At 43.7% G+C, this 288358-nt stretch overlaps 2 protein-coding genes and 1 long non-coding RNA gene across 4 annotated transcripts; 2 read left to right on the top strand and 1 right to left on the bottom strand.

The window, feature by feature from the left end:
- Nucleotides 1–17053: 17053 nt before the first annotated feature.
- Nucleotides 17054–101326, top strand: THUMPD2 (THUMP domain containing 2). Its single transcript, XM_030195908.1, has 11 exons — nucleotides 17054–17117; nucleotides 18201–18344; nucleotides 22526–22658; nucleotides 25946–26346; nucleotides 31105–31182; nucleotides 58742–58794; nucleotides 62177–62264; nucleotides 76827–76898; nucleotides 80418–80532; nucleotides 84295–84415; nucleotides 100831–101326. Exons 2-11 carry the CDS (start codon nucleotides 18246–18248, stop codon nucleotides 101162–101164), a joined length of 1494 nt encoding a protein of 497 aa, XP_030051768.1. The 5' UTR covers nucleotides 17054–17117; nucleotides 18201–18245; the 3' UTR covers nucleotides 101165–101326.
- LOC115465446 lies at nucleotides 38701–52987 on the top strand. The gene is made up of 3 exons (XR_003941412.1): nucleotides 38701–38810; nucleotides 45674–45743; nucleotides 52970–52987. It is a non-coding gene; the product is annotated as an uncharacterized LOC115465446 (long non-coding RNA).
- Nucleotides 101327–135508: 34182 nt separating the features above from the next.
- On the bottom strand, nucleotides 135509–285851 carry TMEM178A (transmembrane protein 178A). Of its 2 annotated transcripts, none has more exons than XM_030195909.1 (4): nucleotides 285066–285851; nucleotides 154499–154612; nucleotides 147395–147532; nucleotides 135509–136596 (listed from the first exon to the last, which is right to left on the bottom strand). In XM_030195909.1, exons 1-4 carry the CDS (start codon nucleotides 285487–285489, stop codon nucleotides 136355–136357), a joined length of 918 nt encoding a protein of 305 aa, XP_030051769.1. In that variant the 5' UTR covers nucleotides 285490–285851; the 3' UTR covers nucleotides 135509–136354. The 2 variants fall into 2 exon arrangements, with proteins under 2 accessions (XP_030051769.1, XP_030051770.1); XM_030195910.1 differs by lacking the exon at nucleotides 285066–285851 and adding an exon at nucleotides 197486–197568.
- Nucleotides 285852–288358: the final 2507 nt, after the last annotated feature.

Genomic DNA, 288358 nt, shown 5'->3' with positions numbered 1-288358 from the left:
TTCCTCATATGAGAGAAGCTTCCTCCCCTTAATCATTTTGGTTGCCCTTCTTTCAACCTTTTCTAATTCCACTATATCTTTTTTGAGATATGGCGACCAGAACTGCACGCAATACTCAAGGTGAGGTTGTACCATGAATCAATACAGAGGCATTATAATATTTTTAGTTTTATTTTCTGTCCCTTTCCTAATAATTCCTAGTGTTCTGTTTGCATTTTTGGCTGCCACCACACACTGAGCAGAAGTATATTGTCCACAATGATACCAAGATCTTTTTTTTTTTGGGTGGTGACTCATAAAGTAAAACCTAGCATCAGGTAACTATGATTTGGATTATTCTTCCTAATATTTATCATTTTGAATTTGTCCACATTAAATTTCATCTGCCATTTGGATGCTGTCTTTCAATTTTCTAAGATACTCCTCGTAATGTTCTGGATGTGAAATATGCTTTCATCTGATCCAAAAAGTCAGGAACTTGCCTGGCCTGATCTAAGCAATAACTGAGAACTGGCTCCAGTGCTCCCAAATCTAGAAAATAACTTGCACTACCTTTCTCTTAATAGGTGATGCCATATGGTGATACTATAAAAGTGTCTTCAATGGGTTTGCTGAAATTCAAGTCATAACCCACTGTCCAATGTGATTAAAGCCCACTCATAGTGGAAAAGGATGTGCATTCCACTCACCTTGACCTCTGAGAGGCCCCACTGAACATCACTGTCAGCCTTTAGGGGCTGAGATCCCAGAAGAAGCCCCATAAGTCCTGAGACTTTCATGTCCCTCAAAAGAACAGCTAAAGTTTGAGCTGTGCCCTCCTGCTTAAAGACTGCAGACACAGTACACAATAGCACTCACCCATGTGGGCCCTAAGGTCAACAAGGGCTCACTCTCAAGCTCTTTTGACTAGTCCGGCATATGGACACAATGAGAGGCCTCCTATAACCCCCCCCCCCCCCCCCCCAATGCAGGAGCACCCTATTTGCTGAGCCTCTAGCACTATGGCGTGTTGCCAATGAAATTGCCACATTTCCCACCAAAGATGGGAGAACTGCAGCAAATATCTGGAGCCTTTGAGGAGCTGCCTCCCCCAACTGCGATCATAACAGGGAGCCAGCAGGACTACACTGTTGGGTGCCCCAGCCCATGCTGGGCAAAAGGAGCCAGTAGCTAAGGTCCACCTCGAGGGTCAGCACCCAAGAAAACGATCTAGGTGTTTTTGTAGACAATACGCTGAAATCTTCTGCTGAAATCTTCTGTGTGCAGCAGCGGCCAAAAAAGCAAACAAGATGCTAGAAATTATTAGGAAAGACATAAGACCAAGAATACTACAATGTCTCTATATCGCTCCATGGTGCAATCTCACCTTGAGTATTGCATTCAGTTCTGGTCACCATATCTCAAAAAAGATATAGTAGAATTAGAAAAGGTTCAAAGAAGAGCGACCAAAATGATAAAGGAGATGGAACTCCTCTCATATAAGGAAAGGCTAAAGAGTTTAGGGCTCCTCAGCTTGGAAAAGAGACAACTGAGGGGAGATGATTGAAGTCTACAAAATCCTGAGTGGTGCTGTAGAACGAGTAGAAGTGAATCGATTTTTTACTCTTTCAAAAAATACAAAGACTAGGGGACACTCAATGAAGCTACATGGAAACACTTTTAAAACAAATAAGGAGAAAATATTTTTTCACTCAACAAATAGTTAAGCTCTGGAACTCACTTCAGGAGGATGTAGTAACAGCAGCTAGCATATCTGGGTTTAAAAAAGGTTTGAACAAGTTCCTGGAGGAAAAGTCATAGTCTGCTATTGAGACAGATATGAGGCAGCCACTGCTTGCCCTGGGATTGGTAGCATGAATGTTGCTACTATTTGGGTTTCTGCCAGGTACTTGTGATCTGGATTGGCCACTGTTGGAAACAGGATACTGGGCTAAATGGACCATTGGTCTGAACTGGTATGGCTATTCTTATGTTCTTGTGCTCTTCTGCAGGCCTGCACTTGCATACCTGAAGCTTACTGTTGACTGCGGACTTTGACTCTGAATCTATCCATTAGTTATGTTGCAGTTACTATTATTTTACCTTGTTAAAAAGATGTTTATTCCCAAATGCTTTTACTTTTGTATGTGAAAGCCTCATCCACTACACCAGTGCTTCTCAACCCGGTCCTTGGAGCACACCCAGCCAGTGAGTTTTTCAGGATATCCACAATGAATATGCATGAGATAAATTTGCATGCACTGAATCCTTGGTGTGCAAATCTCTCTCATGCATATTCATTGTGAATATCCTGAAAACCTGACTGGTTGGGTGCACCCCTCGAGGACTGGGTTGAGAAGCATTGCACTACCCAATAATTTGAAGTGGTTCTTAAATATATGATAACTAGTAAAAAAGGCCCGTTTCTGGAACGAATGAAACGGCGCTAGCAAGGTTTTCCTGGGAGTGTGTATGTTTGAGAGAGAGAGCCAGAGTGAATGTGCGGGTGTGTGACAGAGTGAGACTGTCTGTGTGACAGTGTGTGTGTGAGAATGAGAGTGTGTGACAGGGCCCCCTCCCCTGTTCCTAATGCCCCTCACCCAGTTCCCTCCCCTCTTTTTCCTCCACCTTCCCACACTTTGGGTTCCTTAAGGCTTTCAAAAGTCTATGTACCCCCGTGGCCCTAACGCCCAGTATCCGGTTACCCCACCGCTTTCCTCCTCACCCCTCCCCCAAGATGTAATACTTTCACGTCCTTCATTTTTTAAAAAAAGTGTCCTATCTACCCTGTGTACAAATGCCCAGCATTCAGATTGTGTTCCTCTCGTAAATTTTCATCTCTTTCATTCATTCAGAACTTCCCCCCCCCCCCCCCCCCCCCCCCCACCGAACACTTTTGGTTCCTTCAGTCTTTTAAAACTGTCCTATGTACCCTGTGTGCTAATGGGCAGCATTGAGATTGTTTTCCTGTCCCAAATTTGCATATGTTTCAGTCATTCACAACTCCCCCCCCCCTCCTTCTCCAGTTTAACACTTTCGTTTCCTTCAGTCTTTTAAAACTCTCCTATCTACCCTGTGTCTTTCAGTCATTCACAACTCCCCCCCTTCTCCAGTTTAACACTTTCGTTTCCTTCAGTCTTTTAAAACTCTCCTATCTACCCTGTGTCCTAATGGCCAGCATTCAGATTGTTTTCCTTTCCCAAATGTTCATGTCTTTCAGTGGTTCAGAACCCCCCCCCCCCCCCCATTTAACACTTTCGGTTCCTTCAGTCTTTTAAAACTCTCCTATCAACCCTGTGTCCTAATGGCCAGCACTCAGATTGTTTTGCTTTGCCAAATTGTCTGTCACTGAGGTCACTGAGGTCAGTGCATTGCCTGCCTAGCAGACCACTTCCGGCAGGCACGGTCCCAAGCACATCCTGTTGGAGGTGAGAATTATTATATTATATATATAGGATATAAGATGTGAGAGCAGTGGATATGTAAGTAAAGATGACTGCCAGGGTTCTTCTTTTATGGTTTTGTAGCTGAAATTACAACATAATTTAAACCCCTCCCTGTTTTCTTCTAAGGCTATGTGACTTATTTGCTCATAGAAAGTGCATCTTCAATCTTAGTGCAGCAGAAGACCAAAACACTTAAGCGTGAATTCTTTAACAAAAGGATGCAATAACTGACAAAATGTGCAAAACACCCAAAAATGTGCAAAAACGCTCACATTTTTTTCATTTTCCATTTTTTTTAGGCATTGTATGTACCCTTTAATTAAAATCACAAAGTTCAGCTAGTCTTTGTAATAAACTTTCATGCATAGTCTGTTCTGGGTGAAAGATTATCCAAATTCATAAATAATAAGCTGTTGTGTTGCTGGTAAAACTGAGCTCCTGTAGATCCCTAACACATATGCATTTCCTTACAAGCTGGTCTTGTAACTATGCATAGAAAGAAATACTACTACTACTTAACATTTCTAGAGCGCTACTAGGGTTACGCAGCGCTGTACAATTTAACAAAGAGAGACAGTCCCTGCTCAAAGAGCTTACAATCTAATAGACAAGTGAACGGTCGGTCTGATAGGGGCAGTCAAATTGGGGCAGTCTGGATTCACTGAACGGTAAGGGTTAGGTGCCGAACGCAGCATTGAAGAGGTGGGCTTTAAGCAAAGACTTGAAGATACTGCCGGTAAAGGCTGGGACATATCAGAACTCAAGGTTACCCCATCTTGAACTGAAGGAAAGGAGATAGCAGATGCCGAAGCAGATGCAAGGAGTGCATCCTTATCCATAGGGCCAAGTTTGTGGTTGAAGCCCCGTGTGTTTTAAGCTTTAGTAAAAGACCCCCTTTAGTGTGGCTATCATTGTGATGGTAACAAATAAAACAAGCTCTTGTCAGGTTTGGGGATTTTGCTGCTAAGCCTGTGACAGTAATATTAAGTGGTCTTGGAGCTCCCTCTAACGGTAATAACAGGTATAAATGATGTGTACACAGAACTGGTATAATGGGATCGACAAACACAGAAGAAAACAAACATTCGCACCGGCCAAAGCAAAGAACAATGTCACAGCGAAACAGACAAAATGGATGATGTCAGGAAACTTCTACTGGACTCAAGAAAGTTCACAGCAAAAGTTTATTAATAAATCCTGGACTCGTCGCGGGTCATGTTTCGGTCACTCTGGCCTGCCTCAGGAGTCCCTAAAACAGTACGTATATACATGGTAAAGTAATTAAATCATACATAACTAAAAAATGTAAATAAAACGTATGACAAATATAAGACACAAACTTATACTTATACCCTGTATGAAAAAACATAAATATAAAAAACAATAATGGCCATGTAAAATAAATATTCTGGTGAAAAAATAGTGTAGCTAGCACTAAACATTGATGAAATGACTATAATAGTGTTCACGTGTAAATGGCTGGGAGTGAATGAGATAAAGTATCGAATATGTGCCATAAGAATGTATAAAGAGCTGGATTAAGAAATGAGAGTCTACTGGTAAAGTATTTACATGGACAGGGCCGGTCTTAGCAAGTGCGGGGCCCTGTGCAGACCAATTTGGTGGGGCCCCATCCTAGCCCCGCCCCCACCCTAGCTCCACCCCATTGATATGATTATTCCATTTTTAGATTTTTTTTTATTTATGAAATTTCAAATAAAGACAAATGAAGCTAAACTTGTACAAAAAAACTGATTGAAATAATAAGCACAATGCTATCATCATGAAACCTCCCCTCTCCCCAGAAATTATTCAGTTCAAGCCCACTACAATTCTCATAACAAAGGAGAAAATAAGGAAAAATATTAAGAAAAGATCCAGCACAGTGCTACAGTGTACAAGGTATGCCAGGAATGCTTTATCTGCCTATGGCTGGAGAGAGGTTTAGTGACTCGATGCGGTCCGGGTCGGAGCGGAGGCACGAGGCAGAGTTGAGGCACGCTGAGCGGGGCCCCCTTAGGCGCGGGGCCCTATGCGGCCACCTTGGTCGCCTCTGCCTAAGACCGGCCCTGTACATGGAAATGGTTTAGCTGGCTATTGAAGCTTTGTCTTCTATCAATTACACCAGACTTGAAATTCCAAAATGAATTACTATGTTGTATTTTTTTATTTTTATATTGCAGTGCTCAGTAATGCTGTAGAACCCTTAAAACCAATAGTTTACTGGAATAGGTTACAGCCGCCATACATCACAGCACTTGCCCTTCCTGCCTGCCTGCCTGCCTTTTGTTCAAATATATACTTCTAGCGTCAGCATTAATAGATAAACTATTATAGATCTTGAGTTATTCTCTTCCTTATTTCTTGAACATAAGACTCAACGTTCATCGCTAAAGTATAAAGGCTAATGTAGGCATCAGTTCATTACTTATCTTGATCACTCTTGATCAATCAGGCAAATGCGCGGTCTGTAATCTCCAGAACACCCGTCTTTATCCCCAACGCGGAGCCACGTTTCACTTTGTTTTAGCTTTTTCAAGGGGATGTAGCTTAAATCTGTTGAACAAACTTTTAATACTTCTCAATAGTATGATTAATTGATTGGCTCTGCGTTGGGGATAAAGACGGGTGTTCTGGAGATTACAGACTGCGCATTTGCCTGATTGATCAAGAGTGATCAAGATAAGTAATGAACTGATGCCTACATTAGCCTTTATACTTTAGCGATGAACGTTGAGTCTTATGTTCAAGAAATAAGGAAGAGAATAACTCAAGATCTATAATAGTTTATCTATTAATGCTGACGCTAGAAGTATATATATATTTGAACAAAAGGCAGGCAGGCAGGAAGGGCAAGTTCTGTGATGTATGGCGGCTGTAACCTATTCCAGTAAACTATTAGTTTTTAGGGTTCTACAGCATTACTGAGCACTGCAATATAAAAATAAAAAAATACAACATGGGAATTCATTTTGGAATTTCAAGTCTGGTGTAATTGATAGAAAATAATTACCAACACCAGTTACCCTTGATTTGATCCCAATACGTTATTACTTGTTGTTGAAGCTTTGTGACAATTCTCATTCAGTTGTAAGTCACTTTAATATGGTAAATCAAATTATAGAATAAGCTCCTACTGCCTGCCCTGCACCCAGTTATAGAATTGCCCCTTAGTTGCACTTTTTCCAAAACAGCTATTATATTGCACCAAACAAGAAAAAAAGTGTAACAAAGTGGAAATTCCCATAAATGACATGAGAAGCAAAATAAAATTCAAATATTTTGGATGCATACAGTTAAAGATTGTTAACACTGATGATAAGCCCTGCCCCCTTCACATTTTATAGAAGACTAATACAGATTTTCAAAAACACTCGATGTAAAAAAGGCTAAATTAAAAAAAGGCAGTCCATTCCATACTAACAGTCAAACCATTTATTCCACAGAATTCAAAGTATAGATCCAGTTTTGTTCAGATTGTTGCAGATGCTTGCAGAGGTTTCCCCTTCACTCCAGCTCTTGGATCTGATCCGCTCCAATACAGTACAGCAAAAACATTTGAAGGAGTGATTAGTATCTATATAATGTGCAGCTAAGGGTTCTGACTTTTTTTTGCATTTCAATACAATGTCTGTACTCTATTGTGCTTATCTTCAGAGCCCTCAAAGTTTATCCTATATAAGATAACTCATTCAGATCTCCCATTATTATTGTGTTAACCACATTTTTTAGCCTTCCTAAAATCTGTTAGCATTTCTTTCACAGGCTGTCTCTTCATCCTGTCCTGTCATTTCTCTCCCTCCCCACTGCATTGTGTTTCCTAGAAGAACCTTTATCCTGCTTGACTCTATGTCATCATTAACATAATGGGGCAATTCTGTAATTGGGTGTCTCCATTTAGGTGTCCAAAAGGTGGGCGGTAGAAGCCTATTTCTATTCTGTATCAGAAGATAGGCACAGCACACCTAACATTTAGGCACTTGCACTTAAACCAGTATTCTATAAGTTACGCATGTAAGTGGAGCCCCTTGTATATCCCACCCATGCTCCTCCCCTATGTATGCCCCCCCCTTGCAAATACGTGCCATTCAAGTTCAGCAGGTGTTTGCACAACAGTATTTAGGTGACATGCTTGCAGGACTACACAGAGACAAAGCTGGGCCCGGGGCAAACAATTTTCAGGGCTCCACCACTGCTCCCCCCCCCCCTCCACCGCTGCCACTGCTCTCCCCTGCCACTCCCCCCCCCCCCCCCCCCTGGCTGCCAATGGCAACTCCTCCCGCAGCAGTGAACGAGTGTTCTGCTGGCTATAAGTCCTTCTTCCTGCCTTGTCCCACTTCCTGTGAAGTAACTTCCTGTTTCCGCATAGGCAGGACAGGGCAGGAAGAAGGGACTGTGGCCAGCAGAGCACTCTCTTTTGATCACCGGTGCCAGGCCCTCCTTGGAGGCTGGGCCCAGTGAACTTTGCCCTCCGCCCCCTCGGCGGCCCTGCACGCTTGTATATACATGTATAAGTGTGCACATACATTGCATATATGCTAGTATTCTAAACATTTATGCATTCAATAAGCATGTAAACCTTAGTGGCTAGTTTATAGAATTATCCTTATAATGCTGTCCCTCCACCAATTTGAACTACACTGTCAATATAATTTGTACCCCACTATTATGGTACCCCATCGGTTGCTCCCTTCCACCAACTCTCAGAGATGCCTACTATATCTAACTCTTCATTTACCGCCATACATTAAACTCTCCCATTTTATTTTTTTTAGATTTCTGGCATTTGCATACAGACAATTTAAAGAATGTATATTATTTGTGTTTACAACTCACATAGTAGTTGATGAAGGTAATCTGGGATCATTTATTTGACTGGTTTTTACTGAAATACTCCTCGGTTACATCAGCTTTTATCATGAAATGAAATAATGTAGATTATTTTAAGTGCTGTTCTGTATTTGTTTTATGCAAATGTATAATTATAAATTGCCCAGAAGTATAACGATGAGACAGGTATAAATCAACTGAAATGGAATCATAAGCTCTCTATGGGGATATTTTAACTCCTGCATTTGGCCAATATTTTGTACAGACACTTTACTGTGAACCACACAGTGTTCAGTGACTGTCAATTTTAAAAGGAGTGGCAGTGTTAGTCTGGTCTGGTGTAACAGAATTGACAGGCAAGTGGCACCTTATAGACAATCCCCAGGTGCCAGGTCAGATTTGGCCCTAGGTTTTGTAGCCTGAACATACTGGCAGTTCAGTCTGGGCCAGGACTACCAAGAGGGGGGGAGGTGGGGGGGGGGGGGGGAATTCCCCAGGCCCCGCCTCCAAGGGGAGGCCCGGGACCGGCACTAGCAAGCTTTCTTGCTGCCTGCTTCTGGGTCTGTCCTCCCCTATTCCTGCATTCCGTCCAGGACCCGGATAATTGCATTAGCACAATATCGCATTAATGCAATAGTTTTTATAATCCCTACTTCTATCGTACGGAATACACTGCTAAATGAGATTGGTCAGAGCTACTTACGTTTTCATAGGAAGCTAAAAACTTGGCCCTTGCCATGTGGAGCACATTTAGACAGCGTTTTGGGCTTGCAAATTTCTGTGTACTTTATCCGTAATCTTTTTGTGCAGAATTCCCCTCCAGTATAAGCGTGACCCCTCCCTTGGCATGAAATTTCAACCCCCACCCCCATCCCACCATCACCGCAACTGTTTCCTTCTTCAGGTTGCACCTTCTTTTCTCAGGGCCCTGTTTACTAACGTGTGTGTTAGCGTTTTAGTGCGTGCTAAAAATTAGCGAACGCTAACCGCGTAGATACCCATAGGAAAAGTATGAGTATCTACACAGTTAGCACGCACTAAAAATGCTTGCGCACCTCTAGCGCGGCTTAGTAAATAAACACTAGTGCTGCAGGAAGATTAAAAAGTTTAGTCATTTAGAAGGAAACAATTTCTTGAATTAAAAGCTTGCACACTTGCTTTGAGAGACACTTTCTTTTTACAATTCCCAGGCAAGTGTTTAATTGATTGGCAGGGGAAGAATTATGGCTTCTTTGATCCTACACAATTAGATAATAAAAGTTCCTTAGGCTAATTTCAAGGGTGGAGTTATTTGAGTTCTCTGTAACTGAATACACCTAGAATAGGTTTAGAACAATCTTATCATAGGGTAGGACTGAATTCTGTTTTGTTTACTTCAATTATTTTTCTTTTTGTAAATTAAATGTCATTCTGGCTTCCGTAATGTGGACTGCAGCACCTATGTTAGATTGATATTTGGGTTACCAAAATTGAGTATCTCCTGTTATTATATTAGGCTCCGTTGGTTACCCATGGAGCATACAGTACTGTTTAAAGTAGCATGTTTTCTTTTTTAAATATTGCAAGGACAGATTCCTAATTACATCCTCACTCATTTTTGTTTTGCATCCCCTCAAAGAATTAGGAGACACGATACTTTTTTAAATCTCTCTCTCAGTTAAGTGGAAGAAAAGATTATCTTTGATAAGTCCTTGGCTAATCAAGCAGCATTGCTATGGAGGGATATAGTTGGGGAAAGTGTCTTATTCTCAATTGAACCCCTCTTTTAGGAAAAACTTGGAAACTTTTCTATTTAGAAAATTTGCGACCTGATCTAGTCCTTCTTGAATTATTTTCACAGGCGTATGTTCTGGTTTTCTTGAAATTGTAACCCGCTTAAAACTTGACAGTGTTAGCAGGATATAAGCCACAGTGTAATGTAAAAAAGTGTAATGTACTGTTTATTTGATGGCATATTTGATTTATTATATTTTGTAATTACCTTTGGCCCCTGTTTACTAAGCTGAGTTATAGGAGTGTTAATGTTTTTAATGCGCGTTAACAGTGTACACGCCTACAATATCCCTAAAGGTGCCTACACGGTTAGCGCGCGCATGCTATTTGTAGGCACCAGTGGTGTTGCTACTATGGGGCCACAGGGGACTGGTTCCCCATAGATTTGGCCCTGGACCCCCCTGCCGATGACCCTCTCAACCCCCCCTCCCGCCGCCAACCCGCCTTCGCCGTCTGCTACCTTAGCTGGCGGGGGACCCCAACCCCCACCAGCCGAAGTCTTCATCCTTTGTTTTGTTTCTGAGTCTGACGTCCTGCATGTCAGACTCACAGAAACAGAACGAAGCCCTGCAGATCTGTTGTACGTGCAGGACGTCAGACTCAGAAACAAAATGAAGGAAGAAGACTTCGGCTGGCGGGGGTTGGGGTCCCCCACCAGCAAAGGTAGCAGACGACGACAGCGGGTTGATAGCTGGTTGGCGGCGGGAGGGGGGTAAAGTTGTTGGTAGTGGTGCTGGCGGCAGCGGGGGTCGGCAATAGCAGGGGGGTCGGCGGCACCGGGGGGGGGCTAAAATGTGCCCCCTCACCTCGGGCTCTGGACCCCCCTCCCGCTGAAGTCTGGCTACGCCCCTGGTAGGCACGTTAAAAACGCTAATGCACCTTAGTAAACAGAGCCCTTTTTAAGGTGCATTTTCTTTGCATATTATGGTTATGTATAATTTGAATTGTTTAATTAAAAAAAAGGTTTAATTGTAATTAGTTGTGTGATTAACAGATTCCTGTCAGCATCTTGTTTCTGCCTTTCCTTCCCTCCCTCCCCTCTGCCCCCTGGTGTGTGTGGTTTTAAGCAATTATAATAAATAACTGCTACATTAACCTGTGTTTTATCTACTGACAGGGACAACTGTTTGACGTTTTTTTTTCTCTTAATATCTTTGTACTCACATTTATGCTCTCTCTCCTTCCCCTCATTCCCTTTCCTCCTTTCCTGAAGTTACTATTGAGGAAACTACACTTCTCCTTTCTTCCTCAAAATGTACCACCTGTTCCTCTGATCCCATTCCCACCCACCTTCTTAATGCCATCTCTCCTACTCTTATTCCTTTTATCTGTCACATTCTCAACCTCTCACTTTCCACTGCGACTGTCCCTGCTGCCTTTAAACATGCTGTGGTCACACCTCTCCTTAAGAAGCCTTCACTCGACCCTACTTGTCCCTCTAATTACCGACCCATCTCCCTCCTTCCTTTTCTCTCCAAATTACTTGAGCGTGCTGTTCACCGCCGCTGCCTTGATTTTCTCTCCTCACATGCTATTCTTGACCCACTACAATCTGGTTTTCGCCCTCTCCACTCAACCGAAATTGCGCTTACTAAAGTCTCCAATGACCTATTACTGGCTAAATCCAGAGGTCAATATTCCATCCTCATTCTTCTTGATCTTTCCGCTGCTTTTGACACTGTCGATCACAGCATACTTCTCGATACCCTGTCCTCACTTGGATTCCAGGGCTCTGTCCTTTCCTGGTTCTTTTCCTACCTCTCCCTCCGCACCTTTAGTGTTCACTCTGGTGGATCCTCTTCTACTTCTATCCCTCTGCCTGTCGGCGTACCTCAGGGTTCTGTTCTTGGTCCCCTCCTCTTTTCTATCTACACTTCTTCCCTTGGTTCATTAATCTCATCCCATGGCTTTTCCTACCATCTCTATGCTGATGACTCCCAAATCTACCTTTCTACCCCTGATATCTCACCTTGCATCCAAACCAAAGTTTCAGCGTGCTTGTCTGACATTGCTGTCTGGATATCTCAACGCCACCTGAAATTAAATATGACCAAAACCGAGCTTCTCATTTTCCCCCCCAAACCCACCTCCCCGCTCCCCCCATTTTCTATTTCTGTTGATGGCTCTCTCATTCTCCCTGTCTCCTCAGCTCGAAACCTTGGGGTCATCTTTGACTCTTCTCTCTCCTTCTCTGCTCATATCCAGCAGATTGCCAGAACCTGTCGTTTCTTTCTTTACAACATCCGTAAAATCTGCCCCTTTCTTTCCGAGCACTCTACCAAAACCCTCATCCACACCCTTGTCACCTCTCGTTTAGACTACTGCAATCTGCTTCTTGCTGGCCTCCCACTTAGTCACCTCTCCCCTCTCCAGTCGGTTCAAAACTCTGCTGCCCGTCTCGTCTTCCGCCAGGGTTGCTTTACTCATACTACCCCTCTCCTCAAGACCCTTCACTGGCTCCCTATCCGTTTTCGCATCCTGTTCAAACTTCTTCTACTAACCTATAAATGTACTCACTCTGCTGCTCCCCAGTATCTCTCCACACTCGTCCTTCCCTACACCCCTTCCCGTGCACTCCGCTCCATGGATAAATCCTTCTTATCTGTTCCCTTCTCCACTACTGCCAACTCCAGACTTCGCGCCTTCTGTCTCACTGCACCCTATGCCTGGATTAAACTTCCTGAGCCCCTACGTCTTGCCCCATCCTTGGCCACCTTTAAATCCAGACTGAAAGCCCACCTCTTTAACATTGCTTTTGACTCGTAACCACTTGTAACCACTCGCCTCCACCTACCCTCCTCTCTTCCTTCCCGTTCACATTAATTGATTTGATTTGCTTGTTATGGTATAAGCCAATCATCAGAATTAAATGTGTAGCATGATGTTGTGTTGGATCACATACATATATATACACCAATATATTTGTGCAGCTCTTAAAAATACAATGCAGCAGAACTGGCTTTCATTCCAAAAGCCCTCTCCCTCTCCCTTTGGAGAATATTTACAAGACAAAGGTACTGCTGCAGTGGCAGGGACCTCACCTTGCCTTTTCTCATTCCTTAAACAAAAGAGCTTCCTCTGCCCTCCCACCTAACAAAAGATGGACTAAGGTGGGCACCTGAATACCCCATTGAAAACAAAGAACTCAGGAAAAGCATAATCAGGACATTTGCTTGTCAAAGGTATACCTGCCCCTCCCATCAGCTTTCAGACATGTGCAGAAAGGAAGGACTTGTAATGTGTATCTGCCCCAGAGACTGAGCAGGACATCAAAAGACCATTTGCCAGCAAAATCCAGACTGTAAGTCTCGTGATGTCATAAGACATGAGACCAAGACTCCGGGGTCGTGTGCAGACATGAAACCAAGATACCACAATGCTTTGCAAATGCCCAAGGGTCATGTGGAAACCAGGACAAAGATCCACATGGCATATCCTCCTGCAGCTTGCAAGGTATAAAAGGACAAGCTGTTTCCCAAGAGTCAGATTCTCTTCAGCTGCAAGCAACTCAGATGATCCACTTACTGCAGAAGCCCTGTTCCTGTCCTGCAAACATGTGCTTACCTAATGCTGTTCATACTGTGTAACAAGGACTTATAAGTAACATAACTTTTGATCTAGACCTGCTACTTTGTTCTATTTTATGCACAAATTCTCTGTTCTAAGATCCTTTTTAAAAACCTACCTCTCGTGTGCAATTGTATATTAAATCAACCTTATTGAAGCTAAAAATACGGTCTCTTTGTGTTCTGAGTATATGGTATCTTTTATATATATACTTAATTTATTTAATTTTTTGCAATTATCACCTTTGGTGATTGGTGGAGAAATTAATATCCTAAAACTTATAAATACAGCACCTGCTCTTAAATTATAAACAGTGGCGAGTTGCTCTAGAGCTATTTTCCCCAAAATAAATCATTTCTTGTAACATGCTTACTTTATTTTTTTTTTGTCTATTAGATTGTAAGCTCCTTGAGCAGGTATGTTTGTGCAGCGCTGCGTACGCCTTGTAGCGCTATAGAAATGCTAAATAGTAGTAGTAGTAGTAGTAGTTATGCTGCACCGAAAAGTCAAAACACAGTTAACTGTTGAGAATGTAAATAGGAGAAAAGTTCATAAAAACTGATTTTTCTTAATAAATTCCCATAAAGTAATTCTTGACCAAAACTAATACAGTACTGTGTTCTGGCTTAACATATCTCCAATTTATCATGAGATATGCCCCCTGATATTCAGCACTATTTAATCGGTCAGAAACGGCCGCTGACCACTTAGGGCCCTGTTTACTAAGGTGCATTTTTAACGCTCCTACAATTAGCGCGCACACTAACCATGTAGGCGCTTATAGGGATATTGTAGGCGTGTACACGGTTAACATGCGTACATGGTTAACGTGCGTTAAAGATGCTAAAAAGCCTATAACGCGGCTTAGTAAACAGGGCCCTTAGTATTTTTGTGGCTGTGAGTATTCAGCGGAAGATAACCAGCAATCTCCCACTGAATATACACAGTTAGCATCTACCGCTCAACCAGCTACGAGGCTCTTTTACTAAGCCGCGTAGGCGCCTACGTGCATCTTAAGTGTGTCAGTTTTGAACTACCACCCGGCTACCGTGTGGCCTGGGTGGTAATTTCATTTTTTGCGTGCCAGAAATTTTCCAGCGTGCGGCACTAACCAGGCAGTAATTGGCATGGCACGCGCATAGACCATTACCAACCAATTAACATGTGAGACTTTACTACTAGCTCAATGGGGGGAAGGGGGAGGATTTTTGTTACAGTGACTAAATGCTGAAGAAAAGGTGGGAGAAGATACTTGTGAGCCAGAAGGCATGGAGAATGGATGCAGAGAAAGGGAGAACAAGACAACACAGAGAATGTGGGGAAGGAGACAAGAGAACAGATACTGGAGAAATAGGTTGAAAGCAGAGCAGCTAGCAACAAAAATAGTCACCATGCTGTCAAAGGAGAGAGATAATCACCAAGGAGTTTAGATTGAGAACAAAACGTAGCATGAGGCTATCTATCCCATTATATGGGTTGAAGCCAGTAGGCGAAGATTGCTGGCAGTAGGCGGATATTGCCACCACACTGGTTCACCCAAAACAATAGCAAACGTTATTGAAAACAATAGTAAAAGATTATTAGAAATAAGGGACTACCTATGAATGGTCCATCTGTAAAAAGTCAAAAGTTGTTTCAGGTGGATAGGCAGTGTCTTACAACATGGAGAACAATTCAATTCTTCTATACTGCTAGGGTTCAGTGCGGTTTACATTGTAGGTAAGACAAAAGATATTTGCAGTGGCGTACCAAGGGGGGGCAGTGGGGGCAGTCCGCCCCAGGTGCACGCCGCTGGGGGGTGCCGCGCGCCTGTCGGCTCTTCGTTTTCATGCTCCCTTTGCCCAGGAACAGGTTACTTCCTGTTCTGGGGCAGAGGGAGCATGAAAACGAAGAGTCGGCAGGCGCGCGGCACCCCCCCACTCGGCGGCGTGCACCCGGGGGGGTTCTTTCACTGGGGGAGGCATCGCGCTGTTCGGGGGGGGACTGCACCCAGGGGGCGGGGCGCATCGGCGATCCGCCCCGGGTGTCAGCCCCCCTAGCTGTTTTTTTGACAGCTTTTTAAAATTCTTTTCACTTGACAGCTTTTTAATTTATTTGAAAGGTTCTCATATGTATATATATAATGAAATCAAAACTGAATATCACTAAAACAGCTTCAAAAATTATTGTAGCTGGTGGAAACAGCACTAATAAATGCTGTATTTTGTGCTCATTTTTCTTCACTGTTCTATACAATACAGTAATACATGGCCAAATTTCAGTGAGGATATCCTGTTTACTACTTATCATTTCTATAGCGCTATAAGGCTGATGGGTTCCTCTTAACTGTTTTTGCAATCTACCTTGGGAAGCCTGGTGTTATAAAGATTGGAAATAAAATTAAACTCTCCTTTCATTGGGGCACATGGAATCACATCTTCACTTCATCTCTTTAGTAGAAATGGATTATTCTGTTTTGAGTATGTTTCAGGCACAAGTGGTTTTCATAAGTCAAAATAAAAAAATAAATATTTTATTTCATGCGGATCTCTCTCACTTGAGTAAACATAATTAAATGCAGTCCATTAGTTTTCTTATACTTTGTCTTTGTGATGACAACTGTGCCAAAACTGGAAATACAGTGAGACAGAATAATAGAATTCAGTAACATCCAAAACTTATTAATTAGCATTATAATTGTGTTCACATGGAGTAATAATTGAGAAAATGGTGTTGAAAAGTGACTTGAAGAAGTTATAAATATATATATAACAGAACTCTTTAGACTGACTCTGGACTTCTGCATGAAGGTATGCCCTCATTATTGAATAGTTCTCTTTTAAATAGTAGTAATAAACAATATTAAGTGCATTTTTATAATATACCACTACATTCCACAAAACAAAAGGAGCAGGTTCCCACAAGCCATCTTTCTCTTTTGATCTAGGCACAAGAAACATTTTTTAAATGCTCCCAGTTTTCAACCCAATTCATGTTTAATGTGGGATATAAATGTCATAATAACCAACCCCTCCAAATGACACACTGATTACGATTTATAACAAATTATTACTCTACTTATGAATTAAGTTATTCCGTTATTATACTTCCTCTGTGTAGATCCGTATGCTGCACAAGCTGGAATGTTTGAAAATATAAATGAGATTAAATAAAAATGCTAAGAACGACAACGTGGATGCAGTTCGTAGGTTTGTTTTCTTTCAGTGTACGCAGAACGACGACTGCGCGGGGAGGGGGAAACAGACACTAACCTAAGTGGCTTCAATGTTTTGACGTCATGCCGGCTCCTGTTCTCAATCAAACGTCTTTGATCATAACAAACCATTCTGAAATCCGCTACAGAAAGAAGTAGCTGGCACGCCACAGTGAGTCTTAGAACACATTTAGAGATGCTATTGGAACACCAGAATGAGGCTTGAAATACATGAGAGTCTATTTGACCACCAGAATGCGGGCGGCTTGGAAGGAATTCTCAAAGCCAGCTGGAAACGCAAATTGAAGTTTGGAACGCTCAGAGACCAGGTAAACGAGTTAATTGTGATTTAAAATTTTGGCAACTTAAAATTTTAGCACGTTAATCACAATGTTATCACAATACATCTGCAACCCTAATAAATACCTTAAGTATGATAGAAACAAACTGCTGGACTGGCTATTCTGAAAATGTTTGTGAAATATAGTAGTTAAAATCCCCCCAAACTCTAGTCAATGACGTTTTGTGTGTATACTTCCCATGGTCTTGTGGGACGCACGTTGCTCACTCCTGCAGTATCAGCTCTCTACTTTCCACAGTTCTCTGTACTTCTTGGCATTCACTGCTTCTACAACCTCCTCCTTCTCCTCCCCCGGTCCCCAGATGCTCTTTCTCCCTAACTCCTACAAGACCCCAGTTCTGTCTGTCCTTACGGTCTCCTTCCTCCCCCTTCTTTTTCAGCCACCTCCTTTCCATAACACACACCACATTCCTTTTGAAATCCAGCAAGAGGAAATGGTGCACAGCGGCATATCAGGCTGCATCCTGCTGGGCCTGACTGTTCTTTGAATCAGGGCAGTTTCTCCAAGTGGGTTAGTTTTGTGCATATATGATAGCAATGAACTTCATTCCTAAGCCAGGGCATGTGGAGTATGATCTCTCTCTCAAATTTACTGTGTAGGCTTCTGTTTAGTTATGCAGTTCAAAGAAATAGGGCCAAGATATCAGAGGAGGACGATTTAGTCCAATGTGCAGCTGTGCACCTCCTCCTCTGGATCGCTGCAGGAAAGCTGAGCTGCTAGAGCTATTGTTGCTGCCTGCACAAAATTCTGCATTATGCAGTTGCACAAAATGCCCCCAAGAATATTATAGCCTGATATAACTATATCCCATTGCATACTATGGACATTATTATGCATAGGTTTCCAAATGTCCATTTTTATACAAATGTTCTAATATTTTACATCCCTGAGGGCTTTGTGTACCTTTTGCCTGTTTTGTTGTAATATCTGTTATCTTGAATGTATGTTTAATTGTTTTAATTTTTGCAAGATTATTTTATTTTGCAGAGTACTTTTCAATTTTAAAACAGGATAGATATATATATATATATATATATTTTTTTTTTTAAGATATAAATTCCTGGCACTGCTAAAACCAACATTTCTGAGGCAAAGATGGTTCCAGCTGCCCCTGCTCGCTATTTTTGCACTTCTGGAAAAGGCATGGAGCATTTTGTTGCTCAGGAAGTGAAAAACAAGCTTGCTGCAGAGAAGGTGAGGATCCTTTCAGTAATTTGTAGGAGTCTGTTAGCTACCTTTTGATTCTGTGCATCAGGACCGTTGTTCTGTCACTACATATAAGTACATGTAAAGTATTGCCATACTGGGAAAGACCAAAGGTCCATCAAGCCCAGCGTCCTGTTTCCAAAAGTGGCCAATCCAGGTCACAAATATCTGGCAAGATCCCAAAAAAGTACAAAACATTTTATACTGCTTATCCTAGGAATAGTGGATTTTCCCCAAGTCCATTTAATAATGGTCTATGGACTTTTCCTTTAGGAAGCCGTTATTATAAAATAATAATATTATAATATAATATTATAATAACCATATGTTATTGGTTTTAAGTGATATGTCAGGGCGCAAGGCATATGAGCTGTCTATTCAGCAGTGAAATTATCTAGTTTTGCCTTTGCCAACCAACACAAGATAGCAGCTGATTAGACCTCATCTCTCCTTATCACCAGTTGTGAAACCCTCATACTCTTTAAACCAGATACTTATGGATACTGCTTTTCAGTCTTTTGATGCAGTTCATTTGCATAAGGGTCCGTTATAGGTTTTGGCAGAGTTATTAAGAGTATTTCCTTGGACAGGTGTTATAAACTACCAGGTTCTTTGCAAGTTTTCATATGCTTGAGCTTTTGAGACCACATATCTTAAGAATAATAGGCTTTTGACTCTTATTTTAGAAACATGCCCATGTGCAAATAGCATCTTCTAAACATGTAAATCACCTACACATGCAAATAGCAATTTTAGAAAGCCACTGTTTACATGTGGTGATCACACATGCTCAGATTTCAAGGAGGCATGGTTTGGGCAGGCCTAAGATAATGTGTGTTCCACATTTTCAAAGGGAATGTAGGTTAATATTAAATATTTTAGATGGTGGCATTTACACCTGTCCCAAGGTCAACCCTTCCTGATTACCCACAGATTAGTTTTAGAATTTGATACTCCCCCATTTGGAGTACTATCACAGTTTATATTAAAAAACAATAATCCAATTAAAGCAAGAAAGTAAAGAATAGTTGCTGTGTGTCTCGAGTCCATCAGGGCCTGGCCGTCCTGTTCTCCAACTCTACTAAATTGAGTCAATGTTGATGTGAAGGGGTGACAATTTAGCCTGTACTAAAAGCATCTACGAAGAGGTATGTCTTATGGCTGTTCTTGAATGGAAACTTCATATCAGGCAATTGTAAGAAATTAGGTAAATTGTGTCTAGGTGAATGTCTGAAAGAAGGTACCACAAGAAGATTTTGCTTTGTGGACCTGTTTTCTCCAGAGATGAAGAGTAAAGCATTAACAGACAAGATAAACAGTGACTTCATGGGAAACAATGACTTAATAGAACATATACTTAATTTAAAGAAACATTTCTTGGATATGTAAGAAATGAGTGGTTTAAGAAATAACTTATCATCCAAGAAAGTTCTTAAGGTCAACAAAGCACCTCCTCCTCTGATCCTCTTCTGGTTCTTCCCAGGATCCCTGGTTGCCTTGTGGGAGCAGGAGCACATTCCCAGTTACTTCTGTTCTTGTGAGTCCTGGATTTAAAATGGTTCTCCTGGTCTCTAGGGTTACCTTCCAGTACTACCGCTTAGGGAGGAAGGGGAGGGAAATGGGACTTGATATACCGCCTTTCTGAGGTTTTTGCAACTACATTCAAAGCGGTTTACATATATTCAGGTATGAAGCTGCCGAAAGAACATTTTTGGCAGCCTGACCCCTGGCAGTAGTGCCACAGGATTACTGCTAGGCAGAGGTTCTCAACCCAGTCCTCTGGACATACCCAGCCAGTCAGGTTTTCAGGGTATCCAGAATGAATATGCATGAGAGAGATTTGCATATTCTACCTTCATTGTAAGCAAATTTATCTCATGTTTTCAGGATACCCACAATGAATATCCATGACTAGCTGGTTGTATCCTGAGGACTGGATTTGGAACCCCTGCTTCTAGGGATTGCAGCAGTGGCATAGGCACAGGGGGCCTGCCCCCCCCCCCCCCCAAAGGTCTGCTGGTTTGGCTGGCGGGGGTCCCCAAGCCCCATCAGCAGAAGCTTTCCTGCGGTGATATTTGCCACCACACTGCCTGCCCTGCATTCCCCCTCCCCCGTGTGCATGTTTGTTTTTAGTGAAATTGAGCGCAGGACCTTCATTCATGCTGTGTTTCGCTAAAAATGAGCGTGTGTGCCAGAATATCACTGCAGGAAAGCTTCTGATGGTGGGGCTTGGGGACCCCCGCCTACCTAGGTATGTAGGGTTATGGCGGACATCAAGAGCAGCAGGGAGGTCAGGCAAAATTCCTCCCTCCCCCCACACACACACTTTGGGCTCATGCCCCTCCCAAATAGAGTTCTGGCTACGATTCTGGATTGTAGGCACCATTTTGAACTGGGACTTGCAAGAGCGGGAAAGGCTAGGGCTTGCTTCCGCTTCCAGTAGACTTTCAGGGACTGCAGTAGGAGATCCATGAGGGGGCAGACTATAATGGAGAGGTGCTGGAGGTTGAACAAGCCTAAGATACCGATGTGTTACACATTTTCAAAGGGGATATAGGTTAATATTAAAGATTCTAGGTGTGGTGTCGGTTGCGGTAATTCGTCATGGAAGCTATCGGGGGGGAGAGGGGTTGGGAGTGGGTATGTTTTCAGGTGGAGAGAACTTTTGATTCTGGTGAGAAGAGGAGATGCATGGATATCTGGTGCAGTGAATTGAAAAAGCTGCTTCCACACATTTAGAGTAAAGCTGCATGCTGCTTTTCCCTCACAGGCAGCTTTTTAAAATTGCTACTGCTGCTTGATGGTGGTGATACATTGACATGCATTCCTGCACATCCTTGCGTTTTACAAGAGATGCTGTGTTTGGCAGAGTCTTTATAAACAGCTCTCTAGCACTATGTAAGCCACATTGAGCCTACAAATAGGTGGGAAAATGTGGGATACAAATGTAACAATAAATAGTGGGACTTTTCCACATTCCAACCTGGATGTCTCAGTTCCCCTCTTCACATTCTATATTGAGGGCTCCTGTTTGTAGATGGATGTGGTTAAAATTTAGTAGGAGAGTTTCTCATTGAGAACATAAGAATAGGCATACTAGATCAGACAAATGGTCCGTCTAGCCCCAGGATCCTGCTTCCAACAGTGGTCAATCCAGGTCACAAGTACCTGGCAGAATCCCAATTAATAACAAGGTGAAGGCAGGACTCTCTAAATTCCTTCTACAATTTAGAAAAAACAGGATTGTTGGTGAATTGGCAGGTATAGGTAGGAATCGTGAACGTAAACCACAATTAGATAGACAACCCACATTTGTGTAAACCTCCTATTTTTTACCCATGGTTTTTATTTTATTTATTGCATTTGTATCCCACATTTTCCCCACCTATTTGCAGGCTCAGTGTGGCTTACAGAGCCCTGTTATGGCATTGCCATTCCAGGATAACAGATACAATTGGTGAGGCAAAAGATTAGGAATAGGAAGGAAGATTTGAGCAGATAGGTATAGAAAGATGACTTTCGGACCTGGGGTGGTATTACCGAGGTGGCATAGTTAAGTTAGGAGTTTTCTTTGTAGGCCTTGTTGAAGAGTGACGTCTTCAGAGATTTACGAAAGTTGCTGCAGTAATCAAATATATGTACATATTTCTTTCCTTGGCTGCACCATGAAAATGTATTCCTACAACATTTGTCTGCTTCTTTGCAGGAATTTTTCCAAGGCAACACTACATGCTTAGTGTTGGCTATCCAAAATTATGTGTGTAGTTTTCTTCCCCCAACCAAAACCTACTTTGGAAACACTTTTTAAAATACTTATATATAAGAGTGTGCAATCTTTTATCTGTACATAGGGTGGGCAGTAATAAACAAAGCTTGTTTACTCAGGTTAAGCAGCGTTTTACTTATGGAAAGGTCTTTGACTATTGCCTTCTATGCAACATGTGCCTTACTTGTGTTATGCTAGAAGCATGCGCTTCTCCAGCTTACTAACTTTTTTATATTCTGGAAATGTGTCCAGTTCTTTGAGTCGGCATACAGTTAACATTTCTCAAAATTATTCCTGAAAGAATTTAGGTTTCAGAATTTCCAGTGATGCTCGATGGAAATTACTTGCACTTATACACCTCCAGGATGATCTGCCATTAATAGTGTTTTTCTTCTTTTGTCAGGTAGAACATGTCTCTGGAAAAGTTTTCTTTACAACTAATTCAGATTTACGCAAACTGCAGACTCTGAAGTCTGCGGAACGATTATTTTTACTGCTGAAGAAACTGCCTCCACTTTCTCTTCCAGAGAATAAAGGTACTGATATGGTAAAGTATATTTCACCAACATGACTAAAGCAGAAATGGCCTAAACTCATGATGGGGATTATTTTTTCCATGGCTAATTTTATTCAAATTTTGCAGTCCTATCTGACGGTAAAACATTTGCTAGCAGAAGCATAATGTAGCAAACAGGTTTTGTTAAAATATAATTTGTAAATATTATCTTCTAAAGCACTGTAAATAACATTTCTGTATATTGTGACAACTACATTACAAGCTCTTTTTGATTTTGTCCTCGAAGTGATAAAAATGTTTATATAAAATGGACACACTGATAGAGAATCTGTCTTCTAGAGGCAAAATAATTCTCTGAAAATTTAATAGGATGAATCTTGGTATGTGGGAAGAAACTGAAAGAGAAAAATCACGTTCAAAAATGGGCCAGTAGTTCTAGCGAATAAACCGGTGCATTTTTTGGGAGAATTGGCTCTAGTACAGAAACATTAAAAAAGTGAAATAGTAGTTAGGGAATTCCTCTTTCATGAAGCACAATTCTGCAGCTGGCTATATATACAGTTAAGCACGCCATATGTGTGTAAGAGCTGATATAATTTGCACTTGTACACATGTATGTGCTCGTATATTGAATACCATGTAGTGCACAAGTGTTATAGGGGTCCTTTTACCAATCTTTGGTAAAAAGGGGCCCTGCACTAGCGGCGGGGGCCGTTTTTGCTGTGCTATGAGGCCCTTTTTATCCCAGCGGGTAAAAGGCCGCAAAAAAGAAATGGCCATGCGGTAAGATTTCATTTACCACGTGGACATGCAGGAAGGGGCATCACCGCCACCCATTAAGGTGGCGGTAAGGGCTCCCACGGTAACCTGGCAGTAACCAGGTACATGCGGCTGTGCTCGATTACCGCTGAGTTAGTGCCTGCGGAAATATTTTTTAAATATTTCCACTAGCGCCAGAAATGCCGTGCACTGGAGGTGCAATTACTGCCTGCGGTAAACTTGTATTGGGCTTACCACTGCTTTGTAAAAGGGCCCCTTAGTGTGTAATTGCAAGGGGGCGAACACGGGAGGGGCATGAGCATGTCGCCAACTTACATGTACATAAGTATTGCCATAGTGGGAAAGACCAAAGGTCCATCAAGCCCAGCATCCTGTTTCCAACAGTGGCCAATCCAGGTCACAAATACCTGGCAAGATCCCAAAAAAGTACAAAACATTTTATACTGCTTATCCCAGAAATAGTGGATTTTCCCCATTTAATAATGGTCTATGGACTTTTCCTTTAGGAAGCCGTCCAAACCCTTTATAACTCCGCTAAGCTAACGGCCTTTACCACATTCTCTGGCAACGAATTCCAGAATTTAAACGTTGAGTGAAAAAACATTTTCTCCGATTCGTTCTAAATTTACTACATTGTAGCTTCATCGCATGCCCCCTAGTCCTAGTATTTTTGGAACGTGTAAACAGATGCTTCACATCTACCCGTTCAACGCCACTCTTCATTTTATAGACCTCTATCATATCTTCCCTCAACCGCCTTTTCTCCAATCTGAAGAGCCCTAACTACCTTAGCCTTTCCTCATAGGGAAGTTGTCCCATCCCCTTTATCATTTTCGTCGCCCTTCTCTGTACCTTTTCTAATTCCAGTATACCTTTTTTGAGATGTGGCGAGCAGAATTGAACACAATATTCGAGGTGCGGTCGCACCCTGGAGCGATACAAAAGCATTATAACATCCTCATTTTTGTTTTCCATTCCTTTCCTAATAATACCTAACATTCTATTTGCTTTCTTAGCCGCAGCAGCACACTGAGCAGAAGGTTTCAATGTATCATCAACGATGACACCTAGATCCCTTTCTTGGTCTGTGACTCCTAGTGTGGAACCTTGCATGACGTAGCTATAATTCGAGTTCCTCTTTCCCACATGCATCACTTGCACTTGCTCACATTAAACATCTGCCATTTAGACACCCAGTCTCCGTCTCGTAAGGTCCTCTTGTAATATTTCACAATCCTCCCTTATCTTGTCTGCTAAGCCCTCCAAAACCTACTACCCCCAACTGTACACCACTACCATAGCCCTTACGGTATGGTATACAGTGGGTTTCTGGTGAGTTTTGGAGGGCTCACAGTTTTCTCCATAAGTGTAACAGGTAGGGGGAGGTAGGAGCCTGGGTCCACCTGTCTGCTGTGCACTGCATCACCACTAGATTACTCCAGGGACCTGCATGCTGCTCTAATGGACCTGAGTGTAACATCTGAGGCTGGCATAGAAGCTGGCAAGTAATGTTTTTAATCACATTTTTGGGGAGTGGGAGGGGGTTAGGAGTCATCACTGGGGGAGTAAGGAGAAGTCATCCCTGATTCCCTCCAGTGGTCACCTGGTCATTTGGGGCACCTTTTTGGCCTTATTCGTTATAAAAACAGGTCTAGCTCAAAACATATTAGTTTGTCCTGGGTGGTTTTGTTTTGTTCCATTATGGCTGAAAAACGTCCCAAGTGTTAGAAACACCCAGATCCTGCCCTTAACACACCCTCTTATGATTTGAACACACTTCTGATGGACTTCATAGAAAAACGTCTAAAAATTATTTGGACATTGTTGTGAGAAAAGCGTCCAAATGCAGATTTATGCCACTTTTTGCACATTTTTCTCTTTTGAAAATGAATTCCATTGTGAACTGTCTTATTTCCTGCACCTAGATTGGATGTTTATTGGTTTCCTTTTGTACTGAACACAATACATAGACATCTGCGATGCCTGTATCCCAAATCTAACATGGTCGACGTAATAAATTCAGAATAAAACACTTTTTTCTATCTTTGTTGTCTGGACTCTTCCTTCTCTCCTCCTCTACCCCTGGTTCTGACATTTCTCCCTCTGTCTTCCTTCTCTACCTCCTTTTGTCCAGTATTGCCCCCCCCCCCCCCCCCAATCCTTGGGGCCAGCATCTCTTCCTCTCTCTGCCTGCTGCCGGCCCCAGAATTTTCCCTCTGCAGCATCCCACCCTCCTCTGATGCAACTTCATTTTTCTACCTCGGCAGAACATGGCAGAGGGAAAGCTCCAGTGCCAGCAGTAGGCAGCGTATTAGAATCCCTGCTTCTGCCGGCAACGCCTGTGAAGAAAAATGTGGTTTTTAAGGTGCCACAGGATTGTGGTTGTACTTCTCTGTAGCTCTAGTGCAATAGTGAAGCATGACTGATGCTCATTTTGTATCGTTTGCAATAGTTGTTTTTCTAATGTGAAATTTAAAGTACCTGTCTCAGATTCTAGGATGTACTAATTTGATATTATTTTTCTAGGAAGGGGACTGTACAAAATTAAACAGTATGTCATTGGAGACCCCTGTTGTTGGCTGGATGCTCTTAGTGTTTGGCAGAATCTTCAGGGGAAAGGATTTAAAGAAGAAAATCCACTTTTCTTAAAGAGAAACGCAGAACATGCTCAGACGAGTCTCGCGCCTAAAAAACGGAAGGAAGACACAACATATGTAGAAGCTGAAGATTACCATCTTGAAAATCAGATTGTGAGTCCTCTGTTAGTGGGTCGAGAAGATGATGGGAAGAATAATAAACAGACGTTTCCAGGAGTGCCAGCTCAGAATCAGAAAGAGAAGCCAATTGCAGACATAAAACAGCATTGCATCAGTTTCAGAGTCTCGTGCCGATGCAGTGGGACAGTTGCAAAACGTTTCACTGCGCAGGTAGGTGTTTAGAAAGAAAATATTTGTTTCAGTATTGAGAATTGCTGTATTTTGTATGTCTGGCTTACTACCAAAAAAAGTGGGAAAGCGACCAAGGAAACCAAAGACAGGAAGATGACTTTGGTTTCCTTGGTCGTTGTCCCACTTTTTTTGTTGTACTGTTGTATCTACCGTGGGGCGTTTTGAGTTCTCCGTCGTTTGGCGGAGGTACTGGAAGCACAGTCTTATTCCAGTTTGAAGATGTATCTTGTGAATCATAGTGTTAGAATCAAAAATATTCACCCCATTCCTAGAACATCTTGAAAATTATGCATCACAGATAATTTCATTGGTATATAATTTTTAGAGCAGAGAAATCAGCTTCAAATTTATGCAGTTCAATAATTCAGGCGTAACTAGTTGTGAGACTGCACTAAACTGTCATGCAAAGAGATTTCATAGAAATAAATTGAATATTAAAACAACTGTTACCTAGGGTCTTCAGTAACATCTAGGAGCAATTACAAAGGGAAATTAGAATACCACCATTACAGTCTAATCCTATTACAAGAAACCCAAGACAAGAGCCCTAGCTCAACTCATAACAGGAAAACTGAACCAGGAGCAGGCATCACAGAATCAGTCCAGGAACTGCACAGGGCCATGTTTTCCACCTGCTGGAGATAGAGGAATACTGAATTGGGAGAGCTGCACACTGGCTATTATGACACAACTTAATTCTGAGTTCTTTATCTCCACCTACTGGTAGATGGGCATAACCCACAAGCCTTGGCTTGATCAGTTGGTGAGGCTAAGAAAGTTGATATTGCAATGCTGCACTCTTAAGAGAGCAGGTTTTTCTCTTATAAACTAACTACAGCTAATAGAGGAATGCTGCACTTAAACTACTTCATGTAGCTAAGAAATATGATTGCATTACAGCTCTGGTAGCAAAACATTGACTCCCAATTATTTATCGGATACAATTTAGAATTCTAGTCCTGACCCATGGTGTGTTTCAACCAGAGGCATAGATGGAGGAGCGGGGCCTGAGCCCAAAGTGGTGGGGGGACACATTTTGCCCTACCTCCCCTCTGCTCTCCACCCCTGTTGTAACCCACATATCTGGGCTGGCGGGGGTCCCCAAGCCCCGCCAGCAGAAGTCTTCTTGTGGTGATACTTGGCACTGCGCTGCCTGCCCTGCTTTCCCACCACGGTGTTCATGCTCAGTTTCATTAAAACCAAGCGTGCGCATGAGGGAGGGGTAAGCAGGGCAGGCAGTGTGGCTGCAAATATCGCTGTATTAAAGCTTCTGTTGGTGGGGCTTGAGGACCCCCCGCCAGCCAAACAGGCAGACTTCGATGGCCTGAACCCAAATTGGGGGGAGGGGAGGGGGCTGTGGCTACACCACTGGTTTCACCTGGGATATACCAAGTTTACCTACTTTTTATTTTTTTTTTACCTTTCATGTGCTCTTCAGTCCTCCCAAAACAACTTTCTTGTTCCTCACTAGATAAGAGATTGTCCATTATTTTGATTTCTGTATCATGACTCCAACCTTGTGGAATATGGTACCTCTTGATTTAAGATTTGAGAACTCTTTGTTTGCTTTGATGCCACTTTGAAAACATGACTTGTTAGGCTTTCAAATCATATTCTTTGATTTGCTGGCTCTTTCTGTGCCGGCATGCAGGCGGACTGGTTTTGAAGCAGTGGATACCAAAACTAGCTTCTTCCTTTTGTATTGTCTATTTTATTGCATAATTTATGCTTTTGTCAATTTATTTTAAACAGCATTGACACATATTGGCGGTATATCAACTAAACCTTAAAGCCATGGAGGGGCATTTTTTGATGTGCTGAACATTTTCTAAATTCTTATCCTGAACATAGCAGTTTTCAAACTGGAAATTGTCTATTTTTGTTTTGAAAATCGCTATTTTTCAGACATTTAATTACCATTTTCAAAGAAAAAAAATATCTAGAGACAAATGCACAAAACCAAGCCATAGGGGGATGGCTGTGTGGCACCATTCCTAGTAAGCTGGCCACATGGACGTCCCAGCCGAGCACAGGGGGGCAGCCCTTGTGGTCAGTGCAGTGGATTTCACATAAAGGGACTCGGGTACAAATCCTACCTTAACACCCTTATTTTGTATTGTGAGCCCTCCAGGAGCACTTGGAAACCTACTGTACTGAACCATACACCATTAAAAAAGCCCTCAGGTCTGCAGGTGTCTCCCTATCTATAGGTACAGTTGGTATTTTGTGGGTTTTGGAAGTTTTGCAATTTGTACTACAAGTGTACTAGTAAGAGTGGGATATGGACATGGGTCTCTTTCTCTACAGTCCACTGCAAAGCATTCATCTGGGCCTGCCCCAAACACTCCCCCAACATGCCTCCTTGCAATTTAGATGAATAGCAGAGAAAACCATCTCAATTATGAGTTTCGAAGATCGCAACTTGGATGTTTTCCTGTGAAAAATGTCCATGTGCCACTTTTGCAACATTTTTCTCTCTTGAAAATGAGCACCATAGTGTCATAACCTGTAACTGGAGTTACCTGTAGGCCGCAGGTATAATCTGGTACACAATCATTCCCATCTCCCAGAGAACTGTATTATTCCTGGAACCAACAGAAGGACTGAGAAGACTGCTGCATTTGTTCAGAATTTTATACTAGTTCTGAGTTCTAGAAGAGTTGTTCCGGCCTGGCACCATGTGATATCACCTATGTCGATCTCTCTTTTAAAAACATCTTATGTGGTGTGTTAGAATAGTTAGGCCCTGGACGGGGATAAGAAGAGTGAATAGCTGAAGAGATAAGTGATCCTCATAATATTCATTAAATAAAACTGAGTGAGTTGGGGGGTCATTGAATTAAAATATAGGAGATTTTTCAGCCAGTGATGATTGGCTAGAGCTCCCTTAGGTTGAATTCAACAAAGGAGTGCCTATCTGCTTTTGAGGCTTTTCCTCCTAACTATTCTAACACACCACATAAGATGTTTCTAAAATAGAGATCGACATAGGTGATGAGTTGTTGACAAACAGGGTGATACTCTATTAGCTCTAGATTTTTTTATAGAAGTTACTGTACCATGTGATATCAGCCATGTGTGTGCTTGACTTATCCTGCTGTCTACGGAGAACACCTGGGCTTTTTCAGAAGCAAAGGTATGCGCATACTTCCTCTTTCTTAGCGCAATTTTCAAAATTACTGCACAGATTTTCAGGATTAATTTACATGCATATGCTCAAATTTCTAAAGCATTCATGTAAATCCAAACCCTTCCTGTTCGAGGAATGCTTCTGCTTACTGCAGGTAGAAGTATGAATATGGAGGCTGAGCAGTTTTATTTAAAAAAAATAAAACAAAACATGAACTGTCCTATCCAGCAGAATGCTTTTAAAATTAATGTCCTATTTTAATGTTGTTATATTGTACTCTAGAGCTTAGACTGTTCTCTGCTTTGGTCACCTTATAGAATAGGCAAGTTTATAAATAAATGACCAAACATCACAACTTTGTGCTCACATGCATTCTTTAGAGCTTATTTAAATGAGGTGGTGGAAATGAAAACGGTAACGGAATTCAAACATGCGTGGGATAAGCATAAAGGAATCCTGTGCCGAAGGAATGGATCCTCAGGAGCTTAGTCAAGATCGGGAGGCGGGGCTGGTGGTTGGGAGGCGGGGATAGTGCTGGGCAGACTTATACGGTCTGTGCCAGAACCGGTGGTGGGAGGCGGGGATAGTGCTGGGCAGACTTATACGGTCTGTGCCGGAACCGGTGGTGGGAGGCAGGGATAGTGCTGGGCAGACTTATACGGTCTGTGCCAGAGCCGGTGGTTGGGAGGCGGGACTGGTGGTTGGGAGGCGAGGATAGTGCTGGGCAGACTTATACGGTCTGTGCCAGAACCGGTGGTGGGAAGCGGGGACTGGTGGTTGGGAGGCAGGGACAATGCTGGGCAGACTTATACGGTCTGTGCCAGAGCCGGTGGTGGGAGGCAGGGATAGTGCTGGGCAGACTTATACGGTCTGTGCCAGAGCCGGTGGTGGGAGGCGGGGATAGTGCTGGGCAGACTTATACGGTCTGTGCCAGAGCCGGTGGTGGGAGGCGGGGATAGTGCTGGGCAAACTTATACGGTCTGAGCCAGAGCCGGTGGTGGGAGGCAGGGATAGTGCTGGGCAGACTTATACGGTCTGTGCCAGAGCCGGTGGTTGGGAGTCGGGGCTGGTGGTTGGGAGGCGGGGATAGTGCTGGGCAGACATATACGGTCTGTGCCAGAACCGGTGGTGGGAGGCAGGGATAGTGCTGGGCAGACTTATACAGTCTGTGCCAGAACCGGTGGTGGGAAGCGGGACTGGTAGTTGGGAGGCGGGGATAGTGCTGGACAGATTTGTACGGTCTGTGCCAGGGCTGGTGGTTGGGATGTGAGGATAGTGCTGGGCAGACTTATACGGTCTGTGCCAGAGCCGGTGGTTGGGAGGAGGGGCTGGTGGTTGGGAGGCGGGGATAGTGCTGGGCAGACTTATACGGTCTGTGCCCTGAAGAGCACAGGTACAAATCAAAGTAGGGTAAACACAAAAAGTAGCACATATGAGTTATCTTGTTGGGCAGACTGGATGGACGTGCAGGTCTTTTTCTGCCGTCATCTACTATGTTACTATATAAATGAAATATTTCTTAGGTGAGACACTTCAAACTATAATATAATTGGTCTTAATATTCAAATTGTTATAACATTTTGTGACTTACAATATTCTTTTTCCAGGAGGTAGGAAGAATCGTTGGAATTGGTCTTATAAAAGAGTTTGGTTGGAAGGCAGATTTAAGGAATCCTTATCTAGAGGTATGAAAATAAGGTTTACTTATGCTTTGAAGATTAATTTTTTGTCTTGATTGATGACTATGTACCTAAATTGTTTTCCATAATATTGCCATCTTTGCAGTTTGTTTACCCTCTGTTTACTAAGCCGCGCAGCAGCGCCCACACAGCCCATTCAGAGTGAATGGGCTGTGTCGGCATTAGCGCACCACCAGCAGCTACAGCAGCCTAGTTAAGAAGGGGCTTAATCAGTTTGACAGAAAATGATTAATATGGACAATTCTGAAGGCTGGCATTTTAAAACTGAATAAAAATTCCAGCATGTAGTTTAAAATATTTTTCAGAAAGCAACAAGGCAAATAGTTTTGCCTTTTTTTACCCTTGGCAGTCGGTTTCAACTAGCAAGAAATGCGTTTAATTCTGGCATTTGTAATCCGCTTAACCATCAAGTTCAAGGCGGAGAATAGTCACATATTATGAGTAGGTACTTTCTCTGTCCCTAAAGGGCTCACAATCTAAGGGGCCCTTTTACTAAGCCGTGTAAGCGTCTACACGCACCAAAATGGAGTTACCGCCTGGCTACCGTGTGGCTCTTGTGGTAATTTCATTTTTGGCACGCGTCCAATATTCTCGTCCGAAAAATAATTTGTATTTTCAGATTCACGTATCGGACACGCACCAAGTGGCATTTGACACACGTAGGTCATTACCACCCGGTTACCGCGCGAGTCTCAGACCTAAAATGGACGTGTGGCAATTTTGATTTTGCCACATGTCCATTTTCGGTAAAAATTTTAAAAAGACCTTTTTTTTTTTACAGGCGCGCTGAAAAATGTATCGGCGCACGCCTACACTACCACAAGCCATTTTTCAGCGCACCTTAGTAAAAGGACCCTTTAGCCTTTTGAGCAGCCTGCATAGTTGATAGAAAGAGGCCAGCACCAGTTGACTGAAGGCACTGTCCTTTGAGTCTTGCTGCAAATAATATGTAGGAAGCATAAAGAGAACCACATACCTGCTTTGCAGATGGTGTCTAGTGAGGCAGGATTTTAGAGCAATATTGTCATTATAATAGGTGAAAATTGATGAGACCAGGCTTCAGAGCTGAGAGGATCATCAGCTTATTCATGGTAAGAGTTGTATAAATGAAACCAACGGTTAGGACTGGTCTGTGTCTTTATACCAACATAGTGCTCTGACCACATGCCCTATGAATGATCTTTAAACTGAGCTCAGAGGGAGAGGTCTTGCTGTTGGAGCCTGTGAAGGTGGAGTAGCCACTGCTTACTGGAGGAGCATTCCTGGGTCAACCTTGGGCAATAGACGGGTTGGATCTTGCCAGGAACTTTAAAATCAAGCACTCTTTGCGAAGTGTGGCCGCATGGGTGCGACCAGAAGGGTGTGATCACCGATGGAAGATTGCCTGGAGGTATTGCTAGAAGAGGTACGATCAAGGTGTGAGAGGAATATGGGACACAAGAAGAACAAGAGTTTAGTACTGCATCTGCTGTGCATGGGAGACCCTATGGATTGATGTGTTACAGTTGCTTGAAGCCAGAGGATACGTTGAGTAAAAATCTATTTTCATCTTCAGATTCTGGTGCTTCTTTAAGCCCCGGTGGACCTGCCCTATCTCTGCCTTTTACAACACGATTCCCAAATTGTAGATTCTTTGATTTGTGACTCGGTTGCCTTCTGGATTAATGTGATCCCTCCTACTTCTGCTAAAGACTAAGGTAGTTTTCCTCCCTCCCTCCCTCCCCCCAGCCATTTAGCTCTAGGGGGTAGGTAGAGTTCTTTGTTAGTAACATAGTAGATGACGGCAGAAAAAGACCTGCACGGTCCATCCAGTCTGCCCAACAAGGTAACTCATATGTGCTACTTTTTGTGTATACCCTACTTTGATTTGTACCTGTGCTCTTCAGGGCACAGACCGTATAAGTCTGCCCAGCACTATCCCCGCCTCCCAACCACCAGTCCCGCTTCCCACCACCGGCTCTGGCACAGACAGTATAAGTCTGCCCAGCACTATTAGAATGTATCTTTTCTGGATATTTGGTCTCAATTGTTGAATTTTACCAAGGAAACTGTTTTGAAACTGTAAGATCTTGACAATGTTATTTCTGTAGATGCTAAGCTTAGTCATGGAGCCCCAGGTACAGGTTATTCAGGCTACTAGGACATCAGGAATTAAGAACTGTAAATTGGAAACTATGGAAAATTTGCTAAAAATAATCGGGTTTGGTTTTTTTTTTTTGGTTGGTTTTTTTAATTTCCTGTTTCTAGACTACTTTAAGCTGAAATCTTGTTGCAGAGATATTTTTTTTCAGACGTTCAATATATTTAGTATATTTACATATAGTAATCCTGAGGCAATATAGAAAACAAATCCCCAAAAATGCAAACATCCAAAAAACTAGCTTCAAAAAGGAAAAAAGATAAAGAAAACATACTCCAGCTAATGAGGAGCGAGCAAGGAAAAACTCGAAGCATATAAAGAAGAAGAAAAGGAGATCTCATACCAAAACTTATACATATGAACTTTGTTTTATCGCATGCCCTTTTCCAGTCACATATTTTTAAAAAAAACATTTTTGCAAACATGTAAAAACTGCCCCTCACGTACATATTACACGCACCTATACTGCTGCAGGCCACTTTTTACCATGGCTTAGTAAAAGGGCCCCCTAAATCCATGCACCCCATTGTATTCCTATAGGCTTAATGGTACTGAACTTACCCTAATTTGTAGCGTGCACTAAGTCTGTTAGCTCACCTTAGTAAAACGACCCCTGTGTTATCTCCAAACAAATAACACCTTAAATATTCTTATCCTTAAGGAAATTGTCCAGCTGTAAAGAAGGCATGGAAAGATAATCTGGTCCAGATATTTGTAGGGATATTTAAAAAAAGAACGCGTGGGAGGGCGATTCAGGGGCGAATACAAGTGTGGGTGGGTTCCCCTATTCCATGGGATCCGGCCATGTTCTTGTTTAATAGGCCTGTCCCAGGGGTGATGGGTGGGAGTCGGATCTTAGCTAAGCACTGCTTTAGTGCTGGTCGGGTGGTGATTCCTCGTTCTTGGAAGCAACCTGGATGTCCCTCAGTGGGTAAGTGGAGGAGTCTTCTGGAATATATTGCTGAGAGGGAGAGGTTACTGGCTAGAGAACGGAACACTATAGCTAAGTGGAAACAGATATGGGCTCCTTTGGGTATTTCAAAAGGTGGTACTAGGTGACATGAGGCGGGGTGATTGACTAATGGTGTCCCTGGGAGGAAAGGGGTGGGGGGGGGGGGGTTAATGGGAAGTTATTTCGGTTCTTGCATTAATAATTCTGTTATAAAAAATTAAAATACAACTGGGAACGGTTAAGTACTGAGAAGGGGTTCTGCACTGCGGGGCCCCTCCAAGAGATGACTTTGTCTAATGCATAATGTTTAGATATGTATGTGTTACATTGTACCTGTGCTGAAGTCATTCAATAAAGATCCTGGTTAAAAATTAAAAAAAAAAAACGACGACGACGTGGTCTCAACTGCAGATAGGCTTTTCTTTGAGTAATTCTAGAAGAAACAGGAAATAATGTGTTAAAAGCAGGGTTGCCAGATGGGCGGTTTTCCCGCCCAATTGGGCGGTTTTCCGCAACCCGCCGCAGGAAATTTTTGCCCGCGGCGGGTTACGTTTTTTTGGGCTGCTTTTTGGGCTTCAGGGCGGTTTTTTTGGGCGGCTTTTTCGGCTGCGGGGGGCGGGGTTAGTGATGTTTTGGGCGGGGTTAGTGATGTTTTGGGCGGGGTTAGTGACGGGGGAGGCGGGGCCGATGACGGGGAGGCGGGGCCGATGACGGGGGAGGCGGGGCCGTGACGGCGGGGGCGGGGTTGATGACGGCGGGGGTGATGACGCGGGGGCGGGGTTTGAGTTTGGGCGGGTTTTGGGCGGTTTTTATGCCGAATTGGGTGGGAAAAAAATTTTCCACCTGGCAACACTGGTTAAAAGCCTGATCATGTTCATTGAGAAATGTGAGGAGTAAAGAAGCCCTATTAGAAATGATGTCTGTGGAAGATTCTGAAAAAGAAGAAACATCCAAGGTATCAGGTAGGAACATCACATTCCTATGACGCTTGTCACAGGTAAATAATGCAGTGTGGAAACAGCAATAGAATCAACATTGGAAAAAATGTAACATTTCAGAAAAATATTTCTTTAACAACTCTAAATGGGATAATAACATAAAAACATAAGAGTAGCCATACTGGGTCAGACCAAAGGCCCATCTAGCCCAGTATCCTCCTTCCATCAGTGGCCAAGCCGGGTCACAAGTATCTTGCAGAATACCAAACTAGAAAGATTTCATGCTGCCTACCCCTGGAGTAAGCAGTGGCTTTCCACATGTCTACTTAAGGGTTTATAGACTTTGAATCCAGAAATTGTCCAAATTTGTTTTAGACCCAGCTACACTAACCACTTTTACCACATCTTGCAATAAGTTCCACAGCTTAACCATGTGTTGAGTGAAAAACATGTTTTAAAAAACTATTGCTATGTAACTTTATGGCATGTCCCCTAGTCTTTGTACTCTTTTTGAAAGAGAAAACAGTTCATGTTTACCTGTTCCAACTATTCAGGATTTTGTAGATCCCTATTAAATTTCCCCTCAGCCGTCTGTTCTCCAGCAGAAGATCCCTAACCTTTTTAGCCTTTTCTTCACATGAGTTGTTCCGTCTCAGTTGTTTTGGTCACCCTTTGTACCTTTTCTAAATTCCACTATTTCTTTTTTGAGATGTGACAATCCGAATTGCATACAGTGCTCAGGGTACGGTCCTACTAGGGTGTGATAACTGAAGCATTATATCTTTTTTTTTTTTTTTCCTCTCTATTCCATTTCTAATAATTCCTACTGGAATAATGCTTTCTGTTTGCTTTACTGGATGTTGCCACACCCTGAGCAGAAGATTTCAACATATTGTCCACAATGACACCTAGATCTTTTTCCTTGGGTGGTGATTCCTATTGTGGAATTTAGCATCATTTAGCTGAAGTGTAGGTTTTTCTTCCCAATGTACTTCACTTGCACTTGTCTACATTACATTTTATCTGCCATTTGAATGCCCAGTCTTCAGTCTCTTAAGGTGGTCCTGCAATTTCTCAACAGTTCAAGTGCGATTTAACAACTTTGAATTCCATGTCCTACAAATTGGATCACCTCGCTCAGCACTGGTCCTAGCACAGATCTCTGTGGCACTCCACTGTTCACCCTCCTTCACTGAGAGAAATGTCCATTTAACCTCTCTTTTAACCAGTTCAGTCCACAACAGAACATTGCCTCCTATCCCATGGCTTCTTAATTTCTTCATGGGCTGCGTTGTCAAAAGCTGTCTAAAAATCTAGGTATATAACTTATACTGGCTTACCTTTATCCACATGTACGTCGTTGTTGTAAATCACTAAGAATGGCAGATTGTGCAGTATGTAAATTTTTGAAATGTTTATTATACCTTCAAAAAAATTAGTAAATTGGTGAGGGAAGAATTCCTTTGGTTAAATATATGTTGATCCTGTCCCATTAAGTATTTGTTCAATGTCGGGTTCTCGAGGGCCTTTGCATTCTGTCAGGTCCTTGAGGCAGAACCGGAAATCGTGAGCCCTTGGACCCCTGCCGAGGAGTGGCAGAGGCAGGCAAGACCACCCTGGAACTGGACACACAGAAGAACAGGACTGGAACTCTGGATTGGAAGCAGGCAACTGGAACCGGCAGAACAGGAACAGCTTCACCTGGACTTAGCCACCGTTCCGCTGGAGTTGAGCTGGCAAGGCTTGCAGGACAAGGCCGGAACTGGAGATCCAGAGGACCCACCCTGGGTCTAGGAAACACAAGGAAGCTATACTAAATACTAGACTGCGCTGCACGCAGCCGCTCAGCCAGAAACACAAGACAGACTATGAAGACAAAACGTACAAAAGCTTTAGCAGGAGCAAGGACTAGGGCATACATGCAAGCTAGGCAGAACGGGGATCAGGGAATACCCACAGTGTAAACCCACTAGCTAGGTAGAGGCAGGATACAGGATAAACACCCAGGAAATACACACTAGCTAGACAGAGACAGGATTCAGGATGACACTCAGGATATATAAGCAGGGTTCAGGGATAAACGCCCTAGCTAGGCAGAGGCAGGGTTTAGGATAACCCTCAGGGTAAACGCCCTAGCTAGGCAGAAGCAGGGTTCAGGATATACACCAGGAACTAGCAGAGTCAGGCTGAAGCTACAGACTCCCACCACAAGCAGAGGGAGAATGGCTGAAGGCATCAGACTCCAAACACAGAGCAAGGGAGTAGAAGGACAAGCAGTCCACAGACACAGAGTGGCAGGGCAGAGCCCCCCACGGAAGGACCAGCAGTCCACAGACACAAATAGAAGGGCAGAGCCCACACAGAAGGACTAGTAGTCCACAGACACAAAGAGAAGCTGGGCCAGAACCCAGAGAAAGGCTAAGCTGTAGTGCAGCAGAACACTAACTAACCTGACCTGGCCTAAAGGCATAACACCATGCAAAGGCCCTGACTGCAAGCACAGCACTTCCTTATGAAGGCCCTCCCTGATGAGGTCACAGGCACGGGACTCAGGCAGAAAGTACACTGAAGCACAGGAAGGCTTCTCACACCCAGGTGCAGTATAGTGAAGCAATTAGAGTCATGCTGCTGGAAGCAGCCAGCACAGAGAAGAAACAGGAGCCAGCTAAGAAGCTGACCCCCCAGAAATAAGGTAAGTCTGAGGGTGGTCACGACCACAGACGTGACATTCAGTAATTTTGTCTTTATAATGGTCTTTACTATTTTGCCTGGCCTGACTTCAGGCTTACCTTGTCCTGTAGTTTCCCAGATTTGCTCCTTCTAAGATTGAGTGGTGTGAGCAGTGCTGTGAAGGGAAGGATTTTACCCTGGGCTGTTTTGCCTCCAGGTGGAGTTGGGGACTGCCACTAAAAAGTTATGGTAGCTGTTTTGATAGCAGAGCTGGCATGGGCAGGGGCAACTGGGGATCACTCCTGGCCTCACTTCATCGCTAAACTACCAGGTGTATAATTATGGTACAGCCAGAGACCCCCCCACTGGAATGGTGGAGGGCCCAGTCATAGAGCTCAGGCTATTACAGACCTTGGCCGAGTCAGAAATCTGATGACTGACATAACTGGGAGCTTACTGGAAAAGTATGGCCTAGTTTGTAGCCCGGATTCAGGCCTAAATAAGTTAAATTAGGGAAAGTTAGGTCAAGGAAAAAAATGAAAAAAAAATGGATGATTAGAGAATTAAATTGGAAACTATCAGTTGCAAAGTGGATTTTTCTCTAATCTAAGTTAGAAAAACAAGTTGAGAAATGAGTGAATCATGCCAGGGTGCCAGGTGCAAGGAAATGATTGAGAAAAAGGGGGTGTCAACTTTCCAGTTAGGCAAGATTGTGGTCAGCCAGTTTGGAATTTACATTAGAGTCAATGGGAATGCATTGGTTTTCTATGTACTCGAAATTGTATATAAGAGAGGGCAAAAACTGAGCGTTGTAGAAGACCTTTTGACTTGCTGCACGAAGTGCTGCCTGTTTGTCCACCCATCTGCTTGTATTCCTGATCCTGCTGTATTGTTGTGGTAAGCTATAATAAAGGTAATTATCCTTATAGCCTCTCCTCTCACTCCTTTCTATAGAATGTCTAGAGAATTAAATGGACTTCTGGTTAAAATGCTTGATAAGAATACACATATGTAGTGGACATTAGAAAGGCAAGTCACTTAACCCTCCATTGCCCCATGTGGGCCGCATTGAGCCTGCCATGGATGGGAAAGCGCGGAGTACAAATGTAATAAAAAAAAATTAATGAGTCAGATACGTGCTGGCACTTTATAGATGGCAGCCTTGTGAGGAACCTCTCCGGTGTATGGCTAGTTTGCCAACCCACCACGGAGGGTCATCGTGGGTCTAACAAACCCTAAATAAAAACATTGGCGTCCCTCTGTTTGTTTTCCGAACACTTTCCTCTCACTTTTTTTCTTTTCTTTCTTCCACGCAGTCTCTGGCCGCAGAGGGGATATATTCCCGAACATGCGGCGTCCAGATCCTGCACTTGTTCTTTCTGATCTCTCCTTGTTACTTTTCTTCTCTATCCACCTAAGCTTCTATCCTTTCTGTGTCCTTTTTCGTTCTATCCTCTTCCTTCTCTATGGTTCTCTCCCTCACTTCTCTTCAGTTTCTCTCCACTACTGGATAGTTGTGTTCCGGTACTGGCCACTCCCTATGACTCTTAGAACCCTCTCTTGGACAATTCTGTCCACCATGCTGTCTCTTTCCTCCCCTTATCTCCTTTTCTCCTTTAACCTTTTCTTTTCTTTTTCTTTATGACTTCCACTCTGCCACTTAGGGCGTTGTCACTTCCTCCTTTTTTGCTGACGCACTTGCTTTGTATTCTTCTCTTCTTTATCTTATTAGGGCGTTCCCTTCTTTTTCTCTCTGCCTGTTTTTGGACGCTCTTTGCTTTATTTTCCTTCTAGCACATGCTCTTCTCTTTCTTACCTACTCCACGGCGCATTTTTGCGCTAACCTGCTGCATTTGCTTTCTACTACCTGTTTGTGTCAATTGTGTCTTCTTTCCTATCTATATAACCTCTTGGCCAGCGTTGACCCGGAGATCCGCCTTGTGCGTCGAAACTGGTAGCTGGCCATCTATTCTTGCAACCTCCTCTACTTTTCACCTCTGATATATTCTGGTCCGTCTGATCTCTGACAAGCGGTCTTTATGCTGCAGCGCTCTTGTTGCTAACGCTAGTCTCTGATCCGGATCTTGTCATTTATGTGGTCTGTAATAAATTATGATGATGTGTGTTATCCCAACAGCATTTGGTATGAAAAGTTGAAACAGTCCCTACACACTCTTTCCTGATAATCCTGGTATACTATCCATTTTTCTTTCTTCTGTATAATTGGTTATTAGCGTGGGGAAACTTGCGCTTAACCGGCTGGAGCGTGGGTTCACTGTGCCCAGTCCTTTATCGTTTCTAAGGCTACTTTTTGACTAGGTCTTCATACGCCCCCTCCTTGGGGGTAACTATCGGCTAGCAGCTGTTCAACTATCATTCTGAGTCTGTTCTCTCTATAAAGAACAGCATTACACAACGTCCATAACGCCCCCTTACCAATTTATGCTTGTCTGGGTGTTCTGGTTTACTACTAGTTTTGTTTTATGTTATTCTTTTCATTTACGCTTGTCTTTAATAACTGTTATTCCACCTGTTCTGTCCGCCTTTGCTGAGGCTCTGCACCTCTGTGCTCTGTGATAGATTCATCTTTCCCTATTTTCTTGTTCCCCTGCCTGTAATCTTTGTCCCCGTCATTTGAGCTGAGTTGACATCTCAATGCTTGTCTTTTATGAAAAGTCTTGTGTCCCTTCCCCAGTATCTAGTTTTCCCTTCCTTTGCCAGGCATGTGCCAGTCTCTCTCTGTTTTCGTAAGCTCCCGCTATTTGTCAGCTCTGTTTCGTTTACCCTTTTAATCTGTTTAACTTGCCCGGTCTATCGTGTCTCATCTCAGCTCCACATCTGCCTGTACTCCAGAGCCCATGCACTTTTCGGTCACAGCCTTAACAATCATTTATTTGAACACCCATTGTGTATTTCTGATTCATGACCTACATGTGTGCCCCTTCCCATGGCAGTCTACATAATTGTGCAGGCAGTTGACTCTTCTCATCTCTCTCCCACCTTCCTTCCTTCTCCATAAATTTGTGTGTCCTGTTCTTTTACTTTCAGAAATTACCCCCCCCCACACACACACTTTATTTTGTTACTCTCATATTCTGTCTCTCACCTTTTTCTGCTATCTGTCTTCTCTCCTTCTTAAATAATGACTAGCAGGATGCTTAACCTCCTGAGCCTAAATTAGTTATGGGTAGGACCCTTACTCATCTACTGATATTCACGGATATCAGGAGTCAGATGAAAGAGGTCATGTTAGAGGAATATGTCTTAAGCCTTCTGGGAGACTTCCCTCGTCCATTTGGACACATGTCCATTGTGGGAGAGGGGCAATTCTTCCCGGGATAGAAAGGAAGAATAAAAACATATCTTTCACCTACCACTCTTACCCTTGGTTAAAATCATTCCAAATCATTCTAGCCCTCTGTATGTTGAACACTAATTTGATGAAAGTGGCAACTACTGACAGCCCAAAGCCCCCCCCCCCCCCCCCCGCTTCTCTTTCCCTTATATGGTATTGGAACTTCCTGCTACTCTGATCAGAAACCACTGTATTTCCTGTGTTGTACTTCGAGACTTTTTTTTTTTCCCTTTTCTGATGGCTGCTATTAAACTCTTTTCTCTCAGCTGTCCCCATCGTGCCTTCAATTCTATTACCTCTTATAAGGCAAGCGGAGTTTTCCTTCTGCATGCCTCACATAGTTAAACTCACCACTTTGATCTTGCTCTTTTACCGTTAACTGTATGTCCCTGTGACCCTTTCTGGCTCTGTTTTAATGACCCAAGTTTGTTTGGTCCCGGGGGTTTTTCCCACTGTTCTGGACACCCTCACCTATATATCCTCTCCTTTGTGGGTCATTCTGAGTTTCGCTACAGGGCTAGTGTGCTACTGCTGTTAACCGGCTCCCATTTCCTCCCCATTTCTTGGTGCGTAGTTTCTTTCAGCTTCCCCTGGCTACTTTCTGGTTTAGATTTCTAATGTACAGTCACATCCTGCCTGGGCTATAATCGTCCCCTCCTCCTTTCCGTTGATCAGGCTGTGTGCCTGCAATTCTGTGATCATGCCACCAGGGGCGTAGCTAGACAACAGATTTTGGGTGGGCCTAGACAGGAAATGGGTGGGCACCAAGTGTTCTCTCTCTCCCCCCCCCCCCCCCCCCCCAACAAATATGTCAGCTGGTGGGAAAACGCTTCTTTCCACCTTGGCAGTCTGCAGCAGGCATGCATTAAAAACTGAGCATGCGCAGATGCCGGTAGCATGGAGAGTAGTGTTTTCATCACCATCAGGGGGAAGTTTTCAACTGGCGGAGCTGGGATCCCCACCAGCTACCGCTAAACCTGTGCTACTGTTGGGTGGGCCTGAGCTCTAAACCCAGGCCCACCTGTGGCTACGCCACTGCATGCCACTTTTAGGTTGACGTATTTGATTTTACATAAGTCCCTTGTTTGCATAGTGCAACACCCCCCCCCCCCCCCCCCCCCCCCCGCTTTCCTCTCTCTCTCATGACTCACTGCCTTTCTTCCTGTCCCACTGAAACTTCTGACTCTGCCAGTGTCAGAATGGCAGCTCCGGGCATCTCTTTCCCCCCCCCCCCCCCCCCCCCCCCCCATGTCGTACCCAACCTATTAATAAACTCAGTCTACACATCTGTTATGGTCACACAGAACTTAAAAGTATCCTTTACTGATAGTCAAGTTGCCTTTGTGCACTTTATATTTCTTTCCCCTTGGTGGTATGAGTTTGCAGGTGCTTTCATTTTTCCTTTAAAATTGATTCACAATATTTTGCTCCTGAAATTGCTCTGACTTTCATTTGATGGTGGCCAGACCTCTCTTAAAAGAAATGCAGCCGTCTCAAACGTTTCTCTCTCTCTCTCTCCTTACTTCCTTGCCTATATCTATAGGATTATGTCACAGTTTCCGTTCGTCCCTAGACCTTTGCTTTCTAACCCTCTGGCTAAGGTACTGGATTTCTCCCCCGCTACCGTTTGTGAATTACAAAGCTACTATGGGAACTTCGTGCTGCGTCGTTCTGAGTTATACTTAGCTGTTTGTTTTCTGTCTCCCCCATATAAATTATATTACGGCACATTGAAGTTCCATGCTTTGCTCAAGTACTAGGTTTCATTTTAATGCTTTTTGTCCTTGGACACACCTACTTCCTCCTTTAACCACTGAAGTTTCGGATGCTGCTGTGCTGGCTTTCAATCTTGCCTTGAAACTCATTTTTTGCTTTAAAAACACTTGCTATATAGGCCTAATTTTACCTTATAATATTTTTGCTCTATTTTATTTCACGGCTAGAGTCTTATAACACCCCAGGACCGGTTGCTGTCCAGGTTTTTGTAAATGCTATGCTTAGTAACTAGCCCATTGCCCAGTTTCATTAAAGCTGTGAAACCTTTTCCTGTTTCTTAATTTACCAGGAAACTCATGACGTATTGTATTGCAAAGCTGGTAGAAGGGTTTCTGAGCATTTTGGTTTGAAAAATCGTGTCTCCGGTACCAGACTGTATTTTATTTGTGTGTGCAGACATTGTCTTATTTAAATGTATCTGTAATCTGTTCCCCGTTAACTTGTCATGTGGCCACATAGTTGTTTGAGGGTTTTAATCTATAAAATTCAGTATTCTTTTAGTTCTGGTTTCTAAAGTTTTTTTCTTCCAAATGCTACAGAAAGGCTGTTTGTATGGCAACTAAGAACAGATCTGGCTTCTGCTTTGTAAAATCAGATACCTTAGTGTTTTTGCTTAGCGCTAGTTTATCACTTTAAGAGTAACAAGCTTTCTCACTACTTAATGCAGAGGTTAAAACTTTGATTGAAAGATCTGCTATGAGACAGTAGCTATGCATTAACACCAGCGTTGTAGAATCATTGACCCTCTCATTTCTTTTTGGAAATCATTATTGGTGAACTCATTGCAATTACACTTTATGAGTCTATATCCTAACCATTTGATTATGTTCTGCTCATGTCTGGTTAATGCGACCAGGACCCTTCGGTCTGGCATATAGAGATTAACCCTTGCATAACATAACTAAGTGATACACCAGAACCAAAGAAATTCAGGTTGCTATCATTTCAAAGCACAGTTAAGATTTTTTGCATTACAGAGGCTGCAGTACTAGCCACGCACAATTGCCGACTTCCTCTTTATTGAGAACTGTACCTCTGGAAACTTTCTTTCTCTCTTTTTCTCTCCTGTCATATTAATTCTATGAAGACTAATTACACCAGCATGAAGTTTTAATATGAAAAATTAAACTTAGTTTTTCTTTGATATATAGTCCTATTTTCAGTAGCCATAATGTCCAATGCTTGCAGTGAGGAATAAACTCAAATTAAGCACAGGAAGCACGGTTGTTTCGTGATTTCCTCAGGAACGAATGACAGGGATTAACCCTTGTAGTTCTTATTTTCTCTGAAGTTCATTTGTACAAAAGTTTTAAACTCAGTAGACTTTACATGATACAGGAATTAATTATGTGATTCAGATTTTTAATAACTATATGGATTTTATTTTAGATTGTGTTATCCTTAATAGTCTTTGTTTAGAATTAAATTCACAATGTAAGCTTACAGGCTGTCCCATTTACCATACTGGTCTATATAGACATATCCTAATGGTCAAATGTGTGCATTTATTGCCTTAATAAGATTTGTACCCACTACCTGCTACACTCAATAACCTGCCATTGCAGGAAGAAACATTTTTCTACGTTAACAAATTCTTTTTCATTACTGTCTTACAGAATAATTATCTCATATATATTGCCTTTGTCCAAATATAGTAATATAAAATTCTTATTTTTGTTGTATTTTTATTATTGCCCCGTCCCTCTTAGTAGCTTCTGTTGTTATATGGTTATCACTGTAACTTAAACTTATATTGCCCTGCCTTCTAACTTACCGACTCTGGCACTTGGTCCTAGGTTTGATCATAACCCAATACTACTCTAGAACATTGTTCTACATTACACTACTCTGGAACATTATTCTAGAATATGGTTCTAGACTGCCTTCGTTCTAGCATCTGCCACAATACATACTTGGTTACATATGTTTCATGTTATAGCATTGATTCTTTTTGATGTAAGTATGATACAATTGGTTCTGTGTCTATATTTATTTGTACTGCTCTATAACATAGTTCTAGAGCACATTACGAATCTAGAACATAGTTCTAGACTACTTTGAATCTAGAACCCACAACCAAATTTCAATACTGATATATAATTTTCCCATTTTTTTTTGTTACATTTGTACCCCATGCTTTCCCACTCATGGCAGGCTCAATGCGGCAGGCAATGGAGGGTTAAGTGACTTGCCCAGAGTCACAAGTAGCTGCCTGTGCCGGGAATTGAACTCAGTTCCTCAGTTCCCCAGGACCAAAGTTCACCACCCTAACCACTAGGCCACTCCTCCACTTTCCTGACGTGCAGGTGCCTGTTAATGGCAATTGGCACCTGCTTGTCTGAGATTATCCCTTGATTTGGTATCCCTGGTAAAATTACTACTAATAATGGTACACACAGAAATGCTAAGTAGTAGTAGTAATGAACTGTTGAAATCTTTTCTTCCTGCTCTAGGTATTACTCACAGGATTGTTTGCATTTACAAACCCACTAGCAATGGTTTAGTTGAACGTTACAATGGGTTGCTTAAAACCAAATTGATACAGCAGCCTAACTAGGGAACTAGATCTTAAACAGTTGGCATTCCTGTGTTAACTATGATTCAATTTCATTAACATTTATTTGCTTTTATTTCCTTCATTTTAGGGGTATAGTTCTGGACTACGCATACTATGATGTCTTTCTTGCCCTTTATCAAAAGCTGTATTTCTACGAAGTATGTGTCTCTCTCATGTTTCTTATATTATGGTATATAGAAATTTCGTGTTTTGTTTGTCACCTCCTCCTCCCCTTCTTGTTTCTGTTTTTGGGTACTAAGTAGGTAGGCCCAGTTTTACCTTATAAAATTTTCGATTTATTTTCATTCCACAGCTGGATCCTTAGAACCTTAAGGTGTCCAACATTTCATCCCTCATATACGTAAATATACAGACAGGCTCTGCTGTTTCAGGCTGGAGATTATTGCCAAGTGCTTGCTTACATTTGGTCATTTAAATTTGGGTGATTTTTACTCCAATTCCCTATACTATATACCTTTTCTATTTCTATATCTTCATTTTCAAATACGTTAGAACAATTGACAAGTACTGGTACTTGCGGGGATCGCGGTAAAACACCCCATAAGGGACTAATATCTGCCTTTGGCAGGTTAACCATGGTTGGGGTGACAGTAACTAAAAATGTAGATTTCTGAATGTACACCTGTTTTAAGGTGACCTCTAGTGAGGTGTTTTGTCTTGCGTAGCTGGCATATCTGGCCCCCTTGGATGTACTTGTAGCTGGTGTCGATCAGTTGATGGGGTATAACTACTGATCTAGAGATTATTCGGGTGGTGTCCGGCCTAATTCCGGCAGGGTATATCCTGGGTTTCTAAGTCTAAACACTTAGGAATGTTTGGGTTTGTATAATGTGTATAATCCCTACTTTTTCAGATTTTTTTTTCTTTAGATACACTTACTAAATTTAACGCTTATGTTGGGCGCTTATATTGAGTTGTGTGCAAATGTTAGTTCTCTGTCTCTCCAAATTATGGGGATTCCTTTACCATCCATTTTGTGAGTAGTTAAATCTTGTACAAGTACTTTGATGGTGGAGTGAGTTCCTAGTTCTTTGGAGACATTGCATAAGGTATAGACATTGAGAGATATTTGAGCCATAGTAGGTACATAAGAGATATTGGAGTCATAGCAGATACATAACAGATGTTTGATATAGTGTAAATATAGTTAGATAGAGTTCAGGGACTGATGCTCTGCGGGGCTTCCACTCGCTGCGGGGCAGATTCTTGTGTTGTCCCTATGGTTGGTGACAGTGCCTAGTTAGGGATCGTTAGGGATTTAGATACAGTTAGGAGACTAACACAAACGTAGTTTTAGGGACATGTAAATACTTAGATACAGTTTTAGGGACTAACCCAGATTTAGTTAGAAATAGTGTAGGGAATGTAGGGAATATGGTTAGAGTAGTTAGGGAATGGTGGAATGGACATTTGAGTCCTTTAGCGTACATTTTTTATAGTGCGTGTCCCCCGCTTTACCTATCTGTCTATCCAGCGCAGGGTAACACAGTAGAGGGGGTGTGCCGTGTTGTCTGCCCCGGGACGCTGGCGTGGGCTTACGGATTTCCCTGTGTACCTGTAGCTCGTCACGTTAGTTGTGGTAAACCTACAGAGTTGGTGATTTTTAGTTGTATTTAGGTTTCAATTTCATTTCCTTTTTGCAATTCTATATTCGGATTTCTTGTTGAGATAATAGTGACGTGTTTTATAAGACTAGGTTTATTAGTACAATTTGACACAATCCACATGTCGGTGCTTTACCATACCAGAGTTCTGGTACCCAACTCATTATGCTGCCTCTTGAGAGAGTGATAAATCACTTCCCAGGAGACCGCAACAATCTTATAAAATTTTGACAAATATGGCATTCCTGGAATAAATTCCAGCCTGAACTCTCTTGGCCCCTTAATGGCACCTTTAATGCCAAAATTATCAAAAGGTTATATAACTTTGTTTACTCATACGTACCAGATTCTATCCGTCATCTACACTGGCAGATCATCCGTAGATGGATTGACACTGTCACTAATAGCGTGATTCCAGACACTGTGGATCTAACCTCAGTACAGATATCTGGTAAGGTCGATCTTAAACGGCGGCCTGTTGAGCAGCCCCCTGCAAAAGTTATCACTAGTTGTCCACAGCTTGATCCTCGCTCCCGTTGCCCCAACGGAAGTCATCCCAACGTTCACTGTTGGCAATGTGACAAAGGTGGTCATTATACCTATGAATGCAGGGATACTTACCAGCCTGATTGTGTTGCTCAAAGCACAAGCCGTACCAGAGCTTCAGTGGACTCATCCAGTTCCCCTTGCCCCAGTTCCCCCGACCTGCGGCAATTATGGAGGGAACTGCATAATGAAAAATATTTTCCCCCCGACTACTACCTGGACACGCCTGCCACTGTCATGTATGTAGACCGTGGCTATGATAACAATCTCAGAGACCAAGGTCTCCAACCTTACCGCCCGGACCGTAGAAACAATTACCCTGATTCTCGGGGAAGGCAACCCCGTTCACGACCGCAAGGAGGCTCATCAGATCACACTAGGCACCCTAGAGACTATCGCTCTCAGCCTAGCCCAAATCGTCGGGTCAATGTTGAATGTTACCGTTGTCACAATTACGGCCATTTTGCAGCCGAATGCCCCAACCTCCATTTCCACGAAGGGAGCGCCATCAACCTCCCTCAGACCCCCAATTGTTGCATGTCCCCCAGATGCAGGGACAACAACCCCAGAGAGATCCTCTCGGGGGCCCCAATGACCATATTAATGGTTGACGACCCAGGGTCCTCTCCTCGCAAGTCAACCCGAACCGCCGTGCTAATGTCTGATGCCGGCGCTGCCATAGTTTTGGCCATTACGCTGCCGAATGCACCCAGTCACACCCCCGCCATGCAAAACTACTTCCCCCAATTATTCTGACAGTTGAGCTTCTCACTCAGTACCCCGAATCCGTTTCTATATATGTGTATTGGTGTGATGTTTCTGTTTCTGTTACAGGTGACATAGGTCTGATAATAACCCTGTTTTTGTTCTATACTTAAAGGTTACATTTCAAGTTTATATTTGGTGGTACCATACAAATGGCATAACCGAGCCAGCAGGTTTTTTTTTTTTCCATTTGCTATGATACATAACCCCCCCCCCCGGGGATTTCTTATCAACTGCAGGGATGGGCGATCCCCGGAGGGTGTTTCTTTTATGTTTTTTTTTATATACCTTAACTGACTTATTTATGCCATTTTGCTCTATACGGGATCCCTTTTACATACAGCTGTGTATTTCTCATTTTTGTACTGTTTACTGCTTTATCTGTTGCGCTGTTTAAATTGACGTGACATTCACTTATTTAGGTTTTTTTTTACATAAATATCAAGCCTCCATTCTTGAAATCTCTTTATGGTTTGTGCGTAAAATCTGCAAGCTTATCATTATTTCCTTGTCTAAGAAAGCGGAAATATTTAAAAACCATTAGCATACGGCATTTCCAGTGCTTTTGATTGTGCCGTTATATAGATGCAAGAAATATTCCCTTGAACTGGCCATTCATGGGAGTATTTTATGCTGCTCATGGATTTTGTAGTATTCTTGAACAAGGATTTGGTGAAGCTTTCAGACCAAAAGAAGGAATATTATGCACTCCACTTACTGATTCCTTTTTATTTAACACAGGTAGTCACAATGACCTGTGGAATGCGCTTTCTATCTCTCTGCCTTTCAATGCGAGTGAATGTGAGAAAAACTGGTGTCAGAATGTGCTAGACTATTCGTGTGCAGCGGTCCTGGAATTTATGCTTTGTGTCTTTGGCTCCCTGCTTGCTTCAACTAACTCTTGTCACGTGGTGGTTTTGTCTTGAAGCGATATGCTATTTCCTGCTTCTTCAACTGGTTGCAAAACGTTACTTAAACCCCATGTGAAGGTCACTCACTTATTGACTCCAAATTCTTTTTGACTTTTTTATATTTCCTCCCTTAGAGGGGCATTGATCTGAAATTTTGGTTACACATTAATTATTCCACATTAATTATACCACCAAATATAAACTTGAAATGTAACCTTTAAGTATAGAACAAAAACAGGGTTATTAACAGACCTATGTCACCTGTAATAGAAACAGAAACATCACACCAATGCACATATATAGAAATGGATTTGGGGTACTGAGTGAGAAGCTCAACAGTCAGAATAATTGGGGGAAAGTAGTTTCGCATGGCGGGGGTGTGACTGGGCACATTCGGCAGCGTAATGGCCAAAACTATGGCAGCGCCGGCATCAGACATTAGCACGGCGGTTCGGGTTGACTTGCGAGGAGAGGACCCTGGGTTGCCTACCATTAATATGGTCATTGGGGCCCCCGAGAGGATCTCTCTGGGGTTGTTGTCCCTGCATCTGGGGGACATGCAACAATTGGGGGTCTGAGGGAGGTTGATGGCGCTCCCTTCGTGGAAATGGAGGTTGGGGGCAATCGGCTGCAAAATGGCCGTAATTGTGACAACGGTAACATTCAACATTGACCCGACGATTTGGGCTAGGCTGAGAGCGATAGTCTCTAGGATGCCTAGTGTGATCCAATGAGCCTCCTTGCGGTCGTGAACGGGGTTGCCTTCCCCGAGAATCAGGGTAATTGTTTCTACGGTCCGGGCGGTAAGGTTGGAGACCTTGGTCTCTGAGATTATCATAGCCACGGTCTACATACATGACAGTGGCAGGCGTGTCCAGGTAGTAGTCAGGGAGAAAATATTTTTCATTATGCAGTTCCCTCCATAATTGCCGCAGGTCGAGGGAACTGGGGCAAGGGGAACTGGACGAGTCCACTGAAGCTTGTGCTTTGAGCAACACAATCAGGCTGGTAAGTATCCCTGCATTCATAGGTATAACGACCACCTTTGTCACATTGCCAACAGTGAACGTTGGGATGACTTCCGTTGGGGCAACGGGAGCGAGGATCAAGCTGTGGACAACTAGTGATGGCTTTTGCAGGGGGCCGCTCAACAGGCCGCTGTTTAAGATCGACCTTACCAGATATCTGTACTGAGGTTAGATCCACCGTGTCTGGAATCACGCTATCAGTCCAACGAAGCAAACACCCACAGAAGGTGAGCTCTCCACAGGAAAACCAACGGTAGGCAAAACAAACAGTGGATCCAATAAAAGTCCTCTCACAATGAGTGTCTTCCTGAACAAGGTCTTTATTAACAGTAGCACAATTGACCCGACACGTGACGTGTTTCGGCCGTGAGGCCTGCGTCAGGGGTCTATAAAATAATATACATAAAAATGCAAATGTAATTAAAAACATAATTAAACCATGAAAATACAAATGACATTGTATACATGTTTGAACCATTAAAACAACTAAATAGAATAAAAATATATCAAATAATGATAAATGAAAATGTTATGAATATATAAATAATATGAATATAAATCAATAAGGAATAAAATTATTCACATAGAGATAAATGAGGACAAGACATGAAATAAAGTGCTCAACAATATATAATGCCAAAATAGGGAACATACCTAGTGTTATCTGAAGAAAAAATGCCTTGTAGGTCAGATGAAAAAAACAGCACTAAAACTGCTAAAAGAGGTATCTAAAATAAATGTATAAATCAATAAAATGAATAAATACATACTATACATACAATCATATGTAGCAAAATAAAATAAAATAAAAGCAGGACACAGAAGTATGAACAGGGATCTCAAAATTAATATGCATAAAGGTATAGAAAAAGATGAGACTATGTATGTAAAGATAAAAAATGAAAAGTATTTTGAAAAATGTTGCTAAACGCCAAATGATATGAAAACAGACTGTTGCTAAGTACAAAAGATAAAACCAAAGATGTGGTGAATAATAAAAACGTGTCTTTTGATTTTCTTTTTTGTGTTTTTTTTTTCTCTTTTTAGGGCTTTGGCATCAGCTGGATTATTTATTTATACATCGGTGGTACTTAGCAACAGTCTGTTTTCATATCATTTGGCGTTTAGCAACATTTTTCAAAATACTTTTCATTTTTTATCTTTACATACATAGTCTCATCTTTTTCTATACCTTTATGCATATTAATTTTGAGATCCCTGTTCATACTTCTGTGTCCTGCTTTTATTTTATTTTATTTTGCTACATATGATTGTATGTATAGTATGTATTTATTCATTTTATTGATTTATACATTTATTTTAGATACCTCTTTTAGCAGTTTTAGTGCTGTTTTTTTCATCTGACCTACAAGGCATTTTTTCTTCAGATAACACTAGGTTTGTTCCCTATTTTGGCATTATATATTGCTGAGCACTTTATTTCATGTCTTGTCCTCATTTATCTCTATGTGAATAATTTTATTCCTTAATGATTTATATTCATATTATTTATATTCATACCATTTTCATTTATCATTATTTGATATATTTTTTTATTCTATTTAGTTGTTTTAATGGTTCAAACATGTATACAATGTCATTTGTATTTTCATGGTTTAATTATGTTTTTAATTACATTTGCATTTTTATGTATATTATTTTATAGACCCCTGACGCAGGCCTCACGGCCGAAACACGTCACGTGTCAGGTCAATTGTGCTACTGTTAATAAAGACCTTGTTCAGGAAGACACTCATTGTGAGAGGACTTTTATTGGATCCACTGTTTGTTTTGCCATCACGCTATTAGTGACAGTGTCAATCCATCTACGGATGATCTGCCAGTGTAGATGATGGATGGAATCTGTTACGAATGTGTAAACAAAGTTATATAACCTTTTGATAATTTTGTTTACACTTATGTACCGATTCATCCGATGTGTAAGTCCTGCAGGCCTCCTGCAGCTGAGGGCCCAACCCTTGGTGAATGGTAGTCATCGCAGGTGAAGTTTCCAGGCCTCCTTCCCACTTTTGTCTTTTCTCAAGTTCCTACTGGCGATACAGAGCAACATAATGCCCGCGCTTTTGACATTACTTAACCTCTATTGTCATTTAACATATATGATTCGACATCTCCCATCTGTCTTGCTTCATCCAGATTATGCAAGCCAGAAGTGGGGATATAATCTACAGACCCCTGTTCCTTGAACTATACGAGAATTTGCCTTTTGAAATTTTGCTTTTTCACTTTTGGTTTTACACTTTAATTAGCGGTGTATTTTCATATTAGCATTGTCTTTCATGTTTCTGCCTATTCAATTCAAATGGCCATATGCCCACCAAGATATAACAATGTATTAGCATATATCACATGTTGATGCTATAGATATTTAGGTATCATTCAGCCATACAGTTATTTTGCTTATTCAACCATGGAATGCCTAGAGACTACCTTGTTCCCCTGTTTACTTATGATTGCTGATGGACTATTTATGATTGTGCATGCCTAGGATAAAAAACATGGAAAGATCCAACGTTGTACGGCGCATGCCTAGGATAAAAAACATGGAAAGATCCAACGTTGTACGGCGCAAGTATTACAGCCTCAAGCTCTATCCAGGCCCGAAGGATGTTAGATCCGCCAAGGTCTTGGCAATAACCTTTACGACTTGCAAACTACAGGACCACAAGTCTTAGCTCCATGTGAAAGATATACGGGTTTACCCTGCCGCAGAACCAGATGTTACCAGCCCAACCACCTGAGAACCAGCCACTTCCATCGTCCAGATTCTTCAGAGCTTCCACCGCTTCAACCACAAGCGAGAATAAAGAAATCGAAACCAATAGTTACCTAATTTGAGATTTTCAGTTGCTATTTATGGACATTATAGATTAATATTTTGTTTTTTTCTGTTTAGCCATAATCCTGATTGAAAGGTTCAATTTTATTTTGTTTTCTTATTATTTCCTTTCTAGCTAATGACAGTATCAGCCAGTTATGTCATTATTTAACTTTGGTATAGGCTCACTTAGTTGCATGTCTCTCTGCAGGTTGGACCAAGTTCCAAGTGGGGTAATGGTAGCATTTTTTTTCCTAGGTTCTCTTCCTGTAAAGTTTCATAATCATGGGGATACATGGGACTGACCCATAGAATTGTTGCTACCATTTTGCTGTATAATGCAACCTTATGACTACTATCTGCTTCTTACTGCTTGTGATTGCACGGCCACAATGGGTAGTTGTAAGGCCCGGGAATTCCAACCAGCTCAAGGATTCCGGATATCTACAACCTAAGACAGCCTGCAAACAGAGTACTAACCATATATTTGTTGAGCCCATAACAATGCTTAATCGAAACCACTATTCCTTCCCAAGACCACTGAGATAGATACATTAGATTATCTCCCCATGCACTATGCAACAGATACAATAGAAGCCATAGAAAGACCTGAAATTGTTTATTAGTATGATACACCTGAGATTGATACTGCTCAAATACCTATACTTATTTCATGGAATTATGCTTGCAAAATCAATAGGATAAGCCTGATGGATTTTGTAGATGAACCCATAAATCTGTCCCATTCATAAAACCTTTTTTACCACAGGTTTGAGTAAGTCTCAAGAGGGGTGACATCAGGATTAAGGCCCGAGGGGTTGGGTAATATAAAGGGAATTCCATACACCCCAAATAATATATCACCTGAGAATGAAGTTTCCTATCTTGCACCATACCTTCTAGCAATTCGTAAGACCAAAACTCGCCCTCTCGTTCGATAGCTTGCCACCTTCTGGAATGGATGATGACAAGCTTGACGAGCTTTGTGTCACCCCCCCCCCCCCCCCAGATGGGGTGACAAGTGGGGAATGTATAATTATGGTACAGCCAGAGACCCCCCACTGGAATGGTGGAGGGCCCAGTCATAGAGCTCAGGCTGTTACAGACCTTGGCCGAGTCAGAAATCTGATGGCTGGCATAACTGGGAGCTTACTGGAAAAGTATGGCCTAGTTTGTAGCCCGGATTCAGGTCTAAATAAGATAAATTAGGGAAAGTTAGGTCAAGGAAAAAAATGAAACAAAATGGACGATTAGGGAATTAAAATGGAAACTATCAGTTGCAAAGTGGATTTTTCTCTAATCTAAGTTAGAAAAACAAGTTGAGAAATGAGTGAGTCATGCCAGGGTGCAAGGAAATGATTGAGAAAAAGGGGGTGTCAACTTTCCAGTTAGGCAAGATTGTGGTCAGCCAGTTTGGAATTTACATTAGAGTCAATGGAATGCATTGGTTTTCTATGTACTCAAAATTGTATATAAGAGCGGGCAAAAACTGAGCGTTGTAGAAGACCTTTTGACTTGCTGCACGAAGTGCTGCCCTTTTGTCCACCCATCTGCTTGTATTTCTGATCCTGCTGTATTGTTGTGGTAAGCTATAATAAAGGTAATTATCCTTATAGCCTCTCCTCTCACTCCTTTCTATAGAATGTCTAGAGAATTAAATGGACTTCTGGTTAAAATGCTTGATAACAATACACATATGTTAGTGGACATTAGAAATGAGTCAGCTACGTGCTGGCACTTTATAGATGGCAGCCTTGTGAGGAACCTCTCCAGTGTATGGCTAGTTTGCCAACCCACCACAGAGGGTCTTCGTGGGTCTAACAAACCCTAAATAAAAACACAGGGATTGTAAGGTAGGTCCAGAGGGTTGCCTATGGGTGGGGGGAGCTTCTGGGTGGTGCAGCTGCTATTGTTTGGTCTGGGAAGGGTAGGGAGGAATACAGTGATTGTGATGGTGGCCCCCTGATATGTCTAGATTATCCAATATTTTCGGTTATCCGACAACCTGTCAGTTCCATTTATGTTGGATAATTGGAACCATAGGCGCCGACTCCGTGGGTGCTGTGGGTGCTTGAGCACCCCCAATATTTCCAAACCTGCCCTCCTTGCTTTCCTGCCGCTCAGTCAGCTTAAAACTCATTTTATCTGACTGAACGGCAGTGAAAGGAGCAGAGTACACGTTCGGTCTTCAGCAGCTTTCTCCTTCTCTCTCAGCTTGGTCCCGCCTTCATTTCCTGTTTACGCAAGGGGGACGCTGAGGAAAGGAGAAAGCTGCTGAAGACGGAGCCTGTACTCTGCTCCTTTCACTTCCATTCAGTCAGGTAAAATGAGTTTTTTTTTTTTTTTTTTAGTTCTGAATCACCAGTTCTTATTAATATAAGGATCTACAAATTATGCTTGCAAGGCATTAACAGTGATTCTTGCTGTAAATTGATGCATTTCATTTGCTGTTACACAAGTAGAGAATATTGAAAAATTTGCCCTAAACTTTCAAACCTAACATAGTAGCTGTGCAGATTGACTTTAACCACTGGCTGTATGGGAATCTGTGAAATACTTGTTATGCTGTAATTTTACATACTCAATTTTGAAATCAACACAGCAGAGAGACAAACATGGTTTATTCTTCTGTTTGCCAGGGGGTCGACAATTTGCATCTTAGGAGAGTTGGAAGCCAGACATTAAATCTTATGTTAACACATTTATCCAGCCTTTCACCATGCTGCCTACCTGCTGTGCTTGTTCTGACAGAAACTGACCTCATATTGAAAGTTACAGTGGACCGAAAACAGAAAATCTGATAATATAGCAGGTGTATTCGATCTTAAAGCCTTCCTAATCAACTTTATTCTTCAGTGTGGCACTCTTTTAGAGATACTCCACACAGAATTTGTGGAATTAATTGCAGTTAATTGCTAGGTCAGCTGTGCTCACTTTCAGTCTTCTAGGGCCACCAGTGAGTTGAATTTCCAGAACATATCTCAGCTATCACTGCTCTTCTGAGCAACAGGTAAAATGAGTTTTAAGAGGTAGGGCAACCACATGTATCCTGAACTGTCTTATAATGTTTTTCTGTTATATTACAATCATGTTTCTTTCATTGTCATGTAGCCCAAAATCCTTCTGTAATACCAAATGTCTATTCTCTTCTTATTTCCACTATTCATGATGTATTGTAAGCCACATTGAGCCTGCAAAGAGGTGGGAAAATGTGGGATACATATGCAATAAATAAATAAGAGGGGAGAAATCCCTGAACATGGATGCAGGGCAGGGAAGAGGGGAGAAATTGCTGAACAGGGATGCACGGCAGGGAAGAGGGGAGAAATCGCTGAACATGGATGCAGGGGAGGGAAGACAGGAGGAGATGCACATGGATGGAGGGGAGAGAGGAAAATGCTACACATGGATGGAGGGGAGGGAAGAGAGGAAGTGAGATGAACATGGATGGGTGGGTGGAGAGAGGAAAAATGGTGGACATGGATGGAGGAGAGGGAAGAGAGAGGAAGGAGTTGCATATGGATGGAGGGGCGTGAAGAAAGAGGAAGGAGATGCATACTGACAGAGATTAGGGAAAGGGAAAAAGAGGAGAAACACTATACATGGATGGAGAAAATAGACGCTGGATGGAAAGAGGGAAGAGAGGGGTCAGATGCTGGATGGAAAGGAAGAAGAGAGGGGGCAGATGCTGGAAGGAGAGAGGGGGTAGACGCTGGATGAAAAGGGGGGAAAGTTAAAGATTGAGGAAAGAAGAAACAAGAGACTGGGACCAACACAATTAGAAACAATAAACGGCCAGACCACAAAGGTAGGAAAAAATGAATTTTATTTTTAGTTTAGGATAAAGTAGTGTGGTACCTGTGTTAATAAATACAGAAAATGGAAGTAATGTTTACTGGACTAATTTTAATACATTTTTGACTAATGTTTGGAGACCAAACCCTCCTTTCTTGTGTCAGAACAGAATACCGTAACAGCAGTATACTGTCCTGACCTGAGGAAAGAGGTTTTGGCCTTTGAAAGCTAATTGAAAAATGTATTTAGCCCACTAAAATGATATCATATTTTCCATTTTTTGTTTTAGTTGTATTTGTTAGCCTATAGTATAGTGATTGAAATATGTCAGTTTTTGAAATTTGCATCTCTTTATATTTTTGCACAGTACAGGGGGACTGAGGGGTGGGACTGTTCAAGGAAGAAGTCCTGGTGCAGGTTGCAGGCAGCCTACGAGTGGCGCTGCCACTGCCCAGGTGAAGACTGTAGTAGACAGAATTTTAAGGTATTGAGGCAGGGGACGCATGCACTGCCTGTAAAAAAAAAAAAAAAAATTTCAGCACCCCCAATCATTTTGAAAAGTTGGCTCCTATGATTGGAACTTCACTGAAATATTAGTAAATGATCCAGTTTAAAAAAAAACAAACCAACCCTGATTAATACCAACAATAAAGTCAGGCATTTAGAGATTATTTTATAACAGAAAGATTAGGTTAATAGGGCAGAAAGGTGCCTATTTTTCCCTATTTTTCTTTGAGAGCAGATATAAATTTTAGCACATATTTTACATGTTTACATGCATGTTTTGTTCAATACGTATGTAAATCATAATGCCACTTTCCCTGCCCAAAGTCTACCCCTGAGCATACTTTATTTAAAAGCATATGTTGGCCTGCACCGAGTACTTTTATATGTACCTGATTTTATAAGAACTTATGCACAAAAATAATTTATAAAATTACCCTTCACATACGTTTATGTTTAGTAAAATATTTGATATACCAAATTTTCATTTAGGGCCCTGTTTATTAAGCTGCGCTAAGGGTGCACTAGTGTTTTTAGTGTGTGCTAAACCCTAAAGACACCCATAGAAATATATGGGTATCTTTAGTGTTTAGCGTGTGCTAATTTTATGCACACGCTAAAAACGCTAGTGCATCTAGTAAACAGGGCCCCTAGGGATCCTTTTACTAAGCCATGTAAGCATCTATGCATGCCCAACATGCACCAAAATGGAGTTACCTCCAAACTATCACATGGCTCTTGCAGTAATTTCATTTTTGGTGTGCGTCCGATACGTGCGTCTGAAAAAAAAAAAAACATTTTTTTCAGGCACGCGTAATGAACGCGCGCCAAGTGGCAAATGGTGCACATAGGTCATTACCACCTGATTACTGCGTGAGTCTTTACCGCCAGGTCAGTGGCTGGCGGTAAGGTCTCAGACCCAAAATGGATGTGCGGCAATTTTCATTTTGCCACACGTCCATTTTCAGCAAAAAAGAAAGCCCTTTTTTACAGGTTCGCTAAAAAATGGATTGGTGCACACCCAAAATCCGCACCTTCACTACTGCAAGCCATTTTTCAGCGCACCTTAGTAAAAGGACCCCTTAAGGTATCTTACTTAAAGTCTTTTTGCCTTCTAAAGTACATCTTATTTTGTAATTTCAGATCTTTGTACATCTGAATGATAGTTACTGTGTGGTCGGGTTCCCTGTTCTGAGGTAAAAGTTTATTTGTTTGAATAGAATACCAGAGATAAACACATTTCTTGACAGTATACTAGTGATTTTTCATCTACAAGCAAGACTCAGTGAGGTACGCAAGTTGGTGATGTCATCTGACAGTGCCGAGATGAACAGCTCTCCTAAAGGACAGACTTAATGTGACGTTCTGAGCACACAAAGGCCTTCCTGTGAACAGCAGCCTTCTCAGACCCTTGGTTTAGTTTTTTCCACTCTGCCATTTGTTGTTGTTTTTTTTAATTACTTAAATAAAAAATTATAAAAATAAAAACCCTTCCCACCATCTTCCCCTACTTAACCAAATGGATCAGGCTGTTTTTGCTGGCTCTTATGGATGCTTATAGACGTATTTCAGTTCATTCCAAATGTAGGCTGTACCTGCAAAACATGCACTGTTAGTATAAAGTCTTCCCATTAAGACTTTCTTCAGCTTCTAAAGTATTCACCAAATATCCTATAGGTGAGGAGGCCAAGCAAGGCAACACATGTAAACGTTCCTAAAACAATCTTCGTGGCACTTTTTAGCTGTAATAATAGTACTTAATGCTGTGTATGTAAAACATATTAGTATATGTTCTCCAGTAATCGTTTGGGTAAGTAGCACAGCTTGACATTTTACAAAGAAGAACATACCCATCTTGTTTGAATAGACAGGCCTAATAAGTAATCTCTACTTCAGTTGTGTAGGATGGGGCCTATGAAATTTCAAGTAATTATTACATACTAAAAGTTTCCTAAACGTTCCCTCATAATGTCCAAAAATAGGAAAAAAAGTATATAGGACAAATACTTTGTATTTATGCACAATGTTGATGTCCCTCTACAAGTCGTTGGTGAGGCCCCACTTGGAGTATTGTGTTCAGTTTTGGAGGCCGTATCTAGCTAAAGTTATAAAAAGACTGGAAGCAGTGCAAAGAAAAGCTACGAAAATGGTATAGGATTTACGTTGCAAACTGTATGAGGAGAGACTTGCCGACCTGAACATGTGTATACTTTGGAGGAAAGGAGAAACAGGGGTGACATAATATAGACATTCAAATATTTGAAAGGTATTAATCCGCAAATGAACCTTTTCTGGAGATGGGAAGGTGGTAGAACTAGAGGACATGAATTGAGGTTGATGGGTGGTGGATACGTGGAATGCCCTTCCGCAAGAGGTGGTGGAGATGAAAACGGTAATGGAATTCAAACGTGTGGGATAAACACAAAGGAACCCTGTTTAGAAGGAATGGATCTACAGAATCTTAGCGAGATTGGTTGGTGACGCTGGTAGTTGGGAAGCAAAACCGGTTTTGGGCAGACTTCTATGGTCTACGCCCTGATTGTGATTGAATAGATAGGGATGGGCTTGAATGTAAATTTTAAGGGGCTTTGACATTAGCTTCAGAACTTTTTGTACAAGAAGAGTGCTGGGGAGAATTACGTGGTCTGTGCCCTGATAATGGCAAGGACAAATCAAACTCGTGTGTGTATATACATGTGTATATACTTTATATATATATACAGTGGTGGAAATAAGTATTTGATCCCTTGCTGATTTTGTAAGTTTGCCCACTGACAAAGACATGAGCAGCCCATAATTGAAGGGTAGGTTATTGGTAACAGTGAGAGATAGCACATCACAAATTAAATCCGGAAAATCACATTGTGGAAAGTATATGAATTTATTTGCATTCTGCAGAGGGAAATAAGTATTTAATCCCTCTGGCAAACAAGACCTAATACTTGGTGGCAAAACCCTTGTTGGCAAGCACAGCGGTCAGACGTCTTCTGTAGTTGATGATGAGGTTTGCACACATGTCAGGAGGAATTTTGGTCCACTCCTCTTTGCAGATCATCTCTAAATCATTAAGAGTTCTGGGCTGTCGCTTGGCAACTCGCAGCTTCAGCTCCCTCCATAAGTTTTCAATGGGATTAAGGTCTGGTGACTGGCTAGGCCACTCCATGACCCTAATGTGCTTCTTCCTGAGCCACTCCTTTGTTGCCTTGGCTGTATGTTTTGGGTCATTGTCGTGCTGGAAGACCCAGCCACGACCCATTTTTAAGGCCCTGGCGGAGGGAAGGAGGTTGTCACTCAGAATTGTACGGTACATGGCCCCATCCATTCTCCCATTGATGCGGTGAAGTAGTCCTGTGCCCTTAGCAGAGAAACACCCCCAAAACATAACATTTCCACCTCCATGCTTGACAGTGGGGACGGTGTTCTTTGGGTCATAGGCAGCATTTCTCTTCCTCCAAACACGGCGAGTTGAGTTCATGCCAAAGAGCTCAATTTTTGTCTCATCTGACCACAGCACCTTCTCCCAATCACTCTCGGCATCATCCAGGTGTTCACTGGCAAACTTCAGACGGGCCGTCACATGTGCCTTCCGGAGCAGGGGGACCTTGCGGGCACTGCAGGATTGCAATCCGTTATGTCGTAATGTGTTACCAATGGTTTTCGTGGTGACAGTGGTCCCAGCTGCCTTGAGATCATTGACAAGTTCCCCCCTTGTAGTTGTAGGCTGATTTCTAACCTTCCTCATGATCAAGGATACCCCACGAGGTGAGATTTTGCGTGGAGCCCCAGATCTTTGTCGATTGACAGTCATTTTGTACTTCTTCCATTTTCTTACTATGGCACCAACAGTTGTCTCCTTCTCACCCAGCGTCTTACTGATGGTTTTGTAGCCCATTCCAGCCTTGTGCAGGTGTATGATCTTGTCCCTGACATCCTTAGACAGCTCCTTGCTCTTGGCCATTTTGTAGAGGTTAGAGTCTGACTGATTCACTGAGTCTGTGGACAGGTGTCTTTCATACAGGTGACCATTGCCGACAGCTGTCTGTCATGCAGGTAACGAGTTGATTTGGAGCATCTACCTGGTCTGTAGGGGCCAGATCTCTTACTGGTTGGTGGGGGATCAAATACTTATTTCCCTCTGCAGAATGCAAATAAATTCATATACTTTCCACAATGTGATTTTCCGGATTTAATTTGTGATGTGCTATCTCTCACTGTTACCAATAACCTACCCTTCAATTATGGGCTGCTCATGTCTTTGTCAGTGGGCAAACTTACAAAATCAGCAAGGGATCAAATACTTATTTCCACCACTGTATATATCTCGCATATCAAGTGAAATGAGTTTATCTTGTTGGGCAGACTGGATGGACAGTATTGGTCTTTATCTGCCATCATTTACTATGTTACTATGTAGACAGATGATTCTCTGTCACAATTATTTGGCACAAGCCTACCAGATGAAATTGTTAGTTATGATCCAATAAGGTATTGACTTGTTAATTAGTGGTTAGGTATTATTTATTTTTGAATTATTTAAACTTCCCTCAATTTATTATAGGACAATTTAATGTTTTGCAGACATCCACTGGCAAGCAGAGAATATATCCAACGTCCAGGACTACGGTCTACAGTAGCTTGGGCCATGGCATCTCTTGCTGAAATTAATGTGAGTATACATTTCAAAAATTATCCATAGTACCAGGAAGTCACTGAGGGCTAGATTTACTAAAGCATGTTGTGTTGCTAATGCAATTAAGGCACATTATTAGCCAATAGATCTCATCATATAAAATGGGACCTGCAGTAAATAAGGCGCTTTCATATGCAGTAACATGTTTTCAGAAGACAAGCAGGCCTTCTTATTCTCACATCTGGGTGACATCATCCGAAGGAGCCCGGTGCAGACACTGACTAGCAAGTGAAGTAGAAAATTCTAGCAGCTTCCCACTGCGCATGCTGTAGATAATAAACACAGTTATGCATCCTGGAGTAGAGTCAAAGGGCAAAGGCCATAAATCGTGAGGCCCAGGAACTTATGATCTGATATGATATCCTTACAGGCAAACAGGCCTGGGAAAGGAGGAAGCTTAAACAAATATGGGAATGTGGTTTAGCAGGTGAGAAACCAGATAGGTTTGAAAGAAGACCAGATGATCCCAAGTAAGATAACTGGCTGAAGGCTTGTAAATCATTATTAAACACAAGTGTATACAAATAGCTGTTTCAGTCCAGTATGTTGGAGCAATAGATACAGCCAGCATATTTATGCAGTAGTTTTATCCTCCCATGAGAAAATATTAATTGTATCTATATACTTGGTAAGTGAATAAAAATACTTTCTCATAAGCATGTAGCCTTGGTCTTTTATCTCTATAAATCGTGGGTAACTGATATATGGAGACTTGGAGAGGTGGTAAAAAGACCTAAACATTTACATTGGTGACCCCGATGTAGATTAGTGGGGAGCTTTATGGTGCTCGGATTCAAGCTGCAGGAATCCCAACATGCCGACTGCTAATGCCATTAAGGCACATTATTACCCAATAGATCTCATCGTATAAAATGAGAACTGCAGTAAATAAGGCTCTTTCATATGCAGTAACATGTTTTCAGAAGACAAGCAGGCCTTCTTATTCTCACATCTGGGTGACGTCATCCAACGGAGCCCAGTGCAGACACTGACTAGCAAGTGAAGTAGAAAATTGTAGCAGCTTCCCACTGCGCATGCACTGGTGCCTTCCTTCCCGATGTTTGTTTTTTTTTCCATGGAGCTGAGAGGGTTTTTTTGAGATCAGTTTTTCCCTCCCAAAAAGGGGGGCAAGCTGTTAATTCATATAGAAACTGGGGTTCATATTCAAGTGTTTTTTTTTCTTCCCCAATCCACTGTGGTGTCTCACATTTTTCCCTTTCCCTCTCCCTCTCCCCCCCGGTATCCAGAAATTTTCCCTTTACCTTCCTTCCGTGGCTGAAGCTGTGGAGTCTCTCACTCAACAGCATACCCAGATTACCAAGTGCAGGTTGGTAACTCTCCCAGTTGATACTGACTGCATCGTGGTCAGCTGGAACAGAGGCCTTGAGCATCTGCACATTCTCAATATCTGCCGACTCCCGCCCCTTAACTGCCTGTTTTGGGGGGGAGTGGGATCCAGCGGTCCTTGAGCACACACAGATACTCAAGGCTCCATACTGGTTGCAATGCTGTCAGCTTCAGCTGGGAGAGTTACTATCCTGGACGCAGTAATCCAGGGCTGCTGTTGAGTGAGGGACTCTGCTTTTCCTTCCCACAGCATCATCTGTGGTAGGAAGGTAAGGGGGAAAATGCCGGATACCATGATATAAATCAAGAGGCAATTTTTTTTTTTTACCTTCTTTGAACAAAAAATTTGTGTGTTGTTTTTTTAAATATTCAAGTACTAGTAAAACAGGCCCGTTTCCGATACAAATGAAACGGGTGCTAGCAAGGTTTTCCTCGGAGTGTGTATGTTTGAGAGAGTGTGTGTGACACTGACTGTGTGAGAGAGAGAGAGAGTGAATGTGTGACTGTGTGTGTTAGAGAGAGAGAGTGAGACTGGGTGCGAGTATGTCTGTGAGAGAGAGAGTGTGTGTGTTGTGTGTGTGTGAGAGAATGAGAGTGTGCGCCATGGGCCCCCCCTCCCTCCGAGTTCCAGGGTTGCCCCCCTCCCTCCCTCCCTCCCTCCGTGTTCTCTGGTCAGTTCCCTAAAATGGGGTAAGAGTGGTTAATTACACTAATCTATAAACGGGGATACCACTAACCCAAACAATTACAGAGGTATATGTGTCAATCGTAACATTAACAAACTCTTCTGTAATGTCTTCAGATTAGGTTTCTTGCAAACCACTGGCCACATCGTAACTTCACAGACACTGATTAACAAACAAACATGTTTAAAGAAAAACACTTCCTCAGGGAGAATGTTTGCATGTTTTATTGACTTATGGCACACTGGCCTCAACCTGGAGGAGGGGTACCTATGAAATTGTAAGGAAGTGTAAAAATAAGCAATAATTTTGGCAGGTCTGATGCTGGTTGGCGGCCTGAAATAGGTGCTTAGGCAAGTGAGTGGAGCTGATTTGGAGAGCTGGGAGTTCAGGGCTACCAGTGCGATGTTGAGGGGGAGTTTTTTTTTTTAAGTTCATATCAATCGTGTCTTGGTCCCGCCCTTCTGTGTTTATGGCTCCGCCTTCCTCCCTCTTTGTGTTTTGGCCACGCCTCTCGCTCTTCATGCGTCTTGTCCCCGGCTCTACCTCTTCATGTATTTTGGCCCTGCCCCTGTCTCGTGGTTGTCTGATTCCTGGGACAGGTGGGCTCGGGGCCCCGGCGGAGGAGGAGGACGGCGATGGTGACAGAGGTTGTTCGAGGCGGAGGATAGTGGTGAGAGGCAGCGGAAAAGGGGAGACCCAGTGGATGGCCCTTACGTCCTGTGGCCGGAGCCGCGCACGGTGCTTGACCTGGGGGGCGTGGTGTTGCGGCAGGGGTGGGGCCTCGTGCTGCTGTCGTTCGACCTGGGGGGGCGTGACTTTGCAGCGAGGGTGGCAGGGGCGGGGCCTCGTGCTGCTGTCGTTTGACCTGGGGGGCATGGCGTTGCGGTGAGGGTGGCAGGGGCGGGGTCTCATGTTGCTGTCATTCGGTTTGTCAGTGCTGCCGGTGACGTACCCGGAACTACGTGATGTCAGTTTAGTAGCTGGAGCCTTACAGAGAGCAGGAATGCTTCAGCCACTGAGTCAGCTTCAGAACGTTGGAGGTGCGTTTTATTATATAGGATATGTAGTCATTTTCAGAGAGAAACTATGTAGTTAGTTTCTTTTTGAAAATTAGCAACAAAGCCTGACAGGTACCTACATACTTGTAACTCAGAATTGCCCCATGTATTATCAAATGGCAGATGCCAGAGGCAAAAGAGCCTAAATAAAATAGTTGCACTGAGAGAATGGCAAGTTTGATCTCGTATTGCAAAACTTAAGAAGATAAATTTAATGACCACATGGAATTATGAGTTATGGTTTACCCATGGACCATTATCTATTTGCCAAGTTTTGCATTATTCTTTTTTTATATATTTTATCGTTTTTATACATAGTAAACAAGTATAAACTTGTAAAGAAAAATCCACTATTACAATTAAATCTAAAGATATTATTCGTAACACAAATTAAATATTATAGCTTCATTTAAAGTCCACAACAGGAGTCCAAGATTCCTAAATAGGAGAAAACAGGTAATAAACTTTATAAATCAAATTTTGAGATACAGACGAGTTTCTATTCAACTTTACTTAACTAGGAGCTCTCTTAGATGTTAAAAAAGATGACAATTGGTCAGGATCAAAATAAACATATTTCATGGCTTGATAGGAGATTAAACATTTGCAAGGATATTTAAGGTAAAAAGTTGCGCCAAGTTGAAGTGTCTCCTGTCTCATCTGTAAAAACTTTTGTCCTCGCCTTTGCGTTTCCCTCGCTAGATCTGGAAAAACACGAGTTTGCAAACCACGAAAGGTTTTTTTCTTTATTCTGAAAAAACTTCTTTAAAATCCAGATCTTGTCCGAAGGTAACGCTACTGTGGCCAACATAGTAGTTGGTGTTATCTGTTCTGAATCCGACATTTCAAGAAGGGCAGAAACATCCAATGGTTGCGCATTCTGAATATTATTCCTTTGTAAAGGATCCAAACCCTTCACAGGTGTATAAAAAACCTATGAAAAGGGTGGCATATCTTTATCTTCTAGCTCTAGAATTTCTCTGAGGTAATTTTTTTAGCATCTCCCGAGGGGAGGTAAGTGGTTATCGCGGAAAATTTATAAAACGCAGATTATTAGATTTTGAAGTATTTTCCAACATTTCTGATTTTCTCCTTAAATTAACCAAGTCTTTAAGCATTGTTGTTTGCTGTGATTTCAACTCTAAAACATCCTTTTCCTGTTTAGCCAAATCTGCTTTAACTATTTTCACTAGTTTTGCATTACTCCACAAGAAATAGTTTTTTTGTTTAATTTCTTATGTGTGTGTGTATATAGACTGTGTAGCATAGCTGCACTGAATTACAGTCAGACCTGATTAAAAGCCACTTATAATTAGGTTTTATCTACCTTTGAATTAAAAAAAAAAAAAAGTTCTGATAAATTGAATATTAAGAATGAAGCCTTTGTTGGTAAGTGATCCATTGCTTTACAGGGAAATTTGGTGACTTGGGATAGAAGAAAGATTGTAGATTTATTGATAAATTCTATGTTTTAATTTCATTAGAATAAAGTGGCTAACATCCTGTTCCTCCTAGGTTTATTTAGTACTTTTGCCCACTCTCGCCCAGGCACATCCCTCAGGTTTTAATCAACTACAGCTGTTTGAGTATGTGGCCAGCCTTGTAGCGTCTTAATGCTTCATACCTTATTTCTCTTTTCTTTCATTTTATTTTTCTTTCATTTCTTGAACATCAGTTGCTAATTGGTTGTTGACATGCTAATATGTGTGTTTATTACTTGGTTAGTGGTCCCTTGCCAATGTCATTGCATTGAATTTGTCTTTTTTTTCACTTTTTTTTCACTGTTTGTTTTGAATTAAAAATGTATAGTCTGTTATCCCAATTAAGAGGACCAGAGGGAAATTTGTCACCACATGGTATTTTTATCAATAAGTAATTAACCCTTAACAGATTATTTTGCAGTTCATTGAGACACAAACATAAAATAATAGTATATGAAATAGTTGTATAGGTGTTTATAATAGTTTAGGCATTCCTACTACCTAAGCAATTTCAAATGAATAAAGAACTCATCAGTACTAAAATATAGACAGTAGTCCAGTCCAGCTGCAAGATGAAGGCTATCCAGTTTATTGTACTGAGTGCCATATGTATGATTATCTCCCAGTTAGTGAAAGATTTTATGTGTGGATTCAGAGCAAAGAGCTTCTGATTCTGAGGATCAGTCTGATCCCTGGATGCTAGAGTAGTAGAGAAGCTGAGGTTGACAGAGGTATGTAGAAGAGCTTTTTATGGGACATTGTAGAGAAGTCCCATTTCCAGTTTGGCAGCTTCTGTGCTGCCTTGGAGAAGGAAGGTCACCTGGAAGAGAACATCATTTTGGTGTGGGAGGAAGTGATCCTGTAGCCAGGATCTGCCCTCCAGGTGATGTACAATCCTTTCACACTGAGGGAACGGATGAGTTTCAGAGTATAACTTATTCGTTGAGTGAAAATATTTCCTCCTGTTCGTTTTAGGTGTTGATTCAGTCGTTAGGGGGGATGAGATTCCCTTTGCCTGAGTAGTATGAAAGTGTTGGACCTCATATTTCACCTAGATAGGATTTTGGACTGTGCTGGGGAAGAACTAGTTGTCTTGGTTACATGTTGGCACTGGTGGCATAGGTTCTAGAAATCAAATGTAAGCTTTTAGGTAGAAAATTGAAATCCAAAATCTCCAGAATAGTATTCTCAGAAATGCTTCCTGTTCCACGCAAGGACCCAAGAGGCAGGCAGAACCCTGAAGTCTCAGTGTGTGCCTGAAACCATGGTGCAGAAAAGAGGGATTTAGATTTGTTAGGAGCACCCGCATCAAAGTGCCCCCTCCCAACTGATCTAAAGGTTTTAGACATCCTTTATCTCCCAAGACCTGATACAAGGAGTGGATTCCCAAAATATGCCATTGACGTAAAACCAGATTATTCATATTGGGACTAAAGGCAGCATTGCCACATATAGGAAGCAAATCTGAAAAATCATCAGACACCCCAGAGATGGGCAAGATCTCTCCAGAGGGCTCTGAAAGGACAGAGAAGGATACTAGTTGTAATACGTGGTAGGAGAAGAGAAGTAGTTGCATGAAATAAATAAGATGCCACAGGTGAAAAAAATTACTCTGTTAATGGTGTATAATCAGACCGATCCAATATCCAGTCACTCAGATGGCGTAGTAAAGAGAGTGTTTAAGATTAGGTAAACCCAACCCACCTAAACATCAAGGCCTCAAGAGCTGCCGAAAAGTAGTTTTAGGCTTCATAAGTACATAAGCGTTGCCATACTGGGACAGACCGAAGGTCCATCAAGATCCTGTTTCCAACAGTGGCAAATCCAGGTCACAAGTACCTGGTAAGATCCCAAAACAGTACAGTACATTTTCTGCTTGTCCCAGAAATAAGCAGTGGATTTTCCCAAGTCCATTTTAATAATGGCTTATATACTTTTCTTTTAGGAAGCTATCCAAACCTTTTTTAAACCCAGCTAAGCTAACTGCTTTTACCACATTCTCTTGCAATGAATTCCAGAGTTTAATTACACGTTTAGTGAAGAAATATTTTCTCCAATTCGTTTTAAATGCACTACTTTATAGTTTTATTGCGTGCCCTCTAGTCCTAGTATTTTTGGAAAAAGTAAACAAGTGAGTCACATCTACCCATTCAACTCCACTCAGTATTTTATATACCTCTATCATATCTCCCCTCAGCCATCTTTTCTCCAAGCTGAAGAGCTCAAGCTGTTTCAGCCCTTCCTCACAGAGAAGTTGTCCCATCCCCTTTATCGTTTTCATTGCTCTTATCTGTACCTTTTCTAATTCCACTATATCTTTTTTTTGAGATGTGGTCGCCAGAATTGCACACATGGAGCGATACAAAGACATTATAACATCCTCGTTTTTATTTACCATTCCTTTCCTAATAATACCTAATGTTCTATTTGCTTTCTTTGCTGCCGCAGCACACTGAACAGAGGTTTTCAAAGTATCGTCAACGATGACTCCTAGATCCTTTTCCTGGTCGGTGACTCCGAATGTGGAACCTTGCATCACATAGCTATAGTTCGGGTTCCTCTTTTCCAGATGCATCACATTTTGTACTTGCTCACATTAAACATCTGCCATTTGGATGCCCAGTCTCCTAGTCTCGTAAAGTCGTCTTGCAATTTTTCACAATCCTCTTGTGATTTAACAACTTCAAATAACTTTGTGTCATCAGCAAATTTAATTACCTTACTAATTATTCCCATATCTAGATCATTTATAAATGTGTTAAAAAGCAGCAGTCCCAACACAGACCCCTGTGGAACCCCACTGTCTACCCTTCTCCATTGAGAATATTGACCATTTAACTCTACTCTCTGTTTTCTATCCTTTAACCAATTTTTAATCCACAATAGAACACTACCTCCTATCTCATGACTTTCCAATTTCCTCTGGAGTCTTTCATGAGGTAGTTTGTCAAATGCCTTTTGAAAATCCAGATACACAATATCAACTGGCTCACCTTTATCCACACGTTCGTTCACGTCTTGAAAGAAATGTAGTAGATTGAGGCAAGATTTCCCTTCACTAAACCCATGTTGGCTTTGTCTCATTAATCCATGCTTTTGAATATTCTCTGTAATTTTGTTATTTATAATAGTCTCTACAATTTTTCCTGGCACTGACGTCAGGCTCACCGGTCTGTAATTTCCCAGATCACCTCTGTTCCAAATACACAGCCGACTCACACTGCGATCCAAAGTGGATCTCCTGCCTGTCCCATTTAAGAGTCGGCCGTTGTAGAAGTGCCGGCGTCCCGGAACTTATCCACAAAGATCTGTACTGATTCCAACATAATCAAAAGATACGTTTGTCTATGGGAGATGACTTTCAATCGTGTTGGGTAACGTAAGGCAAAATGCACCTTGTGCTCCACCAGATGTTTGCTCAAAGGTATAGCATTGGGATGCCACAAGAGTATAGTAGTCTTGAAAGCATAAAATCAACTTGTTTTTGTAAGATAGGGATTTTCCAACCCTAATTGCTTGCATGAGAGCCTATTTATGGGCATAATTGAGCGATCTCATAATTACACCCTGGGCCGGGCAGCTGACATCTGACAGTTCCATGACGATGAGCCCGCTCTGTCTTTAAAGGGCCCAAATGTTCTGGTAGGTGTAATTCCCGTGGGAACAGGGTCTCCAAGAAGCAAATCAACTCCTGATCAGTAATAGATTCTGGGATGCCCACCAGTCTCAGGTTGTTCTTCCGTGATCTATTCTCCAGATCATCTAGCTTTGCTTCCTAGGAAACAAGAGTCTTCTGTAGCTGGGCCTGTGAGTCCTCCAGGACCTTCACTTGGTCCTCCAAATCGCTGGTGCATTCCTGAAATTGGGAGAACTCATTCAATTTTTCTAGCGGTTCCTGTACCTTTTCCAATTTGGCATCTATAGGTGCCAGCTGGCGATCTAACAATGGCTCTGTTGCTGCAGTAACTTCTGCTGTCACCTCCGCGATCCATGCGGCTCTCACACAAGGCTCTGTAGGACTTGATGGAGCCGCCATCTTGTCCTCAATGGGTTTGGAATGGACACTGTGCTTTCTTAATGATTTAGACACCATCGGCACTCTGCAGAGCTCTGTGCAGATCACCACCAGATGCCGAGAGTGTTCCAACAATCCATGAACCCGGTAACTAAAAAGATTAACTTGGTAAGGGGTTTAAAAGATGAATGGCAGGAGAGAAAACTTTCCGTGTCTGTTCTCCAGTATGGTGTACACGTGACCTCTGCCACAGAGGTATTTAAACATCTATTACATCCCCTCTGTTCCACCTTTCTTCTAGAGTATACATGTTGAGTTCTATAAGCCTGTTCCTATATGCTTTATGACAGAGAACCCAGACCATTTTTAGTAGCCATCCTCTGGACCAACTCTATCCTATTTATATCTTTTTGACGGAGTGGTCTCCAGAATTGTATACTGTACTTTAAATGGGGTCTTACCAGAGACTTATATAGAGGCACCATCACCTCCTTTGTCTATTTCTCTCCCTATGCACTTGAGCATCCTTCTGGTTTTGCCATCACCTTTTCTGCCAGTTTGGCCACCTTAAGATCATCAAGTACAATCACCTCCCAAGTCCCACTCTTCTGTTGTGCACGGAACTTCACCCCCTATACTCTACCGCTCCTTCAGGATTTGCAGCCCAAATGCATAACGCTGCTTATTTTAGTAGGTGACAAGGAGGGTACAGGAGGTAGATACAAAGTCAGAGAGAAATGGATGGATTACTTTGAGATATAGGGGAGGAAGGAAAGATTACGCAGAATGGGCACTGGAAAAAGCTTTAGGAGAAGACCAACCAGGGCCAACCCAACAAAAGTAGAATACAGATATTTTCCGTTTTTAGAGAATGAAATATGTCGGCTTTGAAAATGTACAATACTTGCATTTTGTTCAGTACAGGAAGAAATTCATTTCCATTTCTCTTTCTCCAATGTTTCATGACACAGAGTTGTTTCTTGGGTTTTCCATTAAATTTTGTTTTCTGCCGTCATGGCTAGATCCACTCTAGAGGAACACTGGGGTTTTGGAACGTGTACCTCCATCTATAATGTCTCCCTTTTTTTTCTTCAGACTGAGCCCTCCAGTACTCAAAAGCTGCCAGGACTTAAAGCACAGAGGAGGCAGCAGGAGAATAAGTGGGTATAAAACCAAATCCAAATGGCAAGCAGCGACAGTATTCATGAATAGGCAAAAGTTGGGTCAGGCAGCACAGATTATTAGGGGACAGCAAAAGTCAGTGGAGGATAAGGCAATCAGAGCTTCCCACGAGAGACCCATCTGAGAACAGAGAGGGTTGGGAGTTCCAGGGTTATTTAGGTGCAGGGAGAAAATCAGAGGGTTCCTCTACGGAGCCAGTCAGCCCACAGGATATTCAGGATAAATTGGATAGTGCTGCATTGTAAAGCTGAGAGAGAGAGAGCAGGATGAGTCAGGAAGGGGACTGAGGTGTGACATCTGAATGTTTGATATTTAGTCTTATTCTCTGCTTGGTAATGGTCTGGTTTTATTTTCCATGTATAAGAAAAGTGTGTAAAAATCTAACAGTTCAGCTTATTTTCCTTTTCCATTGGGAATATTTATAGTGTTGTCCTTTCATATGTAGGGTTGGTGTAGTTTGAGCTCTTAGTTGATAAGCTTCTGAATATGTACTTACAGGGCTCTGTTACTTCACTCAGTGTCAGTGGCACTGAATATATACCATTGTCCATCCTAAACTAAGCATATAAACTGTCCATATAGCAAAAGACTATTGTCACTATATTAATAGTTTCAAATTAGCACCCTTACATCACCTTAACTCTGCCTTTCCACTATGCAGTTAATTATATAAAGGCCTTTTTCTGCATATATGACAGTGAACTTTCATTATATGCTTCTCATAAAAGTAACCCCTCCCCCTGCTCGTAAAAGCATGTATGTTGGCAAGAATATGCATACATTTCCATGACTTGAATGTAGTTTTATTCAGGGACAGAGCCACAGTTTACACACATTTTTTTTTATAAAATACACGTGTAGTTATAATTTATTAGAATTTGCTATGCCGCATATCACAGTGGTGTACAATAATCCAAAATGGTTAGAAAAGGAAAGGAACTATAATAAATCGATAGGAAAGAGAATCACACACATGACCACACGCAAAGAACAAGGTAAGGAAGGAGACGGGGCAAAGTAGTATAGAGATGGAGGCAAGAGAGGTGACTTGGTGGGGGGGCAGCAAGGTACAGGACAACAGCGAACAATCCAGCGGCGACTCCCTAGTTGGGCCAAATGCTTTTTTGAATGAAGGTTCTGCCCAAAGATATAAGGGAAGAGAGTTCCAAAGTGAGGAGGCGGTAAAAAAAAAAAGCATGCTGCCTCTCTCAAGCAAGCTTAAATGTATGCATGTTCATTATAAATGCAAATTTGGCTGCTTATATGGGGCAATTTTATGAAGACACATAGATGCCAGTGCTTTTTTGAAATAGGTAATTGCTTGGCCTCCCAAACTATGCAACCTGTTCTAAAAGTATTCTGCCCATAGAGAGTGATTTTCCATCTGCTACTATAGAGGCTGAAAATCTACAGATAGCATAGTTATATGTATTTGATTTGCATTTTAAAAAGCGTATGAGAATTTCATTCATTGTAAATGTAAAGTGAGAAATCGGGATGGAAGCTAAGTGGCAAAGTTGATGGAGCTTGGCCTGTCTGACCAAAAAGGCATTCTGTTGTCCCTGGTCAGGACCAGTCATGGCACAAATAGAGAGGGTAATACAGCATACAGAAAAGTATACAGACAAAAAAAAGACAACAAAAGCAACAATGGGCCTTCAAGACTGGGACACAAATTTCTTTATTAATGACCCGACACGGGGCCGTGTTTCGGCGCTAAACAGCGCCTGCCTCAGGGGTCTGATAATAAAATCAAAAACAACCACATAAATAAACAGATATGTTTGTGACATAGATAAAGAATGTATATGAACAATCTAAAATAAATTAATATAAATGAAGATAGTATATACTCAAATATTTGTTAAAAATATATATATAGGGGGAGGAGCCAAGATGGCGGCTCGTGCTTGAGACTCCGCGGTCGCTCAAGCTGAAATTCTCTTACCTATTTTCTTTTTTCTATAATCAATATGCCGCACACAAAGAGAAAGGGGGTGGTAAAGGGTCTACTACTGCCGGCCCAAATCCCTACCCCCAGTCAGCAAACGCTTCTGCGTTTTGTCTCTAGCACCCCAGTGGAAGCCGGTGAGAGGAATCCCGCCTTTGGACCAGTTGGAGGAGCGACTTCTCCGTTAGGGATCGAGACATCTCTATCCCCACCGGAGCTTAATCCGCCACTTTGTCCTGCAGTCCTTCAGTCGAGCGAGGAGGATTCGATAGAACCGGAAGTCAGCGACCAGAGGGCCTCAGACGGTGGTGCTCTACACCAGGAAGCAGACACTACGAGCATGGAACCAGCGGCTCCTCAAGCAGTAACTCTACACTCTTGGTCAGCTATACAACAATTACTGCTGCGGTTACAAAAACTTCCCAAGATATGGCTTTGCTGGTAAACAAAATTGATTCTTTAACCTTAGCTCTTGAGAATGTTAAGACTGAATAGTCTACTCTGAAATCTGAAATTGTATCTTTGAAAATAGTAACAGATACTTTGATAAAGGATAAAATAAAGGTTTCATTGAAGTTGGAACACCTTGAAAATTATAATAGACGTTTAAATTTGCGAATTTTGAATTTTCCTTTTTCAATTGGAATTACACCAATTGATTTCTTGAAAAAATACTTGCTGGAAGTTTTGGCATATCCTCAATCTGCAATTCCACCGATTAACAAAATCTACTATTTACCTGACTTTAAACAATCCAAGGTGAATCCAACAGAAAATAATCAAAATCCTGAACTAGATCTACAAAACATATCAGCTTTGCTGGAAGAATCTATGTCAGAGGTATCCACTCGAAGGACGCTTTTGGTTTCTTTCGTCTTCAAGCAGGATGCTAAAGCCTTATCAAGACTTTATTTCAAGAATTCACATAACTTTTGTGGTAAAAAAATCTGGGTTTTTCCAGATGTGATTAGATCTACACAAGATCGTAGAAAAGTTTCTCTTGCTTACAGAGAAGAGGTTAAAGTAATGGGTGCTACATTTTTGTTAGCATATCCATGCAAATGCTGTATTAAATATTTGGGGAATAAATACATCTTCTTTTTGAACCAGATCAGCTTAAAATGTTTATAGATAGTAAAAAGCCGTCCAAGTAGTATGAGTTGAGTGATTAAGAAATAATTATATAATGCTGGAGGTTTCAGTCAGGCCAATTACTTTGATGTAATATTACCTTTTTATTTCTCCTTAATTATAACTCTCCCCCCCCCCCCCCTAAATAGATTGTGGTCTAAGAAAGCAAAACTTATTTAAAAAATGTTTATTATACTTTGTTAGAGAAAGCAAATATCAGTTAGGGTTGGAAATATTTTCCTTTATTGATGAGTGTTGCAATCTACTACTACTACTACTTAACATTTCTAGAGCGCTACCAGGGTTACACAGCGCTGTACAATTTAACAAAGAGAGACAGTCCCTGCTCAAGGAGCTTACAATCTAATAGACAAGTGAACGGTCGGTCCGATAGGGGCAGTCTGGATTCACTGAACGGTAAGGGTTAGGTGCCGAACGCAGCATTGAAGAGGTGGGCTTTAAGCAAAGACTTGAAGACGGGCAGGGAGGGGGCTTGGCGTAAGGGTTCAGGAAGGTTGTTCCAAGCATAGGGTGAGGCGAGGCAGAATGAGCGGAGCCATGAGTGTTGCAATCTCTTTAATTATTACTGCTGTATTGCCATTTATAAGTATTATCTTGTAAATTTTGAAACTTTAATAAAGAATAATTAAAAAAAATATATATATATACACCAAAAATAATCAGAATAACTTGACATATTAGGACACAGTACATCTCACAGATGAATAGTTATAATTATATTCAAAGAAATATATGTTTGGTATTACATGAAAAATGTAATTAATTTGTAAAGTAATATATAGGATACAAGTCTTTGTCACAGATAGACTCAATGATTCACTATATGATTACTGAAAAACGTCTATGGATAGTTGGTTATAGCACAAATAAAGAGGGCAATATAGCATATGAGAGTAGATATGAGCTCCAATCTTCATATTTACTCTCGTATGCTATATTGCCCTCTGTATTTGTGCTATAACCAACTATCCATAGACGTTTTTCAGTAATCATATAGTTCCAAAGTGAGGAGGTTGTTTTTTATTTTTGTATTTTATTATCAGACCCCTGAGGCAGGCGCTGTTTAGCTCCGAAACACGGCCCCATGTCGGGTCATTAATAAAGAAATTTATGTGTCCCAGTCTTGAAGGCCCAGTGTTGCTTTTTTTGTCTGCAGGACCAGTCATGGACCATACTTTCGGCAGAGCAGTACTGAGTAATCTGTCCATATGAACCATTCAGCACTCACATTAAAATTTTAGTGGGCCACTCTTCAGTAGTGGGAGAATTATCTCAAGCACTAGAACAATCATTAGCTTGGGAGGTCACTCATTTTTTTGGCTGATTCAGTCCTGCTTGTCAACAGAGAAAATGGAGTTGCTTGTCTGTAACAGATGCCCTTCTTTGTCAATAGGGTTAATCAGACGCACAAAATCCACCCACTGCTCCCCAAAAAGCGATTATAAGTTTTAAACTATTGAGAAGGAGGGGACTGGCTCACATTGGAATGGCACCATGTGCTCAGAATTTTAGCTTAGTTCTGAACTCTGGGTGAGCTGTTCTGTCCTGGTGCTGTCAGATTGTCACACATCTGTGTGTCTGATCTTGTTCGCCATATAGAATTCTTATTATAGGCAAGAAACTGCTTTATTTTCATACAGAATGCTCATTTTCTTTTGATTTGTAGAGTGGGGCGTTTGTTTTAGATCCTATGTGTGGATTTGGCACAATACTCATGGAAGCTGCAAAAGAGTGGCCTGTAAGTAATAGTTTTTATTCACATTTTTGTAGGGAATTATAGAGTAACTTGGTAATGTAATGCTAACTTTAATTAGGCCACAGCCTGATCTTTCACTTATTTTACTTCGGTTTACGTCATTCCACCAGTTGAAAGTCAGGCTGGTAGAAATACCATGTGCAGCATATAATACAATTAAAAACCAGATATGACAAAAGCAGGGTAACTAGGCCCATTTAATTCTTCTAAAGCATTTTTTATTTCAGTGATTTTAGCCATTATTTCTGCATAAATTACCATGTGCCATGATAGAATGAACAGACAGATGAAGAAATGTTTACAGAAATTAGGAAAGCTGGCAAATTAGGCAACGGTATAATAATGGTGATTTCAGTTACCCCAATATTGACTGGATAAATGTTACATCAGGGAGTACCAGGGAGGTAAAATTCCTACATGTAATAAATGATTGCTTCTTGGAGGTGGATCTATTTTAGATCTTGTCCTTAGTGAAATGCAGGGTATAGTATGAGAGGTAATGGTGTTAGGTCTGCTGGGAAACGGTGATCATAACTTGATCAAATTTGAGCTGATATCTGGAGTGAAGTCACTAAGGAAGTCTACTTTGGCAGCATTTAATTTTTCAAAAGGGCATAACAGCCATACTGGGTCAGACCAATAGTCCATCTAACCCAGTATCCTGTTTTCTTAACAGTGGCCAAACCAGGTCACAAGTACCCGGCTGAAACCCAAATCATGGCAACACTCCATACTACAAATCCCAGGGCAAGCAGTTGCTTCCAATGTCTGTCTCAATAGCAGACTATGGACTTTTCTTCAAGGAATTTGTGCAAACTTTTTTTTTTAATGCCAGATACGCTAACTGCTGTTACCACATCCTCCGACAAAGAGTTCTAGAGCTTAACTATTTGTTGAGTGAAAAAATATTTCCTCCTATTTGTTTTAAAAGTATTTCCATGTAACTTCCTTGAGTGTCTCCTAGTCTTTGTACTTTTGGAACGAGTAAAATATTGATTTACTTCTACTCGTTCTATACCACTCATGATTTTGTAGACCTCAGTCATATCTCCCCTCATCCGTCTCTTTTCCAAGCTAAAGAGCCCTAACCTCTTTAGTCTTTCCTCATACGAGAGGAAAATGGTTAGAATCTAAAAGGATTGGCCACAAAGGTTAGGACTTTAAATTAGACATGGACTCTGTTTAAAAATGCCATCTTGGAAGTCCAGATCAAATGTACTAACAAAGGTGGAAAGAAGAGCAAACAGCCAGTATGTTTAAAAGGTGAAGAAAAAGAGGCTATTAAAGCCAAAAGAGCATCCTTTAAAGAATGGAAAAAGTATCTGAATGAAGAAAAATAAGAAGCAACATATGCAGTGGCATTGATAAAAAAGGCTAAAAGAAAATATGACGAGAAACTTGCCACAGAGGCAAAAACTCATAGTAACAACTTTTTCAGGTACATCAGAAGCAGAAAGCCTATGAGGGAATCCATAGGACCATTGCATCATCAAGGATCCAAAGGGGCACTCAGGAATGACAAGGCCATAGCAGAGAATCAGGTTTATTTTCGAAAGAGAAGGACGTCCATCTTTCGACACAAATCGGAAGATGGGCGCCCTTCTCACAGGGCCACCCAAATTGGCATAATCGAAAGCTGATTTTGGGCGTCCCCCAACTGCTTTCCGTCGCGGGGATGACCAAAGTTCCCGGGGGCGTGTTGGAGGTGTAGTGAAGGGCGGGACTTGGGTGTGCCTAACACATGGGCATCCTCGACCCATAATGGAAAAAAAGGGCGTCCCTGACGAGCATTTGGACGACTTTGCCTGGTCCAGTTTTTCTTACGACCAAGGCACAAAAAGGTGCCCAAACTGACCAGATGACCACCGGAGAGAATCGGGGATCACCTCCCCTTACTCCCCCAGCCTCTATGTCTGCCTCAAATGTCATACTCAGCTCCATTGCAGCAGTATGCAGGTCCCTGGAGCAGTTTTAGTGGGTGCAGTGCACTTCAGGCAGGCGGACCCAGGCCCATCTCTCCCCCCCCCCCCCCCCCACCTGTTACACTTGTGATGGTAAATGTGAGCCCTCCAAAACCCACCAGAAACCCACTATGCCCACATGTAGGTGCCCCCCTTCACCCGTAAGGGCTATGGTAGTGGTGTACAGTTGTGGGTAGTGGGTTTTGAGGGGCTCAGCACACAAGGTAAGGGAGCTATGTACCTGGGAGCTTTTTCTGAAGTCCACTGCAGTGCCCCCTAGGGTGCCCGGTTGGCAGCATATTTTTTCTAGCAAAAATGTGCCAGTACTCAATGCCAGGCCACCCTTTAGGGGTGGGGTGATCACTGAGGGATCCACCCCACAATAGCCAGTCCCCCTGCAACCAGTTATAGAATCTATATGACAAGGCAGAATTGGTGTGTAGAGCCTGAGCTCTTTCATTAAAACTTGGGGACTATGGGTCAGTTTTAGCATACAGTGGAAAAAGGTGCAGGTACTCAGTACCCCCTCAAAAAAATCCCTGCCGGTTGGTGTCCTGGCATGTCAGGGGAACAAGTGCACTACGAATGCTGGCTCCTCCCACGACCAAAGGGTTTGCATTTGGTTGTTTCTGAGATGGGCGTCCTTTGTTTCCATTATCGCCGAAAATCAGAAACGACCAAGTCTGAGGACAACCATCTCTAGGGACGACCTAAATGTCAAGATTTGGGCGTCCACAACTGTATTATCGAAATGAAAGATGGATGCCTATCTTGTTTCGATAATATGGGTTTCCCCGCCCCTTTGCTGAGATGACCTGCGAGGACGTCCTCAGGTAAACTTGGGCACCCCTTTCGATTATGCCCCTCTAAGGGGTCCTTTTACTAAGGTGCGCTGAAAAATGTCCTGCACTGGTGTAGAAGCGTGTGTTGGATGTGCGCAGGTCCATTTTTCCTTTTTTGGGGGGCCGAAAATGGATATGCGGCAAAATAAAAATTGTCGCGTCCATTTTGGGTCTGAGACCTTACCGCCACCCATTGACCTAGCGGTAAGGTCACATGCGTTACCGGGCGGTAATGGTCTATGCATGTACAATGCCGATTACCACCCGGTTAGCGTCGCACGCCGGAAAGTTTCCTGCGTGCTTAGTGGATACGCATAAAAAAATGAAATTACCGCCCAGGCCACGCGGTAGCCGATGGGTAGTTCAAAATTGACACGCGTAGGACGCGGCTTAGTTAAAGGGCCCCCAAGTTGTTTGCTTTGGTCTTTATGGAAGAAGCTGTAAGTGATGTACCAGAAATGTTTTTCAAGAGTGATGATGCGGAAGGAACTGAAAGAAATCTCGGTGAGCCTGGAAGACGTACTGAGCCAATTTGTCAAATCACCTATACTGTATGGTTTGCACTCTAGGGTACTGAAAGAGCTCAAACATGAAATTGCTGATCTGCTGTTAGTGATCTTGTAACCTGTTGTTAAAATCGTATTTTTCAGGATAGATGAACTACCTAAAATGTGCTGTTTGTTTTTATCCTTCCATAGGATGTTCAGTACTTAGGTGTCGATGTAAACGCTTCTCAGCTTCAAGGTGCATATGAGAATGTGAAGACTGCCAAACTCCAGGATAAGATTAATTTATTTAAAGCATCTGCATTAGGTAAAGTGTATGGGCTACAAAACAGAATGCATATAGTTTTACAATTGTGTTTCCTAGCAATATTTTAAATTTGGTGAAGCCAAAAAGGACTGTAAAAGTAATTTAACAGTTCCTTCTACAGGCCTTCACCCCCTTGTACATTTTATATATTCTTCTGTCTAAAATACAGAATTTGCAATGCATTAGAGGAGAGGAAGTGGCTTAGTGGTTAGAGCAATGGGAAGCCAGGGTTAAATTTCCATTTTTGTCACTGACACTTTGTAATATTGGGTAAGTCACTTTAACTCACATTGCCTCAGGTACCAACCTGAATTGTAAGCTCTTTTGGACAGGGACATATTGTAGTTAAGTGCTTATCACCATTGTACAGGACTATATAGGCCCAATAGCACTATAAAATTAAGTAAGGGTTATTCAAGGTAGAGTTCGTTTTGCTGAGCTACACAACAGCAAGAAGGAACTATAGAAAATTTTGTTTAAATTATTCTCATGTTGAAAGTAAGTGTGTTGTGTAGAGCAGTGAAACAAACTCCTCTTTTAATGCATTAAAATTGTATTTTTTAGACCGCAGAATTTGAAAAATGTATAAAGGTGCAAAGAATCTTACAAGGTTTTTTTCCAGGGCAATGTCTCCAACTGAGTTAGTTTTACACAGTGAACCTCACTCCTTAGCTTGACACACCACTCAGTACCTCAGTAAAACTAATTAATCAAATTAATAACAAATATCAAAATGTTGAATGTTGCAAAACTATAAATAACTAGTCAAACAACTAATATTCTGGGCTCGGCCCTCCCGATTGCCAACAGCCTGAGACTTTTAGGGGTACATCTGGACTCACATCTCCAGCTGGTTGATCATGTACACTTGGTCACCAAAAAAATGTTCCAGGCAATGTGGAGACTTCGGCGCATCAGATACCTCCTTCCCAGAGACTTGTTTCGTACCCTTGTCCACTGGCTTGTCCTATCCCATCTGGATTATTGTAGTGGTATTTACGTGGGTTGTCAGGCCTCCTTATTGAAAACGTTCCAAACGGCTCAGAACACTGCGGCGAGGCTCATCCTTAGAGTAAGGCGTTTCGAACATGCCGAACCCCTGCGCTTTAAACTTCATTGGCTGCCTGTACATGAGCGCATTGCTTTTAAGATCTGCTCCCTAACACATAAAATCATCTATGGGACTGCACCGGAATACATGCTCCCCTTGATCGACCTTCCGCCTAGAAATGCCAACCCTGCTGCTCGGTCATATCTCCACCTCCATTTTCCGAACTGTAAGGGAGTCAAGTACAAGAAAATCTTCGCCTCGTCCTTCCGTTACTGGAGTCCTAAACACTGGAATACGTTACCTCATCACCTTAAAACTCAAGAGGATCATGCCCTTTTTAAGAAGTTGTTAAAGACATTCCTCTTTGCTAAGACTTACCCCTCATCTTACTATGTTGATTAATGTATCCCTTGTCCCCTACCCTACCTAGTTCACTCTGTTAGATGCTTGCCTAATCTTTAAGTTTGTACTCTTATTTAACTTACTGTAAGCCACAATGAGCCTGCACAAGTGGGAAAATGTGGGATATAAGCAACAAATAAATAAATAAATAAATAAAAAATATTAACAGAAAATAAGTTCCAAGCAGTAATCCCAGATGACTAGATCTTACAGTCAAACATTTAAAGAAAATTATTTTCAAAAAGCCAAGTCTTCAGTACTGTGAAACCCTAACTAGCTGGTCATGCTGCTAATATTAGCAGGTAACGAGTTCCATAACAAAGGTCCCAAATAACTGAAGTAGAAGTTAGCTTAATCTCTTGAAGTGAAGGAAGTTGCAGTAAACTTTGCCATGAAGAAAAAATCGCTACTGATCACATTGAATCAAAATTTCTCGCAGATACTCGGGAGAATGCAACAAAAAAAGAGCCTTGAAAACCAGACACAGAGGGGCATTTTCAATATGACATCTAAGTCGGACTTTGGACATTTTGTGCTAAATGTCCCAAATTCCAATAGCAAATGTAACCATTTTTGAAAAAGCAAAATGTCTTTTTTTTTTTTCTTCAAAAATACCGTTTGTAACAAGGTTTTGTGCTCTGTGTGTTTTTCTTTTCAGGCCATTTTTGAAAAAGAAACATGATGGCAGATAAAGGCCAAATGGCCCATCTAGTCTGCCCATCTTCTGTAACCCCTAACTCTTCCTTTTCCTAAGCGATCCCACGTGCTTATCGCCTTCTTAAATTCTGACACACAGTCCTCAACTCCACAACCTCCAACGGGAGGCCATTCCATGCTTCCACCACCCTTTCTGTGTAATAATACTTTCTTAGACTGCTCCTAAACCTATTCCCGCTTAACTTCATCGTATGCCCCCTTGTTCCAGAGTTTTCCTTCAGTTGAAGAAGGCTCATTTAATGCCCTTGAGATATTTAAATGTCTCTATCATATCTCCTCTCTCCCTCTCTCCTCGCTTCCAGAGTATACATGTTGAGGTTCATAAGCCTGTCCCTATATTTTTTGTGTTCAAGACTGCTTGCTAATTTTGTAACCGCCCTCTGGACTGACTCCATCCTGTTTGTATCTTTCCGTAGGTGCGGTCTCCAGAACTGCACACAGTACTCTAAATGGGGCCTCACCAGAGACTTATACAAGGGCATTATCACCTCCTTTTTTCTGCTAGTCATCCCTCTCTTTATGCACCCAAGCATCCTTCTGGCTTTGTTGCTTTTTCTACCTATTTGGAAGCTTTAAGGTGTGAGTGAGTATGTGTGTATATATGTGTATATATGTATGTGTGTGTATATATGTATATGTATGTATGTGTGTGTATATATATATATATATACACATACATATACACACTCACTCACATATATTTAAACCCATGGAATCCTCATCTCTTAGTCATCTCACCTGAAAGGTACTGTTTGTAGTTGAAATGAGTTTCAAGCTTTAGTCACTTATGATAAAACTGAGCTTATGATTCATTGAGCCTACCATGAGTGGGAAAGCGCGGGGTACAAATGTAACAAAAAAAAAAATAACGTAAATTCATGCCAAAGATGATCACATCTTTCTAAATCAATTGAGAAATAGTACTGGTTACATTTTATCTTAAACCATGCCTTATGAGAAATCCCTCCCGCTTACTATTTTCAAAGAACAGAATCTATCAGAAAGTCTAGTTGTTCATCTTCTGAATGCCATCTGTTTTGACATTCCAGTGGTTAAGTGGACCCTAGCTGACTAGCTTGTTTTCTTGTATCTGATTTCATCACAAAGAAACTGGAATCCCTCTAACCAGTAAAGTTAAATCTCAGCTAGATGGTTTATGGTTTAGTTTATTAAAATTTGCTATACCGCCAAAGCTAACTTCCAGGTCTCAGCCGTTTACAATTGATAAAATATAAAAAGATTGAAAGATAAGAATTAGACCACTTTTCTTGACACAGATGTGAAACGTGGGTTCATTTCGGATGACTCTTGCTATGCAGTATTTGGACAACTGTCCCAGGTAAGTCTGTGTTAGCATGCCTTTCAACATTTTAGGGCCTAATTCAAGATCAAATATTCAGCAACTCAGAATTCTTTGGACATGCACTCTTTCTGAATTTGCTGTTTTCATTGACCAGTTTTGCTTTAAATTCATTATAAACTATTCTGGGTAGCTTCTTATGTGATAAAGAAATACGCTAGCTAGGTCAGTGTAACTTTGGTTTTTGAGTTCTTTTGTATCATAGTCTGAGAATACAATTTCTTTTTTATAGAACTACCATTGCGTTCAGGAAGTGTCGATGTTGTTATTTCTGACATACCCTTTGGCAAAAAGTTCAAAGCAGCAAAAGATATGAAACTGCTGTTACCAGATATCCTTCAGGAAATGGAAAGGTAAGTGACTATTACTAGAAATTTTGTGGATTTCTGTCTTGATAAAAAATAAAAATCAGATTTTTAGCATGAACTCTACAGAAAATAATAAGAAATGGCATAAGGAATGTCAAGTCAAATGCAAAGCGCTGATAAGAAAAGCTAAGAGGGACTTCGAAAAAAAGATTGCGTTGGAGGCAAAAACACATAGTATATTAAAAGCAGGAAGCCGGCAAAAGAATCAGTTGGACCGCTAGATGACTGAGGAGTAAAAAGGGCGATCAGGGAAGACAAAGCCGTAGCGGAGAGATTAAATGAATTCTTTGCTCCGGCTTCACCGAGGAAGATTTGGGTGGGATACCGGTGCCGGATGTGGTATTCGAAGCTGACGAGTCGGAGAAACTTAATGAATTCTCTGTAAACCTGGAGGATGTAATGAGGCAGCTCTACAAACTGAAGAGTAGCAATTCTCCTGGACCGGATGGTATTCATCCCAGAGTACTGATAGAACTGAAAAATGAGCTTGCAGAGCTATTGTTAGAAATATGTAATTTATCCTTAAAATCGAGTGTGGTACCGGAAGATTGGAGGGTGGCCAATGTAACGCCGATTTTTAAAAAAGGTTCCAGGGGAGATCTGGGAAATTATAGACCGGTGAGTCTGACGTTGGTGCCGGGCAAAATGGTAGAGACTATTATTAAGAACAAAATTACAGAGTATATTCAAAAGCATGGATTAATGAGACAAAGAGGCATATTTTCAAAGCACTTTGGGAGGCTATGTTCCATAGGTTTCTATGGAACTTTGGGAGGCTAAGTGCTTTGAAAATGAGCCTCTATGTCAACATGGATTTAGTGAAGGGAAATCTTGCCTCACCAATCTACAACATTTCTTTGAAGGGGTGAACAAACATGTGGATAAAGGGGAGCTGGTTGATATTGTGCATCTGGATTTTCTGAAGGCGTTTGACAAAGTTCCTCATGAAAGACTCCAGAGGAAATTGGAGAGTCATGGGATAGGAGGTAGTGTTCTATTGTGGATTAAAGACTGGTTAAAAGACAGAAAACATAGAGTACGGTTAAATGGTCAGTATTCTCAATGGAGAAGGGTAGTTAGTGGGGTTCCTAAGGGCTCTGTGCTGGGACCGCTTCTTTTTAACATATTTATAAATGACCTAGAGATGGGAGTAACTAGTGAGGTAATTAAATTTGCTGATGACACAAAGTTATTCAAAGTCGTTAAATCGCAGGAGGATTGTGAAAAATTACAAGCGGACCTTGGGAGACTGGGCGTCTAAATGGCAGATGCCGTTTAATATGAGCAACTGCAAAGTAATGCATATGGGAAAGAGGAACCCGAATTATAGCTATGTCATGCAAGGTTCCACGTTAGGAGTCACAGACCAAGAAAGGGATCTAGGTGTCGTCGTTGATGATACGTTGAAACCTTCTGCTCAGTGTGCTGCTGCGGCTAAGAAAGCAAATAGAATGTTAGGTATTATAAGGAAAGTAATGGAAAACAAAAATGAGGATGTTATAATGCCTTTGTATCGCTCCATGGTGCGACCGCACCTCAAATATTGTGTTCAATTCTGGTTGCCGCATCTCAAAAAAGATTTAGTGGAATTAGAAAAGGTTCAGAGAAGGACGACGAAAATGATAAAGGGGATGGGACGACTTCCCTATGAGGAAAGGCTAAAGCGGCTAGGGCTTTTCAGCTTGGAGAAAAGGCAACTGAGGGGAGATATGATAGAGGTCTATAAAATAATGAGTGGAGCTGAACGGGTAGATGTGAAGCATCTGTTCACGCTTTCCAAAAATACTAGGACTAGGGGGCATGTGATGAAGCTACAATGTAGTAAATTTTAAATGAATCTGAGAAAAGTTTTCTTCACTCAACGTGTAATTAAACTCTGGAATTCGTTGCCAGAGAATGTGGTAAAGGCGGTTAGCTTAGCAGAGTTTTAAAAAGGTTTGGACGGCTTCCTAAAGGAAAAGTCCATAGACCATTATTCAGTGCCGTAGCGAGGGTGCCTGACACCCGGGGTGGGTCGCTGCTGTACACCCCCCCCCCCCCCCCCCCGAAACGTCACTGGGAGCTGCGTCGGCTCTGCTGCTTCCCTGCTTTGTCTGCCCCGGAACCTGACCTGTTCCGGGAAAGAAAGAGCAGGGAACCAGCGAGCTGACACCCCCCCCCCCCAGCGTGTGCACCCGGGGCGGACCGCCCCACCGCCCCCCCCCCCCTTCCTACACCACTGCCGTTATTAAATGGACTTGGGGAAAATCCACTATTTCTGGGATAAGCAGTATAAAATGTTTTGTGCATTTTTGGGATCTTGCCGTGTATATGTGACCTGGATTGGCCACTGTTGGAAACAGGATGCTGGGCTCAATGGACCTTTGGTCTTTCCCAGTATGGCAATACTTATGATTTAGAAAGCTGTGTGTTACTGCATTTATTGGTTATCTCATTTGATGGTCACAGGTGCAGAGCTCTTGAGATTGTTGTTTCCAGTCCAGCTCAGGCTGGTACTAACAGAAAATCACTAGTTTAAATCCTATCAGAGTTCTGTGCAAAATTAAGCAATGGCCTAAGTCTGGTTCCCATCCATGTTGTTAAAATTTCCATCCCAAATTGTCACTCTTGCTAGCATTCTCTGTAGGGGCCAAGGGTTGAATAAACATGGAAACTGAATATCCACCCATGGTGTGGTTAAAGTGCTTCCACTAGCCAAGTTTGTACATCTCTATAACATTGTAAAAAAACATCTTCCACACGTTAGCTTTTGATTTATAGTAGGAATAATCTTATTACAATATGGTTAAAGGCACAGAGTGAATTCCCATTAAGAGCTTTATTTAACAAGGAACTTTTGGGACTGTCTTTCTTCTATGTTTGTGCAGCGCAGCGTACGCCTTGTAGCGCTATAGAAATGCTAAATAGTAGTAGTAGTAGTACTATGTCTAAGGAAATATCTCTCGAAGAAGGCCTTAAGGGCCTGATATTCCATCTGTGCCTATGGAGAATACATTTGGTACCTGAGGCCTTGAATGTTTGAGCAACATAAATTATCATATAATAATTTCTTAGGGTCAGATGATTTGGGGTTTTTTTTTTTAAAGATAAGAGCCCAAATGATATTTCAGTAACAATACCAAATCAGCATGAAAACTAATTAGTAAGGCATTGCAAAAATAGATTTTTTAAAAACACAAGAGCAGCAGCAGGAAAATTAAATATAGATATAAAAATAACTATAGAAAAGATAGTGACAAAATACATTCAAGGTAAGCGTCAGAAGTGATATGACTGAAGATCCTTTGGGTTTTATTTATGAATCATTTTTCACAAATACAGAAGCCTTCATAATTGCCTTAAGTTTGGTGGATGTGCTTTTTCTTTACTTCCTTGGGCAAGCTGCCAGTTGCTAATAATGAATAATTTGTCAAAAGTGCTTTCTACGCATAGGAAAAATAATTCCTAGGATTGTGATTAGGTCTTAGGAATTATTAAATACTCTTTTTGTAAGAAATAATGCCAGAAAGATTAAACTGTTTACAGAATAAAGTCCCATATTTCATGAGAGTGGTAATTCCAGGACTCTTCGCAAAAATATGAGATGAGGCATCTGAGAGGGATCTGTGTGTTAATAGAAGGCAGTTGTCTATTGTGTATTCTACCATATACCACAGTTTAGTTCTAGTGCTAATAAGGAAGTAATAGTTTGATTAAAACTTTCTCATTTACATTATCTAATATTTGGATTCTTAATGGGGGGGGGGGGGGGGGTTCTGATTCTAGAAATTTGTGATGCTTTTAGAAAGAGCTGATCTGAATTTCTAGGGAACATGAAATCCAAGAGAGACAATTCTGCTAAAATGTTAGTGTCATAAGCCAACATTCTACAGTGGAGGAGTGGCCTAGTGGTTAGGGCAGTGGCGTAGCTACGTGGGGCCTGAGGGGGCCTGGGCCCCCGTAGATTTCAGTGGGGACCCCCCTCCCGGCGAACCCGCCGCCGCCTACCTTCCGTTTTGCTGGCGGGGGACCCCACTCCCTGCCAGCCGACGTCCTCTCCGACCGTAGAACGCAGCGGCAGCCGGCAGAGAAAAGTCTTCTTCCTTGCATGCTGACGTGCAGGACGTCAGACTCAGAGAACAGAACGTTCTGCTCTCTGAGTCTGTCCTGCACGTTGTCAGCATGCAAGGAAGAAGACTTTTCTCTGCCGGCTGCCGCTACGTTCTACTTTCGGAGAGGATGTTGGCTGGCGGGGAGTGGGCCCCCCCCCCCCCGCCAGCAAAACGGAAGGTAGGTGGCAGCGGGGGAGGGTTCGTGGCGGGAGGGGGTCGGCAGAGACGGGGAGGGCGACAATGGTGGCGGGAGGGGGCGGCGGGAGGGGGGGCTAAAATGTGCCCCCTCCCCTCGAGCTATGGACCCCCCTCCCACGGAAGTCTGGCTACGCCCCTGGGTTAGGGTGGTGGACTTTGGTCCTGGGGAACTGAGGAACTGAGTTTGATTCCCACTTCAGGCACAGGCAGCTCCTTGTGACTCTGGGCAAGTCACTTAACCCTCCATTGCCCCATGTAAGCCGCACTGAGCCCCCCCATGAGTGGGAAAGTGCAGGGTACAAATGTAACAAAAATAAAATAGATACTACTGGAGATTCTACATGGAATGTTGCTACTATTGGAGATTCTACGTGGAATGTTGCTACTATTGGAGATTCTACATGGAATGTTGCTATTCCACTAGCAACATTCCATGTAGAAGGCTGCGCAGGCTTCTGTTTCTGTGAGTCTGTACGTGCAGGACATCAGACTCACAGAAGCAGAAGCCTGCGCGGTCACATTGGTGATCTGCAAGGGCCGACTTCTACATGGAATGTTGCTAGTGGAATAGCAACATTCCATGTAGAATCTCAAATAGTAGCAACAGTGGAGGAGTGGCCTAGTGGTTAGGGTGGTGGCCTTTGGTCCTGAGGAACTGAGTTTGATTCCCACTTCAGGCACAGGCAGCTCTTTGTGACTCTGAGCAACTCACTTAACCCTCCATTGCCCCATGTAAGCCGCATTGAGCCTGCCATGAGTGGGAAAGCGCAGGGTACAAATGTAACAAAAATTAAAAAAAAAATCTTAGTTTATCTATTACTATGCTATTGCTGCAGTGATATATGTTTTGTACCTAAAAAACCAAAACCACTTCCCAATGATTAATAAAACTCTAATAATAATAATGGGAATATTGTGTGGGATCCTCAGTCCCAAACTTTTAGTGCAGTACTTAAAATATAAGTCCTTTTCTTCTGTCTTGTACAAAATTACTATCATTCACAGCATTTAAATATCAGGGGTGGGCAGCTACAGTCCCTGAGAGCCACATCCCAGTCAGGTTTTCAAGATTTCCACAATAAATATGCATAAAATAGTACATGCAAATCTATCTCATGAATATTCATTGTGGAAATCTTGAAAACCTGACTAGGTTGTGGCCCTCGAGGACCATGGTTGCCCACCCGTACTCTGTTTGAATCCAGGATCCCATTTACTTTGTGGAAACAGAATGTCCAGAAAATGCTTTAAAAGTTACTGTACTGTGATCAAAGTCCAGCACTGCTCGTTCCTTCCTTAAGTTATGAAATCGAACAAGCAAAGCTCAAAACAATAAAAATATTCACAAGGAATGTGTAGCAGTTGAATTCAGCATTGCTCACTGCGGGACATCGGGAAAACACTTATTCAACCAACTTGACACGCGGGAGGTGGTGGAGATGAAAACGGTAACGGAATTCAAACATGCGTGGGATATGCATAAAGGAATCCTGTGCAGTAGGAATGGATCCTCAGAAGCTTAGCCGAAATTGGGTGGCAGAGCAGGTGGGGGAAGAGGGGTTGGTGGTTGGGAGGCGAGGATAGTGGAGGGCAGACTTATACGGTCTGTGCCAGAGCCAGTGATGGGAGGCGGGACTGGTGCTTGGGAGGCGGGAAATACTGCTGGGCAGACTTGTACGGTCTGTGCCCTGAAAAAGGCAGGTACAAATCAAGGTAAAGTATACACATATGAGTTTATCTTGTTGGGCAGACTGGATGGACCATGCAGGTCTTTTTCTGCCGTCATCTACTATGTTATGTTTTGTAGTCCAACTACATCAGGAGTTAGTGTTCCCACATCAGCTGTGAATGAGAAGAATCATAAGTACTGCCTTTATACTTTATTCTCATGCATAAAACATAGCCTAGCATGCTTGCTATACTTCACGTCAATTTGTCTTCCAGTATAGAGCCTTTATGTTGAAAAGTAAAACATGTGGCCTCCGTAGGAGGTAACGTGATCTGTTACCCACTATTTAAGTTGAGAAAGAGTGTTGAAAATGTACATGGTGAGCCACCATTGGGGCTGTCAGCAAATGGGTCTTCAGATGACTTCTTTGCTGTATCAGTCTAACTGCCTGCGTGTTTCTCCCTACGTAGAGCTTGTGACAAGGGCACAAAATCACATAAATTAGAAATGTAGAAGTACAGGTGGTGATATATATTCAATTGATAGCTCTTACCTGTAGAAGGATTGTTTCAAGAAGTACAGGCATTTGAAAATGGTAAATGCACAAAAATCAGTGTCCACAAACAGTATGTCTGCCACTGGGTTACTAGGTCAATGGTGGAGCAGAGGTGAACATGGAATGTGTAGTCCTGTTCCTTCAATTATGTGCCCACTTAAAAGCCATTGCAGGTCCCTTCTGGAATATTTGTTAGTGTTGGAGGACATTCCAATGTCTCCAACTTCATTGTGCTATGTGAGGGGACCAACATGGAACAATTTCATTATACAAATACTAGTAAAAAAGGCCCGTTTCTGACACAAATGAAACGGGCGCTAGCAAGGTTTTCCTCGGAGTGTGTATGTTTGGGAGAGTGTATGTGAGAGTGACTGTTTGAGAGTCAGAGTGAAAGTGTGATTGTGTGAGAGAGAGCGTGAGTCTGGGTGTGAGTGTGTTTGTGAGAGAGTGTGTGTGTGAGAATGAGAGTGTGTGCAAGTGTGTACAGTGGGGGAAATAAGTATTTGATCCCTTGCTGATTTTGTAAGTTTGCCCACTGACAAAGACATGAGCAGCCCATAATTGAAGGGTAGGTTATTGGTAACAGTGAGAGATAGCACATCACAAATTAAATCCGGAAAATCACATTGTGGAAAGTATATGAATTTATTTGCATTCTGCAGAGGGAAATAAGTATTTGATCCCCCACCAACCAGTAAGAGATCTGGCCCCTACAGACCAGGTAGATGCTCCAAATCAACTCGTTACCTGCATGACAGACAGCTGTCGGCAATGGTCACCTGTATGAAAGACACCTGTCCACAGACTCAGTGAATCAGTCAGACTCTAACCTCTACAAAATGGCCAAGAGCAAGGAGCTGTCTAAGGATGTCAGGGACAAGATCATACACCTGCACAAGGCTGGAATGGGCTACAAAACCATCAGTAAGACGCTGGGCGAGAAGGAGACAACTGTTGGTGCCATAGTAAGAAAATGGAAGAAGTACAAAATGACTGTCAATCGACAAAGATCTGGGGCTCCACGCAAAATCTCACCTCGTGGGGTATCCTTGATCATGAGGAAGGTTAGAAATCAGCCTACAACTACAAGGGGGGAACTTGTCAATGATCTCAAGGCAGCTGGGACCACTGTCACCACGAAAACCATTGGTAACACATTACGACATAACGGATTGCAATCCTGCAGTGCCCGCAAGGTCCCCCTGCTCCGGAAGGCACATGTGACGGCCCGTCTGAAGTTTGCCAGTGAACACCTGGATGATGCCGAGAGTGATTGGGAGAAGGTGCTGTGGTCAGATGAGACAAAAATTGAGCTCTTTGGCATGAACTCAACTCGCCGTGTTTGGAGGAAGAGAAATGCTGCCTATGACCCAAAGAACACCGTCCCCACTGTCAAGCATGGAGGTGGAAATGTTATGTTTTGGGGGTGTTTCTCTGCTAAGGGCACAGGACTACTTCACCGCATCAATGGGAGAATGGATGGGGCCATGTACCGTACAATTCTGAGTGACAACCTCCTTCCCTCCGCCAGGGCCTTAAAAATGGGTCGTGGCTGGGTCTTCCAGCACGACAATGACCCAAAACATACAGCCAAGGCAACAAAGGAGTGGCTCAGGAAGAAGCACATTAGGGTCATGGAGTGGCCTAGCCAGTCACCAGACCTTAATCCCATTGAAAACTTATGGAGGGAGCTGAAGCTGCGAGTTGCCAAGCGACAGCCCAGAACTCTTAATGATTTAGAGATGATCTGCAAAGAGGAGTGGACCAAAATTCCTCCTGACATGTGTGCAAACCTCATCATCAACTACAGAAGACGTCTGACCGCTGTGCTTGCCAACAAGGGTTTTGCCACCAAGTATTAGGTCTTGTTTGCCAGAGGGATTAAATACTTATTTCCCTCTGCAGAATGCAAATAAATTCATATACTTTCCACAATGTGATTTTCCGGATTTAATTTGTGATGTGCTATCTCTCACTGTTACCAATAACCTACCCTTCAATTATGGGCTGCTCATGTCTTTGTCAGTGGGCAAACTTACAAAATCAGCAAGGGATCAAATACTTATTTCCCCCACTGTATGTGAGACACAGTGTGAGTGAGAGTGTGTGTGTGTGGGCGAGAGAGAGAGTGTGTGTGAGACACAGATTCTCTGTTTGAGTGAGTGTATGAGACCAAGCGAGTGTGTGAGTGACTGTGTGGCACATAGAGAGTGAATGTGATACAGTGTGAGACAGAGTGTGTGAGAGTGAGAGTCAGAAAGACATTGTATATGAGAGAGAGAGTGTGAGCCGTGCCCTCCCAATCCATGGCCATCTGTCCCCTGCCCCCTCCATTCATCCTTTTCCAGCAATTCCCCTCTGTCCCTGAGCCCTGCCCTCCCAATCCATGGCCATCCATGTTTGTCTGTCACCTGCCCCCTCCATTCATCCCTATCCAGCATTTCCCCTCTCTGCCTGAGGCCTGCCCTGCAATCCATATCCATCCATGCCCATCTGTCCCCTCCATTCATCCCTATGCAGCAATTCCCCTCTCCCTGAGTCCTGCCCTTCCAATCCATGCCCATCCATGCTCCTCTGTCACCTGGTCCCTCCATTTTTCCCTATCCAGCATTTCCCCTCTCTGCCTGAGGCCTGCTGTGCAATCCATATCCATCCATGCCCATCTGTCCCCTCCATTCATCCCTATCCAGCAATTCCCCTCTCCCTGAGTCCTGCCCTTCCAATCCATGCCCATCCATGCTCATCTGTCACCTGGCCCCTCCATTTTTCCCTATCCAGCATTTCCCCTCTCTGCCTGAGGCCTGCTCTGCAATCCATATCCATCCATGCCCATCTGTCCCCTCCATTCATCCCTATCCAGCAATTCCCCTCTCCCTGAGTCCTGCCCTTCCAATCCATGCCCATCCATGCTCCTCTGTCACCTGGCCCCTCCATTTTTCCCTATCCAGCATTTCCCCTCTATGCCTGAGGCCTGCTCTGCAATCCATATCCATCCATGCCCATCTGTCCCCTCCATTCATCCCTATCCAGCAATTCCCCTCTCCCTGAGTCCTGCCCTTCCAATCCATGCCCATCCATGCTCATCTGTCACCTGGCCCCTCCATTTTTCCCTATCCAGCAATTTCCCTCTCTCCCTGAGTCCTGCCCTCCCAATCCATGCCCATCCATGCTCCTCTGTCCCCTGCCCCCTCCATTCATCCATTTCCAGTAATTCCCCTCTCTCCCTGTGCCCTGCCCTCCTAATCCATACCCATCCATGCTCCTCTGTCCCCTGCCGCCTGCATTCATCCTTTTCCAGCAAGTCCCCTCTCGCCCTTCCATGACCCCCCCCCCTCGCATCCATGCTACGCTCTCTCCCATGTCCCAGCCTGGCCCGCCCTCTTCTCCCCCCCCCCCCCTTCGCATCCATGCCTCGCATCCATGCCCCCCCCCCTCGCATCCATGCCCCCCCACCCCTTCGCATCCATGCATCCCTTTTTTTTTTTTTATTCTTTTTAACTTTACCTCCGTGGCGGTTCGTGCAGCGAAGCGTCAGGGAAGGAGGCGGCGCTCCCGACGTCTAGCTTTCCCTTCGCTGTGTTCCGCCTTGTTTTGAAGGCGGAACACAGCGAAGGGAAGGCTAGACGTCGGGAGCGCCGCCTCCTTCCCTGACGTTTCGCTTCCGGATTTGTTTGTTTTGTCGCGAGGGCGGGGCAGAGACGGCTGGCTGGCTTGAAGGCTTCACACCACGAATCCACGAACCCTTCAGCCTCAGCCTGGGAGTGACGTCAGATGGCTTCAAGGCTTCAGGCTTCAAGGCTTCACAGAACGTTGTCCTCAGAACGTTGAGGGTGCGTTTTATTATATTAGACATTTCCTTAGCTTCAGCAGCAGATGAATCCAGGAACTGGTGGGTTGTATCCGTCTACCAGCAGGTGGAGATAGAGAACACTAAAAGCAGGCATTCACCCTCTGTGTACTTGTCCCTCTACCTTTAGTATATCTCTATCTCCAACAGGTGGTGGCCAGAGTAACTTCAGCGAGGCCGAGGTTTCGTAATGGTCAGCTTTATCGTCCTGGCAGAACTTCTGTTCCGTTTCAGCGTTCCAGATTTCAACAGCGCTCCTTTCGTTCGGACAAAAAGCCCGCTAATCCTGCACAGAGACAGGGAGGCCCTAACTGGGTTTCCCAATGATGGGGTGCCGGTCCACTCTTCTGTTCCTTGCATAGGGGGCCATTTGGCCCTGTTTCTAGAGGAGTGAGCCAAAATCACGACAGACCTATGGGTCCTCAAACTGATCAAGCATGGCTACAAGTTGGAGTTGGTGGCACCCATTGGAGACGCCTTTTTGGAGTCCCGCTGCGCTACTGCCATCAAGCGGGCGGCGGTGACTGACTCGTTGCGTTCTGTTGCAGCTAGATGCAGTGGTTCCCATTCCCCAGTCTGAGCTTCGAGGAGGTCGCTATTCCATCTACTTCGTGGTACCCCGGAAAGGGGGGTCTTTCCGGACGGTCCTCGACTTATGAAAGGTGAACAAGTCCCTGAGGCTGCAGCACTTCCACATGGAGACACTGTGATTGGTTATAGCGGCGGTGCAGCCTGGGGATTTTCTAACCTCGTTGGATCTCAGAGGCATACATCCATATTGCAATTTGGCCACCTCATCAGAGATTTTTATGGTTTGCGATTTTAGGCCAGCATTTTCAGTAACGTGCCTTACCGTTTGGGCTGGCCAAGGCACCGCGCACCTTTTCCAAAGTGATGGTGGTGGTGGCAGCCTTCTTACGGAAAGAATGGGTCAGAGTCTATCCTTATCTGAACGATTGGTTCATTCGAGCAGCCTCTGAGTTGGAGAGTCGGCAAGCCACATCATGGGTTATAGAGGTCCTCCAGTCCTTTGGTTGGGTCATCAATTTCCCGAGGAGCCATCTAGTTCCCTTGTAGTCTCTAGAATATTTGGGGGTTTCCTTCAACACGGAACTGGGTTGCGTTTTTCTTCCCGACTGCCGGCGCCTCAAGTTAGTCGCAGATTTGACAATTAATGGGACTTCCTCGCCCTCGAGCTTGGGATTATGTCCAGGTGCTGGGGCTCATGGCAGCCACTTTGGACGTGGTGCCGTGGGCGAGGGCTCACATGAGGCCCCTGCAGCATGCCTTACTCAGTCGATGGTCTCCGACTTCTCTGGAGTATGGTGGCTATCCGAAATCCATCTCAGGTGGAGAATGCTGCTTGCCTCCCCTTAATGGATTCTAGTGACTACAGATGCCAGCCTTTTGGGATGGGGGGGGCTCACTGTCTACACCATTGTGCGCAAGGCCTATGGTCTAGTGTGGAGTCCAGTTGGTCCATTAATCGTCTGGAACTGAAGGCCATTCATCTAGCCTTTCTAGCGTTTCACAAGATCCTAGAAGGGCGAGCAGTATGGGTTCTGTTGGACAATACAACAGTGGTGGCCTACATCAATTGTCAAGGTGGCACACAGAACAGAGCGTTGGCTTACGAGGCAGCTGTTATTCTGACTTGGGCGGGGCATCATCTTCTTCTAATGGCGACCCACATCGCCGGTCTGGACAATGTGCGCACTGACTTTCTCAGTCGCCATGCCCTCGATCCAGTGGAGTGGGAATTGGTGTCGGAAACATTCAAGCAGATTTGCAACAAGTGGAGAACGCCAGGGATCGATTTAATGGCGTCCAGCTCCAATGCCAAAGTCGTTCGATTCTTCAGCAGAAGAAGGGAGCACGGTTCCGCGGGGCTGAATGCCCTGTCGCAGGCATGGCCGCTATCCACACTTCTGTATGTTTCCTCCATGGTCCTTGATCAGTCGAGTTCTTCAACGGATCCGCCTTCTTTCAGGTCTGGTGATCCTGGTGGCTTCGGACTGACCACGTCCGTGGTATGCGGATTTGCGGCGACTTCTGGTGGGGGATCCGTACCGTCTTCCTCTCCTCCCAGACCTTCTGCATCAGGGACCTGTGGCTGTGGAAGATCCTTGCCACTTTGGTCTTACGGCTTGGCTCTTGAAAGGGCGAAGTTAAGAAAGAAAGGTTATTCTGATGAAGTGATAGTTACGTTGCTTAGGGCTCACAAGCAATCCACGACTACAGCCTATGCTCGGGTCTGGTGTACTTTTGAAGCGTGGTGTTCGGCGCATGCATGCATGGTCACCAATGCAGGCTTCGGTTTCCCAGATGTTGGCTTTTTTGCAGGAGGGTCTGCAGAAAGGTCTAGCCTACAATTCTCTTTGGGTGCAAGTGGCAGCACTGGCGTGTTTTCGGGGCCATAGGGCTGGTTCTTCGATTGCGGCTCATCGGGATGTGGTGCACTTCTTGCGTGGGGTGTTGAAGCTTCATCCTCCATTGCCTGTCCCGTGCCCTACTTGGAGTTTGTGACTTGTTTTGCGTGCTTTGCAGTCAGCACCCTTTCAGCCACTTAGGCTTCAGAAAAAGATCTTACGCTTAAGGCGGTCTTTTTGGTGGCCCTGGCGTTGGCGCGTAGGGTGTCTGAAATTCAGGCTCTGTCGTGTCGAGATCCCTTATTGCAATTTTTAGAATCCGGGGTCATGGTTCGCACAGTGCCTTCATTTCTTCCTAAAGTGGTGTCTGCATTTCATCTGAATCAGCCTCTTTTTCTTCCTTCATTTTGGAAGGAGGACTGCCCAGAGTCTTTTCGGCAGCTGCGCCTTTTGGATGTCTGGTGCGTTCTTTTGCAGTACTTACAGATGTCAAATGATTTTCGGTGATCAGGTCACTTGTTCATCCTATTTTCAGGACCGCACAGAGGTTTCCTAGCATCTAAGGCCACAGTTGTGCTGGCTCAAGGAAGCAATTGTTTTGGCTTACCTTTTTGCCTGGGAAGTCTCCGCCACAGCCTTTGAAAGCGCATTCCACGCGGGCACAGGCTTCTTGGGCAGAGACTTGCCTGTTTTCCATTCTAGACATCTGTCGGGCAGCGACGTGGATGTCGCACCTTTCATTTGCTAAATATTATCGTTTGGATGTTGCGGCACAGGAGGATGCGCGTTTTGGAGTGGCGGTTCTCTCTCGGGGAGCTGCAACTTTCCGCCCGGTTTAGGGAGTTTTTGGGTACATCCCACCTGTTCCTGGATTCATCTGCTGCTGAAGCTAAGGAAGGAAAAGTTAAGACATACTTGATAATTTTCTTTCCTTTAGTCACAGCAGATGAATCCAGGATCTCTCCCTGTTGCAGTCTGTGATCAATTTCAGCAATTCTATGTTACACAGTTCTATTGGTTACTCTGTTATGAGTATTGTTCACTCCGGTTGAGTGTGTTTCTTTTATTGTGAGTTAAGTGATATTTCTATGTCTTTTCCCTGCTTTGGAATTCTTGCTATACTAGTACACAGCAGTCCGGAACTGCATGGATCCCCCAAAGGGGGATCCATGCAGCTCGTTTTAAAAAAATGTTCCCTGGTGGTCCAGTTGATCAAACCCCTTCCCCTGCGCAAGCAAACACCCTACCTTCCCTCTCTCCCACACCCCTGCCCCTCCCTGTACCTTACAACAAGGTGAAGGCAGGAGCTTAGGCCTGCCCGGAACAAAATGGCGGTGCCCAGGCACTGCCCAGTGCATTCTGGGATGCACTGGGCAAGACTAAACACTATATGGCTTACATAACAATTAGAAAAGCATGAACATGTTCAAAATATATTAACAGAAAGTAAAATACATCATATAATGGTAGACTGGTAAAACTTGAGTTAGGAACTACTTAGGCCTCTTTTACAAAGCTGCGCTACTGATTCTCGGTGCGGCAAATGAGAGCAAGCCCATTCAAATCCTATGGGCTTCTTCTCATTTGCCATGCGGGAATTGCTATCGCGGCTTTGTAAAAGAAGTCCTTAGTGATTTAAGCTATATAATTGAAATATGGAGGAAAAAGGTAAAGGACTAGGATTAACTGGGATAGACAGGAGTAGTTGGAGGTGGGATGAGGTAAAAATTAATGCCATGCGTTTATTTGAGAAGAGTGCTTATTTCTTAAAGAAGAGGTGAGTTTTCAATAGACTTCGGAATAACAAATAATCATCGGTGCATTTGATGATTTTAGGTTCGAAATTTTAGTGCCTTGATATGAAAAGTTACCAGTATGGATTGTTTTGTAGGTTAATTTCTTACAATTCGGGAAATGTAGGATAAGATATTCTCTAGATGATTTAGAAACGTTACTTGAGGGTAATTCAGTGAGGTTGTTCATGTATATTGGAGCCGAACTATACAAAATTTTGTGAATGAAGGTGCATAGCTTGAATGATACTCTATCTTTTCTTGGCAACTAACGCAAATCGTTCAGAAGCAAGACATGCGGCAGTGTTTTAAGCGGTTTGTAGTTGGTTTTTTTGAGGCGATCCCCTTTAAGTCCTGTTTAAATAGAGTTGCAGTAATCAAGTTTTGTTAGGACTAGGGGTTGAACTAGGGTATGGAAGGCTGATTTTGCGAAGAATGTTCTTAGTGTCCTCAATTTCCATAATGAATTGAAGACACTTGAGACCACTTTGGAAATTTGGTTGAGGATTTAGATCTAGTTATCTAGAGTAATCAAATTGGTACCCAGATACCTAACTGGATAGAGTTAGGAAATCCTTTTTGCTGTCCTGATTTGATCCAAGAAGTCACCTGGTTAGTGAACTGAATATCGCCAATACAGGTAAGTGGAAAATCTGCCCAGGCTCCACCAGTTACCAACCAGATATTGATCAGCATTATCTGGATAAGTCCTGTTGAATATTGGCTGAATTAATTTTAGTATCAAAGTGTGGAAGCTTTAATTAACCTTTGTATGACTTTATAGTAAGAATAACAGGAGATTTAACAGCAGAATTTTGTAAAAGATATTGATTATTTGTTATTCCGAAGTCTATTGAAAACATAAAGGAATCCTGTGCAGAAGAAAGGGATCCTCAGGAGCTTAGCCTAGAATGGGTGGCAGAGCTGGTGGTTGGGAGGCGGGGCTAGTGTGGGCAGACATATACGGTCTGTGCCGGGGCTGGTGGTTGGGCGGCGGGGATAGTGCTGGGCAGACTTATACGGTCTGTGCCAGAGCCGGTGGTGGGTGGCAGGGATAGTGCTGGGCAGACTTATACGGTCTGTGCCAGAGCTGGTGGTTGGGAGGCGGGGATAGTGCTGGGCAGACTTATACGGTCTGTGCCAGAGCCGGTGGTGGGTGGCAGGGATAGTGCTGGGCAGACTTATACGGTCTGTGCCAGAGCTGGTGGTTGGGAGGCGGGGATAGTGTTGGGCAGACTTATACGGTCTGTGCCAGAGCCGGTGGTGGGTGGCAGGGATAGTGCTGGGCAGACTTATACGGTCTGTGCCAGAGCTGGTGGTTGGGAGGCGGGGTTGGTGGTTGGGAGGCGGGGATAGGGCTGGCCAGACTTATACAGTCTGTGCACTGAAGAGGACAGTACAAATAAAAAAAAGTAGCACATATGAATTTATCTTCTTGGGCAGACTGGATGGACCGTGCAGGTCTTTTTCTGCCGTCATCTGCTATGTTACTATGATTTGTTTTTCCATCAATATACATAGATGGCCACATTTTTATTAGTCTATGAAAGTTGAGGAGTCCTTTTACTAAGATGCACTAAATGCTGAGATGCTCATTATATTCCTATGGGTATCTTATCATTTAGCACACTAATCGTTAGCGTTCCTTAGTAAAAGGACCCCTAAATGTGTAAATGTTTATCACATTAAGATTATACTAGGGCCAGTAGTTGTTTATATGTTTGCTTTGACATAGCTGTTTTCAGCAAAAATGTGTCGGTAAGATTCTAGCATGCGTTTGTTTTGCATACCACCCAATGGAGTAAATATAAATGTTGCTATAGATCAAGAAGGAACAAGAACTGTCCCTGAATTGAATTTGTTTCTATAATTCACAGAGTGCTTCATGTAGGAGGAACTCTAGTTTTGTTGCTCAGCCGAGATCTCTACAACCATATTAACAGACATGGCATTCGTATTAGAAGTAATGAGAATTTGAGCTGTGGCAATGAGATGAGCAGACCTGAAATGAAGGCAGGATCATATCAAGAGAAAACAAACAGAAGTCCAACAGCAGTGTCGTCCGTAATGGAAGAAATGGCACAAGAAACATTTGCCAGTAAAATGACTCACTGTGGATCTTTGATGCCGGTTGAATTCCATGGAGTTAGCCTGGGAGTAACTGATGCATTTATATACAAATGTAAAAAGATATCTTCTGCTGTGCTTTAATAGTGTTAAGAAATTATATGTGATAATGATTTGTATGGGACCTTGTTTTACTTTCATTTTTGAAGACATGAAATCTATAGGTGTAATCATGGACTATTGCTAACCACACCCTCTCCAAAAGACATTACACAATGTGATACCCGCAAGCGAGCCTTCTCCAGAGTAGCCCCCACACTCTGGAATGCACTGCCTGAAAGGCTCTGCTTAACACAAGACTATCTGCACTTCAGGAAGCAGGTGACACACACACACCAACCACGCACACACCACACACCGCGGCAAGCCATGTTTATCCACTCCTACCCTAGCTGAGATAAAATTAAAGCACCTCTGACCTCATGTGGAACTTTCTTTAAATTAATCACCTTACATTCTAACTTTTTTTATTCTTTTACCTATCTATATGTTCCATCTTTGCTTTACCCTTCATTATCAATTAAAATGTTCTATTACGTATTGTGTTGACATTGCAAGTAGTATACAATGCCATACTTTTTATTGTTTTTTTAAATATTTTTACTACTGTAATTGCCTATTGCTCATGTTTGATCTATTCTTACTGTACACCACCTTGAATGAATTCCTTCTAAAAGGCGGTAAATAAATCCTAATAGGTGATTTTTACGTTCATCTTGGAGGTAATTTTCAAACTATATGCATCGTGGCAAAGTTCACAGGTATTTTTACCCATGATCTTTGCGCCTGTTTTCAAAGAGTAAATATGGATGTATTTTGCCCCTTCAAACTTGTATGTACTTTTTTATATGGGTACTCTTTACATGGAACTTATCGCACATAGATTTGAAAATGCAACTATGTGTTTTAATTTTCCACCCCTGACTTAAATGAACGTCTGGGAATGCTGCTTCTAAATGTGGTTGACTAGATGTGCATCACGGAGGGCAGTTATCAGACAGCTAGTTTATGTACATACATTGTTTTCATAATTGTCTTCTGCATTGAACATTGACTGGATGGATGATATTAAGTTGCGAGGTAAAACTTGCAAGATTGTCAGTAGTAAAGTATAAAAGATTTTAAAGCTTTTAAAACAGTTCTGCTTTTCTTTGGACCATTTTTTTTTTTTAAGAACAGCAAAAAGGAGCTAAAGTACATTTTACTTAGCACAGAAAAAATCTTTTTGCAATTTTTTTATTGCTTTTTATAAGGGTTGGCAAGAAGGTGCCTATTTTGGCTATTTTCTAAAAGGCACAGATGTGACCCATTTTCAAAGCACATAGCTCAAAATGGCCAAAAAAAAAATTCATCTGCCAAAACTGTCCAAATTGCGATTTTGGAATGGTAGAATGTGATCATCCTATACTGCAGTTCATCTAAAAAGCAAGGGGGTGTGTCTGGGTGGGACTACGGAGGGCCTAAAATTAGGACGTCCAACAGTGATAATCAAACAGGAAGAAAAGTCCAAGTCTAAAAAGGACTTTTTTTATTTAAATCTGTTTGTCACATCCAGGGTACAAAAAGATGCTCTGAGCAACTGATCACTAAGAGCTTTTAAGGCATAACCCCTTGTGAATCCCCCAGTGGTTGCTGTCCCCTTCCCTCTCACCTGAAAGTGAAACCAAAAGAAATATCAGGTTCTGATAGCATCAGGTATTATAGGCATTCTGAACAAAGCAAAAGCAGGTCTGAGGAGCAGTCTGGTTGGTCATGTCTGTGGACTGTAAGCCAGGAGAACCAAGTTCAATTCCCAGTTCTGCTCTTTTTTTTCCCCTTTAAATTGTGATCCCTCTGGAAACAATATATACCTACTGTACCTAAATATTTGACTCCTGCAAGCTTGAAGCCTATTGAGGTATTATTATACAGTCAGGTACAGAAAGTGTTTCCCTGTTCTCCGAAGACAAGCAGGCTGCTTGTTCTCACGACTGGGTGACGTCCGCGGCAGCCCCCACCAACCGGAAGAAGCTTCGCGGGCAGTCCGCACGCACGGCACGCCCATCGCGCATGCGCGGCCGCCTTCCCGCCCGTGCGCGACCGTTCCTGCCAGTTCCTTTTTTTCTGCGCTGGAGAGAGTCGTGCGATCGCCGCTCTCTCTGAGTCAGCCCCGGAAAACCGTCGCGTTCTTCGCAAATTATTTGTTTTGTTTTATTTCTGTTGCCGCGCGCTCCAGTTTTCTTTTTCCTAAAAAAAAAATATATATATATATAAAAAAGAGCACGCGCCTCCTTTTTTCCCCTCGTTTCTAGCGGGGGCGTCGCGTTGCGGCCTTGTGGCCGCACGGTCGATTTGTTTTTCGAGGTGTATTTACCGCCACCATCGACGACTTTAACTTCGCCGACGCGATTTTTCCGTCGATGTCCTCGAAGGTCCCGAGTAGATTTAAGAAGTGTGGTCGGTGCGGCCGGCCTATCTCGCAGACCGACACCCACGCTTGGTGCCTCCAGTGCCTCGGGCCGGAGCACAATATCAAGTCGTGTTCCTTGTGTCTTGGTCTCCGGAAACGGACTCAGGTTGCGAGGCAAGTTCTGCGGGACCGTCTTTTTGGAACTTGCGCCGGCCCCTCGACGTCGACCTCGACGGCATCGGTATCGACGGCCGGTTCTTCGGTACCGGTATCGATGCCTGCGAAATCGGCACCGATGGCATCAACCCCAGGAGAACAGGTCCCGCTGGCCCTCCGGTGAGGGTAGGGGTGAGAGGCCGCGTGGGCAATCGGCCCCGGTCACTCCCTCGGCCCATGGCCCGCGGGACCGAACCCTGTCTGACCCGGTTCTTCGAGACCGAGGGGGATCGACCTCCTCCTCCTCCATCCCTGCGGGCACCGATGACGGGCACCGGAAGAAATCCAAGAAGCACCGTCATCGGTCGCCTTCGATGCATCCGGGTTTCGGTACCGGCAAGGAGTCGACGCCGAAGCGTCCGCGTCGAGAGGAGAGATCCCCTTCGGTTGTGGAGGTACCGACGCGTCAGGGTCCCAGCACTTCGGTGCAGTCTCCTGGACCCGAGCAGCTTCCGGCACCGACGCCTCTACCGGGCCCCCTGTCTTTCCCGGCAGCGGGCCTGGACGAGTGCCTCCGAGCCATCCTTCCGGGGATCCTGGAAGGGCTGATGCGCCAGGCTGTGCCGGCGCCGGGGGTGCTTGCGCCCTCGGCGCCGTTGACTGTGGCGCCGGCGAGCTGTAGCCCGGTGCCGAGGCCGTCGACACCGCCGCCGCTTGCGGCGCCGGTCTCGACCGCCACGCAGGTGGAGTCCCCGTCGACGTCGATGGAGGGAGCTTCGTCCCCGCCGGCGCGGGAATCCACCGCTCGACGACACCGAGGCCTTGGTGCCTCGACGTCGAGCCGGGCCCGGTTAAGGACTCAGCTACATGAGCTTATGTCCGACACCGAGGAAGAGGCCTCGTGGGGGGAAGAGGAGGACCCCAGATATTTCTCCTCAGAGGAGTCTGTGGGCCTTCCCTCTGACCCTACGCCTTCACTGGAGAGGAAGCTCTCACCCCCTGAGAGCCTCTCCTTTGCTTCCTTTGTAAGGGATATGTCTATTTGCATTCCCTTCCCCGTGGTCTCTGTGGATGAGCCGAGGGCTGAGATGCTCGAGGTCCTCGACTATCCATCACCACCTAGAGAGTCCTCCACGGTGCCGTTGCACAATGTCCTCAAAGAGACACTGCTTCGGAACTGGATGAGACCGCTATCTAATCCCATCATCCCCAAGAAAGCAGAGTCCCAGTACAGAATCCACTCGGACCCAGAGTTAATGCGGCCCCAATTGCCCCATGACTCGGCGGTCGTGAATTCTGCTCTCAAGAGAGCACGGAGTTCGAGGGATACCGCCTCGGCGCCCCCGGGGCGGGAGTCTTGCACTCTGGACTCGTTTGGGAGGAAGGCCTACCATCCTCCATGCTCGTGACCCGCATCCAGTCATACCAGCTCTATACGAGCATCCACATGCGGAACAATGTGAAGCAACTGGCGGACCTGGTCGATAAGCTCCCGCCGGAGCAGTCCAGGCCTTATCAGGAGGTGGTCAGGCAGCTGAAAGGCGTGCAGAAAGTTCCTGTCCAGGGGTATCTATGACACCTGTGACGTGGCATCTCGTGCTGCGGCCCAAGGTATAGTGATGCGCAGGCTCTCATGGCTGCGTGCCTCTGACCTGGACAACCGCACCCAGCAGAGACTGGCCGACGTCCCTTGCCGGGGGGATAATATTTTTGGTGAGAAGGTCGAGCAGCTGGTGGACCAACTGCATCAGCGGGAAACCGCCCTCGACAAGCTCTCCCACCGGTCGCCTTCAGCATCCACCTCAGCAGGTGGACGTTTTTCCCGGGCCCGGCAGGCTGTACCCTATTCTTTTGCAAAGCGTAGGTACACCCAGCCGGCCCGAAGGCCTCGTCAGGCACAGGGACAGCCCCAGCGCGCTCGTTCTCGTCAACAGCGTGCGCCTAAGCAGCCCCCTGCGCCTCCACAGCAAAAGCCGGGGACGGGCTTTTGACTGGATCCACGGGAACATAGCCGCCCTCAAAGTGTCCGTACCGGACGATCTGCCGGTCGGAGGGAGGTTAAAATTTTTTCACCAAAGGTGGCCTCTCATAACCTCCGACCAGTGGGTTCTCCAAATAGTGCGGTGCGGATACGCCCTGAATTTGGCCTCCCTGCCACCAAATTGTCCTCCGGGAGCTCAATCCTTCAGCTCCCATCACAAGCAGGTACTTGCAGAGGAACTCTCCGCCCTTCTCAGCGCCAATGCGGTCGAGCCCGTACCACCCGGGCAGGAAGGGCAGGGATTCTATTCCAGGTACTTCCTTGTGGAAAAGAAAACAGGGGGGATGCGTCCCATCCTAGACCTAAGAGGCCTGAACAAATTCCTGGTCAAAGAAAAGTTCAGGATGCTTTCCTTGGGCACCCTTCTGCCAATGATTCAGAAAAACGATTGGCTATGTTCCCTGGATTTAAAGGACGCATACACTCACATCCCGATACTGCCAGCTCACAGACAGTATCTCAGATTCCGCCTGGGCGCACGGCACTTTCAGTATTGTGTGCTGCCCTTTGGGCTCGCCTCTGCCCCATGAGTGTTTACAAAGTGCCTCGTGGTGGTAGCGGCGTACCTACGCAAGCTGGGAGTGCACGTGTTCCCATATCTCGACGATTGGCTGGTCAAGAACACCTCGGAGGCGGGAGCCCTCCGGTCTATGCAGTGCACTATTCAACTTCTGGAGCTGCTGGGGTTTGTGATAAATTACCCAAAGTCCCATCTCCAGCCAACACAGTCTCTGGACTTCATAGGAGCTCTGCTGAATACCCAGACGGCTCGGGCCTTCCTTCCCGAAGCGAGGGCCAACAACCTCTTGTCCCTGGCTTCGCAGGCCAGAGCGTCTCAGCAGGTCACAGCTCGGCAGATGTTGAGACTTCTGGGTCATATGGCCTCCACAGTTCATGTGACTCCCATGGCTCGTCTCACATGAGATCTGCTCAGTGGACCCTAGCTTCCCAGTGGTTTCAGGCCACCGGGAATCTAGAAGATGTCATCCGTCTCTCCACCAGTTGCCGCACTTCACTGCTCTGGTGGACCATCCGGACCAATTTGACCCTGGGACGTCCATTCCAAATTCCGCAGCCCACGAAAGTGCTGACAACGGATGCATCTCGCCTGGGGTGGGGAGCTCATGTCGATGGGCTTCACACCCAGGGTCTGTGGTCCCTCCAGGAAAAGGATCTGCAGATCAACCTCCTGGAGCTCCGAGCGATCTGGAACGCGCTGAAGGCTTTCAGAGATCGGCTGTCCTACCAAATTATCCAAATTCGGACAGACAATCAGGTTGCGATGTATTACACCAACAAGCAGGGGGGCACCGGATCTCGCCCCTTGTGTCAGGAAGCCGTCGGGATGTGGCATTGGGCTTGCCAGTTCGGCATGCTCCTCCAAGCCACATACCTGGCAGGTGTAAACAACAGTCTGGCCGACAGACTGAGCAGAGTCATGCAACCGCACGAGTGGTCACTTCATTCCAGAGTGGTACGCAAGATCTTCCGAGAGTGGGGCACCCCCTCGGTGGACCTTTTCGCCTCTCAGACCAACACAAGCTGCCTCTGTTCTGTTCCAGACTACAGGCACACGGCAGGCTAGCGTCGGATGCCTTTCTCCTCCATTGGGGGACCGGCCTCCTGTACGCTTATCCTCCCATACCTTTGGTGGGGAAGACCTTACTGAAGCTCAAGCAAGACCACGGTACCATGATTCTGATAGCGCCCTTTTGGCCCCGTCAGATCTGGTTCCTTCTTCTTCTGGAGTTGTCCTCCGAAGAACCGTGGAGATTGGAGTGTTTTCCGACTCTCATTTTGCAGAACGACGGAGCGTTGCTGCACCCCAACCTACAGTCCCTGGCTCTCACGGCCTGGATGTTGAGGGCATAGACTTCGCTGTGTTGGGTCTGTCTGAGGGTGTCTCCCGTGTCTTGCTTGCCTCTAGGAAGGATTCCACTAAAAAGAGTTACTTTTTCAAGTGGAGGAGGTTTGTCGTTGGTGTGAGAGCAAGGCCCTAGAACCTCGTTCTTGTCCTGCACAGAACCTGCTTGAATACCTTCTGCACTTATCAGAGTCTGGCCTCAAGACCAACTCAGTAAGGAATCACCTTAGTGCGATTAGTGCTTACCATTATCGTGTGGAAGGTAAAACCATCTCTGGAGAGCCTTTAGTCGTTCGATTCATGAGAGGCTTGCTTTTGTCAAAGCCCCCTATCATGGGATCTCAACGTCGTCCTCACCCAGCTGATGAAACCTCCTTTTGAGCCACTGAATACCTGCCATCTGAAGTACTTGACCTGGAAGGTCATTTTCTTGGTGGCAGTTACTTCAGCTCGTAGGGTCAGTGAGCTTCAAGCCCTAGTAGCTCATGCTCCATATACCAAATTTCATCACAACAGAGTAGTGCTCCGCACCCACCCAAAGTTCCTGCCGAAGGTGGTGTTGGAGTTCATCTTAACCAGTCAATTGTCTTGCCAACATTCTTCCCCAGGCCGCATAACCGCCCTGCTGAACGTCAGTTGCACACATTGGACTGCAAGAGAGCATTGGCCTTCTACTTGGAGCGGACACAGCCCCACAGACAGTCCGCCCAATTGTTTATTTCTTTCGACCCTAACAGGCTAGGGGTCGCTGTCGGGAAACACACCATCTCCAATTGGCTAGCAGATTGCATTTCCTTCACTTACGCCCAGGCTGGGCTGGCTCTTGAGGGTCATGTCACGGCTCATAGTGTTAGAGCCATGGCAGCGTCAGTGGCCCACTTGAAGTCAGCCACTATTGAAGAGATTTGCAAGGCTGCGACGTGGTCATCTGTCCACACATTCACATCACATTACTGCCTCCAGCAGGATACCCGACGCGACAGTCGGTTCGGGCAGTCGGTGCTGCAGAATCTGTTTGGGGTTTAAATCCAACTCCACCCTCCAGGACCCGAATTTATTCTGTCAGGCTGCACTCTCAGTTAGTTGTTCTTCGTAGGTCAATTTCTGTTATACCCTCGCCGTTGCGAGGTTCAATTGACCTGGGTTCTTGTTTTGAGTGAGCCTGAAAGCTAGGGATACCCCAGTCGTGAGAACAAGCAGCCTGCTTGTCCTCGGAGAAAGTGAATGATACATACCTGTAGCAGGTGTTCTCCGAGGACAGCAGGCTGATTGTTCTCACCTACCTTCCCTCCTCCCCTTTGGAGTTGCGTTTCATCTTTTGCTTGTCATTCAACTGGCGGGAACGGTCGCGCACGGGCGGGAAGGCGGCCCGCGCATGCGCGTGTGGGCGTGCCCACGTGCGGACCGCCTGCGAAGCTTCTCCTGTTGGTGGGGGCTGCCGCGGACGTCACCCAGTCGTGAGAACAATCAGCCTGCTGTTCTCGGAGAACACCTGCTACAGGTATGTATCATTCACTTTCCTGGAGAGCTCAGCATTTAAAATAAGAGTTGTAGAGGGATATGAAGCTGGGTGCTGAATTAATTCAGTGTACATGTTTAGGTCTTTTTACCACCCCTCCAAATCTATATATATACCAGTTACCCACAATTTGTAGAGATAAAAGACCAAGGCTGCCGCTTATGAGAAAAGTAATTTATTTACTACCCCTTCCCAAATTAGCATGCACCAGACATTCACAATTTGGAGGATAAAAGAAACCAGGGCTACGTGCATATGAGAAAGTCAATTGTTTATTTACTTAACCAAAATACAGGTATATAAAGGTACAGATATAATCAAATAGTTTCTCATGGGAGAACAGCTGCTGCTATACCTAAGTATTCTCTTCCTGCTGACTCCGAAGTAATTCTGTGCTTCAAACTGTTTATATATCCTTTATTTCAAACAATGCCCCACATAGGTTTAACAAATCATCTTCCTCAGAGATCATTCTGCCTTCCCTCAACATCATCTGTCTCCTTCAAGTTGCTAGACCACATTGTCTTGTTTATTGTAATTGCTCTTTTCCCATGTCTGCTTGCATGCAGGAATGTCTTACCAGATTCATGAGTCTCCAGCTCACATGCTTATCAGTTTTTTGCCCTTTGGCCCTGTTCCATGGTGCATGATCTGTGCTCATTATTTACAGTGCCCTGGTTTACAGTCCAGTGCACTGACCACTAGGCTTCCTCTCTGCTCTGCTCCCAGAATGCATCCTAGGGGTGGAGTTGGGGGTTTGCTGGCAGGGTCAGAATCTTCCAGGAGGGGGTGGGGTTTGTCGGGGAAGCTACGTTGTTGGGAGGAGGGACTTGGTCTTAGCATCAGAGGTAAGGGGTCTTGAACTTTAGATCAGGGTGTGGGGGATTCCAGATGTTTTTTAGTCAGGGATGTGGGGTAGGAATTTGGTACTATTGGGGAATTCTGAACTATGTGGTGGATCAGAGAGAGCGATGTAGAAGGTGGGGGCAAGCACTGTCATAACTTTCTGTGTTAACATGCTGTGACCATGTATGCCTTCAGGAGAGGTTTGAGAAGCATGAAATCCTCTATTTTGGTTTATTAAACAAAACTCTTCAGAGTGATTTCAACATCAATCACAAATCAATCGCATCTTCTCCAAATATTTGCTCTACAGCTTAACATCCTCCCGTAAAACTTGACATTGCCATAATGAGACAGAACCCAGCTGCTAGTCCTGAACCATAAGGTCCAGTCTACTGAGATAAACCAACTCCCTCATTCAAACCTGATATGCTCAGTTCCACAACCAAGCTTTTACCAGCTTTTGAAAATGCAGGCAGTCTCCTGTGTCAGCTTGTTCCACCAACTGGCCCTTGGACATGAATATTCTTTTCCTGGTCCACTACAAATGGAATGTGTTTGTACAAAATATTTACAAAATAATAACAAGCACCTCAAGATCACACTCAGAACTTCATAGATAAAATATGTGTCTGACATTGGTATCATCTTGAAATAAATTGGTGGTAATTTAATCAACAGTTGTGGGACAACTCACTTCTGTGACGGTTTATTTTGTCTGTGATTTTTGCGGCATGATTCCTAAACCTGGCCGGGGGCCTCTAGTCAGTCAGGTTTTCAGGATATCTGCAATGAATATGTATGAGATAGATTTGCATACTAAGGAGGCAGTATATCAAATTGATCTTATAAATATTTATTTATTTATTTAGTTATTTATTTATGAAGCCTGACTGTCTGGGGTTCCCCCAGAATAGGTTTGGGAATTATTGACCTAAATTTCTAAGAATTCCCTGAAGCAGGCATTCTGCCTAAACATGTCAGACATGTGATGAATGATAGAAATTAATACAACAGTCATTGCCTATATTTTTCTCATTTTTGTGGCAACCAACTGTATCATATGAACCAGACTTTGTATATGTATTTATGTATATTTATTTTTGTAATAAACCTTTTTAATGTTTACAGTTCTTTCAAATATATGTTTTCTGATTGCTCTTTGTATTTGATATTGTTTATTTTTTGCAATTGGGTTTTCCTTCTCTATTAATGCTTCTTCACATCAACCCAGTATCTTACCCGCCCATCTGGCTCTGGCTCTGGCTCACAAATCACTATGACCCCTTATGTGGAAGGCTGAACCCTAGTGGTAGTAATGTGAAATTACCACTAGGGTCATAGCAGTCATTTCACGAGCAGAAGATCACTGCTGCTGTGACTTATATTACTACTAACGATCACTTCTGGGTAAGACTCAGGGAGAGTTCAGAATGCTACATGTGCTACTTATATTCCACCAATGTCGCTTCGCTTGTATTAGCCCCCTCCTCATCACTTAATTGACTCCCTATCCATTTCTGCATATAATTCAAATTCCTTTTAATGACTTGCAAGTGCATTCACGCTGCAGCTCCTCACTACCTCTTCACCCCTTTCCCTACCCCCCCCCCCCCCCAACACACACACAAGCTCTTCCCAGAACTCTGTTCATCAGGTAAATCTCTGCTATCTGTACCCAGGACTGCTGTTAGACATTCAGGGGCCCAAGAAGGGGGAAAAAATGGCCTTCCGCCTAGGCCTCCTTTAACTTGAGGCAGGTTCAAGACTCCCTGTGCTATGAAGGCCAAAGGCAATTGCCCCGTTTGCCACCCCTAACGCTTGCTCTGTCTGTACCCTTCTCCCCCACTGCCAATTCCAGACTAAACAGTAGGATGAGCCTCTATTCTGTAGCAGGGGCATAGCCAGACCTCGGTGGGAGGGGGGCCAGAGCCCAAGGTGGGGGGGCACTGTTTAGCCGCCCCCCCCAGCCACCACAGCCGCCGCCACCACAATGAAACCCCCCTCCCGCCACCAACCCTCCCCCGCCATCATCGTCGCCGCCCACCCCGCCGCCGCATCAGAAATGATACCTTTGCTGCAAGCCGAAGAGAGTCTTCAGTTCAGTGCCGTAGCGCCCTTCGTTCAGGAAGTTCCTGCAGTGATCAGCTGTTTCTGACGCTTACATCCGGATGCATGAGTTGAAGCTACAGTGTGGTAAATTTAAAACGAATCGGAAGAAAATTTTTCTTCACCCAACGTGTAATTAGACTCTGGGAATTCGTTGCCGGAGAACGTGGTACGGGCGGTTAGCTTGACGGAGTTTAAAAAGGGGGTTAGATAGATTCCTAAAGAACAAGTCCATAGACCGCTATTAAATGGACTTGGAAAAATTCCGCATTTTTAGGTATAACTTGTCTGGAATGTTTTTACGTTTGGGGAGCGTGCCAGGTGCCCTTGACCTGGATTGGCCACTGTCGGTGACAGGATGCTGGGGCTAGATGGACCTTTGGTCTTTCCAGTATGGCACTACTTATGTACTTATGTGGTGGGGGGCACTGGAAGGGGGTGGTGGTTGAGAGACTTTTTTGCCAAGGGATGTGGCTGCACTACCAGGTAGTGCAGCTGCACTTCCCATCTCCTCTGAAGTGGCACTAAGTGAAGTTATGCTGTCATAACAGCTAAAGTGTGGTTCTTAGCTGAGCATTAGCTTGTCACCAACAGCCACACCTCTGCTCCTGCCCATGCTTATAAACACTCAGGTATAGGGTTACCCTATGGCTCCAGAAAAAAGGAGGATACATTGATCCAGTCCGGGTTTTGCTTCCATTGAAAGCAATGGAAGTAAAACCCAGACTGGCTCAATCTGTCCTCCTTTTTCAGGAGCCATAGGGTAACCCTACTCAGGTATCCTTTTACTAAGCTGCTGTAAAAAGGGCCCAGATTTACCAGGCACCAAGGCCCCTTTTACCGCAGCAGGTAAACGTTTTTTTTTTTTTAATGTCTGTGATGTAAGTACGCACTTGCGCAGCCATTTTGGAGGGAGCCCTTACTGACACCCATTGAGGTGAAGGTAAGGGGTCCTGCACTAACCAGCCAGTAACCAGGCAACATGCAGCGCTATCTGATTACTCCTGGCTAACCCCGCGCAGTAAAAATTTCCGGTCATGCTGGAAATGCCACACACTGGGGGCGGAACTACTGCCAGCAGCCGCATTAGGCCGAAGGTAGTTCCAATTTGCCGCACAGCAAGCCTTTAGTGAAAGGGCCCCTTAGTGCATTAGGCAGCTAGCATGGATTTTTGCTGCACTAGCTTTCTTAACATGTGAGGGGCTGGGGGAGTATCAAGATGGTGGCAAGGCATCTGGCAGCATGAATTCATGCTCATACTGAGCCGTGGTTCCATCAATCTTACCTTGTTTCCTGTAGTTTCTGATATCCCCTACGAAGAGGAATGGACAGGTGCAGGCGGTTTCTACTTCAGCCCAGACCTCCTCACCGGTACAGCAGCGTATGGAGCAGTACGCTGTTGGTACCTCTTTGAGTATGTTGGGAGGGGAGGGCACTGTATTGGAAGATGTGGGAGATTTCTCTCTCCCCTCCTGACATCAACCCTCCTCAGAGTCCAGTGACTTCTCTTGCCGAGTCTGTGGGTGCTCAGGAGATGGAAGGCATTCTTTGAGCCTCAACATAGAAGAGGTTTGTAGAGAAAGTCAACTGTGAGGTCCATTGAACTGCTTGGTGGTTTTTCACTGCCCTACATGGGGGGTCACATTGGAGCACATGTGGAAAGGCCTTCAATATTTTAATACTTGTGACTAGTTTTCGGAGAACAAAACCCCCTTCCTTAGGTCAGGATAGGATACTGTAACAGCAATGTACTGTATTGACCTGAGGAGAGAGGTTTTGGCCTCTGAAAGCTAAATGTATTAGTCCAATAAATGGTATTTTATTTTCTATATTTGTTTTATTTTTATTTGTTAATTTGTAAAATAGTTATTGGTATTTGTTAGTTTTTTTTTCAAATTTACATCTGCTGTCTTTATATTTTGCACAGTACTAGGGGACATTTTCTGTTTCTGTGGTGTTGCATTGTATGCAGAGTCTGGCATTCTTGGGGGTTCAGTTTAATTTTTGTTTAAATAGAAAGTTATGATTACTTATTCTATAGTGGATTAGGGTGTGTCTGTGAAAAAGACAGGGCTTTTGTTGGCATTGACTGTGCAGGATTGACGATCTGTACTATTCTATCTGGTTTCATTTTACAATAGGTGAATTGATGTTCTAGTGCTCGCTGTTGTGTTTAAGATGCTTTCCTTTTCCTTGTTGACTCATAGAAATTACTGCTTATGGTATGATAGAATTGCTCCATAGGTCCCGAGTGTTTTGTATTCTCGGTATGCCTAGTACAGGATTTTGGAGGGGGTGTTAAAAAATAACTGGCCCCGGGTATCAATACCCTAGCTACGCCACTGCATATAGGTAGGTGCCCCCTTCCCCCATAAGGGCTATGATAGTGGTGTACAGTTGGGGGTAGTGGGTTTGGGGTGGGTTTTGTGGGGCTCAGCACACAAGGTAAGGGAGCAATGGTCAGATGTGTACCTGGGAGCAGTTTATGAAGTCCACTGCAGTGCCCCCTAGGGTGCCCTATTGCTGTGCTGGGATGTCAGGGGGACCAGTCTACTAAACATCCTGGCTCCTACTACATCTCAATGGCTTGATTTGGATGTTTTGCACTTGGACATTTTTGTTTCGAAAATGGCCCCCCAAAAAACGTCCAAATCACAAATGTCTAAGAATTTGAATTCTGATAGACGTTCTATTGAAAATGCACCTCCACGTAACTTTGTAAGTACAAGAAATAGCAACTGGAAATAACACCCTCCTTTTACAATTGACTTATAGCGCTTTTGACATGGTTGATCATACTATCCTTACTAAACTTTTGGACAAGCTTGAGAATGGTGGCAATATTATCAATTGGATAAAAAAACTTTATTACCACAAGATCCTACCAACTCAAAGGGATCACAAATATATAATCTCCATGGTCATCAGAATGTGGGGTACCACAGGGATCTCCACTTTCCCGATACCTTTCAACCTTATGATGATTCCCTTGGCCAGGTTACTAGGCAAACACGGACTTAATCCCTTCATATACGCGGACGACGTCACTATATTTATCCCCTTTAAATCCAATATATCAGAAATCTCTGATAAAATTACCACTGCCATGACCACCCTAATCTCTTGGGCTAATGCTTTTAAGATGAAATTAAATAAAGAAAAAAACACAGTGCCTAGTTATTTCATCTCAATACTCCCCACTCCTCCCGACTACTCTTAACACCCCGATGTTCAACTCTCCATATCCGACAGCCTAAAGATCCTTGGAGTACGATAGATGGCCATTTATCCTTCGATAACCACGCTAAGTCCACCTCGAAAAAATGTTCATATGATGTGGATATTGAAATGAGTGAAATTGCATCTTCCCTTGGGACACCTTCCGAACCTAGTACAATCCACAGTTATTACCCACGCAGATTATTGCAACAGTGTCTTCTTAGGTTGTAAGACCCAAGTCCTGAAAAGACTTCAGACTGCCCAGAACACAGCAGCCAGACTTATCTTTGGCAAGTCAAGATTGAAAGCGCTTCACCTCTTCGAAAGAAACTTCATTGGCTCCCTATCAAAGAAAGAATAAATTTCAAGGTCCTTACAATAATCCATAAGTGCATTGACAGAGAATCCCTTGGGCTAGATGAATGACTTGGTCGACCTTCCAATTAGAAACAGATCAGTGTCCTCACGAACTTACCTTAACTTACACCTTCCCAACTGCAGAGGAATTAAATATAAAACCTACTAGGCATCCAGTTTCTCCTTTTTGGGCAGCCAGCTTTGAAATGCTTTGCCAAGATCTATCCGAACAATTAATGTCTATTTACCCTTTAGAAAAATGTTGAAGACACATCTTTTCAAGCAAGCTTACACTAACAACCCAACTTAATCTTATCTACCCACCCACTTAACTTTGGTCTGACACTGATAATGACTCCGACATTGATTATACCCTAGACCCCTTCTCCCCACCTCCTTATACTCATCCCCCAGCCTTTTCTTCTCCATTCTTTCCTACCACACCCCACTCAATCCCTATTCCTTTTGCCTAGCCTATCTTTGTTTACCTTCCCTTATCTACTACTACTACTACTATTCTTAATACCACACTATTATTATGTTTATTATAGTTTGTAATTTTCACAAGACTCTAATTTTATTTTATTTACTATGTAAGCCGCATTGAACCTGCTAGATGTGGGAAAGCGCGGGGTACAAATGTAATAAATAAATAAATCTACCAAGGAGGTAAAATCTTTGTGTTCTAAAATACAAGATTTGGCGTCTGCTATGGATATTTTTAAGCTTGATAGTGCAAATCAGTTTCAACAAATAAAGAAGATCTAAAAGACTTACAAGGCTTTAAAACAGCTACTGCTAAGGATAAACGTTTCTTCATAGGAAAATAGAGCAGCTTGAAAATTATAATAGGATTTCCCTAAGCCGGCTGGCATGCTCCCTGGGTACTTATTTAGGAAATAGTTAACTGAAGTTCTTCATTTTACCCCCAGGGAGTGGTGGACCAGAGGCTGTTGAAATTAAAGAAGGCAGTTTAGATTTGAATAATTTTTCAGCTTCACTAGAGGAATCGATATTGGATGTAGCAGAGAGTGATTATCTCCTTTATATTTGAACAAGACTTTAATAATGTGATGAGATTTACTTTTGGAATGCTGTCACTATTTCATGGTCAAAAATTTTGGATGTAATCTTAATGTCACCAAATCTACTCAAGGTAGGAGTAAAGCTTTTCTTGTCATGAGACAAGAGACTAAAGTATAGGAGCATCTTTTCTATTATCTTACCCATGCAAGTGTTTAATTAAATATGATGGGACTTGTATTTATAAATTGAGTTCCACCATATTTAATATATTCTCTCTCTTATAAATATTTATTATTTATTTATTTGCCCAGTCCTTGTTAGACGGGAAGTGAGATCATGGCCTGAAGACCCAGGTTCAAGTTATGCAATGAAGAAGATACAGAGTTTATTAGTCTTTGTTAAATCTTTACCTTTCTTTTTTCCTTAATGGACTCTTTAAGTTTTCTACCCATGCCCCCAATTATTGTGGTTGAAGGAGGCTTGTTTTTCTTTTCCTTCTGTTATACTTTGATGACTCTCTTTATACATTTGTCTTTAAATTGTAGTTGATTGCCTCATTGTGTATTTTCTTGGAGAGTCGTTAAATGTTATAATAGTATGCTGTTTTCAGAACAAGTGGATACTTGTTTATTGTAATTGTTGAAAGTTATAAATAAAAGGAACAGGGGCCACATTGACTTCTAATGTGCACTAAAATCATGCTAGCAGCTTAACCCTGTTTAGTAAAAGATCCCCTAAACTGGTATTAATATAAAAGGGCACTGCACTGTATTTTCCTCTACATTTTAAGAGGGCTACTTACTTTATATTATTTGATAGAAGGTTATCCAGACCACCCTGTTTCACAAACTTCAATAGATCTTATATCTGTTTGACCCCAAAACATTCCATAATTTACTGGCATTAATGTTTGCACTTCTTAGTGCAATGAATTCCATTTATTATTATTATTATTATTATTATTATTAGCATTTGTATAGCGCTACCAGATGCACGCAGCGCTGAACAACTGATACAAAGAGACAGTCCCTGACCAAAAGAGCTTACAATCTAAATAATACAGACAAGACTGCTTCACCAATAACTGTTGGTAATCTAGCTGCAAAAACTTTGGTTACTATTTTGAGATTAGTATTTAAGATGGAATTGTATGATATGATTCCTAATTTTGATAATCTTTCCTGGGTTTCAAATTTAAACAATGAACATAAAAGACAATTAGAAACCCTTATTGTCTTTATGCTCATTGTTTAAAATTTGCATCTGCAGGGTGCAACCCCCTCAGAGCAGGCTATTGGCACTCATTATAAGAGTTAACAAACACAAACCAAGAAGGAAAAAGACCTTAGGTGCAAAAGCAGTCCAAGCAAAGGAGTAGGGATGGGCCAAGTGTGTTTGGTCTATCCCTACCCCTTTGCTTGGACTTATTAGAAGTGTGTTATGGGTGGGGACCTTTCTCTCCATTTTCAGCCTCCTCTGCCGCTCCTTTGAGTCTCTGGACCAGTATGCTGTTTCAGATTGTTGTTTGAGAGAAATGTCGGAGCATGGTAATGAATAGTGAACCAGACAGATGGATGACATCAGAGTGCACCTTACTGGTTTAGGCACAGACACTGGCCTTTACAGCAGGAAGGATTTTTATTATTGTTTAAGTGGTATCATACTTATTTTGTTTTGTCACTGATTTATGTATGTGATCGGCTCTTAGCTGCCATGAACCACATGATGTGGTGGGTTAAAAATGATTATAAATAAATAATTTTTTTAGAATGAAGTGGTTATATATGAGCAACAGTGAAGTTACTTTTATTCAAAAACTGATGGGCCAATATTTAAAGGGAAAAAGTGCCCTAGCAGTAGTACTGCAAGACTACCACTAGGGGTAATCCTTTTAGAATCTTTTTTTTAAACTCCGCAGAATATAACAATCACATAGCATAGCATAACCAGGAAGGCAGTGGAGGAGGACCACTGCCCCACCAATGCTGACCCCAGTAAGTGTCTGGGTGGAGGGAGGGGAGGGCTCTGGGATGGCTGGGTTGCCTTGGGGGGAGAGGATTCTTGAAAGGAGTGTGGTTTGGGGGTCTGAGCAGGGGGTTTCATTGATCCTATGGATTGTTCCACATTTGGGTAGGGGTGAAGGGCATTGCAGATGGGTAGCAGTCATGTTGTATGTTAATGCATGAAAAACCTCAAAGAGAGAAGGAAAAAAAAAACAGTCCACAGTTATCTTTAAAGGCAATATTGCACTTTCAGTTATCAGCAAACAAAATACAATTCTATTAATTTGGTTGTTTCATTATTAAACAAATATATCAATCCAAATATTAATCACAGACATTCAATACCCCTTTTTTGACTTACATAAAAGTCATTACAAACAAACAATATAAACAAACTTCTCTTCTATTCATAAATGTTTGTTACCTACCTTAAAGGGATTGTCAAATTTTCAAACATCCAACAATGAGGTTTACTGAACTCCTAAAAGATACATAATGTAAGACTCATGTATTTAATTTACATATGATTCCTAAGAAGTAAGGCAGTAGAAAAACCATACCCTATTGATGCCAGTAGAGAACAATCAGTACAGTGTATCTAAACCAATCAGAAAATCAGTTTCAAATGATAAAACTCAAAGTGATAATTGAAAAAGCTTGATACATCATGGCATTTATTTTCAAAGCATATGGACATCCCAAAAAGACAGAAAAAAAAAACCCCATCCAGCTACCTGGGATGTCCAAATGCTGATTTTGCAAAAGCAAGAAAATGGACGTTCCCACACTGCAGTACATCCCTAGAGCAATGGGGGCGTGTTTTTGGGTGGGACTAGGGAGGGCCAGGAATCTGGATGTCCAACAGCAATTACCGAAAGGGAAGAAATGTCTACGTATAAAAAGATGGATGTCATTATTTAGAGCTGTTTTGGGGGAGTGGTATAGCTACATGGGGCCATGGGGGCCTGGGCCCCCCAATTTCCTATGGCCCCTGGTTTTGCTGGCACCACCACATTGCCTGCCCTGCTCTGTCTTCCCCGTCACGTCCGGCATGCTCCTTTTAGTGAACTGAGCATGCATTCCTATGGGCGTCTCTAACATTTAGCATGCCCACAATTTTAGCTAAAAACGTGAACGCGCCTTAGTAAAAGACGCCCTAAGCAACCCTCTTACTAAGCAGTGGTAAGCCCACCACAGGCATACCGTGTAGCCAATCCGGAACTACCACAGGGGCCAAGCAGTAGTTCCCCACCCTTAGTGCATGCCATTTCCATTGCTATAAAAATTGTCCTATTTAATAGCACTGGAACTTAAGCACTGCATGGGAGCCCTTACCGCCATCTCAATAAGTGACAGTAAGGGCTTCCCACTCAAATGGTCATTTGGTATGTGGTACATTTCTTAAATTCTCAAAAATGGACACTGATGCTATCTCAGGCACCCTTTTACTTCAGCTTATTAAAGGACCCTTGAAATCACTTAATAACCACAGAAACAAAATGATCACTCTCCTAGTACACAACATAAGAATTTCTATATCACTTCCACCAAAAAGTATTCTTTGATGGAGAGTCACTCAAAAGCAGTCACTTTCCCTGCGAAAATGCTATGCACCGCTGCTAATGCACATCATCTTGAGTTATACACAACATTCTTTTTCACACATGTGGTAGGCAGGAAATAACCTGAACCTATATGCAATTCAGATTTTTCAGTTGCTTTCAGAATGTTTGCCTTTTTTTTTTAGTACCTCAGCAGAACTACTTAGCTGAGATGTAGAATAATTAACCTTGCTTTCCTTGCCAGAGCAAAACATTTTACCTTATCTCTGACATTAAAGATTCTTGCAATTATCTGTCTTGGGAGAACACCAGTGGATGGGGTTTAAGAGCAAACTTTTGGTGTTCTTTCAATCATAAAAGACTAGGATTTCTTTAATCAGCAAAATCTTTTCAACTTCTTGCCCTCCGAACCTTCAAGCATTCCAATTCTGATGTTATTTCTTCTTGCTTTTTTCCAAGATCATCTCTTTCAGAAATGTGTCTCCATTTAGGGGCCCTTTTACTATGCGCCTACGCGTACCCAACATGCGCCAGTTCCAAGTTAACCGCCCGGCTACCGCATGGTCCTTGAGGTAATTCATTTTTGGCGCACATCCGCTACATCGCCCCCAAAATATTTTTTACTTTCCAGCGCACATCAGCTATGTGTGCCAAGTGGCATTTGGCGCATGTAGGTCATTACCGCCTGGTTACCGCATGAGTCTTTACCGCTAGGTCAATGGCTGGCGGTAAGGTCTCAGACCCAAAATGGACATGTGGCAATTTTCATTTTGCCGCACATCCATTTCAGCAAAAATATTAAAAAGGCCTTTTTTACAGGTGCGTTGAAAAATGATTCTGCGCAGCGCCCAAAACCCGCGCCTACACTACTGCAGGCCATTTTTCAGCGCGCCTTAGTAAAAGGACCCCTTGCTTTATTAACATTCAATTGCTTTGCACTAGGTTTTAATTTTACCTTCTAGAGTGCTGTTTAATCATTTCAACTTCATCCATCCTCTCCCTTTATTTCTCAAATCATGAATTGCACCAACAAAAAATATCAAATTTACTGTAACCTCCCGCTGGTTCAGTCCTGTGCAGGTGACTTTATCATTTACTGTAGTCTAACTGGCTGCTTATCTCAAGTCACCAGACAAATCTGAATAGCAGGGTACATTGGACTAAACATGTTCTTTTAGTTCTAAACTAAAAGAAGGAAAGAAACTAAAGAGATTATGTGCCAATAACCAGTCATATGTTACAACATTATTTGGTGTTTATTATTAAATAGTCTAGGGATTTTTCAATTAAACGGTCAATTGGTTTAACAGTTTCACTTTTGACAGCTAAACACTTTATAACCCTTTATTCTTTACAGGAACAACTAGATCTTCCCAACGACACCAGGATAAAGACCCAAAATATCATATAAGTATCATTATTCAATTAGTTTATGTTTTACTGCTAACTTTAACTCCAAGAGAAGATGTATCTTTCTAAGGTATGACTCTTTGTGTGCAACTTTTTGTCTTTCAGACCTCTACAAATCAGGATTTTTTCTATCAAGTAAGTCACTACCATGTCAGTGTCCTCTTTCTTCTTCAGTTTTGTGAGTACACATCTGTAGAAACTGTGGTCTTGTGTCTTCTCTCTTCTTTGTTTCCTGCTCGCTCCAATATACAGACTCTGGAACCTTGTCCTACTACTCTAAATTTTAACATTTTTAAAACAACTCAAAAAAGAGTCTTTTCCTGTCTAGTTTCAGGTTACTCTTCCTAATAGGAAAGGGTTCACTTGGGCCTCCAACTAAAAAATAATAATTGAGGTCCTTAACTCAGGCTCCTATCATGACACTTTTGTTCCTATACTTTGAAGGGCACAGGTAATGTTCCAGAATATTTTCACACTCACTTCTCAGATTTTCCATACACTCTTGTGCTTTCATTTTAGGCCAGCACCTATGCTTGTGAACCTTAGGCCCTAACACTCAAGACCTATAGACCCAATTCAGACAGTTACACTGAAGAAAACAGCCTTTAAATTAAATCTCTTTTTCTTGGGATTCTCACTTCTACCTTTGAATAAAACGCCAGTCATCACTCATATAGCACACACTAGTCATTCACTGCTATATTACCCGGTTAGTAGACCAGCACTTAGGCCTTGTGGGCCAAACATGAAGGCCCACCTATAAAAATATATTTTTTCCTACTCTGACCTCACTCCCACATTAAAAACAGAGCTCCTGCACAGCTCCAATCACTCTCACACCCATAGCACTTCTCAAAGTGGCAGAGTATAAAATTATTTTTCTATAAAGAAAATTACTTCTAGAGTGAACATCAATGCTCCTTTAAACCAAGGTCAGGAATACTAAATTTTAAAATCAGCTGACAGCTTTTTAATTCAAACTCTCTGTCAGGCAGAGCTCTCATATATGCATCCAACCTCTCTGAGATCTTCAGCCCCTCTGATAACAGTCAGGGTTGCCAGGTGGAAAATTTTTTTCCCACCCAAACGAGCCCAAAACCCGCCCAAAGTCAAACCCCGCCCCTGACACCGCCCACCCCCTGCCGTCATCAACCCCGTCCCTGCCGTCATCAACCCTGCCCCCGCCATCATCGGCCCTGCCTATTCCTCACCCGCCCCGCCTCCCGCATCGGCCCCAGCCCAGAACATCACTACCCCGCCCAAAACATCACTAACCCCGCCCAAAACGCCACTAGCCCCGCCCCCGCAGCCCAAAAAAACCGCAAAAAACCCACTGAAAGACCCCAAAACAAGCCCAAAAACCCGCAACCCGCTGCGGGCAAAAATTTCTCGTGGGGCAGGTCGCAGAAAACCGCCCACCTGGCAACACTGATAACAGTCTGAGCAGCTGTTGCTAGGGGTGACAGGGACTCGGAGTCACCAGCTGACCTCCGGTGGCCAATCAGATCCCATTCCACAAAACTTTGAAATCATGGAACTTAACTAGAAAGTCCAAAGTTTCCATTTTGACCCATATAAATCAATGGGGGGAAAAAAAGACATTTTTACCAAAATTAACACAAACATTTCTACAAAAATTCACGTCAAAAAGTCCTAGAGCCCATCAAGTCCCACATTCTATTTTTTTCATGAATTTTACTCCCCATTTACAGACATTACCACATTTTTTCAAAAATTACCCATCCCAAACCCCAAAGGAGACGTCCTTTCCCAAAATATTCAGAAATGTCCCCCACACACACCTCCAAATGACACCTGCCAAAAAAAGAAAACAAATCTAAAACCCAGAAATATCCCAAACCTAAACCTTCTCATTTCCCCATTAAAATTATTTTGCCAAAAATTTAAAGGTACTAATCCACCTCAAGAGGTTCTCAGGAACCCAAAATTACCATTACATTTTACCAAAAATTAATCCCTTAGCTCCCAGCCAAACAGGACTAAAAAGTGCAATTTAAAATAAAACTAAATAAAACCTTGGGCCACCAGACCCCTTACGTTGACTCCAGAAGTCTCATCACTTGACCCTCACCAGCGGAATGGGCCAGTGACCACAGAACAAACCCGTAGGCCCAAAAACGAGGCCCCAGCTTCAGTTTGGCCCACTCGTGTCTCCAGAGCGCTACTGCTCATGAGCGAACAAATGAGCATGCCCTGGAGACCCGACCAGGCCATGACCAGCCATTTTCTTGAGCACTCCTAGCCCAGGAAACCTCATTTCCTGGGCAGTGTCAAGGAAGGTTGCCAGCAGTGTCAAGGAAGGTTGCATTTGGTGTGACTTCAGGAGGGTCCCAAAACACCTCTGGACCCCCTCCAGACCCCTCAAATCCTGTCCAACCAGACTGTGACCAGCCATTTTCCTTGAGCACCCCCAACCAGGCAGCATCGAGGAAGGTCACTAACAGCGTCGAGGAAGGTCACGTCTGGTGCGACTTCCTTCTGGAGGGTCCCAAAACGCCTTCTGACCCCTCAAATCCTCTCCTCCTGGCCACCAATGAATAACTGGCCCCAGATCCCCATACCCAGGATGAATCCCCCCCTCCCCCCCCCCCAGGTAAATTAAAAAAAAAATTCTTTTAAATTATATTAAATCCACTGGTTACATTACCATCAAGGTTTTTGTCACATATCTTTATTGCTAGCAGAGACAAAGTGGCTAATAAAAAGTACTGCTAAAACAGAAAAATGGAATGTTGTAAAATGACAACATAAAAACAAACCAGACTGTAAAATTCAAATGAAAAACTAAACAAAAATTATGGAAGAGAAAAAAGTTCTAGAAAGGACTGTCTTGGGGTCCACTGTTACTTAAAATAATCTTTTTTTTTCTGTTTCTCTCCTTGCTCTGTTCTATGATTAATGGGGTTCTCTTCTTTTCTGAGGTTTTTAGCCTGTAAACCACTTAGCTCTACTTGTTAGTTAGCCAAACCTGGTCCTGGAGGCACCCCAACCAGTCAGGTTTTCAGGATATCCACAATGAATATTCATGAGAGAGATCTACATGTACTGCCTCCACTGCATGCAGATCTCTCTCATGAATACTCTTTGTGGATATCCTGAAAACCTGACTAGCTGGGGTGCCTCCAGGACCAGATTTAGAAACCACTGATTTAAGCGGTTTATAGTAAGTCCTGAACAAACAATAGAGCAGTTCTAGGCCCAGAGAAAAAAATAAAATAGAAAAATAAAAATATTTTTATTATTTGCTTTTAGAAAACTTTCCAAAACACTTGCTTAAGGAAAATATAACACGTTGTCATAAACCAAAAACATAAAGAAAACATAATCAGGAAATATACAGCAGTGACTGTCCAGAACCTCAGTTAGGAGGAGATCAAGAAAAGAAAAAGAGAATGGTAAAATGGTTTCCTTCAAAGAAAAGTTTTTTTTTTAAATGTATTAAAAATTCCAAAGAACAACCCAAAGGAAAGAAAATGTAAGATCTAAGTATGTGCATATTTCAACAGTAGTGGACGTGTAGCCTATTGACGCTAAATGCTGAGACATCCATAGGAGTATAATGAGTATTTCGACATTTAGCACAAGCTGATTATTAGAACGAGCTAAAAATGCTAGCGCACGTTAGGAAAAGACCTCCTAAACCCTCCATTGTCCCAGGTTTAAAAACTTAGGGACCTTTTTATCAGACAGTGGTAAAAAATGGCCTTAGTGCAGCACCCTTACCCAGGTCATTCCCACATACTAAGGCCATTTTTATCGCTGGGGTAAAATGGCCGATTTTCCTATTTTTAGTATTAATGGCCAATGTTAATTTTTCCCTTTAATGCATGAGTCATTACCACCACCTATTTTGTAGGTCATAGGGACTCACATGTAGTGGAGAAGTGGCCTAATGGTTAGTGTAGTGGGTTGCAAACCTGGGGGACTGGGTTTGATTCCCACACCTGCCTGATGGTCAGCAGTAGATTGAGATCCTGGGGAACCAGGTTCAATTCCCTCCACAGCTTTGTGTGACAACAGTAGTAGTACAATGTACCACTTAGACTGTGAGCCCACCAGGGCCAGACCCAGTACCTGTAAAATTAAAACTGTAAACCACTTAGGCCTAAGCAGTTATAAATACTTGAATGAATGAACACTAAACCTGTGCTAATTGGTTAGCATGCAGCCCACAAGCTAACTCATTAATGCAGAACACGCCCACTCTCCAACCTTAGACCTGCCCCCAATGCTTAAAAAACTCTCTGATTTTTTTTAGCACATGGGTAGCACATGCATTATCCCCAAATTACCATGGGACACCTCAACACGCCCTGCGGTAAGCCATTTTTTGCTGTGGTAAGCAGGCATTAGTGCTTATTGCAGCTTTGTAAAAGGACCCCTTAGATTGTGAGCCCACCAGGGACAGATAAAGTGCCTGCATATAATAAATGTAAACCGCTTTGGTTGTACCACAGAAAGGCAGTATATCAAATCCATGACCCTTGAGTATGCTGCCTCTGCTGAAGAGAAATGTAAAATGTGCATTAAATACTTTCTATCAACAAGAGGTGGCATACAAGTGGGTCACATCACCTGGCGGTAGGACAGAATAGCTCTCCTAGAGCTCAGAATTAGTATAAAAGCTCTGGACACGTACAGAAGTCTTCTCAGTCCCATTAATTTTGTTTTTCCTGCACTGCCAAATGAATGCAAAACCAAAGCATCTTTAAAATGGTTTTATCACCTTGTCTTCATTTCTTAAGAAAAAATGTTTGTTTAGTTTTTTTATGCTTCAAGAAAATGTCACAGACAAAGGTGGGGGTTTCTGCAGTGTCTTCAAGATGCCTGATGTATCTGGGTTCAGAACATAATCAATCTGACTGCAAGCATTATGGCAGGATGTCTCCACAAACCCAAGATGATTAACTGAGCTGCATTTACAAACACTACAAAGTGGAGAAGAGGCTACTGCAGGCCCAGAAGGAGGAAAGTCCTGCTGCCTCTATGCACTACAATAGATACTCCTCTGGGGTGCTTGTCTCTCCCTCCTCAGAGGCCTCCAGGCCCAAAGCACAATCATCTTTAGCACCATCACATAGGTATCAAGGTTCCATTTAAAATTCTAGATAAATGTAGGCACTTCATTGCAGCTGGCACTTAGGGCACCTTCTGCTCAGTGTGCTGCTGTGGCTAGGAAAGCGAATAGAATGTTGGGTATTATTAGGAAAGGTATGGAAAACAGGTGTGAGGATGTTATAATACTGTTGTATCGCTCCATGGTGCGACCGCACCTAGAGTATTGTGTTCAATTCTGGTCGCCGCATCTCAAGAAAGATATAGTAGAATTGGAAAAGGTGCAGAGAAGGGCGACTAAAATGATAGCGGGGATGGGACGACTTCCCTATGAAGAAAGATTAAGGAGGCTAGGGCTATTCAGCTTGGAGAAGAGACGGCTGAGGGGAGACATGATAGAGGTATATAAAATAATGAGTGGAGTGGAACAGGTGGATGTGAAGCGTCTGTTCACGCTTTCCAAAAATACTAGGACTAGGGGGCATGCGATGAAACTACAGTGTAGTAAATTTAAAACAAATCGGAGAAAATTTTTCTTCACCCAACGTATAATTAAACTCTGGAATTCGTTGCCGGAGAAAGTGGTGAAGGCGGTTAGCTTAGCAGAGTTTAAAAAGGGGTTGGACGGTTTCCTAAAGGTCAAGTCCATAAACCGCTACTAAATGGACTTGGGAAAAATCCACAATTCCAGGACTAACATGTAAAGAATGTTTGTACGTTTGGGAAGCTTGCCAGGTGCCCTTGGCCTGGATTGGCCGCTGTCGTGGACAGGATGCTGGGCTCGATGGACCCTTGGTCTTTTCCCAGTATGGCATTACTTATGTACTTATGTACCCTAAACACAGACCTGTACTGCTGTCAGTATTCTATCTCCAGCATTGACGGCTGTGTTGACTTCATCTTGCTCCTTTAGTTGTAGACATCAAATTGGTCTCTGCGCAGGTAGACCAGTGCTATATGCCAGCACAGATCACAAAATGGCTGCCACAGCACAAGAATCACTGCATGCTGACCTACCACGCAGAACCAGGACAGACTTCAACTTCACTCTGGTTGGAGCACAGACATCTCTTGCTGTTTTCAAGTTTCCTCTTTCATTGAATTTATGTTTATACTTGGTCATTTTACTATTGTTATGCCGTTAACAAAGTTGTAAGTTTGATGTTAAACTGTACTGTTTCACTGCCTTGGGTGAATCTCTTCATAAAAGCGGTTAATAAATCCCAATAAATAAAATTGCTGTGTAACTTGCGGTGACTTAAATATCGCCGTGTTAGGGCAAGACAAGCTATGTTAGTGCCCTTTAAGTTGCATTAGGGGCAAATGCCATGACCTATAGCCCTATTGCAGCTTGATAAGTTACCCCCTAAGCGTGAAAATGTGTAGACAAGATTGGGTAAGTGTATATATTGCCTTTTTCAGTCAAACTCAGCCCACATAAAAAGCAGGTGCAACGTCCACAGGCCGATTGTTCTCATGGGCAGTTTCAATGGGAAGTATGCACAGATTTTCCCTTTGGGAATTTGTACAAAGTGCCTGTAGACTTTACACCTAGGTGGGCCATTTTGAAAATCATCCTAAGGTGTAGAAAAGCGCTTTATCACATACATGCAAATAGAATTTCTTCAAAGTGGATTGCTCATCTTTACAGCAACAACATATTGCAGGCAGAGTTTCCTTCCTTCATCAGATGAGAAGCAAGAAACATGAAGATAAAAATCCTGGTAAATAAAATTAGATAACACCTAATTACAAGTTCAAGTTCTTTTTACGGTTTAATCATTGTACTCAATCTGTGAGATTGATGTTTTGACTAATTTACATTTCGGCAGGAAGATGCAATTACGTTGTGAAAGATAATGTTTTGCAATGCTGATGAGTTGACAGATTATTGGACAAAGTAGTGAGGTTGCCATGCTAGTCCACTTCAAAAGGAATAGAAATAAAACAAAACAAAAAAAAAGGAAAATAAGACGAAACCTCTTTTATCTGACTAACAATACATTTTAGGGGCAATCCTATAACTAGGTCATGGGTCGTGCATTTGATATATCGCCCACTGCAGTAAAAAGGGCCTCAGCATGTGGCAAAAACAGCCGCCACCGTTGTTAGCGCAGGGCCCCTTTTACCACAGCTTAGTAAAAGGGCCCCTATATGACAGCAAAAATGTGTGCCTATAAGTTAGGCATGAGCACTTACACCCAGGGGCATAGCCACACCTCGGCGGGAGCCACTTTGGACCCCCCACCGCAAACCCAACCCCCCTCCTGTCGCCACTTTGGACTACCGCAGCAACCGCAACCCCCTCCCCCCACCTGCCTGCCCTGCCACCGCTGCCGCATCAGGTACCTTGTTTGCTGGCGGGGGTTCCCAATCCCCGCCAGCCGAAGAGTATTCTTCAGTGCCGGTCGACTCTGGCACCTTCGTTATGGGATCATCTGTTTCTGATGCCTTATGTCCTGCATGGGGCTACATGCATGGTGCAGGACGTAAGGCGTCAGAAACAGATGATCCCACAACGAAGGTGCCAGAGTCGACCGGCACTGAAGAATACTCTTCGGCTGGCGAGGTTTGGGGACACCCACCAGCAAACAAGGTACCTGATGCGGCGGCGGGGCGGGGGTCAAATGTAGAGGGGGCCAGGGCGTAATCTGTGGGGGCCCATGCCCCTGTGGCCCCACGTAGCTACACCCCTGCTTACACCAGCCATAGAGCTGGCATAATGTGTGTACCTATGTGCTGGAGATAACCACATAGCTTATAATATTCTATAATGTACTTGAGAGTCCTGCCTGTGCGACTCAGCCCATCTAGCCGATATTCAGCACTATTTAACAGCCTGGGTGGTTAAATAGTGCAAAACTAGCTAAGTGCTCATATTCAGCGAGAGATAGCCTGTTATCTTTGCTGAATATTAGCCCATAACTGAGCGGTTAACCAGTTCTATCGTGCAATATAACCGGCTAGCCATGAATATTCAGCACTTGGTTGGCTAAGTTTGGTGGCCAAATCGGACTGCCCGAAAAGCAGGCCTATCTTTGGCCACCATAAAACGTAACCAACCAGTGCTGAATAACGACTTGGCCGGTTAAGTTTAAACTAGACATTTATTGAAGGTAGGACTTGTGAAGTTAGGAATAAGATGTCTGTAATGTATGATTTACTATCACCTTTCATTTTTGATGTGTTGTGTGTCCCTTTTGCTGCTGTGTGAAGAATCCCATACCAGTAGATGGATGGAATTCTTCAAGAGGGAAATATAGAAATCTCTGTGCATACGATAGCTGCTTGTTATGAAAAATGGAATTGTGTATTGTTTAACCATCATCCCATCTATCAACTTCTCTCATGGACACCCAGATGCTTCCAAATAGAAAAGGTCAATGCAGCTATATGTTCACTGGACCAAAGATGAATCACAAAAACTCTTCACAAAACCCTTCACATTATAGTCAATAATATGAATATAACAAACATTTCTACTTTAGTGTTATAGTTCAGTTCCAAAATATTCATATGTCCCATGTGACTAAAAATCAAATGTGCTCCATTTCCTCTACTCATTCCTGAGTTTCACATCAGTTTAATCAGGAGGAAATATGCATATTCAATAGGCTCTCCAAGTGTCCGTGCGTCAAAAGCAGCTCTAAACTACTGTGCTTGAGTTTTGACTGTGTAGTTATTGGCAGTGGTGTACCAGGGGGGGCGGGGGCCGGTCCGCCCTGGGTGCATGCCGCTGGGGGGTGCCGCGGTGCGTGCCTGCTGCGAGATTTCGCTAACTTCTCTCGTTCACTGCAGCTACCTCTGCCCCGGAACAGGTTACTTCCTTTTCCGGGGCACAGGGAGCTGCAGCGAACGAGCAAAGTTAGTAAACTCGCAGCAGGCGCGCGCTGCGGCACCCCCCCCAGCAGCATGCACCCGGGGGGGGCTCTTTCGCGGGGGGGGGTCTTTCACCAGGGGGGGTCCGCGCATCGGGGGGGCGCTGCACCCGGGGGCAGGGCGCCGCCCTGGGTGTCCGCCCCCCTAGGAACGCCACTGGTTATTGCTACAGTTGTAAATACAATTTCCCTTGATATATTGATTCCCAAATTTGAGTGCCCATAAAATGCGCTTAGTGCTCTTAAATAAATGGTACTTTGAGTTGGGTGCTGTTTATAGAATTGCATGTAGAACCGGGATCCATGCCCAACTTTGGGTGCGAAGATTTACACCAACTGAAACCTGGTGTAAATCCTCATGCATAAATTTGGCACAGATCCCCCGAATTCTATAATACTGCATGCATCTTTTGTGAACATCCCTGACCCGCCCATGCCCCTCCCATGGCCACACCCCCTTTTCATTTGCATGCTGAAAGATTGATGCGCACATCTTTATATAATAGCAGTTAGAAAGATGCAAACAAATCCAAATTTTTGCCAATTAGTATCAATAACCGTTAGTACCCAATTATTGGCATTACTTGGCTCATCACTCAATTAAATTGCACATGCAAATTGGGTGTGTGCCCAACATTGCACACGCAGTTTTGAGCACCATATATAGAATCTGGGGGAATGCATCCGCATGCTAGCATTGTAAATATTTACATGTGTGACCTCTACTGATCATTCCAATGGTGAGAACTTGAGCATGGGAGATGTGGAAATGCCCCATGAACCACCAATGTCTGGAGTTACAGTGATGGCGTCTACTCAGGCTAGTGTTGCTGGAGCAGCATCTGGTTTCCTTGGAATGGTAGGGGAGCAAGGAGCATCATCTTCTCCAGTGACACTGGATACAATCTGGCAAGCAATCGTAAAGTTGGACATGAATGTAAGTAAAACCTTGAAGCCAGTAGAGTTTGATTTGACAGCATTATCTAATAAAGTCATGGAAATTGAAAAGAATTCAGTAGATGGGGCCCAAAGTCTTAAGTCTTTGGAAAAGAAAGTGCAAGAGACACAGACTGTGCAAAATAGGATTGTATGGGATTATATGTTGATTCATCGGAAAGTAGAGCAGATGGAAAATGAAATGAGGAAGTTAAATTTGAGATTTATGAACTTCCCATGTGTGGCTTTGATGTCATCTAAAGAACTATTTAAAAATATTTAACTGAGGTTTTAACAATTCCAAATGAAGCAATTCCACCATTGAGCTGAATTTATTATTTGTCATCTAGGAAGTGGATGTGTACTAAGCAACAATTAAATGAGGATCATCAGGAACTAGTGACTCCAAATAGTTTGAACATTTCAGATCAGGGGTGTAGCCAGACAATAGATTTTGGGTGGGCCTAGGCAACAAGTGGGTAGGCACCAACTGCTCTCCCCCCCCCCCCCCCACGCACATCAAAAATACATCTCAGCTGGCAGGAAAGTGGTTCTGTCCACCTTGGCAGTCTGCAGCAGGCATGCGTTGAAACTGAGCATGCGCAGTTGCCAGTATCGTGGACAGCAGAGTTTTTGTTACCATCAGGGGGAAGTCTTCAGCTGTTGGAGCTTGGGATCCCCAACAGTTACTGCCGCTAAACATGTGCTACTGTTGGGTGGGCCTGAGCCCTAACTGGGTGGGCCTTGGCCCACCCGGGCCCACCTGTGGCTAAGTCACTGTGTCAGATTTTTTGGAAACATCTACTGAAAACGTACAAAAACAGGTGACTCTCCTTGTGACTTTTGTCTTTGAAATAGATAGAAATCCTATTTTGACTTTGTTCTTTAAATATAGATCTGTACTGTTTTTTGGGGGTAAGATGGTTTGGTGTTTTCCTGATGTTTCCAGAGAGACACAGGAATTCAGGAAGCAGTTCCTGGCTCTGAGGAACAGGGTTGTGCAAAATGATGCTATATTATTCTTCAATTTTCAGTGAAATGTTTGGTGAGATTTAATAATGTTAAATATACTTTCTTTCACCCTAAACAGTTCTAGTCTTTCTTTTTAGTAAATTTCCTGTTCCACCTGGAATTGCTGATGTTCATCCTGTGTCAGAGCATTGAATATGTACAGATTGGGATTAAGCATGTTAGGCACTATTTACTCTATTTCTTGTTTTCTTTATTGATTCCTCCTGTTTTTCCAGCTCTCTCCACCTTTACTGGGGGCTAAGGGATATCTTTTCTCTTATTAGTACCTTGGTGTGTGCATTATTTTTCTTTTGTTAGAGATTTTCTCTTTACCTTGTTGAGTCCTGTTTTCTGTATTCAAGTGTGCTGTTTGATTCATAATTTGAAATGTTAATATATATATATATATATATATATATATATATATATATATATATATATATATATATAATTTTTTTAACAATTCCCATAATACATGAAGCTGTCATAGAGCCTGATATCCATTTCCAGTTCCACTTTCCGAGGAGAGGGAGAGAAACAGCATCCATTGGGGGATTAAGGAGGTGTCATGCCTTAATCCCTCCAGTGGACAGCTGCCAAATCAAAGCACCTTTCTGTAACCTGGACATACCTGAAATAGGTCTAAATAATGACATCCATCCTTTTTTCGATATGGCTGTTTCTTCCCCTTCTGTAATTGCTGTTGGATGTCCACATTTCGGGCCCCCCATAGTTCTGACCAAAACACGCCCAGAACACACCCCCTTGCTATATGGACGTACTACAGTGTGAGACATCCATATTCTGCCTTTGCAAAATCGGTATTTGGATGTCCCAGGCACAGGGCCTTTTTTAATTTATTTATATATTTTTTTGCCTTTTGGAATATCCGTATGCTTTGAAAATGAGTGCAATAATATACAGTCCAAAAACAAACTGTAGCTAAATCTTCAGTCAGGAGAGGATAAGTACATAAGTACATAAGTAGTGCCATACTGGGAAAGACCAAAGGTCCATCTAGCCCAGCATCCTGTCACCGACAGTGGCCAATCCAGGTCAAGGGCACCTGGCACGCTCCCCAAACGTAAAAACATTCCAGACAAGTTATACCTAAAAATGCGGAATTTTTCCAAGTCCATTTAATAGCGGATTATTGTTTTAACTACGGAGATCTTTAGGGCACTCCTTTGGGTGAACTCTGGGCAGTTTGGGGAGGAGGAGGGGATGTTGGAAAACCTAAGAGGGGTAAGGAGGTTTTGTGGGGGTTGTGTTATTGAGAGAGGATGGCTGTGGTGGATGGGGGTTACTAATGCTTTAAAATATGTCATAGTGTGCAGTGAAAAACAGTTACAGACGGATGTGTTGAAGGCAGGACTTTGTGAAGTTAGGAATAAGAGGTCTGTAATGTATGATTTACTATCATCTTTCATTTTTGATGTGTTGTGTGTGACTGAATCATAGCTATTGAAATCAGATGTAGCAGCGCTGACAGTGTGGTATTGCTGGGAGTGGGCATGTGGAAGTTAGAAACAGGGTGAGGGAGCAGTGGGGTATTTTTAATAAGAAATGATTAGCACATGTTTTACATAGCTGGCAGAAATTTTTGAAAACGATGACATTGCAATTTGCATAGTTTATTGTCCATCTTTTTTAAAATAGATTTTTATGTTGTCTTTGTCCATGGTTTGTGATAGGTGATTCTAATATTTCATTTGATCTTGATTTGTATGTAGTGGGAGAAAATGGGCAGGTTTTAGTGGTGGAATTTGCTGGAATTCTTTGGACAGATGACCGAGGGAGCAGACCCAGTTCCACCCGCAGCCTACCCCCAAGTGCGATGCTTCCACTTTAAATTAAGAGCAGCAGCTAGCAGCGAGTCACATAGGTCTGCTCCTGGGCCTTCCCTTTGTCAAGATCCACCATCTCAGAAAGAGGCAGTTGCATCACAGAGGGTAGATCATGGCAGAGGGAAGGCCCCAGAGCGGACTTGTGTGACTCACTGCCGGCTGGCACCCATAATTTAAACTTGAAGCACCATGGCTAGGGTGAGAAAGGGAAAAGGATTGAGTAGTGCTGGACCTGTGTATGGGTAGGGGTGTGTGTGCTGGGAGAGGAAGTCTGGACCTGAACAGGGGAGTATTGGGAGAGAGTGGCTGAACCTATGCGGGGGGGGGGGGGGGGTCTAGAAGAGAGTGGCTGGACCTGCATGGGGGGGGGGGGCTGGGAGAGAGTGGCTGGACCTATACAGGAGGGGGATGAGAAAGAGTCATTAGACCTGCGCAGGGGGGCTGGGAGAGAGTGGCTACACCTGCAGGGGAGGGGGCTGGAGGCCGAAGGGAAAGGTGCTAGACTTGCGTGGGGGGGGGGGGGCTGGGGGGAAGGGAGATGCTGAACCAGGGGGGGGAGGAGAGGGGGGCACTAACTGATAGCTTGTAGAAGGCGCCAAAAACCCTAGCATCGGCCCTGCTCTCAAATAGTTATGTAATTGGAACAGTGTAGCTAAATTATGTTCTGTTACAGATGCAATGGGTTTAGGGGTGATTGGAGTGGGCAAGCTGGGATCAAGTTTTAAATAACTTTTAACTTATTCCGCATGTATGTCAAGTGTGAAATATAAATGTGATATTATATATAATTAAATATTAAATTAGAAGAGGGGAGATGGTAGGTTAGAATCACTGTTCCCTCTAAGGTGAGCGGGAGTCCTCCAACTGCATTGCTGCCAGTAGGGGGCGGTGCTTCAATAATGTGTATTCAATTGCTAGGACCAGGCAGGTTCTTTGGATTCCTGCCGAGCTTGCCTGTCCCTCATTGTTGAAAACATGATAGTGAAACAGCATCCCCCACTGGCAGGACCATAGGTGGAGGACTCCCGCTCAGCTTCGAGGGAACCGTGATCTGAGTGAGAACAACAGAGATATGAAAAAGAAAATTTGCTGCACCCAGATTTTTGCCACTCTAGGCACTAGAGTGAAATATGGAAGCACTGAACCCACTGTTACTGCACATGCAGACACAAGACACAAACATAAAGAAGAAATGGGGATATTTTAATACTGAATCCTGCTAACAGAAAGAGGTTGAGATTTCACAAAGGTGTGATTGTAAAAAGTGCTGCATAGAGTCACTGAGCAGGTGATGGTTTCCTTTTTTTTTATGCTATTTTGGTTTAGGCACAAATTACGCAAAAGGGACTCCAAGTACAGATGAGAACCAACTTGCTTTGATGAGCGCTCAGACGGAATATACAGTAACATATCAGGCAGAAAATGGTCTAAACAAAACTGTTCAGTGCCTTAATTGCCATATACTATTGAGCAGCAGAACATGGCATGGCAGACATGGCACATCTCACAGAATCACACCAGCCACTGAAATACAGTTTCCAACTTCCACTGGAACAGGTAGCATTTCCAGTTCAAGAAAAGCAGACGCATCAAAGTTTACCAAGCATGAGGTTGTGACAAGAACAAGCACATTTATTCCTATGTGAATCTTTCTTCTCCAAATAAGCATAGCTGCACATAGAAATCAGGGATGAAAAGTTTTAAGGGATTTGTTTTACCACCAAGGTTCTTTTCCAAAGATTGGAATTAACCAGTCTCTAATGATCTTGGAGTCACATGCAAGTTCATTAAAGCTGTAGCATTCTTGTACTCTCAAAGATTTTTACTTTATTCTGATCTGTTGAAACTCTGGTTTAAGTTTACTTGTCCCGTATAAATTTTGTGCTTGAAGTATGGATCTTAGCCTTCCAACCATTTTTTTTTTTCATTAGTTTTTGAAGCACATCTTTGTCCTGCCAATAAAGCGAGTCAGAATAATCAGCTTTTAGGAAGAAGGAATTAAAACCGCTGTATCTTTCAGACAGGCAGTCATACGCAGGAGTCTCTGGCAGATGTTAGCAGCAGAATCTTTGTTCGGCTGAGAAAGGGAAAAGCGGTACAGAGACATCCTGCGGCAACGATCAGGCCTAGGCTGCCCCAGGCACAAAACATAGACCAACTGTATCCATGCTCCACATCACTAGGAAGACCGTAAATGAATTTTGGCAGTCGATTCAGATCATATGATATGCTTGCTGCATAAGTGCACAGGGAAATGGTGCAAAATATTCCTGTGAAAAAAAAAACAATCATACAATGACAGTTAATAGAAATGTTCAAGTTGCTGTGAAGTAAAGTCACACTGGCTTATTTTAGGGCAGTCATGCATCATATTAATTTTCATAAACTACATGATGGCAGGAAGGAAAGATATTTCAAGGTGATATCTGATTGCTTAAAGTTGTGACAGATACAGCTTATTTCTTAAATTCTGAATGAGAAAAAATGTTTTAAAACTTTGATCTTGCGTGGTAAATTATAAATATGATTGATTGCGTGGTAAATTATAAATATGATTAATTACAAGTAAGGGCATAGAGCCATCCTACAAACCAAAATATCTCCAATTCATTCCCTGTTAAGACTGAGCATGCCTTTTAGGACTCAGTTCAGCCCCTGCCAGTGGCGTAGCAAGGGGGGACGGGGAGGGGCGGTCCGCCCCGGGTGTCAGCTCAAGGGGGGTGCTCCCTGCCAGCTCCTCCCCCAGGTGCAGCACAATGACTCCCCCCCCTCGGCGCATCAACACCCCCAGACCCAGTGCCTACTCTCAGCTCCATCCAACCAGCTCCCGCATCCTACCTTTAAAGAAATCTCGGAAGCCGTGGCGAGGCGCCTCGCGCCTGCATGTAAAAGAAGTGTGGATCGTCTCATCGGGCCTTCCCTCACTCTGTCTGTCCCGCCCTCCGCTGACGCAACTTCCTATTTCCGCAAGAGTGGGACAGACAGAGTGAGGGAAGGCCCGATGAGACGATCCACACTTCTTTTACATGCAGATGCGAGGCGAGGTTGGACGGAGTTGAGGAGGGTAGGCACTGGGTCGGGGGGGGGGGGGTGTTGATGTGCCGAGGGGGAGGTATGTCGTCGTGCTGCACCTGGTGGGGGGTGCAACGGCGAACTGCCCCGGGTGGCAGCCCCCCTTGCTACGCCACTGGCCCCTGCTGTTAATGAGCCTTTGCCACTAAATATTTCAGACTATTCAGGTTTTTCCCAAATAACAACTGCCATAAAAGGAGATAATTCTGGAGATACTTAGAGTGATCAAAATATATTTGGCACATTTGCGAAAAAGAAGCATTAACCTGAATTCTATAAAAGTTGCCCAAATAATGCACACACAAATTTGGGCGTGCGTCCAATTTGCATGCACAATTTAATTAAATAATGAGCCAATTAGGGTTACTAATTGGCTTTTTAACAAGCAACTATTAGCACTAATTAGATTTAATTGGCATTTACATGGGGGAGGAGGCGTGGAAATGGGAGGGTCGTGGGCATAACAGGGGCATTCCTAAAACTAATGCGCTTTGTTATAGAATAACAGGGATACATGCCTAATGCAGACATGTACATTTGCACCACATTTCAGTTGCTGCAAATGGCCACACCTCAAGTTAGGCGCAATTCTCAGGAGTAAGTGCTATTCCAGTTGTTCCCAAACCTAGTCTTGGAGGCATCCCAGCCAGTCAGGTTTTCAGGATATTCACAATGAGTATTCATGAGAGAGAATTGCATGAATATTCATTGCGATTTTTTTTCCCCAGCATCGATTTCTTTTTGGCGCCATGCACAAAGTTTCACCCTAAGCGTACACAGGAGGTGGTGTCACCAAAGATGTTCTATTAATTCTCATTGTTCTGTCTATGAATCAGTTAAACTGCTACACAAGGAGGAGTGACCTAGTGGTTAGAGTGGTGGACTTTGGTTCTGTGGAACTGAGGAACTGAGTTCGATTCCCACTTCAGGCACAGGCAGCTCCTTGTGACTCTGGGCAAGTCACTTAACCCTCCATTGCCCCAGGTAAGCCGCATTGAGCCTGCCATGAGTGGGAAAGCGCAGGGTACAAATGTAACAAAAATAAAATAGATACTATTGGAGATTCTACATGGAATGTTGCTACTATTGGAGATTCTACATGGAATGTTGCTATTCCACTAGCAACATTCCATGCAGAAGGCTGCGCTGCGCAGGTTTCTGTTTCTGTGAGTCTGACGTCCTACGTCCTGCACGTACGTGCAGGACGTCAGACTCACAGAAGCAGAAGCCTGCGTGGCCACATTGGTGATCTGCAAGGGCCGACTTCTACATGGAATGTTGGAATAGCAACATTCCATGTAGAATCTCAAATAGTAGCAACAGTGGAGGAGTGGCCTAGTGGTTAGGGTGGTGGACTTTGGTCCTGGGGAACTGAATTCAATTCCCACTTCAGGCACAGGCAGCTCCTTGTGACTCTGGGCAAGTCACTTAAGCCTCCATTGCCCCAGGTACAAATAAGTACCTGTATACAATATGTAAGCCGCATTGAGCCTGCCAATGAGTGGGAAAGCGCGGGGTACAAATGTAACAAAAATAAAAAATATGAAGTAGCTCACAAAAAAATAAATTAGCATACTTAGGCAGGTTTTACTCAATTGCCAGAGCTTTCAAACATCAATACATTTACTCATGTCTAGGACTACGGTATGCTAAGCAGTTTACAATAACTCAAAATATATCTAAAGAAGGAGGAAAGAGAGATAAAAAAGAAAGAGAAGACAAAAAAAAGAAAACTGGAGCAAGAATGAATGAAAGACAGAAAAAAGAAGGGGGATCACTTAGGAGTCCTTTTACTAAGGTGCGCTAACAGATTTATCACACGCTAAATGATAAGATGCCCATAGGAATATAGTGGGCGTCTTATCATTTAGTGCGCGCTAATCATTAGCGCAACTTAGTAAAAGGATTAGTAAAAGGACTCCTTAATATCATGATAAGCATGCTGGAACAGCTAGGTCTTAATTTGCTGGCTGCATTGACTCTAGCAGTAGTAATGCAAGAGTACCACTAAAGGTTGCGGCCACCATTTTTAAGCTGCAGCCACCACCACCAGGGGCAGGAGTAATTGAAGTTCGCTCCTGTCCTGTTTACCCTCTGGACCACCACTCATTTATCTGATTCATTTATTAGGATTTATGTATTGCCTTTTTGTAGAAATTCACCCAAGGTGATGCATAGCAAAAAGAAGCCAGACATAGGCAATAAACAATTATAGCAGTCTTAACAATACACATTACGACATCTTAACAGTACAGGGAGTAAGCAGAGGTGAAACATATAGACAATGGTCCAGAAGCATGGATGTTATTTAGTTATTTGCACTGAGTGCCATATGTATGATTATCTCCCACTTGATGAGAGGTCATTTGTGTGCACACAGTGCAAAGAGCTTCTAGACCTAAAAGAACGAGCCAAATCATTTGAGGCTAGAGTAGCACACTTGAAAGAGGTGAAGCAGAGAGGTATATAGAGGCGACCGAGAGGGACATAGTAATGAAGTTATACCTTTAATCGATCAGCCTCTGTGCTGTTTTGGAGGAGAGAGAGGCCATCTGACAGGAAAGCACCACTTTGTAAAGCAGGAAGTAATCCTATAGTCAGAACCTGCCCTCCAGGGGATGCAATATTGTCTTACGCCAAATATGTGCACCTAGGGACTTCTTCACAGGAGGGAAGGATAAGCACACTGCCTTCTCAATCTCCTCCTCCTCCCCCAAAAGCACATAGTCCCCTTTTTGATCCCACTCCCTTCCCTCCACCCCCCCCTCCTGCCCACTTAAATTATTTTGAATATTGACCCCCTAATGTCAAAAGAAAACACAGGTGCCTATGTGCCTTTATAATATAGACTCTTTCCAAAATCCTCACTAGCGTACAAATGGTCTTGCACACGTGTACATACATACACAATGAAAGGATTAAAATGCTGGTCCACTTGTAGTGAACCTGCTTCTTTAAGTAACACTGCTCCAGCATGTCCAGAACAGGACTGGAAAACTCCTATGGCTCATGTGACACTGCTGCTGAAAGAGCAGCACCGGCTTCCCCTGATCTTTAGAAGTAAATTTAAAAATCCTTCTGATCCACCATGCAATTTCCACTGGTTATTCTGTTTGTTAATCAGACTCGCTTCTTCTATTTTCCTCCCAATGCTTGATGCTTAGCAACCTGTCACCTGTTCCACCTCCCTCCATCTTGTGGCATTGGATTAGTCACCGCATGGCCTTTTCTTATCTACAGCCCGCTACTACAAAAAACTTCACTGGCTCCCAATCAGAGCCAGAATTCTTTTTAAAATTTGTACTTTGGTCCACGGAATCATTTCTAGTCTTGCTCTTGATTACATGACCAACCGAATTTATTTATTTATTTATTGCATTTGTATCCCACATTTTCCCACCTATTTGCAGGCTCAATGTGGCTTACAGAGTTTGGTTATGACATAATCATTACATGATATCAGATACAATTAGTAATGGACAAAGATTAGGTGAGGGAAGAGCAAGATATTAGGTAGACTGTAATAATTGGGTGAGTTGGTGATGTAGTTTTGTAAAGTTATGGGTTCTCTTTGTAGGCCTTGTTGAATAGATGTGTCTTCAGAGATTTGCGGAAGTTAGTTATTTCATCAATAGCTTTCAGGGCTATAGGTATTGCATTCCACAATTGCGTGCTCATGTAAGAGAAGGTGGTGGCGTGTATCAGCTTGTATTTTAATCCTTTACAGCTGGGGAAGTGCAGATTGAGAAATTTGCGGGATGATCTTATGGCATTTCTTGGAGGCAAGTCCACAAGGTTTAGCATGTAGATTGGGGCATCCGCGTGAATGATTTTGTGTACAATCGTGCACTTCTCCACCTGCCTAGGATTAAGATACAAATCTGTGTACTTGTCCAGCTTCTTCTTTCTAAGCACAAAAAATTGGAACTCTCTACCAAAAGAATTAAGATCTATAAGCAACTATACTCTATTTCGCAAACAGCTGAAAGCATTCTTTTCAGGAAATCCTTCCCCATGGATAGCAAAAAATTACCATCAATCGTCGCAATAGTCTGGAGCCTATGGTCACACTTCGAATGTATCTATTGTTCCATTCCCTGCTTTGTAATCCACAGACATGAAGAGACAAAGCTGGGCCCAAAGCAAACATTCTTAGGAGACCCCCTGTCACCGCCACACCATCAGTCACAGTACAAAGCAGGGGTTTAGCCAGCAGCTCAGTTTTTCGTTTGGGGGGGGGGGGGAATGGGGGAGCCACCCATTCCTTTCTGCTCTCTCCTCGACTCCCCCCCCCCCCAAGTAAAAATTATAACTTTGCTGACAGGGATGCCCAAGCCCAGCCAGCTAAAGAGCTCCGCAGTCTAAACCTCCCCTACAGCTTTCTAACCACTGACACTGGCAGTCCTTGGGCATGCTCAGTTCATGTGCACGGAGTGCTGGCATCAGCTGCTAGGAAGCATGCTGCCAACTTTCTCACACCAAGTGCAGTTCGTGCTATGGAGTTCCTTGGCTGGCGGGACCTGGGTATCCCCGCCAGCCATTCAGGTTACTGCAGTTGGGGGGCCCAGGCCCCTATGTCACTGAGTCAGCTGGGCTCCCCTTGGAGGCCGGGCCCAGGGAATCTTGCCCCCCCCCCCCTCTTGGTGGGCCTGTTGTAATCTCTCGCTCCGCACCTCCCTAATCACTGCCTTGACCGATACCTGATCTTTCACATTCAAACTTTCTACTTTTAATTGTCTCAACTTTTGCCTCTGATTTTATTATAAACCACACTGAACTAAATATGTTGGCAAAATGTGGGATTGAAATGCCAAATAAATGTTTTTAAAAATAAAAATGTGTGATGTAGTCTCTTACTAGATTTTCAACATGAGTCCTCCTGTGGTACATTTACAGTTGGTTTGCTTATTTATTTATTTGGATTTGTTTACTGCCTTTTTGAAGAAATTCACCCACGGCAAATGTACAGCAAGAGTAACCTGGACATAGGCAATAAAAGGGTAATACTATAAGATGACACTTAAATTTAGGGGCCAATAGTGTGTCTAGTTTATAGAACAGTAACGCTTAGGCACATCATTGGTGACAACAATTGACAGTTACAAGCTTAAACGCTAGGCACTATACTATAAACCAGGGGCGTATCTGCGTGGGGCCACAGGGGCCTGGGCCCCCGCAGATTTCGCCCTGGCCCCCCTCCCCGCCGTCAACCCTCCCCCGCTGCTTACTTTTGCTGGCGGGGGGCCCCAACCCCCGCCAGCCGAGGTCCGACCCGCAATCTCCATATTTCGTCTTCCTCCGTGGCCATGTGCTTCCAGGAAGTAACGCTGCAGTGCTGATTCGTTGAATCCAGTTCGGCGTCTGACGTGCTGCGACGTCAGACGCAGAACTGGATTCAACGAATCAGCACTGCAGCGTTACTTCCTGGAAGCACATGGCCACGGAGGAAGACGAAATATGGAGATTGCGGGTCGGACCTCGGCTGGCGGGGGTTGGGGCCCCCCGCCAGCAAAAGTAAGCAGCGGGGGAGGGTTGACGGCGGGGAGGGGGTGGAGAGAGGCGGCGGCGGGGGGGGGGGAGGGAGGCAAAAATGTGCCCCCCCTCTCTGGCTCTGGCCCCACCTACCGCCGGATTCCAGATACGCCCCTGCTATAAACAGTGCACCGAAATCGTTTAGCGGCACTTTTACCATGCTGTGGTAAAAATGGCCCTGTGGTAGCGGCAGTGGCAGTTTTTGCCGTGCGCTGAGGCCCTTTTTACCACAGCGGGTAAAAAGACTGCAAAAATACATGGCCATGTGGTAAGACTGCTCTTACTGTGTGGTCATGTGGGGGGAGGGGCACTTACCGCCACCCACTGAGGTGGTAGTAAGGGCTCCCGCGCTAACCTGGCAGTAACCAGGTAGCGTGCAGCACCGCCCGATTACCACAGGGTAACTTCCGTGCAAAAAAATTGAGCCCTATTTTCCCCAGCACGGGAAATAGTGCGCACTGGGGCTGGAATTATTGCTGGCGCCTGCATTGGGCCGGGGGTAGTTTCAAATTGGTACATGGTAAGCCCGCATTGGGCTTACTGCCACTTTGTAAAAGGGCCCCTTAGCATGCCACTGTTGGGGGAGGCATCTACACGTGGGTGTGTCACATGGGAATGTCACCAAGCAATGTGTGCAACTTATAGAACACTTTAATTTGGGCACATTGCATGGCAGATTTAGGCACGCCCACTTATGCCAGTCACTGACCTGTGCACATAGGGGTGAATTGTATATATGGCTCTGAAAACATCGAACCAAAAAAATCTAATCTAATCTAAGCATTTTTTAATACCGCTGATTTCCCATAAGGGTCCAGAGCAGTTTACAACAAAGTAAGATCTAAACAATAATTTTACAGATTAAATTAGAAAATTACAGACAATAATAATAGGAATGATATCTGTCATTATATGATGAAGTCAATCTACTCTAGAAGACAGGAATTTGGCAAATAAAAAAAGTCTTAAGATGAGTCCGAAAAGACATATATATAGACAATTGAGGCCTTATTCTGCAAAGTTTATGCTCCTAAATGAATGTAGGAACATAGATTACACTCATCATTTAGGAGCATAAAGTTAGGAGCATAAGCTTTGTAGAATAAGGCCCTTAGGGGCCCTTTTACTAAGCCATGTAGGCACCTATGTGCACCCAATACGAGCCAAAATGGAGTCCCCGCCCGGCTACCACGTGTCCCCTGCAGTCATTTCATTTTTGCCGCGCATCTTCTACGTGCGTCCGAAAAATATTTTTTTATTTCTGTCGCGTGTAGTGCACGCGCATCAAGTGGCTTTCTATGCAGGTAGGTCATTACCGCTCAGTGAATGCACAAGACCTTACCGCTAAGTCAATGGCTGGCGGTAAGGTCTCAGACCCAAAATGGATGTGTGCCAGTTTTGATTTTGCCACACATCCATTTTCGGCAAAAATTTTAAAAAGGCATTTTTTACAGGCGCACTGAAAAATGAATCTGTGTGCTCCCAAAACCCGCGCCTACACTAGCACAGACCATTTTTCAGCGCACTTTAGTAAAAGGACCCCATAGTTCTTATTTCGACTGGAAGAGATGGCCAATGGTAAGCTGCCTGATATGAATAAGGTTTTTCATGATGTTTGTTTGAGACAAGATGGTTTAAAAAGGGGTTAGACGGTTTCCTAAAGGACAAGTCCATAAACCACTACTAAATGGACTTGGGAAAAATCCACAATTCCAGGAATAACATGTATAGAATGTTTGTACGTTTGGGAAGCTCGCCAGGTGCCCTTGGCCTGGATTGGCTGCTATCGTGGACAGGATGCTGGGCTCGATGGACCCTTGGTCTTTTCCCAGTGTGGCATTACTTATGTACTTACTAACTGCTTAAAGTTAGACACAGTTTATAGAATTGCACTTACACCCGGAAATCGCACCTAACTTCAGGCACGGCCATTTGCATCAACTGAAATGTGGTGTAAATGTATGCGCTTAAATTAGGTGTATATCCCCCCTATTCTATAACAACACACATAAATGCTAGAAATACCCCCATTTTGCCCATGACCCCCCCCCCCCCCCCATTTCTGTGTCCCTTTTTTTTGTACTTGTGTATAAAATTTAGGCATGGATCCCACGCCTAAATTTACACATGTAAATTCCAATTAAATCTGATTAGTGACCATGATTGCTTGTTAAAAAGTAAGTGGAGGAGTGGCCTAGTGGTTAGGGTGGTGGACTTTGGTCCTGAGGAACTGAGTTCAATTCCTGCCACAGGCAGTGCCTTTTGACTCTGGGCAAGTCACTTAACTCTCCATTGCCTGCCGCATTGAGCCTGCCATGAGTGGGAAAGTGCTCATTATTCAATTAAATCATGCATGCAACTTTTATAGAATTAGGGGGATAACTTTTGGCGTACAAATATGACTTTAGCACGAAATTCTATAATGGTTTGGGTGCCCCCATAAGCTACTATAGAACTGGTGGTAAGTGTGCCCCTTTCTACTGCCTAAAATGAGACACCAATTTACGGAATTGCTGTTAAGCAGTTACAACTGTAAAAAAAAACATTTTTATAACATCATTTTTCTCCCAAGACTTTTCTTCTTGAGCTTAGCAGAGTCCTAGAGGTCAGGGGCTTAGAGTTCACAGCAACCTCCTAATTCTACATCAGGGGGCCTACATTTAAGGTGCCACTTGAGAATAAAATCATTTTCAGGGGTAAATGTATACTTACGCACAAAAGTGGCAGCAAAACACCAAACTGTTATTTTCTAATGTAAGTGCAAGGGGGTGATCGCGTGGGTGGAGCATAGGAGAGGCATGGGCAGGGAATGGGAGGATCATGGATGGGGCACAGGAGCATGGGCAGCCACTTACATGCACAACTTACAGAATACAGTAACTTACATGCAATCTTTCCGTATTTGGGCACAGGCAGTTACACCAGCTCAGGGGCATAGCCAGACTTCGGCGGGAGGGTGGTCCAGAGCCCGAGGTGAGGGGGCACATTTTAGGCCCCCCCCGGCACCGCCGACCCCCCCCCCCACCATTGCCGAGCCCCCCACCACTGCTGCCGCCACCACCACCAACAACTTTGCCTCCCCCCTGCCGCAGACCCTTTTGACCCCACTCCAGCTGCCAACCCTCCCCCGCCACCACCGTCGCCTACCTTTGCTGGCGGGGGACTCCAACCCCCACCAGCCGAGGTCCTATTCTTCCGGTGCAAGGCATCGTTCTGTTTCTGTGAGTCTGACGTCCTCAGGACGTCAGGACGTCAGACTCACAGAAACAGAATGAAGCCTTGCGCCGGAAGAAGAGGACCTCGGCTGGTGGGGGTTGGGGTCCCCCGCCAGCAAAGGTAGGCGACGGCGGTGGCAGGGGAAAGTTGGCAGCGGGTGGGGGGGTCGAGAGGGTCGTCGGCAGGGGGTCCAGGGCCAAATCTACGGGGGCCCAGGCCCCCATGGCCCCACCTAGCTATGCCACTGCACCAGCTCTATGGCTAGTGTAAATTGCTGATGCCTAAATGTAAGGCACACTGATGCCGAGTTGCACTAGTATTCTATAATGGACTCTAGGTACCCAGATGCAGTTACAGAATAGGCTTTTGCCATGCGGCATCAGGGTACCTAGGTGGAGGTGCCCACTTTTAGAATTGCCCTCTACTGTCTGCTTTTGTATGAATCTCTATTTGCCCACCCTTCTCAGCTCTCTCTTTGCCTTATTTTTTTTCTCTCACTCCCTCTTCCAGGATTGACCTCCCCTCCCCCCTCTTTGTTTATGGGCACATGCCCTTAATTGTTGTACACTGTCTTAAAATTTCAGGATATTAGGCGGTGACCTGGATTGGCCACTGTTGGTCATTGGTCTGCCCCGGTATGGCTATTCTTATGTTCTTATGGTAAATTGAAATAAAAAAGAGAGAACATGTATAAGCATAGTAAACTATTATCTCAAATCATTTTGTGTGGAGGAGTACCCTAGTGGTTAGTGCAGTGGACTTTGAGCCTGGGGAACTGAGTTCAATTCCCACTGCAGCTCCTTGTGACTCTGGGCAAGTCACTTAAACCTCCATTGCCCCTGGTACAAAATAAGTACCTTGAATATATGTAAACCGCTTTGAATGTAGTTGCAAAAACCTCAGAAAGGTAGTATATCAAGTCCCCTTTCCCTTTATAAGTATACTTATCTGTTTCCACGCCTCATGTAAAAATCTGTTTTTGAAATTGGGCCCAGCATTCCAGCTATCTTGAGAAATTCATCCCATCCACTGTATGTTCATCAGGAAATCCTTACTCAATATGGTCTTCAGTGTTGTGTCCACAAGTCAAAATTTTTTGACACACTTGTTTCCATTAAAAAATAAAGTGTCCTGGAAATATTTGTGGTTTTTTTCTCCCCTGCCTAAATTTAACAACTCTTTTATCTGGCAGTCAGGAAGTCCATGAAATCTTTCATAGCTTTAAAATATTTCTTGATGATACAGTACCTGCCATAAGGAACAGAAGTCCAGCCACGTGCTGTGTCAGGCTCTCCTCCCAAAAGAAACTGACCATCGCTACAATGCATCCACACAGAAGTACAGCAGCTGCCATGCCCAGAAAACCAGCTGTGATTCTTCTTAAATCTGCAAGACAACAGAAGGAAGAAAAAAAATCAGCTTCCTAGAATAGCATAACCTCCTATTTCCTTCCATTCTTCCCCACCAGAATATTAAAAACACATAAAGAAATGATCAAGTTGTCCATATGCAGGACAGCACCTTTATTTTGAAATTAGTTGCATTTTCTCCCATATTTGCATATGCTGACTTTAACAGTTTTCCAGATGTTATCATTTTTGCCTGTCAATCATTCTATTTAAGCAATCAGAAGGTAAGGAAAGACCTAAAGATATTCTGCTTTATTCAGTATGCAAATCTTTCTTTCTACTCCCTGGAAACTGAACTCTGTATTTTGAAGACAGATTTGGTCTTCAACTTTTATGCTCTTCATAGAGACCCTGTTCATGGAGGAAAGCTTGTATCCCAGTAGACTATGACATCTGGCTATACTCATTAAACCGCATCAAAAGGGAATACTCAAAAAGATGAACCAAAAGTCTTCCCTCCATTTGGTAACCCTCACTCCTGCGATCTCCCTTGTTTCTATCAGTCTGGTGCCCAAGGTTATGCATGGGGATTGGCACTATGTGCTCTGATTTTTCGAAACCCATGTTTGAACGCTGTTTATAGAATTTCCGCCTGTATGTGCATGATTGGGGGATATTCTGTGAGTTATTCTGAGTCAGTTCTGTCTCAAATACTATGGGTGTTCCATTGTGCAGATTTTGAGTAGTTGTGTGTCTGTACCTGTTCTTTGATATGTGTCAGATTCCTGTTGTCATACACAGTCTGTTGAAACAGGAAAATATTCAATCCAAATGAGATGTAAGATAATAATAATGATGTCTGGATATAATGTTGGATTGTATTTTCAAATTACATATAGATCTATGATATATTCAGGGGTCCTTTTACCAAGCTGCAGTAAAAATTAGGCGTGGAAATGGCGTGCACTGGGGGTGGGAACTGTCACTGGGCTCCTGCAGTAGCCCGGCATACTACTGGATTGGTGCACGGCCAGCCTGTTGCAGCGAGTCAACCCTGTAGTAAAATGGCCCCTCAATTTGTACAAAAAAAGAAAAAAATCAATAAAACGAAAGTTTAAAGAAAAGAAATATTTCCAATTGTATTAAGTGCAAATGGCCTGATTATTAAGAATTTTCAAGAGTACCTTGACATGTTACCTATGTACTTTATATTCTATGAATTTCAGAAGGAAGCCATCTTTGGCACAATGTAGTTGCTAAGAGTAAACAAGCGATTCACGTCTACCCGTTCTACTCCACTCATTATTTTATAGACCTCTATCATATCTCCCCTCAGCCGTCTTTTCTCCAAACTGAAGAGCCCTAGCCACTTCAGCCTTTCCTCATAGGGAAGTCATCTCATCCTCTTTATCATTTTCTTCACCCTTCTCTGTACCTCTTCTAATTGAGTAGAGAAGTGGTCTAGTGGTTAGAGCACTGGCCTTACAATCCTTAGGTGGCCGGTTCAAATCCTACTGCTGCTCCTTGTGATCTTGGGCAAGTCACTTAACCCTCCATTGCCTCAGGTACAAATTTGATTGTGAGCCCTCCTGGGACAGAGAAATATCCAATATACCTGAATGTAACTCACCTTGAGCTACTACTGAAAAAGGTGTGAGCAAAATCTAAATAAATAAAATAAGGCAAGTGCTAGCAAATCTAATGGAGACATTGCCTGGAGGAAAGTAACAGCTGCAAACATTAAAAGAAATGAGAAGAAAGCTCTGTGCATAAGAATGTAGTTCCAGTGAATAAAAAGTATGAGAGCTGGTGGGGAAAAGAATCCAAACATTTCAAAAAAATACAAAGGAAGCCATGACCCCAGGGGAATACCAGACTCATTTTATTAAATGTTATTTTTTTAAATATACCTTGTCTAGCAGTTACTTTCTTTCTTTCTTTCTTTCTTTTTTTCAATTAATTCAAGATGCTTGGAATTGTAAGGGAATTACATCAATCATAGCTGTCTCTGAATAAATATCATAAATACAGCCTACAGACTTCTCAGCACGACAGTACTGCGCTATAAATGAATGCTCCATTTGCAATCTGTCTCTACCCATTGTGTCTAACATTACGTATAGCTTGGGTTACAAGAGGCAATGAGAACAGCAGAGCCAAAATACAGAAACGAAAAAGGATTGCTGGGGGTTTTGTATTTGTATTCTAAGATTTACAAAGTTATGACTTTGACGAATTCTCTAGTACCCAACCATTTCTTGTGCAAAGACCACTACACTTGGGGACTGCCATGCGACATTACGTTTAATAGAGACATCCTTTTCTCAATCTAAATAAATAAGATTCTAGTATATGGTCTTCTTATTAGCTGAGCTCATGCTATTTTTAGTTAAATACTGTCTCCTGGATTCTGGATTTGCATGTGCAACTTAATTAGTTAACAAGCTAATAAGTGCATAAGTACATTGCCACGTTGGGACACACCAAAGGTCCATCAAGCCCAGCATCCTGATTCCAAAAGTGGCCAATACAGGTCACAAATATCTGGCAAGATCCCTTCTCCTTACCAAGAAACAGGCAAATAAAGGATTGTCTGCCAAACTACTTTAGCGGTCTTTTACTAAAGCTTAGCTCGAGTTATCTGCAGCAGGGCCCATAGGAATAAAATGGGCGCTGCTGCAGATAACATGAGCTAAGCTTTAGTAAAAGACCCCCTTTGTGAAGTAACACTAAATCCTGCAAAGAAGCTTCTCAGAGCCTCTGTAGCGAGCTTAACGGCACCAATTCTGAACACACAAACATCAGTAAATGTACCTTTAAAAAGGCAGCAGTGAACATACAGAACATAATATGCTTCAAATCAGACTCCTATGGATCCACGCACAAATTACATGCCAGCAGAATCTCTCATTTTGGTCACTCACAGAACACAGACCAATCCTCACCAATTACAGAATAAAGGACCCAAATTAGAAAAGGAAATACTGAGAAATCACATTTTCTGTAAGCAGTACTGCATAGGAGAAATACAAATAAAAGGGAATTATCTATGTAGGGAGTAAAATGCAAGATCACTTTCAACCCACAAATAAATTATCTGGATACACATGAAAAGTTCCAAACTTGTGGGATAACAGTGAGCTGTATTTTCAAAGCACTTAGACTTACAAAGTTACATGGGGGGGGGGGGGGCATTTTCGATATGAAGTGTAAGTCCGACTTTGGGTGTTTTGCTCAAAATGTCCAAAATCTAATAGAAAAGAAGGTAATTTTCAAAAAAAAGAAAAACATCCATATTTTGTCACGGGCCCGCGTCCAGATTCACTTTTTTTCCAGTAATCTGGCTCTGTGATGTCTCCAGACTGCCTTTTTCCTGCATGGCTGCTTCTGCTGCAAGTTTCCCTGTTATCCAAGCCTTGCTCTGGGGTTCCTGCATCCAAGCCTTGTTCTGGTGTTTCTGTTATCCAAGCCTCGCTCTGGTGTCCCTGTTTTCCAAGCCTCGCTCTGGTGTTCTGTTATCCAAGCCTCATTCCTAGTCTTGACATCATCAGCAAAGTCTTTTATAAATCACCTTGGAACTTTCATGTTTGCCTTTGCAACAGGCCTCTTACCTTGTCTTTGTGTTCCCTGTTTGGATCCAATTCCTGCTTGGATTTATTCCTGTATGTCTTGATGCTTGTCTAGCTTGGTTCCTAAGAGTCTTGTCTCTGAATCTTTGTTCCTGTGTGACTTGCCCCTGAAGCCATGAACCTGAAAGCCTTGCTTCTAAACCTTGTCCCTGAAGCTTTACCTCTGTGTGATTTCTGTTTGAGTCTGTGTCAGCTGCTCTTCCATTTAGCTCTGCTTCCTAGCATAGCCCTGAGCTGTCTCTCTGTGTGGTTTCCCCTTATCATTTGCTTGCTGTATCTGTTGTTTGAGTCTGTGTGAGCTGCTCTTTCATTTAGCTGTGCTTTCTAACACAGCCCTGAGCTGTGTGGTTTCTGAGTCTGTGTGGACTGTTCTTCTATTTAGTTATGCCTCCTAGCACAGCCCTGAGCTGTCTTTCTGTGTGGTTTCTGTTTGAGTCTGTATGAGCTGCTCTTCTGTTTAGTTGTGCTTCCTAGCATAGCCCTGAGCTGTCTCTCTGTTTGGTTTCTATTTGGGACTGTATGGGCTGCTCTTCCGTTTAGCTGTGCTTCCTAGTACAGCCCTGAGCTGCCTCTCTGTGTGGCTTCCCTTTAACCCTTTACTTGTTGAATCTGTTGTATGAATCTGTGTTAGCTGCTCTTCCATTTAGCTGTGCTTCCTAGCACAGCCCTGAGCTGTCTCTCTGTGTGGTTTCTGTTTGAGTCTGTGTGAGCTGCTCTTCCATTTAGCTGTAGTTTCTAGCACAGCCCTGAGCTAGCTCTCTATGTAGTTTCCCTTTAGCCTTTACTTGTTGAATCTGCTGTTTGAGCCTGTGTGAGATGCTCTTTTGTTTGACTGTGCTTTCAGGCACAGTGTGAGCTGTCCCTTTGTGTGGGTTGGCCTTTTACCCTTCAGCTACTGTTTGTGCCTGCATGTAAGGGTCTTTTGACCTTTTGTTTGTGGCTGTATTCAGTGCAGTGTGTGCTTCCTGGTTAGTATTTCCTTAGGGGATCTCATTCTGTTCCTTTCCCCTTTCTTCCTCTTTGTTTGGGTTCCAGTTCGGCCTTGCAGCCTGTGTGCTTGGACTCTGTTACGTGTGGATTCCAGTTCGGCTTTGCAGCCCGTATGAATGTTCTATCTTCCATTCCTGGTTCCTGCTACAGCCAAGCTCCATTCCTGGTTCCTGCTACAGTGAAGCTCTGTTCCTGGTTCCCGCTACAGCCAAGCTCCGCTCCTGGATCCTGCTACAGCCAAACTCCGCTCCTGGTTCCTGCTACAGTCAAGCTTCGTTCCTGGTTCCTGCTAAAGCCAAGCTCTGTTCCTGCCTTGTCTTTAGTTTCCAGTGCTTTGTTTGCCATCTTGTTTTGCTCTTTTTCATGTCAGCATCCAGTTCTTTAAGGGAGCAATGCATTCGGGTATGATCCCTCCCGAGTCCTTGGCGGCCGGAAAAAACTGAGAGAGTTGGTTTGTTTTGTTTTTGGATATAGTGGTATTATTCTGTTATTTATTATTTTTTGTTGCAGAAGGATTAGCATTTTAACGGAGGTACTGTTACCCACCACAGTGACAGTATTCTATACACTTACGTGTTCATGTCATATTAATGTCTCCACTGCATGCACATCTCTTTCATGAATATTCATTGTGGATATCTTGAAAACCTGACTGGCTGGGGTGCCTCCAGGACCAGGTTTGGGAGCCACTGGAGGGGCATAATCGAATGGGGCGCCCAAGTTTTCTTGGGGCCGTCCTCGCAGAACGGCTCCGTGAAGGGGCGGGGAAACCGTATTATCGAAACAAGATGGGCGCCCATCTTTCGTTTCGATAATACGGTTGGGGACGCCCAAATCTCAACATTTAGGTCATCCTTAGAGATGGTCGTCCCTGGTTTTCAGCAATAATGAAAACCGAGGACACCCATCTCAGAAATGAACAAATCCAAGCCATTTGGTCATGGGAGGAGCCAGCATTTGTAGTACACTGGTCCCCGTCACAAGCCAGGACACCAACCGGGCACCCTAGGGGGCCCTAGAGTGGACTTCACAAATTGCTCCCGGGTGCATATCTCCCTTACCTTGGGTGCTGAGCCCCCCCCCAAACCCACTCCCCACAACTGTACAACACTACCATAGCCCTAAGGGGTGAAGGGGGGCACCTAGATGTGGGTACAGTAGGTTTCTGATGGGTTTTGAAGGGTTCACATTTATCACCACAAGTGTAACAAGTGGGGGGGGGGGGATGGGCCTGGGTCCCACCTGCCTGAAGTGCACTGCACCCACTAAAACTACTCCAGGGACCTGCATACTGCTGTCATGGAGCTGGGTATGACATCTGAGGCTGGCAAAAAAAAATTTAATTTTTCTTTTAGGGTGGGAAGAGGTTGTGACCACTGGGGGAGTAAGGGGAGGTCATCCCCGATTCCATCCGGTGGTCATCTGGTCAGTTCGGGCACCTTTTTGAGGCTTGGTCGCAAGAAAAATGGACCAAGTAAAGTCAGCCAAGTGCTCGTCAGGGATACCCTTCTTTTTTCCATTATCAGCCGAGGATGCCCATCTCTTAAGCACGCCCCAGTCCCGCCTTCGCTACACTGCCGACACACCCCCATGAACTTTGGTCGTCCCCATGACAGAAAGCAGTTGAGGACGCCCAAAATTGGCTTTCGATTATGCCGATCTGGGCGACCCTGAGAGAAGGACGCCCATCTCCCAATTTGTGTCGGAAGATGGGTGCCCTTCTCTTTCGAAAATAAGCCTGCTGGTATATACTGAAATATAAACCGAGCTTTTTTATCCAAAAATAGCCCAAAAATGGTGATCTCGGTTTATATTTGAGTCTCCCTGCAGTTACCTGCATTTCTTACTCCACACTCCCCTCCACCCCACCCTCCCCCGTACTCTCAGAGAGGGTGGGAGCCCACAAACTTTGGGCATGGACAGAAGTTCAATGCCCTGCACCAGCCCAGCACATAGCTTTGTTTATCAGCGTCTGCCAAAGGAGGTAAGAACTGCAAGCAAAATCCTGGTAAGGGTGGGGGGTATGGGGGAGTGGAGGAAGAAATGCTTGTAACCGTGGGGGAGGTTGGTGTGGAATAATAAATGCAGGTAACTGCAGGGGAAGGGTGTGTGTGTGGAGGAAGAAATGCATGTCATTAGTTTATATTCAAGTTAACAGTTTTCCCCCTGTTTTTTTTTTTTTTTTGGGGGGGGGGCTTATCTCACTTCATACTTGAATAGGTTATATTCAAGTATATACGGTGAGTTTCCTGGACTACCAAAGTTCTAGCAGGTTGCCCTAGTAGTTAGAACCAAATTTATTCATTGCCATTTGTGGGCTTGCCTTTTAATTCTTGTGCCCCCCCTCCCCAAGTTCAGACAGCATCTGTATTTTGAGTACTTACGAAGCAAATGCCATTCATCCTGCTGGATTGTCCTAGTCAAATTGAAAGGTATATTTCGCAAGCGGATAGGCTGGGAGAAGTGGTACTTGATAGCTGTGCATCTCTGAGCAATACCTTCAAGAAAAAACAGAACCCAATATTATCAGCCTGATGCATGCTGAATCTACAACAAAATCTCAGAGAGATAACATGAACAGAATTATTTATAAGCCTGGAGTAATGCAGATGGGGAAACAAAGTGCTGGAGAAAAAGTGTTCAACATAACAATATATGAAATAGAAGTATTAATAGAAGGCTTTTTTCTAAATATGGAGAGTAATTAATTTTGCAACAAAATATTTTTACTGAATTCAACTAGAATTGTTTATATACAATTTCCATTTTGGAAATACCACACTAATTCATCTGAGAATATTACTATCATATTGTAAAGTACAGTGTGTCCAATGACACAGCCAAAAAAAAAATGACTGCCGTTACAGGTAGTGGGTTACAGGTTTCCAGATTTCCTGAAATCCCAAAATATTTCTTTAATAGCCAAGACTTATTTCTATACAATCAGGAATTCTAGCAATAGAAGGTAAAGGTTTTATTCCTTGAGGACTTTTCCCCTTGATGCAAAGTCTATGAGAGAAAAAAAACAACATTCTGGACTCTGGCCCTTCATTTAAATTTCCAGTTTTCTCTTTTGTACAGTCTGTATTGAGCCTCATATCAATTATTTTAATTTTAATCCCCCCTCCCCAAACACATACATGTTTTATCTGTGTATCAAAAGGGGAGAAGGTTTATTATTCCATTATACCTAATGGCACTATCAAATCATAATAATAATATACATCTAAACTCTCGAGCCTGCATCTACGAACCAGAAATGGTAATCATAGAAGATAAACCAGAGTAATGCTTCCAATGACCACTGAGAGGTAGTAGATGCAAATTCTTTGTTCCTTGATGTTCTTGAGTTGGAATTTGTTTTCTTCTGGAAAGTAAGCACAGTTGGCTTCTTGCCATCCTGTTCACATTAGATTGCAGTGAACCCTGAGGATGGAAAGGAGAACAGCAGGAAGCACATGGGCGACAGAACAGATTAGTACAGCAAAAATACACCCCATTTCAAAAATATTTGCCCTCCTGCTGAAAGAAACTTTGTGTTATGGTTGGGAGGGCCTCAAACGATGACAGAGAGTCTAAACAGATGTACACAAGTTGCCTTTGCTCTATTTTTGATTGTAACTGGGCTAAACAATGAAAAAAAAATACAAAGCCTGGAAGTGTCTAATTAAAATAAGCAGAAATGGGCAGTGCAAAATCAAACCAGGCAATATCAGAATAAAAATACAACCCTTGTGCAACCCCTGTTCCACTTTCTTGTAAGACACCAGGACACAGCTGGGAGCCACAAGGTCATCTTACACTTTCTTAGGGCTCCCAAGTTTCTTTAACAGGGGCTGAGGCAGAGATAGTTTCAAGACCTTTTAAGGGTTCTGCACATACACACGGCTCTTATTTTAGAAGGATCCCCACATCTAAATGGCAGCATTTAAACATCTTGAGAGGTACAGACATTTAATTGCCATTTCAGAACAGGGGTCATTCAGACATGGGGAAGCTCAGACTGTCTAGATGACAAGGGGGTATGAGGAAGGTGGGGAGAGAGGGAGTAGTCTGGGCGGGACAATAATTCAGATGCACAGACCCTATTTCATAATGAAATTTACACCAGCTCTGAGGCACATAAGTGCCTGCTGTAGGGAAAGCTGTAAATCCCGATGTTACTTGTCCCCATGATGACAGCCCCCTCCCCATCATATCCCTACCCTGATGCCAACTTCCCCAACCCTCTTCAACATCACAACTGAGCCCCCAGACATCACAATCAAGCTACCCCCTACTCTCTGGCATTACAACTGAGTCCCTGACATTACAACCAAGCCCCCCCCCCCCCATACTCCCCTGAAGGCTCCTATGTGCGGGCATAAGCCCAACACATTCCCACAGATTCACCCTCTCCCTTTGGGTTCCAAAGCCCTCAAAAATGGCTCTTGGGCTGTAAGCGCCCTCACCTCCACCCCTTAAGCCATTCCCTGGGCTTACTGAGGGTCCCTGGTGTCCAGTGGGGCAGAAGCAATGCCCATTCACTCCTACCTTGTGGCTACCAGGTCTCAAAAATGGCCACCGAGACCATATGCAGACTTATGCCACTTGTCATACTTATTGTTTCAGAAATCTTTAAAGGCACATTTTTTTTTTAAATAAAAAAGTAATGTAAATGAGATGAGATATACTGATGTTATTTTGGTCGTAATTCTTCTGAAACACAGAACTTTTCTTTTTGTTATCCGCTTAGAATCTTAATGGAATTTGGCATATTATAAAAACAGGATAATATAGTACAATATCTTTAAAGATACTAGGGGTAATACTAGATAATATTGGAATGCCGTCCCGCGGGAGGTGGTGGAAATGAAAACGGTAACAGAATTCAAACACGCGTGGGATAAACATAAAGGAATCCTGTTCAGAAGGAATGGATCCTAAGGAGCTTAGCCGAGATTGGGTGGCAGAGCCGGTGGCGGGAGGCGGGGATAGTGCTGGGCAGACTTATACGGTCTGTGCCAGAGCCGGTGGTGGGAGGCGGGGCTGGTGGTTGGGAGGCGGGGATAGTGCTGGGCAGACTTACACGGTCTGTGCCCTGAAAAGCACAGGTACAAATCAAGGTAAGGTATACACAAAAAGTAGCACATATGAGTTTATCTTGTTGGGCAGACTGGATGGACCATGCAGGTCTTTTTCTGCCATTATTTACTATGTTACTATGATTTTATCTTTATAGCAACACATCTTTAAAATCAAAGAAATGCTTCTGCAAAGTACATATGATTCATTTGGTAAGATCTCTTATTTTTCTGGCAAGGCATTAAGAACACTGATTCTCTCCACTGTGGTGAGTAATTTGACTATTGGCAATTATTTACTTAAAGGGATTTGTTTACCTAATCTCTGACTTCAGCTTTTGCATAACACAACAGTAAAACCGATTTCAGGAGACAAGAAAGGGGACCGTGGTACTCCCCTAATAAAAGAACACTGGCTTCCAGTTGCTCGCTAAAGAATAATCAAAATATTAATCCTGGTGTACAAAATTAATCAGGTTCACCTATTACTCTCTCTCTCATTACCTTATACCATATTCATCATCATGTACATTATGCTTGACTACATAAAACTTATCAGATTCATCATTTCACTATAAATATCTAGATTCCATCTGCAATTGAGCCTTCAGAGTAGCTGGCCCGAATCAACTGCTGTTCTTTCAAAATTGGAACCAACTTATCAAATATTAAAGGGTTCCTTTTACTAAGCTGTAATAGCTACTAATGTGTACTTACAGTAGCTTAAGATGGTGTACTGCTGAGCACACTCAGGCACCCCGTGGTAATTTTTTTCTATGTGTGTACACTACGTGTCACAGTCGTCATCGTCCGTGCCTTGCTCCATCTAGATCCATTTGATTTACCTGCAGTTCTAATCAGTGACCTGTGGGGTCACTTTAGAGTGGTGGAGGCCAAGCTGGTGATGTCATCAGTGCTGAGCCCTTCTTAAACTGGCCTCTGCGTGCACTCAGGGTTCTGGCAATTATTCCTGATTTGAGCTCAGGCCTGCCTGAGGCTCTGCTAGTTCCATCTGCTGTTTCTTTTTCAGGCCGTGGCCTGAAGCATTGCAGCAGCTTTCTCCTTCTTGCTCTGTTCCAGTGAAGCCTGCTTCCAAGCCTTGAAGTCCAGAGAGCTCATTGTACTTCAGCTGAGATTCCAGACATCCTCAGTGAGTCTTTGGTCGCTGGTTGCAGTGAGTTATCTCTGTGCTGAGTTTTGGACCTTGTGTGCTGGGACGACGTGGAGTGCTGCAGGTACTGGGGCCGTGGCCGCGTCTTGAAGTATCTCTGGATGAGGCGATTGTGCTCAGAGTGTGGAGGGATCCGCGTGGGCTGTTCCTGGTTCCTGTCTGCTGTGCTGTACCTCGGGCATTGCTTTGCTTAACCTGGTTGCTCTGGGAGCATCAGCTCGGGCATTGTTTGCTTAAACCTGTTTGCCCTGGGAACATTGGCTTGGGCATTGCTTTGCTTCAACCTTTCGCCTTGGGAGAATTCGGCTCGGGCACCTCAGTGATTGTTTACTTTTCTTTTATGCTATTCTTTGCTTCCAGCAAGCGGAGTGGTCCACTCAAATCCCCAACCCACAGTGCGGGTCTACAAGAGACTTTTAAGTTCCTTTTGCTACTTGCCGCGGAGGTCCCGCGGCTTACAGGAGAGTCCTGACAGAATGAACCTTATCTGCCTGCCAGTGGTCTTTCCGCTTCCAGCTAACTGCCCTTTGCTTTCTGTTGTCCTGCCAGGGTGGGCCTTTGCTTAGTCCCTTGTGCTTTTATGTTTGCTTTTCCTGTACAGCAGTGGCTAAAGAAGTTAGACACTAGATTGCGGGCACAAAAGTGTCAGATTTTGCTGCTTTGTGATAACTGTGCTGCACACAGGGATGATGTCAGGCTGTCTAACATCAAGGTGGTCTTCCTGCCACCAAACACTACCTCTCTGATCCAACCTATGGATCAGGGCATAATAGCCAATTTCAAACAACATTATCGGGGTCTTGAGCTACGTCGTCTGATGAGCGTTATGGATGACCAGACTGGCAAGGATAAGCGTGCTGTTGAACTTGCTCGTAATCTATCACTGTTGGATTCCCTACATATGCAGAAAGAAGCCTGGAATCATGTTACATAGGCAACCATTGTGAACTGGCAAGCTTTGTTAAGAATGTGGAGAGGGACGAAACAGATGCAGCTGTTGCAAACACGTCAGATGAACAGGTTATTGACATCCCAGCCGGTGTTACTGAAGAGGAGTTCCATCGCTACGTAGCTGTTGATTATGATCTACAAACATCTGAAGACAGCACTGATGTTGAGATATACGCCTACATGCAGGAAACAACGGCTGATGATGGAACAGATGAAGAATGAGCAGCGAGGCACATGCTGACAAAATTCAACAACCTCCTCCTATTACTTTTGCAAGAGCGCTGGAGAGTCTCAACACCGTGCGGGCCTATCTGGAGGCCACTGGATATCAGTGCTATGACAGTTTTTACCGTCTGGCAGACGTAGTCTATGGAACTCACAGACCCAAGAGTGTACAAAGGGCTATAACTGATTACGTCAAGTAAGCCTAATGTCAGTTAACTGAGATTGTATACTGTACGTATAATAATAAACAGTACTGTACATTTGTTTATCAGATGTCAAGCTTCTTTGGGTCACAACGGTTAAGTGCACGCTCTGGTTAACTGCATGCATTTCTTTGGTCCCAGACCCTTGCACTTAAGCGGATTGCACTGTATTTGGCTGAATAGTGATTTAACTTAGAATACGAATAATCTGGGGCTCTACTGTGCTAAATCCTACTGAAATACACTTGGAGTTGTATTTTCAAAGAACTTTGACTTACATTACATTACATTGGGACTCATTTTCGAAAGAGAAAAACATCTAAAAAGTTGCATAACACAGCATTTGGACATTTTTCTCACAAAAACGTCCAAATCAGTATTTTCAAAACCTATTACATAGGGGCTCTTTTTCTAAAGAGAAAAATGTCTAAAAAGTGGCATAAAGTGACATTTGGACATTTTTCTCACAAAAAGTCCAAATCAGTATTTTCAAAACTTATTTTTCAGACATTTTTCTATGCTGTTCTGCAGTGCAACCAAATTGCAAAGGGGCATGTTAAGGGTGGGATGTGGGTGTTCCTGAGACTTAGATGTTTTTCAGTCATAATGGAACAAAACAAAACAAAGCCGTCCATTTGAGCTAGACCTGTTTTCATAATGAATAAGGCACAAAAAGGTGCCCTAAATGACCAGATGACCACTGGAGGGAATGGGGGGGACCCCCCCAATACCTCCCCCTGTCCCACCCCCCAAAAAATGTGAAGAAAAATATATGACTTACCAGGGTCTATAACAGCCTCAGATGTTAAGTCAGGTCTATTACAGCAGTATGCAAATACCTGGAGTAGTGTAGTGGCCGGTACAATGCACTATGGAGTGGGGGACTCGAGTCCCTATCTCCCTCTAGCTGTCACACTTGTGGTGGAAACTGTGACCCCCTCCCAAAGTCACCAAAATCTTACTGTAGCCACATATGGGTGCACCCTTCACCCATAAGGGCTATTGTACTGGTGTACAGTGGGGGGGAGGGGGTAGTGGGTTTTGGAGGACTCGGGGAACAAGATAAGGGAGGAAAGGTGAGATGTGTACCTACTACTACTACTTATCATTTCTATAGCGCTACTAGATGTACGCAGCGCTGTACACATAAAGAGACAGTCCCTGCTCGACAGAGCTTACAATCTAATTAGGACAGACAAACAGGACAAACAAGAGATAAGGGAATATTAAAGTGAGGATAATAAAATAAGGGTTCTGAACAAGTGAACAAGGGTTAAGAGTTAAAAGCAGCATCAAAAAGGTGGGCTTTTAGCTTAGATTTGAAGACGGCCAGAGATGGAGCTTGACGTACCAGCTCAGGAAGTCTATTCCAGGCATATGGTGCAGCAAGATAAAAGGAACGGAGTCTGGAGTTAGCAGTGGAGAAGGGTGCAGATAAGAGAGATTTACCCAGTGAACGCAGTTCCCGGGGAGGAGTGTAGGGAGAGATGTGGAGAGGTACTGAGGAGCTGCAGAATGAATGCACTTATAAGTCAATAAGAGGAGTTTGAACTGTATGCGGAAACGGCTAATATGAGCATAACGACACTGGCGGAATATTAGTCGTGCAGCAGAATTTTGAACAGATTGAAGAGGAGAGAGATGGCCTGGGTTGCAGGATGGATTCACACACAGAAAGCACATGCTTATAATGTGTGATTGTCCTCCGCCTTGCCCTTGATGCTTAAGCAGATTATAAAAGCCAACATTAAATAAATGGCAATAAAGCACAGCAAGACCTGATGTGTTAATGTGGAATAGCACCCCTTGATTTTCAGCATCAATGTGGTAATGGCAATGGCCATGGTAATGCATATGATATACTGCCTTTCTGTGATACAACCAAAGCAATTTACACATGCTAAAAATCATTACACGGGGGCAGTGCATGGCTGGAGCATTAAATTATCCAGTTAGTGGCAATATTCAGTGCTGCTATCTGGACAACTTAGGGCAGAAAAATTGTAGATTGCCCTTATATGGAAAGCTGACCCTTTGTGGCAGTATTGTAAGACTAGTGCTAGAGGTCAGTGCCACCATTTTGAGACCTGGAGCTGACTAAGCAGGAGCAGAAAGAAGACTCCAGTCCTGTCCCATTAGACACCAATGGTTGGAGGTCTCTCTGGGGGGGCAGTGAGGTGAGGGGAGGTATCAGACATTAGACTGGAGGGGATCAGAAGGGCGGGATCAGATCAGCAGTTGTGGATGTTCAGTGCCGCATGCACGTAGCAGAGACAGCGTTTTGTGCAATGCTATCTGGCTGCTTAGCTGTGCAGGTACCAGCACTGAATACAAGTGCCACCTCATCCCTGCCCCGGCCTCTGGACTGCCCCTCCTCTGCCCTGTTTCAATTAGGTAGTTAGAACTGTTATTCTGTGGCACTGCCCAGTTAGGTGCTGCTGAATATTGGCAGTCTGCCCACTAAGCACTATTTAACTGGACAAGAGCCTCTCCAGCCCAGTTAAACTGCTTTGAATATTTATCTGGAGGAAAGACAGGACAGAGGAAATACGCATAAGAGGTGGTACTTTGTCATTTATTTATTACTTTGTATATAGCCCACCTTGATCCAAGACGGGTTATGGCACCACATAATGTTATTAACAAAAACAACTAACAACTACCCAACATAAATGCAGCGAGATGAAAAAGTCAGCAAGGCTCAAACAGTTCATGGCAGATCATAAGCTTGACTTAACAGATATTGTTTTTAACATTGCTTTAAAAGACATAACATTCTTCTGTGTCTTGAGAGCTAAGGCCAGCTTATTCTACTCTGAAGGACCTGCCACATAGAAAGTGCCAGTTCTTGTAATATTCAGATGCAAACATCTGGAGTTCAATGTTAACAACCGTGCAGGCACTTTCCGAATGCATCGTCCTTGGTGGTACATATCGCTGCCGCACATTCCACAGATAAAAGGAAGAATCATGGTATAGTCCCAAGTGTACTAGCGGCAACTTACAAATTTTATCCTTTGTTCCTCAGGAAGCCAGTGCAGGTGCAGTAGCAAAGGAGAAAAATCGCACAGCAGAATTCTCCACTACCTGCAGAAAGGAGACTCCGGAACAAGGTGTCATAGAATGAAGGTGAAAGGAGTTAGACTTGGGAGTAATCTAAGGAGCTATTTATTTATAGAAAGGATGGTGGGTTCATGGAATAATCCCCCTCCTCCCCCTAAGGAGGTGGTAGAGGTGCAGACAGTATCTGAATTCCAGAAAGCATGGGAAAAGTACAAAGAGACACTGAGGGAGAGGAAGGGACTATAGAACTGAACTGTAGGTATGGATGGGTAGACTCGATAGGCTGTTTGGTCTTTAATGCCATTATATTCTGTGTACCCAATATTCAAAGGAACTTATATAGTTAGTGGACAGTGCCATTGAAAATCCATCTAAATGCCCTGGCACTGTTCAGATAGTGCTGGGATAGTGTTATTTATTTATTTATTTATTTATTTATTTGTGGTACATTTATACCCCACAATTTCCCACTAAGAGCGAGGACAATGTGGCTTACAATGTTACAAAAGGTTACAATGCAATGAGGGTAATGACATGACAAGTCAGAAAGAAAGGAAAGTACAGGAGGGTTATACAAGGATGCTTGAATAGGTTGGAGTAGTAAATGGGTATAGACAAATTGAGGTAGGCGGGGATTAAGCGTTAATTCTCGAAGAAAAATGTTTTTAAAATGTTTTTTGTTTATAGCAAAGAAAGGGCATTTTGCCTAAATATATGGATAATGGTGATACTCAACTGCTATCCATAAAGCTAAGCAGTTTGGGCCAGTAAAAAGGCTATCAAAATTAAACCACTCAACTATGTGGATAACAGCTGAATATTCCATTATCTATGCAGTTGCCAGTGGTCAACAGTATATACATTAATTCAGCATTGCTGACTGTAGTAAGCGGTGCTGAACATGCATGCTATTTAATATTGAGCTGTATGTTTCTCTCTTTTATGTTTAACTATAGTTTCAGGGGTCTTAGTCCCTGTTGCAGTCTCTGTGATGTCTGTTATTGGGGAGGCCCTAACATCTAGAAGAAAGTAGGTGTGTTAATGTAAATGTACAGATGATCTACAGTCCTATACAATTCTGTTAAGGAAGGGCCTACAGCTTTCTTCTAAATCTTTAAGACGTTCTTGCCGAGTGGCTGGGACTTCTGAATGAAATGTCTGGACTCTACAGAAGCGAGTCGTACAGCAAAGGTGGCCTATGGACAAATGAGGGAAAAAAAAAGTCTGTCCATTTAAGTGATGATATGGATTTTGTATCATTATAGATTCTTTAAAAGGGCCAATGCTCAGATCATGGGAGGCAGCCTGGCTAACTCCTGTGGTCATCAATGACCCCAGAAATTCAATGCCGGATCGTATCTGGTGACCAGCATTGAATTTCTGGGGGGGTTTTGGCCACCATCAACACAGCTGGTTAAGCTGAGGCATCCTAGCTAAATCCTGTGGTCATCAGTGAACCCAGAACTTCAATGCCGGGCCATATCCAGTGACCAGGGGGTTTGGCCACTAAGAACAGAGCCAGTTAAGCAGATACACATCTGGCTAAATTATAGCGGCCAAAGATAGACCTGGTCTATCTGGCTGCTAAACTTAGCCAGTCAGCCGATGAATATTGGCGCTAACCGACTATGTTACACATCATAGCCGGTGATCGGGCTAGCCACTATGCGCTAATATTCAGCCGAGATAGCCAGCAATCTCGCACTGAATATTAGTGCTTAGCCAGCTTAAGGCTATTTAGGAGCCGTTTCTGACCGGTTAAATAGCACTGAGTGTTGGGAGGGGGGCTTAGAGGCTCCAAGAACCTAAAGAGAGGACTTCAGTGAACCCAGAGAACTGTTGGAAGGATTTTGTACATAAGAACAGCCATACTGGGTTAGACCAATGATCCATCTAGCCCAGTATCCTGCTTCCAATAGTGGCCAATCCAGGTCACAAGTACCTGGCAGAAACCCAAATAGTAGCAACATTCCATGCTACAAATCCCAGGGCAAGCAGTGGCTTCCCCCATGTCTATCTCAATAGCAGTCTATGGACTTTTCCTCCACGAACTTGCTCAAGCTTTTTTTAAATACGCTAACTGCTGCTACCACATCCTCTGGCAACGAGTTCCAGAGCTTAATTATTCTTGGAGTGGAAAAAGATTTCCTCCTATTTGTTTTAAAAGTATTTCAATGTAATTTCATTGAGTGTCCCCTGGTCTTTGTACTTTTTGAAAAAGTTGGAAAAATTGATTCACTTTTACCCATTCTACACCACTAAGAGGTTTAATGAACTAAAAAACAAAGAAGGGAAGATCCATGGACTCATTTGTAAGAGCAGATAAAATAGAAGTTTTTCACATGAAGGACCTCAAAGCAAAACATTAAAAAGCCCCTCTCCTCACCCCAAGCAGGGAGGACCCACATCAGAAGAAACAGGTACAGCTACAACAGAGCTCTCTCTTTTCCTGGATCCCACTGCATTGCACGGGCTGCTTGAGTGGAATTTATGCTACTGGGCAGAGGATTTGGGGAGAGAAAAGTATTCTCAGTACCTAAAGAAGAAGACTGGATGTCAATCAGAGGGATACTAAGAGTATGAGGCTCCATTCTGCATTATACTTAAAACCAGGGACACATCCAGCCAGTCTGATATTCAGGCTATCTACTGCATATGCATGAGATAGATTTGCATATAATGGTCAATGCTTCTAAATTTATCTCGTGCATATTCATTGCGGGTATCAGAAAATTCTGACTGGGTGGTTGTATTAAACTTGTAGATCAGATGTGCTCTTGAGCCAAACTGACTCCTGGCAACTACACAGTGAGGAACACCCCCCCCCCCTTGTGGTTTTCTTGACTTGATACAGGACTGGTTTGCCACTGCCTTCTCCCACATACTGTGAGGTACCATTATGTTGTTGCTGCTGAACATAGGGGGCATGATCCTGACTGGTAATGCTGCCAGAACTTGCCCAGCATTGGCCCTGCAACATTGGTGTAACCTTGGTGTAACCGAGGTCCATAAATGTTAGGCACACTGATGCCAGCTTTTGTTAGTATTGTATAACCTAACCTGGGTACCTCTCATCCTCAGGGTACCTAAAAGAAGGCTCTAGTTATAGGATTATCCCTATAGGGGCATGGGGCACGCTTACAACTGAGTGCCTCCATTTAAGCTGACCATCTTTGACTTGGATCTAGAGAAACCAGGTTTAACTTGGGCTGTCCAAGTCAAATGTCTAACTTGTCCATATAGCTCAAACATTCAGGGTCTTATATGTAGACGTCCTAATACCAGGATTTCCTGCATGTGTGTATATTGCATACTTATACATATAGGAGCAGATTCACTAAATGGTACCCACATTTGGGCACCAGAAAAAAATTGGCGCCAAGCACTTTTCTACAAAGACCCTCCAAGTTGAGTGCCCTTTATAGATTAGCACGTAACACCAATTCCTGTGCCAAAATTAACATTAATTGGCTCATTATCCAATTTAATTGCACATGCACCTCGGGATCACATGCAAATTTGAACGCCCTTTCTAGAATCCGGGGGATAGTTTATTTCATATTCCATAGACCTAGCTGTACCTATAACAGAGTGCTTCCCAGTGGTGTGCCTAGCTTGGTTGCCACCAAGGACGGAGCGCCCTCCTCCTCTAGGCGAAGCACACCCCTCCGCCCCACCCTCCCTCCCTCCAAGCAGTAAAGGGGTGCACAGAGCAGTTGTGCAGCTATCAGTTCTGCTGGTCCTCTGCCCCCTCTGACGTCAGCTTCCTGTTCCGGGGCAGGGGACTAGCAGAGCCAACCATGCGATGCACCCTTTTACTGCCTGTACCTGGCATGGACTGCACTCACCACCCTACCCTTGGTACACCACTGGTGTTTCCAGTTAGGTGTCTGGAGGTCACACAGTAGGAGTCTACTCTGTAACAGAACCTAAGCACCTAGTTTTCACTGTAGAATGCTAGCCTAACCAGCCATAGAGCTAGTGTAAGTTGGCATGTCTAATTGTGGCAGGGGACACATGTAACATAGTGTTTACGTTTGCAAGAAGCAGTCCTGCCTATGTCCCACTCATACTCAGGGGGAGAAGCATCAAACTTACCAAGCCAGCAGTGTGCTTTCTAGACCAGTTCCAGCCAGTTTAATGAACACATTTTCAGCAGGAGATGCACAAAGGGGATCTGCGGGCTTTTTACCGTGTGAGGCAAAAGAGAACGGGAATCCTATGCTAATCTATTTAAATGAGGAATTAAGCATTCAAATATGCATTCCGAGCAATACACAGTCATTTTCTGAACGATACACAGAAGCAGCACCTACCATTACTGTGGAAATTTAAATGGGGGGGGGAGGGGTCTGGAGCTATCGGTCCTGGCAATGCTTCATTGTTGCAGGTACTCCACAGCTGCTCAGGGTCCTCTGCCACTCCTTCCTGGTTCACCCTTCTCCCTCACAATCGCGGCTCCATCTGGAGGGCTTGGGGGGGGATGGGGAGATCGGGGATGGGGAGAGCTGTGGTGGTGATCAAAAAAATAAAGCTACACACACACACACAACGGAGCAGAAGTTTTGGAAAAAAAGCTTTCATACATACAGCATGTATGAAAGTTGTGGGAATGCTGTGGAGGACTGTTCTGGGCACGCACAGGGTAACCACGCTTAGCGATTGGCTGCCCTGCACATGCGCTGGCTTGAGCTGCACGGTAAAAGTCCGTGCAGCTCATTTGCATGCGATTTGTTTTGTGCATCCCTCGCTATTTCCATCTTGGTAATTTTTTCTGAGGTGGGAATAGCAAGCAGAAGTTTCCGGGGACTTTGATGCATCTCCCACTCAGTCCCTGTGTATGCCCTCTTGCAAAGACGCAATATGTAAGTTAAGCAGTATTTGCAGATAGTGCTTAGGTGCTACTAGCATTTATGCATGAAAGGCCACATATACTCGGTTAAATGCCAGTATTCTAAACATTTGTGCACATAATGCACATTGTAAGTACCTAAGTTCTAGAATTGCCCTTATAATGCCGCTGAATATAGGAAAATTTTGAAATATGCATTCTAGATATTTTCAATTATTCCCAAAATGCTTTTAAAATAGCCTGTAGGAGATCAGTATTCAGCTGCACAGCTGCCTTCCAAAAAGTAAATGTATAAGTGGCCGTCCAAAGTTAAAACACATGGATAACTTTGGACAGTTAATTATATGCTTAGAAGTTAGACCTGTTATTTACCAGTCGGCTCCAACGGATAAATTATACATTTAGCCGCTGAATTTCATGACTGAAATTCCCCCCCCCCCCCTTCCTTTTACAGTTTCTCTTATAGCTAAACCTAAGGGGAAGGTTTGGGTTGTCCTCCCCGGAAACTTGCAAGCTGGAGACCATACGACAGCCTTTCATTCTGGTCTTTACCCAATACTTACCACTATGAGCAATTTGATTGTGCTGAGGGCAGGAGGGGCTGAATTTAATCTCAAGGATCGTCTCACTTAGCCCACATTAGCAGTCCATTCAACTCAGACCCATATATTTGGCAAAGTTCTGGAGTTCTCATCAAGTCTTGGGGTGGCAGACCTTAGGGGAAGTGCTACACTGAAACAGAATGTAAGGTTGGCTCTCGCAAGAGGTCTGCAGGGGATGGACTTGGAACAGAGGATGCCTCCGGGAGATCATGAAGGCAGATAATTGCTTCAGGAGCCGATAGAGAAGCCACTGCAGCAGGGTGATGAACTGTGGGATCAAAGTCCTGTGTCTGGGGTATGTGAAAGGGAATCCTCCTTACCCCCTTAATTTTTGCTGCTCCCTTCAGCAAATCCATCATTACAGAAACTGATGATTACTCTGGAATCCATTTGGACTGCCTTTTCTTCTTCATATCAAGTTGTTTTTCTTTTTTCTTTTCCCCTGTAGTTGTTTCAACTTCTCTATTACCTCTGAGGGTTCAGACTCTTGAGTCCAAATTGTTCAGATACAAAAACTGGAAGAATTGTCTACCAGGGTCAACTCTCTTACTGTGACTCATAAGGCTTTAATGTTGACGAAGATTGTGACTGCCCAATAACTGGAAAACCTATGAGCTAACTATCTGAATGATCTATTGCAGCTGCCTGAGGCAGCTACACCATCATAAGTACATAAGTAATGCCACACTGGGAAAAGACCAAGGGTCCATCGAGCCCAGCATCCTGTCCACGACAGCGACCAATCCAGGCCAAGGGCACCTGGTGAGCTTCCCAAACGTACAAACATTCTATACATGTTATTCCTGGAATTGTGGATTTTTCCCAAGTTCATTTAGTAGTGGTTTATGGACTTGTCCTTTAGCAAACCGTCTAACCCCTTTTTAAACTCTACCACGCCAACCGCCTTCACCACGTTCTCCAGCAACGAATTCCAGAGTTTAATTATGCGTAGGGTGAAGAAACATTTTCTCCAATTTGCTCTACATTTACTGCACTGTAGTTTCATCGCATGCCCCCTAGTCCTAGTATTTTTGGAAAGCGTAAACAGACGCTTCACATCCACCCGTTCCACTCCACTCATTATTTTATATACCTCTATCATGTCTCCCCTCAGCCATCTCTTCTCCAAGCTGAAAAGCCCTAGCCTCCTTAGTCTTTCTTCATAGGGAAGTTGTCCCATCCCCGCTATCATTTTAGTCGCCCTTCGCTGCACCTTTTCCAATTCCTATTTCCTAATATCTATTTTTTGCCTGACAGGAGAACATCACAGACACAGGGGACTGAGCAGGATAACCATCTAGTGCTCCATGAAGGACTAGATCCGTCAGCCTTTTTGGAACAGCCTAGAGGAGAAATAACACAAAACACTACACTTCTAGTTCCTTTCATCTTTCATCAAGACCAGAACTCTGAACATAAACATTGCCATACTGGGACAGACCAAAGGTCCATCAAGCCCAGCATCCTGTTTCCCATCAAGGTTACAAGTACCTGGCAAGATCCCAAGACAGTACAATACATTTTATGCTGCTTATTACAGAAATAAGCAGTGGATTTTCCCCAAGGCCATCTTAATAATGGCTTATGGATTTTTCTTTTAGGAAGTTATCCAAACCTTTTTTAAACCCGCTAAGCTAACTGCTTTTACCACATTCTCTGGCAACGAATTCCAGTTGAGTGAAGATATCTGTACCATATCGTCCCGTCAGTCGTCTTTTCTCCAAACTGAAGAGCCCTAGCCACTTTAGACTTTCCTCATAGGGATATCGTCCCATCCCCTTTACCTTTTTTGTCGCCCTTCTCTGTACCTTTTCTAATTCCACTATATCTTTTTTGAGATGCAGTGACCAGAACTCTAGGTTCAGGGTAGTGCCTATGCATTTGGATTTGGTGGTTCTACCACGTCATTGGATAGTTCTTTCCTCCAGCTGGATTTCTTTTTTTCCTATTTTCTGTGGATAAAGGAACCTCTCTTTTTCTTTTTTGTGCTCTATAATGGTAGATGAGGGGGATTCTTCAGTTCTGATTTTTGCTTAATGATAGTAGGGGCCCTTTTACTAAAATGTGGTCATTTTTGCATTTACCGCATGATTACCACAAAAAGAAACATGCGAGATAAGTGCAAAACTTGTGCCATAAACGCAGGGGTGTGCCCTCATCTGCTCAGCCTTGTGTGCAGGGCCAGATTAAGGCCAACTAATGCCCTAAACTAGGGCCGCTAAGAGGGGGGTGGAATTCCCTGGGCCCGGCCTCGGCAAGCTTCTTCCTGCCTGCCTGATTCTTCTAGGTCTGTACTCTCCTGCTCCTGCATTGCACCCTGGACCTGGATGATTACATTAACATGATACCGCATTAATGCAATCATCTGGGTCCCGATTCCTGGCAGGAGAGGACAGACCAAGAAAATTGGATGAAAACAAGAGACGGGATGACGTCAAAAAGTTGAAGCCAATTAGGTTAGTCTCTCTTTCGCCTTCCCCACGCAGCAGTCATCCTACAACAAAGCAAACAAACCTATGAGCTGCTGCATCCACGTTGTGGTTCTTTATTGCTCGGTAGCATTTCTATTTGATCTCACTTATATTTTTTAAATATGCCAGCTTGTGCAGCGGGCAGGGGTAGCAGCATGAATGGGGTGGCCCTCACCTAAACATAGCCTGACAATGGTTCCCCTCGGCCCTTACATTGGTTTACTGGAAGGACATTAAGACTCAATAAGTGCTGAGAAATATCGTTATTGTATAAAACAAAACATCATATATATTTATAATGATTAGAAAAACACTGAAATTCATGTTAGATAATGGATGTGGCAGACGGCAGGGAAAGAGTTATGGGCATGATACATAGGGGAAAAACAAAACACCAAAAAATAAACCTATCAACTACCCAATAACTAAAGCAAATCAATCTAATATACAAATCATCAAATAATAAATAAGAAAAAACCTCACTATGGCTGCTTACCGGAGGCGTAATATCCAAACCATGCCTTCAGCATCCTCGCCCTCAAGTGGAAATGCCCTTACACTCTACATCCGGGTTAAATACTGACCCGGGAAAGTAATGTGTATGATGACAAACACCATTGCAAAAATGCAATCACCATTCCACCTCCAAGTTTAACCCCCCTGGTGTGACAGTGTTCCAATTAAATATAAATCTTTGTTCTAAAGTAAACAAGATGTCACTGACATCCCCACCTCTTTTCAAAACCACTTGAGCAAGCACAACACATTTCAAATCTTCTACAGCATGACCCCCTAGACACCCAATGGGCCTCTAGCGGTGCCTCAGATCTCAGATTTTTAATATTGCTAATATGCTCTGCCACACGCTGTTTTCGTTTTCTTTTTGTCTGCCCAATATATGATACATAGAAAAACGCTGAAATTCATGTTGGGTATGAGATGTTGCATATGGCAGTAAAAGAGTTAAGGGCGTGATACATAGAGGAACCCCCCCCCCCCCCCTTCTCTTGGTGCCCTAAGCACATGCTTATTTTGCTTTAGTTTTAATTCAGGGCTAATTGAGCACACAAGGCAGAGAATTACTGCACAGGCACTGTATTACACGCAGTGCCTGATAGCGCCAGAGCACTCACACTCCCACACTATCAGGCACTACATGTAACATGGTATGGCCACTGAAAGTAAAAAATAATAAATAAAAGCAGAAGTGACATGGAAGGGCACCCCTCTCTCCTCATCAGCATACCTCTCCCTGATCTGATCCCCCAACTCATACTCCCACACCTCCCTGATTACAACCCTGCACCCTCCAAGCTCAACAACCCCCACCCCAACATCAAGATCCACTCACTGACATCAAGATCCCCCTTGGACATCAAGACCACCCCTGACAGAACAATCCTGCCCTTCCACAGCCCTCCCCTCCCCACCAGGGGGCTCCACTGGTAGTTTAGGAGATCCCAGATAGCAGCAGTCACCCTCTGTGTCAACACCACCATCATACAAAATGGCATCAATGTCCCCCTAGCGATAGTCTTACAGTAGTACCACTAGGGGGCATTCTTTCATACAAGGAGATATATTCCTAAGAATCCATAACTAGGGGGTAATTCAGAGAGAGCCTGTAGAGACCCTAGAGTCCTGTTTTAAAGATACTTGCAGTGACATTTACTTTGCAACTACCTCACTGGTTCTAGAAAGAAGGAGGATCCCTTATGACCAGTATTACAATCAAGGGAGATGATTAGTTTTAGAACCAACTTGTCAGGGATTTAAAACCCTATGCAAAGTTCAAATCTTTATCTTTGGCTCCTGCATCCTCCCCAGCCACTGACCTACATGTGAGGAGAAAGCACATACGGCCCTAAGGCACTAGCAATTAGCTACAGTAAAATTATTGAAGAGAGTTTTGGCTAAGAGCCCTTAGCAGTACCAGCAGTTGCTCAAGTCCTGTGCTGTGAGAGGACTTCCAGAGAGAGAGAGAGATCTTCGCTGACAAGAATTTGCTGGGAAATTGTTTTTAAACTTTGGGAAAGGAAGGTAGACTTAAAGATAAATACCACTGGGACTTTATTTTAAGTTACTCTGCTCACTTAGCAAAGGAATTTAAGGAATCGTTTTTGTTAGCATATAAAATCTCTGTTACAGTTCCATAGACTAGCATTTAAGGAGACTACTTTATGGTTACTACAGTGTCAGTACAAAGCACAGCAGAGAGAGCCTCAGTTTTAGACTTTAATTCCCTCCCACCTACCTGATCTCTGATTTATAGACCCTTGAACCAATTAGGAGGCTACACATTTAATTATGACATCTCTATTAGCCAGTAATTAGCTCTTAGAAATATTGTCTACTTACAGCCATAGACGGGAGCCTACTAATAATAAAAACTAAATATTAGCATAGTATATAACCAGCAATCTTACAGGACTTTAGTTTACAAATTCCCACTCCATTAGCAACTTAATTAAGAAATCACAATAATAAGATGCAGGCAGCAGTCCAGAAGCAAGATGGGGGCTATCCAGTCTTTTGCACTGAGCATCACATGTTTGATTATCTCCCAGTTGGTGAGAAGTCATATGTGTGTACTCGGTGCAAAGAACTCCTAGCACTCAGGGAATGGGTCTGAGCTCTGGAGGCTAGAATAGCAGGAGCTGAGGCAGAGAGAGGTTTATAGAGGAGGCCTACAGAGACATAGTAGAGAAGTCCCACCTCCAGTCTGGCAATCTCTGTGCTGCCATGGAGGAGAAAGGTCTCCTGAAGGGAGAGGCACTGAGGATGTGTCTCCAGGGGCTCCTGCCCAGGAAGGAAGGGTTAGGACGGCTGTTGTAGCTGGAGATATGATCATTAAGCATGTAGGTGTAGATAGCTGGGTGTCTGGTGAATTTGAGGTTCACTTGGAGGCATATTTTCAAAGCACTTTGGGAGGCTAAGTTCCATAGATTTCTATGGAACTTTGGGAGGCTAAGTGCTTTGAAAATGAGCCCGTTGGTCACTTGCCTGCTTGGTGCAAAGGTGGCAGACCTCACGAGTCACGTAGATAAGAGTTTAAACAGCGCTGGGGAGGAGCCTGCTGTATTGGTATATGTGGGTGCCAGTGACATAGCAGATTGTGGAAGGAAATTTTTGGAAACCAAATTCAGGCTCTTAGGTAGAAAACTGAAATCTAGAACCAACAGGGTAGCATTTTTAGAAGTGGTCCCTGTTCTACGCGCAGGATCCATGAGACAAGCAGAACGCTGGATTCTCAATGCATGGATGAGGCAATGGTACAGGGAGGAGGGTTTTAGATTTGTTAGGAACTGGGCACATTCTGGGGAAGGTGAAGCCTATTCAAGAAAGATTGGCTCCACCTTAACCAGGGTGGAACCAGGCTGCTAGCATCAACATTTAAAAATGAATTACAGCATCTTTTAAACTAGAAACCAGGGGAAGGCCGAAGGTCTTTCAAAAGCACACGGTTTAGAACAAGGTATCTTTAAAAGGTATCACCAAAATAGGGAAGATAGGGCATCCTGATAGTAAGGTTCAAATAGAGACCATAGTAGACCAGGTGTCAATAAATAAAGATGAGACAGATTTTGAAGATTGCAAATTATCACTAGCAATTGCTGAGCAAGTTGTAAATAGGAAAAACAAACATTATTTGAAATGCCAGCAACCTAAGAAATAAGAGAGAATATATTGCACTAAATGAAAAGATAGATACAATAAGCATCTCTGAGACCTGGTAGGAGGAAGAAGATGCAAGAGATCTGCCTGTACCGGAAATGTTTTTCAAGGGTGATGATGCAGAGGAACTGAAAGAAATCTTGGTGAACCTGGAAGATGTACTGAGCCAAATTGACAAAATTGACAACCTAAAGACTAGTAAATCATCTGGACCAGATGGCATACATCCAAGGGTACTAAAAAGAACTCAAGCATGAAATTGCTGATCTGCTGTTAGTAATATGTAGCCTGTCATTAAAATTGTCCGAAGCTCCTGTAGATTGGAGGGTGGCAATGTGACGCCGATTTTTTTAAAGGGTTCTATGGGTGATCCAGGAAATTATAGACCAGTAAGCCTGATGTTGGGGCTGGGCAAAATAGTAGAAACTATTATAAAGAATAAAATTACAGAACATATAGACAAACATGGCTTAATGGCACAGAGTCAGCATGGGTTCAGATGAGGGAATTCTTGCCTCCCAATTTGCTTCATTTCTTTGAAGGTGTGAATAAATATGTGGATAAAGGTGAGCCAGTTGATGTAGTGTATCTAGATTTTCAGAAAGCTTTTGATAAAGTTCCTCATGAGAGACTCCTGAGAAAAATAAAGAGTCATGGGATAGGAGGCAAGGTTCTGGTGTGGATTAGGAATTGGTTATTTGACAGAAAACAAAGGGTAGGGTTAAATGGTCATTTCTCTCAATGAAGGAGGGTGAACAGTGGAGTGCCACAGGGATCTGTACTGGAACCGGTACTATTTAACATATTTATAAATTATATGGAAATCGGAACGACGAGTGAGGTGATCAAATTTTCAGCTGATACAAAACTATTCAAGGTTGTGAAAACACATGTGGACTGTGAAAAATTGCAGGAAGACCTTAGGAAATTAGAAGACAGGGTGCCCAAATGGCAGATGAAATTTAATGTAGACAAATGCAAGGTGATGCACATTGGAAAGAATAATCCGAATCATAGTTGACGCTAGGGTCCACCTTGGGGGTCAGTGCTCAAGAAAAAGATCTGGGTGTCGTTGTAGATAATATACTGAAATCTACTGCTCAGTGTGCGGCGGCAGCCAAAAAAGCAAACAGGATGCTAGACATTATTAGGAAAGGGATGGTGAATAGGACCAAGCATACTATAATACCTTTGTATCGCTCCATGGTGCGTCCACACCTTGAGAACTGCATTCAGTTCTGGTCGCCGTATCTCAAAAAAGAAATAGCAGAATTAGAAAAGGTTCAAAGAAGAGCGACCACAATGATAACATGGATGGAACTGCTCTCATATAAAGAAAGGCCAAAAAGGTTAGGGTTCTTCAGCTTGGAAAAGAGATGGATGAGAGGAGATATGATTGAGGTCTACAAAATCCTGAGTGGTGTAGAATGAGGAGAAGTAAATCAATTTTTTTTACTCATTCCAAAAGTACAAAGCCTAGGGAACTTGAGGAAGTTACATGGAAATACTTTTAAAACAAATAGGAGGAAATAGCTTAATGAACAGTTAAGCTCTGGAACTCTTTGCCGGAGGACATAGTATCAGCGGTTAGTGTATCTGGGTTTAAAAAAGGTTAGGACAAATTCTTGGAGGAAAAGTCCATAGTCTGCTATTGAGACAGACATGGGAAGCAACTGCTTGCCTGGGATTTGTAGTATGGAGTGTTGCCACAGTTTGGGTTTCTGCCAGGTACTTGTGACCTGGCTTGGCCACTGTTTGGAAAAAGGGATGCTGGGCTGGATGGACCCCATTGGTCTGACCCAGTATGGCTACTCTTATGTTCTTATGTTCTAACCAATGAGACACTGTCATACCAAGGGTACAAATTATGTCACAGAGATAGGGTGGATCGAATTGGTGGAGCAGTAGCATTGTATGTTAAGGAGGGTCTTGAATTGAATAGACTAAAAATTCTGCAGGACACAAAACACATCTTGGAATCCATATGGATAGAAATTCCATGTGTAAAGAGGAAAGGGATGGTGATAGGAGTGTACTACTGTCTACCTGGCCATGATGAACAGACAGATGCATAAATGTTATCAAAAATGAGGGAGGCTAACAAACTAGGTAACACAATAATAATGGGTGATTTCAATTACCCCAATATTGACTGGGTAAATGTAGCATCAAGGCATGTGAGGGAGGTAAAATTCCTTGATGAAATCACGGGCTGCTTTATGGAACAGCTGGTTCAGGAACTAATAAGAGGGGGAACAATTCTAGAACTAGTTCTTAGTGGAGCACATGATCTGGTGCAGGAGGTAATGGTGCTGGGGCCACTTGATAACAGTGATCACAACATAATCAGATTTGATATAATCTCTGGAGTAAGTACAGACAGGAAATCCAGTATGTTAAAATTTAACTTTCAAAAAGGAAACTATGATAAAATTAGGAGAATGGTAAAAAAAATTTAGAGGAGAAGCTGCAAAGGTCAAAAATTTATAGCAGGTGTGTATGCTATTCAAAAATACCATCCTGGAAGTCCAGACTAGATATATTCCATGTATTAAAAAAGGAGGAAGGGAAGCCAAATGACAGCTGGCATGGTTAAAAAGTGAGGTAAAGGAAGCTATTAAAGCTATATGAAAATGCACCTGAAAATAACAAGAAACAGAATAAGGAATGACAGGTTAAATGTAAAGCGCTGATAAGGAAAGCAAAGAGAGGCTTTGAAAAGAAGATTGTGTTGGAGGTAAAAACACACAGTAAAATCTTTTTTAAGTATATTAGAAGTAAGAAGTCGATAAAAGAATCAGTTGGACAGCTAGATGACTGAGGGGTAAAAGGGGCACTCAGGGAAGAAAAGGCCATAGAAGAGATTAAATGAATTCTTTGCTTCAGTCTTCATCGAGAAAGATGTGGGAGAGATACCAGTGCCAGAAACGGTATTCAATGCAGATGAGTCAGAGAAACTGAAAGAAATCTCTGTAAACCTAGAAGATATAATGGGGCAATTTGACAAACTGAAGAGTAGCAAATCACCTGGACTGGATGGTATACATCCCAGAGTACTGATAAGATTTGATAAGTCAGTTGATTAGACATCCTTCCCTTTCCATTAAGTCCCTCCAAGTTTCTGTCAGCCAATCACAGCGGTTTAGCTGACTGATTCATGTGGTGCAGTGCTTAGAGCACTAGCCTGGGAATCAGAAGGTGGCTGATTCAAATCTCCTTTTTTACTAATTTTTAATTTGGACGTCCCCAACTGCACTTGCATGTTTTTTTTTTCCTTCCGATTTTTGCTCTCTGCATGGGTCCGGGCAGCACCAACTAAACTAAATTTGCTCGTGGGACCTGCACGCTGCTGTCATGGAGCTAGGGATGATATTTGAGGCTGGCATAGAGGTTGGAAAAAAAGTGTTTAAAGTTCGGGTTTTTTTGGTGGGAGGGGGTTAGTGACCACTGGGGGAGTCAGGGGAGGTCATCCCCGATTCCCTCCATTGGTCATCTGGTCATTTAGGGCACTTTTTTGGGACCTGTTCGTGAAAAAACAGGGTCCAAAAAAAGTGTCCTAAATTCTGGCTAAAAACGCCTTTATTTTTTCGATTATCAGCCGAGCGCGCCCATCTCTCCTCAGTCGATAACCACGCCCCAGTCCTGCCTTCACCATGCCTCCAACACACCCCCGTCAACTTTATGCGTTCCCGCGACGGAGTGCAGTTGGAAACGCCCAAAATCGGCTTTCGATTATACCGATTTGGGCACCCACAAGAGAAAGACGTCCATCTCCCGATTTAGGTCGGAATTTGGGCGTTTTTCTCTTTCGAAAATAAGCTGGATGGTCAACATGGGTTTAGTCAAAGAAGATTTTGCCTCATCAATCTACTGCATTTCTTTGAAGGGGTGAATAAACATGTGGATAAAGGTGAGCCAGCTGGTCGATTTATAGTGGCTCTGGATTTTCAAAAAGCATTTGACAAAGTACCTCATGAAAGACTCCTGAGGGGAATTAAAAAGTCATGGGATAGGAGGTAAACTCTGGAATTCATTGCCAGAGAATATGGTAAAAGCAGTTAGCTTAGCAATAAGCCATTATTAAGATGGAAAACTCCACTGCTTATTTCTAGGATAAGCAGCATAAAATCTGTTTTACTGTTTTTGGAATCTGTTTTGTGACCTGGATTAGCCATAAGAATAGCCATACTGCATCAGACCATGGTCCATCTAGCTCAGCATCCTGCCTCCAACAGTGGCCAGTCCAGGTCACAAGTACCTGGAAGAAATCTCACATCCAACCAGGATCAAGACACCTGAAATACTGCTTTACAACTCACTCTGTGAGCCTTAGGACTTCTGGCAAACCTTGTGATATCCTTTTAAATCTAAAGCAAGAAAAAGGAGAGACACCCCTACCCCTAGAAACAAGCACAAGTTCAAAAACACCAAAGTAGGGACGTCAAACAGCCTTCCAAAACAAATCCAAGAAGAGACTTCAAAGATAAAAACAAAAGTCAACCTTTATTTGGACATCAAGTTAAACCAGGACTCAACATGGAGTCATGTTTTGGCATGAAAAGCCTGCCGCAGGAGTCAACGCTTATTGGTCACTCTTCTGTAAAATGATTGCTGGTAATACACTGAAGATGCTAACAGGTATTACAGCAAGATGGAGTATCGTATGTGTACATTGGTTTCACTGGTTCTCTACTAAGATCCTGTGCAGATCTCAGCTTCCCCCAGAGCCCTACTGGTTTAACTTGATATTCAAATAAAGGTTGATTTTTGTGTTTACCTTTGAAATTCCTTGGATTTGTTTTGGAAGGCTGTTTGATGATCCTTTTAAATCTAACCATACCAGCCACTATACCATTAGTGGGGAAAGCAAGGAATGAATCTGAGTAAGGGAGCAAGCAAGAAAGGCTGAGAAGGAGATAAAGAGACTTTGTAAATTTTGTTTCCTGCCTCTGCTGTATTTGCTGCCCCTGTTGCTACTGTCCCAGTTGATTGCCAAAACTATTCAAGAAAGAACTAATTTTTTTTGTGGAGGGCCATCTTTTTTGTCTGACACTTACATATGTCAAAGTGGGTACTCACAAATAATTTCTAATATGTGTTTTTTTTTTCTCTCTTGCTCTCTGACTCACAGCCTGGGGTGGATTCTTTGACATGGGCAAGAAGAGAAAGTGATTTCCCGCCAAAGCCCAAGCTGCCACTACAGACTCGCCAATAAACCACAGACTTGTGTATGGAGTGCACCAACAAAACATTACTCCCACTTTTTGCAAATAAAGTCATATTGAGGTAGACCAGTGTTTCCCAGCTGTACTACTACTACTTATCATTTCTATAGCGCTACAAGGCATACACAGCGCTGTACACCATACACAAAAAAGACAGTCCCTGCTCAAAGAGCTTACTATCTAGATAAGACAGGCAGACAGACAGAACAATTAAGGGTACACCATCATTTAACCCCTGGTATGATCTCATCAGGCAATCAGCCTTACTTTAGCCAGCACCCACCCCCCTCCTGAAGACTAGGCTCACCCAGCGCTTCACTGATCCCCATCCCTCAAGAGGTGATTCAGTTCATGTCTCAGTTTGTTATTCTCCCTTCCCTTATAGGTGTAGATCACTTCCTTGCTCCCTCGTACCAGAGCCCTAGCTCATCTGCTCCCTGAAACCATCCTTGTCTTACTTACTTCTCCTAGAACTCACAGGTTGCAGGACAGCAGCAGTTCATGGAGTCCCTAAGAGGCGTTCCATCAAATACATACCCAAGCCTTGGAAGCTCAGCCACATTGTTTCAGCGATTTTCTTACTACCCCGTTTCTCAATCTGCTACTGGATCAGTGAGCATATATGTTTCATTCTCCCATTTGCAACCAGAATTGGTAGATCAGACTATTACATAGGAGGGACCCATAATTGTTGCCTTACATGGTTCTTGATGAAAAACTGATCATGACAACACTATGGGGTCTAAATAAAAGAAAAAAATGGATCATTAGTGTCAAGCTTACACACCCTGCCTGGTTACAGATCATGACAGAGTGAGTTATCAATAAATATTATTCCCAACACACCTTTTTAACCCAGTCTGTCATTGTCCTAACTAACTCAGATAAAGATCAATATGGTCTGTCCAGTCTGCCCAGTAGGGCCGTGCTATTTGCTTTCCTCATGCCTGTATTTATTTTGAGGGTTGCACCTGCTCCACATTGCAGATTACTTTCCCTATGACTGCTTTTATTTTACCTGCTATGTACTGCAGGTTACTGTCCCTATAGTTTCTTAGGTTAACCACAAGAGGTCGTTTCTGAGTCACTTCTCAGTTGTTTTGAGTTGAGCTGCTCAATTCTTAGTTTCCATCCTCTTGCCCTCTAGGGATCCAATATGTTTATCCCGCTCCTTTTTTAATTCTAGCACCATTTTTGCCTCCATTACACCTTTTGGGAGAGCATTTCAGGCATCCAACTCTTTCTATGACCAAACATTTCCTGAGGTTGTTTTCGATTCTGCCTCCTTGTAGCCTGATATCATGTCCTCTGATTCTAGAGCTTCTTTTCATGTAAGGCGGCTTGTTTGTTCTGTAGTTCCTTTTGGGTATTTAAAGCTCAGTATATGTGCCAGCTTTGTGGGTGCTTGAGCACCCCCAATATGGAACAAACTCCTTTGCTGTGACCAGGGAACATGCAATTATGTTGCGCTTAGCATCCCCAATCATTTTGAAAAGTTGGCTTCTATAATGTCGGTATCGTATCTCCTCCAACCCTCCTCTCCTCTAGAGTATATATATTGAGGATCTCCACTCTCTTCTTATATGTCTTCTTATGGAGACTGCATATCATTTTGGTTGCTTATGTGCTTAGTGAGATACAGCCTCCAAAACTGAATGCAGCACTGCCTATCTTGTATTGGGAATTATCACATCCTCCATCCTGCTGCTTGTGCCCCTCTCTGTGAGGCCAAGCATATTTCTGGCTCTGGCCACTGCCTTGTCACATTGTTTTGCCACCTTCAGATCCTGAAATACTAACACCCCAAGGTCTTTCTCCCAGTGGCGTACCAAGGTGGGGGTGGTCTACTCCGGGTGCACGCCGCTGGGGGGTGCTGCACGTCTGTCTGCAACGCTCGTTCCCCGCTCCTTCTGTCCCGGAACGGGTTACTTCCTGTTCCAGGGCAGAGGGAGCAGGGAACGAGCGAAGCCGACAGGCGCGCGGCACCCCCCCCCCCCCCCAGCAGGTGAAGATGCACCCGGGGGGGGGGTCGTTTCACCGCTGGGGGGGGGTGCCACGCGTCTGTCGGCAATGCTCATTCCCTGCTCCCTCTGCCCCGGAACAGGAAGTAACCTGTTCTGGGGCAGAGGGAGCAGGGAACAAGTGTTGCCAACAGACGTGCGGCACCCCCCCAGCAGGTAAAGATGCACCCGGGAGGGGGTGTCTGTCGTTTCGCCAGGGGGGGTCGCAATGCACCCGAGGGGGGCACACCGGCGATCCGCCCCGGGTGTCAGCTACCCTAGGAACGCCACTGCTTTCTCCTAGTTCATGTGCATGAACCTCTCCCCTCATATCACATATAGCTCTCTTGGGTTTCCGTACGCCAAATGCATCACTCTGTACCTCTCTGCACTAAAGGATAACTGCCAATATTCAACCACTCTTCTAGTTTTTGTAGATCATTTCTCATTTTGCCTACTCCCTTCAGAGTGTCCACTCTGTTACAGATCTTCATGTCATCCACTAAAAAGACAAATTTCCCCTTCTAACCCTTTAGCAACAGTGTTCATAAAACTATTGAACAGAATCAGCTTCAGGGCCAAGCCCTGAGGCACTCCACTACTTACCTTTGAATGAATGCCATTTACTCAGTGGCGTAGCCACAGGTGAGCCTGGGTGGGCTGGGGCCCACCCACTTAGGGCTCAGGCTCACCCAACAGTAGCAAATGTTTAGTAGTAGCTGGTGGGGATCCCAAGCTCTGCCAGCTGAAGACTTCCCCCTGATGGTAACGAAAACGCTACTCTCCACAATAACGGCACCTGCACATGCTCAGTTTTCAGTGCATGCCTGCTGCAGACTGCCAAGATGGAAAGAAGCATTTTCTCACCAGCTGAGATGTTTTTTGGGTGGTGGTTGAGGGGAGGGGGAGAGAACACTTGGTGCCCACCCACTTCTTGCCTAGGCCCACCCAAAATCTATTGTCTGGCTACGCCCCTGCATTTACTACTACCCTCTGCCATCTGTTAGTCAACCAGTTTGTACTCCAGTTGAATACCCTGATATCCATCCCCAGGCCACTCTGTTTAGTTATAAATCTCTATGAGGAACTGTATCAAAGACCTTGCTGAAATCCAAGTATACCACATCCAGCATGCACCCAGTCACTCAGTCAAAAAACAAATCCGATGTATTTGGCACAAACTGTCTCTCGTAAAACCATATTGCTTTGGATCTTGTAGCCCACTGGACTGTAAAGAAAAACTCGCCATCCTTTCCTACAGCAGCGTCTCCATTAGTTTTCCCCATCAATGAGACCAACTGGACTGTGAAAACAACATGACCTTTGGTTTTCTTAACTGGAGTTAGATGGTATTCATAACCTTTACCCAGAAACTCAAAAGTCAATAGAGGAAAGAGGCCTCTCCCTCTCTAGGAGCACTTTATCGCTGCTCTTGCGTACTCAGCTTACTTTGGCAATGTCCCAAACACTGAGGAGAATGTCAAGGAAAGATTGCATGTTTCAAAAAGAAGCTGGCAGATTTCCTGGTATTCATTTTGAATAATTTAATATCAGCCCCCTTATGATCAATTTGATATATTGCTCTTAATTGAAATATGGAGTTTGAGAAGGTCACTTGTGTTTACCGTATGGAAGTGAACTCCAGAGCATGATGAATCACAAAATCAAAAACTGAAAAGGTGATATTAAGCTATAGCAAATCAAAATGTATTAGAGATGCAACAACAAAACAAAGTCCACTGGACCGGTTTGCAAAATGGGAATAAAATCTATAAAACTGGCATTAGATGATGGCATAGTACAATTGATTTTCAAGATTATTCTTACACTGGTTTTACCTGTATCAGTCCTGTTTTGATTAGCGTCAGATGATGGACTGTGACCCAGGTAATTTAAAAAATGCAAAAACATTTTGGGGGATCTTCTGTCCTTATTTTGTATTCCTACTCCCAACTATCCAAGCCTGAATTCCGGGTAAGGTCTTTGGCTTTCTGGGCAACCAGGCAAAGTAAGTAAAAGTATATGTTCACAGCTCTTGGGAAAGAGATTCCCGATTCTTACACAATGATGTCACCTAGTGGATGGATTTAGAGCCCATGATTGCAGGGTACTGTGAGCAGAGAGAACACAAACAGGCAAAGACACAGAAAAAGACAGAACATATCAAAAGACAGAACAAATCAACTGGAGGTGCAGACGTGCTTCGGCTGCTAATGCTGTCTTCCGCGTGCATGGGAGAGCCGGCATTAGTGGTCAAAGTGTGCCTGCTGAATTAAGTGCTGCTCCTTCAGCACAGGCGGGACTTGATCAGGTGACGTCTTCGGCTGGTGGGGCTTGGCATCCCTGCCAGCAAAGGTAATGTTTTATTGTGGCGGTCGGAGGGAGAAAGGGGACAGAATACAAAAAAAAACCTGTCTTTGAGTACTAGTTAATTTATAATGCAATATAAAAATGCTATTAGGGAAATGAGACTTGATATACTGCCTTTCTGTGGTATTTTGCAACTACATTCAAAGCGGTTTACATATATACAGGAGGGTTAAGTGACTTGCCCATAGTCACAAGGAGCTGCAGTGGGAATTGAACCCAGTTCCCCAGGATTAAAGTCAGCTGCACTAACCACTAGGCTACTCCTCTACTTTTCTCCAAAATACATACTTTTTAATATTTTGTGCAATAAAGACCCTGGTCCCATCCCCAGCACTCAGGATTCTCCTGGAAAACAATAATATCAAAGCATACTGCTTTTCATAGATGGAGTGGAGAAGTGCCCTAATGATTAAAACAGGAAGCAGGGAATCAGGGAAGCTTGGGTTAAATCCTAGTGTGGCTGATTGCAAACTTGGGCAAGTCACTTAACCTTCTATTGCCTCAGGTACAAGATCAGACTGTGAGCTCTCCAGGGACAGGAAACATACACAATGTACTTGAATGTAATTTGCCTTGAGCTGCAACTTGGGGGGGGGGGGGGGGGGGGTAGGGAAGCATGAGCTAAATGCAAAATTCCTGTCCTCCTGAGTCATTTAGTACAGATTCCTTCTTGTTTAGACAGATACCATAAAATATGGTGTAGCATATCCTTGGAAAGAACATTGGGAGGGTTAGTTTTGCCCACTGTTCTAGTTTGGCCAGACCAACAGAGCAGTTTAAAAATAATAATAAAACATCTTGTTTATAATAATACAGTGTAGATAGCAGCCTAAAAAAGGAAAATGAAGCAGAAAATGAAATACAACAATCATGAAAGGATTAAAATAGATGAAAGAGCAAATCAGATGTATCTCAGCGGTTCAACTCCCACCCATACACATCATGGCTATGGAAAATATAGCCTACAGACAGGATTACATACTACTCCCAGGAGCTCTTCCACGCTACTACCATATAAATCTGTCTGTCTCGACTCCATCTAGGAAAATACTCTCAGGCTGCGTCATGTACCATTGCCAACTTCATTCAGTACTCTGTTCTGGACCATGTTCTGTAGAGCAGTGATTGTCAACCCAGTCCCCAGAGACCACCAGGCAGTGCATGAGAGAGATTTGTATGCACTGCCTTCTCAATATGCAAATCTCTCTTGTGCATGTTCATTGTGGATATCCTGAAAACGTGACTGGCTACGTGATCCCTGAAAACAGGTGTTGAAAACCACTGATCTAGAGCACACTAACTGTATTCTGTGTGTTGCTACCACTAAGGCTCAAAACTCAGGGGTTAACCCATATGTGGAATGTACCACATTGCCAGAATATACAGTAATATCTGTACAACGAGGCAACCTATAACAGGCTATACTTCTTGAAATTATATAAGAGAAGTTTAAAGAAGAGACAAGATTTTTCTTTGCAAAGATTTTTATACCCATAATCTCTCTGGTGGAAATGAAAACGGTAACGGAATTCAAACATGCGTGGGATAAACATAAAGAAATCCTGTGCCGAAGGAATGGATCCTCAGGAGCTTAGTCAAGATCGGGAGGCGGGGCTGGTGGTTGGGAGGCGGGGATAGGGCTGGGCAGACTTATACGGTCTGTGCCAGAGCCGGTGGTGGGAAGCGGGACTGGTGGTTGGGAGGCAGGAATAGTGCTGGACAGACTTGTACGGTCTGTGCCAGAGCCGGTGGTTGGGAGGCAGGGCTGGTGGTTGGGAGATGAGGATAGTGCTGGGCAGACTTATATGGTCTGTGCCAGAGCCGGTGGTTGGGAGGTGGGGCTGGTGGTTGGGAGGCGGGGATAGTGCTGGGCAGACTTATACGGTCTGTGCCCTGAAGAGCACAGGTACAAATCAAAGTAGGGTATACACAAAAGTAGCACACATGAGTTGTCTTGTTGGGCAGACTGGATGGACCGTGCAGGTCTTTTTCTGCCGTCATCTACTATGTTACTATGTTACTATCTTGCATCACATCATCACAGAAAAGAAATTTGGTGCTACAAATTTGTTCTCGTTAGACAACAAGAGTAATGGGTAAAGACAATAAAGTAGGCACATGATCCTTGCAGTGACTGAAAACCTTTTGTTCTGCTGAAAAAAATGATTTATAGTTTGCCTTGCTAAACACAAATATAAGATAAGTTATTGAAGTTTGAAATTGTTATTCCTATCAGGGTTGCAAAACAGTGTGACAAGAGAGTAGTTAGAGCCAGTGGAATGTTAAGGTGCCTACCAAGAGACATAAACAGTAGAAAAAGAGACAGTAATGTCCATTAGTGAAACCTGTCCTGGATGGAACTACTATTAATAATCATTTCTATAGCACTACTAGACACTGTACACATTATAAACAGGTACTTTCTCTGTCCCCTAGGGGGCTCACAATCTAAGGGTACCTGGGGCAACGGAGGGTTAAGTGATTTGCCCAAGGTTGTAAGGAGCTGCAGTGGGAATTGAACTCAGGTTGCCAGGATTAAAACCTGCTGCACCAGGGGCGTAGCCAAACATCACGGTGGGAGGGGGGCCAGAGCCTGAGGTTGGGGGCACATTTTGAGTGCCACCTTGGCGCCGGAGACCGCTGAGCGTCAGCGTGCACAGGAGGAGCAGGAAGAAAGAAGAGCAGGGGGCAAGCTGCGAACACAGCTGCACCGGAGACCACTGAGCATCAGCATGCACAGGAGGAGCAGGAAGAAAGCGCAGGGGGCAAGCAGTGAACGCGGCGGCGTCAGAGACCGCTGAGCATCAGCATGCACAGGAGGAGCAAGAAGAAAGAAGAGCAGGGGGCAGGCAGTGAATGCAGCTGCGCCAGAGATCGCACTGAAGAAGGCTTTGGCTGGCAGGGGTTGGGGACCCCCGCCAGCCAAACCAGGGGCCCGAATGAAATTTGTGGGGGCCCAGGTCCCCGTGGGCCCCGTAGCTATGCCCCCGTGCTGCACTAACCATTAGGCTACTCCTCCACTCTCTGTTTCTTGAGACAACATGTCCAAAAAATATAAACAGTCCAGAGTATAGAGGCAGTCTAGAGGGAGACTACCATAATCGAGCAGCAGTATCTGCATCACGTGAGTCTTAGAAACTTTCACATGTATACCTATGGAGGAAAGTGTGGATATCACAGAGGTACCACATGCACAAAATCAAGCATGCTTCAGTGTAAAGAAAGTTCTAGAATAAAGAGTCTGGGACCGGCGGTGTTGAATGGGGTTAGACTAAGATATAGCACAAGAAGATATGTGGATGCATGGAAGTTTCCCAGTGAAGATGATGAGGGTATAAACCATACTGGAATAAGCAGATAGGATCCTTAGTGATGGGGAATTAAAGGTCATGCTGCCAATCAAATAGATTCTGCGTTGTTGAACTGAAAAGGAATGAAGACTACATGAACCTTGCAGTTTTTTATCTTCATATATTTTTTCTCTTTCTATACCAGCTTATCCACTTGCAAATGCTACAATATTTATGTATCATTGAGAACTGGAGATTCATATGTTTCTAATGAGATACGACCATGTCCTGGGAAGCAGATAAAATCTTGATCATCTAATAATTAGAAATGGCAGCAGGGTTTTGAAACAAATTGTCATGTAAGTTTCGGCTTTCCCATGCCTAGGAGGGATGTGGTACTGTGCGTGGCACTGTGTGAGTCTATTTTCAAATTAATTTTAGTTTTCTAAACACTATGGTCATGGAAGAATTAACGCTTAGGGAAACTTGGCACTTGACTCGCCCTTTGAGATGTGCTAATTCAATGGCTCTCAAGGCAAATTTTGCCCTAGGAAATAAATCAGCTACTAACAGAAAGAAGATTGGGGGAGGGGGGACCAGAGCCACCACTGTTTGAAGAAGTCTGTCTATTACCCCCAAGCTCCAGGCATTATCCTGCAGTTGATGGGCAGTATCAGTGAGCGGGGTTTCTTTCCTGCTTCTTCTTTCTCTGCTGCTTTTCCTCTGCAGGGTGAACCATGGAGGACCCCATTTATATTACGATGGAGGGCCTGTAAAGGGTTAATCATGCCCTCATTATGATAGTCAATAATCAGGATCCTGCTCTGCATAGTGAAATCTGAACTGTGATTCTGTTGACGCAGTGGGATAAAACCAGGGATGGCAAAGAGACAGATCTGACAAAAAAATTGCACAAAAAGGGATGACATAAGGGCAAGGGTACAAATGAGAGCGAGAATAAAAGAATAAAGAAAATTAAGGCAGAAGAGGCAGTTCAGATGGAAAAGAGCCTGTACACAGGAAGCAGCTAATGAATGAATTTGGATTATAATAAGTCATAGGATAAAAAAGGCTCTAGACATACTGATTAGAGAACACTGACAAAAATAGACTTCTTTCTATGATTTCAACAATATGGAGCTAAGTATTTCATTGTTTTCCTATTTAGCATGTAAAGAACTAGGGGACCAAATTGGTCACATGGAACAGTAAGAAATCTTGATATGGGCCTCTTCTCTCTATACAAATCTTAATAATAATATTTCAGAATGTGGAAATAATTAGGTATCAGGTTCCAAATGAAATTTAGAGAAAGATGTTGGGGTGGGGGGAGCACAGGTTTTTAGCTCAAAATTTTCTTGTACAAGTTTCAAGGGATTTTGGCTAAGTAACTTATTGCATTCTGGGCCCCTATTTATTAAACTATGTTAGTGTATATTAAAAACTATATTAAACATCTAACAATTAAAAGACAAAAACACTTAGGGGCCCTGTTACTAAGCTATGTGAGGCACTAACTCGAACCTAATGCAGCGAAAATTGCCTAACGCTAAAAGTGTTCCACATTAGTTTTGCCATCTGTGCACAAAGAAGCCCATGCTATTTCATTTTGGGGGGGGGAGGGGGCACGTGAGGGGCAGAAAATGGGCAAGGAAGCACTATTCAGCTAGCCTGGTGACATTAGTGTGCTAACTGAATCATGCTGGCTTAACGCGGGAGTCTGTAGCACCTCCTAAACAGGAACCAGGAAGTGCTTCAACGTTGTTGTTTTTTTTAATGGCTGCCCGCTAATAACATTTGTTCATGGCCAGAAATTCAAGGGTCCTTTTAGTAAGCCACGGTAAAAAGTGGCATGCAGGTTTTGGGCGCACGCTGAAATATTTTTCAGCGCACGTACCAAAAATGCCTTTTCCACACACACACCCCCACCGAAAATGGATGTGTGGCAAAATCAAAATTGCTGTGCGTCCATTTTGAGTGTTTGACCTTACCACCAGCCATACACCTAGCAGTAAGGAATCTGCGCGGTAATGACCTGTGCGCGTCCGCTACGAGCAGCAGAAAATAAACATTTTTCAAATGCGCATAGCGGACGCGTGCCAAAAATGAAATTACCGCAAGAGCTACGTGGTAGTTGGGTGGTAAGTTCATTTTGGCGAGCATTGGGCACACGTAGACGCTTTTGTGGCTTAGTAAAAGGGGCCCTAAATAATTAGGAAAAAAGGCTATTTTAGAGCTGTGCTAAAAATGGGTGTGCTAAGCACAGCTTAGTAAAAGGACCCCTTAATGACCTGCATTAATTGCACACATTAGCTATTATGTTAAACACCTAACAAAGAATTTCATGTCAGCAAAACTGCCAAATCACCCAGTTCTAGGAGGAGACTTTTTGCACAGTCCTAGTGTTGAACTTACATCCCATAGAAGTGTGGTATTTGTAGTCCCTGATTTTAGCCATTGAAATCAGTACTGCGGGTTCCATAACGCATCATGATGAGGATGTTAGAAATCCAGGATTGCCCTAATCATAGAAGCCAGCTTTGTGGGTGCATGAGCACCCCCAATATTGAGCAACCTCCTTGATAGTGTCCAGGGACAGATCATTTCCGTTGGGCTTAGCACCTCCAATCATTTTGAAAAGTTGGCTCCTATGGTCCTAATCTCCCTCCTATTGCTGGTAACTTGGCAGCTCTTATTATAGGGAAGGGTTGATGAATACACCTTGCAATGTGGGGGTTGTTAATACCTGTTAACTGGTAATGCAACAGATAACTTGGACATTAACTGCATCTTCAGAGATGCAGTTAACTAAATTTTGCATTAGCACATGCATTATTAACATTTGGTAGCAATGTTTGCCCTATGTTAATGTCTTCCCACAAGTGTCAAGAATGCCTCCTATTATGCCTTCTCACTGGGTGATTGGCATGCAGTTTAAATCAGAGTATAGAACGTCACTATGAGAAGACTCATAAGAATTTTGTATCCTGAACCAAAATCTTCTTTAATGCAGTAATCAAACAAAGAAAAATAACATACAGTTCATATGTGCTGTGCTGGACAAATTTCACCAGCACTCGCTCGCTCGCTCTCTCTCTCTCTCTCTCTCTCTTGCATGTTATCATCAAAAACCCGTTCTATGCTTTTGATTCAATTCTCACAGACTGCTATGCTATTCTCACATAGGGAAAGATTTACACTTTCAATAAAAGTCAGAATTGATAGCAATTGACATATACCACACGTACAGCTCCTGAGGTAGATAATGGTCCTTTGGATGAATGATATATGAGACCCAATTCCTATTGGACTGTTATTTTTAGAGAACATTAGAGGGAACATCACAAAGAATAAGTTCTCTCAGGTTATATCGATAAGATAAAGAATAAAGCATATAAACAAACCCAGCTACAAACAAGTGAGTGTAGTCGCTAGGATGATCAGAAGATAAATATCTATGGAAAAATATCCTAAGATATTCACTTGAAGTCACTTCCTCATAAGTCCAGTTGTCTCTTTTCTTTATACTTTCAGTCTTATTTTCAAAAGAGAAGGATGCCCATCTTTCAACACAAATCGGAAGATGGGCGACCTTCTTACAGGGTCGCCCAAATTGGCATAATCGAAAGCCGATTTTGGGTGTCCCCAACTGCTTTCCGTCGTGGGGATGACCAAAGTTCCCGGGGGCATGTCGGAGGCGTAGCGAAGGCAGAACTTGGGCGTGCCTAACACATGGGCATCCTCGACCCATAATGGAAAAAAAAGGGAGTCAGTCCCTGGTGAGCATTTGGATGACTTTACCTGGTCATGTTTTTCTTATGACCAAGGTACAAAAAGGTGCCCGAACTGACCAGATGACCACCAGAGGGAATCGGGGATGAACTCCCCTTACTCCCCCAGTGGTCACTAACCCCCTCCCACCCTCAAAAAAGAACTTTAAAAATATTTTGTGCCAGCCTCAAATGTCATAGGTACATCGCAGCAGTATGTAGGTCCCTGGAGCAGTTTTAGTGGGTGCAGTGCACTTTAGGCAGGCAGACCCAGGCCCATCCCCCCCTACCTGTTACATTGGTGGTGGTAAATGTGAGCCCTCCAAAACCCACCAGAAACCCACTGTACCCACATCTAGATGCCCCCCTTCACCCCTTAGGGCTATGGTAGTGGTGTACAGTTGTGGGTAGTGGGTTTTGGGGGGGGGTTGGGGGGCTCAGCACACAAGGTAAGGGAGCTATGTACCTGGGAGCTTTCTCTGAAGTCCATTGCAGTGCCCCCTAGGGTGCCCGGTTGGTATCCTGGTATGTCAGAGGGACCAGTGCACTACAAATGTTGGCTCCTCCCACGACCAAAGGGCTTGCATTTGGTCATTTCTGAGATGGGCGTCCTTAGTTTCCATTATTGCAAAAAATCAGAAACGACCAAGTCTAAGGACGACCATCTCTAGGGATGCCCTAAATGTCCAGATTTGGGCGTCCCTGACAGTATTATCGAAACGGAAGATGGACGCCCATCTTGTTTCGATAATATGGGTTGCCCCGCCCCTTCGCCAAGATGTCCTGCGAGGAAGTCCTCAGGAAAACTTGGGTGCCCCTTAAGATTATGCCCCTCTTTATGTTTATTCCAATTTCCCATATCCATCAAAGTAGTCCTCTACAAATGTTATAATGTTAGTTAGTCCTTAAAATCAAACTTACAGATTTTCACTTTTAATCCATAAGCTCTCAAAATTGCAACAGAGATTTGTTCAAAGGATCTTATCTTGAATAACCAAGAACCAATTATTGAGAAGCATCCATGTTTTGATATACTGCATCAGGGTGGATGGCCACCACTTAAAAACAGTATCTCATTTTGCCTTATATCTTGCCATAGCATCAACGGTCAAAGAAGGCATATTTAAACAATCAATTATTTCTATATGAAAAGTTGCAATTCTGGTCACTGCATCTCAAAAAAAGATATAACAGAATTAGAAAAAAGAATAGAGAAGGCAACCAAAATGATTAAAGAAATGGAATAATACTCATATGATGATGATGGGCTAAAGAGGTTATGGTTCTTCAATATGGGGAAGAGTTGGATGAAGGGAGATATGATGACAGGACTATAAAATGCTTGGTAGGGTGCTACATGAATTGATTTGTTTACTTTTTCAAAAAGTAGAAAGACTAGAAGATGCATGATGAACATTTAAAACATGCTTGACCATGTTCAGTCCACGAGAGTTGCAAGAAGACCATAAGAACATAAGAATAGCCCTACTCAGTCAGACTAATGGTCCATTTAACACAGTATCCTGTTTCCAGCATTGGCCAATTCAGGTCACAAGTACCTGGAAGACCCCAAATAGTAGCAACATTCCAAGCTACCAATCCTAGGGCAAGCAGTGGCTTCCCCATGTCTATCTCAATAGCAGACTATGGACTTTTGCTCCAGGAATTGGTCCAAACCTTTTTTTAAACCCAGATACACTAACCACTGTTACCACACACTCTGGCAACAAGTTCCAGAGCTTAACTATTGATTGTGTGAAAAAATATTTCCTCCTATCTGTTTTAAAAGCATTACCACGTAATTTCATTGAGTGTCCCTAGTCTTTGTACATTTTGAAAGCGTAAAAAATCGATGCACTTCTACTTGTTCTATACCACTCAGGATTTTGTAGACCTCAATCATATCCACCCTCAGCCGTCTCTTTTACAAGATGACGAGCCCTAACCTCTTCAGCCTTTCCTCATATGGGAGGAGTTCCATCATCTTTATCATTTTAGTTGCTTTTCTTTGAACCTTTTCTAATTCCCCTATATCTCTTTTGAGATACGGCGACCAGAACTGAACACAATACTTGCTCTATTGTACAATATAGAAAGTGCTTAAAGGCTCAGATGTATACACAAGTTTTTGCCAAAAATTAAGGACTGGTGTTTTGTATTTTCTGTTGTTTTATCTAATGTATTTGAAGAATAGTGTATTATTTGTAAAGATTTTATTATCTGTGTAATTTGGAAACCACCTAGTATTGTAAGTTAGTGTGGTCCATACATTTTTTAAAATAAATATATAAAAAATGCTTAAGATGAGGTTGCACCATGGAGCAATACAGAGACATTATAGTGTTCTTGGTCTTAATTACCATCCCTTTCCTAACAATTCCTAGCATTCTATTTGCTTTTTTGGCTGCTGCCGCACACTGGGCAATGCCATCTAGATCTGTTTCTTGAGTGCTGACTCCCTAGGTAGACCCTAACATTCGGTAACTATGGTTTGGATTATTCTTCCCAATATGTATCACTGTGCATTTGTCCACATTAAATTTCTTCTGCCTTTTGGATGCCAGTGTTCCAGTTTCCTAAGGTCTTCCTGCAATTTTTCACCGTCTGCTTATGTTTTAACAACCTTGAATAGTTTTGTGTCATCTGCAAATTAAATCACCTCACTTGTCATTTTGATTTCCAGATCATTTATAAATATATTAAAGTGGAATAACAAGCGCCCCAGAATTGCATTGAATGTGCTATGTAAACCCAAAACACATGGGGATATGGGATTACTCAGTATCAGGTACCTCATAATTGCCTGCACTATGAGACATGTGCGTGATTGGCTTGTGGGGAGTCAGCAGTTCACAAACACCCAGCTGGAGGCCTCGTTGGTGCCGGGGGTGCATCTCAGTTGTCTAGTGCATACTCCAAAAATAAGACCTGCCGGACAGCAACCTTTGAACTGTTTTGTGTGATCAGCAAGAGCGATGTGGCGATGGTTGTGTCGCAGGCAGGGCTTTGCAGCAGATGCCACTCCGTTTGTGTCACTGGGCCTGAATCCAGATTTTCCAGATGGATCATCGGCAAAACATTTCAAATCTTGGAGGATGAAAGGGATTCAATACCTTTATCAACTGCTGGATGAGAAAGGGCAGGTCAAGCCACTTGCAGACTTACAGAGAGAATTTGGTTTGACAGCATCAGACTTTTTTGCATACGCACAGGTGAAACCCTATGCCCACTCATTGGGAGCAGTAAATTTGCAGGAAACGATCTCAACAGCACTCACACTGGGATCGCAAAATTTAGTGCCACTACGATTTCACCACAGACATCTCCTGGATACAATGGAAGATATTGACTATTGCAAAATAGCGGAAAGTTGGAAGCAGGAACTAGAGATCAAGTTCACGGCTGATATGTTACAAAGCTTCCTGCTATCCATTCTGCATAGGGCAGCATTTACTCGGCAATGGGAGCAGCAGTATAAGTTTGCTACGCGGGCCTACATAGCGCCAGCCAGGGCAGGGAGGGCGGGTTTTGGAACAGGGAATTGCCCTAAATGTGGAGAGAAAATGGCAACTTTGGGCCATATGTTCTGGCTGTGCTCACAGATTAAAACATTTTGGATGCAAATTTTGGCAGAGACTAGCCAATGCTGGAAGCGGAAAGTGGAAGACACCCCGTTGTTATTATTTGACATATATGCAATTGCAAAACCGATCCCAGCGGGATGTATAGGCTTTCTCAGAAGGGCAGTGCTGACCGGAAAGAACGTGATTTTGCTCAGCTGGCGAGAGACTCAGGCACCCATAAGAGAACTGTGGAGAACAAAGATGACAGAATTATTACACCTGGAACTGTGTGGATTTGCTAAGTCTGCTCATTCAGAGCAGGAGCGGAACGCATTTCGTAGGGTGTGGGAGCGCTACTGGACCACCCTTCAGCCCCACACCAGGCAGAGGATTCTGCACAGATTGAAATGGAGTGTCGAGACTACAATAGCACCTTCAACAGTTCTAAAGAAGTGATACCAGATCCCAAGCCCAGAACTTTGAGGGGGGGAGGGTGGAAGAGAAAGAGGGAGGGGAGGGCCGGCAAAGGAGGGAGGGGGTGGGGGTTTTACTGGAATAATGGACTAATGATAACGTTTGCTCATTGATTCAGTAGTTGTGAGACTGGATAGTTGGCTGTTTGGTTATTATGGGGGGGTGGTGTTAAAAGATGGAACCATTGATGACAAAAGGATGCTGGGTAGCTATTTGATGTATAAGCTTTTTCGTTATTATCTGATAGCAATCTTGGACATGTATATTTATTGATAATCTTGTCAATAAAAAGATTTAAACATAAATATATTAAATAGTACCGGTCCTAGGAGAGATCTCTGCAGCACTCCACTATTCACCCTCCTCCACTGAGAAAAATGAGAATTTAACCCTACCCTCAGGTTTTCAGGATATCCCTAATGAATACACATGAGAGAGATCTTCATACAATGGATGTAGTGAGCATGCCAGTTATGCACGTAACTTAATTGTTAAATTAGATGCTAATTGGTGTTTTATGAATAATTGGCTATAAATGGTGCTAATTGGCGCTAATTTGCAATTACGCATGCAACTGCACGTAGGACTTCTTTTACAAAGCCGCGTTAGTGATTCGTGTGCGGCAAATGTGAGGAAACCCATTCAATTCCTATGGGCTACCTCTCATTTGCCGCACAGGAATTGCTAGTGTGGCTTTGTAAAAGAAGCCTGTAGTCAGTATTCTCTAACTTTTTAGACTGGTTTACATCCTATCTTTCTGCTACAGCATATGCAGTACTTTGGAAAGCAACTGAATCAAAACCATTAAAACTTGCCTGCTGCGGAGTGCCACAGGGCTCTATCTTATCCCCAGTTTTGTTCTACATCTTTTTAGCACCCCTCCTAACCCTTATTCAATCTTTGGGCCTTACTGGCTATGCATACACAGACAATATTCAAATACTAGCTTCATAATCCTTAAAGCAACTTAAGTGTCATTTTTTCCACAAAAGAAACACAACATCCACTGAGCACAATATCTATTGCTGTCATCCCCTTGTCTTTAGTGCTCTCATTGAAGATTTTGGGGTTAATATTGACTCACATTTGTAATTTTAGGAACATCTCTCTTCAGTGAATAAGAAATGTTTTTATAAGTTGAAAATTATTCACTCTGTTCAATCCTCACTGTCACAGAAAGCACTGAAAATCTTGGTTCATTCATTAGTCTTTGACCATTTGGACTATTGCAACTCAACCACAATTGATGCAAAATATGGCAGTCAAGATCATCAATGGGGCAAAGAAATATTACAGCAAGAACACTGGCTTCCTATTAAACACTGTATCACTTTTTAAGCTTCTTACCGTAGTACATACGATTTACTACTCAAGCCTACCGGAATTCCTATCTCAGCTTCTAGTACCATACTCTGCCCCACATTCACTGCATTCCACTCAACAGATCAGGCTCCTTCCACATTATTTGTTTTGGAAACTATTCGTGATGCTATATTCAGAATCATTGGACCAACCCTCTGGAACGCACCACCTTTAAATCTATGTTTAGAACCATTGTACCAACCATTTAAAATAGGGCTTAAAGCCTAGCTTTTTAATGATGCATTTGGTAACTGAAAATTCCTTTGTTTGCATGCTCTGATTGAGACTGCAAAACTTTACTCCACTTTATTTTAACTTTACTCCACTTTATTTCCCCTTAAGTATGATGTAATGTTTACATTCCTCCCTACTAAGCATGAGGTAACTTTGAACACTTTTATACAATCCTAACTGTATTATTGTAAACTGCCACGACGGCACTGCCATTGGTGGTATATGAAACATAAATAAACTTGGAAACCTTAACGGGGGTGTGGAAATGAGAGAAGCAAGAGCAGATAGGGGCATGCCTAGCACTTGCGCCTGCAGGTTCTAGAATACCATCAGTTACAGGCCTAACTGACGGCAGTTAGGTAGGCATGAGCGTTTACACCAGCCATTGAGGTGATTGAAGTTTGAACTGTGACCTATTTTATAATAACTTGGGAAGCAAAAGGATTCTCTGAGTTCAACCCAGTGAGATGTGGGATGCACACATTAGAAACTAATTAGGAAGATCAACTGGAAAGAAGCAGCAAGCTTTAAAATCCTAGCATTTTCTCATTGAAATGAGATCCATGATCCCTGTGGAGCAATGTAAGTGCAAATAAAATTCTGACCTGTTTTGCAGCCATACTTTGGCATGTTTACAATTATTCCGATCTCTATTCTAACACCATTCAATGAGTGATCTTGGTCATTCCTGTTATCGAGTGCTTTCTTCCCCAGTTCAATCCAACACTTGATTGATGAATTTTAAAGGAAACCTTAAACAGTCTGGAAGCATTCCTTTGAGTACATGTTGCATTATTTTCCACATACCTTGTTATAAAAAACCTTTGCAAATTCTCAGATTTACCACAGCATCTGCAACTAAGGAAAATAATAAACTGGCTTCTTTATGCTTGGTATGCGAGTACTTCTCTGCATAATGGAAGAGGCTGGAATCTGCTGCAGCATGTTTTGTGTTGTCATCTGCAGGTTCTTCATGCTGTTCTGTTATGTTTGGTTTCATTCCTTTCCACATCATCAGACACACATTGCCTCCAGCTGTTTTCACTTTAAAAGTTTCTACTGTGCCATTCTGGAGGCAATGATACCAAGCTTTTTCCAAAGAGAAAAGGGCCTTTATACAATTCTGCAACCACCTACGTGGGTAAAAGGCAGAGTACATGCATGCGTTTACAGCATTTTCAGAGCGGATGTAAATTTCTGCTTGGCCATTTGCATGCTATTCAGGATAGTTCTGGGAGCCAATTTTATAAAGGTATGTATTTATTTATTTATTTATTTATTGTCTCATGATCTACCGCAGTGGGCTATGGCAATAGCTTCTTTGTAATTTACAAATTAAACAGTAGACAGAGAAAGGTGAGAAAGAGAGGGGATAGTGTAGAGGGGATTGGCAGGAAAGGAGTGGGGCACAGAGAAAATACTTCTTTATGGAAGGGGATGCCCGGAATGACCTCTTGGGAAGATGGTGGAGACAAGGACTGTATCTGAATTCAAGAAAGTATGGAACAGGCATGTGGGATCTCTTAGGGGAAGGAAGAAATAGTGGATGATATGGATGGGCTATATGGCCCTTATCTGCTGTCATGTTCTATGTTTCTGTATATTACAGCCTATGAATTCCAAAAAGGAAAAGCTCTAGGGCACAATGCAGGTAGCGTGGCAAGTACTAGAAGTAAACTTAAAAAATGGGGCTCATACCCTGCTTTAGAAGTGAGGTGGTTAGTGCCATGCAATATGGAAAACCAACCCATTTGGAAATGTTGCCCCCATAGCAAACTCTGTTCCTCATTAGGGAAAAGGGCAAGGAAAGAGAAGGTTACCATATTTCTGGTAGATGAATCTGTCTATAGACAAATTCTCCAAGGTACATGGCACTTTGGGTCCAGAGAAAGATAAGGACGGGGTCTTCAACCTGAAAGTTCCTTTATCTTCCTTCACTTTTTACTGTCCTGTAATTGAAGTGGCATTCTTTTCTGCCTACGTTTTAGTCTGTAAACCGTCTTGATGTAGCAATACCAAAGGCGTGATGGTAAGTTCTTCACAAACAATCTGGGAAGGGTAAGAGATGGGGTAGGGAGAAAGTAAAGAGAAAATGGTCACCGAGTTGATGCCAAAGCTCTACTGAAAAAGCCAAGTTGTTTTTCTAAATAAGGTGCCATTTTGGAGCCCTCTCACATACACATCCTGTTATCAATGTACCCCTCCATCTGTCAGTGTTGCAAAAGAATATTAATAAGGTCCAGAGCAAGATTCAAAGACACAAGCCATGTGCCTCCGGTCAAACCTGTACTATATCTCTCCCCTTCCGCACTTAGTTTCTCCTCTTTACACTTCCCTTTCCAAGTGAAACCAGGAGAGTTTCAAGTAATATTTTATTTTGAGTTGCAACACATCATTCATAAATAGGAATTTTTACAGCGTCACAAATAAATGATTAAACTGTGTGTGTTCAGATTAATGCTCTGAATGGGAACTTTCAAGCTGTTGCCCAGAAATATATGAGAACAGTTTTCGAAGAGATAAAAATACAAGCAACAAGATGTGCCTTGGAACATGAGCTTGTATTGCTGTCCAGAAAGCACAGTCAGCCAATACTGTTGGTGCCAAGCACATTCATCTTAAAGTGTTCTCAAAATGCACCATGTTGCACCAGTTTTGTAGTTATTTCCCCTTGCCTCTTATATCTGTCATTTTTCCATCCACTCCTCAGACAGCCTGACCATCAACTTCAGTTTCTCATGTCAGCTGACAAAGACTGAACCACAGAGATTTCTTCTTGTGCCTGCAGCTGCCTTTCCTTCTACCTTCTACATAAGAGTCGCCATACTGGGTCAATCAATGGTCCATCTAGCACAGTATCCTGTTTTCCAAACAGTGGCCAAGCCAGGTCACAAGTACCTGGCAGAAACCCAAATCATGGCAACACTCCATTCTACAAATCCCAGGGCAAGCAGTTGCTTCTCATGTCTGTCTCAACAGCAGACTATGGACTTTTCCTCCAGGAATTTGTCCAAACCTTTTTAAAACCCAGATATGCTAACCGCTGTTACCACATCCTCCGGCAAAGAGTTCCAGAGCTTAACTATTCATTGAGTAAAAAAGTATTTCCATGTAACTTCCTTGAGTGTCCCCTAGTCTTAGTATTTTTGGAACGAATAAAAAATCGATTTACTTCTACTCATTCTACACCACTCGGGATTTTGTAGACCTCAAAATATCTCCCCTCATCCATCTCTTTTCCAAGCTGAAGAGCCCTAACCTCTTTAGCCTTTTCTCACACGAGAAGAATTCCATCCCCTTTATCATTTTGGTCGCTCTTCTTTAAACCTTTTCTAATTCCGCTATATCTTTTTTGAGATATGGCAACTGGAACTGAACTTGAGCACACCATTTTTGCAATGTGAATAAGCCCCACCTGCCCATCAGACAGGAGACAGTAATATAAATCGTTTGCACTTCAGTGAACAGGGCTATGACCTCAATGAATGGACCAATCCTTGAAAGTATGATTTTAGGAGCGTATGCCTTTTGTTCTACCCACAGAGAAACTTGTCTGTATCTGCAACCAGACCAGCGTTTCACCCAGTAGTTGCTGTCCCCATCCCTATCCCCTGAATGTGAAACTGGCACAGGATTCCAGGTGCTATGACAGCTTCAGATATTTTGGACATTCTTAACAGAGCAACAGGCAGATCTGAGGAGTAGCCTAATGGTTAGTGCAGCGCACTGGGAACTAAGGGACCCAGATTCAAATCTCACTTCTGCTCTTTTCATAGTCCATAGTCTGCTGCAGTGGCGTAGCAAGGGCGGGGCAGTGGGGGCGGTCCGCCCCAGGTGTCAGCAGATGGGGAGGGTGCTCCGCTCCCGCTGCTCCCACCCTACCTTTAAAAAAATGTTGTGAAGCGGAGTTGCAGGCAGCGCCTTGCGTCTGCCCTGCTTGTAAAAGAAGTAAATCTCTTCTCCTCCTCCTCGTCGGGCCTCACTGTGTCCCGCCCTCCTCTTAGGTAACTTCCTATTTCCGCGAAGGCAGGACACAGTGAGGCCCGACGACGAGGAGAAGAGATTTACTTCTTTTACAAGCAGGGCAAACGCGAGGCGCTGCCTGCAACTCAGAGACATGTCTGACTGTGAGTCTGTGAATGGAGGAAAAGGGAAATGCACCATTGTGTCTCACTGTTAAGTGTGCACTTTTCAACTTGTTTAAGCTTTCTGGACTGCTTCTGTTAATGGAGTAAATGTGTATTTGAGACTAAATGGGGATGAACTGGTAAATACCTACTGTATCTAAATATATTAGACACTTGCAAGCCTGAAGGCTATTGAAGTGGTGCACATTCAGGTACAGTAGTTAGCTTTCTGTTCCTGGAGCTCTCACAATTTAAGTAAAAAAAAAAATCAAAGAGTTGATGTGGGATTCAGCAGCATGAAATGTGCGGTTTCCCCTGTAGAAGCCTGTGGCGGTGAAATGGGTCCCCGTTTCGACAAGAATGAAGATGGAGCACGTTTGAGTTAAGTTGTTTTTACTGCTGTGTGACGGCAAATTGGTGGGCAGAAATGTGAACACGTCACTTGCTGGATGCATTATTTGGGTGGCATTGAATGGCATTTTGGAAATTCAGAAGATTGAAAATTTTGAAAAAAATTGATGGGAGGTTTTTGGCCGACGATTGGTCTTAGTCAGAAAGTGCTGTGGTCCTCAAATTGAGTGGTTCACTGGGTTATACTAATAATACCCGGTTTCCACAGCATAAACCTGTGACTGCTGAGACCCTTTTCCTCCTTTTTGAATTCTTAATTTTTCAGTTTTTGAATCCTGAATAAAAAAGAAGATAGAAAAATTGAATTAAAAGAATAAAAATAGATGTGTATTTATAAATTACTATTAGAGCCCTCCCCCCCCCCATTCCCTTGTCTCCCCTCCCTTTCCCTTCTCAGGCCCCCCTCCCTCCCTTCGATAATCCTTCGTCCTCCCAACCCCCCTGATCTTATACTCTAATGTTCCAAAACCCTCCCTCCCCCCCTCCTACAACCTTTACTGGGGAAAGGGCATTCAAACTTTATTAATTTCTAAGACAGATTCATAACAAATTAAGAAGCAGACTTCGCCCACGTGGACTGAGCCCCTGTATGTATTGACTTCAAACTAGCATGAAATACCTTTTCCGCTTCGGGGCCCCTTTCACCTCCCTAGCTTCCCACGTGGTCAGCTCGTGTACCTGGTTCCTCCATTGCCAATACGCAGGTGGGTCTGGGGATATCCACCTTTGCAGGATGGTCCTGCGAGCCACCAGACATACTTTACGACACCAAATCCTAGTTCCCTCCGCCTGTGTTTTAAATGTTGACTGTATGTCTATATTGATCCCAAGTCCCCCTTACTGGTGCCTGTGCCGTTTTAGTCATGAACCTCTGAATTTGCCTCCAAAAGGCTCGCACTCCCAGGCAGCCCCAGAAGGCATGATATAAAGTGTGGGGCACCCCTTCCCGTGCACTCCGCTCCATGGATAAATCCTTCTTATCTGTTCCCTTCTCCACTTCTGCCAACTCCAGACTTCACGCCTTCTGTCTCGCTGCACCCTACGCCTGGAATAAACTTCCTGAGCCCCTATGTCTTGCCCCATCCTTGGCCACCTTGAAATCTAGACTGAAAGTCCACCTCTTTAACATTGGTTTTGACTCGTAACCACTTGCCTCCACCTACCCTCCTCTCCTCCTTCCTGTACACATTAATTGATTTGATTTGCTTACTTTATTTTTGTCTATTAGATTGTAAGCTCTTTGAGCAGGGACTGTCTTTCTTCTATGTTTGTGCAGCACTGCGTACGCCTTGTAGCGCTATAAAAATGCTAAATAGTAGTAGTAGTAGGGCATGTGGTCACATTTAACACATTTCGCATCCCTTGTGATACTCATATGCCCCCACTGTATAATGAATCTTTTTATGTATTCTTTTAATCCTGTGCATTCTAGATGCCAAATTCCCTATATAAGGGGCTGCCTGGTGACCAGAATTTAGAACATACTTTGTCTGTCCTTAGACTCAGAGTGTCCTCATATATCGACATATTAATTATTAATAAACTGAGCACATTTGTTTGCAGATTGGCAGGGTCACATAAAGTGAATTGCAATAGTCCAGCATGGACTGGATCATGGCCTGTAATACTGAATGTCAGTTTCAAAGTGTGTAAAAAATGATATACTTTTTATGTCATTTCATTTCATTCCTGCTCAATATTAAATTAGTAAGTAAATGTTTCACTATTACAGTCGTGTGGTTATTGACTGAACATCTTGCACTGGTTAAAAAGGGCTATGAGGCCAGACAGGAACACAGATAACAAATCCAGGCATGTACTAGGGTTTTAAGGCTTCTAATTTTCTTGATATCTTTGTACATTAATTGTAATAATACTCTGTTCATCTCATTCCGTTAATGACGATTGTCATTGCGGCATAATGTAAGCCACATTTGAGCCTGCAAAGAGGTGAGAAAATGTGGGATACAAATGCAGCAAATAAATAAATACATGTCCCCTCAAAAGTATATGGATTTACATGCACTATACTGTTAGTGTTCAAAGTTAATAAAGTCAAATTATTTCTTCTATTGTATTGCCCACTCCTTTGGCATCAGTTACTCAGATTATTTAGAGGGGAGTACTACAGTGATTTATGTATAGTTCTCTTGGAGGGAACTATAAAAGGCCCTGCTAACAATTAGCCAGGGGACTAGTTATTAGAGCCCAGGGGGCTCTGGGGCTGTGTGCTGCTGAGAAGCAGGAGGAAGCTTCCCTTCTCCTCAGGACTGGCCCGGCCTAGAACTACGGTCGGTGCCCCATGATGGCTAGGCATAACGGAGGAAAACAGCTGGATGGGAGAAGTCTGGATATCCGATATCACTGTGTGTACCTGGGATCAGAACTATCCCTGTACATAAACTATAATTTGTTGGTTGGGACCAGGGCTGGAACTGGCATACAGCTGGAGGCCATAGGTAATTCGAACACATGCTGCTCTCTTCACTTGGTTAATAATCCAGACCACTCCAATAGATGTGTTCTGAACCAATTTGCTTACTAAAAGTCTTCAGTCAAGAAGTAAATAGGACACAATAACAGCAACAACAGCCACTTTGGCAGAGGCAACAGGCAAAACCATTTACAAAGTCCTTCATCTTCTTCTATCTCCATGTGAGAATAGATCGATGCACTCTACAGTGAGCAGCTCATTTGCATGGGATTTCCTTAATGCATGTTGTTTTTTTCAAAATCAGTTCGCAGCAACGAGGATCTCAGTTTCATGTAAAGGAGCGTCAGCGTGCACAGGAGGAGCAAGAAGAAAGAAGAGCAGGGCAGCGTATGCCAATGTTTACGTATACTTTCCTGTATTCTTACTTACTCCTCACCGGCCTCCCACTTAGCCATCTATCCCCCCTTCAGTCTGTTCAGAACTCTGCTGCACGTCTCATATTCCGCCAGAACCGATATACTCATATCACCCCTCTCCTCAGGTCACTTCACTGGCTTCCGATCAGATACCGCATTCAATTCAAGCTTCTCCTTCTTACCTACAAATGCACTCAGTCTGCTGCCCCTCACTACCTCTCTACCCTCATCTCCCCTTACGTTCCCGCCCGTAACCTCCGTTCACAGGATAAATCCCTCCTCTCAGTACCCTTCTCCACCACCGCCAACTCCAGGCTCCGCTCATTCTGCCTCGCCTCACCCTATGCTTGGAACAACCTTCCTGAACCCTTACGCCAAGCCCCCTCCCTGCCCATCTTCAAGTCTTTGCTTAAAGCCCACCTCTTCAATGCTGCGTTCGGCACCTAACCCTTACCGTTCAGTGAATCCAGACTGCCCCAATTTGACTGCCCCGATCGGACCGACCGTTCACTTGTCTATTAGATTGTAAGCTCTTTGAGCAGGGACTGTCTCTCTTTGTTAAATTGTACAGCGCTGCGTAACCCTAGTAGCGCTCTAGAAATGTTAAGTAGTAGTAGTAGTAGTATTCTACTAGACAAATGTGAAAATTGTAATGTACAAACTATATCTGGAATTCTTTTTTTTTATGTGTGGTAGTTAGTATATCATCACGATTAATCTGGATTGCTGTAATGTTTCTGATGGTGGACATGACAATGTCACGATAAGATAAGTGTTACCATTTGCATTGGTGAAAATTGTTTGAAGGTTATATGTGGGACACTTTTTTGTAGCAGTTTTTTTGGACACTACTGTATTTTTAGGAGGTTGTTCACCTATGATTATTGGTTTAACTGTGGACATGAGTGAGTGGAGGAGTGGCCTAGTGGTTAGGGTGGTGGACGTTGGTCCTGAGGAACTGAGTTCAATTCCCAGCACAGGCAGCTCCTTGTGACTCTGGGCAAGTCACTTAACCCTCCATTGCCTGCCGCATTGAGCCTGCCATGAGTGGGAAAGCACAGGGTACAAATGTAACAAAAATAAAATAAACTTTGCAAAAATAGTTCATAATACACTTTGAGAGGTTGCTGCAGTTTGATGAGGTCTTTTTCTCCTTTATAACAAAATTTTTCAAGAACCTGAATATTCCTTGATTATTACAACATCCACATTCTGAGTTGGACGTCTTTTCTAAAATGCTGCTATCATGTTACTCATATTTCTAGGATTCAATTTGCCATCTCCAAGTTTACCTCATTGATTGTATTTATCATTGCATTTGATCTTTACACTACTATTATGTTAAAAAAATTGTAAGTTTTATGCCAAACTGAACCTGAGACACGAACCTGAGACACACCACCTTGGGTATATCTCTTCATAAAGGTGGTTAATAAATCCCAATAAATAAATAAATAAATACAAAATAAATTAAGGCAGTTTCCATGCAGTAAAACAACAAATAGTAATAGTGAACAGCATGGAAAAAACCCAGTAAAAGCAACATATTAACGCCTGTGTTTACAAAGGCGGGTTACAGGCGTGTTAGTGTTTTTAATGCATGTTAAACATTAACACACCTATAGGAATGTATTGGCACCTTAGCGTTTAACGTGCCTTAACTTTAAAGGTGTGTTAAAAATGCTAACATGCCTTAGTAAGCCTACTAAATTTGATTAAATAAAATATCTGGCAAACTTTAAATTCCACAGCTCTTGCAGCCCCGGAGCTATTGAACCATGCCTGTGGAAACGTTCTAGAAAAAAAGCAGTCTTAAGATCCATCTTAAATTTCATCCTGGAGGACTCAGCACAAAGATAAGCAGGCAGGGAAATCCAAGGAACATCTAGTAGCACTATAGAAATGATAGTAGTAATCGTGATAAGAAAAAGCTGTATGATGCATGACGTCTAAGCAAACAACAGAAAGAGGCAGAAACAACAAATTATTGAAAGAAGCAACCAAACAGGCTGGTAAAAAAAACAAGAAGGACACCTAGTACGATATGTGATGACTAATAACCTAATCTGGATCCGAAAAGACACCAGAAGCCAATATTATGCTGCTAGCAGTGGAGTCACATGACTGTATTTTTAGCAGTGTTCGGCAAAAGCTGTAAACACTGAAGTGACACACATTCAATTCTGCTATAAAGAAAATTACCATAATCAATCTGATTCAGGAAAGCAAAAATAAGCAATCAAAGATCCTGAACTATATGAAAGGATTTTACTGAGTGTATTTACAGTGTTGTACAGTAACTAAGTCATGTCAGACCTGATAGACCTACCACCTAGGAAACCACTTTGTTTTGAACTGTTTGCTTCTGTGCTGTTCTTGCTGGAGATTTACCACTGGTTATTTTGAACTGCTTTTGTTGGCCTGTGGCTGAGCAGTTTGCCTGGCCAATTACAATATGTAGCTTGGCTTGAAAGGCAGCTCCAAGGAGACTGGCAAGTGAGACTCCAGCCAGCAGAGGGCTGCATTTCTGAAGCACCCAGGAGCTTTACAACATGTAGTTAACAGAGTCAAAGGAAAGAAAGCATCTGCAAGGAAATTTCAATAGGAAAGTTCCTTTGAAGATAAGAGTAATTTCACCAATTTTTACTACATTTAGACGGGAATTTTCGATATAACGTCTAAATCTGACTGTGGATGTTTTGCACAAAACATCTAAAATCCAAATAGGAAATAAGGTCATTTTCGAAAAAAGAAGAACCTCTCTTTTTTTCAAAAATACTGTTTCTAACAAAATTTTGTGCTTTGGACGTTTTGTTTTATGGTCCATAAAAAAAAAAAACTGAATAAGTGCAAAACGAAGAGATTCATGTCATTAGGATGTAGGAGGAGCCAGCAGTTTTAATAGACTGGTCCCCCAGACATCCCAGGAGAGCAATAGGGCACCCTAGAAGGCACTTCTGTGCACTTCATGAAAATGCTCCCAGGTGCACATCTCACCTTTGTTCTGTTATATTGTCCCCTGAGCCCTCCAAAACCCACCTAAAACACACTGTCCACCACTCCAGTAGCCTTTATGGGTGAAGGGGGCACCTATATGTGGAGACAGTAGAGTTTGGGTGACTTTGGGAAGGGTCACTGTTTCCACCACAGATAGATAGAGGGAGATAGAGACCTGGGTCCCCCACTGTGTACTGAACTGACCACTACACTACTCCAGGGACCTGCATGCTGCTCTAATAGACCTGCCTTTAACACCTGAGGTTGTCATAGAGGCTGGTAAGTCATATTTTTTATTCACATTTGGCGGAGGGGATGGGAGGAAGTCAGTATTGGGGAGGATCACCCCTGATTCCCTCCAGTAGTCATCTGGTCGTTTAGGGCACCTTTTTCAGCCTTATTCGTTCTAAAAACAGGTCTAGATCAAAACATCTTGGTTTTAGTCCTCAATGTTTTTGTTTTGTTCCATTATGCCTGTAAAGCATCCAAATGTTAGGCACGCCCTAATCCCGCCTTCAAAATGCCCCAACACACCGCCTTGTGATTTGGGTGCAGTGCAGATGAATTGCATAAATAAATGTCTGCAAAATAGGTTTCAAAAATATCAATTTGGATGTTTTGAGGAGAAAAACGTCCAAATGGTGCTTTGACACTTTTTGGACGTTTTTCCTCTTTCGAAAATGAGCCCCTTACTCAGTTATATCTGATGTTTGCAGTTAAAAATAAAAAGTAAAAGCAGAAGAGAGATGTAAATGATGACTCCTCAGTAAACCAAATGAAACGGCAAAACTGGGAACAAGCTGGGGTGGGGGAAGAGAGTGGTGCACCCCCATGGCACCTCAAAGGGACTCACCTGAAAGGATCCGGTCTTGTTTAAGAAAATAATTTCTTTCCATCTGAGAAAATGGTGTGCAGAGGCTGCAGGGACCTCAATAACTGGGGACAGTGTCTTCCATGGAACATTGCCATCTTGAATTGCAGGTTCTCTTTGTCCCTGACCACAAACACTGAAATTGGGGTTCCAGAGGAAGGACTGATTTACCAAAATAAGGCTCTATTGGACCCCGGGACCATGAGAATTGGCATGGCGTTAGAACATTTATAAGACTCTTATAAAGCTGAGATTTATAAGCAGTTACCTGCATTTCTGCAAACTACTGAAAGTGTTGCTGTTAAGCTCATCCCTTACTAAAGAATATCATTGAGCTCAGTTCTATCTTGTTATGTCTTGACTCAAATCAATTACTCTCAATTTTGCTTCTATGCGCCATTAGAATTATGCCTGTACTAAATAATTTCATACTGTGTAAATCATTGGATTGTTTCCTTATAACAATATTTTTACTTGTGAGCCACATTAAACTCGATCTTGTATGGGATACAAACGTCATAAATAAATAATTAATTAATTTTGCACATTTCAAATAAATTATATTACAGTAATCTAACTGTCCCAAAATTAAGCTCTGCACCACTAATTTAAAAGTTGAGGGTTCAAAAAAACCTCTAATCTTTCTTAATTACCCAAGCACCAAAGGATTCAAATATAAATCGACCTACGCATCCAGCTTTTCTTATATAAGCGCACAACTATGGAACACACTGCCAAAAGCAGTAAAAACTACGTTTGACCACCTAAATTTCCGAAAACTACCAAAAACCAACCTGTTCAGAAAGGCATACCCCACCAACCCAACATAAAAACCTGGACACCTGCGACACAATGAAACCAAAGACCGAAATGGACATTCCTATCTCTTCCTCTTCCTTCCCTAAGATCCCCCACTATACTTATCATACACGAACACTTACCATACATGAACCTATTCTACCACAATATCACCTTGTATTTGTTCATACCGGAACTGGCAAACGCCATAACGGTATTATGTAAGTCACACTGAGCCTGCAAATAGGGGGAAAATGTGGGATACAAATGTAACAAATAAATAATTTCCTTAACAATAGGAAAGCCTTCTTAACTAACATATTAATCTATATTTCTGGAGACAGCATTCTAGTTAGTTAATTTATTGGGATTTATTAACTGCCTTTCTGAAGAGATTCACCCAAGGCGGTGTATAGCAGGTACAGTTCAACATAAAACTTACAATTTTGTTAGCAGCGTAACAATAGTAAAATGACTAAGTATAAATATCAAACATATAAACGGCAAGTGACCGTACTCACTTGCAAATGCGCAGTACAGACTTCCCTCTCTGTCCCGCCCTCGCGTCAAGACGTCATGACGTCAGAGGGCGGAGCAGAGAGGGAAAAGGAGTCGATTGCCGCTGCTGCCGCCTGGAAAGGAACATCGCGCAAAACAACCTCCACTCTCCCATCCCCGCCGCCGCTCCCGCCCCCCTCCGTATCGGGCCCCTTGCACTGACCTGACAGCGCCTCTCACCTCCATGTGGAAACGCTGCAGGCAGCAGCAGAGCGATCTGCTGCTGCCTGTGGCGCTTTCACACGGAGGTGAGAGGCGCTGTCAGGTCACTGCAGGGGGCCCGGCATGGAGGGGGAGGGAGCAGCGGCGATGAGGGTAGCTATACATGGGGGGAGGGCAGGGGGGAGAGGCCATGGTTGCTGGACTTGGGGTGAGAGCAGGACACAGAGGAGGGTTGCAGGACATGAGGGGAGGGGGGGCCAAGGGAAAGAGGAGGGTCGCTGGATATGGGGGGGTGAGGATCAGTGGATGGGGTGAGGCCAGGGGAGAGCGGAGGGCTGTAATACTCGCCCGTTTTTACGGGCTTAACAGCTAGTAAATACAATAAATGAGGTAAACTTGAAAACAGCAAATTGAAACCTAATGGGACTACCATGAAACAGAATGAAAAATGTACACATTTAACAGCACTGAAATTCAAATATGATACAGCATAATACTAATCCTATATAATAAAATGCACCTCCAACATTCTGAAGCTGACTGCATGGCTGAGGCATTCCTGCTCTCTGTATCCATCTCCTGAATTGACATCACGTACTTCCGGGTTCGTCACAAGCAGAAGTGACCAACCACACGAGGTTTCTCAGCTTCAGAATGTTGGAGATGCATTCTATTTTTTTTATTTTTGTTACATTTGTACCCCGCACTTTCCCACTCATGGCAGGCTCAATGCGGCTTACATATTGTATACAGGTACTTATTTGTACCTGGGGCAATGGAGGGTTAAGTGACTTGCCCAGAGTCACAAGGAGCTGCCTGTGCCTGAAGTGGGAATTGAACTCAGTTCCTCAGGACCAAAGTCCACCACCCTAACCACTAGGCCACTCCTCCATAGGATTGGTCAGTTCCTTGAAGCACAGCCAGAGCTCAGCGTCCTGCACAGTAACGCTCAGACACCAGAGAGAGAGGGGGGGGGGAGGTATCTGTCACACACACACACTCTCTCTCTCACACACTCAATGTCTTTCTCTCTCTCTCTCTCTCACACACTGTCTCTCACACATTCTATGTCTCACACTCTGTGTCACACAGACACTCACACACTCTCTTGGTCTCATACACTCAGTCTCACAGAGAGTCTGTGTCTCACACACTCTCTCTCGCACACACTGAATCTGTGTGAAACACACTGTCTCTCTCTCACACTGTGTCTCACATACGCACTTGCACACACTCTCATTTTCACACACACACACACACACACACACTCTCTCACAGACACACTCGCACCCAGACTCACTCTCTCTCTCTTACACACACACACTTGCACATTCACTCTCTCTCTCTCACACAGTCACTCTCACATACACTTTCTTAAACATACACACTCCGAGGAAAACCTTGCTAGCGCCTGTTTCATTTGTGTCAGAAACAGGCCTTTTTTACTAGTTAAATATATAATAAGCACATATTAGAACATTTAGAGCCTGTTTTACAAAGCTGCGGCAAAAGGGGGCCTGCCCTGGTGTCAGCATGTGTATTTGACGCATGCCAAGTCCCCCTTTCACCGCAGCGGGTAAAAGGCAGGTCTTTGTTTTTTTCAGGAAATGGACATGCGGCAAGTGAAGAATGAGTGTGTATAGTCAATTGAGCTAATACTGGGGAAGATACAAAGAGGTGAGATTCTCTTTCCCCCCCCCCCCCCCCCCCCCCAAAAAAAAAAAAAAAAAAAGTTAAATTAACCTGCTCCTACATGAGCAGGTGACTGGTTTTATTTTTACCAGTTTCTGTCCTATGGTTTAATTTCAAATTACTGTTTCCGAATTAGAAAAAAAAATTTTCTGAGTAAACAAATTTCTATTACAAGAAAGTTGTTTCAAAGAACAGCAAGTAAATGGAGGAGATCCAACAGAGCATAGCCACAGTACAAGTGACCACCCTGGCTGACCTACTATGGGTTGGTAGAGGGGAGGTGGAGGCTCAATTTTTCCATCAAAAGTGGCCCCTGGTAACCTCTGACAGGTGGATTCTCAAAACAGTCTTGGGGGGGGGGGGGGGTTACATCCTCAATTAGCTTCAAATTCCTCCAAATTGTCCACCTTTGTGTGTACTACATCAGAGGAAGTGGGACCCAGCAAAGGAAAGGCCCTAGTACAGTTGGCCATAGGCTAGCTGTTGTCATCGTTGTCGCTGCCAGCACCAGGTGGGAGGACTATGAGGGGGGGCCAGGAGGTCACAGAGAAACGCTGGACCTGCAGCAGGAAGAAGAGAGAGAGAGAGAGGACAGTGTGTGTGTGTGTGTGTGGAGGGGGGGAGAACGGGAGAGAGAAAGAAATGCTGGACACCCAATGAGTTAAAGGGCACTGTGACAGTAGGGGACCTCTACCATTGGGGACCCTGGGCTTTTTGCTGGGTTCACTCAATGGTAGTTACACCCCTGAGCGGGGGAGGATACAGTTTAAAGCAGCCGCATAGCCAGACCATAATTTGACTGCTGGCAGGGATCCCCAAGTCCCGCCAGCCAAAGAGGTTCTCCACCAATGTTCTGTCAGTTGCACTTTCTATGGGCAGCTGCCACTCCTGCACCAAACTCCCCGTGCCCTACATAAGCATGAAAACTGAGCACACGTGGAGGGGCATAATCGAACGCAAACGCCCACGTGTAAGAACGTCCATCTCCGAGAATGGGTCCGTGAAGGGGTGGGGCGAATCGTATTTTCGAAAAAGATGGACGTTTATCTTTAGTTTCGCAAATACGGTTTGTGCCAGGCAAATGCATTGGATGTGGGCGTTTTTGAGATGTGGGCGTTTGTTTGAGCTGGGCGTTTTCGTTTTTCAGCGATAATCGAAACCGAAGCGTCCCAGCTCAAAAACGACCAAATCCAAGGCTTTGGGTCATGAGAGGGGCCAGGATTCGTAGTGCACTGGTCCCCCTCACATGCCAGGACACCAACCGGGCACCCTAGGGGGCACTTTTAAAAAATAGGAAAAAACATTAAATTACCTCCCAGGTGCATAGCTCCTTTACCTTGGGTGCTGAGATCCCCAAATCCGCCCCCAAAACCCACTCCCCACAACTCAACACCATTACCATAGCATTTAATGGTGAAGGGGGCACCTACATGTGGGTACAGTGGGATTTTGGGGGGGGGGGTGTTAGAGGGCTCCCATTTACCACCACAAGTGTTACAGGTAGGGGGTGATGGGCCTGGGTCCGCCTGCCTGAAGTGCACTGCATTACCCACTAAAAGTGCTCTAGGGACAGGACTTGTTGCTGCTGTATAACCTTGGCACAGCAGTTCACACCGTAAGACTAATCTCGCTGAAAACGTCCTTTATTTCAATAACCGCGTTTACTCACAGTTAACTGCAGATCAGAGGTTGTGCCCCACTGGCAACGAGTCTCCCTGGTACTAAGATTAGCAGTAGGTCAGAGCTGGCAGAATGGTGTACAATGCCCTCTTTCAGCAACATTGTAGGTAACAACTAAGTTCTGTAACGTGGCTAACACACCAAAGGGATCTAAAACAGACTTACAAAAATGGCCACTACCTCATGGACTACCGGAAACAAAGCAGGGCACACTCTGACCCAGTAAGCAGGGGGAAAAGCACCATGGGCGAAGAGCCTACCAAGTACCAACATCGTGAGACTGTAACACAAGCTAGTGAAATCACGGAGCCCAATACCCTACACCCACCACAATGCAATGCTGATGTGACCCTGCAGTGCACCCGAGAGCCAGATCTGACCCAGGGAAGGCTGTGAGAGAATTGAACACATTCTGCTGTCATAGAGGTGGGTACGGAATTCGAGGGTGGCACAGAGGCTGGGAAATAAGGTTTTTGCAAGTGGGTTTTTTTTGGTGGGAGGGGGTTAGTGATCACTGGGGGAGTCAGGGGAGGTCATCCCCGATTCCCTCCGGTGGTCATCTGGTCATTTAGAGCACTTTTTTGGGACCTGTTCGTGAGAAAATAGGGTCCAAAAAAAGTGTCCTAAATTCTCGCTAGAAACGCCTTTCTTTTTTCCATTATCGGCCGAGCGCGCCCATCTCTGCTTCGCCGATAACCACGCCCCAGTCCCGCCTTCACCATGCCTCGAACACGCCCCGTCAACTTTATTCGTTCCCGCAACGGAGTGCAGTTGAAGACGACCAAAATCGGCTTTCGATTATACCGATTTGGCCGCCCACGGGAAATGGACACCCATCTCCTGAACATGGGTGTTTTTCTCCTTTCGAAAATAAGCAGGATAGTAACATAGTAACATAGTAGATGATGGCAGAAAAAGACCTGCATGGTCCATCCAGTCTGCCCAACAAGATAAACTCATATGTGCTACTTTTTGTGTATACCTTACCTTGATTTGTATCTGTCATTTTCAGGGCACAGACCGTATAAGTCTGCCCAGCACTATCCCTGCCTCCCAACCACTGGCTCTGGGACAGACCGTGTAAGTCTGCCCAGCAATATCCTTGCCTCCCACCACCGGCTCTGCCACCTAATCTCAGCTAAGCTTCTGAGGATCCATTCCCTCGGAACAGGATTCCTTTATGTTTATCCCACGCATGTTTGAATTCCGTTACCGTTTTCCTCTCCACCACCTCCCGTGGGAGAGCATTCCAAGCATCCACCACTCTCTCTCCGTGAAAAAATACTTCCTGACATTTTTCTTGAGTCTGCCCCCCTTCAATCTCGTATCGTGCAGGCAGGCACACCCCTTCCCCCCAGCGAATGCTCAGTTTCACAATAATTGAGCATGCATGGGGTGGGGGGGATCCCAGCCCAATGGTGGCAGTGGCCCATAGAAAATACCACTGACAGAATGCTGGTGGAAAACCTCTTCAGCTGGTGGGTCTTAGAGATCCCCGCCAGCCATAGCAACAGATACCCAGAGCTGCAATATAAGGGGGCAGAACCCAATGTAAGGGGCCCAGGCCCCCAATGCCCCATCGTGATATGCCACTGGTTAAAGTAGACCACTGATGACAGCTGCCTCCTGCTGCAAGAAGATCCAGATAAGAGGGTGAATCAGGGGATGGATGATGAGGAATGGGGCAAAGGAGAGCTAGTCAAGGGACTGGAAATTGGTTAAGGGAATATAAATGAGCGAAAAGTTGGGGAGGAGCATGTATAAGTGAGTGGGTTAGGAAAGGAGAACATGAATGAGAAAATGGAGAGTAAGGGAGGGTGAGAGGATCTGAACTGGTGTGGAGTCTGAGTGACAGGACTGAGAACAAGAGCGTGTGAGAGAATCGGAAAAACTATCAGAAGAGAGCCAGGAAATAAGAGGGGAGTGAAAGGAGGCAAAGTCGTGTGAGTGACAGAAGGAGCCAGTGTAGGGATGAGGGGTATGAGTAGATTTGTCTTTTCCTATCCTGATCCTGGATCCCCTCTTTCTTCCTTCACCCCTGTTCTCTCCCCCACTTTCTTCTACTCCCTGATATTCCATATTCTCCCCTGCTTCTTTGCTTCCATCCCACTTGCCTGAGGCCCATTCTTTATTTTGCTTCCTGAGATTTTTGCCTCTCCCATCCCCCAAATCACTTCTCCTTTCCATATTCTCTAATCCATATTCGCTAACCCTGTCCTCCCTTCCCACCTATGATTACTAAGATCCCTTTTCACTTCAAAAAAGGAGCCAAATAAAAAATAACTGGGCACACAAAAAAATGCCAGAAAATGACTTTTGCATAAAGTTAGGAAAAAATGAATATGCAATATGAAAATATGACACATAATTGCTGCAGAATGTTGACAAATCTGTCGCAGGAAATGGAGGACTATGGTTATGCTATATTCAATTGTGTCTACTTCAGAAACGTCGCATTGCCCCAATATCCCTTTCAAAATCTTTGTCCTACTCAGTGGTGGTCATGTTATGAATCTCTAGTTGTTCTGAGATTCAGGTAAAAGGACATTATACAAGCATTAACAAACACAGTAAAGTAAAAACATTGAGAACCGCAGTGAGACTGCAGTATTACATAAATCAATGGTGAAGTTAAGTTCTATTTGTCTTGTACTTCTTCAGACAAAGACATTGGAAAGAGTCCATGTCGTGTCATAAATGATACAATCCAAAGACACAGACCTTCACAAAGCAGAAAATTTACTCAGTAATGTACTGAAGATTTAATAGCACTCCAAAATTACTTTGAGAAGGCGAAATGTACAGGACGACTAGGTAGGAAAATGGATTTTTAGATCTGTGCATTCAAAAAACCCTAATATTTTATAAATTTTATAAAAAGCTAGCTAAAGGAAGAGCTGGATTTACATGTGTAAACGGCATACACCTGTATATACCAATTTTACAATGTCGTCATTTATATGTGTAGATACCGCAGGGCTTTTTTTGAGGGGGTACTTGGGGGTACTGAGTACTGGCACCTTTTCCATTGTCTGCTAAAATTGGCCCATGGACCCCCAAGTTTTAATGAAAGAGCTCAGGCTCTACACACCAATTCTGCCTTGTCATAGATTCTGTGACTGGTTGCAGGGGGCCTGGCTATTGTGGGATGGATCCCTCAGGGATCACCCCACCCCTGAAGGGTGGCCTAGTATTTGAGTACCGGCACCTTTTTTGCTAGAAAGAACGCACTGCACAGGACACACAGATTTAAAAGGAGCATACTCTTAAATGGGTTTCAGCATACAACAAAATATATGTGTATTTGGGATTTAGGATTTTTTTAACCGTCTTTATGAAGAGAGTCACCCAAGGTGGTGCTGTACAATAGGTACAGTTTAACATCAAACTTACAATTTCGTTAACAGAATAACAATAGTAAAATGAACAAGTATAAACATAAATACAATAAATAAGGTGAACTTCAAAACAGCAAACTGAAACCTAATAATAGGATTACCATGAAACAGGATCAAAAATATATACATTTAACAGCACTGAAATTAAAAAAAAACAGAGATATAATACCATGTCAGCATAATACTAATAAAATATCTAATAAGCACACAATTAGAACATTCAAATAACATTGCTATGATATTAATGCTTTTCTACAATAGCATTAATTTAAAAATATTTCCTTTCAGCATTTACAGCTGCTCGTTTAGACCTGGAGTCTCCACCAGTGAGTGAGGGGACAGCGATGTTTACCTCAAAAAGTACAAATTAAAAAAAGAGTTACTTCACCCAGCTGCTTAACTACATCCTGTTGTATGTGTAATTTTGTAAAAACTGACCCTTAAATGTATACGTTGCACAATTGGCACTTGCACATGTAGTAAACAGAACTCACACATGTAACGCCCAAAGTAAGACAGCTCTTATTTTGAACATACTTTTTTGCTGTGAAATTGCTGTTGCTTCTGGACACACCAACAGATATATCCGTATTTTACCAGTGTCCTTAAACCTATTTTACAAAATGTTCTGTATTCAGCAGAGTCTTATGTACAAAACTTGGGGAACTGGGAATGTCCTGGCCCAGAGATCACAATCCCAACCAAGGTGTCTTATGCAAAATGGGGCTCTATATGTATTGCCACCCAAATAAATATTTATTTGGCTGCATATGCATTAAAAGACATAACATGATGTGATACCCGCAAGCAAGCCTTCTCCGGAGTAGCCCCCACACTCTGGAATGCATTGCCTGAAAGGCTCTGCTTAACACAAGACTACCTCTACTTCAGGAAGCAGGTGAAAGCTTTGCTCTTCAACCAGGCCTTTAATGGAAGAAGTAGCTAACTTGTTAGTCTCACTCACACACACAAGGAGTGATTCGGCCTGCACATACTGCAGCGGGACATGTTTATTCACTCCTACCCTAGCTGAGATAATATTTAACCATCTCTCTGACCTCATGTGCAACTTTCTTCAAATCAGTCACCTTACTTTCTAACTCTTTCTACTTTCTTACCCATCTATATGTTACAACTTTGCCTTACCCTTCACTATCAATTATAATGTTTTATTACGTATTGTGTTGACACTTCAAGTAGTATACCATGCCATACTTTGTATTGTTGAATATTTTTACTGCTGTAATTGCCTACTGCTCATTGTTTGATCTATTCTTATTGTACACCGCCTTGAGTAAATTCCTTCAAAAAGGTGGTAAACAAATCCTAATAAAATAAAAATAAACCAGTATACAGATTTTAGAAAAAAAAACAGATTAGCTTACAATAACAGAATAATATCTAGCTAGAAAGCACATACTTTGTAAATAAATTTGCTTTAAAAAATTACACATTTTGTGGCGTCATTGGGCGCGTCTGCTTGCTGGCTTCGCATGCTACGGGATAGTAGCTCTTTGGGTACAGGAGGATTCAGCACACTTGCCCTTTGTGGTTTGTTTTGGTTGGGACTTCTCGCATTCATTATGCATGTTCTGTTGCTGATCCAGGTCAGATGGTGAGGACCCTTGAAAAAGCTGAAGCGAAACGGGTCCGTCGAGATCTCACTGTGCGGAGCACTTAAACGGCGCAGCAGAGCACTGAACAGATAAGTGTTGTTGATTAACTTATTGAAGGAAGAGGTTTATGAGAGGTTTTTGCTCCAATGATTAGTTTTTCACTGTGGGCTTGAAACTTTTTGTTTTTTTCCAGTCAAGACAACCGTGTTAAGCCGCAATAGTATGAGGTTTTTCCTTTCATCTCCACAACATTGCATGCAGATAAACGCAGTGGTTTACAAGTGTGTATGAGAGATTCACAGTGTGTTTGGGATATTATATATCTTTACCATTCGGGTAAATATTTCCAACAGCTTCTTTCATGATTAACACAGTGATTAGCCTCCCTGTTATCTAATTCAGCTCAATAGCAGAGTTTTCTCACCTTTTGGCAAGAACAGAAACAGCCCTTTCTGGTGAATGCAGTTAAGCACTATAAAAAATATACTAAGGCAAAAATAATTTTATTACTTGACAAGCTAATTCCTACTTTTTACTGTTCTAGGTTTCTGACAATTGAATCAAAACTAAAGTCAAATCACATAGACCTAATAAGTATCTACTTTTTTTCAGCTCTAACAATTAAATTTAAACAGATTGAAAAGAATGTTAGACTATTTAAACAACCTGCTGACTTCTATTGTTATGATTAAAGAAATTAAACCAGATTTTTATCAATACACTTAAAATTCTATTTTATCCTAAGCTTTAGGTCACCAAGAGGGGCATTTTCGAAAGGGACATCCAAGTTTTGATTTGGATGCCCTCGCAAAACGTCCCTATCCAGGGGTGGGGAAACCCATATTTTTGAAACAAGATGGACGTCCATCTTTCGTTTTGAAAATATCGTCAGGGACGTCCAAATCCTTAAATTTGGTTGTCCCTAGATTTGATGGTCCCTAGACATGGACATTTCTGATTTTTGGCGATTTTCGAAACCAAGGACGTCCATCTCAGAAACGACCAAATCCAAGCCATTTGGTCGTGAGAGGAGCCAGCATTTGTAGTGCACTGGTCCCCCTGACATGCCAGGACACCAACCGAGCAACCTAGGGAGCACTGCAGTGGACTTCAGAAATTGATCCCAGGAACATAGCTCCCTTACCTTGTGTGCTGAGCCTCCCAAAACCCACTACCCACAACTGTACACCACTAGCATAGCCCTTATGGGTGAAGGGGGGCGCCTAGATGTGGATACAGTTGGTTTCTGGTGAGTTTTGGAGAGCTCGCTGTTTCCTCCACAAACGTAACAGGTAGGGGGGGGATGGGGTTGGGTCCGCCTGTCTGAAGTGCACTGCACCCACTAAAACTGCTCCAGGGACCTGCATACTGCTGTCACAGACCTGAGTATGACATCTAAGGCTGGCATAGAGGCTGGCAAAAAATATTTTGAAAGATGTATTTTGAGGGTGGAAGGGGGTTAGTGACCACTGGGAGAGTAACAGGAGGCCATCCTCGATCCTCTCTGGTGGTCATCTGGTCATTTCGGGCACCTTTTTGTGCCTTAGTCATAAGAAAAACAGGTCCGGGTGAAAATGTCCAAGTGCTCATCAGGAACGTCCTTCTTTTTTTCGATTATGGGTCAAGGACGTCCAAGTGTTAGGCACGCTCAAGTCCTGCCTTTGCTATGCCTCCGATACGCCCCCTTGAACATTGGCCATCCCTGCGACAGAGTGCAGTTGGGGACGTCCAAAATCAGTTTTCGATTATACCGATTTGGACGTTTCTGTGAGAAGGACGTCCATCTTCCAATTTGTGTCGAAAGATGGGCGTCCTTTTCTTTCGAAAATGAGCCTGGAAATCTTCCATCAAAGTAATATTTATGGGGTTTTAAAAGGATCTGGACGGCTTCCTAAAGGAAAAGTCCACAGACCATTATTAAATTGACTTAGGGAAAATCCACTGCTTTTTTCTGGGATAAGCAGCATAAAAAGTATTGAGCTTTTTTGGGATCTAGCCAGGTATTTGTGACCTGGATTGGCCACTGTTGGAAACAGGATGCTAGGCTTGATGGACCTTTGGTCTGTCCCAGTATGGTAATACGTATGTACTTATGTATTTTTGTTACATTTGTTCCCCTGCGCTTTCCCACTCATGGCAGGCTCAATGCGGCTTACATGGGGCAATGGAGGGTTAAGTGACTTGCCCAGAGTCACAAGGAGCTGCCTGTGCCTGAAGTGAGACTTCCTCTTTTCTGCCCAACATCACCTAATATCAACTACAGTATCAAAAACAATAATGCATAACTGTACTGATCTCTATTAGGCTTCACCCTTCCTAGTAACTATCTCAGCCTGCTGTACTTTTAAAGGCAGCCTTTCTCTTGTTTTGTCTAGTCATGCATTACAGTTTGTGCAACATGAGATAAAGTGATGAATGCAGCAAAAGCTACTTAAGGTTATGGAGCTATGATTCTTAAAAACAGCATATGAACAGACACCTAGTTTGGATATTTCTTGGAAAGGCATGGCCAAAGGATATGTTTTGGTGTGTTTCACCTAAGTGATAGAACCCATTGGAGAGGCTCCATCCATGGTCAGTCTGCACAAACACAGAGACACAAACACACACACAGAAGAAATGTACACAACGACACACACGCAGACCCAAAGGCTGACACAAACACACACACGCATGCCTCATACGGTGTCTGTCACCTAATGAGACACACTTTACCATACCTTTTCACACCCAGGCCCCGAACAGACATACAAGAGTTTGCAAATGGAGGAAGGGGAAATGCAGCAACACAGCAAAAATGAGTAGGAATGGGCAAATGGTCTTCCAAAAAAAAAAAAAAAACAAGCATCACATTTGGAAGCAGGAATCATATGAGGTTTATTGATGGCATCAACTGTGTCAGGATTCTACGTACAACAAAGAATGCAAATGGAAGGGGAAATGCATCATTTTGTCACACTATTAGAGGGCTTCTTTAACTGGGCACCACTAGTTAAGCACCTCAATGCAATGCACTGGGCACTAATTTTATAACAGCATTTGGGCACCAAGATTCCACCATATAACACTGGCATTCGCAAGCTTCATTCCACCACTTCACAGACTACTACTACTATAAATCATTTCTATAGCGCTACCAGTCATACGCAGTGCTTTACAATTGAACATGAAGAAAAGACAAAAGAGCTTACAATCTAAATCAGGACAGGCAGACAGGACCAATAAGGATAAGGGTAGGACAGACAGAAGGACACATAGGGAAAGGGACTACTGAAGAGAGGAAGACAAGATAAAGGTTACGAGCAAGTGACAAGTTAGGAGTCAAAAGCAGACAAACCCAAATCCAATTACACTTATGAAGCAATTATATTTCTCAAAAGACCTTTTTTTTTTTTTGCAGGCGTGCTGAAAAATGGACCTGATCGCATCCAGTACATGTGTCTACACTAGCGCAGGCCATTTTTTCAGCGCACCTTAGTAAAAGGACCCCTAAGTGACTTGCCCGGGGTCACAAGGAGCTGCAGTCAGTACAAATCAAGCCCACTCCTCTGGCTCTTAGTCCACTGCACTAACCATTATGGTTAAAGCATCAGTTCCATTAAAGCATTAGGTGAACTTCTTCCTGGCAGTGTGCACCAGCCTACATGTTTCAATGGAAAAAAAAAACATCTGTATGATTACTTTGATTAGCAAATTAGCAAGTTAAGCAAAAGAGATGATTTATTGGTCCTTTAGGAGTAAAATAAGGGCTAACTGTGGTACTTAAGTAACTGGGACAGTCACAGCCTGCAAATCCTTATATGGCCAATCCAGTACCACTAACCACAGGGAGCTTTTCCCTCTTCTAATTGCTTTACACATAGGAAATCATTCTATTAAAAAGCAAAGATTGCTACTCATACAGAATATCCTTTGTTAGCCCGGGAAGAACTTTCCATCAAAAAGATTTATATTAAAACCTGGCTTTTTAACCAAGCATATTCAGATTGATTTGGGAGGCCATTCGAGGGCTGCAGCCCACCGGGTCCTGTGTTGTATGTCGATTTCTTTTGTACTAATCTGTAATGAATTTGTAGGTCCTTTCCATTTTTGTTCTACTTAGAGTATAACCCCCTTGGCCTGCTTTGTCAGAGAAAGGCAATGTTGTTAAGCTGGAAATAAATACATTTAAAAAACGTGTCCTGTTCTAAATGTCAGGAAATTCCAGGGCCACCGAGAGACTGAACCGGGCCCAGGGCAGGGCCACCGCCTCTGGGCCTGCAGTAGGGCCACCACCACCGGGCCCGAGGCAGGGCCACCACCGCCCCCCAAATCCTCATCCGCTGCTGCCTCCCCGATCGCTGCCGCTACCACAATATATTTGAAATGCCTTGGCTGGCAGGGATCCCGAGGCCCCGCCAGCAGAAGACGTCTTCCTCCAGCGCTGACTGCCTTCCTCTGCAGCTGCTTTTCCTCTCAGGGCATGCTTGGTGTCAAAACTGAGCATGCATTCCTGAGAGGAAAAGCAGCACTCAGCAATGGGCAGAAGAGCAGCACTGGAGTAAGCTCCGGGTCCTCTCCAGCCTCCAAGGGGGGCCCGGAGCCGGAGTTTTCTCTCTCCTGCTCCTGTCAGGATGCGATTACTCGGGTTTCGTCAGGAGCAGGAGAGAGAGAGAGAACTCGGCGCCTTGTCCCCTCTGCCCCCCCCCCCTTGGCAGACCTGGGAAATCCTTCGGGGCCCCTTTTACAAAGCTGCAGTAAGCACTAACGCGTGCTTACTGCAGGTTAAAAAGGCACTATCGCGTGAGCACTCGGGCATCCCCCAGTAGTTTTGGAATCGGCCTGCGCTACCCACGTGCTAAAAAATAGGTTGTATTTTTTAGCACGGGGGCATGTTTGGAGGCCGAGAGTAGGTGTGCCCTGTGCTAATCGAGTAGTACAAGTAAATCACCTTGCGCTGCACAATTAGCGCATGGTTAGAGCGGGAGTCCTTACCACCTAATAAATAAGTGGCGGTAAGGGCTCATGGACTGATGGTCGTGCGATAATTGGGAAATTAGTGCGTGGCCATTAATGAGAAAATATAAAATGCGGTCATTTTACAGCTGCGCTAAAAGTGGCCTCAGCATGCAGGAAACCCATGTGCTAAGAACAGCTCTGGCCACTTTTTAGCACAGCTTTGTTAAAGGGCTCCTTTCTTTGTTACTACCATGAATAGAATTCTTCTATCTCAGCATGCTTATTTGAATTATTTTTAATACATTTGTTTTCTGTTTTCTAAATGCAATAACATTACCCATTTTTGCTGTTTACAATCATTGCCTTTTGCTTGCAAGACAAGGACCACTAATAGTCAATCAGAGCACATTATTATTCTGCAGACGTGTCTGTTAAGTTTATAATGACTCATCCATTGTATAATCTGTTTGGGTTTTTTTTTAATTTGGTATACATTCTGCAAAATCTTGTGTTTCGAAGTTTGCATGCTAGCTTACTAACCAATTTATCTGGCCTGCCCATTGTAAGCATGTTGTTTTCTTGCAAAGACAAACGCAGAATGCAACATACTATGGCACCTATTTATCTATTGTTGTCGAATGCTTGCCATGACATTTTTTCCTATAGTAAAAGTTCAAATAAGGCTAAAGTGAACCTGCTACATAGAGAATGACACGGGGATGGGGGACCCGCGGTAACTGCAGGGATGGGGATGTGGCGGGAACAGAGCCTGTGGGCACAGGGCAGGAATGTGGTCAGACCCCCACGAGGACAAACTTTGTCCCCGTGTCATTCTCTACTTCAGGGCTGTGCCAACACGGTAAGCGCGGTAAACGCCGCAGGGGGCGCCTGCCTTCAAGGGCGCCGCACCGTCGAGGTGTATTTTTTTTTTAAACCTTACTCCTCCGCTCCATCCCCGATTCCCCGGCGCTTTAAATTTACCTTGCTCCGCCTCCGACGTCTGCGCAGCGTCAGTGAAAGCGCTGCCTGTCTGACGTCTCTTCACCAGCCTTCCCTTCGCTCGTTCGTTCCCTCTGTGTCCCGCCTTCTTCTGATGTCATTTCCTTGAGGGCGTGACACAGAGGGAACGAACGAGCGAAGGGAAGGCTGGTGGAGAGACGTCAGACAGGCAGCGCTTTCACTGACGCTGCGCAGACGTCGTAGCCGGAGGCGGAGAGAGGTAAATTTAAAGCGCCGGGGAATCGGGGATGGAGCGCAGGAGGCTCAGGCTGAATGAGAAATGCTCAGAGCCTCCTCTGCAGGCCAAACCCAGCCATTTCCTCCATCGCGCCCCAGACGGCAGCTTGGGGGAGCAGCACTCGGCTCTTTGGCACCACTCAGCTCTTCCACGCTCCTTGGAGCCAGGCGGGGGTGCGCGCGCACGCGCCAACTGATGGTCTGCAGGGCGCCAACTGATGGTCTGCAGGGGGCGCCAGAGACCCTAGGCAAGGCCCTGCTCTACTTTAAAGGCTGTTAATGAATTGGATAGTTATTTATGTTCAAGTCATGCTGACGACAATGTTTTGATTTTTTTTGGAAGCAAAAGTGCTAGCTACAACCGGCAAAATTTGCACGGGAGATCCTGTGCATTCCTGCTACTGGCACATCTTCTGAGGAGATATTTTCTATTGCAGGAAGAACTGTGGAAGACAGGAGAGCTAGACTGAATCCTGAGATTGTTGATGACTTATTATTCATCCAGATTCAAAAAATCCTAACAGTGCTTTATTATTATTATTATTATTATTATTATTTTTAGATCATTTATACCCCGCCTTTTGCCACGGAATGCAGCCCCAAAGCGGCTTACAATGAACTAAGAAGAGAATTAAAAAAGAAAGTATTTATTGCATAAACAGGCTTTACTCAATGGAAAATTCCCGATCTGCCTTTACAATTCTGTTAGTGCCTGAAAGCCCTCTACCACCAGGGATGGCCACCTTATAAAAAGTGCTTTGTAAGGCATATTTCTTCCCCACTAGGGTATACAGAGCAGGTTGTATTTTGTACCCCTGGACATTTTAACAGGGTGGATTAGGAGGGTCCCTGGGGTAGTAGAAGTCAGCTATTGTTGGGGTTGGAAGGGTGGAGGGTGGTGGAGGGGGTTATTATAGTTGCTTGTTGTTATTATTGTTTTCTATTTGTGATTTATAAACAATAGTTGCACAGAATATTGTTCATTTTTATACTTTAATAAAAACGACTTAAATATAAAATCACAAGTGTTCGAGGCTTCTGCAGATGAGGCAGCACCCACGACGATGGGGACAGGGACACGGGGACGGGATGGGACAGAGACAGAGCCCGTGGGGATGGGGATGGTGACAGAGACCACAGGAACAGGGAAGGGACAAACTGTCATTCTCTACTGCTACAGAAGCAATGCATGCAGCCTTGAGAGAAGGCAATACCAGGATGCATGTGTACTGAATTCTAGAAACAGATTTTGGTCTGCAGTTCCCGACTAAGCCCTGCCATTGTTGTGATACCTGAACTGAATGGAAAGGAAAGTGGGCAGATAAAAAATAAGGCAGATCCCCAGGTAGCTCCAAATGACAACTCATGTTCCAATTAAGGTAGAAGCACAAAAGGAGCAAAGAAAATGCCATGTTAAATTTCCCCCTTAAAAAAAAGAAAAGGCAAGGACATGCAATTTTCAGAGCGTTTTGTGATAATATGGTATACATGCTCTCATACATTAGCATACATTAGTCTCAATGGGGCCTATTTATTAACAATAAGTGTTCACACATTATTCATTAAATAGGTCCCTCACGCAGTAGTAAAATCAAATTTTATTTTTCAAATGTGAATTCAAGTATAAATTGGAAGATGGTTATTTATTGGGCTTGATGTTCAAAGAATATATGCTCCTAACTTTTGAGAGTCAGGCTAATAAATTGACCTCTTTGAATATTTGCTAAAGCTAAGTGCTTAAATTTTTACTCAAAATTTAACAAAACACTTAAATTTAGAGCATAAAAAGTGGGTGCTAAGAAGGGTGAATTAGGATGGAGCTTAATTTTGACACCTTCTTACTCTGAACCGTCCCACCCCTTCTGACACAACTTCCTGTTTTCTGAAGAGTGGGACAGTTCAGAGGGAATAGTCCCATCTTCCCCCCCCCCCCCCCCCCCCCCGATACCTGAAAAATCACCTCCAGTCTTCATCTGAGCAGCAGCACTCATAGGCTGACTGTGGCCTCCACCCCTTATGACACAACTCCCTGTTTTGTGAAGGGTGGGGCAGTTGAGAGAGAAAGCCCGGTGCAGGCCGCAGGTAGTCTATGAGTGCTGCTGCCCAGATGAAGACTAGAGGTGATTTTAAGGTAAGGGGGAGGACGGGAGACGCACCCCCCCACCCTATTAAACACTCCTGGCTACACTACTCCAACCACCTGTGGTACTTATTACCAGAACTAGGGCTGGCCCTACCTGACAGCTAAGTAAGTACTTCAACAAAGAGGTTGATAGTAAGGGCCATGAAAAAATGCGGATGACACTGAGCAGAGTCATCTCTCTATATAAAAGGCAACACCAACATTCTATGAAGCCTCCAGCCGGGAGTGTGAAGGGGGCGAGATATCCGGTTTCCCTATGAGTGTCTGCCCCGCCCTCTCTGTAACACAGTCAGTGAAGGAAAACAGCAGAGCACGAAATCAAATCGCTGGCTCTGTAACAGTGAAGGACTCAGAGGGGGGAGGGGAGAGAAGCCAGAGGGCAGGGACACACACACTCCCACATGCACACAGAAGAAAACATTGCTAGCCCCCGTTTCATTTGCATCAGAAACGGGGCTTTTTTACTAGTATCAAATAAATCACTATGGACCTAGAGTCATTCATGGGCAAGAACCTTGAATATTTTTCTCTCAATGAAGTCTAAGATATTGTTTCAAATGGCGGAGCCTCCAGGTGCATTTCTCGATGTAGACTCAGACGTGTGGGAGTCACAAGAAGACTTCCAGAAGGCTGTGGAGACAGTTTATGCCATTACAGTGGTGAATGATGATGCTGAACGTAGTGTTGCTCTCATTCAAGAATACAGTGACCTCATGACAAAAGATGAGTCATAACTTCAGTTCTTATTGCAAATTATTGAGCAGCACCAGCAGGTTTATCCAGAGAGCAGGAAACTGACATTGGCAGGACTACACTAATGTTGCTTTTCTACAGCATTGCTGCATTATAGACATGTATATGGCAAAATGCTTGTCTGAATATGTTGCATAATTGATATAGAACAGATTCATGAAACAAAAAAAACGTGTTTCTGCATTTTTGTTCATAAATTTGTTATTTTCGTCAACTTTGATATGATTAAGCTACCTGTACAACTGTTATCCGGTTAAACATTGTTTTTTAATGCCATTTTTGTCATTTTGAAAAATAAATAAAAAATATGGGGGAAAAAAAGGTTCAAACTTTTTGGCTAATATTTTTAGTTAAGGTGGAACAGTTCTAGGGAGTAAGACCTTTGAAAATCTGCATATTTATTTTTTCTATTCTTTCAGGGGTCCTTTTACTAAGGTGCACCGAAAAGTGTCCTGCGCTGGTGTAGATGCATGTATTGGATACGTGCAGGTTCATTTTTCAGCACACCTGCAAAAAAGGCCTTTTTTTTGGCTGAAAATGGATCTGCGGCAAAATGAAAATTGGTGCACATCCATTTTGGGCCTGAGACCTTACCACCACCCATTGACTTAGTGGTAAGGTCTCACGCATTAACCAGGCAGTAATCATCAGCGTGCGTACAATGCCGCTTACTGCCTGGTTAGCGATGTACACCGGAAATTTTCCAGCACGCGTAGTGGGTGTGGGTAAAAAATGAAATTACCGCCCGGTCCACGCAGCAAGGCGGTAGTTCCGAATTGGCGCTCGTTGGGCGCAGGTAGGCACCTACACGGCTTAGTAAAAGGGCCCCTAAGTTCCAGGGCAGGGAAAAGAAATTAAGAGCTTAGCACTAGGCTCATACATCTAGGCAAATGAATGGCAGGCCTAAATTTATAAGCATAACTTTTAAACTCCTAAATTAAGATGAATTTTCAACTGAAAAGTTATACTTCTAAGTTTGGCTGAAAATAGGGCACATAGGAGCATAAATTTAGGAGCTCAGCTTTTTTTTTTTTTAATATATATCTGACACATTAATGTGTGCAGTCTCGGGACTAAAAATTATTCTACTCGATATGTAGGCCACAGTAGCCATCATTTGATTTAAATGCCAAACACCTCAGGTTTTGTATACCCCAGTATTCAATGCTGGTATCTGGATACGGGCTGACACTGAATATCTAAGTATAGTAGTAAGTGCCACCATTATCCAGTTCGTGTCGATGTTCAGTCCGGACAGTTTCCTGTACAGCGGTCAATTTCGACGGCAGAATTCAGTATGAGGCCTATGCTCTGCACCCTTCTCTCACAGGAGCTTCCCAAGTGAGCTGCTGCTAAGGACTGACCATTTGAGCCTGCAAAGAGGTGGGAAAATGTGGGGTACAAATGCAATAAATAAATAAATTATGCAGAATAAGTGGAAAAGGTGAGAGGTTTCTACCTGAGAAAAGGGAAGCTCTGGATGGAGGGATGCAGAGAATTTCTCCCCATCTTGCCTGTGGGATCTGACCTTGATTTGAACTTTCTGCCAGTGTGTCAAAGATACAGGAAAATAGAACCATAACATGAATATCTGAAAAAGAATACTTTTATTACAAGAGAGGGTGCAACTATAATAAACGGGGGCATTTTTTACTGCAATATTTGTAGATCGGCTTGTACGAACACGAACCTGTTCGCTCTCTGTAAGCATTGTTAAAACAAATTACTGGCACTTCCTCTCTTCTAGAATGTTGCCTTCCACCAGGAATAGTTCCTTCAGCTATTCAGGCCCTTCAGTATGGAAAGGTTTACCACAAGACCTGCCTGAGGACAACCTTTATTTGAGCTTATGTACGACTGAAAGCATGAGGGGGGGGGAGGTCAATATTCAGCCATCGGCGGTGCACATTTTTTCTCACCGCCAGCGGTGTTATTCCTGGATATGCCAAACCGGGTTCTGTGTGGGCTTCAGTTTTGAATATCCGGTTATTTTTAAGCCGGCTAACACACAGACCCTTATGTCGATATTCAAATGAAGGAAAACTCTGGAATGAGGGGCATACAATAAAGTTAAGATGAAATAGACTTACGAGGAATCTAAGAAAATACTCTTTTACCGAAAGGGTGGTGGAAGCCTGGAATGGCCTACCAGTGGAGGTCATGGAGACGAGGACTGTGTCAGAATTTAAGAAAGCATGGGACAGGCATGTGGGATCCCTTAGGAAAGGAAGAGTTAGTGGTTACTGAGGATGGGCAGACTGGATGGGCCACTTGGCCCTCATCTGTCATCATGTTTCTATGTTTCATCACTTAAGCAGCATACTGCATAAAGGACATACATTTATGCAGTCCCATTTATGCGCTAACCCTGTCCGCTTAAGTGCTGGTTCCGCCCCCAGAACGCCCCCAAGATAAGACGGCTATGTGTTTGGCGCTAACCGTGATATTCAGCGGCACTTAGCCGGTTACATGTCGCTGAATATTTGCAGCTAACCTCAACCAAGCAACTTAACCAGTCAGTGGCTGGCTAAATGATTTTCAATATAGGGCAGATGGGTTTTTTAAACAATATTTTATAAGAAGTGGAGAAATGTTATAATGTGATATCTCCTACTGTACTGTACTTAAGTGCACACTACTTAGTTAATGTTGTAATAGGTTGTATATTCAGTGAGCATTTTAGAAGCCCTATTATCATTTTAATCATGCATAATTCAGCATTAAGACGTGTATATTGCACACACATTTAATTACAGTTTTATAAAGCCAAGAAACACACATCTAAAACTCAAAAATACGCATATGGCAAGGGGGTGAGGTCTGAACATGTTTTGGGTGGAAATAGGGTGTGGCTAAAAAATAAACAAGTCTTCCACATTTCAGAAGGGGAACTGCATGGCTATGTTCGAACAGATCAACATTGGAATTTACAAGTTTGTCTAGATTTCAGAAAGTACTCATATTGAGCAGTGCAGCACTGGAGGGATTAGGGGAAGTTGCACCCTTAATCCACCAGTTGTTTATGCCCCCTTCCTCCAAAAAGCAAATCTGGCAAGGTATAGCAGGCTTTGTGACAGCTTTGAAAAAAATATACATATATGTTTCTAAAATGCCTGACATAAATGTGTATGTTCCAGTACATACAGGTGTACGTTAGAGCAGTAGCGTACCTAGGGTATTTGATACCCAGGGGCAATAATTTTTTAACACCCTCCTCCAAAATTCAGTACTAGGCATACTGAAATACAAAACACTCAGGACCTACAGAGCAATTCTACCACACCATAAGCAGTAATTTCTACGAGTCACACAATGCTGTACCTAGGAAAAGGAAGCATCTTAAACTCCATCCCTCCCTTACTATGATCGTCTTTTTCGGTAATTGCCTGATTAGATCAACTTGTTAACCATGTTATTATTGATATCTTTGTAACATCAAATGTATCTCCGTACCCTGAAATGGTGATGCCATGACAGGTTTTGTAAGCCACATTGAGCCTGCAAACAGGTGTGAAAATGTGGGATACAAGTGCAATAAATAAAATAAACACTGCAGTGAGCACTAGAATATCAATTCACCCAGGGGTGTGCTGGTAAATTTTTAACAACAGGCTCTTTCTCCGGACGTAGCCAGCTCTGCAGTTGGAAGGGCCAGGGGTGGTCGGGGGGGGGGGGGGGGAGGGTGTTGCAACACTTGCCTCTCTCTCCTCCCTCCCTTCGTGCAGGCACGCTAGTCATACCTTTGCTGGCAGCCAATAAATGGACTGCCACCACTCCCAACGTCTTGCTCTGAGCAGCATGCTGAAACTTCTCACACATGCTGGAGAAGTCCTAGCCTGCTGCTCAGAGCTGGAAACAAGGAGTGGGGAGCAGCAGCAGTCTATTTACTTGGCTGGCAGGGCTCAGCATCCCCACCAGCAAAGTAAAAGAGAATTCAGCAGGGGGCCCAAGCCCACATTTTGGGAGCCAGTTGTTAAAGTAGCCATGAAGGGCCCTACTTTAACAACCGGCTCCCAAAATTCTTAAAAACTTAACAACCGGCTCTTGCGAGCCTGTGAGAGCCTGCTCCAGCACACCACTGAATTCACCTATGGTAAAACTAGACCCGCCAGAATAGTACAGATCGTCAATCCTGCACAGTCAATGCCAACAGAAAGCCATATCTTTTTCACAAACACAGATACACCCTAATCCACTGTAGAATAAATAACCACAAACCAAAAATAGAAATATTTAGACAAAAATTAAACTGAATCCCCAAGAAGCCAGATTCTGCATACAATGCAACACCACAGAATCAGTGATAGTGATGTATGTCCCCTAGTACTATGCAAAATATAAAGACAAAGGATTTAAATTTGAAAAACCTAACAAATACCAATCACCACTTTACAAATTAACAAATAGAAATAAAACAAATATCGGACTAACACATTTAGCTTTCAGAGGCCAAAACTCCTTCCTCAGGTCAATACAGTATAGTGCTGTTACAGTATCCTATCCTGACCTGAGGAAGGGGGTTTTGGTCTCTCAAAGTTAGTCAAAATGTATTAAAATTAGTCCAATAAAAAGATTACCCTATTTCCATTTTCTATATATAAGCATTTATTAACATTGCTACAATACTACTTTATCCTAAAGCAAACAAAAAAAATTATTTACAGTTTGTCGTCTCTGGTTTCTCCTTTCCTCATCTTCTCTTCACTCTCTCCCTTCCATCCAGGGTTTACCCTCTCTCTCTGCCCTTTCCATCCACCATCTGCCCTCCCTCTCCCATCCATCCAGGGCCTGCCCTCCCTCTCTCTCCCTTCCATCCAGAATCTGTCCTCTCTTTTCAGCCCCCAGTTCCAGCCCACTGCTCTAACCTTCTACTAGTAAGCATTGTGCAGCAGATTTTGTGGCTCCTGAATGAGGTTGGAACGATTTTTGGTAGTTAAGAGACCATGAGGTAGGCAAGATAGTTTCTTATTTGAAGGATCAAAGTCATATCCTCTGTGGCTGTTGAAAAATAAAATAGAGGTCATAATCCTAATTTTGACACTCAATGTGAATTTATTGCTGCAGGCAGAAGATTTCCCCACAGTATTGAAAAGAATAGTTATTCAACCCCCATCAAAGAAAAATGGGTTAAGTCCACTAGACTGTGTCAGTTATTGGCCTGTTTCTAATTGCCTGTTCTGAGTAAGATCATTAAGGAATGTGTGTTGTTTCAATTAGTAGATTATAATGGATTGCTGTAAGCCTTTCAGAGTGAGTTTTGGACAGAGTACAGTATCAGAGATGTTGTTGTTGGACTCAGTAAGAAGGGGTCTGGATAGATAGGAGTATAAGCTTTTAGTCTATCTTGCTAATATCTCTGCCTTCAACACCGTCAATCATGAGATTTTATTTTTTAGCTTGCGAAATACAGGATATGATGAGCAGGTTTTGTTCTTTTATTGAGCAATTGGAGTCAGATGGTAAAGGTTGATAAAATTTGTTCTTGAAAAAATAGTTGCTGTGGGGTACCACAGGGGTCAACCCTTCATGCTCTACTGTTCAATTTTTCTTGTATTCCACTGGCTAAACTCAGGCCAGCTGATATTCAAAGCAATTTAAGTGGTCAGGAGAGGCTGTCTCCTTAAAATGTCTGAGGCCACTCAATCACTTATATTCAGTAGCAGTTAACTGGGCAGTGCCACTGAATATCAACTCTGATAGGGCCAAAACATGTGGGCAGGTCAAGGGAAGCATTGGGAAGGAGCCAGCAATTATACAGGTGCCGGCAATATTCAGTACAAAATACCACGAGGCTGCCTGTACAGGTCGTGGCAGCCATTTTGTCAAGTCAGCTACTAGGAGCAGAAGTGAGTGGGGTTTGCTCCCTTCCCCATTGCCCCACTGAACTACCAGGGACTTCAGGTAGGTTTGGGATGAGCCTATCCTGAGTTAGAGGTAAGTGATGGGGATGGGGATGGTGAGGAGAGAGTGGGCCTGCAGGAGGGTGGGGGGATCTTGCTTCGTCAGGCTGGGTTGGGAGGAGGGTCTATGGACCTCATCAGTAGGAGTGGGAAGAAGGATCGCAGAGAAATGCAGCAAATATTTTAATGCGCGTCCTGCTGAATATTATCCAGGACCCACATAGGCTCCAGCAACCAGCCCAAATTAAAGTATCCCCTCATATTTAGTGCCAGTGGCTGGACAAGGCCCGGCACAGAATATCTAGAGCTAATTCTGCCCACAGATACTGTCTAGTCGCATTATAGAAATGATTAGTAGTAGTAATAGCAGTTTAAAAAACACTGACCGCCACAGGCTGAATATGACCCACAGGGTGTATTCTGGGGTTGATTTTAGAATTTATGTGGATGATGTACAGATTATGCTGCTAGTTGGAGAAGTGGCCAATACTCTATATAAGCTACAGAATTATGTTACAGTTATGAAGTCATGGATGAATCAGAGCAGACTAGTGTTGAATCTAGCCAAGACTGAGATGTTGTAAGTTAGTCACACTGAACTTCTTTTGTCTTTGAAGACAGTGATCGTTGATGGAATTGTGATCCCTATAGCATTTGGGGTGAGTTGTCTAGGGGTTAAGATGGACTCACAACTGCAGTTCAAGATATGTGGAGGGGCATAATCGAACGCGAACGCCTATCTCCATGGGCGTCTATGTCCGAAAACGGGTATGTGAAGAGGCGGGACAGACCGTATTTTCGAAAAAATGGACGTTTTTGAGCTGGGCGTTTGGTTTTTTTTAGCGATAATGGAAACTAAAAATGCCCAGCTCAAAAACGTCCTAATCCGAGCCATTTGGTCGTGGGAGGGGCCACGATTCGTAGTACACTCACCCCCCTGACATGCCAGGACACCAACTGGGCACCCTAGAGGTCAGTGCGGTGTTCTTCAGACAACGCTCCCACATGCATAGCTCCCTTACCACGGGTGCTGAACACCCAACCCCCTCCCCCAAAACCCACTACCCACAAGTGTACAACACTACCATAGCTCTTAGGGGTGAAGGGGGCACCTACATGTGGGTACAGTGGGTTTTGGAGGCCTCCCATTTACCAGCACAAGTGTTACAGGTAGGGGAGGATGGGCCTGGGTCCACCTGGCTGAAGTGCACTGCGGTACCCACTAAAAGTGCTCCAGGGACCTGCATACACGCAGGCCTCTAGGACTTGTTGCTGCTATATAACATTGGCACACCAGTTGACACCTGAAGACTAATCTCTCCGAAAACGTCCTTTATTGGAATAAGCACACTTACTCACAGTTAACTGCAGATCAGAGGTTGTGCCCCACTGGCAACGAGTCTCCCTGGTACTGAGATTAGCAGTAGGTCAGAGCTGGCAGAATGGTGTACAATGCCCTCTTTCAGCCACATTCAAGGTAAGAACTAAGTTCTGTAACGTGGCTAACACGTGAAAGGGATCTAAAACTGGCTTACAAAAATGGCCACTACCTCATGGACTACTGGAAACAACAGTGCACACTGACCCAGCAGAGGGAAAAGCACTATGGGAGTAGAGCCTACCAACTACCAACATCGTGAACATGTGGCACAAGCTAGTGGAATCACGGAGCCCAATACTCTACACCCACCACAATGCATTGCTGATGTGACTCTGCAGTGCCCTTAACAGAAAAGGTGTCACACTCACCCGAGAGCCACATCAGAACCAGGGAAAGGCTGTCAGAGGATAGAACCCATTCTGCTGTCATGGAGGTGGGTACGGCATTTGAGGCTGGCATACAGGCTGGAAAAAAAGTTTGTAAAGTGGGGTTTTTTTGGTGGTAGGGGGTTAGTGACCACTGGGGGAGTCTGGGGAGGTCATCCCTGATTCCCTCCAGTGGTCATCTGGTCAGTTGAGGCACTTTTTTGGGACCTGTTCGTGAAAAAAAAGGGTCCAAAAAAAGTGACCCAAATCGCGGTAAAAACGCCTTTTTTTTCAATTATCAGCTAAAGATGCCCATCTCTCCTCAGCCGATACCCACGCCCCAGTTCCGCCTTCACCACGCCTCCAACACGCCCCCGTCAACTTTACCCGTTTCTGCGACGGATTGCAGTTGGAAACGCCCAAAATCGGCTTTCGATTATACCGATTTGGGCACCCACGGGAGAAAGACGCCCATCTCCCGATTTGGGTCGCGATTATAAGCAGGATAGGGTCCTATTAATAAACTGGGCACTTACATTTATACCACAAATTTATGCATAAATGATCAGAAGTTCTGAGAGAAGAGGACATTTCTCTGGTAAGTGAAAGCTATTTTGCTTTGTGCTTTGGGAACTTAAAGATTGAGGTTTAAAGGAGGAATTGTAGGTAAGTGTTAGGCAAAATAAAAATATAAAAAGCAAATTTTATCAACTAATCTCCATAGTCTTTTCCACTTTGTTTTAAAAACTTTGTACCACAGCAATAAAAGATAGAATCTAGCAGGCACTGCAGGATCTAGTTTAGTTTAGTAATTTATCCTTAAAATCAAGCGTGATACCGGAAGATTGGCCAACCCCCTCTGGCACATGCTTGTTTTTTGTGAAACTGAGCATATGCAATGGAGGCCAGCCCCTGCGCATGTACAAAAAAAGAGCACGTGGGTGGGGGGCTCTCCTGTATGTACTCAAGTTTTGTCAAAAACAAGCATGCATGGGGATGGGGAACCTTGCACAACAGCAGCCCAGGAAAAGCGCAGCCAACTGCCAGGCTTCAGGTAGAGGAGAGTTTCTGCATGTGGGGCTTGAGGACCCTCGACAGCTCATGTATGTTGGGTCAAAGGAGGGCAGAGAGCATGGGGGTAGTAGGGTACAATTATGTGCCCCCCACACTCTGGGCTCAAGAACCCTTGAAACCCAAGATCTGGCTGTGCGCCTGGTTTGGAAGGCTGGATCTTCCGGTTCTGAGTTTCCCCGACCTTTCCAAAATCTGGGCTTTTATCTTGCTTGGATGTACTACACCCTAATGGTTCCATTCCTCACCCTTGGCTCTGTTAAGGTGGCCTGGGTTGGAAATGTGTTTAAGGAGAACCGGAGTTCTATTTGGCACTCCTTCACACTAATATTGTTAAGGACTGGTGGGGGGGGCGGGGTAATTTCTGGATATTTTTACTACTGAATGCATTGGGATAAATATTCAGCAGCATTCAGTAACTGGTTATGTGCAGGATGACCTGCATTTATCCAGTTAAGGGCTAATATTCAACCCTTAATCATTTAGTAGGCAGTAAGGGCTCTGTGTTACTTGTGCGATAATTGGGCAGGAAGTGGCAATGTGGCCTCGCCAGGAACACCCCCAGTGGTAGAAAATAGAAAATTATTTTCTACCACTGGAATCTGCACTCGCCAGCTTCAGAACTACCACCGGGCACCCATGCTAGCCCGACAGTAGGGACAATTTGGCGCATGTAACCCACGCGGTAACCCTACCATGGCTTAGTAAAAGGGCCCCAAAGAGAGGTTCTTATCTGGTTAACTGATGCAGACAGAGCCCTGAGGGAATACTCAGTGGTTCTATCTGGGTATCCCCTCTAATTGCTAAAGCTGAAACCCGAAATTCTGTGGGCGGTCTGAGGGTGGAGTCAGGGCACAGTCAGCACTTAACCAGGTAAGTGCCAATATTCAGCTGGCAGTCGATTAAGTTAACGGGCCAAATAGGACTACAAAAATAGCATTTTTATTTTTGGCTGGTTCAACTTAACTGGTTAAGGGCTGAATATCTGCACTTATCTGGTTGACTGACTGCCAGCCAGCTGCACATACCCTGATATATAATGCTGGTACCCAGACATGGCCGGATTCTATATAATGCGACTTAAATTGTGTGCACAAATCTGGACATATTCTGGATTTGCATGCACAACTTGGTTAACAAGCCAATTGGTACTCATAATTGCCACTTGACAAGCAATTATTGACACTCAATGGCATTAATTAGAATTTATGCACACAAGTGTGTAAACATATTCTGTAACGTGATGTGCATAAATTCTAAGCTGCATAGTTGAAAAGGGGACATGACCATGGGCATGGAATGGGCGGGTCATGGGCATTTCCAAAATCTATGTGCGTTGCTATAGAATACACCTGGTCCGTGCCTAATTTAGGCGTCAGCATTTACAACAAGTTTCTCTTGGTGTAACTGCCTGCAACTAAATTTAGTCACATGGATGGGCACTCGACATATTCTATAATCCAATTTTTCAGAAGACATATATATAATCTAGTCCTAAATGCATTAAATATCTGGGCATAATTTTGGTATAAAAAATGCTGACCACCAGAGGTCTAATATTAATCCCTCTATGGTTCCACTTTCCTTGAAGAGTACATTATATGGGATGAAATATAAATAGGGAGAACGAGGTATGAAGGGTGAAAGGGATTAGCAATGGGGAATCGAAGATTAAGGAAAGAGGAGCAGATAATTAAACAAGTGGAGAAGTGGCACTGCTTGGCTTTGGAGGAAGTTCAAACATGTAGCATAGACACAAAGGAATCTTGTTTAGAAGGAATGGATCCACGGAAGCTTAGCGGAGATTGGGTGGCAACACTGGTAATTGGGAAGTAAAGCCAGTGCCAGGCAGATTTCTACAGTCATAAACCCTGATCAAGACTGAATAGATTTGGATTGGCTGGAGTGTAGCCTTTCAGGGGCTTCGACGTTAACTTCAGAAATTTTAGGACAATGCCAGGCAGACATCTACAGTCTATGCCCTGAATACGGCAAGGACAAATCAAGAAAAGGTAAACATATGAAGTATCACATACCATATGTAATGAGTTTATCTTGTTGGGCAGACTGGATGGATCGTACAGGTCTTTTATCTGCCATCATCTACGTTACTATGTTACACCAGTGGGACTCAATTAATGCACTCGAGTGTAAAGAGGCCTTAAGAGGTAAAAATGGAGTTTGTGTAAGTCAAAGAATTGGATAAAATCAGGGTAGAACATAAAAAGAAGTGGGGGAGGGAGGCTACCTGGTAAATATTCACTTAGAAAGGAAAAAGGTGTTTACAGTGGAGATAAAGTTGATAATAAACCATGTGAATTATTAACCGCCTTGATGCATTTATTATTGCGATTGGCAGTATATCAAGCCTTTGTAAATAAATAAATAAAAATACTGTGGGTAGGAAATTTCATTGACCAGATAGATGGAACTGAGATAAGTGTAGAGGGCAAGGCTATTTTGTTTCTATCACAAGATAATAAATTAAAAGAGGAGTTGCAGGTGGTATTGAAAGACTTGTAGAAGAAATTGGACCAAAGGTTGAATTTTTCTAATATGATAACGATTGCAAGGTTCCAACAGCTGATAGGGATATTAAGTACCACTTATTCCTGAGAATCCTGCACCTCCACCTTAGTTTACAGGCTGCCTGGAGGGTGTGATGAACTGGATCTTTGATTTGGTAAATGTCTCATTGCACCAAGGAATAAGAACATAAGCATTGCCACAATGCCCAGACACAAACCCAGTATCCTGTTTCCAACAGTGGCCAACCCAGGTCACAAGTACCTGACAAGATCCAATAACAGTAAAACAGATTTTATGCTACTTATCCCAGGAATAAGCAGTGGATTTTTCCAAATCCATCTTGAGCTTATGGACTTTTCCTTTAGGAACTTGTCCAAATCCTTTTTTAAGCCCTACTCTACTAAGTAACAAATTTCAGAGTTTAATTATACATTGAGTGAAGAAATATTTTCTCCAATCTGTTTTAAATTTACTACTTAGTAGCTTCATTGTGTGCCTCCTAGTCTTTGTAGTTTTGGAAAGAGTAAACAAGTGATTCATGTCTACTCGTTCCACTCCACTCATTATTTTATAGACCTCTATCATGTCTCCTCTCAGCTGTCTCTTCTCCAAACTGAAGAGCCCTAGCCGCTTTAGCCTTTCCCCATAGGGAAATCATCACATTCCCTCTATCATTTTTCTTGCCCTTCTCTGTTCCACCATCACAAGGAAGCAAAGGTGACCCCCATTTTAAAGAAGGAAGGAGCACACGGGAAAAATTGTGCCAATTTTAGACCAATTTCAAATTTTGTGATGTTGTTTAAAATAATAGAAAAAGCAAAAGTTAAGTTTATTCTTGGAAGATTGTAGATGGATAGACATAGGACAGGCAGGCTTAAGGGTTGGTAGTGGGATAGAAACCATTTTAGTTGCTATATTGGATCAGGCTTACTCCTATTTAGATAGGGGTAAGTCAGTACTGTTAGGATCCTGTTTACTAAGGCGCACTAATGTTTTTAATACGCCTGCAATTAGTGTGCTTGCTAACCATGTAGGTGCCTATAGGGATATTGTAGACACATACAGTTAATGCGCATACATGGTTAACGCTTGTTAAAGACGCTAACGCGCCTATAATGCAGCTTAGTACACAGGGCCCTTAGAGGGACATAATTGAAAGGGACGCCTAAGTTTTGTTGAGGACGTCCTCGCAAAACGTCCTGATGGATTGGCAGGGAAACCCATATTGTCAAAACAAGATGGACGTCCATCTTTCATTTCGATAATACGGTCGGGGACGCCCAAATCTTGAAATTTAGGTCGTCCTTAGAGATGGTAATTCCTAGACTTGGTCGTTTCTGATTTTCGGCAATAATGGAAACCAAGGACGCCCATCTCAGAACGACCAAGTGCAAGCCCTTTGGTCACGGGAGGAACCAGCATTTGTAGTGCACTGGTCCCCCTGACATGCCAGGACACCAGCCAGGCACCCTAGGGGGCACTGCAGTGGGCTTCATAAATTGCTCCCAGGAACATAGCTCCCTTATCTTATGTGCTGAGCCCCCCAACCCCTCCTAAAACCTACTACCTCCAACTGTACACCACTTCCATAGCCCTTACGGGTGAAGGGGGGCACCTACATGTGGGTACAGTGGGTTTCTGGTGGGTTTTGGAGGGCTCGCTGTTTCCTCCACAAACGTAACAGGTAGGGAGGGGGATGGGCCTGGGTCCACCTGCCTGAAGTGCACTGCACCCACTAAAACTGCTCCAGGGACCTGCAGATTCTCTCCAGTGGTCATCTGGTCAGTTTGGACACCTTTTTATGTCTTGTTCATAAGAAAAACAGGACCAGGTAATGTTGTCCAAGTGCTCGTCAGGGATGCCCTTTTTTTTCCATTATGGGTCGAGGACGTCCATGTGTTAGTCACGCCCAAGTCCCGCCTTCAATACGCCTCCAAAATGCCCCCTTGAACTTTGGCCATTCCTGCGACGGAAAGCAGTTGGGGACATCCAAAATCAGCTTTCGATTATACCGATTTGGACGACCCTGTGAAAAGGATGCCCATCTTCCGATTTGTGTCTTTAGATGCTCCTCTCCTTTCTTATTACTAGCAAGGTCTTCAGCCTGACCGTGACCAACGGTGGCTAGCGTTTTTTCTGAACAGAATTTAAATTTCTTGGACCTGTGATCCCGACGCAGCCTTGCGAAACGCTGGCCACCATTGGTCACGGTCAGGCTGAAGACCTTGTCAGTAATAAGAAAGGAGAGGAGCAGCTAAAGCTAAGTTTTGTTACTGCTTTTCGTTATAAAAAGAATAAGTTAAGTTGTTTTTCACTATTTGGAGAAGAATGGAGGTTTTTTGCCGATGATGAGGAAGTCCTACAGTGTATAATCTACAGCTGGGAGCTTCTCGAGGCTTTTTCCTCCTTCTATACTAGCTCCCTTTGTGAAAGCTTACTTACTATGTGAGAATCCCAAGAACTTTTATGGTATATTGTGTAAGGAGGTTGGAGGGTCTAAGCAGGTCAGGAGGAGGTATGGGGCCAGACTACATTCCCCACAAGGCCCTGGGAGAAGGGATCGGGGGGTAGGTCCCAAAACCCGGTATGGTCCCCACATGGAAGGGAGGGGGGAAAGGACTGGAAAGAGCAGCTGCTATGGCAGACGAGGGCCAGAAGGGGGAGCAGGGATGACAAAGCTCAATACCCGTGGGTTAGAAATCAGTACAAGATTCCTTCCACCTGGGAGGGGGAGGAGGTCTCCAACCAACAGCCTAGCAGAGAAGCAGAGTTAATGGAGTGCTTGGAGGAAGGAGAGTCTGGAGGGACCAGCACACCAGGTTTGGAGGAGCCGGTTGACATGGACTGTAATTGTACTTTGGGGCAGAGTTGAAGGGACTGAAGGCAGTGGGTGGTCACAGGAGTCAATTAGCTGTGTTGTGGGCGGTGTACTGCCATTCTGCAACCACCCAAGCAGAAAGACTTTTAAAACTGAAACCCAGGCTGTTGAACTGGGGAGAACTTGGATTTAAAGGGAAGTTTTTTTCTTGTTGCTTTGTTTTGGAAACTGAAGGGACTTTAACCCCCTTCAACTGAGATTTGTGGAGGAGGGGAAATAAACTGTTTGGAACTAAAAGCTTTGTTGTCTGGAGGACTTTGTTTGGGGACTGCTGAAGGGAGCCTATCACCCCCTGAAGGTTTGCTACCGGGGTTACAGTTACTACAACTGATATTAGGGGTGTCTCTTCCTCTTAATACTGTTTAATGCCTAATGTTGCCATTAGAGCGACCATTAACAAAAATTAGCACAAGAGCCCTTACCGACACCTATTTTATAGACAGTAAGGGCTCACGTGCTAATCTTACGCAAATCAGTTAGCACATCTGTATTACAGTGTGCTAACTAACTAGTGCAGAAATGCCTACTTTCTGCCCTCCAGAAGTGCCCCTTTGTGAAAAAATGTAATTTATTTTATAGCCTGCACTTTGAGCATGCAGGTTGTGAAACCGTGGGACGCCTCAGCGCATCCCACAGTAAGAACATACTAGTGCTTACCGCAGCTTAGTAAAAGGATCCCTTAGAGTTTGGAGAGACTGTGTTGAAGTGGTTTGAGTCTTTTTTGAAAGGAAGTTTTTTTTTAGAGGCAGATATGAAGGAAAATCGTCTACATTTCATTACCCCCATCGTTGAATAATATTTATTTGCAGCCCTTGGGGAATCATTTAGAGTTTTTAGTGTGACCTTTTACACACATGTAGATGATATGCAGGTCCAGCTGCTGATACCATTAGATGATGATGTTACTGGGGCCATGGAGTGATTAAATCAGTGTCTCTTAAATGTAAAAGACTGGATGAATCGAACTGGATTGTAATAAATGACTGAAAAAACAGTGGGGTAAATATTCAGCGTTTTGCTCACTACCGCTGATATTATTCCCGGATATTCTGTGCCGCCATTGACTATCCTGTATATGCGGTACCAGTTAAGTTGAAATTCAGATCTTAACAGGACATAGGTTGCCGCATAAAGAGAGGACTGACGTTTATATAGTCCCATTTATCTGGTTACCTTGACTGGTTAAGTGCTGAATATCAGCACTTAACTAGCCAAGTGCTGACTCCATCCCTGGAACGTCCCCCAAAATAGCTGATTTTCATTTAGGTGCTAACACCTTAATGGTTAAGTGCTGCTGAAAATTAGCAGATAGCCCAAACAAGCAATTTATCCTGTCAGCAACCATTTCTGGCTGGCTAAATTATTTTGAATATCGACCAGAGTGTGTTTTATGCAGGGGCGGCCTGACTACTAGGCCAATTGAGATGGGGACCTCAGGCGGCACTATTTCGGGAGCATCTCCCCCCTTCCTTCCTCCACCCCATACCCCAATGTTACCTTCTTTTTATATTTTTCAAAAGATGGCAGCGACAATGATTTCCATACGCTGCCCTACCTCCAGCACCCGCCTCTTCCCTTTACTGCGGCCGCCTCTATATCACTTCCTGTTTCTGCAGTAGAGAAGAGGCTGATGCTGGCGGCAGGGTAGTGTATGGGAATCGCTGCCGACAGCTTTTGAAAAACATAAAAGAAGGTAACATCGGGGAACGGGGTGGAGGAAGGAAGGGGGGAGATGCCAGAACTTGGCCCGTGTGGGGGGCAGCATCTCAGCCTTACCTCAGGTGGCATCTTGCCTTGGGCCGCCCCTGGTTTTATGTTTTGGTGAGCTAGAAAGCAAGGAATTGTGGCTTTAAACAAAGATTGGTGATGTAGTGATTACCTGAAAGAAGTCAATGTGAACATTAGGTATAACATCAGAGAAACAGAAGATTAGACAGGCATGGCTCATCGGTGTGATAAAGAATGCTTTTTTTAAGCTTCAGCTGGCATGCCAGCTTCATCCAAATTTAGAAGAAAGGGCTTTAGGTACTGTGCTACAGTCAATGGTGCTTAGCACATTGAACTACTGTAAGATAATAAATGTAAGATTGCTAGTTAAATTGAGAAGAAAGCTGCAGGTAATTCCAAATGACACTGTTAGGGTATTGACAGGATCATAACGATGGGAGAATACTCTCTATCAAAATTACATTGGCTTCCTATCAAAGAGCAATTTCAGTTTAAGTTCATGGTGGTAAATTTAAAGTATTTCAGAATCAAAGGCCAGACTATATATGGGACTGATTACAACACCATGTTCCAGAAAGGAATTTGAGTCCTCACAAAGGAATTTATTACTTGTGCCAACTATTAAGATGATGAGGAAAACGACATGAAGCTCTAGAGTTTTAAGGATAATATCCTGGAAGGATGGAATGGGCTCCCTGAAGTTTTATAAAGAGTTTTAGTTTGCTATCGTGTAGGAAGCAGCTGAAAACCTTTCTATTTCCCTGGTGGTGATAGGGATTTACTGATGTGGTAACAGTGGTTAGTGTATCTGGGTTTTAAAAAGTCTGGACAAGTTCCTGGAGGAAAAGTCCATAGTTTGTTATTGAGATGGACATGGGGGAAGCCACTGCTTGCCCAGGGATTGGTAGCATGGATTGCTACTAATTGAGTTTCTGCCAGGTACTTGTGACCTGGATTTACTACTATTGGAAACATAAGAATAACTATAATGGGTCGGACCAATGGTCAATGTAGCCATAAAGGGTTAAATGGACCACTGGTCTGACCCATTATGGCTATTCTTATGTTCTTCTGATTGGAAGGATTATGAGAGGGATTTCTGGTTGGTTGGGGATATTATGTTTTGATTGTGCCCTAAATACTGGAATGCTCTCCCGCAGCACCTCAAAATGCAAGTGGACCACATCCTTTTCAAGAAGCTGCTGAAGACTCACTTCTTTGCCAAAGCTTACTCCCTTAGTTTCTCTTCTGATTGATACACCCTTCTTGATCCCCACCCACCATTGTTTGCTACTGCTCCTTCTGTCTATTCTCTGTCCTCTTTGCAATATTTCCTTTATTGTAAATTTTCTTAATTTTCTGTAAGCCACATTGTGCCTGCATGAATGGGAAAATGTGGGATACAAATGAACCATAAATAAATAAATATGATAGAAAACATGTACAAATATAATTGAAACTTATTATTTTGCTGTAAACCATTTTGAATGAGTAATTAGGAAGATGCATAGGCGGTCGGTGACTCAACTGTTTGGGGAGACTAAGGTGGGTGGGGAAATGGTAGGTGGGGCTACAGCAGGATGGAATGGACTGTGATGGGCAAGTTTAAATCTTTAGGATGGGAAGGTAATAACTACCTCAGCGGTAAAGTGACAGTAAGGGCATTTTCGAACACAGCAGAAAAGAACCCCATCATGGCATCTTTGGTGTAGATGCACTAGCTGCCTCTCCCCAGTACTTCTGTTACCAATGGTAATACGCACCCTGAATACAATCCAGGGAATCATATGGCAAAAATATCAAAATAATACTGTAAATACTGTCCCATTTAATATGTTGTATTCTGGAAATATATGCACTTGACTCCCAATCACCACAGTTCAGTTATTTCTGTTGGTCATGGGAACAGTAGTGTTCAGCAGCACTGTAACAGAAATCCTGTGGTTACTGGCAACCAGTGGCATAGCTAGGGTAGTTGACACCCTGGGCCGGTCATTTTTTAACACCCCCCTCCAAAATCCAGTACTAGGCATACCGAGAATACAAAACACTCAGGATATCTAGAACAATTTTACCATACCATAAGCAGTAATTTCTACGAGTCACATAAGGAAAAGAAAAGCATCTTAAACACTACAGTGAGCACTAGAACATCAATTCGCCTATTGTAAAACGTAACCAGACAGAATAGTACAGATCGTCGATCCTGCACAGTCAATGCCAACTGAAAGCCGTGTCTTTTTCACAAACACAGATAAACCCTAAACCACTATAGAATAAGTAATCAAACTTTCTATTTAGACAAAAATTAAACTGAACCCCCAAGAGGCCAGACTGAGCATACAATGCAACACCACAGAAACAGAAAATAAAATACCACCATTTTATTGGACTAATACATTTAGCTTTCAGAGACCAAAACCTCCTTCCTCAGATCAGATCAGTACAGTATAGTGATTTTACAATATCCTATCCTGGCCTGAGGAAGGGGGTTTTGTTCTCCGAAAGTTAGTCAAAATATATTAAAATTAGTCCAATAAAGATTACCTTATTTCCATGTTCTATTTATTAACACAGCTACAATACTACTTTATCCTAAAGCAAAAAAAATAAAGTATATATTTTACTTGCAGTTTGTTGTCTCTGGTTTCTGCTTTCCTCATCTTCACTGTCTTCCTTCCATCCAGCATCTGCCTTCTCTCTCTCTCCCTGCCATCCAGTGACTGCCCTCTCTCTCCTGTCCCCTCCATCCAAAGTCTGCCCTTTCTCCCTGCCCCTTCCATCTAGGATCTGCCCTCTCTCCATGTGCATCTCCTTCCTTTGTCTTTCCTTCCCTCCATCCTTGTCCAACATTTCTCCTCTCTTCTCTCTTCCATCCATGTGCATTTCCTTCCTGACTTTCCTCCCCTCCATCCATCCATCATCCATGTCCAACAACTCTCCATTCTCCCCTGCACTCTCCTCCATCCACCCATATCAAGCAAATTTCCTCTCTCCCCTGCCCCCATTCATCCATCCATATCCAGCAATTCTCCATCTATGTCCAGGAACTCTCCATTCTCTCCTGCCGTCTCCTCCATCCACCCATATCCTTCAAATTTCCTCTCTCCCCTGCCCCCATTCATTCATCCATGTCCAGCAATTCTCCTTTCCTCCATCCATCCATATCCAGCAAATTTCCTCTCTCCCCTACCCCCTCCATCCATCCACCAGCAATTCTCCTCTCTCCCCTGCCCTCCCCTCCTCTCCAGTGATCTCTCCCCATGCCCTCCCCTCCCATCCATGTCCAGTGATTCTCCCTGCCCTCCCTCAGCTCCCCCACAGCCCTCCTCTCCATTCCTTCCTGCCCTCCCCTCCATCCATCCACCCACGTCCAGCAATTCTCCTCCCCTGCCCTCCCCTCCAGCGATCTCTCCCCCATACCCTCCCCTCCAGCGACCTCTTCTCTCCCCCATGCCCTCCCCTTCTCTCCCCCATGTCCAGCAATCTGTTCTCTCCCCCTGCTCTCCCCTCCCTTCCATGTCCAGCATTCTCCTCTCTCCCCTGCCCTCTCCGTTCCTTCCTTCCCACCCACGGCAGCCCTCCTCCTCCTCCTCCTCTCTGCCCCCCCCCCATGATAACCTTTTACTTCCCATAGTGGCAGCGACATCAGTTACTTAGGAAGAAGGCTGCAGGCTCCCCTCCGGCTTCAGCTTCTCCCTTTGCTCTTCACACAGTGAGTGTCCCACCTTCGCGGAAACAGGAAATGCGTCATCGCGAAGGCGGGACACTCACTGTGTGAAGAGCAAAGGGAGAAGCTGAAGCCGGAGGGGAGCCTGCAGCCTTCTTTGTAAGTAATTGACGTCGCTGCCACTACGGGAAGTAAAAGTTTATGATATGGAGGGGGGGCGGAGAGGAGGAGGAGGGCTGCCGAGGGCGGGAAGGAAGGAGGAGGAGGGTTCTATGAGGCGCCCATGGGGGGGGCGGATTTTGGGTGCGGGGGGGTGCCTGGAAGCAGCGGGAGCGGCAGAGCACCCCCCCTTGTGCTGACATCCGGGGCGGACCGCCCCCTCCGCTCCCCCCCTTGCTACGCCACTGCTGGCAACCATAAATTGATTAAGTACATAAGTATTGCCACACTGGGACAGACCAAAGGTCCATCAAGCCCAGCATCCTGTTTCCATCAGTGGCCAAACCAGGTCACAAATACCTGGCAAGATCCAGGAAAAGTTCAATACATTTTATGCTGCTTATCCCAGAAATAGCAGTGGATTTTTCCCAAGTCAATTTAATAATGGTCTATGGACTTTTCCTTTAGGAAGCCATCCAGACCTTTTTTAAACCCCACTAAGCTGACCACCTTTACCACATTCTCTGGCAAAGAATTCCAGCTAATTACACGTTGAGTGAAGAAAATCTTTCTCCGATTCATATTAAATTTATTACTTTATAGCTTCATCGCATGCCCCCTAGACCTAGTATTTTTGGAAAGAGTAAACAAATGATTCACTTCTACCCGTTCCACTCCACATTATTCTATAGACCTCTATCATATCTCCCCTCAGCCATCTTTTCTCCAAGCTGAAGAGCCCTAGACGCTTCAGCCTTTCCTCATAAGGAAGTCTTCCCATCCCCTTTTTCATTTTCATCGCCCTTCTCTGTACCTTTTCTAATTCCACTATATCTTTTTTGAGATGCAGCGACCAAAATTTATTTATTTATTGCAATTATATCCCACATTATCCCACCTATTTGCAGGCTCAATGTGGCTTACATAGTTTTGTTATGACATTGTCATTCCAGAATTGAACACAATATTTGAGATGCGGTCATACTATGGACTGATACAAAGGCATTATAACGTCCTCATTTTTGTTTTCCATTCCTTTCATAATAATACCCAACATTCTATTTGCTTTCTTTGCTACCGCAGTACACTGAGCAGAGGAGGAGTGGCCTAGTGGTTAGGGTAGTGGACTTTGGTCCTGAGGAACTGAGTTCAATTCCCAATTCAGGCACAGGCAGCTCCTTGTGACTCTAGGCAAGTCACTTAACCCTCCATTGCCCCATGTAAGCCACATTGAGCCTGCCATGAGTGGGAAAGCACGGCGTACAAATGTAACAAAACAAAAGGGTTTCAACATATCATCAATAACGAAATCAAGATCCCTTTCTTGGTCAGTGACTCCTAACATGGAACCTTGCATTACATAGCTATAGTTCAGGTTCCCTCTTTCCCACATGCATCACTTTGCACTTGCTCACATTAAACGTCATCTGCCATTTAGACGCCCAGTCTCCCAGTCTCGTAAGGTCCACTTGTAATTTTTCACAATCCTCTCATGATTGGCCTATCAGTTTTCTGGGTGGGTTGCCAAATCGTCACCAGACTTCAAATCTCCTGGCCTATAGTTCACTGTTGAGTTAAAAAACATATTTGTAGTATGTATTATCTGCATTAGATATATCTAATAGAGCAGCAGGCTGAGATCCAAGCAAGCCAGGGTTAAATCTCACTGCTGCTCCTTGAGATCTTGGACAAGTCACTTAACCCTCCTCTGCCTCAGATACAAACTCAGATTGTAAGGGCACTTTTTTGGGACTCGTTTGTGAAAAAAAGGGTCCAAAAAAGTGACCCAAATTCGCGCTAAAAACGCCTTTCTTTTTTCGATTATCGGCCAAGGACGCCCATTTCTCCTCGGCCAATAAACACGCCCCAGTCCCGTCTTCACCACGCCTCCGACACGCCCCCGTCAACTTTGCCCATTTCCGCGACAGATTGCAGTTGAAGACGCCCAAAATCGGCTTTTGATTATACCACTTTGGACGCCCATGGGAGAAAGACGCCCATCTCCCGATTTGGGTCGAAATATGGGCGTCTTTCTCTTTCGAAAATAAGCTGGCAAGTCTCTCCACGTACATCTTGATACATAAACCCCCTTCTACATGTGATAGAGAGTGATATAATCTTTAAGATTTTCCCCTATCAGGAGATTTGAGTTTCAGATTATTTAATTATTAATATTATATAAGAAAACAAATATTATGGTTCTGTTGTAATAACAAACTTTTTTGCATGTAAGTACACAAACCCCTACCATTTTCGTCGCTTTTCCCTGAACTGCTTCAAGTCTATGAACCACTTCAAGTTTTTAAGACCTTTTTAAAAATACCAAAGCCTGACAACAGCTGCTTGATAGGCAAATAAAGATCTAAAAATCTTTTGGGATATAATCCCTCTGGGACTTGGAAACAATAAAGACAATAGATTACGAATATTATAAAATTTACTACTACTACTACTACTACTATTTAGCATTTCTATAGCGCTACAAGGCATACGCAGCGCTGCACAAACATAGAAGAAAGACAGTCCCTGCTCAAAGAGCTTACAATCTAATAGACAAAAAATAAATAAAGTAAGCAAATCAAATCAATTAATGTGAACGGGAAGGAAGAGAGGAGGGTAGGTGGAGGCGAGTGGTTACAAGTGGTTACGAGTCAAAAGCAATGTTAAAGAGGTGGGTTTTCAGTCTAGATTTAAAGGTGGCCAAGGATGGGGCAAGACGTAGGGGCTCAGGAAGTTTATTCCAGGCGTAGAGTGCAGCGAGACAGAAGGCGCGAAGTCTGGAGTTGGCAGTAGTGGAGAAGGGAACAGATAAGAAGGATTTATCCATGGAGCGGAGTGCACGGGAAGGGGTGTAGGGAAGGACGAGTGTGGAGAGATACTGGGGAGCAGCAGAGTGAATACATTTATAGGTTAGTAGAAGAAGTTTGAACAGGATGCGAAAACGGATAGGGAGCCAGTGAAGGGTTTTGAGGAGAGGGGTAGTATGAGTAAAGCGACCCTGGCGGAAGATGAGACGGGCAGCAGAGTTTTGAACCGACTGGAGAGGGGAGAGGTGACTAAGTGGGAGGCCAGCAAGAAGCAGATTGCAGTAGTCTAAACGAGAGGTGACAAGGGTGTGGATGAGGGTTTTGGTAGAGTGCTCGGAAAGAAAGGGGCGGATTATACGGATGTTGTAAAGAAAGAAACGACAGGTCTTGGCGGTCTGCTGGATATGAGCAGAGAAGGAGAGAGAAGAGTCAAAGATGACCCCAAGGTTTCGAGCTGAGGAGACAGGGAGAATGAGAGAGCCATCAACAGAAATAGAAAACGGGGGGAGCGGGGGAGGTGGGTTTGGGGGGGAAAATGAGAAGCTCGGTTTTGGTCATATTTAATTTCAGGTGGCGTTGAGACATCCAGGCAGCAATGTCAGACAAGCACGCTGAAACTTTGGTTTGGATGCAAGGTGAGATATCAGGGGTAGAAAGGTAGATTTGGGAGTCATCAGCATAGAGATGGTAGGAAAAGCCATGGGATGAGATTAATGAATCAAGGGAAGAATTGTAGATAGAAAAGAGGAGGGGACCAAGAACAGAACCCTGAGGTACGCCGACAGGCAGAGGGATAGAAGTAGAAGAGGATCCACCAGAGTGAACACTAAAGGTGCGGAGGGAGAGGTAGGAAGAGAACCAGGAAAGGACAGAGCCCTGGAATCCAAGTGAGGACAGGGTATCGAGAAGTATGCTGTGATCGACAGTGTCAGAAGCAGCGGAAAGATCAAGAAGAATGAGGATGGAATATTGACCTCTGGATTTAGCCAGTAATAGGTCATTGGAGACTTTAGTAAGCGCAGTTTCGGTTGAGTGGAGAGGGCGAAAACCAGATTGTAATGGGTCAAGAATAGCATGTGAGGAGAGAAAATCAAGGCAGCGGCGGTGAACAGCACGCTCAAGTAATTTGGAGAGAAAAGGAAGGAGGGAGATGGGTCGGTAATTAGAGGGACAAGTAGGGTCAAGTGAAGGCTTCTTAAGGAGAGGTGTGACCACAGCATGTTTAAAGGCAGTAGGGACAGTCGCAGTGGAAAGTGAGAGGTTGAGAATGTGACAGATAAAAGGAATAAGAGTAGGAGAGATGGCATTAAGAAGGTGGGTGGGAATGGGATCAGAGGAACAGGTGGTACATTTTGAGGAAGAAAGGAGAAGTGTAGTTTCCTCAATAGTAACTTCAGGAAAGGAGGAAAGGGAATGAGGGGAAGGAGAGAGAGGGGAACGGACTAGTGGAGGGAGAGCTGGTGAGGTAGAGAAAGCAAGGTTTATCTTTTGAACCTTGTTGTGAAAGAATTCAGCAAGGGTCTGAGGAGATAATGAAGGGGGAGTTGGGGGAGGGGGCACCTTGAGGAGAGAGTTCAATGTGGTGAAAAGAAGTCAAGGATTAGAGCCAAGAGAGTTGGTCAGTTGGATATAATAATCCTGTTTGGCACGTAAAAGAGCAGATTGGAAGGAGGTCAGCATGAACTTAAAGTGTAAGAAATCAGCAAGGGCCCGAGATTTCCGCCAGAGGCGTTCGGCGGAGCGGGTACAGGAACGTAGGTAGCGGATATTAGAAGTCAGCCAAGGTTGGGGTTTTGTACGCCTTACAGGGCGGGTCATCAAAGGTGCAAGAGTGTCTAAGGCAGAGGATAGAGTATTGTTGTAAGAAGAAACAGCCTCGTTGACAGACGTGGATGGTGCCACAGTAGAGAGGAGGTTTGAAACATGGGAGGATAGAGATGAAGGGTCAATATCGTGAAGATTCCTAGATAAATTAGATAGGATAGGACGGGACTTGGAGGGAGGAGATTTAAGTGTGAAAGTTATAAGATGGTGATCAGAGAAGGGATGATCAGAGGCAAGGAAACTAGAAGGTGAACAGTTGGAGAAGATGAGATCAAGACAGTGACCATTTTGATGAATGGGGGAGGTGGAGCATAGTTGGAGATTAAAGGACGACGTTAAAGCGAGTAACTTGGAAATATAAGAGTTGGAAGGATCATTAGCAGGAATATTAAAGTCACCAAGGATGAGAGAGGGGGAGGAAGGATCATGGAAGAAGGCAAGCCAGGCGTCAAAGTCACTGAGAAAGGATGAAAGGGACTTATCAGGGGGACGATAAATGACCGCTATTCGAAGAGGCAGAGGAGAGAAAAGGCGGATAGAGTGGACTTCAAAGGAGGAAAAACAGTGAGATTGAGGTGGAAGAAGGGGTTGAAATCTGGAGGAGGGAGAGAGAAGTAGTCCAACACCGCCCCCACGGCCAGCAGGGCGAGGAGTATGTGAAAATAGATAACCGCCATGGCACAGGGCTGCGACTGAAGCAGAGTCATCAGGGCAGAGCCAGGTTTCTGTTATGGCGAGCAGATGGAGGTGATGCGAGATAAAGAGGTCCTGGATATAGGGGAGTTTGTTACAGATACAGCGGGCATTCCATAGGGCGCAAGAGAAGGGCAGAGAAGAGGAGGGGAGTAGAGGAATAGAGATGAGGTTAGAGAGGTCACGGTGAGATCTGTAGAGTTTGGATAATAGTTGGTGAGGAGGGCCAGGATTGGGATTGATGTCACCAGCTGAGAGTAAGAGAAGGAGTAAAAGAGAGCGGAGGAGAGTAGGAGAGGTGTGGTCACGAAGGCGTCGAAGGCGAGAGGTATTTAGGTGGAATGGGGAAGGCAAAATGGAGGGAAGAAAGAGACGGAGATTAAAAGCCAAGAGGGAGGAAGAGGGTAGGAGAGAAGGTGAGGTGATGAAGTCAATGGATGGGAAGTGAGTTCCTGTAGCGGAGAGAGGTAGGGGGTGAGGGAAAAGATTAGGAAGGGACAGAGCTAGGAAGAGAATGTGAATAGGGGCCATAAACGATTAAGGTACTTTAGCAACTGGAAAAAGATTAGATACAAAGAGGAAAATGCCCTGGGCTCCTAGAGCGGAGGCCCTGAGTGGATCGGGGTGGACCTGGGTGTCACCCTGGAGAAGGCTGTAAGGATATGCAGATGAGCTGCAAGTCCTCCACAGCACCTGAAAGGCAGCCGGTGGTAGAGGTGGGCACCTCTCAGCTGAGGAAAGGCTTACCAGGGGTTAGGCCGAAGCCAGCATTCCTCCCCCTGAGGGTCGCCTGATCCTAGCCAAAAAGCACCTGGAAACTCTGTGCACTTGGAGAGAAGGCCCTGGGAAGATCGGGGTGGAACTGGAGTCACCCCGGATACAGCTGTGAGGAAATGTAGAAGGGCTGCAAGTCCTCCACAGCACCTGGTGGGAGCGCTGGGCACCTAGAGCGGAGGCCCTGAGTGGATCGGGGTGGACCTGGGTGTCACCCCGGAGAAGGCTGTAAGGATATGCAGATGAGCTGCAAGTCCTCCACAGCACCTGAAAGGCAGCCGGTGGTAGAGGTGGGCACCTCTCAGCTGAGGAAAGGCTTACCAGGGGTTAGGCCGAAGCCAGCATTCCTCCCCCTGAGGGTCGCTGATTACAGGCAGATAATCAGCATACAAGATGGCACATACATTGAGGTGCTAGACAATTTAAGATTTTAAAAGCCAAGCAGCACAATTTGATCAGTTCAATTTGAATAGCACGGTTTTGAACAGTATTCTGGCTTCAAATGTAAAGCCATAATGTAAAATCTACAAAATCTTGAACGGTGTACAATGAATAGATGTGAATCAATTTTTTTACTTGTTCCTCTCAACTACCCACACCCATCTTGTTAGACTATCAATGAAATGAAATGCTTTGATGTACCCATGCATACCTCCTACCCACCCCCACCTTGCTAGACTGTCATTGAAATGCTTTGAAGCTTCACTTCTATATACTATCAACTAACACATTTGCTTATTTCCGATCTGACGAAGAAGGGCAACCTTCGAAAGCTAATCAAGAAATATATTAAGTTATGTCCAATAAAAAATGTATCATCTTATTTTCTTTTCCATGTTTTATTTTGTTTGATTTCTATTGATAACCTTTACTTGTTCCAAAAGTACAAAGACTAGGGGACACTCAAGGAAGTTACATGGAAATACGTTTAAAACAAATAGCAGAAAATATTTTTTCACTCAATGAATAGTTAAACTCTGGAACTCTTTGCCAGAAGATGTGGTAACAGCAGTTAACGTATCTGGGTTTAAAAAAAGGTTTGGACAAGTTCCTGGAGGAAAAGTCCATAGTCTGCTACTGAGCCAGACAAGGGGAAGCTACTGTTTGCCCTGAGATTAGTAGCATGGAATGTTGCCACTATTTTTCTGCCAGGTACTTGTGACCTGGCTTGGCCACTGTTGGAAACAGGATACTGGGCTAGATGGACCATTGTAACATAGTAACATAACATAGTAGATGACGGCAGAAAAAAAACCTGCACGGTCCATCCAGTCTGCCCAACAAGATAAATTCATATGTGCTACTTTTTATTTGTACCTGTCCTCTTCAGGGCACAGACCGTATAAGTCTGGCCAGCACTATCACCACCTCCCAACCACCAGCCCCGCCTCCCACCACCAGCTCTGGCACAGACCGTATAAGTCTGGCTAGCACTATCCCCGCCTCCCAACTACCAGTCCCACCTCCCACCACCAGCTCTGGCACAGACCGTATAAGTCTGCCCAGCACTATCTCTGCCTCCCAACCACCAGCCCCGCCTCCCACCACTGGCTCTGGCACAGACCGTATAAGTCTGCCCAGCACTATCACCTCCCAACTACCAGTCCCGCCTCCCACCACCAGCTCTGGCACAGACTGTATAAGTCTGCCCAGCACTATCCCCGCCTCCCAACCAGCCCCGCCTCCCACCACCGGCTCTGGCACAGACCGTATAAGTCTGCCCAGCACTATCCCCGCCTCCCAACCACTATCCCCACCTCCCACCACCGGCTCTGCCACCTAAACTTGTCTAAGCTCTTATGTCTAGCTTGTCTAGCTTTTATGCTCTCTCACATTTAGAACACTGAAAACATATAGAAGTAATCATTGCTCATAAATCCACCTATCCAAAGGTACAATTCTCAAAAGTAAAAGGCCAGATATTCACCAAGTTTTGCATGCAGGAGGAGGAAATACTGGCCAGTGTTTTTAGAGATCCATCAGGAAAACAGCTATAGAGCCAGCTTACTTTTCCTTTGTTAAAACATTGCCCATACAGAAAGTCGTTCAGCCACAAAGTGAAGATACTTACCTGTAGCAGGTATTCTAGGAGGACAGCAGACTTTGTATTTTCACAAGTGGCCAAGTATGGCTATTCTTATGCTTTTAAGGTGGGGCGGGTATGTAGAAGATGGAAGGCTCCCGGGCAGCCACAGACAACATATATGAATCAATGCTGCTGCCAGGGCCCTCTAGGAGGTTGAAGTTAGACTGTGGGGGTAGTTTGAGAGAGGGGGGGATGCGCAACTGTGTGCAGAGTGGAGGAAAGAGAGCAGAAGAGAGAGGCTGGGGCCTAGATAGAACAGTGATTTTGGTGCCCTTGATCACCAACACCCTGAGCCAGTGGCGCATCTAGTCCATAGGTTGAGCTGGGCCTGCACATAGGTGACCTGTTATAAAATTTACCTTCCATGTGTCCAGACGACAGAAGGTTTTGCTTAGTATATTTAGCTCTACAACTGTCAAAATGCTGAGATATTAAGTGCATATCTATGAAAGAATTCAGAGTTTTATATCACATATATAACTCGCAGTTCTTGGCCTTGTCATTGATAAACTCACCCTCAACCTTTTTTTCATATTCCTTTTCAGCAAGGAAAATTATTTTTAAGCAGAGCTGAAACCAGGAACCATTTGTGAATGAGAATGAAACGTTCTCATAGGTATAAAAAAAACGCAGAGGACTAGTGAGTGGGTGACAGGTCATGTGCCCCAAGGAACAAATGAGCATGATAAGAAAACATTATCCCAGCCAAAGGCATTTTCTGTTCTTTCTCAATGTGTCCTTGTCACAAGTCAGTGATGAGGTGTGCAGCAGACTTCACAGTTTCAGAGGAATCTGACTAGAGACACAACACTTACATAGAATATGTAAACCACTTTGGTAGTATCGCAGAAATGCGGTATTATCAAGTCCATTACCCTTTACCCTAAAAAATATATTTTTCTTTCTTTATTTATTGTATTGTACATTGTATTGTATATGAATGTTTTCGCTACAGCCCCTAAAACTGGACTGAGCCAGCTATCTCACATACACCACCCAAGCTGGGATTTGAACTAGGGTCCTAGAGATGAAATATTCTCTAATGCCGTGACCATTCCCCTAGGCATTGTACTAAAGCAAAACTGACCAAGACAAACACTACGGTAAATATCCAGGAGCATGAAATATTAAATAACAATGCTACACAGACAGATCATAGAAAGTGCTTAGACTCACTTCTAGCGCAGGTGCTTGGCTAAAGCTTTTCTAACCTGCATCTGGTTTTTTTTTCCCCTTTTTCATCTAGGCATAGCCATAACTAGAGAGCTCTCTTTGCAGATTCTCTGTCTCAGACCTAAAATATGCATAGTTATCTGTAACTAAGACAAGGACACCTCTCTTAAGTCTCATCAACACTGTAAGGTCACTGCCTGCAGTGTCCAGATTGATATTAAGTAACAATGGCAACCAGCCTGCAAAGGCAAATCAGAGAAACTGTGAATTTTACGGGCATCATAATTCTATTTTCATGTGGAGATGTCAAGTACTAATATCTTGCTCCATCTATTCTGTAAGGTGCTCCACCCCTTCTTTCACAAAGAGGAGGAGGGCAGTGGACTATTCAAAGGGCAACAAAATAATAAACACCAGGGGAAGTCAATGTTCTGTGCAGTCCTTGTACTCAAGACCATACAGACACATCTGGGATGGATGCCATGGCAACTTTTCAATGCTTGGACACTGCATGAAAGGAGGAGAGGCCTAAGAACAATGTTAACTGTTTTTGTCCAATTGCAATTAGGTAGCGGGGGGGGGGGGGGCACCAAGCTCCTGCTTATCTCACACAATAAAGCTTATGTGCTCTACAAAAGCAGTCTGCTTCAGAGTCAACAGAGGCAAATACTAGCTTGAATTATAATGCAGGCAAAATGGGGTTTCCTGATTGGCTACAGCAGTGGTTTTCAAAGAAGTACCAACTAGCAGAGAGTGAGGAGGGGAACATGGAGGAGAAATAGGCATCCACAAAGTAATTTATTGTAAAAACATAGAAATATAATGGCAGATAAAGGCCAAATGGCCCTTCCGGTCTGCCCATCCTCAGTAACTCTTAACTCCTCCTTTTCCTAAGGGATCTAACATGCTTGTCCCATGCTTTCTTAAACTCTTGACACAGTCCTCGTCTCCACAACCTCTACCGGGAGGCCATTCCATGCTTCCACCACCCTTTCTGTAAATGAATACTTTCTTAGATTCCTCCTAAGCCTATTTCCTCTTAACTTCATCGTGTGTCCCCTCTTTCCAGAGTTTTCCTACATGCTGTCCTCGGAAAATACCTGCTATAGGTAAGTGTAAGTATCTTCACTTTATGGTGAAAATGTTATGGGATTGAGCATTTTCCAGAGTTTTTTTGCAATTGTGGGATGCCTACTTCTTATTCCTGCTGTGAGTACACTTGTACATTCCTAGTTTTAATGCTGAAATGGTATTGAGTTTTGTTTTCCACATCTTTTCTTGTCTGTTGGTCACATTGAAAAGAGAGGCGGGGCTGGTGGTTGGGAGGCGGGGATAGTGCTGGGCAGACTTATACGGTCTGTGCCAGAGCCGGTGGTTGGGAGGCGGGGATAGTGCTGGGCAGACTTATACGGTCTGTGCCCTGAAAAAGACAGGTACAAATCAAAGTAAGGAATACACAAAAAGTGGCACATATGAGTTTATCTTGTTGGGCAGACTGGATGGACCATGCAGGTCTTTTTCTGCCATCATCTACTATGTTACTATGTTATTCGAAAAAGGCGCTCTTTCTGTACATTAATGCCCCTGAGATAATTAAATGTTTCTATCATATCTCCTCTTTCTCTCTCTTCCAGTGTATACATGTTGAGGTGCATAAGCCTGTCCTTATATGTTTTATGTCCAAGACCACTTACCAATTTTGTGGCCACCCTCTGGACTGACTCCATCCTGTTTATATCTTTCCATAGGTGTGGTCACCAGAATTGCACAGAGTACTCTATATGGGGTCTCACCAGAGACTTGTACAAAGGCACCATCACCTCTTTCTTCCTGCTGCCCATCCCTCTCCTTATACACCCAAGCATCCTTCTGGCTTTGACCATCACTTTTTCTACCGGTTTGGCCACTTTAAGGTCATAAGACACAATCACCCCCAAGTCCCGCTCTTCCCTTGTACACAGAAGCATTTCACCCCCTATACTGTACCATTCCCTCGGATTCCTGTCTGGAATATTCCTGTCAGCTTGAGTGGTCTATGTGAGATAGCTGACTAAGTCCAGTTTTAGGGGCTGTAGCGAAAACATTCATATATATATTGTGAATTCCAGTTCCAAAGTTCAAACCTCCTAGTTTTTCAATGTTAAAGTCTTTTCTCCTGAGTGGTTGTAGGATGGCAGCCCACCTCCCTCTACATAGCAACTGGACTCGTGTGACCACCCCACTGCCTTCAAACCCTTGCAACCCTCCACCAGAGTACAATCACAGTCCACATCCATTTGTTCATCCAAACCTGGCAGTACTGCACTCTCTCCTTCTCCTGCTTCAACACACTCCATTAACTCTGGCTCCGTCCCAGCCTGTCGGTTAGCTTCCCCCTCTGCCTCCCAGGTGGAAGGCATCTTGTATTGATTTTTGACCCAGGGAAATTGAGTCTTCCCATTACTGCCTCCCCTCCTGGTCATTGCGCGCCATAGCTACTGCTCCCTCCAGTCTTTCCCTCCATCTCCCCAATGTGAAGTCCCTGACAGGTTTTTGAATCCATCTTCCTGCTTCCCTTTCCCACTACCTTCTGGGATGTGTAGTTTGGCCCCGCACCTCATCCTGCCTGGCTTGAATTCTCCCACCTTATCACAGTATTTTTTTAGGGTAATGGACTGTCCCCCCCCCCCCCCCCCCCCGAACATATTTTTGCTACTTGTTTTTAAAAATAGCAATATCAGCATCTGCATTTTGGTATCTGCTGGAGTTTGTGAATTTGGATAACGATCAAGCATCTAGTAAGCAATAACGGGTCAGTACTCAAAAAAACTGCAGAGCTGGAACAGTCAGCTAGGTTGCAGCCCAAAATAGACTTAAATCTCTCTGGCTATCACTGCACCTAATGACAGTCAGCTAAATTAGCCAACTAGAGCTGAAAATTAGCTCTCACCATCTATCTTTAATTCATGCTCCCCGATCTGCCCTGAACTGCCTCTAAACAGGCACTCTGCTGGGTGAAGTTTTTCCCCAAAAGATCTTACCTGCTGATTTCAATTTAGTTCATCTGATAATCAGCTTGTAAGTACCCAGCTGATGCCTCCCTGTTGGACAGCATTACTGAATAACAAGCCAGCCAGGTCTAGGAAGTCCCACACACTGAGAATACCATATAGGCTATAAAGCATTCTCAGTGTGTGGTATTTGGAGGGAGGGGTTTTTCTGCTGCTCAAGGTCACTCTCTTTGTGATGCCTTGTTTTGCAGCCCTTGGCTAAATACAAGCTTCTTCACCAACAGCAAGATGCACAAAAGTCCTCGTTAGAGCCGTTCCGTACCGAATTCCATGACGAATCGGTACGGAACGGCTATGCACGAAGGAAAGGGAATGCAAATGAGCTACTCGTTGCAGCTCACTTGCATTCACTAACCCTTTGTTAAAAACTTCGGTAATCGGCCCGTAAAGCATGCGCAGAGCAGCCAAGCGTTATGCTGGCTGCTCTGCGCATGCCACACACGTCAAAAAAAACAAAAAACAAACACGTCCTTTATGGATGGCCTTGCCCCCCCCCCCCCCGCCCCACTCGAGGTCGCCGCTGCTCCCCGTTCCCCCCTGCATTAAAAGCGTGACTTTTATAGGCAGCCCCGGCCCCCCTCCTTCCCTCCCTTCCTCTCTTTCTACTTTTTTAGAAAAAACAGCTCCCGCCATCCTCCGCCCCCCGTGCCCCGCCCCCACCACCCTCCCTGAGGTCGTCGCCGCCGCTCCCCCCCCCCATCCATCTGAAACCGGGCCCGTGCAGCGCCTCTCACCTCTGTGTGAAGGCGCTGCACAGCACGGGGAAGAACAGCTGATCGCATCGCCTCTTCGGACGTCCCTCCGTTCCTCCTGGTCCTGCCCTCTCTGATGTAAGTAACCTTACAAGGCAGAAACTAGGTTCGTGAGCCCTTGGACCACTGCTGAGGAGTAGCAGTGGCAGGCAAAACCACCCCACACCAGGGACAAGGCAGAACTCTGACAGAAACAGCTAGACTTCACCTGCACTTGACCGCCGTTCCTCAGGAGTTGAGCCCCTGGGTGCAAGCAGCCGGCAGGACTTACCGGACAGGGCAGGAACTGGATACCAACTAGGCCGAAAAGCTGCAAGAATCACAAGGCAGCTACGGGTGCTGTTCAGGCACAAACAAGAAAAGCAAGTCTGGTAGCCCGGAAGATCCGGACCGGAGTAGGCTGAAATCTGGAACATGAGACAGTCCACCGGTTCTGGCCACCAGAGGGCGAGGTGAGCACAGACAAGGAAACAGTCACCACCGTGACAGCTATGCACCTGGGAGCAATTTCTGAAGTCCACTGCAGTGCCCCCTAGGGTTCCTGGTTGGTGTTCTGGCATGTGAGGGGGACCAGTGCACTATGAATTCTGACTCCTCGCACGGCCAAAGGGCTTGGATTTGGTCATTTTTGAGATGGGCGTCCTTGGTTTCCATTATGGCCGAAAACCGGGGACGGCCATCTCTAAGGTCGACCATCTCAACATTTAAATGTTGAGATTTGGGCATCCCCGACCATATTATCGAAACGAAAGATGGACGCCCATCTTGTTTCAATAATACGTGTTTCCTCACCCCTTCGTGGGGCCATCCTGCGAGGACACCCTCATGAAAACTTGGGCGCCCCTTTCGATTATGCCCCTCCATATAAACTATAGTCCTACCTCCTTCAAAACAGCCCCTCAGAAAATTCTAAAGACTATCGATAACATCTCCATGTCATAACGATAAAATAGTAATGTAACTGTCAATCAAAATGTAAACTGTAGGCCACTTTGAACCAAAATTTGTTTTTGGATAACAGTGGGATACAAGAACGCATAAATAAATAAATAAAATACATTTCAAAACTGAATTCAAACATTCCTGAAGGAGAAAAGGAATTAGTAGGCCAAATCAGTAAGATATGATCTGCATACAGGTAGCATGAGATTCCAGAGGAACGGATGAGTGTGGCAAGAGGGCTGAGAAAGAGATTAAATAAAAGTGGGGACAAGATAGAACTCTGTGGTACACCGCATGATAAGGGTTGGGGGGAAGATGTGGAAGAAGTGGTGATAACTTGGAACAAGCGGTCAGAAAGAAATAATGAAAACCAGGCCAAAACCGAGCCAAATATACCTAATGAAGAGAGTTGGTAGAGGAGATCATGGTTCACAAGGTTAAAAGCAGCCAAAAGATCAAATGAGATGGCAAGAACAAGAAGATGTTTGCCAAGGGAGAATGAATTTCACTAAGGAGAGCTGTGAGGTCTGTCTCAGAGCTAAATCTCTTCATAAAGGTGGTTAAATCAATCCCAATACAATACATAGTGTGGACAGAAAATAGACTGGGGCAGGTGAAGTGCAAGGGACTTTTCAACAAAGGAAGAAGTCTGGACAAAAAACAATCTTTTTCAGAATTTTAGACAAGAAGCATAAGTTTGAAACTGGATGATAATTTGCCAGGATTTGGGGATCTAAGGAGGGTTTTTTGAGAATCGGGTAAACTATGGCAGACATCCAGTGAGTCATGAATTGACCAATAGACAAGCTTCAGTATTAATAATAAGCAGTATTTCAGGAAGAGTGCCAAGAGTAGAGATTTTGAACCAAGAGGATAGAATAAGACCTAAAGAGCACGAAGTAGACCTTATGGATGAAATGAAGAGGGAAAAAGGAATGTTAGTAAATCTAGCCCTTTATTTGTAATATGTGACATGGCAGAAATGTAACTGCTATACTCGGGCAGAGAAAGCTGGATTCCTTGTTGGCTGCAATATCGTTTGGTTAAAAAAAAAGTAAGAGCTGTTCACAGACCTGAACTTGCAGGCAATTGCAGATAAGACCCCCTTCAATCCCAGGTCACCCCCCCCAGATACTAGTTTCTAAACGTCAACTGGAAAAAGCATGTCTTTAAAGCAGCTCTATCAGAACTTTCAAGACTAAGTCCTTTGAAGCTCTGAATAAGAGATTAAAAAGACATATTGGCTTAGAATAATATCATGTTAGGCAGGACCAGCACAATGGTTGATATTTCAATAAGCAGTATATCAAAATAAAGATAAACTTGAACCTTTAGACATGTGCATCTCAGGGATGGCTCAAGATCCTTCCTCAGCATCTCCCTTTACCCTCCCTACTCCCCCCTCCCAGTTGTCTAGCATCTTTCCTTTGCTTCCCTTTCTCTCCCCACCCCCAGGTTTATAGTACATATCTTTCTATCTCCTCAGGTGTCCAGCATTGCCCTTTCCCATTCCACCCCCACCAAGGTGTCTAGCCTAGCCCCTTCCCTTTTCTAACCTACCTTCCCAGATGTCCAGTATCTGTCTTCCCTCCCCCACCCCACAGATATACAGCTCTCCCTTTCCCTACCCTCCCCCAAATGTCTTGGTTCTCCCCTTTCCTGTACCTCCAAATGCCCAGTATTGCCCCTTCTGCTCTGTACTCTTCTCCAGGTATTTAGCATCCATCCTTTTCTTTTCCTTCCCATGCCATTGGTTCTGCTAGACACTGCTGTTGCGTCTGTCATTCATCATGCCAAAATGATGAATGATGATTGACTGAATCCTTCAAACAGAAGGGCTACAACCCCAAAATAATCTCCAAGAATATTGCCTCCTCCCTCAAAACACCCAGGGAGAATCTGCTACAGTACAAAAAGAAAAAATCCACAGACAGAATCCCGCTTGTAGTGACATACAATCCAGAGCTGGAAAAACTGAGGAAAATCATAAGAGATCTACAACCTATACTCCAGGAGGATGAATTACTGAAAGAGATATTCCCATCCCCACCAGTACTGGCCTTCCGACAGCCACCCAATTTAAAACACAAGCTAATCAGAAGTAAACTTCCTTCACAGACTGAAAAGGAACAGAAGGGCACACTTCCCTGTAATTTATCCAGTTGCAAACTATGCCAAAATATTTCACAGGACCCCAAAGTCATCCACAAAGGAAAGATATTCAACATAAAGGGATCTTTCACTTGCTCATCTTCCAATGTGGTATATATCATTCAGTGTAAAAAATGTAACGAAGGATGCTATATTGGAGAAACAGGCCAGATGCTTAAGACAAGATTCAATTTACATAGACATCATATGAACAATACTGGTGCCAGCAGGGTTCCCACGCCTGTTGGTCAACATTTTACAGGACCAGGACACTGTACCAGTGATTTCACAGTGAGAATCCTCAAAGGTAACTTTAAAACCATACAAGAACGAAAGACCTTTGAAGTCAGAATGATTGAATATTTTAACATCCAACAGAAAGGACTTAACAAGGATCTGGGGTTCCTAGCCCATTATAAACCATAAAGCTGAGATCACGTGATGAGCTGAGTGGAGCAGACGTGCAGTAGCTCCTCTCTCGGACCCTGCCTCCCCTCGGACACAACACACTGCCTACCGGGTGATAGTGAATCGCGAAAAATACATAAAGCAGCAAGTTAGCTTATATGGACCCTTTTGTTATAAAAATTGAAGCGGGAATGCCAGCCAAAAACGTCAAAAAAGATGTGGAGAAGCCGCGGGGGATGGATCCCAAAATGGCGCCGAGCCCCGGGCCAAGCCCGAAGGAAATAACTTTTACAGAACAACAACTAGTACAATTAACCGAAGCAGTAAAGTCGGCATTAGAACCTCAATTACAGCAGCTCTCTAATCAGCTCACCTCGATGGAAACACGCTTGGATGACACTACCCGTCGAACGGGAGAGTTAGAGCACAGAGTGTCGGCCATAGAAGACGGCGAGGTTGGGCAAGTCAATCAACTGGAAGAGCTTAAAAAGTTAGTGCATCTGCAATCGCAACAGATCGATGAGTTGGAGAATCGATCGCGACGAGATAATTTACGCTTGGTAGGCATTCCAGAAACAGTTCCGGAGCACATGTTACAATCAGCACTGGAAAAATGGCTGTCTGAAGAAATGGCGCTCTCAGATAATACAGAATCCTTGTGCCTGGAAAGGGCCCACAGATTAGGGCGTAAGCCAGAACAAAATCAAAGGCCGAGAGTGGTGATTGTAAAAGTGCACAACTTTGTGCACAAGATGGAGATTCTGAGAGGGGCTCGGCTGAAGCGTGATAAACTGTTTTATAATGGCAGTGCCGTCAAGATATTTCAGGATTTTTCACTATGCTTACAGGAGAAGCGACGGGCATTTCAGCCGGTCTGTAAATCTCTAGCAGAAAGTCAAAAGAAATTTGCTTTAATCTATCCAGCGACATTAAAACTCCAACACCAGGGAAAATGGCACCTTTTTAAAACACCACAAGAGGCCACAAAATTTATTGCTGGACTGGATCCGACATGAGAGGCAAGAGAAGGCTTCTAAGAAGCAGAGGACATTCCAGAAGGTCTAAGTTTAAGTGTATGATTATGACGAGTTAAGTGGCTGCTGTGTTGTACTTAATATGCAGAGATGTTAATAATTTACGGTGAAAAGAACAGAGGGGGATGGGACTGATATGATACGATATGATAAGGTGTGTGTGTCTGGGGGGGGGGGGGGGTTCAACCTCATCTGATCTCCGTTGGGTGAACAAGGATGGGAGTTAAATTGTTTTGGGTTGTAACAGGGGGGGTTAGGGGGGGAGGGGGGTTAAGAGAGGGAGGGATGGGGGACTAATAGTAATATTGGGTAGAAGGGAAGAAGGTGATAAATGTTTGTGTAACTTACAATGGAAAAACGACCAGAGAAAAAAGCGGGCTGGATGTGATAGGAGGGATGTCAGCTGGGGATCAGACTGGAGAACATTGACAATTTGGATCTCTCGGGTGAGGCTGGGCGCCCCGGAGATGGGTTTGGAAGTAGCTCAAGACGACAAAGCTTTACGGAGAGGAAGATTAAAACTTTAAGGTTTGCTACATGGAATGTGGGAGGGATAGCAACTCCAATTAAAAGAGCAAAAATTCTGGAGGCCCTAAAGAGACAAAAGTAGATGTCGGGTGCTTACAAGAAACTAGACTCTCTCCGGAAGAGCATAGGAAATTGAAAACTAGATGGGTGGGGGAGGTTCATTACACTTCAGCAGGAGGGCGGAAAGGCGGTGTGGCCCTATTAATACGCAAGGGGTTAGCAGCCAAATCTGAAGTAGTGCAGGTTGGTCCACAGGGTGATTACGTAGTGGTCAAGTTATGGATACAAAATAGAGAATTCCTGGTGCTGGGATTATATGGACCTAATGTTTATGATGCAAAATTTAATGCGAAGTTAATGGAAATATGCATGCCATACAAAGCTTCACAACTTATAGTCATGGGCGATTTTAATCTAGTCTCAGACTATCATGTAGATTGCTCTGATCCCAATGTAGCATCTCGGGGGGGGCCTAAATCACGGGCCTTGAGGTCCTTCATGCGCTCTCTAGACCTGGTGGATACATGGAGGGCACTACACCCTGGAGAGCGTGATTATACTCATGTTTCACGAGCACATGGCACGCTCTCCAGACTAGATTACATACTAATAAGTCGAACAGCATTTTCCTGGGTAGCTAGAGCGGAAATAGGCCCGGGGGGGTTGTCCGACCACTCTATGGTGTGGATAGATGTGGAGACTACGAGGTTCTATCAGACAGCGGGGGGATGGAGATTCCCGGCATATCTATACCATAGCAAGGACTTTCGGGATTTTCTCCTTCAGAAATGGGAAGATTACAAGCAGAATAATAAAAGGCATATGACTCAACCAACATTGTTCTGGTCGGCTGCAAAGGCTGTACTGCGAGGGGAGGTGATAGCCTTTGCCCATGCAAGGAATAAAAAACATTCCATAGCAATCTTGAGGCTGGAAGCCAAACTGCAGAAGGCGAAAGCCTGTTATATACGTAGCCCCAATGCCACAACAAAAGAACACCTGCTGGCAATGCAGGTTACACTTAATTCACTGTTACATGAACGCATGTGTAGATCCCTGGCATTTCAAAAATTTAAATTGCAAAGATTTGGGAATAGGTCGGGATCAATGTTAATGAGATTAGTAAGGGCTTGGGGAAATCGGCAACCAATAACGATTTTGAGAGACGAGAAAGGAGTGCAATGCAATAATAGTGAAGACATAGCACGTATATTCACAAGGCACTTTAAGGCTCTATATCAGGCAACCCCAAAACCAGATCGCCAAGTAATTAACAGTTTTTTGGAACGCGTTGGGGTACCCAAACTAACAGAATTAGAATTAAACATGCTGGAAGGTCCATTACAGGGGAAAGAGATCCAGGAGGTGATTAAATCCCTACCGTTGGGTTCCGCGCCAGGGCCTGATGGATATACAGGGGAATTTTATAAATTACTACCAGCCTCTTTCGTGGGACCTCTCTGTGACTATTATACTCAGGTCATAACGGAAGGTAAATTCCCCCAGTACTGTAATAAGGCTTTGATTTCACTCCTTCCCAAGCCAGGGCGCCCAGAAGATCAGGCGGCCTCTTATAGACCAATCTCACTCATAAATGTGGACATAAAAATTCTGTCCAAAATTCTTGCCAATAGGTTGGCCAAGATACTGCCTAAGGTAATAGGGCAGGAGCAGGTAGGCTTTGTCAGAACTAGGCAGGCAGTTGGAAATGTTCGCCAACTATTGTTGGCAATGGCGTCGAGTCAGCAGCGGGGTGTGCCAACTTGCCTGTATAGTTTGGACGCTGAGAAAGCTTTTGACCTAGTGGGCTGGGAATACCTCTTCACAACTCTCAAATATATGGGAATCCAGGGCTGGTTCTATCAAGCCATAATAGCTCTATATAAAGACCCAGAAGCTGAGATCTTGGTTAATGGGGTCAAGGCCGCACCATTTGGGATAGAGAGGGGTACTAGACAGGGGTGCCCCCTCTCACCTCTACTTTTTGTGCTAGCATTGGAACCACTGCTTAGGGCTTTGAAATCTGAGCAGGATATACCGGGAGTGAGGGTGGGAGAGGGACAGGTTAAAGTATTAGCGTTTGCTGATGACTTGGCTGTGATTACATCCAGACCGCAGGAGGCATTGGAGGCTATGTTAACTATAATTGAGGAATACGGGAACTTGTCAGGCTTCTCGCTAAATTTGCAGAAGTCCAAGGGATTGATGATATACCCACAGGCAGGAGGCATGAGTGTGGGTGAGAGGAAATTGATATGGGAAAAAGAAAAAATCAAATACCTGGGCACTTATATACCACAGGATTTGACTACTCTATACTTTAAAAATGTGCAACCATTACTTACTCAGACTTGTACACAGCTGAGACTGTGGCATGATTATCCATTATCAATAACAGGGAGGATAGCCTTATATAATATGGTTATTGTGCCCAAGTGGCTATATGTCTTCCAAACCCTGCCACTGTTTCTACGCTTGGAAGATGAACAGAAATTGAACAAGCAACTGAATAAATTTTTGTGGAAAGGGCGGAAGGCTCGGATACCGATTGCAACACTCCAGATGTCTGTGGAACATGGAGGCATGGGACTTTTGAGTGTGCGGAATCTTACTGTAGCATGTGGTATGAGACACGTCTCAGATTGGTTTCGTAACACAGCGGAGTTTTCTGCCACTGAGTTAGAGACACAGCTCACTGCTGGGATTCACTTCAGTAACCTGCTACATACAGGCGGAGGTCGGATCCCGCCGATACTACAGGACTCTCATATACTGCCTACGGCGAAAGCAGTTTGGAGATGGATTTGTCGCCTCCATCAATTCTCATCACGGACCACGCCATACTTGACAATTTGTGACAATCCAGCCTTCCCGCCGGGACAGATATATGGTGTGTTCCGCCGGTGGAAAAGCAAAGGGTTAATTTACATAACGAATGTGTTGACTGAGGAGGGGCAAATTCAACCATTTGAAGAGCTGAAGTCTAAATATTCTTGCCGACAGTCAGAATACTTCCACTACATGCAATTGAAGCATTACATTTCCGCCCTGGAGTGGCAAGATCTAACGGAGGACGTGCAGGAGGAACTGTCGGATGCATTCTCCTTACAGGCACAAAATAAAGTTCCGCTTCGGATGCACCATAGGCACATCAGAGACACAATGCCAGAACCTGACTACAAGGGTCTGGCACAGGCCTGGACAGTAGACTTAAGAACAGTAATCTCTTATCAAATTCTTAAAGCGCATGTTTTGTCCTTGCGGGGCTCTTGCAGGATGATGTCACAATGGGAATTACAATTCAAGTTTGCTATGCGTGCACATATTCCACCAAGAAGGGCCTTCCATATGGGAGCGTCGACAGATGGGGCCTGTTTGAAATGTGGCGAGATGGGAGTACAATTAGGACATATGTTTTGGTATTGTTCAAAAATAGCAAAGTTTTGGAGGAGTCGCCTAAAACACGTATCCCTTATGTGGCAGACAACATGGTGCTGTAAGCCGCAATTATTGTTTGGCAATCCGGAATTGGTGTCCCCGATCCCAGCTGGTTATAGAGGATTTGCAAATCGGACAACAACTGTAGCGAAGAAAGTAATACTAACCGAGTGGATTACAAATAAAATTCCCACAGTTCATCAGTGGAGATGCCAAATGGTGTGTCTCATGAGGTTTGAGAGACGGTTGGTGGATCAGAAAGGAACCTTTAAAGAAACAGATTTTTGTAAGATATGGACTCCATTTTGGTTGACATTGCCTCCAGCGGTGAAAGGCCCTATACTAAATTTTTGATGTACACAATCATATAAATAAATAATAGTTTGCGTGGTGTAAGTAGAGTGAATACACGGATGTTTAGACACCTTAGACAATGAGGAGAAAGAGGAATGTTTCCTTCCCTTGGGGGGGGGGAGGGGGGGAGGGAGGGAGGAGGTTTGGTATAGGTTAAGATTGTATAAAATGATGATGTGATAGTATGATGTTTAAGTTTGATGCAAGACCTATCTGCAATGGATACTGTACTGTATTATATACCTAATGATGGATTTCATCATCAATAAAAACTTATTTACAATAAACCATAAAGCTGTATGTCTCTGTTGATCACCCTCCCCTCACCTATCCACACCCACCCTGTTAGAATATCAATGATATGCTTTGATGTCCCCATGCATACTTCCTACCCACCCCCCTCCTCCCACTCTGTCAGACTGTCATAGTAATGCTTGAATGTTTTCACTTATATACACTGTCAGCTAGCACATTTGCTTATTTCCGATCTGACGAAGAAGGGCAACCTTCGAAAGCTAATCAAGAAATGTATTAAGTTATGTCCAATAAAAAAGGTATCATCTTATTTTCTTTTCCATGTTTTATTTTGTTTGATTTCTATTGATAATCATGCCAAAATGAAAGTGACCACTTTTGACTTGTTAGAACACCACCTTCTTTTAACCAGTCTAACAAGATTGGAAAAACAGGCAGCATTCTAAATTGGTTCATGAAGGATCATTCTTTTCCTCTATCTGTCCACTACAGTGCTTTTCCACAAGGTTCAATCCTATCTCTGCTGTTCTTCAGCACTTTTCTCAGTTCCAAGCTACCATCATACAAGACTGCTAGGGACTCAGTAAAGGTAATGAAATATTGACACTGAGAGGGGCATAATCGAAAGGGTCGTCCTTAGAGATGGTCGTCCCCGATTTTCGGCGATAATGGAAACCGAGGACAACCCATCTCAGAAATGACCAAATCCAAGCCCTTTGGTCGTGGGAGAAGCCAGCATTCGTAGTGCACTGGTCCCCCTCACATGCCAGGACACCAACTGGCCACCCTAGGGGGCACTGCAGTGGACTTCAGAAATTGCTCCCAGGTGCACAGCTCCCTTACCTTGGGTGCTGAGCCCCCCAACCCCCCCCAAAACCCACTACCCACAACTGTACAACACTACCATAGCCTTAAGGAGTGAAGGGGGACACCTACATGTGGGTACACTGGGTTTCTGGTGGGTTTTGAAGGGCTCACATTTACCACCACAAGTGTAACAGGTAGGCGGAGGATGGGCCTGGGTCTGCCTGCCTGAAGTGCACTGCACCCACTAAAACTGCTCCAGGAACCTGCATACTGCTGACAGGGAGCTGGGTATGACATTTGAGGCTGGCATAGAGGCTGGCAAAAATGTTTTTAAAGTTTTTTTAGGGTGGGAGGGGGTTAGTGACCACTGGGAGAGTAAGGGGAGGTCATCCCCAATTCACTCCGGTGGTCATCTAGTCAATTCAGGCACCTTTTTGAGGCTTAGTCGCAAGAAAAAATGGACCAAGTAAAGTCGCCCAAGTGCTCGTCAGGGACGCCCTTCTTTTTTCCATTATCGCTCGAAGGATGCCCATGTGTTAGACACGCCCCAGTCCCACCTTTGCTATGCTTCCAACACGCCCCCGGGAACTTTGGTCGTCCCTGCGACAGAAAGCAGTTGAGGACGCCCAAAATCGGCTTTCAATTATGCCGATTTGGGTGACCCTGGGAGAAGGATGCCCATCTCCCAATTTGTGTTGAAAGATGGGCGCCCTTCTTTTTCAAAAATAAGCCTGATAGTGGCATTTTCGATATGATATCTAAGTCCGACTTTGGGCGTTTTGCAAAAAACGTCCAAAATCTGAATGGAAAAGAAGGTCATTTTCAAAAAAGAAAAATGTCTATCTTTTGTTTTCGAAAATACTGTTTTGAACAAGGTTTTGTGATTTGGACGTTTTGTTTTTTGGTCCATTTTCAAACAAAAAACGTCCAAGTGCAAAACGAACAAAATCAAGCCATTGGGATGTAGAAGGAGCCAGCATTTTTTGTAGACTGGTCCCCCTGACATCCCAGGAAAGTAATAGGGCATCCTAGGGGGCACTGCAGTGGACTTCATAAAATGCACCCAGGTACACATTCCACCATTGTGCCCTTATCTTGTCTGCTGAGTCCCCCAAAACGCACCCAAAACCCACTACCCCCAACTGTACACCACTACCATAGCCCTTACGGGTGAAGGAGACACCTATATGTGGGTACAGTGGGTTTCTGGAGAGTTTTAGAGGGCTCACAGTTTCCTCCATAAGTGTAATAGGTAGGGAGAGGTATGGGCCTGGGTCCACCTGTCTGCAGTGCACTGCACCCACCACTAGACTATTCCAGCGACCTGCATTATGTTCTAATGGACCTGAGTATAACATCTGAGGTCGGCATAGAGGCTGGCAAGTAATATTTTTAATCATGTTTTTGGGGAGTGGGAGGGAGTTAGTGACTACTGGGGAAGTAAAAGGGGAAGTCACCCCCGATTCCCTCCAGTGGTCAAATGGTCATTCAGGGCACATTTTTGTGCCTTATGTGTTATAAAAACAGGTCTAGCTTAAAACGTCTTAGTGTTAGCCTTGAACGGTTTTGTTCTGTTCCATTATGGCTGAAAAATGTCTAAGTGTTAGGAACGCCCAAATCCCACCCTTAACATGCCCCTGACACGCCCACTTATGATTTGAACGCACTTCTGATGGACTTCATAGAAAAACATCTAAAAATTCTATTCTGCCTCTTGACAATCTGCTATAGCTAGCCCATACCTAACTGTGGCTTATATTTCTGTTAATCTCAGTTCTTTTTCCTGACTGGCCCAACAGGAACCAACTCAGGGCAGGCTTGAGCATTTCTGTCCTGTCTCTTGGCTTGTTTTCTGTTGCTTCAGTGTTGTTCTTGTTCAGTTGTCCCCTAAAAAAAAAATTATAAAAATAAAACAACACAGAAAACACATCCCTAATATTTTCTGGTGTTTTATACTACTCCCCAAAATCCTGGTCTCACTCCTTTGCGATGTTGCCTCCATACAGTAGGGGCCTAGTTGCATACTGTAACCAGGTCACCCTTCCAGGTGAGAGCCGGGGTCGACCCTGCTTAGCTTGGCTAGCTTTTCCCCCGGTACGAGCTGCAACCACCGCCTTGCTGCACTGCTTGTCCTAGTTTAACTGCTGCCCAGCTGACCTGCGCCCAGGATCAGCTCACGACTGGGACACACAAAACTCCAGCCGTCTTATAGTTCTTGAAAACCACAGGTCTTTATTTTCTCAGCATCTTTTAATACAGCTTTAATCTTCAAGCAGTTTCTTCATCAAGAATGCAAGAGTCAGTTCAGTTTTTCCACATTCAGCTTATTAACACAGTCCAATCTTAACTCAGAATATCCCACCCAGCAAACTTTTGTCTTGCTCCCAATTGTAGCCTATCCTCATCAGCACTATCTTCTACCCTTAGATAGTTTATGGGTTAGTTTCTTCCACCAGTGGCTTCCCCAGTGGATTATTGTATCCTCTCCAAGTATGCACAGCTTGGGCCACACTCCCGCCACCAGAGGCTTTACCTTTCCTGAGGAAGTTTGAGCAAGCCCTCCAACCTCCATGCACTCTTCTTTACCTTCTCCTTCTACCTCCTCTTTATTCCACTCCATCTCCTCCCCAAGCTCCACCAGCTGTTCCCCATCTCCAGGATCAGACCTCATCTCCCAATCAGTCACTCCACCCTTCCCCTCCTGGGAGTTCAGCTGACCCTGCACTGGCTTCTGGGGAGTGTAGTTTTTCTCCTGCATTACAGCTTTCCCTGGCAGTTTGATCCCTAGATGGCGCCCTGTTCTCCTAGCTGGGCTGAATGAATGGGGATGATGCCGGATGAAAGACCAACTATCCCCTTTCCCTCGCACCAGCCCTCCAGAGTGCTCACAATACGCATCAACAAGTTCTCAGTTCAGATGAAACCATTGCATGCTATGGGCCATAACTTTCATCCTTCATTAGTACTCCTACGTTTTGGTATCCCAAGAAAGACAGTATACTCCTTCAGATATCTAGGAATTATAATCAACCAGCAACTTTCATTTACCACACAGATTTCTAGCATTGTGAGCATTTATCCTTCACCAATTATGCTCCATCTGGTTATTTTAGTGACTCAACGTTGCATGCTCTCCTTCTCGCACTATTTATTTCCTTACTTGATTTTTGTAATGTGATCTATGCAGGTGTCACAATTTAACTTGAACAGACTTCAGTCTCTTCAGAATACAGTTGTTTGACTTTTATGCTGAGCTCAGAAATTTGATCATGTCACACACCCCCCTCCTTCTGTCTCGCTAGCATTGGCTACTAATCCAATTTGGAGATAAATTTAAGCTTTTGACTCTTACTCACAAGGTGATTCATGAAGGTAACCTATTCTATTTTGCTTTTGTGATTATCCTTTATTTGCCCAGATGTCCTCTTAGATCATATGATCATCAACTGGTTTTTCCTATTCCATTTTGTGCAAGTCTGGAGTCCACCAGACAGAGAACTTTTTTTTTTCTTTTACTCTGCCACTTTGGAAAATTCTTCCTCTCTTTCTGCATGCTGAGCTTTCTTTACAGCTGCTTTAACATAGTAACATAGTAGATGACGGCAGATAAAGACCTGTATGGTCCATCCAGTCTGCCCAACAAGATAAACTCATTGTAAGAGTTACTTTATATGTATACCTGACCATGATTTGTCCTTGCCATTTTCAGGGCACAGACCGTAGAAGTCTGCCTAGCACTAGCTTTGCTTCCCAATTACCAGCTTTGTCACCCCAATCTCCACTAAGCTTATGTGGATCTATTCCTCCTAAACAGGATTCCTGTGTGCTTATCTCATGCATTTTTGAATTCTGTTACCATTTTCATCTCCACCGCCTCCCGTGGGAGGGCATTCCAAGTATCCACCACACTTTTTCCAGTTGGCTTTTAGAGACTAGGATCTGGGGTGACCTAAGACTGAAGGTGGTCTATCTGCTATTACCTGCAAGTACCTTCATGTTCTACTATCCTTCTCAGTCCGGGATGAGTGTCTAATCATTTGTCCTATTAATGAATGAATTTCTGTTCTTCTTTGTCTTTATATTTTATTATGTATGTCAGATAAGGTGATATAGCAAGTATTAATAAATAAGAAACAATAAGTTCAGAGGGGGCAGGATGTGGGAGGCCTTGAGCATGCATGTCTGCTCCAAGCCTTGCGCTGGCCACTTTAACTTTGCTGCTGGTGACTGCCACGCTGATGCCTGGTCTACCTTGAGCCAGTGCTGATGTCAGGCCATTGAAAAACATTGTGCATAAAGACCCAATTTACATAGATCAGAATTGAGACTACCAGTCTGGGACATGCTCAATTCCCAAAAAACTGCCCCATGCAGACCCTTTTATAACATATATATAAGGCCATGCAGCAGTGCATGTGTATGTGCTGGCGTGTACAGCAGAAGCAGCCATTTTGCAAATATAAACATTCCCGAAAAGCAGCACCAACTCACCAGTTTCTATACAGAAATGCTTGCTCTTTAACATGTAGTAGGGAACATTTACAAACCTATACAGTACACCAATTAGCTAGTGATGACAAAGTTTGTTTTTGTTTTAATAATTTAGAATCAGAGATGTAAAAATGGGGGATAAAGGAACTCCCTTAATACTTGGTGCAAAGCCCTGGCCTAAAAGAGCACTTTCTAGAAATCTATTGACATCTCTGAACAGATACAAAACCCACCACTAAAAATTGTTTAAATATACGAGTATTCTCAATGTAAGTGGGGAATACATCTTTAAATTTTCAGCCCGCCTGTACCACGCCTCCTTGAAATCTCTGCATCCCAGGGATTCTGACATGTAAATAATGGCTTTCAAAGATGCCCTTTTACAATGCTACTGTGGCACTGGCACGTGTCATGCCGCCACCAACGTGCACCATTTCTGGTGCAACCAGAAATATTTTTTATTTTCACTGATGAGTTAGGGCGGGAGCCCTGACCGCCTCCTATATAAGAGGCGGTAAGGCAGGGGCGCAGCCAGACTTCAGCGGGAGGGGGTCCAGAGCCCGAGGTGATGGGGGCACATTTTAGCCCTCCCAGGTGCCGCAGACCCCCCCGCCATTGCCAACCCCCCCCCCCCACCGCAACCACCACCACCAACTTTGACCCCCCCCCCCGGACGACGACCCTCTCGACCCCCCTCCCGCACCAACCCTCCCCCGCCGCCTACCTTTGCTGACGGGGGACCACAATCCCCGCCAGCCAAGGTCCTCTTCTTCTGGCGCAAGGCTTTGTTCTGTTTCTGAGTCTGACGCCTTGCACTGGAAAAAGAGGACCTCGGCTGGCAGGGGTTGGGGTCCCCCGCCAGCAAAGGTAGCCCACGGTGATGGCAGCAGCAGGGGAGAGTTGGCAGCAGGAGGGGGGTCGAGAGGGTCGGCGGGAGGGGGGTCCAGGGCCAAATCTACGGAGGCCCAGGCCCCTGTGGCTCCATGTAGCAACGCCACTGTGGTAAGGGCTCCCATAGGAAATTGTCATGTGGCAAGTTTGTACTTCCCGCACAGCCATTTCCTTTTTTTTTAAAAATGCTGTAGTACAAGGGGCCTTGGCACACAGCAAATCCACGCGCTGATGCTACTACAGGGCCCCTTTTACCTTAGCTTTGTAAAAGGGGCCCTAAAATTGCTATTTGCATGTTTATGCAATCATCCTGTGTAAATGCTCCTATTTCCATGTGTAGATGTTTCTAAAATGGTATCTTTAATATCTAGAAATAAATAAATTAGTTAAGCACGTTCAGCCAATCGGATTGGTTTATATAAAGATTGTAGCATGATGAAAATACAAATTTTTCAGACTAAGGGATTACTAAGCTGACTAAAAGTGGCCTGCACTATGACTACAGCATGGGTTTCCCATGCACTGAGGTCACTTTTAGCATGGCTGTAAAATGGCAGCATTTTCCATTTTTGTAATAATGGCCAGATGCTAATTTTCCTATTAGCGTGTGAGCCCTTAACTACACCTATCTTCTAGGTGGTAAGGGCTCACAACAGTGGTGTAGCTACAGGAGCCACGGGGTCCTGGGCCCCCAAATTTAGTTCTGGGGTCCCTGATTGGCTGGCGAGGGTCCCCAACCCCAGCCAGCTGAATCTTTTGTCCAGAATTGGTCTCCGGCTCTCTGCCGTAGTGCCTGTCCCGCTCTTCCTCTCAAGTCGCATGCATGCTTGTTTTAGTGAAAGTGAGCGTGTGCGACACTTTGCACATGCTCAGTTTCATTAAAATAAGCGTGTATGCGATGTGAGAGGAACAGCAGGGCAGGCAATGCGGCGGAGACCGCCGCTAGACAAATGCTTCAGCTGGCTGGGTATGTGAGGTGGTGGCAGGGAGGGGAGCAGCAGGGAGGTGGGCCAAAATGTGACCCCTCCCAAATTTCAGCTCTGGACCCTCCCCCCACATCGAGGTCTGGCTATGCCACTGGCTCACACGCTAATCACATGCTAATCAATTAGCATGTGATGATATAGCTGTGCTAACTGATTCGCGCTGGCCATGCCTACTCTATCCCCAAACACGCCCCAACATGCCCCAATGCTAAAAAAAACAAAATTTATTTTTTGGCACATGGGAAGCACACACAAATGTGAAAACTACCACAAAACACATGAGCGTGCATTAGTGCTTACTGCAGCTTAGAAAAAGGGCCCCTAAGTCTAAATAATGCAATCATATGTATCACGACAGCACATGTTATGTTATGTTATCAGATTCTTATAACCCGCCAACTCTCCCAAAAGGAATTGAAGGCACAGTGACAAAAAACAGACCTGAAACATATATCAGGATGTCACAAAATATATTGAAACAAATTAAAAGATTAAAAAATAAATAAATCAAGTTACTTCTACTAAGCCTAGTCAAGAAAATAGATGTGGTTTTTATCACCTTTAGAAAAGCAAAAAGAATTATTCAAGAAAAAAATCTGTACTGGTAGATTATTCCAAAGACGAACAGCAGAAAACCAAAAAGAACCAGAAAACATTACTTTAAAATAAACAGATTTGGCAGATGGAAAAAACAAAAATAAAGATCTGCTGAACAAGCACAATATAAAAATTTAAAAACCAAACATAAAATAAATCCTGGCCTGAACCGGCAACTAATGCAACCTAGCCAGCAGAGGAGAGACTCTCTCATTCTGAGAACTGCAGTAAATCAATCTAGCAGCAGAATTTTGAACTATCTGAAGTTCAGAGAGATGTTTGGCCATTATACCTAAATGCAAAGAATTACCAGAATCCAACAGTGTTAGGATTGACAGTTGAACAATTACTCTGAAATGATCATGTAAAAAATATGACCGTAACAGTCATAATTGTTTGAGTTTAAAATATGCCTTACATACTATATTTTTGATCTTTGTCCATCGAAAGCGAGGAGTCAAGAGTCATACCTAAGACTCTGGACTCCTCATCCACCCTAAATGATTGCCCATTGTCTAGAACCATAAATTGCGGAATATTGGAAAAATAAGTACATAAGTATTGCCATACTGAGAAAGACCAAAGGTCCATCAAGCCCAGCATCCTGTTTCAAACAGTGGCCAATCCAGGTCACAAATACCTGGCAAGATCCCAAAAAAGTACAAAACATTTTATACTGCTTACCCCAGAAATAGTGGATTTTCCCCAAGTCCATTTAATAATGGTCTATGGACTTTTCCTTTAGGAAGCTGTCCAAACCTTTTTAAAACTCCGCTAAGCTAACCGCCTTTACCACATTCTCTGGCAACGAATTCCAGAGTTTAATTACACATTGAGTGAAGAAAAATTTTCTCCGATTCGTTTTAAATTTACTACATTGTACTTCATCACATGCCCCCTAGTCCTAGTATTTTTGGAAAGTGTAAACAGACGCTTCACATCTACCCGTTCAACTCCACTCATTATTTTATAGACCAAACCAAAGAATCTATTTTTTAGTCTCATTTAAGTTGCATATCCCTAAACCAGGCTACAATCTTTTTAATATAGATGTTTAACTTTGAATAAAAGGCATCAACAACTGAATCTACTGGAACTAAAAGGAAAATGTCAGCAGCACAGGGCCACAACCTTACATCAGGTCCAAATGATAATTTTCCCAATGTACTCATGTAAAGATTGTACAATAGAGGCGAAACGGGAGAGCCCTGAGGCACACCACAAGGTGAAGACCAAGGAGCTGAAAAAAACCTCTCTTTCAATACAGTATATTGTCTTTGTGCTAAAAATAATTTGAACCAAGTGAAAACTGAATCTACCAAACCAAAGTCAGACAGTAAGTTCAATATTAATGCATGGTTCACCGTATCAAAAGTGACAGAGATGTCAAATTGAAGAAGCACCATACTTCTGCTTCAACAGAGAACCTTCTTCACAGAGGTCAGTGATATTAATAAGTCTCAGTTCTATGAAAGGGTCTAAACCCATGTTGAGAATCATGAAGTAAACCAAAACTCAATATAATTCACTAACTGTGAACTAACTACAAATTCAACCAGGTTACTTAAAAAAAAGGAATGTTAGCAATTGGTCTGAAGTTGGAGGGTTGAGATAAGTTACCGTTTACTTGTTTTAGAATGGGAGTTAACACAATATTTCCCATATCATATGAAAACCAACCATTTGCCAAAGTAATACACATCGGATAAGCGCATGCTCTGTTTAACTGCAAGCCGTACTTTGGACCCGTTTTTGGCGCTATCAATTTCTATGGAGACAAACTTCGGTTTAGCACACCACTGATAAGTGCAAGATTTGCTTATATGCATAGTTTAAGACCGCTCACGCACAGAATATGGAAGCCGATTGGCGAGTGACAAAGGGGCGGTAAATTTGAAATCTCGTTGGTTAACTGCCACAGGCACAAGAAGCAAAAGAATGTTGTTAGAGTGTATACTGGAGTCGTCGTCGCGCAACTGTAAGACTTTAACACTGGCTGAACGAATAGAAGTTCTTAAAAAATTAGAAAACAAACAAAGTTAAGCATCTATTGCTAAAGAATATGGTGTCAATCCCAGTCAAATTTCACGTATCTTGAAGCAGAAAGACCAGCTTCTGGAAGACTGGCAAAACAATACAAATCCACACTGGAAATGTAAACGGGCGGGAAAAGCTGAGGATGTAGAAGATGCTCTTCTTCGGTGGTTTTCTCACGTCAGGAGCAGACAGTTTCCTGTCAGTGGTCCACTGCTTATGGAGAAAGCTAATCAGCTAGCTGAAAGTCTTGGACTAACTGAATTCAAAGCCACTATTGGATGGTTGGAAAGATGGAAGGAGAGGAACAACATAAAATTCAAGAAACAGCATGGTGAAAAACAAGACGCTGATGACTTTGATGCTGAAAATAGGGTTGTTTCAGTTCTTCCTACCATCTTGAACGAGTTTGCACCTCGTGACATTTTCAATGCTGATGAAAACGGCCTCTACTGGCGAGCGATTCCTGATGGAACACTTGCATTCAAACAAGCCGAAACTACAGGAAGTAAAACGCTGAAGAACAGACTGACGATTCTCCTTTGCTGCAATATGGATGGAAGTGAGAAGTTGGAACCAGGGGCGTATCTGGACTCCGGCGGTAGGGGGGGCCAGAGCCAGAGGGAGGGGGCACATTTTAGCCCCCCCCCCACCGCCACCGACCCCCCCCCCCGCCATTGTCAGAGCCCCCACCGCCACCAATGACTCTCTCCACCCCCCTCCCGCTGCCAACCCTCCCCCGCTGCCGTTGCTTACCTTTGCTGGCGGGGGGCCCCAACCCCCGCCAGCAGAGGTCCGCTTCCACCTGCCGCTGCCTTAAAAACTACTTCTTCAGCCGGCGGGGGACCCCAAACCCCCGCCAGCCGCACCGAGGTGTTTAAAATTCATCTTCAGCCTCCGTGGCCGTGCTGCTGTTGATAGGAGCTGTTGAATCCACTTTGGAGTCTGACATCGCAGCACGTACAACGTACAACGACGTCAGACTCCGAAGTGGATTCAACAGCTCCTATCAACAGCAGCATGGCCACGGAGGCCGAAGATGAATTTTAAACACCTTGGGGCGGCTGGCGGGGGTTTGGGGTCCCCCGCCGGCTGAAGAAGTAGTTTTTAAGGCAGCAGCAGGTGGAAGCGGACCTCGGCTGGCGGGGGTTGGGGTCCCCCACCAACAAAAGTAAGCAACGGCAGCGGGGGAGGGTTGATGGCGGTAGGGGGGTCCAGGGCAAAATCTGCAGGGGCCCAGGCCCCTGAGGCCCCACGCAGATACGCCCCTGGTTGGAACCACTCATCATTGGAAAGAGCAAACAGCCCCGTTGCTTCAAGAATGTTAAGCGACTTCCTGTGTCATACGAGGCTAACACAAATTCATGGATGACTGGGGAAATTTGGAAGCAGTGGCTAAAGAAGTTAGACACTGGAATGCGAGCACAAAAGCGTCAGATTTTGTTCCTTTGTGATAATTGTGCTGCACACAGTGATGATGCCAGGCTGTCTAACGTCAAGTTGGTCTTCCTGCCACCAAACACTACCTCTCAGGGCATAATAGCCAATTTCAAACAACATTATCGGGCTCTTGTGCTATGTCGTCTGATAAGCGTTATGGATGACCAGACTGGCAAGGATAAATGTGCTGTTGAACTGGCTTGTAATCTATCACTGTTGGATTCCCTACATATGAAAAAAAAAGAAGCCTGGAAACATGTTATTCAGGCAACCATTGTGAACTGCTACAAGCGGGCAAGCTTTGTTAAGGATGTGGAGAGGGACAAAACAGATGCAGCTGTTGCAAACGCATCAGATGAACAGGCTATTGACATCCGAGCCTATGTTACTGAAGAGGAGTTTCATTACTACGTAGCTGTTAATTATGATCTACAAACAGCTGATGACAGCACTGATGTCGAGATATTCGCCTACATGCAGATGATGAAACAGATGATGAAATGAGCAGCGAGGCACATGCTGACGAAATTCAACAACCTCCTGTCACTTTTGCAACAGCGCTGGAGAGTCTCAACACTGTGCGGGCCTATCTGGAGGCCACTGGATGTCAGTGCTATTACAGTTTTTACCGTCTGGCAGACGTAGTCTATGGAACTCACAGACACAATAATGCTCAGAGTACTATGACTGATTACTTCAAGCAAGCCTAACGTCAGTTAACGAGAATATAACGTCAGTTAACGGAGACATTATACTGTATGTATAATAAACAGTACTGTATATATGTTTATCAGATGTCAAGCTTCTTTGGGTCACAACGGTTAAGTGCACGCTTCGGTTAACTGAATGTATTTCTTTGGTCCCAGACCCTTGCACTTAAGCGGATTGCAATGTATTAACAAATAAAGCTAAACAATTCACTAAGTCCAGTGATGGATCCTTCAATAAAAAAGAAGGTAGTTTGTCTAAAGGACAATTAGAACAAGGTATTCTATTAATTAATGGAAACAGTGCAGAGGCAGAAACCAGGTCAAAAGATGCCTAGCAGCTGTCTGCTGGCACACCATCCAACTCTGATGTAAGTTTTGACAAATTAAAGATAAATAGATTTCACTTTGGACGCAAAATAAACAACCAACTCCTCAGCAGAGGGCTGAACAGCACTAGTCGAGAGAGAAGATGATAAATTAAAATTAAGCAGTTCAAATAACTTTCTAAGATCCAGCTTTTTTGTACCTACTAAGGTTGAGTAATATGTTCTTTTGGCCTTATTTAAGCCAAATTTATACCGTTTTATCATCTGCTTCCATTCAACTCTTATCATTTTTTTTTTGCTTTCTCCATTTACGTTCTAGACAATGACAACGTCTTTTCAGTGCCAATAAATGTGAAGTACACACATGCTGCTTTAATTTCATATTGAAAGTAACTTCAGATGCCACATTAGATACATTAGAGTGACTGAAATTGTGGGATACAAATGCAATAAATAAAAAAAAGTCCTTTTTATGGTAAATGCTTGACATTTTTTCTGCATCTGTATAGCTTAATGGCTAGTAAGGGGTTGGAAACAACAGCAAACACAAAAATTAATTTCTTAAGGATATATTTATTTTGCAGTAATCATACACAGGGGCCCTTTTACAAAGGTGCACTAAGAGGTGGCTTACCTTTAGCATGCCGTGGGAGCCCTTATCGCCACCTGTTTAGGAGGCGGTAAGGGCTCCCGCACTACTCCTGCGCTAATTGGGTAGCGTGCAGTAATGTGCCCATGCTACTTGATTAGTTCAGGCATGCCTACTTTCCATCCATGGCCACGCCTCCCACGCTTAAAAATTAAAAAAAACCTTTTCAGCGAAGGATTAGCGTGTGCTAGGTAGCACACTACCATGGGACCCCTCAGCGCAACCCATGGTAATGTGTTTTTAGCATGCGGTAGGCCCGCGTTAGGCCTACCGTGCCTTATTAAAAGGGCCCCAGAGTAAGGAATTAGCTTGTCTTACTTTAAGAGTAACAGGTAGTTTAGAGTGAGGTTCCGGTACATAATGGTCATCTAGACGCAAACTGGAGGCTTAGTTGTCTATGATACTTTGCAAAGAACAAATAAAAAGGCTTGTTCCAGTAAATGAGCATTGAAGGCCTCACAGGTCCAAGGCACCCATGGATTCTGCAAAGCTCATCTAGCAAAACAGCTTCTTTCGTCTGTCCTTGAAAAGGTCTCACAGTCTCCTAAGACTCCAGTAAGACTTTGTGGAAGCCCATACTGATGATTTCCTGTACATATTTGAAAGGTATTAATCCGCAAACGAACCTTTTCCGGAGATGTGAAGGCGGTAGAACGAGAGGGCATGAAATGAGATTGAAGGGGGGCAGACTCAAGAAGAATGTCAGGAAGTATTTTTTCACGGAGAGGGTGGTGGATGCTTGGAATGCCCTCCCGCGGGAGGTGGTGGAGATGAAAACGGTAACGGAATTCAAACATGCGTGAGATAAACATAAAGGAATCCTGTGCAGAAGAAAGGGATCCTCAGGAGCTTAGCCTAGAATGGGTGGCAGAGCTGGTGGTTGGGAGGCGGGACTAGTGTGGGCAGACATATACGGTCTGTGCTGGGGCTGGTGGTTGGGAGGCGGGACTAGTGCTGGGCAGACTTATACGGTCTGTGCCGGGGCTGGTGGTTGGGCGGCGGGGATAGTGCTGGGTAGACTTATACGGTCTGTGCCAGAGCTGGTGGTTGGGAGGCGGGGATAGTGCTGGGTAGACTTATACGGTCTGTGCCAGAGCCGGTGGTGGGTGGCAGGGATAGTGCTGGGCAGACTTATACGGTCTGTGCTAGAGCTGGTGGTTGGGAGGCGGGGTTGGTGGTTGGGAGGCGGGGATAGTGCTGGGCAGACTTATACGGTCTGTGCCAGAGCCAGTGGTGGGTGGCAGGGATAGTGCTGGGCAGACTTATATGGTCTGTGCCAGAGCTGGTGGTTGGGAGGCGGGGTTGGTGGTTGGGAGGCGGGGATAGGGCTGGCCAGACTTATACGGTCTCTGCACTGAAGAGGACAGTACAAATAAAAAAAGTAGCACATATGAATTTATCTTCTTGGGCAGACTGGATGGACCGTGCAGGTCTTTTTCTGCCGTCATCTACTATGTTACTATGTTACTATGTTGCACTCTATGTATCAGGGAAGGCTCTCCACAAAGTGGATGAACACAAAATCTCACGAGGTAAAGATACAAAGACACAAATTGGGAAGTGGACCAATGACTTCAGGGCGTTGAGACTCTGGTGGTATATAAAGAAGTAAACTTTATTGTAGACTCGACACGGTACTGTGTTTCGGCCACAGGCCTGCCTCAGGAGTCTAAAAAATTATTTAAAAATATAATCTAAAAAGATTTTTGGATAAACATGTATGTAATTATCGAACATATAAATGAATGCATCAACATAATTAATCGAATCAAATCATAAAATCACTTAACATATGCTGAATTCACTTAACATTTAATCAATGTGCATTTATATATAACAAACCTCCACCAAATAAAGCAAATTGAAAAACTGATAAATCAAAAACAGAAATTCTCAAACAAACATAACTGTATGTTGCACTCTATGTACCATGTTTTTGTGTTTGTGTAGCACATGGTTTGGCCCAGTCATCCGTCTATGGGGGTTATATATTAAATCCACACCCTACAAATTTTATGTAGAGGAGTGTGGTAGCCGTGTTAGTCCACTCTTAAGGTTATCAATAGAAATCAAACAAAATAAAACATGGAAAAGAAAATAAGATGATACCTTTTTTTTATTGGACATAACTTATTAAGTTATGTCCAATAAAAAAGGTATCATCTTATTTTCTTTTCCATGTTTTATTTTGTTTGATTTCTATTGATACAAATTTTATAAAATTGCCATGCAGCTTTAATTCTCAATTTATTTTTTCTACCCCCAATTACAATGTGCAGGTGTTCGGTTTAGGCACTTAAGTATCCACACCCATTCTGCAATAAAATAGGCTGGCTTTTGCAAGAGAACTACTAACGCTCAAAATACAGGGGACTCCTATATGTATAGCGTCTTACATGAGATATTCTCTTTAGAGGAAAGAAGCCTCAATCTGGACATATGCTCCTTATCTTATACAACTTTAGGGAGCACTGTCCGATCATCACTGGCTTAAAAACCTCTGCTAAGTGACCTGTTATTAAATTTATTGGGAGTTAAAGGTTACTTGGCTGGCTGCTGAAAAAAATGTTTCTATGCAGTCCCGTCTCAAAATACAGTCACTCGTGACCCATCTTGTATTGCAACAGAAAGCAATACAGTGTCAAAAAAAAAAATACCCTCTCAAAAAGTCAGAATACTTGGACTCTTCAAGCAGATCTGGCCCTAGCTGGCCTTTGTAGCATTTGCAGGCCACCCTATTCAGTATGCATCCCATACTAAAGCACAGCACTAATGGCCCAGTATTTAACCCACAGAAAAATCGGGAGAGGGAGAGAGAGTCAGTATGTAGATGGCAGGTGCTGAAACCTTTGTAGTGAAGTAGTGATACATTTCTATTGGTACCGGCCAGGGTTCCTCCTCCTGCACGGGAGGATCTGACATTTCAAAAATATACTAGAGCATTCGGGATACCACATCGTCATTTCAGCTGCTGATTTGACACCCGGATTCTTAATCCAACTAGGTATGAAGGTTGTGTTCTCTCGGAAGGAAGGAACAACAACAACAAAAAAAGCTACTGAACGTACAGTAAAAGAAACCTGCAGGCAAATGAAATGCATGAGTGTTTCTGAGCCAACAAGAGCCTCTCTCGAAATTTCGCTCCCAAGAAAGAGGAAATGTTTGTTTATGCAAGGCAAGCCCCCCCCCCCCCCCCCATGCCCAATTCCAGGTAAACCGGGCACAGGGGGTCGCCTGTGCCTGTCACCCCCATGCCACCTGCCAGGCTGCACCCACCTTTCAGGATGAGGTTGTCAATGTCCTTATCCACCCCCATCAGGTAGCATCTCCTCCACAGGCCGGAGTAGGTGGAGAAGAGGGGGCGGCCGCAGTCGGACTCGAGGACCCCCAGCCCCAGCAGAGACCTCCAGTTCTCCAGCAGCTCTTCGGGCTCCCGCACGCCCCCCGCCGGCGCCGGCGACAGGAAGCCCAGCTTGCCGGCCCGGGCCGCCTGGCCCCCCCGCAGCGGCAGCTGGTACAGGGGCATCAGGCGGTTCTTCTGATCGGTGGGGTCCGAGTTGCCCTGGCTGTCGCACAGCTCCTTGTGCCTGCGTGTGTCCGTGGCGTACCAGTGGTCGGTGAAGATCGCGGTGCTGAGCAGCAGCAGGGAGCAAAGGCTTAACGCCAGGCTGGCCGCGGTGATCAGGCGCCGGCTCTCCATGGCTGCTCACATGGGCACGGGCATGCCGCGGTGGGGGGGCTGGCACTCCGCTGCCCTTGTTGGCTGCTCTCTCTGTGGCTTGGCCCTTCCGATCGGTAGCGATCGTGACCCCGGAGCTTTCAGAGCGGCCAAAACCGTGCGATCGCGGTTTTCATCACACAGGTTTAGACACCCCACCCCCACCCCCCCTTGTGCAGGAGCTTGTACGAACCACTCTAACCATCAAAAGAGAAATCCGATTCTCAGCTCTGACTTGGGTTTTTGCCGTGGCTGGTGGATAGGTTGGAGGAGAGGCTGCAGCTTTCCTTGCAAAACCTTCCTCGCTCCCTCCCTTCCTGTTCTGTGTCCGCCACTGATGCTTAACACCACCAAGACACTACTACTCTCTCCTCTTGCAACCTCCCCCTCCCCCCACAGTGAACTGTAATCGCTCTCTCCAATTCATCTTTTTTTAAATTTCTGAATATGTCGACAGCACCAAGAAGGGGAAATCCACACACTAAAAAAAAAAAAAAAAAAAAACCTCTTAAAGCGATGGATGTAAATTAAGAAGGTGTATATAGTCCAATCCACACAATGGTTTCCTTCGTAACACAGCAGCTCACCATTCAAGTCCTTGGAAACACAAGGTCAGGAACCCAAAAATAATTAGCCTCATTTTCAGAAAGAAATAGTGCTTCAAAAATAATTATGAGACTGTAGTTAGTGAAAAACTATAATGCTATGTTTTTTTTGTTGTGTTTAACATGCTTGCTTCTTTCTAAGTTAAACATGTTAAATTAAACCTAGCTGTTCGTATGGTTGCATGAGTGATTTGTATTCCGTGTACAAAAAAAAAAAAAACCCTATCTGCATCCCGTCAGAATTGAGACTTTTGCCCCCAGAAGCAATCTTTCATTTCTGGAATTTCCTATTCTGTGGCACAGAGGACAGATGACTTCAGCAAATCTCTCAGCCATAGAGGAGACCTGACAGCCTCATAGTGATATGGTGCAATGGATAATTGCTTCGAAATAGCTGACAGCTACCTTAGTAAACTTTAGGGGAGCATTTTGGGATTACCGTTTTTGATTTCTAGCTCCTAAGGTAATACTGGTACTACGTTTTGTTTTTGTTGGGGTTTTTTTATTTCTTTTGCACTTTCACCGGGATGCTGAGATTTATGATCATTTGTTTCTGTTCTCACGTTTAGATCGAACGATGATTGTTTCTCTTTGGATCAATTTGTTTTCCCTTTTCTTAAAGCAGTCCGTCCTACACATGCGTATTTTCTTCGCATGAGCTGTGTTTTGGCAGCAGCTGCAAGGGCCCTGATCCCCATACTGATTCTCAAAATGTTCAGGTTAGATTACCCCCCCCCCCCCCAAAAAAAAAATCATGCCAGGTCTCATCCAGTGTATTTAATTTCAAACTGTGTGACATGCTGACACAGAGAGCTGCTGCTGCTGGCTGCTACAGTTGCCTCTTGTATTATTCAATGTTAATTAGCACAAATCTGAACAGTGCATCATATTAGACTCATGAATTAAGTAAACTAATGTGCAAAAAGATGTGGAATGGCCTACTGTAAGCACAAAATATCTTTCTGACAAATTCATCAAACAAGATCACCAACGCTTTTTGCGTTCTTCTCTACGCTGTTTGTTGCAGCTTCCGTCTTTACAATCAGTGAATTTAATTTTCCTATATGGGACCATTTTTAGGGGTAACTAAGGCTTCCACAAGGTTCTGAAAATACTTGGGTTTTTGAAAATACTTTTGGTGATTTGCGGCCCCTTTTTAATAAACTGCGCTAGTGATTCCCGGATGGCAAATTTGACGAAGCCCATTTGGGCTACATTGCATATGCCACACCAGGAATCATTACACTAGCATGGTTTAATAAAAGGGACCCTTATAGATTCTTGGGCTATTCAGCTTGGAGAAGAGACGGCTGAGGGGAGACATGATAGAGGTATATAAAATAATGAGTGGAGTGGAACAGGTGGATGTGAAGCGTCTGTTCACGCTTTCCAAAAATACTAGGACTAGGGGGCATGCGATGAAACTACAGTCTAGTAAATTTAAAACAAATCGGAGAAAACTTTTCTTCACCCAACGCGTAATTAAACTCTGGAATTCGTTGCCGGAGAAAGTGGTGAAGGCAATTAGCTTAGCAGAGTTTAAAAGGGGGTTGGACGGTTTCCTAAAGGACAAGTCCATAAACCGCTACTAAACGGACTTGGAAAAATCCAAAATCCCAGGAATAACATGTATAGAATGTTTGTACATTTGGGAAGCTTGCCAGGTGCCCTTGGCCTGGATTGGCCGCTGTCGTGGACAGGATGCTGGGCTCGATGGACCCTTGGTCTTTTCCCAGTATGGCATTACTTATGTACTTATGTAGTTATGTACTTCTGGCTTATATTTAAAGTTTATGACTTGATGCAATTGAATTGATACGTTTGTATCATGTTATATTATAATATACATATTGTATGCTTTTTTAAAATTGTAAACGGCTTTAAAACTTATATATTAAGCAGAATATCAAATCAATAAATCAAATTAAATCACAGAATAGGAGGCCCGAGAGCTGGTCTCAAAGGGCCCAGTTAAACGAGGGCTGGGGCCCGTTCGAGCCGGCTCTGGGGCATGCTGGGAGGAAGCATGGGCCCTGCAGAGAGGCAGCGGGGCCGTGATTGGGGAGTTTGTAAAGGGCAACTGTCCTAGCGAGAGGCTAGGCTGCCTATTGGCCAAAAAGGGAGTGAGGGGGTGGGGCGGGGCGAGGAGATATAAAGGGGGCGGCGACGGATACCAGGGCATTGGCGATCCTCAGAGGTAGTTTCCCACCCGCCCACCCTAATGGGGGGGGAGGTGTTTTGGGGGA

The sequence above is a fragment of the Microcaecilia unicolor genome, chromosome 3, assembly GCF_901765095.1.
Source record: "Microcaecilia unicolor chromosome 3, aMicUni1.1, whole genome shotgun sequence".
Lineage (NCBI taxonomy): Eukaryota > Metazoa > Chordata > Amphibia > Gymnophiona > Siphonopidae > Microcaecilia > Microcaecilia unicolor.
This window is presented reverse-complemented; position numbering and strand designations above follow the sequence as displayed.

Excerpts from the sequence above, each read along its gene's own strand:
- THUMPD2 (XM_030195908.1), top strand. The coding sequence starts at position 18,246 with ATGGTTCCAGCTGCCCCTGCTCGCTATTTTTGCACTTCTGGAAAAGGC. Across the intron at positions 18,345-22,525 it reads ACAAGCTTGCTGCAGAGAAG|GTAGAACATGTCTCTGGAAA; the intron begins GTGAGGATCCTT and ends TTCTTTTGTCAG. Across the intron at positions 31,183-58,741 it reads TAAGGAATCCTTATCTAGAG|ATCTTTGTACATCTGAATGA; the intron begins GTATGAAAATAA and ends TTGTAATTTCAG.
- TMEM178A (XM_030195909.1), bottom strand. The coding sequence starts at position 285,489 with ATGGAGAGCCGGCGCCTGATCACCGCGGCCAGCCTGGCGTTAAGCCTT. Across the intron at positions 147,533-154,498 it reads GGATGAATGGCATTTGCTTC|ATTTAAGAAGAATCACAGCT; the intron begins GTAAGTACTCAA and ends GTTGTCTTGCAG. Across the intron at positions 136,597-147,394 it reads ACTTCTGTTCCTTATGGCAG|GAATATTTTGCACCATTTCC; the intron begins GTACTGTATCAT and ends TTTTTTTCACAG.